General features: G+C 32.5%; 20 protein-coding genes across 29 annotated transcripts; 9 read left to right on the top strand and 11 right to left on the bottom strand.

Annotated features, from left to right (window-relative positions):
• Nucleotides 1-1185: 1185 nt before the first annotated feature.
• LOC125076891 lies at nucleotides 1186-5004 on the bottom strand. The gene is made up of 3 exons (XM_047688619.1): nucleotides 4950-5004; nucleotides 4463-4634; nucleotides 1186-3609 (listed from the first exon to the last, which is right to left on the bottom strand). Exons 1-3 carry the CDS (start codon nucleotides 5002-5004, stop codon nucleotides 3228-3230), a joined length of 609 nt encoding a protein of 202 aa, XP_047544575.1. The 3' UTR covers nucleotides 1186-3227.
• Nucleotides 5005-6322: 1318 nt separating this feature from the next.
• On the bottom strand, nucleotides 6323-12900 carry LOC125077085 (centromere protein I-like). Its single transcript, XM_047688884.1, has 13 exons — nucleotides 12688-12900; nucleotides 12431-12583; nucleotides 12263-12348; nucleotides 12037-12144; nucleotides 11809-11955; nucleotides 11346-11408; nucleotides 11142-11254; nucleotides 10815-10975; nucleotides 10571-10728; nucleotides 10352-10498; nucleotides 10087-10219; nucleotides 9600-9771; nucleotides 6323-8746 (listed from the first exon to the last, which is right to left on the bottom strand). The coding sequence occupies exons 1-13, from the start codon at nucleotides 12851-12853 to the stop codon at nucleotides 8365-8367; spliced, it is 1989 nt and encodes a 662-aa protein (XP_047544840.1). The 5' UTR covers nucleotides 12854-12900; the 3' UTR covers nucleotides 6323-8364.
• Nucleotides 12901-14527: 1627 nt separating this feature from the next.
• LOC125077103 (BRCA2-interacting transcriptional repressor EMSY) lies at nucleotides 14528-21649 on the top strand. 2 transcript variants are annotated; one of them, XM_047688906.1, is made up of 6 exons: nucleotides 14528-14699; nucleotides 14841-15015; nucleotides 16022-16322; nucleotides 16410-16578; nucleotides 16652-18568; nucleotides 18641-21649. In XM_047688906.1, exons 1-6 carry the CDS (start codon nucleotides 14639-14641, stop codon nucleotides 19117-19119), a joined length of 3102 nt encoding a protein of 1033 aa, XP_047544862.1. In that variant the 5' UTR covers nucleotides 14528-14638; the 3' UTR covers nucleotides 19120-21649. The 2 variants fall into 2 exon arrangements, with proteins under 2 accessions (XP_047544862.1, XP_047544863.1); XM_047688907.1 differs by having other exon boundaries at nucleotides 18947-21649.
• Nucleotides 21650-23233: 1584 nt separating this feature from the next.
• On the bottom strand, nucleotides 23234-29259 carry LOC125077282 (aspartate aminotransferase, mitochondrial). Its single transcript, XM_047689189.1, has 9 exons — nucleotides 29065-29259; nucleotides 28314-28470; nucleotides 27514-27657; nucleotides 26835-27041; nucleotides 25206-25301; nucleotides 24951-25101; nucleotides 24127-24301; nucleotides 23650-23800; nucleotides 23234-23568 (listed from the first exon to the last, which is right to left on the bottom strand). The coding sequence occupies exons 1-9, from the start codon at nucleotides 29154-29156 to the stop codon at nucleotides 23446-23448; spliced, it is 1296 nt and encodes a 431-aa protein (XP_047545145.1). The 5' UTR covers nucleotides 29157-29259; the 3' UTR covers nucleotides 23234-23445.
• Nucleotides 29260-31836: 2577 nt separating this feature from the next.
• Nucleotides 31837-34958, top strand: LOC125076909 (growth hormone-inducible transmembrane protein-like). The gene is made up of 8 exons (XM_047688644.1): nucleotides 31837-32025; nucleotides 32146-32343; nucleotides 32529-32634; nucleotides 32781-32922; nucleotides 33010-33185; nucleotides 33690-33850; nucleotides 33932-34064; nucleotides 34666-34958. Exons 2-8 carry the CDS (start codon nucleotides 32154-32156, stop codon nucleotides 34751-34753), a joined length of 996 nt encoding a protein of 331 aa, XP_047544600.1. The 5' UTR covers nucleotides 31837-32025; nucleotides 32146-32153; the 3' UTR covers nucleotides 34754-34958.
• Nucleotides 34959-35775: 817 nt separating this feature from the next.
• Nucleotides 35776-42643, bottom strand: LOC125077192 (TBC1 domain family member 25). Its single transcript, XM_047689043.1, has 7 exons — nucleotides 42413-42643; nucleotides 42024-42229; nucleotides 41005-41221; nucleotides 40663-40844; nucleotides 40334-40472; nucleotides 39945-40075; nucleotides 35776-39603 (listed from the first exon to the last, which is right to left on the bottom strand). The coding sequence occupies exons 1-7, from the start codon at nucleotides 42452-42454 to the stop codon at nucleotides 37293-37295; spliced, it is 3228 nt and encodes a 1075-aa protein (XP_047544999.1). The 5' UTR covers nucleotides 42455-42643; the 3' UTR covers nucleotides 35776-37292.
• Nucleotides 42644-43465: 822 nt separating this feature from the next.
• LOC125077100 (general transcription factor IIF subunit 2) lies at nucleotides 43466-45327 on the top strand. The gene is made up of 4 exons (XM_047688900.1): nucleotides 43466-43894; nucleotides 44007-44218; nucleotides 44429-44554; nucleotides 45024-45327. Exons 1-4 carry the CDS (start codon nucleotides 43588-43590, stop codon nucleotides 45195-45197), a joined length of 819 nt encoding a protein of 272 aa, XP_047544856.1. The 5' UTR covers nucleotides 43466-43587; the 3' UTR covers nucleotides 45198-45327.
• Nucleotides 45328-45385: 58 nt separating this feature from the next.
• Nucleotides 45386-57084, bottom strand: LOC125077046 (tetraspanin-7-like). Of its 2 annotated transcripts, none has more exons than XM_047688834.1 (5): nucleotides 56967-57084; nucleotides 48540-48728; nucleotides 46909-47070; nucleotides 46282-46410; nucleotides 45386-45771 (listed from the first exon to the last, which is right to left on the bottom strand). In XM_047688834.1, the coding sequence occupies exons 2-5, from the start codon at nucleotides 48666-48668 to the stop codon at nucleotides 45616-45618; spliced, it is 576 nt and encodes a 191-aa protein (XP_047544790.1). In that variant the 5' UTR covers nucleotides 48669-48728; nucleotides 56967-57084; the 3' UTR covers nucleotides 45386-45615. The 2 variants fall into 2 exon arrangements, with proteins under 2 accessions (XP_047544790.1, XP_047544789.1); XM_047688833.1 differs by lacking the exon at nucleotides 56967-57084 and adding an exon at nucleotides 49056-49201.
• LOC125077045 lies at nucleotides 49889-70223 on the top strand. The gene is made up of 6 exons (XM_047688832.1): nucleotides 49889-50002; nucleotides 65224-65378; nucleotides 66188-66413; nucleotides 67781-68045; nucleotides 68970-69166; nucleotides 69296-70223. Exons 1-6 carry the CDS (start codon nucleotides 49915-49917, stop codon nucleotides 69565-69567), a joined length of 1203 nt encoding a protein of 400 aa, XP_047544788.1. The 5' UTR covers nucleotides 49889-49914; the 3' UTR covers nucleotides 69568-70223.
• Nucleotides 70224-70455: 232 nt separating this feature from the next.
• Nucleotides 70456-74945, bottom strand: LOC125077240 (transport and Golgi organization protein 6 homolog). The gene is made up of 5 exons (XM_047689120.1): nucleotides 74819-74945; nucleotides 72497-74511; nucleotides 71828-72050; nucleotides 71524-71675; nucleotides 70456-70786 (listed from the first exon to the last, which is right to left on the bottom strand). Exons 1-5 carry the CDS (start codon nucleotides 74868-74870, stop codon nucleotides 70469-70471), a joined length of 2760 nt encoding a protein of 919 aa, XP_047545076.1. The 5' UTR covers nucleotides 74871-74945; the 3' UTR covers nucleotides 70456-70468.
• A 264-nt stretch (nucleotides 74946-75209) lies between these two features.
• LOC125077241 (NEDD8) lies at nucleotides 75210-76035 on the top strand. Its single transcript, XM_047689121.1, has 3 exons — nucleotides 75210-75401; nucleotides 75472-75602; nucleotides 75806-76035. Exons 1-3 carry the CDS (start codon nucleotides 75384-75386, stop codon nucleotides 75888-75890), a joined length of 234 nt encoding a protein of 77 aa, XP_047545077.1. The 5' UTR covers nucleotides 75210-75383; the 3' UTR covers nucleotides 75891-76035.
• Nucleotides 76036-77509: 1474 nt separating this feature from the next.
• Nucleotides 77510-102777, bottom strand: LOC125076995 (ubiquitin-conjugating enzyme E2Q-like protein CG4502). The gene is made up of 6 exons (XM_047688763.1): nucleotides 102711-102777; nucleotides 84979-85634; nucleotides 79745-79937; nucleotides 79322-79523; nucleotides 78770-79016; nucleotides 77510-78421 (listed from the first exon to the last, which is right to left on the bottom strand). The coding sequence occupies exons 2-5, from the start codon at nucleotides 85107-85109 to the stop codon at nucleotides 78781-78783; spliced, it is 762 nt and encodes a 253-aa protein (XP_047544719.1). The 5' UTR covers nucleotides 85110-85634; nucleotides 102711-102777; the 3' UTR covers nucleotides 77510-78421; nucleotides 78770-78780.
• A 1338-nt stretch (nucleotides 102778-104115) lies between these two features.
• Nucleotides 104116-111546, bottom strand: LOC125077314 (solute carrier family 66 member 2). 5 transcript variants are annotated; one of them, XM_047689226.1, is made up of 6 exons: nucleotides 111177-111546; nucleotides 110561-110697; nucleotides 109972-110049; nucleotides 109128-109344; nucleotides 107073-107205; nucleotides 104116-105981 (listed from the first exon to the last, which is right to left on the bottom strand). In XM_047689226.1, exons 1-6 carry the CDS (start codon nucleotides 111377-111379, stop codon nucleotides 105925-105927), a joined length of 825 nt encoding a protein of 274 aa, XP_047545182.1. In that variant the 5' UTR covers nucleotides 111380-111546; the 3' UTR covers nucleotides 104116-105924. The 5 variants fall into 5 exon arrangements, with proteins under 5 accessions (XP_047545182.1, XP_047545181.1, XP_047545183.1 ...); XM_047689225.1 differs by having other exon boundaries at nucleotides 109972-110097; XM_047689227.1 differs by lacking the exon at nucleotides 109972-110049.
• A 479-nt stretch (nucleotides 111547-112025) lies between these two features.
• On the top strand, nucleotides 112026-113306 carry LOC125076998 (mitochondrial import inner membrane translocase subunit Tim21). The gene is made up of 3 exons (XM_047688767.1): nucleotides 112026-112450; nucleotides 112615-112797; nucleotides 113057-113306. The coding sequence occupies exons 1-3, from the start codon at nucleotides 112112-112114 to the stop codon at nucleotides 113207-113209; spliced, it is 675 nt and encodes a 224-aa protein (XP_047544723.1). The 5' UTR covers nucleotides 112026-112111; the 3' UTR covers nucleotides 113210-113306.
• A 121-nt stretch (nucleotides 113307-113427) lies between these two features.
• On the bottom strand, nucleotides 113428-114773 carry LOC125076999 (transmembrane protein 231). Its single transcript, XM_047688768.1, has 5 exons — nucleotides 114625-114773; nucleotides 114389-114558; nucleotides 114190-114318; nucleotides 113897-114122; nucleotides 113428-113727 (listed from the first exon to the last, which is right to left on the bottom strand). Exons 1-5 carry the CDS (start codon nucleotides 114761-114763, stop codon nucleotides 113468-113470), a joined length of 924 nt encoding a protein of 307 aa, XP_047544724.1. The 5' UTR covers nucleotides 114764-114773; the 3' UTR covers nucleotides 113428-113467.
• Nucleotides 114774-119052: 4279 nt separating this feature from the next.
• LOC125077013 (hemocyte protein-glutamine gamma-glutamyltransferase-like) lies at nucleotides 119053-123258 on the top strand. 2 transcript variants are annotated; one of them, XM_047688782.1, is made up of 9 exons: nucleotides 119053-119750; nucleotides 119837-120654; nucleotides 120867-121062; nucleotides 121136-121324; nucleotides 121474-121693; nucleotides 121786-122050; nucleotides 122125-122409; nucleotides 122495-122620; nucleotides 122716-123258. In XM_047688782.1, exons 1-9 carry the CDS (start codon nucleotides 119114-119116, stop codon nucleotides 122866-122868), a joined length of 2889 nt encoding a protein of 962 aa, XP_047544738.1. In that variant the 5' UTR covers nucleotides 119053-119113; the 3' UTR covers nucleotides 122869-123258. The 2 variants fall into 2 exon arrangements, with proteins under 2 accessions (XP_047544738.1, XP_047544739.1); XM_047688783.1 differs by having other exon boundaries at nucleotides 119837-120645.
• A 3627-nt stretch (nucleotides 123259-126885) lies between these two features.
• On the top strand, nucleotides 126886-138418 carry LOC125077021 (annulin-like). Of its 2 annotated transcripts, none has more exons than XM_047688793.1 (12): nucleotides 126886-127289; nucleotides 131503-131727; nucleotides 131804-132082; nucleotides 132431-132582; nucleotides 133589-133829; nucleotides 134102-134262; nucleotides 134666-134851; nucleotides 135311-135421; nucleotides 135642-135821; nucleotides 136119-136319; nucleotides 136754-136996; nucleotides 137778-138418. In XM_047688793.1, the coding sequence occupies exons 1-12, from the start codon at nucleotides 127163-127165 to the stop codon at nucleotides 137967-137969; spliced, it is 2298 nt and encodes a 765-aa protein (XP_047544749.1). In that variant the 5' UTR covers nucleotides 126886-127162; the 3' UTR covers nucleotides 137970-138418. The 2 variants fall into 2 exon arrangements, with proteins under 2 accessions (XP_047544749.1, XP_047544750.1); XM_047688794.1 differs by lacking the exon at nucleotides 126886-127289 and adding an exon at nucleotides 130714-130980.
• Nucleotides 138419-139125: 707 nt separating this feature from the next.
• Nucleotides 139126-140442, bottom strand: LOC125077266 (protein tilB). The gene has a single exon (XM_047689153.1). It carries the CDS (start codon nucleotides 140410-140412, stop codon nucleotides 139126-139128), a length of 1287 nt encoding a protein of 428 aa, XP_047545109.1. The 5' UTR covers nucleotides 140413-140442.
• Nucleotides 140443-160719: 20277 nt separating this feature from the next.
• On the top strand, nucleotides 160720-227915 carry LOC125077067 (T-box protein H15-like). Its single transcript, XM_047688860.1, has 6 exons — nucleotides 160720-161073; nucleotides 165329-165490; nucleotides 167640-167805; nucleotides 201780-202053; nucleotides 221829-222064; nucleotides 227256-227915. Exons 1-6 carry the CDS (start codon nucleotides 160935-160937, stop codon nucleotides 227569-227571), a joined length of 1293 nt encoding a protein of 430 aa, XP_047544816.1. The 5' UTR covers nucleotides 160720-160934; the 3' UTR covers nucleotides 227572-227915.
• Nucleotides 227916-251228: 23313 nt separating this feature from the next.
• On the bottom strand, nucleotides 251229-281588 carry LOC125076961 (T-box transcription factor TBX20-like). Of its 2 annotated transcripts, XM_047688716.1 has the most exons (7): nucleotides 281002-281588; nucleotides 278110-278395; nucleotides 262002-262275; nucleotides 261746-261910; nucleotides 253054-253130; nucleotides 252335-252409; nucleotides 251229-252247 (listed from the first exon to the last, which is right to left on the bottom strand). In XM_047688716.1, exons 1-7 carry the CDS (start codon nucleotides 281222-281224, stop codon nucleotides 251806-251808), a joined length of 1542 nt encoding a protein of 513 aa, XP_047544672.1. In that variant the 5' UTR covers nucleotides 281225-281588; the 3' UTR covers nucleotides 251229-251805. The 2 variants fall into 2 exon arrangements, with proteins under 2 accessions (XP_047544672.1, XP_047544673.1); XM_047688717.1 differs by lacking the exon at nucleotides 252335-252409.
• Nucleotides 281589-288358: the final 6770 nt, after the last annotated feature.

Below are 288358 nucleotides of genomic sequence, written 5' to 3' on the forward strand. Positions count from 1 at the left end.
TAAATACAACATGGCTATGTTCTCAATCTATGTTACCAATTCCGAAAATATATCATTGAAGCCGGTTAACACAATATCCTTATCACTCACAAAAAGGGGAATAAGGGTACCCAAAGTCCCTGAAACATTTCTCATCGAGTGTAGGTGGGGGCGGGCGTCCCAACGCGACACCCTGCTACGTGGCACTCTCCAGCCACGGTATCCATAATTTATGCTTTTTAGCAGACCACGAAAAATAAATGAGCATCAGTAATAAGAGAAAATGGCAAGACTAGTATTTTTATTTGAAAGAATGGGAACGCGAATACAGAACATGATAATATTTACTTATAAGTTATTTACCTAATATCTCACCATCTTAGAATGATGCAAAATATAACCAATTTAATTTTGCATCTTAGTATTCTGTCTTACTTTACAAATGTTTTTTGTAAGTTTAGAACGGATAGATAGTATGATACTTGAAATCTCAATCTAGTTTGTACGGTTAAATGTATTACTATCAGTGCGATTTGAATATATTTTTATCGAAGAATATTATTTGGTATTTAATTTCACGCTACCTTAATCTAATCAGTCAGGACAAAAATGTGATTCATGGACATTTACTCATTTCGAAGTTCTATTTATTTTAAATATTATTTAATACTTATATAATATAGTCACCCTGTAACGTCCAGCGCCCACAGATCAACGCAGGGACAGCTCGCCGCATAATACATCACTGAATATTGTAGCACTGTACCTACATTGTATTAAGTACACCCACTGCAGGGAAGCGCCCTAAGCGCTTTTTTAAACTGTAATTAATGGGACTCAGGCACTCAAGCTTATTTTAAATTCTTGTTTTTTTATGTCATCCTAAATTGATATTTGGAAGGACATTGAATACATTAAGATTCATAAGTAGGGGAATACATTATCTTTAGGTAAACGTATTAAATATATTTTTTGGAATCTTACGTTATTATTTTTGTATAGTTTAGAGGGGCTGACAGTATAATAAGGGACACTAAATAAGCACGAATTATATCTATCTTTCTATCTCTTATAATTTCTAAAACTCTTTTATTTTTTGTTCAAATAATTACTTAATAAATAATTATTTTCGTAGGCAAAGGGCAGCAAAAAAAAATATGTCGTTTTTTATTTTAATATTTATTAAAAGCACATAATTGTCACATATTGTATAACATTCTAAAGTATGTGGTCTTAACTGGTGGGTTAATCGTATACAATCTGTCCAAATATAAATAATAACATACTACAAAAAATATGTACTTTTATACAGATATATGTGAATTTATAATTTTATTAAATTGCTTTAGTCAATTATTTATCTTCGAGTGTTGTTTATCCGATGGGCTTTGGAAAGATTCTAATAACATACATTATTTTGTCAAATTAATTACTTTATAAAAATCTTAATTATAACATTTTAATTTACGTACATTGAAGAGGGCGAGAGGTAATATTTAATACACCTACATTTTTGTAGCAAATAATATAATAATAATTGGAGAATTAACATATTTGTTTAATTAAAGGATAAATTACAACATATATATTTTTTTAGACCTAATAGCCTAGATCTTGGATCGGTAATCCGTATAACACAATGTATTGTTTTGCAAAAAAAAACTAAAAATTATGAAAAATATGTCCTGTAAGATCGTCATTATAAACACATATTAATATAGTAGTATAATGTACAACAAGTACCAGATCACCTATGATGCTGGGTCATTATTATTTATTATAGTTTAGTTAAAATTACCATGATTATAAATAATGTTATGAAAACAGTAGAAAATTAAATTGAATGTAATTTTTACTTAAAACTTTATAATATTCCTTATAAAATAAACATTTACCATATTCAGGTACAATGCTTCGTAAATAAAACATTAATGTTTAATTTATGAAGCGTAGTACCCTAGAGTCAATATCAGCTAAACAAACAGAGCTAATTTTTTTTAAGTACGTGGATGGCAAATTCCGAAACTAAAAAAGGGAAAATAGGGATCTCGAAGTTGAGATTGATCTATTAAAAATTAAACATTTAAATACCTACAGTACGTACTGGTTTTACAATATTTGAACACGTTTCAAAAGGACATTTTTATTTAACAACAACAAAACTATTTCGTTATTGTTTATGGTTTCGGATTTGACTGTCACGCAATATACATTCCTACCTGAAATTCATATTATGTTGTATAATTACGTTTTATTTTTCATCACCTCTCTCTCTCTCTCTCTTCCTAGTAATGAACCATTTACAATTATAAATTCAATTATAACGAACTCTTTTTTTATTCTGTTTTTTACAACATTATCAAAAATATGCTCGGCGCTAAAAAATTAAATGTTGTTTGTTGTATGAACGCGCTAATCTCTAGAATTAACAGCCGGATTTGAATTTTTGTTGCAATTTATAGGCAATTCTTGAGGAATGTTTAAGCGATTTAACATAACGTTACGAACCCCGTGGGAGTATCAGAAGCGTCTGATATAGGTGAAAGCCTGCGGGCAACCTTGTTAAAGATGATTTTAAAGGTACCTTTACAGTAAGATATATATTATGACTATCGAAACTAAAAGAAACAGTAAGGCTACGTGATAGAATTAGTAAATTATATAAAGTCTGATCAAAACAAAAAAAAGGCGCGTATCTTACGACGGAAATGCCAAAAAACACAGTTTATATAGCATCAAAATACATAATCTATAATAATATTATAAATACGAAAGTAAGTCTGTGTCTCTCCGTCCGCCTATCTGTTGCTCTTACAAGGCGAAACCACTGAACTAAATTTGGTAGAATTTGAAAAAAGGTTGAACTTCAAGGAAGGACATATGCTACTTTTTCATGCGAATCCGCAGGCGAAAACTAGTAATTCATAATGCATTTCGTGTTTATTTCGTTTGTAATTCGTTTCATTGAATATGAGTATTTGCTTATTATTTAAACTTAATTTGTAATATAAGCGTGTTTGAAAATATAGTATAAAAAGACACAACCTAAATTTACCACACGTGTCGTGTGTGTCAGGTTCACGTATAACTTGAAAACAATTTTGATATTACAAATTAGGGTCCGATTTAAAATAACTTAATTAAGGAAGTCATTTTATTCTAATACTTATAGTTTAATAAGTAGCCTTATGATTGTGAAGATATTGAGCACAAAGTACTCACGCTTTCTCCTATGTGCTAGCATTTTGTTATCGCAGCTCGGGCATTGCCTTCATAACGAATTGACTCAAATTGACAAATTCCTGTTCTATAACCGTGTCAAACCATAACTTATTGTCGGCGTCCGTTTGATCTATTGCCTGTAGCGACACATACGTGTACGGAGCGAATGCTAAGTGATTGCGTATGCTTAATTTTGTATCCACATCTGGTATTATATGTGTCAGTTTACTAACCAGCTGCGGGTGCAATTTACTAAAGGCGATGCCTTTCTTGCGACCACTGAGGAATTCTTCGTAGAAACAACTCACGAAATCAGACGTGAATGCTTTCAAAATCTGCATCTGTTCAATATACGCTTGATCTTTTCGTCCATTCTTCGCTTTTATGGCAGAGAATATTTCTTTGTACCTTCAAAATAATAATAATTAGTATACATTTGTTCACAACGAAATCCTAGTCCTTATTTTATTACTCAATCGACTAGATTGAGCAATAAAATAAGGACTAGGAAAATGTTCAGCATTTTTAATACCATTCAGTTCACCTAAAAAAGTGCTAGAGCAAAAGGTGAACTACAGTTATAAATAATTCTCACAACAGAGTTCTATAATACAAACGGCTCCCAAATAACTAAAGATGGAGTCCATCTATGTATATTTATACCTAAATGAAATGTGGAGTTTTACTTATTTTTCTATGTATAAATATAGGTAAAACTCCACTTTTAGTTTAGAATCTTACTCCACAGTATTCCAATAAGAAATGTACGTTTTCTAGAAGGCTGCAGTAATTACAGACAGGGCAAACGACAAAATATTAAGCGACACAAGAACTTCTAGGCATCCCCAAGAAATTCACCGACTTAACAAAGTCCATTAAGGCAGGTATCAGGAACATCAGAGCGAAAGAAATAGAGGTCTCATTCTTGAAGTTAAAATGGACATCCGGAAATTAATAAGCAGACAAACTCGTACCACAAGCGCTTTAACAACAGAGTCGGCTCCGGACTAAAATAAAAACCAATTGTACTGCGTGAAAAGAAATGTTAAGTAATGTAAGATACTCAAATGACAAACAAATACGAAAACTCTACCACAGGAGGAACATCAAGAAATTCCTCCTCCAAAGGATTTATAGCAAACTGTGACAGTGCGAGAAACTGACTGGAGACCCATCTAGTGCAAGCTCGGAAAAGACATGAAGGTCCGAACAACACATCTGTGGAGCAAAAAGAAACACTCAATCCAGTAATAACACTCACAGCACGACGAGCGCGGCGAGGCGGTCGAGCGCGGCGGCCGACGGGCTCAGCAGCGCCAGCGACAGCAGCAGCGCGCGCGGGGCCACCACGCACCCCGCGCGCCCCGCGCGCCGCCCCGCGCGCAGGCTGCGCACGCCCGCCCGCGTCGCGCTCTGCAGCCCCAGCGCGTCCTCTGCGGAATACATCTAACTGATTAATACGATGGATACCTTATAGTCTATTGGAACATCTTCACGTCGATTAATGGACGGCAGAACACCGTTTGAGTGAGTGGAGTCCGTGCCGTTTGCCAGGTGCAGAGTATTAAGGGATATACAGAGTAAAGAATGTTGTGAATTTTGCGAGTTTGATCGTTTCGTTCGTTTGGTGTGCGAGTGTCATTCTTGAAGATTGTTTGTAAATTTTATAGCTTTTTATGAGTACACAAAAAAAAGAAGACTTGTAATTGAAATAATTAAAACTGTATAGAATTTAAAAAGCAACTTACCAGGGGATGCTTGTAATCCTTTGTCGCACATGTCACTAATTCTCAAAGAGACCATTGTCTACTAAACTATTTAATAAACTTGGCTCTCAAACAAAATATACATAAGATTTGTTTACTGTAAACATGAATTTTGGTTTAATTATAAATATTTTTTACAATATTTATAATATGTTATTTGTCACATGTAATAAATACAACATGGCTATGTTCTCAATCTATGTTACCAATTCCGAAAATATATCATTGAAGCCGGTTAACACAATATCCTTATCACTCACAAAAAGGGGAATAAGGGTACCCAAAGTCCCTGAAACATTTCTCATCGAGTGTAGGTGGGGGCGGGCGTCCCAACGCGACACCCTGCTACGTGGCACTCTCCAGCCACGGTATCCATAATTTATGCTTTTTAGCAGACCACGAAAAATAAATGAGCATCAGTAATAAGAGAAAATGGCAAGACTAGTATTTTTATTTGAAAGAATGGGAACGCGAATACAGAACATGATAATATTTACTTATAAGTTATTTACCTAATATCTCACCATCTTAGAATGATGCAAAATATAACCAATTTAATTTTGCATCTTAGTATTCTGTCTTACTTTACAAATGTTTTTTGTAAGTTTAGAACGGATAGATAGTATGATACTTGAAATCTCAATCTAGTTTGTACGGTTAAATGTATTACTATCAGTGCGATTTGAATATATTTTTATCGAAGAATATTATTTGGTATTTAATTTCACGCTACCTTAATCTAATCAGTCAGGACAAAAATGTGATTCATGGACATTTACTCATTTCGAAGTTCTATTTATTTTAAATATTATTTAATACTTATATAATATAGTCACCCTGTAACGTCCAGCGCCCACAGATCAACGCAGGGACAGCTCGCCGCATAATACATCACTGAATATTGTAGCACTGTACCTACATTGTATTAAGTACACCCACTGCAGGGAAGCGCCCTAAGCGCTTTTTTAAACTGTAATTAATGGGACTCAGGCACTCAAGCTTATTTTAAATTCTTGTTTTTTTATGTCATCCTAAATTGATATTTGGAAGGACATTGAATACATTAAGATTCATAAGTAGGGGAATACATTATCTTTAGGTAAACGTATTAAATATATTTTTTGGAATCTTACGTTATTATTTTTGTATAGTTTAGAGGGGCTGACAGTATAATAAGGGACACTAAATAAGCACGAATTATATCTATCTTTCTATCTCTTATAATTTCTAAAACTCTTTTATTTTTTGTTCAAATAATTACTTAATAAATAATTATTTTCGTAGGCAAAGGGCAGCAAAAAAAAATATGTCGTTTTTTATTTTAATATTTATTAAAAGCACATAATTGTCACATATTGTATAACATTCTAAAGTATGTGGTCTTAACTGGTGGGTTAATCGTATACAATCTGTCCAAATATAAATAATAACATACTACAAAAAATATGTACTTTTATACAGATATATGTGAATTTATAATTTTATTAAATTGCTTTAGTCAATTATTTATCTTCGAGTGTTGTTTATCCGATGGGCTTTGGAAAGATTCTAATAACATACATTATTTTGTCAAATTAATTACTTTATAAAAATCTTAATTATAACATTTTAATTTACGTACATTGAAGAGGGCGAGAGGTAATATTTAATACACCTACATTTTTGTAGCAAATAATATAATAATAATTGGAGAATTAACATATTTGTTTAATTAAAGGATAAATTACAACATATATATTTTTTTAGACCTAATAGCCTAGATCTTGGATCGGTAATCCGTATAACACAATGTATTGTTTTGCAAAAAAAAACTAAAAATTATGAAAAATATGTCCTGTAAGATCGTCATTATAAACACATATTAATATAGTAGTATAATGTACAACAAGTACCAGATCACCTATGATGCTGGGTCATTATTATTTATTATAGTTTAGTTAAAATTACCATGATTATAAATAATGTTATGAAAACAGTAGAAAATTAAATTGAATGTAATTTTTACTTAAAACTTTATAATATTCCTTATAAAATAAACATTTACCATATTCAGGTACAATGCTTCGTAAATAAAACATTAATGTTTAATTTATGAAGCGTAGTACCCTAGAGTCAATATCAGCTAAACAAACAGAGCTAATTTTTTTTAAGTACGTGGATGGCAAATTCCGAAACTAAAAAAGGGAAAATAGGGATCTCGAAGTTGAGATTGATCTATTAAAAATTAAACATTTAAATACCTACAGTACGTACTGGTTTTACAATATTTGAACACGTTTCAAAAGGACATTTTTATTTAACAACAACAAAACTATTTCGTTATTGTTTATGGTTTCGGATTTGACTGTCACGCAATATACATTCCTACCTGAAATTCATATTATGTTGTATAATTACGTTTTATTTTTCATCACCTCTCTCTCTCTCTCTCTTCCTAGTAATGAACCATTTACAATTATAAATTCAATTATAACGAACTCTTTTTTTATTCTGTTTTTTACAACATTATCAAAAATATGCTCGGCGCTAAAAAATTAAATGTTGTTTGTTGTATGAACGCGCTAATCTCTAGAATTAACAGCCGGATTTGAATTTTTGTTGCAATTTATAGGCAATTCTTGAGGAATGTTTAAGCGATTTAACATAACGTTACGAACCCCGTGGGAGTATCAGAAGCGTCTGATATAGGTGAAAGCCTGCGGGCAACCTTGTTAAAGATGATTTTAAAGGTACCTTTACAGTAAGATATATATTATGACTATCGAAACTAAAAGAAACAGTAAGGCTACGTGATAGAATTAGTAAATTATATAAAGTCTGATCAAAACAAAAAAAAGGCGCGTATCTTACGACGGAAATGCCAAAAAACACAGTTTATATAGCATCAAAATACATAATCTATAATAATATTATAAATACGAAAGTAAGTCTGTGTCTCTCCGTCCGCCTATCTGTTGCTCTTACAAGGCGAAACCACTGAACTAAATTTGGTAGAATTTGAAAAAAGGTTGAACTTCAAGGAAGGACATATGCTACTTTTTCATGCGAATCCGCAGGCGAAAACTAGTAATTCATAATGCATTTCGTGTTTATTTCGTTTGTAATTCGTTTCATTGAATATGAGTATTTGCTTATTATTTAAACTTAATTTGTAATATAAGCGTGTTTGAAAATATAGTATAAAAAGACACAACCTAAATTTACCACACGTGTCGTGTGTGTCAGGTTCACGTATAACTTGAAAACAATTTTGATATTACAAATTAGGGTCCGATTTAAAATAACTTAATTAAGGAAGTCATTTTATTCTAATACTTATAGTTTAATAAGTAGCCTTATGATTGTGAAGATATTGAGCACAAAGTACTCACGCTTTCTCCTATGTGCTAGCATTTTGTTATCGCAGCTCGGGCATTGCCTTCATAACGAATTGACTCAAATTGACAAATTCCTGTTCTATAACCGTGTCAAACCATAACTTATTGTCGGCGTCCGTTTGATCTATTGCCTGTAGCGACACATACGTGTACGGAGCGAATGCTAAGTGATTGCGTATGCTTAATTTTGTATCCACATCTGGTATTATATGTGTCAGTTTACTAACCAGCTGCGGGTGCAATTTACTAAAGGCGATGCCTTTCTTGCGACCACTGAGGAATTCTTCGTAGAAACAACTCACGAAATCAGACGTGAATGCTTTCAAAATCTGCATCTGTTCAATATACGCTTGATCTTTTCGTCCATTCTTCGCTTTTATGGCAGAGAATATTTCTTTGTACCTTCAAAATAATAATAATTAGTATACATTTGTTCACAACGAAATCCTAGTCCTTATTTTATTACTCAATCGACTAGATTGAGCAATAAAATAAGGACTAGGAAAATGTTCAGCATTTTTAATACCATTCAGTTCACCTAAAAAAGTGCTAGAGCAAAAGGTGAACTACAGTTATAAATAATTCTCACAACAGAGTTCTATAATACAAACGGCTCCCAAATAACTAAAGATGGAGTCCATCTATGTATATTTATACCTAAATGAAATGTGGAGTTTTACTTATTTTTCTATGTATAAATATAGGTAAAACTCCACTTTTAGTTTAGAATCTTACTCCACAGTATTCCAATAAGAAATGTACGTTTTCTAGAAGGCTGCAGTAATTACAGACAGGGCAAACGACAAAATATTAAGCGACACAAGAACTTCTAGGCATCCCCAAGAAATTCACCGACTTAACAAAGTCCATTAAGGCAGGTATCAGGAACATCAGAGCGAAAGAAATAGAGGTCTCATTCTTGAAGTTAAAATGGACATCCGGAAATTAATAAGCAGACAAACTCGTACCACAAGCGCTTTAACAACAGAGTCGGCTCCGGACTAAAATAAAAACCAATTGTACTGCGTGAAAAGAAATGTTAAGTAATGTAAGATACTCAAATGACAAACAAATACGAAAACTCTACCACAGGAGGAACATCAAGAAATTCCTCCTCCAAAGGATTTATAGCAAACTGTGACAGTGCGAGAAACTGACTGGAGACCCATCTAGTGCAAGCTCGGAAAAGACATGAAGGTCCGAACAACACATCTGTGGAGCAAAAAGAAACACTCAATCCAGTAATAACACTCACAGCACGACGAGCGCGGCGAGGCGGTCGAGCGCGGCGGCCGACGGGCTCAGCAGCGCCAGCGACAGCAGCAGCGCGCGCGGGGCCACCACGCACCCCGCGCGCCCCGCGCGCCGCCCCGCGCGCAGGCTGCGCACGCCCGCCCGCGTCGCGCTCTGCAGCCCCAGCGCGTCCTCTGCGGAATACATCTAACTGATTAATACGATGGATACCTTATAGTCTATTGGAACATCTTCACGTCGATTAATGGACGGCAGAACACCGTTTGAGTGAGTGGAGTCCGTGCCGTTTGCCAGGTGCAGAGTATTAAGGGATATACAGAGTAAAGAATGTTGTGAATTTTGCGAGTTTGATCGTTTCGTTCGTTTGGTGTGCGAGTGTCATTCTTGAAGATTGTTTGTAAATTTTATAGCTTTTTATGAGTACACAAAAAAAAGAAGACTTGTAATTGAAATAATTAAAACTGTATAGAATTTAAAAAGCAACTTACCAGGGGATGCTTGTAATCCTTTGTCGCACATGTCACTAATTCTCAAAGAGACCATTGTCAATATTTCCGTGTACATTAATTCTGTAGGTTGTATACTTAGAAAATAATGCCGAGACCGCATACTTGAATGTATCTGCAATTAAATGTTTTAGTAAGACATACATATATTCTTTATCTTCTCACATGATTCTGATTCGGCCTTCACTAAGGCTCCACATGATTCTGCACAATATACATATATATTTATAAAAAGCAGTGAACTTACTAAGTTTGTATACATGCTGGTTACACTCCTGAGTATGGCACACTGTTCTATAGGTTGCGCTCTATAATATATCTTCGTCAGCGTATCTAAAATAACATTTACATGATCCGCGCCTTCAACATTCACCCATTCGACGAGTTGAAGAATCTACAAAAATAATGCTTTTAAAATATTTTGACTTGTGATTCATAACTAACTATATTAAAACAAATCATTTACCTCCATTAAAAAGTCTTTTTCATTCCAAAATGGCAAGAACTGTGCCAAAAAACGAGTCACAACAGGTAGGCCTTGCATGAGCGTCGATTGAAATATTGCCAATCTCTGCAGTAAATCCTGCTTCTCGATATAGGTGTGAGGCGATGTTTCCAAAAAACCTGAAAATAAAGAAAAGATCACTTCACCTTCTAGCCCACAGAGTGCAAAATAGTAGATAGCCCCAGGACAAGCATTCCACACTCACAGCTGGTGAGTAGATGGTGCAGCTCGTGCGACAGGAAGGCGTGGTCGGCGCTGGCGGCCGCGGCCAGCAGCGCCAGCCCTGCCGGGTTGCACAGCAGAGCGCGCAGCCGCGCCGGCCGACGCATGGCCCGCTGCGCGCTGTACTGCAGCAGCGACACGGGCCTGCGATTTCAACCATTGCTGTTCTTTATTGTTGTATTAAGATTAAATTTAATTCATTTTATTAAGGTGAATAAACCTCTAACTGTCTGTCTGACTACATATTATTAAATGGTTTGCATTGATTTAGTTGGATTTCATTAGACAAATTGTGCACAACCATACTCACTCAGAAAAGTCAAGATAGTTCTTCTGAGTATCATTATCATATTGTTTCGATCCAATGTTTGTAAATTCCAAATTGGGTATAAGTGGATCTGCTTTCTTATTTCTACCAGCTTCCTGAAAACAATAAAAATAATATACATATAATAATATAAATATGTATTTATATTTAGCACATATGTAACAAAACACTAATCAGATAACTTACAGAGTTTAAAGGGTTAATCCAGAACAGCCTATATGTCTCTTTACTCAAGGTATTCCTTTGATTCTGAAATTTAAAAAAGATATTGAGTCTTTTAATATTGGTGTTGGACAAGCAAATGGGCCAAGATATAGTAAGTCGTCACTAATGCTCATATAATTTAACCTTTCCTTACACCAATGAGCCTTTGGCATTGGGAATTTGGGAGATTTTATTCCTCTGTTGCCTGTAGTGTGAATTGGCTCACTGTATTTAAACCAACACACTACAATACGAAGTATTGCTACTTGTCAGTAATTCTATGACTAGTGGGTGATACCTACCCAGAGGCTGTTCAAATCCCTACCACTGATTGATTCATATTGTTAAAGTTTTACCAAGAATAATTATAACTATATATAATAATATGAAGTCCCTGGCTGAATAGGACCCTTCTTAGACATTACAAAAATATAATAATGTATACCTGAGCATTTTTGAACCTTGCGAGTAGTGTTACATTAATTTTTCTAAATGCTGTATGTATTGATATTGAAGGCACATCCTCAGGAACATATTCAGGTTTGTAAGACTTAAACAAACCAAGAAGGACTTGAATCTGCCTGTACATATTCTGTAATGTAATCATATATTTGTTTTATTATCTATTATTTTATAAAATGAACTTAGTAGTAGTAGTAATTTAAAACAATACCTTTTTAGCTTCTCTCCTTTTAGCATACTCCATCAATTCCAGTACTCTTCTTCTAGTAACATCATTTGGCTTAGTCAATGTATACACAAGTTTCATAGCATGCACAGTCTGGAATTAATCATATTCTTAGAAACACATCAAGTAGTACAACAAAATTCAAAGCAATAATGAAATTAAAATACTATCACTTTTAATAGAAATTATAGAACAAATCTTATGTGCTTACAAGTACTTCAAAGGTTAACATGGTGTAAAATAACTCATATCCCATATCAAGAGCTTTCATATCTACACTATCACAGTCCATAGCAGCTGAAATAATATTAAAAAAAAATAATTAAACACATATTATTTTATTCATTACATAATTAAAAATCAATAATATCTATTATACCTGTCAACCAGTCTAAAAGAAAACCAATTCTTGAAAAATTACTTTGGTTATCATAGTTTGCGAGTATCCATCTTAAAGAATACTCAATAGTACTTTGTGATACTTTTTCTTTTGGTAATATACTGGCTCCAAGATTAACCCATTTTGTAATAGCTAAAACATATTTGGATAATTTTATTATTAAGCAAGTTTACACCCAAGTTTACACCACACTCTATATACTACGACGTATTATCTATAATAATGCGGCTACTTACGAATACTCAAGTTCAACCAAACTTTAAACAATGTATGAAAATCATCATAGTTCAGTCCTGTGTTATCCACTATATATCCTAATTCATCGATTTTACTCTGAAATAACTCTTTATCAAAGCCCTTTTTTAGCGTTTTTATGTAGTCTATTATCTCTTCTACATCCATTGTAATAAAAATATAAAATATCAGTTACAACAAATTGAGATAGTTTATCAACAATATATTCAAAACAGAAAATACGGTTAAAATCTGACAGTGACAACTAGCTAAGTAAATACAATAGTTTGTGGCTTATTTCAGTAGGTTTCCTTATTGCTTATGGAACGGAGAATTAAAATTAATCATAGATTATAAGTTGGTAGCCCAACCAGATTACGAATACTTTTACCGAATAAATTTAATTATTGACTAATAACGAAAACTAAACACTTAATAAGTAGAGATAATACTCAGTAATCAAACAATGTTATTTTGGAAGATGTCAATACATATTACGATGAAGTTAATTATATATATTTTAGTCAACAGAAGATAAAGACCATTAAAAATTTATTAAAACATTTATATTTAATTGTAATATTTAAATAGAAAACAATATAGGTATACTAATTAAAGTGTCATTAAATGCTGAATACTTGGTACGAGCTCGTTGTTGTAGGTGCCCCATTTATTATATATTCTTACTATGTATTATTGAGTTATAGCTTTAATGAAAAGTGAGACAGTGTAAGGTCATAAGGTATATAACATGTTAAAACCCAAGGTTGTTGGCACATTGGTCATATGAGGAATGATTAATATTTATTACAGCACCGATCTCTATGGGCAGTGATGACTACTCACAATCAGGTGGCCCATTAGCCAGTCCAATACCAAAACTTTAAAAAATGGCATACTTTTAATAAGTATTTTTCAATTTAATTAAAAAATAAATTTATCTAGTATAGTAAGTACGTATTGGTAAGTATTTATTAAACTGTGTTACTTTTAGATTGAATCAATAAAAATAAATATATGAAATTATTTGATTACATATACTAGTTATGTTAATATTAATTAAATTTATTTATTATAGTATTAATAAATGCGATTATTCCGTAACTACACAAAATATTAAAGTTGATGTCTATTGACATAGACTAAATGTAAGTTATCCTTTAAAGCTAGCATTCCTACTTGAAAATGTCAAATTTAACGAACTGTCTTTCGAGTTTACACAATATTATTGTATCGATATGTCTATAAGCAACTTTTTTCAAATCGATATTTTACTCGGTGTGATCTTATTTAAATAAAACTAAAAAATATTCACGATAAAATGTTTACAAGTTTAAAGAATTTTAAGTTACTTATTTTTAGTTTACTAAATTATATTATTTTTAAAAATATAGAAATATTTGGAATAATTATTTTACGAATTAAAAAAAGTATTCATTTATATAATATATGTCTTCAAGTTATATGCAAAATGTTATGGAATTCGAGTGAGAAGCTAAATATTTGTATTCCTGAGTAGCTTATTACATTGTTTATTGTTTCTTTATTTGGATTTTTATATTAATAAGATTATTTAGAAAATTTATATTTTTTGTTTTAATAGAGTTACAGTTTAATGAAAATATGTTAAAAATAACTAATACAAACATAATAAAAGTATTTTACTTAAAAGAAATTTAGTTTAGTTAATAATTCACTGAAATTGTAAGGTTTTATTTAATTTTAGAACTTCACAAAACATACAATTCGAGTATTACTGTAACATCGATGTTCGAGTAAAAAATATAATATCGATAAAATTTATCGAGTGTAGTTCTCGTATTTACTTGTATCGGTTAGCCCTAGTTTGAAGTAAACAGTATGGATATTTGCCAGTAAAGTATTTTAATAAAATATGGTTCAAATCGTACAAATGTATAGTAATTTATGAGTGTTTAATGCAAAAGATTAAACATGTGGCCTATGCTTCTTAATATGACACGCGACGAATGTCGTCGGACGCTTAGAAGACTCGGTATATATTTAGTTTTATAAATGGCATTCGTTTTCCCTCCTATGGTTTTCTTCCACAACGCTTAAAACGATTCCAGTCCTTTCCATGCATTTTGTTATTACTCTTGTATATCTTTTTGAATACTAGTTTGTTTACTTATAGAATTGGAAGCCTACTCGAATATGATAAGTGTATTCAGAGCACAAGGAGCATTAGAAGACAACAGAAAAAAGTTGCTTGAGGAACTACGCGCCGTTTTGCACATTAGCAATGATCGACATAGCGCCGAGGCGCGTCGCGTGTCTAATGACGAACTCTTAGCTACTATTGCTGAACAGTAAGCTTCAATTTAAAATTATAATATAATTTTACTTATACTAAAATAGTACACCACAATGGTAAAGATGGCTGCAATAGTTTGACGCCAAAGCATACAGAAATGGCATTGGGCTGGTTATAATTTATATATAAACATCCATTTCCAATAGGATTATCTAAGATATTAACTAATGTAGTTTCAAACTGCCACTTTATACTAACTTATAAGTGCTAACTAAACCTTGGCCTCATAGATATTTGGTTGTATGTCATATTTATTCCTTTACAAATACATTTCCTGTATGATATTTTCAATTAACTATTATGAAAACATATAATTTAAATATTATATATGTTTTATACATGACAGATAACCTCTGTGCTATAATGAAAGCTTTAAAATTAAATCAAGTGTTCAATGTAATTACTATAGAAGTGTATTTTATTACAATAATTATTATATTTTGAGTTTCACCTCTATTTTAGATTTAAAAAAGAATAATCTTCCCTTAATGATAGTCTTACCAAAAGGTTGAAAATATAATTTTATACATAAGCAGATTGTTAGAGCATAGGGCATTTTATAATATAATGAGGACTATATAATTAAATAGTTAATTTTTTCGCAGCTTGCTCTTGAAGGATTTTAGTTTAAAGTATTTTAAATGATTATTACTAGCTTTACATTTGTTTAATTAATAAAGACTATTGAAAATATAAACATTAATTCATGAAAACTATGTCATATGTTAATATCAAAATATATATATCTAGTCAATTTATATGTACATTATTATTCTTAGTAATTTATAATTCAAAGTATTTATTAATTTAAAATTATATTAATAGTTAATAAATGGTAATAATTATATTTAAAAAAATTATTAAATTATTAATTATTATTGTACAAGCAAATCTGTTATTGTATAAAAGAGTAATGCAAAGTAGACACTTAAAAAATGCACCACACATTGCACCCTTATAATATTTTAATTTAATTTTAAATTGTTATCATATAATTTCAGACTAGCTGGTCCTAACACAGGCCTAGGATGGATAACCGAGGGAAGAAGATTAATACCGCTCATGCCCAGAGGTATCGCACAGACAATGTATACAGAAATAGCAGATAAAGCGGCAGAAGCTGCAGCAGCAGAAAACAGAGAAATCAAAAATAGAATTGAGACTGAGAAATTAATAGCACCTAAGTCAAATGAAGAGGAAATGCCAGATCATGAAGGTCAAACGGCTGAAGGGTCCCAATCCAATGAAATGATGGATGAGATGTCTTATCCACCTATTGCCATGGAAGATAATACTGCCAAAGTATGCATATATTACATTAAAACTGTGACTTTTAATATACTTTTCCTACTCAGTACAGGCTTATTAAAATAAAACATTCTTTTACAGATTTGGGAAACTGAACTAATTTGTCGTAAAAGAAAAATAGCAGAAGGGGGCACTTTTCCTGATGATTCATCAACGCCAGTTAAAAATATGAGAAACATACCATTGAACACAAATCAAAAACATCTTAATTTGTCACAAGTTTATTCAAGATATTCACAGCCAGCAACAAGTCTGTATATTATACTCTCTTATGATTTATTAATTAAAAAAAAAACCATATTAATTAATATTTTTTTGGACAGGTAAATCATCGGGTCATTCTAAACATTCATACAATCAAGTAAGCAAAGTTTCAACAAGTAAATCCAGCCAACCTCATGCAGCTCGATCAATAAAACATAGATCCCATAAACAGAGTTCTAAAAGTACAACACAAGCTTCCCTGAAAGCACAAAGAAAAACTCAGGAACAATCAATGTCACCCAGTAGACAATATAATTCAGGCCAACAAGCAGATTACTCAGGACCACCTGGATCTTTTCAAGCAAGCTATGCTCAATCAATATTAGGAAGTAAAACGAAAACAGACTACTTAGATGAAATTAAACCTAAAGTACTTTCATCTCCCAGTATGGTGTCAGATTCACCCACAATGCAGCTTTTGACCCAACCTGCAACTGTGCCTCATGAGTTGGCAGTTTCAGACAGTGCTCACCCTGATGATCCATCGTCATTGCAGGCTCAAGCTACCCCTGTGACAAAGCATTCTGTGAGCGGTAAGCCCTGCCAACTTATAATCAAAAAACGCGGAGAAGTCACTACTGATAAAAAAGTACAAATGTCTGAATTTAAAGTCATACAAAAGCCTACTGACGAAGTTAAGTTTCTATCAAATAGACAAATGGTTGTATCTCCGAGTCCTGCACATAAATCCTTTAATGCAAGCAGCAAAATTGTAACAACAAAAGTCATTGGGTCACTTCCGAAATCACGAACATCACACACTCCCGTTTTACAATCAGACAAAATGATTGTCGTTTCGAAATCGTCAATCGAAAACAGATTGACTAATTCGAAAGTTATTATCAATTCCTCAGTGAATGCAACACCTACTAAGGATAGTATACATAGTATAGCAAATAGCATAGCAAATAAAACAACTGAAACCTTGACTCCAAAAGGAATCCCAGCTACAGATTTGAAAGTGTCTGCAAAAACTTTTGTCGTAAATCCGAAATCGGGTCAAAAAATGGTCGTACTACCCGCAAAGGCTTGTAAAGAAGGACAACTTCCGTTATTTCATTTTAAAGGAATACCCACAAACATGAAATTAGTTTCGGTAAGTTCGCATAATTCTCAAGCCACAAAGTCGCCTGCAATCAATGTTTTATCTAACCCGACAGTTGTAAGTGCGATACCTTCAAGCGCAAAAATTGTTGGAGTAGAACCAATAAAAACCGCCAATATGGCAGATATTGTTCCTGTAAAAGGCCTAACGCCACCTATTCCAACTTCCAAAATAAGTAATCCTATAATTAGACCTATGAATACTAAAGGCAACATTATAGTGGTCCAGAAAGGAGCCACTTTAGGTAAAACCCTCACATTTACCAAGAATGGAAATGATGTGTCTAAAATAATTATGGGGAAAAATGTAAACAAACTGTTGCAAACAACAAAATCAGATCAAGTCGACGCATCTAAATCGGGTAATGTTATTGTTTTGGAATTAAATAATGAACAAACAGGCCGAACAACAACTATGTCTGAGATATTATGCAGTCGCAACAGTAATGCTGCTTGTACTCCAGAAAAGGACCCAAACATTGATCAAGAGATCACTCAGGAAACTCCAGTGTTGTTCGAAAACCAAATAACACCAGAAATATGTAACACAAGCAGCTTAGATTCATCAACTAGTTTACAAGAAATAGATAGATTAGACCAATCTACCGTAGGTATAATAGAAAAAAGTGAAAAGGAAAAGTCTGATTTTATTAAGGACACAGACGGCGTCAAAGAAACATCGAGTGTTACAGACTGGGAAATGGAATTAGATACTACTCCTGGCAAAAGTAAAGACGACGTCGACAAATTAAACTCCTTACACTTAGATCTTGGCATGTCCAGTGACAGCGAAAACGAATACATGGTAGATAGTCATGAAGCGAAAACTCAACACTTAGCCGCAGAAAGAATGCAAACAGAGACACCGACAGGTGAGTTATTCTTTAATTTATCTTTGTTACTTGTTGCAATTCTAGGTTAATTTAAATAAATTAACTTTTTAGGTGATAACATCGAACGATATAGCAATTCGAGTGCTCTGTCTCGAACTACGAGAACACTACTTAGTCAGCTCCAGGATGACGGTTCATCAAGTAACGATTCGTCATTCGCAATTAAATCGAAATGTTTGAGTAAAATACAGGATATTGATATCAAAATTGACAAGTCTGAGTCTGAGGCGCTTTCGAAAGCCAGGGCAAAACTTTCGGAAAAAGTGGCAGAGGCAAAGTCACAGCAGAGACGGATAGATATTTATAGTACAGCCATAACAACGTCGGAGATTAATTTAGATTCGTTTTCGTATCTAGACGAGAGCTTGATGGCGGGTGATGATGAGTTTCCTTCGGAGGGTAAGAGAGAAGCTCGCCAGGGCGACGTACTCGACGATCAACTCAGTCGACTCCTAGGCGAAGACTCGGCTAACTCGACTGACTCACAAACTGTAAGTGAAAGTTTGCCTATAGATAAAAATGAGCAATAAAATTATAGGAATATATTGAGAATTGGTAAAATATTTCTTTAAAATGTAATTGCACTAGTTTAAGCTGGGACACTTATGTGCGTTGACGTAAAATGATGCGTGCGGACATGGCATTGAGGTTGCGGAATTTCAACTACCTAATGTGTGTATTATTTGTGAATGAAACTCGTTTGTGTTATACAAGTTGTCTTTAATAAATGAGGCTAGAAAGTATAATAATTTAATAATTTTAAAGACTCCTGCCTGTTCCAAGAACCAAAAAAACTGTACTAATGACATTTAAAAGTCAATACATTTTTAATTAGGAACAATATATTTTTTTTAAATGATAAGTTTTAAACCAGTTTAAATGTTTATGGATTTTGTAATTTATTAAAACAGCTTAAATAGCTAGTTTGTCTTTTTGAAAATTATAAAATATTTTTCAGAGGATTGTCTTAATTAACCATTAAGATCTTGCCAACATTTTTTACCACATAACATAAATAGTCATTTAAAAAATAAACTAAGTATGACAGGTGGTACAATTATATCTTAAACATATTGGATCAAAACACCGTCAATATTGTTTACCTCGTCTAGATTTATGTCAAAAACTTATTTTGACACAAATCTTCACTTTTATCTTTACAAATAACACCAAAATTGACTCAGCTTTCCCATATAGATAAACAGGGCCGAATCTTAAAGTTCTGATAATCGCTTCTTTAGAAATTTGTTATTAACATACTACTCTACAAAAACCTATTTAACTTATACTTTTTCTGTTTTATAATAGATATTTTAGTGATTTGATAAAACTAATTTTCGTTATACTAATCGAAAAGTGCAAGTATTTATTTATCCGAAAAAGTACTATAAATACAGTTGTGGATTAAAATAGTCTAAACTAATAGCTCATTAGTTTATATGTTTTGGTATATCAAAATAATAGACAGTAAAGTACAAGTAGTTCGAATTAAATTCATAGGAAATTTAAAAATAAACAGTAGCTATTTAAGTGTCACTAACTCGTCATTTATATGTGTTACTATTTTTTTTAAATAACTTATCCAAATAATAAAATATGATAACAACATTTTGCTTTGAACCATTAAAATTAACAAATAAGTGCAAAAATTTTTAATAATATACTTTAATTACAAAATAAATATACTTTATTGATATCATGTTCAATCAGATTATATATTGATCTGAATAAAATAAAGTAGTATATAACATTTTGACATGTTTTTAACACAAAAAATAGGAAAGAGATATTATATTTAAATGGAGAACATTTGTTCATTGCTCAAGTATTAACATTTTTCGAAATATTAGTGGTTTTTAAGAATGTTCTATAGATATCTTTAACCTTACGATGACTACTCAAAAAAAAAATTGTAATTAATACTCAAATTAATGCCTTTATCAAACTTTCTTATGTATTTTATTCATGAAAAAGATTATTTCATCGAACTATTTGCGGTCAAGAAGTTTAATTTTTATATATATATGATATGTTGAAGTTTATCGATTTCTGTTGACATAATTTAGCTACTTCAATTTAACTAATCCATAAAAACACAGATGAAGAGGCAATTAAATAACAATCAAAATCAACATTAAGATTTAACTGTGTTATTATGAATAATGTTGTATTAAGCATTATATTTGCTTTTTTCTTCGTAGCTGTCTTCCATCTCTAAAATGCACATTTTCGTAGCGAAAACACTAATTAGTTGTATTAATAATATATGTGAAGTAAAAACGATAATTTTTAATTGTTGATTGGAAATCAAATAATTGAAAGTAAGTTTGGTTAGATCTATGATTTGTTTACTGTATTTATTGCATAAAAATAATATATTCTTAACTAACAGCTCAATTTGCTTTGATACCAATAGTCGATAAAGCTTAATAAAAATATTTCTAATATATTTTTAAATACAGTACATACTCTCGTCTGAATAGAATTATAGTCCATAACGCACAATTATTGTTTACTTATTTTATTAAAATATATTCAATTTTATTACGATGTTAAGATTTGTTTGTGATAAATCTTCAAGCAATAGTATCGATATATAAGTAGAGAAGAATTCATGTTAGTAGAATAAATTGTAAGCAATATAGAGAAAGAAATTTGTTAAAAATCCTCAGAAATATAAAATTTATTCCCACAAATCCAACCTAAACTTGTTCTCATAGTAAATCATATAGTGGAATTTACTGAATGTCACTTATATATTGAATATAGATGCAGCCGGGTTTACAGGTCGGATAGCCAACCTGTAGAACTTTACTTGTCTATGGATGTGATTCTTCTACATCACAATGTACACCCTTATCTAGAATCCAATTTTTTAGGGATGTACATATTATACAATAAATAGATTAATAATTTGCTACTTTGTAATTGTTTTCAATATTCAGCAATATAGTTTTATGATTATTGAGCTTTGAATTTTCGAGCACAATTCTTCTGCAGTTAATTTTATATATTAAAACAATAGTATCATGTATATTTTTTCGATTCGAGACATTTCCATTATGACAAATTTCTTTCTATATATATATATATATATATATATATTGCTTATAATTTCTTAGTAGTTATTATCAAACTTAGCTAATGATGTACATTTTATACATATTCTGTAATTACAACACGAAAGGTGCATTATTATAGAGTTTTTAATGTAGTGTACTTTATAGAAGTTTAATTTTAAGAACTTCTATTGAAACTTCCAATATAGGTACATCAATAGAGTAGTTGAAAAGTTGTACTCATTTATGTAGAAAATTTTGTTAATGATAAGTTGAGAGAGTTATGTGCACTTTATAATTTAAGGGTATATTTGTCTAATGGTCGGAGTAAGCCAACTGTCCCTGACGTGTCATGAAAAAATATTCCACAAATAAAATATATAGAGATGCTTAAACACCAGAATATTCATAGGATATATTTAGATTAACGATAACGACAGGTTATTTATCCAAAATGTACATAATTTTAATATTATACAATCCTTACACTTTCACATTGTGATTCATAGTAATTATATAAAATATCTTATGGCAGTTCAGTATTCATATTCAATTATTATCTTAGACATTAATTTGTAAATCATTTTCTTAGTGTAATAGTAAATTTTAATTAGTAAAATGCCTTCAGATACTTAGTCATACGTCAGGCTTGCTATAATTCATCGGTTGCGTTTGCTCCCGGCCAATAACTACGAATTCTTATGTTAAAATATATCATAAATTCAGATGTAAAGCTGTACCTGAAATTGTCAAAATTGTAAAATATGTTTTTAAAAAATCTTTTAACTAAAATTGCCTTTATTAAGTATAATGTCTGCTGATATTGAATATTTGAAATATATGATGATTATTTTCATGTTTAAGATGCTCCTTCTTTGCAGCAACCCTATGACATGTGCGCTATTAAGATGTGCTAAAGTTATTTTAAGTGGTAACTTTGTCTAATTTATATTTGTACTTTAACAAAATTCTACATGTGACAATGGTACATATTTCAATGAGTAATGCATGTTACATTCTAAAGAAATAGTGCCATGAATATAAATAAAGGTTATGTGAAAATTTGTACATAGGTATGTTGTTTATATTGAAATATCATTGACTAGTGTCAACTAAAAGATGTGTTTGAATATTTGTATCATAATAATTTAATGAGACACATTTTTAGATGTGTAACGTATGTATGTTTTAAATAAATTAAGTAGAATGTTAAAGGTACATTTTGTATGTGAATGCAGGTTATTATTAAAATAAAATAACAAAAAAAATTGTTATCCAATTTTAAATTATTAGAAACTGGCTTTCGGACGTCATTGATGAATTATATGTATAAAAATAAAGATTAGTTTGTTACGAATAATTTCAATTACCGATCTGCATCAATTTTTAAATGTAGAGTAACTTTTATTTGTCGGCTGTAAATATTTTGCGTAGAACATAACTTTGTTTTAAAAATCATTAATGTGTTATTAAGATTTGTGTTTTGTCATTTAGTTTATTTTATTTACTTATATTCAAAATAAACAGTTAATTGACATTAATTTTCTTATTGTAATCCTTGTGAGAGTGAAATAAAAAACCTTAATTGAAAACATTATTATATTTAAATTCAGATACACATCACATATTTAAATGATTATTAAATAATTTTTGACTTCGAATCGAATGCCTAATCTCCTGATAAAAAATTTCAACATTCACTACAAGATATTTTATATCCATAGTGACAAATAATAAATAACGGCCAATTGACATTTTCATTTACTCTTATGGTAGTAAGCTTAATATTCGATATGTTTACGACGTCACCTTGTGCATCGCTTCGGCGATGTAATTGACATTATTTGAGGAAATGCCCGCTACCGAGATGCGGCCATCTTTGGTCAGGTAGATGTGGAAATCTTTAGTCAGCCGTTCCACCTGAAATACAAGGTGAGATATTAGTATTTGTACTTAATCATTTTATTACGATCGAAATATTCGTTCCCTGTAAGTTCAGACCTGGTCAGGCTTGAGGCCGGTGTAGCAGAACATGCCGATTTGGTCGGTGATGTGTTGCCAGCTGAGTTTGTTGCCGGCGCCCTCGATGCCGGCGCGCAGCTGCTGCCGCATGGCGATAATGCGATCCGCCATCAGCTTCACGTCTTTCAGCCTGTGTTCAAAATCAGTGATTTAATTCTACGTTATGATTTAATACTAAAGCATATCGCACGAAACTAGTAATAAAACGCGAGTATACCAATATACTATTATACCCTGATATTTATAATTTATTTCAATACACGATTTAAGTGCCAATATCCACATATTGGAAAATACATTAAGTCTAAATACAGCATGTAATTGGATTTTAGAAAATGATAATAACACAAACATCCATTTGTTGAATCTTGACTCGAACGATATTGTTAGAACAATGGAATAACATAAGAACCTCAGTTCCGAAAGCCGAAGCTCGTCCAGCACAGATCGACTCACCACTGCGCCTTGAGCTGCGGGTCGGTGAGGATCTCCTGCACGAGGCGCGCGCCGTAGAGCGGCGGGTTGGAGTACATGGTGCGGATCATGATCTTCACCTGCGACAGCACGCGCGCCGCCGCGTCGCCGTCGCCGCACAGGAACGTCAGCGCGCCCGCGCGCTCGCCGTACAGCCCTGCCGCACTTATTTTTTACTACCGATAACTGATCGGTGGTGACCACTTCCCATTAGTGGGGCCATAAAATCGGTCATGTACTCTCCTATTACAATTTAAAGCAATCCCCTGACTTCTTGTCGACTGAGATGTTACGACCCTTATACCTGTCAATACACTGGTTTGCTCACCCTTCAAACCGACAAAGCGACAATTCTAAGTATTGCTGTCTAGCATTATACAATGAGTGGTTGAAACCAAGCCACATACTTAGAATTTATTCGATAGTTCTACCAATTAAATTAGAGATTTCTATAATGCCATCAAAATTGTGATGTTTAAAATACATACATTATTGTACTTTTAAATATAAAGCGGTTTGCTTTCGTAACTTTATTTTGTTATTTAAGTTTCTTCTATGAAATTTATAAAGTGGCAAATAATATTAATTAAAAAAAATATCTGGTAGTAGTTTTAAAAAAATCAAACTCAGATGTTATAATGAACTTGTAGACCACTTGTTTATGTTTTTGACTGCACCTACGTCATTGATAGTAAGCTCTGATGATATTCCTTACATTTATCATCTTTTCACGAAATATATGATAAGATGCTGATAAGTCGACGGGGTCAATTATCTCAATTTATACTAATCATGTTGTACCATACCCATGTTCTTCGCGAAGCTCTGCGCGAGCATGACCTGGTGACCTTCCTGCACGAAGAGTCGCACGGCGAAGGCATCGTTGTCTACGCTGCCCGTCGCAAAGCCCTGGTAAGCCATGTCGAAGAACGGGTACAGCTTCCTATCTTTTATCACCTGTGGATGTTTTGAGACATTTTAGATCATATATTTTTCTGCATCGTAAAATATATATTTTTATTTAACATGTTCATTTAAAACATATTAAAGTTAATATTGACCTGAGATAGCTGTTTCCATTCTTCTGGTTTAGGATCGACACCGGTCGGATTGTGGGCGCAGGCGTGCAATAAAATTATAGAACCTTCTGGGATTTTCTGGAAAGCAAAAACATATCTATTTTGTAATTTGTTTTGTACAACAGAATAACAAAATAATTTATACAAAGTTTTATCGCTAGCGAAAAACTTTGAAAACTTAACAGTGAAGTACATGCGATATAAAGAGACGAGATGGCTTAGTGGCTAAAACTTTTGAACGTCAACCGGTAATTGCAAGTTCAAGCCCAGGCAAGCTTCACTGAAGGAAAGTACCGTCATGATACTTGTACGTATCGAATGTGTACCGACAATCCTCATTTGAGCACCGCGATGAAATAAACGAAACCTCAAAAGTATAGAATATTTTTAACCAGCAGTAAGCTACTGTTTCAATTGATAATACCACAAAAAAAAAACAATTATTCAATTTTTAAACTAAAATGACCTGGAATTTTTTTCTATTACGATTAGGTATTACGCCAATTGCCTCCAAGTGTCATCAATCGAGCCCGTTATCACGAGTCTCGCTCATGATCAAGTATTTGTTTTTATCGATCATTTATGTATAGTTATGTTATAAAAATGTAGAATAAAGCTTACGACGACATATTTTATCTATTACCACATAATACTTCAGTTACTTTATTAATATTTATAGTATGTAAAGATTATCTCAAGATATGCTTATAGAAACAACACCAATACTCATTATTTAAGGTTTAAAATTAAACCAGAGAACAGATAAAATTACATTAAAAATATAAAGGTATTTAAAAGTTATAATTTTAGCGTGAAATATGACGTCAAATACGTCTATAGCAATATCATGAAATTTGGTATGAAGGAAGATTGAATCCCAACGGACATATGCTACTTTTTTATGTCTAACATATCTGAAAATCAAACCGATGAAACGCGTGCGAAGCCGCAAGCGACAACTAGTAATACGTATATTTGGGATATATAAGATCATAGGGATCTGATTTCGTCACTCGGCAACTGAACCAAACTTTAAATAAAATTCTAAGGTCAAAATAGTAAACAAAGTTGTTATTGCAAGCACGATATATTATTAAGATAACAATTTATATTACGTGCGAAACGACCTCAATCAGTTAACGCAACTAAACCATGCTTATATTAACAATATCGTAACATATATGCCACCATGATTATTACATGTATACTTTTTTGACCGATTAAATGGCGTTACTACAGAATATAAAGAGTGGATTTTTTTAACAAACTACAACATAATCAAAATTAAATCGTATATTTTAAATATATGGGAATTTAGATTGAACATACTTAAAAAAAAATATATTTCAACGTTTGTAAAAAAAAAAATGAATTTAATAGACATTAATTTTGTGTATAATTTAAGCGGAGAGAACAATAAATTAAATTACGCGCGCACTTCTCCCCTCTTCCGTTTACGCATTTCCTTGGCATTAGCGATATAACATGTTTATACATATCTAACAACATAAAAAAAAATGAATGGCAGAAAACTATTTAGCCTTATGTGAGTATTATTCAAAATAAACTATTTACATTACAATTTATTGTTCAATAAATAATAATACTTACATTGATATCTTCAATAGCTCCTTTGAGATCGAAACCGTTCGTCTTAGGGTCGAAGTATCGGTACTTCTTGTGTGCTAGGTTGAGAGTGTTGCAGATCTGGGGGTGGTTGCCCCAAGTCGGCGTCGACAGCCAGATTTCCTTGTTCTTGGCATAGTGCTTTGTAATAAACTCGAGACCAAGACGGAGGGCACCAGTACCAGATAAGGTCTAAAAGGAATTGATTTATTATTTATATTAAAATACAAATTTCACCAACAAAAATATAGAAACACATTTCTCAACCTAAAACAATATATAATAAAGTTTATGACAGTAATTATGAAATCAACCAAGTTTATTCTCGACATAAGTTGTATGGTACAAGCTTTAAGACATTCCTTTTTACGATTCTTAATAACAAATTATATGTACACCACAATAGTAAATAACAAATTATAATTATTAAAGTAAAATATTTTCTTTCAATATAAAACTAAATAATCACAATATGTGAAAGAATTTAATATTTTGGACAGTAAAACTAATGTGGGCGAGTATTATTTGCCAAAGAATATTACATAACATACTATTTTGTTGGCATGGCTTTTCGTTAAACAGTTTCGTTTTCAGTTAAATATTTATATGATACATATTTTCGCCTAAATTAAAATAACATTCAAATGTTTGTTGTAAATTTTACCTGAACAGTACAATTGCTCTTGTTTTTGAGAACTGGACTATCTTCTCCAAATGCAAGTTTAGCTACAGCATCGGTATAAGCTGCTTCACCACCAATTGGAGCATACTCATGGTTTAATCCTTTTTTGTAAATAATTTCTTCTGCCTAGAAAAAAGAAGTTTAAAATAAATATATATTCTTAAATCAAAACTTGATATTAAGTAGTGTTAAGATGCATCTACTTACGTAACTCATTTTTATTGTATCTTTAAACAAGGTAAGATGAATTAGATAATGTAAAGCAGATTAGATTAATTATATCTGACATACTAGCTGTCCGTCCTGAGTTCATATGGGTAAAAATCAGACAAAGTTACCCCTAACACCTACCCTACCCTTGAAGTTGAAATTTACAATATATTTTTTTGGATAGTATCTATGTTGCGAAAAGAGTAACTATGAAAATTTTCAAGTTAATCACACCTTTTGATTCTGAGATTTTATGATGAGTCAGTCAGTAGTTTTTTGCTTATATTATTTATTTATAATATACATTATATACATAAAGATTATGTAAAAATAATATATTGATAGATAAGACAAACAAGATTATGTGAATGATAAGAAATTGTGCTAGTTAATTTCCATTGATTTTCATGTAACACATATACAATTAATTGTACATTATGACTATCATTATGTCAATTTACAGGTAACACACATTGACCATTCATTATTGGTTTAAGAGCCCAATTGGCTTAAATTATATTTTGATTTTAAATTAAGTCAACAAATATTATATATGTCGCTTAACTACTAACCTTCCTAACAGATGGCAAAATGAATGGTTTGCCTTGGTCATCTCTATATGCTCCTACACCAAGATTAACTTTCTTCGGGTCTGCATCTCTTTTATAAGCCTCGGTTATTCCTAAGATGACATCAGGTGGTCCCATCTGCACATTGCTCCACCAGGTGCTATTATAAGTAGAAATTATCTTACTCATATAATTATCTATATATAATATATCTATGTCTATTTGTCACACCATCACATCCTAACAGCTGGATGGAGTTGTATGAAATAGGGCTAGGATATGAAATGCCACGGAAAAGGATATTCTTTAAAATTCAATTAATTAATGAAAGCAAACATTATAAAAATATTGTTTTAAGCCTAGCAATAAAAATTAGAAGATACTGAGAACAATGAGAAAGTTGCACAGACTGAGATTTATGATGTATTTCGCACATGACTGACATAGGATTAATAGGATAATAAAAAATATTATCTTAAAGTAGCAATACACAAACAAGAGGGTTTGTAAAATAAGTTTTTAGGGAATAAATAAAACATACATTTAATTATTATTTTTATATCCAACAATACTCTAGCACTGGTTTATCATTCCAAGATCCTTCCTGTAACATATTTTACTATTTTAAATTTAATCGAATGAAACACTAGATAGGTTTAAAATAACATATTACTTTAAAGATCAATGTCAAGGACAGATATATAAATTATCAGTTATTACGTAAAAATAACCAATACGAATACCGGTAGGATACCTGCTAGCTCTGCTTACGACGCCGGTCGTAATTGCTTCAGCATAATTGTTTTTCAGTGCTTGTACTGATAGCTTTTTAAGTGCTTGAGCCATCGCTGTTCGTTACTCTATCTTACTAACTGAACTGTACAATTTGAGAAATATATAAAGTCACAATGTTTTACTTTACGCCACAATCCGGCAAGTAGAAGTTGATAAAATTATACCAAATAGCAATACCATAGGATGGAGTTGCCATCACAGTATTATATAAATAGACCATTTAAATGCTACATAATATTAAAATAAAAATCTGGATATATAATGAATTTTTTTTAAAAGTTTTTAATAAAAATAGAGATTATAATATTAATTTTATAATGTCAATGTTATTATTCTCAAGCAAGTATGAGTATATTACATTACTTTTGAAGTGATAACTTCTTATGAGAGTAAACCGCTTCGTTACGTAACGCGTTACGACGCCAGTCTGTCTGGTTATCCTTTTCTAAAGCATACGGTAGAAGTAGGCAGGAAATAATAACACTAATAATGTACTGGGCTGGTCATATATCTAGAATCACTGATAACAGATGGACAAAAGAATTGACTTTTTGGTCCAGACATATAGGTATAAGCAAAACAAGAAGATCAGTGGCACAGTGGGCTGATAATATAGTGCAAGTGCATTGTAAAACATGAATATAGCTTGCGATAGAGATCAATGGCAAACTCTAGAGGACACCTTCACCTTCGAGACGAGGAGTTCTTCTTAGTTATACATATATAATAAAAAAAATTTATGAAAAAAAAAATTACTTAGACAATAAGAATATATTGTTTTCATTGTAAATTTGTATAATTATGCAAGAAATATAAGGCTTTTTATTTTTATTAACCTATCCTTACATTCTCATATTAATACAATATACATAAAAAATAATTAAAAACCTAAGGTTTTCTCAATTTAATCAAACTCAATATTAAATAATTCCACTTAGATTGTTTTAAGTTATCACTTCTATCGGGCGTCCCGACACGCACACGTAATTTTTATTTTATTTTTGATACAACAATTGTTGGGTTAGTTAGAGTAAAAGTTTTACCTCAATATTAATAAATTCAATTCACTACTCGTTCACTTTTTAAAAAAACTTTGATGTACAGATCCAAAATTGTGGTACTTTTCATCGTCCTAGCAACATTATAACCCAATTTTGAATTTTTTGCATAAATGACGTATGGCAATGTCGTAAAAGGTCAAACTTGATAAAGGCAATATTACATAGTAAGAATAAATAAAATTAAAAAAAATAAGTACCTCAAAGTTTAAAGTATGAGGTAACACAAAATATATATAACATCTAATAACTATGTTATTATTGATAAAGATTATTTTATACAGGAAAAATTATACTTATAAAAAAGTAAATAAATAAAGTCGAAGAACATATTGTATATTTTGCAATTATTATTAAAAAAATATTTAAATTACAATCAAACTTCAAATATAAAAAATATGCCACGTTACATAGTACTTAAAATTACGAAATAATTTCCAAATGAATTTGTAATATAATTAAAAAATAACTCGAACTTGTACATGTTGCTATACATTTTGTAACTGAAAGCAGTAAGCATCCTTATTTTATTCAACGATAAAAATAATTATATATACCTTTATAAGAGAAAAAAAAATCATATAATTATTCCAATCGAAGAAGGAAATAAGATACACAAACCTTAGATTTAGGTATATCACTCGATTTGCTAATAGCTCTGCTATATTGTGTACTATTAACAGTTATATATACTAATATATATATCTTTGTTTATAATACAACAATGATTTACTAAACTACTTATATCCACTTTAATTTTACTTCCAAAGTTCCAATAACAGTTTCGGCGACGTTCAAAACGCCATTTTTTCGCAAATCCATACTAAATATCATAGATTGTTCAAGCTCGACTAATAATATCGCGTCAATTCGATATATAATTTTGTGTATTTGGCTTTTCTTCTCTTTTGGAATAGATTATTTACCACTTTGGCGCGGACCGGGACTTCGCCCAGCAGACGCTGGAGGCGTGGCCTGCGGGGAATTCGGAGAGGCAGATCCTAGTCCGCGAGGTTGGACGAGACCTCTCCCTACGACCAATCATGTCGGCGATGCTCGGCATGGAGAGCAGTAATCTCCTTCTGTGAGACCGTCATGGGCTAGAAGGACACAGCGGAGTGGGAGCGGGAAAGGGTGGAGACGACGAAGTCGTCGTCTCGGCCCTCCCTCCCACGGCCCCACAAACGTCCTGGGCTTAAAAGATAGGACGTGACCCTGGGGCCATGGATGCGTGAAGTGGGCCGGGATGGCCGAGGAGTGCAGGGGCTGGAGATTTCACCGTTGCCCCCGAAGAGGAAGCGAAAGAGATTGCGGGATCAACACGATCCCGCAATCTCTTAAATCCCTACCGAGGACGGCCATTGCAGTGGTTTTAGTGAGTAGGAATTTCACATAACGCGGTTTCCCCCCACACACACGTACCTTTATAAATGTTGTTATTTAGCGTTTGGTTTTTGCAAAGTTATAATCTTGATGCTTTTGATATAAAAATATATTTATTATTTTCCCGTAATTCTGTACATACTAAAGTATACTGATTATATGATAAATTAGCAATGAAATATTTTCAAGAAATACGCTTGCGAAAATGACACATTTATAAAAGGACTTCACACCATAGTCTGTGTAATCTGTCCATTGTCATATTTGTCAATATCAAATTTTCTAGAACGTGAACCAAATATCAAATCAAACCTAATCAAACTGCGGAATACATAAGACCATACCTACTTATTTATATTTACACTTTCAATCGTAGCAGTGGATTTTTGCCTATCCTTCCCATATCTTGTTAATTCGACCATTGATTTCCATTACATACTATCCCGTTAAAAATTGTTTCTAAACTTATAATAAAACCGGTAAGTATTCTCTATATTTTTTCAAAATCGTTACATCACGCTCGTTTCTTTACTTTAACAATATTATTATTAAGGTAGAACAAGATTGCGTGGATTTTAAAATAACCAATAATTTCGTAGGTTGCATCATGTTTTCTCGATTGTGCGTCGCTCGGTCAGCTTTAAATGTTACACAAACACTCAAAACTCCAGTACCTCAAAGATTTGTGCCCAAGAATTATATTGTGAGGAATTATGCACGTGAACCACGCTCCAGAGTTGCTACGCAATCACAGCCCACTGTCTGGCAAAAATTAATGGCCCCAGCAGGTCCTAATGGTATGTGCAAGTAGCTAGTTGTGTCGAGTCTAATAGAATTCAGTATTTTTATATTAATTTGAAACATTTACAATCTATTTGTACAATATTGATACAAGCTAGTCTGTATTGTAATGTTCATAAATATTTAATTGAACATTTGATCATTAAAATGCTGAAGTCAATAATACTGGCTTACATTTCAGCCTTCAGCTTGGGAAAAGGAGCATTGGCAGGTGCATCAGCTGTTGGACTTGTGGCTCTATGCTATTATGGTTCTGGAGTCAAACCTGGGACATTGCAAGAAGCACAGTGAGTTCTTAAGCTTGTACAATAATAGATTAAATGATTGATGCATGTTTACAATAATAACAACATTATCTTATCTAAAGAATTATGTATATTTTTTACAATGTTTTGACACTTTCCTAACCACTTTTAATTTTTTTCTTCAATAGTTTGTGGCCACAATATGTTAAGGATCGCATCAAGGCCACCTATGGATACATAGCTGGATCCCTTGTCCTGACAGCTGGGAGTGCAATCACTGTTTTCAGAACACCTGCTTTGCTTAATTTAGTTGCTCGTAATGGATGGGTGGTAAGTTACTATAGAAATGTTGAAAATTATGATTTATTTATAAATATTATATAAATTTGGCATTAATGAAATAATTTTAACTTTTAGTCAATCATTGTGACAATGGGGCTGATGATTGGTTCAGGCATGGTAGTCCGGGGTATGGAATACAAACCAGGTTTTGGACCTAAACAGCTAGCATGGATGGTGCATACTGGTATTATGGGTGCTGTTATTGCTCCCATGTGCTTCCTTGGTGGACCTATTCTCATGCGTGCTGCTTGGTAATTATAACTAAATTAATTATATTGTTCATACTATGTCATTATTTATTTTAAGAATCATATAGGTTACGAAATTAACAACTTTGACATTTAATTAAGTGAAAATCATTGGTTAAAATATTGAAGAGCCTTTTATTAATAGTGTTTTGATTGTTGGTGAAGTTAAAACCTCAACTTTAGATGTAATAAAAGTATTATATCTAAACATTTATTAATCAAGAATGGCTTGCTGTGCATAATACAGCAGAGCTAATTGTAATAGCAAAGAATATGTAACTCTTGGGTTTGATTGTTAAACCATCTTAGAGTAGAATAGGCTATAGGATAATTGATAAGTTGTTGATACCCCTCAGAAAGTCTAACGCAAAGTTTACCACCAATAAATACAAATGAAAATTTTAAATTCTAGTTTTTTTTCTTGTCTACTTTTAAATGTAATCAAAAATTTGTTTTAATTTGAGTTAGAGCAAAATTTACGAAAATATTAACTTTTGATTCCAACAGGTATACGGCTGGTGTAGTTGGAGGTCTTAGTACAATTGCTGTGTGTGCTCCATCTGGGGAGTTCCTCAACATGCGTGCTCCGCTGGCAATGGGCTTGGGCGCCGTTTTCGCCGCTTCACTTGCTGGCATGTTTTTACCACCCACATCTGCACTTGGCGCAGGTTAGAATGCACCAGATAATAAATGTTTTGTTGTTTAAAATTGCAAAGATTTTTTTACAATATTGCTAATATTATTTTCAGGATTATACTCACTGAGCTTGTATGGTGGCTTAATTGTGTTTGGTGGTTTCCTGCTGTATGATACACAGGCAATTATTAAACGAGCAGAGATGCATCCAATGTATGGATTCCAGCCTTATGACCCAATTAATTCGTAAGTAAATCATTCTAAACTTTAATTTATCTTTGCACTTGAATATTTGACACATAAATAAATATACATGTGTTGCATGTATGTATTGTAGTAAATAATAGAAGTATGGCAGATGATCAAAATTTCACCATGTTTTGAAAACAATGAATCACACTTATAATGCACAACTTAATAACATATAAATAAAAAATTATACATGTGGGTTTCTTTATTTTAAGAAGATGGGAATTAAGCTAAAGAGATTAAAATGGTACTGTTTTCAAATTATATAAAAAAGTATATGAATATAAAAAAATTGGTTGAATTTTGGATTATTACAATAAATGTTGGAGATCAAAATCGTGCGATTTACACTCGTTTTTGTAACGCAAAACATTATGAAATTACTATTTACATCCTTATTAGAATTACTATTATGTAATTTAATACTGAAACCCTGCACTATTTTTCCTGATACTGATAAGGACACCTACTTGTGTAGAAACTTATTGCGAGTACTCTGCAATCAGCTTTATCAACAGAGTATATCTACAATACTAATTTTAGTTTTCAAACTCTTGTATTTGTTTCTTATTTTAAAGTTGTTGCACTTTATTTACAGGGCTATTTCGGTTTACTTGGATGTACTCAACATTTTCATGCGGATTGCTATGATACTCGCAGGCGGCGGCGGCAACAAGCGGAAATAGACATAGATAGCCATTATTTTACAATAATTTATTTTAATTAGTCAAAAAATATTACAGTTAATAGCTTAGAAAATTAGTTGTGCTTTCGAGGGCTGAAATCTAAAGCTAATGTGATATTGTAAATGTAAGGAAATAAGATATTGTTAAGGATGCGTTATTAGTTTATTCCAATGTTTCGAAAATAAATTGACAAGTATTCATTCAATATGGTCTTTTATTACTAGGATGACCTATTTATTTGTAATGACTAATTTCAATGCTTAATTGTTTATTTACTCTAACGAACGATATAACTTTAAAGTGCCAAGATAAAAATAATGTATATTTTTATGCAATTAATTATTTTATAATTTTGCGATCAATTTAATCTTTAAAAAAAAATTGTATATATATATAATATAACATATATTTTAATCCACACTGCGACTTGTAACACCAAGCCAAAGATCAACTCCAAACGATACAGCATGTTAAGTGTTTCGTACTGTTTCGAAGTGACCAAAACCAGTGCGAGGTACGAGTTGCAGGTGAAATAACAATTGTCGTAAAGATGGGATATTATTATTTTATAATAATAGGTAGTACTTTATAAACGATATGTATAGATATCTAATAAAATTTTTGAATTATAATATACATAGATAGCCGAACGAGCAAATGGGTCGCCAAATGGTAAGTCCACACCACCTATAGACATTTCCGCTCTAAGAAACATCAACCATTTTTTTTAATTTCCAAAGAGCCATCAACCTTGGGAGCTAAGATGCCCCTTGTGCCTGTAATTACACTGACTTACATCAAACTGGAATACAATATTCTTCATTTTTTTAGCATCACACAGTGCTAATGCGAACGTAAGGCGCTAAAACATGAGTTCTTGCTTCGTTCAAATTTCTGAATTAAAAACAAGGGATTCCTTTTATAAATAAAAACTAATATTTAGCTCTGAATATTTTATTTACAGTTTTTCAAAATAAGCTTTCGTAATACTTATTAATTTAAGCACAGCAATTAATGTCGAATGTTTTTTTTTTTTATATTATAATAATAAAGGCATCCATATTGTTATCTTATTATTTTAATTTGAATAAGAATTAATGGAATGGTTAATTCAGATATATAATCAAAGTTTTCATTAATACTAAATATACAATTTACAGAGTAACTTTATATCTATATAAATTTGGAGCATTGTGCATTTACGTAGATTAAAAACAATCGCATCGGGCATAAAAACCATTTAAAATAATTTACAATTGACAAAAAAATTATAAGAAATATTTAAACAAAAATAAAAAATATCACAAAAGTTAAATGATCTTGATGAATCTTTGGAATTACAATAAAGGGGCAATATTTGCGCGATATTTTTTTTAAAACAAAATCTTTACTACATATTACTCGTTAAAGGCAAAGGCGTGCAGAAGTATGCATTTATAGAACTGGTTGGTTTGAGGTATTTCCTAAAACGAAATTTAACCGACGTTGCAATCTACCTACAGCGTTACCAGATATACATATTGACTGAGAAAATTGATAAATGCTGCCCAATTATGGTAGAATTGGAATGATAAAACAATCTTTAAAAAAGTACATTTAAGAATTCCCTTATTTCATATTTATTCTATGAATTCAGACAGCGCTAAAAAATAAAATAAAATTAAACTTAGGGATTTCATCAATTTCGTTACAGGTGGTTTACAAAGAATAGTGGCTTATATATATTAAGAATTAACTTTGTAGTAAAGATAAAATACCTACTTTCACCACGATTTATTTGTCATAGGAATTATTTAATTAACACTTTTGTCAAAAAAATTAAATGTTTAACCATACAAAATATTAATTATATTCATCTAATCTGAATTATTGGCATCAATAATTGCTTCAATTTTTATTCCGAGGAAGTAAGAAATGTTGTAGTTGGCTGTCATTAAATAAAACATCTGACAACGCTGTTTAGGTTATTACAAGACTTTGTATAGAAGTAACTTGTGTAAAAAATCTACTTTTATTGAGTTGATTCAACTTTAAATGAACACTTTAAAAACAAAGTTGTTGCATTCGTATGCTCAGATAAATGCGCTTAGCCCAGGATAAATAAATAAGCTACTGGAAAACCGATTAAAAGTAATTTGATCGTAAATGTGTCTTGAAACAAAGATATGCTCTAAGTTTAAAAACGTATTGCGCAATGTATTGTTTCCCTTGTAATGTATTGAATAACTAATCCATTGGATTTATTAGAGTATCCTCGGCATCAAACCCTTTAAATTCCCAGTCAATTAAATGCATTACTAGAATACCTATATTTGAAATTTCTCACTTTTTAATATCTTCAAATTAAACACTTAAATTAAGGCCTCTTTTCTTACTATCATAAGGGTCATTACACACATTTTTTGCATGTATATTTGGTTACGCTTCATTAAATGCATTATAATTATTTCCTTTTTAACTTACAATAAGCTAATTATTTTTATTTATGAGCAATAAAATGAATTAATTGGAGATCCTTTTTTTAACACTAAGGAAAATTTTAAATAGTAACATCACCAGTCTTGTGTGCTTGTTGTTTCAGATAAAGAGCGTACATTTGCCGCGCTTGATTTAATACCCTGTTCACATTGTGTTTACGTACCATTTTATCGAAATGCATGGCTAGCTCGTTATAGTCCATGCGATTTCTCATAATATAATCTCTGTGTTGTAACAATACCGTAAGACATAAATACATTAAGAATGGATTTCCACCTCCAAAAATTAATGGCGATGGAAGACTGCTAATACTATTTTTAACTATATTTTCTGTGCCCGTAGAAGGTACACCGGTAATTTTATTTGAAGGCGGTTTAAATACTTCATATTTCTTCTGAAAGTTGTTTATCGTGGACGCCACACTTTGCAGATTCGATTGCTTTACATTGAGCAGGGACTCGCAATTCTTCTTTGCATTTTCCAATTCATGTGACATATTTGAGAAAAATTTATGTGATTTTGAATTCACTCCTTCTTGTTGGTTATTTTTAATTGTGACAGTATTTACTGATTCAGGAGGATCTCTTTCTGATGAATCAGATTCGCTCGATTGCGCGTTAGAATTCTGTTTACACAGGTCTTGCGGTTCCAATGAATGATTTTTTCTTAATAGTCTTATGGGTGTTATTGATTTTTTACCGGAATGTTCTTCGAATATTTCCCCCGTGTCACCGTCAAAATCGAGTTCAGCTTGCTCGTCGGGAGTTTGAGGACAGCTCGCTGTGGTTCGAGTCGTTGGAGTATTTCTGTGTAAAGGATTTTCCCACAAATATATATCTTCGGCACTCCTCGCATTTGATCTAATGGTCTCCAACAGTGGCGACTTTTTCATAAAGTCGATTGATTCTGCAACTTCTGTCTGAACTTCAAGAGCATCAGTTACAACACAATTAACTTTAGTTTCAGTTGCATGTTCGGCTGGTTTGTCCTCAGCACTTGTGGAATCTGATGGTGAGTCGCATATCATACTACAACGGTTAACGTAAGAGGGACCAAATACTTGTCGATCCAGATGTTCGAGTTCCAGTCTTAGTTCTCTCGTCATGGAAGTCGTCATGGGATAATATTCCTGTGAATCGTCGGGACTGCTGCCATCATTTGTATCGAAACTCATTTTGCTAATTTTGTTAATCTGAGTTCTTAAACTTTGTGACGTCACATCGTTTTCTTCATATGACGTTTTAGTTAATGTTATTTTCGGATTATCTTTTGTACGCGTACGTTCTATTGCAGAATGAGTTCTTTGAAGCTTTTCTTGTTTAACTGGTCTACTCCCAGTAGCAAAATTGAGAAATTCATTTAAGTTTTTTATCATTTTAACTTTTGGTTTATTTGTATTATCTGAATTAGAATCGTCAAGTGTGTCCAGGGAAGAAAAGAACCTGTTATTATGTACAGATATTTTATCCCTCAACAATCGTATTTGACTTCCTAAAGGCTTTTCCTTGAGTTCCGTATGTGTTGTACCATTTGACAAGTTTCCCGTACTTGCCCAAGCAATTGTCGATGAATCTTGTGCTTCTAAATCTTTTACATGCTCAGGAACACTTTTCATTTCTCTTTTTTTGGGGATTTTGTTAATATCTTTTCCGACTGTTTGCTCATCCACATCTTTGTCATCAATCTTATCATTACTACTATCTTTAGGTATTTTTTGTGACTGTAGTACGGCATCGTCTAAGCTTTGATATTCTTTTGCGTGTTTAAGAGACGAATTGTTTAAAATTTTTCGCGCTGCATTTTCGTCTAGGCTGTGGTTTGTCTGTTTCGTTGTGACAAGTTTAGGCGCTTTGACATTCGCCAGACTAAAACTAGAGCTTTGACGCCTAATGGCGCATACTTTGGTGTAAGCGTTCTCTCGTGGTGCCTTTACTAAGGGGCTAAGAGGAGGCGGATCAATATTTATTTCAACGGTTGAGTCGAAGTCCTTTTCTTTCAACGGTAATTCCACAGCTGGTGCTTTTTGCGGCAAAGATGCCCATAACACCTCTAACATTCTGAGAGCGTCATCAAAAGCGAATTCCCGTTTCATTTCTAATAGCAACCATCTGTAGCAGAAAAGAAGGTCGTCCGCTTGTTGTGATTTTAGATAATTGTAAAAATCTGGATCATATACTTGAAGAGATTCTGTCAAATGAGTGAATTTAAGAGTCATCGCTTCGCCATCTAGTAGGAAGTTTGGATACAATCTTGTCATAAGTGCACAAAGACAGATATAGGCGTGAGCTTCGTCACCCATCGTTACCAGAAGCGGAGATGCTAAGTCTGACATACCTTGACAATAGCTAACCGTTGGATGGTAAATGGCATACCTGTGAACAAGAATTGTTATATTTAATTATTATTAACATCTCTTTACATTTATTGCCATGTTTGTGACAATGGTTGTATCGGTGTAAAATTTAATGTTTCTTTGTTTGAATAAAATGTATTCTATATAATACATCTCTTAATCGCAAAATTGATTACACGACACACAGGTTCAGACTCACAATATAAGGAATATCACCACCTAGATCTCGATCCTTATTTGTATATACCGTATAATTATTTGTCATAATTAGGGATCGACTCCGGCGACGGTTACAAGTAATATTTAAAATAAAAATTAATTAAATATATAAATAGTAATTTAAAGATAAAACTTAATTACGTCGTCAGAATATTGAAAAGTGAGGCAATGTTTTGGTTGTCATCGCTCCCTGCATAGAAATTATGATGTCTGTCAGTCCGGAGTACATCTTTCCGTACCATACTTGTAACATATGCTAAATCTGCATCTACCTAAAAACATTATTCATACATTATACATCTTATAAAGATATATATTTAAAAAAATACCAATGACTTTATCACGAAATTTTGTGAGCGATATTTTTTCTACAGTTGTACTATGTATATGGGACGAGGACCACTTACCAGCAGGGTTCCATCTACTCTATCGGCATTAAATGCATTACAAAACACCTTTGTGTTTTTTAATGCATTTAATCACAAAATTTCGTGATAATGTTAATGGTATAACTATAAATGTATTATTACCTTTCCCTTCTGAATACAATCTTTCCACTGAGTTCGTAGAGCATAATACTCATTAGCTTTTCTTTTAATGTAGTCCATCCTTTCTTTACCAGTCATTCCATCAGGATAAACATTCAAAATGTGCTTCCACACAACTTTCCTATAAAGAAATAATAGTAAAGTTACAATTAAATATGTTTTCTGTAATTGAAACACATAATATAGTATAAGTATTCCTTGTTCACTGTTTTAAAAAAATTATATATTGATAGAATTAAAAAAAAACATTAAGTACTATTGTAATTACAGAGTAATTATTAACTTCGTCAATACTCAGGTTTTAAGTTAACCTTAAGCTGGGTTCTATTCCTCCACAGTATATAACTTCTCTAAGCTTAGTTGTGTTATTAATTTGTCCGACTGCATCTAAGAAAGCTCTGAACTCTATATCACTCAGGGGCGGGCGAGGCGGAGTGTTGGGGTCATCATATAAATTGAGAGCTCTTGAAACCATGTTAAATGTCTTCTCAACCTGTGAATTAACATTAATATCATAATTACAAAGTCTTCTTAGACTACTATGATTTTTATGTTCAAATATTAAAATTATATATATTTATTAAATATATAAATAGTAATAATTTCATATGTATTAAAAATATATTTATTTTGATTAATAATGTTCTTTTTACCTGGTTCATAATTAAGCCTTGAAAACCAGTTTGTGATTCCTGCTTTTCGACTTGAGTTGCTTGGTATACTGTAGGTTGTTCTTTGCAGTTCTGTGTTACAGGAGCAGATGATATAGTTGGTGGTTCCCAGTCTTCTGATGCTTCGGCAAAGGGTTTCATATCCACTTTCAACTGTACACATGGCTCTGATCTTTGAGTTAATGCTATATTATGAGCCCTAACAAAAATTAAAACATTATATACCATTAAGAGTAAATTCTTACTTTTTATAAAGTAAAAATAATAATGGTGGTCAATCTAATAGAGTCAAAGTAAAATAATTTCACAGGATTACATTTTACCATTACACATGCAATATTTCTATCCTTGTCAAATTAGTTTGTATCAAAGATTGGCCACAGAAAATAGCACCACAAGATTATTTTGTTTACGATTAAATTATAAGCAAATTGACATTTAAAATTTTATATTAAGTTCATTAGTAAACATAAATCTATTTAATATTTTTAGAAAATCAAAACTCCCTCACAAGTTTATATGCTCATTGCTTGGGTTCTGCTGGGTTCTTATTAAGCCAAAGATTGGCAGATAATGCCTAGATAGTATTAAGACTTACTTTAAATGCACAAATGGTTATTAAATATTAGACTTAAAATTAAGTTAATAAAAAATATTATATTTACATACATTAAACAATTTTCAATTTAAGTAAGAAACATATTAAAACTTTAATTAGGTTTTAGCTCTTCTTGTGTTTCATTTGATCATGCAATTTTAAAGTTCCGCTTAACATTTTAAGATGTATTTTTAAAATTTTAAATTCATTGTAATATATAACTATAAGAGAACACTAGTTTTTATTTTTTAGACATGGTTTATTATAGAAAAATATATGTATTATATAATAAATACAATGTCCTTAGATTTTAATGTTTAGGTAAATTACATTCATTTACATATGTGATAGTATGTTGTATTGTTGTTTATAGGTTTAGAATTTCAATTATAAACAAACTTACTTGAGAAAAGCCGCATCCAGATCCCAATCAGATAGTAATGGTAAATATACTTCCTGTCCATAGTCATCTACTGTTCTATAGGAGAGAGTAAAATCAGACTTAACATCAAATGCTTTCACTAAAATGCTCTGTAAAACTTCCAAGGAAGTTATTTGTGGATCCACTGAAAATTTCCTCAATTCTGGTTGTAGTTTCCCTTCGCATTTCTGTAATAAAAAAATTAGTTGAATAAATTTTATGTCGAGTATTTCTACGATGGAAGAACCAATATAGATTTTTTAAATGTTAAGTTTAATACTTCGTACAGTCAAACAGATATAAAATACAGAAGGACATTGTTTAATATATGATAATAATATAATTTTATTTTCAATCTACACAAAGCAAACCTTGACTTTCACTCGAACAGCTTCTTTGCTATAGCCAAACATGTCTTTACATTACTATTCACAGCTAAAACAATTGAGTTATTAGATTTTATTTGAACAAATTAAGGAAATTACATGTTACAAAAAAAATCATTAATCAGAAGCTTAATATAGGCTCGAAGCTTATTTTCTAGCCACTCGTCATTATCAACAAAAATGTACTGAATTTGCAGACATCAAGTAAGTGGTCGAAACATATTTTTGACACTGACAACAACTTTGACAATGGAAATTATACTTTATTATCTATGACCATTTGTGACATTCCTCTAATGCATACCCTGCACTAAAGTTTTGGAAAAGTAAAAGTAAGTACATATGAAATTATGATATGATTTTTAGAAAATACGAAAATCACTTTATTGAAAGTGACTCTTGATACGTTAATATTTTGTGATTTCACATTATGGTCTGCATCTTAGGTAGAAATTAAATTAAAATAGATGTGCGACCCTTTTTTCTAAGATTATTATTTTATCACCTCGGAACCGTCCCTTACTACATTAAAATTACTTTCACATCATAATGTCATACGGCAGCATACTCTGGGGTTTCGCAGCAGCTACCTATCTGACAAACAGTTAAAACAACTATTCGCGCAATCTATAACTGAGGAATAAAAATAATGTAATTCACATACTCTAGTGTTATGTAGGTACTTAACATAAAGAAATTAACTTCAATGTCTTTAATTTTTATTTTACTCAAAAAATAGTTTTTTAAGCCTTGACACAATTAAGAAATTATGCATAAGGTAGCTATGGAAGAAAGGGTTTTTTAAACAACCAATATACCGAGTAGATAGTATATAACTATTTTAAGGTACTTGGTACTCTATAGACTATAGGATACTTGATGTTAGGTTACAAATGACCTTGCATATTATTATTTAATAATTATTTCAATACCAATGCCCTTGGAAATTTTTTTAGCTTCAAGTGGTAATGACCGATATCAATTTTACAATGTGACGTATGTCATATGTCATAATCATTTCATTTCATTCGATTTTGATTTGACAAAGTTAACTAGCACACCAAACAGGGGTTTAAGTATAAGCTTTGTTTTATTTGATATTGAGAATTAAAGAAGAATTTGAGAACTTAATATCAAACGGCTAAGAGTACATATTCCTAATGAGTAATCCAAATAGTGTGCCTCACCTCGATCGCGAGTTAGATTTATCAAACACAGGTCGTGGTGTCTGGCTTGTTAAAGTACCAAAATATATCGCTAACAAATGGGATAAGGCGCCGGGGGACATAGAAGTGGGAAAATTAAAGATATCACGTATTCCTGGACAAAAAGCGCAAGTTCAGCTGTCCTTATCTGAGGGAGTTTTATGTCTTAAAGATCCTGGAGAACAAACTATACCAAAGGAACATCGTCTTGACGTGTCCAATGTGACAAGACAATCCTTAGGGGTGTTCTCTCATGCAGTCCGTTAGTATATTATCGATACTAATTTAAAGTTTGGCATACAATTCTTATGTCTTTTATAAATTAATTCTAAGAATATAAGATATTTCACAATCAATATTTTTATGTATTTCAGCCTCTAATACTGATGCTGTTGTACCTGAGTCTGAGAAACTTTATATGGAAGGTAGAATAGTACAGAAATTAGAATGTAGGCCATATGCTGACTCTATTTACTATAAATTAAAATCAGAATCCATAAGGAAAGCTTCTATGCCACAAAGGCAAGTGCAACAATTAGAAAGAATAGTACAGAACTTTAAACCTATATCAGATCACAAACATAATGTAAGTAACAATTATTGCATTACAAATATAATAATCTTTATGTACAGTTCAGTGTTTTTATTATATAAATAGTTTTAATAATTATTATTGTTTCAATATTTATATTTATGTAACAGTGTTTATTATGTTCTATTCTAATAGCAAAAACTTTTAAGTCAAAATTAAATTACCTAGATAGATGAATACCAATATTGTTTATTTTCTTTATAGATTGAATATCAAGAGAAAAAGAAAGCAGAGGGTAAAAAGGCTCGTGATGATAAAGAGGCAGTTCTCAATGTTCTCTTTGCAGCATTTGAAAAACATCAGTATTATAACATTAAGGATCTCCAAAAGGTAACTTTTACATGTATACATATTAAAATAAAAATACACATTCAGCAAAATGTATGTGAATCTCCAAAGGAGAGATTAGTATAGGAAATATTCTAAGGTCATTTCAAATTTTAAAGCAAACAACTACCATGTCCAAAGAACATACAGCAGGCACAAATGTTATACAATAATAATGACTCATGAGTATATATGGGGATAGAGAAATGTTCAAAATAGTAGAGTTTTCTTTAGATCAACATGAATATAAAAAAATAGTACACATGTATGAAATAACATCTTTCTTACTTAAGTTGATTTTGACATAAATAAATTTTCATTATAATAAATAGGAATAAATATAAACACACATTCTATATTATTAAAATTATTGAAGGAAGAATGGAATTAACAATAAAAGAGTTTACGACAGCTGAGAGGTTGCATCATTATTAAATACAAAATAATATAGTATTTTATTTTTTAATTTCAGATTACGAGACAACCAATTGTGTATTTAAAAGAGATTTTGAAGGAAGTATGTAATTATAATTTGAAGAACCCACATAAAAATATGTGGGAATTGAAGCCAGAGTACAGACATTACAAACAGGAAGTTCCTGTAGAACAAAAGGAAGAAAAAAGTCAGAGTTCTGATAGTGACTGAATGACATTACACAAATAGACTTGTAGACATTTTGTCTATATACAAAGAATAATTAATATTAATAAGAAATAAATGTTAGGCAGTACATTTTGATGAAGACTGTTTTAAATAAAAACAATTTATAAATTCATAATGTTTTTTATTTTAGTAAACAGATATAATTTTTATAAGAAGAAAATTGAGTACAAGTTAATACATTTTGTTTTAAGAGGAGGTTAAAATTTAGGATCTTAGTAACATTTACTAATAAACATTGAGATTTCTTTATTTATTATATATCATATTAGTTATAATTTTTCCATAAAATATCTAATAATATCTAGAATATAATAGACGAATATCAAATAACTATTCAGTCAAAAGTACAGATCCGGGTCAACAATTTGTATCTTCTCGATATTTCCGTTATGTATGTGGGTCAATTGATGGCGTCATATTTCGATTTCTCGATGTATCTGGCGAGGGAACAAGACAACAGGGCCCCTACGAGTGGTAGCGTAGCAGTTCCAATTGCAACTCCAATGAGGATATTCATGTTGTTTGTTAGATATTCCGTAATGACTTCGTAGCATCCCTGAAAAATTAAGAATCATCAGCAAAATGAATAATTTTTTTCTTATCAACTTAATCTTTGTGAATCTGAGGTCGTTGCCGGACCAATGGATGCTATTGGTTTTATTTTCTATTGTTATTTTTCCAGTTTTTGCCTGTGGGTAAGAAATTAGCAATATTAAAATCTCGCGCTTTGCAAAGCCGTTGCTACTACGCTAGATTTCTCGACTCCTATATTTTATAAGAGAAAGAGAATTTATTCCATTTATTTTATTGTATAGGTCGGGCAAGTGGTCACTACCATGTCTCACTATCGATCATAGACATTAGTGCTGCAAGAAATATACATTCCTTACAATGCCAATACGCCACCGACCTTGAGCTAAAATGTTTTGTCCCTTGTGCCTACAGTTATACTGGAACACAGATATACTAAATATTTATTGTTGTTTGGTGGTAAAATATATGATGAGTGGGTGGTAACTACCCAGATACTGCTATACCATTTAAGATAACGCAATTTTTTTCTTACCCTTTGGTAAACATCGTTGTAATTTGCAGTAACGCAACGGTTCGTGTCAAGGCAGCATGAGATGGGTATCACTCGTTGAGGAGAGAGTCGCATCCAGTCCGTGTAGTTGGAGACACCACAGCAATGTAACTGTTAGACAATACTGATTATTCTTATATATTGCTGTTAACAATATGCCCACGTAATTCATAAACATAAATATTAATAAACATAATAAATTAATGTCTATGGGATTATTAGTAAAATATATAGTACTTAGAATCTAAGTCATATAACCTGCCTGTAAAGCGTTAATTTAAGAGTAAAAAAGAGCTATTAATACATAATAGAAATAAGATGCTTCGTGGTATAATAAAACAGTTACATAACCAATTTTTTAATAGTTTGTCTAGAAATCTGATCCGGTTTTTCAATTATCGAAAATTCATTTTTATTTATTGTTCATTGGTAATTTTTTAATCGTAGCAATTTTTATCCAATCATTCGTGTGCTTATAACTCTAACGGTTGTAACACGAACTGACCTTTTTATAGCAATTGTAAGCGCGCTGCCATTCGTAAGAATTAATATTTTTGTATTATAGTAAAATAAATTATTTATTATCAAAGAATTTATATGAATACTTGCCTTAGTTTGTGCGAAATCGAAATTGGCCTTGTTGGGGTCGTAAGTAGAAATTGTGTGTGAAAGTCCATCGTGTAAGCCCTTTGCAAAGGAGTCTCGGTAGCACACTACTGATGCTCCGACCCCCGCGTCCATCATGAAGATACACACTAAGAATCCCCCATACTGTTGGATAGATTTCATAATGTATTTTTTTATTCTAGACAGATAGAAAAAGGATTTTCTGTGTCTTTGATTTTTTATAATATTTGTTTGATTTTGGCGGTTTGATATGCCTGCATGGTTTTATTTCTAGGCAGCACAAACTAAATTAAATGATTACTATTTACTATTTCTATGTATTTTTTCTTTTTAGTTTGTGACTGCTTTGTGTTGTATAACAGTTGTTTGCATTGTCTAATTGATCTTAGTGGGGTTCTGGATTCCTTTTATAGTTATTGATGTAGTTAAGCATTTTTAGATAAATGAATTACCACTGACTACTAAATGAATCATAAGTGTGCTAGGAATATATCAAATTGTTAAAAAGTTGTAAACTTGTCTGCGTCTGTATCTTATTGTCTTTGATTAGTATCTATTATATTTGAAAGTGCACCGGTGAACGTTAAGTTCGAGTCGCCTATGCCAGCGAATTATGTTATAATCATCACGTATAAAGTAATCGCAGTAAGATAATATTGTGTTCATGTTATATCAAAAAATATTGTACCTACTTTGTTTGTATTTGAAAGAAGTTTTTTTTGGTATAAGTAGGCAGACGGGCAAAGGGCCATCTGATGGTCATCACTACCCATAGACATTGGTGACATGATTTTTTTATAATTTCCATAACCTAAGTAATGTGCTACCGACAATACAACGACAATATAACCTTTAAACTGTAAAAAAATTGCTGTTTGGTGATAAAATTGAAGGTGAATGTATCTAATGTATTTTATCGAGACGGGTTTAGACAAAACTCTACCACCGAGTGCAAAACATTTAGTCAGTTACGAGCACTAGCTTTATTAAAACAACGACGTTATTTTGACAAATTCTCACCGTGAACTAACGCACAGCCAGTCTTCGCGATATAAATAATGGGAGTGAAATTGGAATAATAATAAATGAACTGGCTACCTCTTAATAATCATGATCGCCTACAACCCATACAGTACGAACGACGAACTAACGTAAAACGTAACGAACAGTTTTCATCGTATGGCCGATTTACGTTATTACTTGAATTTGGATTTTAAAATTTGTAAAATTCATGAGTTACTTAAAAAACCAACTATTAGTACTGTTAACAAAACGGATTTTTTGCTGTGATTGTAATCGGGAATAGAATTATTATGGTTATTTGATACTTCATTATAATTTATGGTAATCCTTCATTTAATACTAATATACTTCAAATTACTTGTATGTTAAAAATAGAGATAATTAGGCTAAAGAGCGTGTGAAGTAAACAAGATGGTATCAAAAGCAACAGAAGGAAAAAAATACATTTTATGTATACATGAACAAATATTTTGATTCATCCATCCTTTGATTAAAGAAATGACATTATTTTATAGTTTCTTAACAAAATACCGATGTAATATTTCACTATTCATTTTCTTATTTTAAAGTATCTTTATGGTGACACTTACGATATAAAGTAATACCGGTTGGCCTTTGATGATACACGAGAAGGCGACTGAGCTGATGAGTACGATCAGTCCTGCGATGCCAATAATAACATGAGGAGCTGTTCCAGAAAAGTCAGAAGACAGTTCCATGTACTTGTACAGGTCGAACTCCGCCCATAGTCCCACAACTAGGATGAGAAGCCCCGTCAGCTATGAAAGTATAAGTGCACTCGTATTAGACTAATAATACAAAACAAGAAACAGGTGGTTTTAGAAAACAAAACAAAGCATTGATGATGTAATATATTGTGAAAGTATTAATTAACAACACGATCCTAAATAACTATCTGTTAAATTATCTGTTGTAACTAAAAGGCGGTGCTATATTTTCTCAACGTATTCGATTTTAATATAATCAACTTGTTTTAACAAAGTTTTTGCACTCAAAATCGCACATTAATTTTTAAATAATAATCTCGTTCGATTGAGATATATCTAATAAGTAGTTACTAGGAGCATATACAAACGAAAACTTACCCAAAAAAATATGTTAAAAACAAAAAGAAATGTTTTGAGGCAGGCAATAATAGCCACGTTTTTAAACTGGTTCCCCATTTTTCTTTTACATCGTCAAAAACTTATTATTTTCTCGAAGCATATGTTTAGGCGAGAGGCTTTGGGAAGTGAATGGAGTTATCAGATGATAACAGAGTGCGCGCGCTGGTGCAAAACGCATGCGTCAATAAATTGGCGTCTGTGCTTTGTTTGTAAATACATCGTTTCCATTAATAGGTCATGTATTTTTCTAATAAATTTCCAGAGTAAGCGCATTAAATATTCTGTATGATATATAACCTTTTGATAAAATAAAGATACGTAGTACCCGCTTATTTTGTATACCAAAGTTGATTTTTTGCTTAGCGTGTTGCGTTGTAGGTATATAATAATTTTACTAAAATGTTTATACAGAATATAAATAAATACCAGTACCATCTTATTTGAAGAAAAGTTACATATTTTTTTATATACTTATCTATCCCACAAATTATAATGACCATAAATAGTAACTAAGTGAAACTAGCTTTTACTTTTACTAATTTAGATACACTATTATTCCTTACGTCGCCTCTCGGCGTTAAAGCCTGTTAGTACATAGGTAGAGGGCAAAGCCATGCTCCGTATGTTAGGCCTTTCAGTATTTTATCGTTTTGTTAGTCGTTCAGAAGTCACATAGCTGCGCTGGCGCACGCTTGCTCGCCATCGGTAATCGCTCTATTCGGAATTAAATATATTTATATTTTTTTATTATAAAACATTGAGTGATTAAACGTTTCATCAATTGGTGTTGAATAAAAGTGATTAATCAAAAAACCGATCATCAATTTTATTAGACATAATGGCGTCTTCCGTGAATTTATTCGTAGTCGGAATTATATTGCAAATTACATTTGTGTCCCCGATTGCTGAAATTGAGGCGGATGATGGTGAGGTCAAACATTAATAATTAATTTAAAAAATTATCTGATGAATATAAAAAATAAAATTGTATATTTTCATACAAAATATTTGAAACAAATTATTCGCTTAATTTTTATATAATAATTAAATAATAAGTTCAAGTTTCTCACAAACAAAACATTTTTGTGTACACTTGGTTAAAAAAGTTGAATTAATTTTATGATTTTCAAGATGCACTTTTTGACCTATAATTTGGACTTCAGTAACCATACCAGTCCCCATAATTAGATAATTTTGTACTCTATTGAACACAGCTTTAAAACATTTACATAGGTAATGAGATCCATAAAACGATCTACACATAAAGACATCACTAAAATAATCGTTACAAAAATGACGTCTTAAACTAAAATTTTTAATTTTATTTTAATTAATATTATGAACAAATTATTATGAGAAAAAATTACAATGAATTATACCATAAATATTTATTCATTCAACCTACTAAATAATATATTTTATTATACAAGATTAATTTTATAATGCGATATTTTTTTTTAATATATGAATATTATAAAATGTAATATTGTTTTTTGACTTTTTGGAGTGACTGTTAAAACTTGATAATAAGTTTTGACCAGACAGTTGTTAAGTTTGCCCTCAAGTTAAACCAGGTCGCAAGATTGTCACGCTTTTATTTCGTTAGTTGCAGTGATTTACTTGTGTTTTTCAAATATTACTTCAAAGACTTCATGTTAAATGGTTTTTGCTCAGATTATGAAACAAAAAACAAATCACTTGGAATTAAAACATTAAAAAAATATTGTTTAAAAACTGAATAAAGAGCAATTGGTATTAAATTGAGTTTCTTTCAGGCAGATCAACTAGGAACCAAACTTAGGAATCGTTAGTCGGTCGTTTTACCGTTGAGATGTTGCGTGTAGATTTTCCTAGGTGTAATTTTATTGATGTCTCTACACAACTTTAAATTTATTTATTCAAAAATAAAATTATACAGAGGTATAATTAAATACAAATGTTAATAAATTTCGATGTAAGGTAATATTATGAAATATAAAAATGTCCAGATACATCAAAGGTACTTATATAGCTATATGTATTATATACATCAAAGGTAGTTTCAGTGTGATGCAGTTCTTGTTGCTTTCTAGATGTGATCAGATGCATAGATTTTAACGGAACTTATAATTAGTTGTCCCACGATCATCATTACATAATCGTCCAGTAACAATAGTCGTTTACTGCAAATTAGAGATTCACACTCTTCTCACATTGAACCTACTAACGGTTTACCTTCCCATGTAATCTTCGGTAACATATCACCCCTCTCGTTCCGGTTTTTATCCGCTAACAATTATACTACGCTTATGGGATACAATTTTGTCTAGCGTAACGTTCATAACTGTTATTATAGGGTTCAAATGTCTAAGAAACGTTAATCTAATTTTATCTATGTCTTTGATTATTGCTCAAAATTCGACATAATTCAAATGTCAGAAAGTGATATGAGGAGGCCCAGTGGTTAGAAGGCATGGTTCAAAACCTGGCAAGCACCACTGAATTTTCATGTGCTTAATTTTTGTTTATAATTCATCTCGTGCTCGGTGGTGAAGGAAAACATCGTGAGGAAACTTACATGTGTCTAAATTCAATGAAATTCTGCCACATGTATATCCACCACCCTACATTGGACCAGCGTGGTGGAATATACTCCAAACCTTCTCCTCAAAGGGAGAGGATGCCTTAGCCCAGCAGTGGGAAATTTACAGGGTATTATTGTATAATAATACTTAAGGAGCCTAATTGCATAAAAATAATTTTACGATCGCGTCAAATTTGTTTTATTTTTTTTTACAAAATAGCCTAGCTGGAATGTTCTCCCCCATAGTATGCTTTGACCGAATTAACCGTTCTTTATGAAACAAGCAGAATTATTTGGATTGTTCATACGTATCGCTTTATCTTTTGACTATTGTTCGTTTGACATGGTCTAAATAGTCGGGAAACGAATTAAGCCCGTTGATTATCACGATTGATGTTTTATCATTGAGTAGGATCTTATTGATTTCAATTGAGATTTTGGACAGCAAACACGATAGACCAATTTAGACCTATATCTCAGACATAAATGAAACATGTGGTGATACTCCCCGTCTTTAAGATGTTTTTATTTATATACAGTCGTGTGGCATATGTATAGATTTCAGAGATAAATAAATAGTAGTGTGTAATATTTTCCTAAATTTTTCAGCAATATATAAGTCTGATACAAAAACCTTAGACCGTAACCGTAGTTATATCCGTTATATCTTGTTACCACATTAGCATCTAGTCCCGATTATATATTAATCACTGTATAATAGGCCTATATACGTTACTGTCGCAATTTCATCTCTCTAAGTATGAAACAGAGAAATTTGTTTAAAATATTCGCATCGATTGAGAATTGCATGAAGGCCCTCAACCTCTATCAAGTTATCAAATACAGTTCGCCAGGTCGTTCTTGATAGATCACCCGTGAACATGTCAGCGCAAAAACTGTTCGTCGTTGGAATAAGATTAACCTACAATAGGTCAACGCTGAGATGATTGATAACGTCTTTTTACTATACACAAGCTTACGGGACAGTGTATATTTATTTACATAACCTTAAAGCGAGTGGAGTTGATAGTGTTTTATTAAAATTTTAATTTTAGCGTTCCTATCACATAATTTATTCTATACATACTTTTACATACTTTTTACGGGCATTCTAAGCAGGAGGTTCATAAGATTTTTAACAACACTACAAATTTGATTACAATATTGACATTGCATATGACAATGTAAATAAATACATACTAGACTACTTAGCTTATATTAATAAGCTCAGATAATGTTAACTGTCAACGTTTTTTTTTTCTAAACATGTTGAACTACTTATTTTCACGGTCCTAAAGATATCGACGATCACGACGACGATTGAACAAACAATTATCAAGTGTCACAGTAAGCACTCGAATAAAAAAACGTTTCACTTTGCTGGTCTTATAGTGTATTTGACCTGTTTTTTTTGTTTAATGTTTTTATGGTTATAAGTAACTGGTCATAGTGTACATGTCATTACGTCAGTGGAGCAATTCGCGGTTGGCATTATGCATGCGCTAACGGTGATACGGCGAGGGTCAGTACAAACTTGCTTTTGCTGCTATTATAATATTTTGCGTCTCCACCGCAACATAGCGCACCAGACACGGTTCATTAAATAACCAAATATTCAGAATTTTGATTACGGCGCTGAGAACAATTTATTAAATACGACAAATACAGTTATAAAGGCGGCCTACTTATTTTTCAGTGTACCTGTTCTATTAAGCGGCAATAGTCATCCCGTCTTACGATCTTACTATTATGTAAGGAATATAACAATTAGTAAAAAGTAGTCAAATTGTGTGTGTCTAAATCACAAAAATTAGTGTTACTAATACAGATCTTAAACTTATAATAATTATGTCTTATCAACGGACACCTCTAACAGATCGCAGATGTATTGTAAGCTGAGTGCGCTAGGTTAAGACTTATAGTCACGAAGTTGTACTAATGCTGCAATTAATATGTATTGTTGTCAGTTATGTCTTAATAACAATAATTACCACTGTGAGGGTGTAGATCGCATTAACACATCTTCTGGCGACATCGTATCGTAGATATTAAGATAAATCCATAGACAATGTATTATTTTTATAAAAATAAATAAATGGGCTTGCTTTTAAAATGTTTCGATATCCATACATCCTAAACATCTTATATCCTATATATCTACCCTATGTTAGGAAAACCTCACACATAATTGGCCGGTTGTCAAATGATATATTATATGTCGTACATCGTGATCTAAGGATACCTCTACTATAATTAATTACACCAATCTCGTGCCAAATATTTAAATTATACACTCAATTCGAAGAAATGGATCATGTGTGAAATTTTGCTTTCACTAAACGCGTTTGACTAGTTATTTTAATAAGTTGATAATTATATTGGGCGTGGCCTAGGACAACATATTAGATGTTTGATCTCCTGACAAGCTAGCGATGCACGGTCATATTATGGTGCGTCATAAAGAGCGAACAAACTGGATATGTTTTTGCTACTTAGAAAGTCAAAGTACTTTTTTGTGTTAACATGCATGTGTTGGTGTCTCACTAAGAAATTAAATTAAATAGTTTCCATGAACACTACAACAAAATTAATTAAATGCTTTGTTTAGTAGTGTTTTTTTTTAAATGAATAACCTACTTAAATTGGGAAATCGAGTATTATATAGATAATAGAAAATAATTTTATTTTATTTATTTACTAACTTAGTGTTTGTAATTTTTCAACACAAAAACGCACGACAACAGCTTTAACAAAAATATTTTTAGTTTTGTGTAAAAAAAAAAGGAGTTTACGTAAAAGTTAACGATACGCATAATACCATACCATGTCAATATTGTCAACAATGTGAGCTGTACCTACGCGTTCTTACAATGTTTTTGTTGCTTATGTAAATAGCGTTTTACCTTAAATAGATAAGTATGCAGCATGTGTAACGCAATGTGGTATGCAGTAGATGTGGGTCGGCGGGTGGGACTCGGGTCCTGATCATCTGCGGGTCGCTGACCGGACCTCCTTAACTGCAGCCATTTAGGTCACAACTGCTTATAAACATTGTTTATCTATTGTCTTTTCTTAGCAATACCTACCAATAAAAGCGTTTGTTGGCATATCGATACACGATTTGTAACGGCTCTTTAACCTTATTTGAATTTGTTCATTTTCCATTATAGTTCCAACCCACGCTAAATTACATTCAAAAGTTGTTGATCCTAATCATTTTTCTGGTTCTAATCAAGCCAAAAGCGTGATGTAAATTTTACGAAACTATAAAAGGATACTTTTATGTATTTAAATTCTAAAAACAGAATTTAATAATAAGGTTTTAACATTCAACGTGGGTTACAGACTAACGGAGCTTTAAAATGTAGGTACTCTACATTCTATAAAATAATCCTGTGAAATGTTTAATACTTTTTTATTTATAAAATATTATTAAAAGTCACTTGGCAGCTGGCAAATGTTAGTATTACTACTTTCCTGTTCCCGCCGTGACCATCAATCTATTAGAAAATTTGAATTTAATTTAAATAATATGCAAAACGAAAATTATTTGTACCTACATTTTTTTGACTGTTGGTCAATTACGTTTTATTTTTACATTTCAAGGCGACACGACATATTAGATTTACACATTAATATTCGATTTAAACGAAAATATTACAAACAGATTAATCACACATGGAATGAAACCACAAATATCTACATAAAACTATCAAAATATTTGGGCATAAAAGTGTAGGGCAAGTGCTACCTCGCGAAGTAATTTCCGAATGACATATACCTACCTACTTGACTTAAACTCATTACGTCGTGCCTAAATAATAATAGATACTATTTACTAGACGTGGTAGCTTCTACTAGTGACCGTATTGTCTGATCGGCAAAATCACGTTATTTAATTCAGACTGACGATAATTAAGCCAATAACATTGTTATTCCGTCAGAATGCACTTCGAATCTAAGTCGTGAAATTTTGAAAACCGACTTACGGTGATACGCTATTTTCATGCGTGTATCCTTTAAATGTTATAATCACGACGCAAACTTACAGAATAGCGCTACACATAAGCATTTGCTTGTTGTCATCACACATTGTTTTTTTTAAGATTTTTATTTTGTTTAGTGTGTCGGGTGAACCAACCCTCCACAAAAATTACCAATTGTTAAAGTTTCCCACATAGTTCTCAACAATCGAGCTTGGAAATAAACGGTACAACGATCGCTTTTACTACCATCAATACTAGTAATTATTTCCGCAATCTTAGGACCCGACGAGACCAAAATAGAATCGTTTTCTGGAATAGTGATTGGAACTCATATCATGATGTTCTTCTTGAATAAGAAGTAATTTCCTATCGAAAAACATTAACAGTACACGCAATCATAAATAGACCCACTGTCATTACTTCCTTGCCATGTAGACGTAAATTGACGGGAACTAGTAATAAATCCAGTAATCCAAAATAAAATATATGAGGGTTAAACATGATTAAAAATAAAAGTTAATTTAAAAAAATAGTTAGCTAAGTCTTCAATTTAATTATAAAAAAGCAACAAGCACAAATATTATATGTAAATATTATATGTATATTATATATATGTGTTCCGACTTGAAAGGAGACTGAGACAATGTAAATACAGGCACAAGAGACATAACATCTTAGTTCCCAAGGTTGGTGGCGCATTGGTGTTGTAAGGAATGGTTAATATTTGTTGCGCACCAATATTTATGGGTCATGGTGATGGTGACGTAATTGGTCAGCCCAGGTAGTCCATCTGCACGTCCGTACACCTTATATATATGTATATACATATAAATAGGTCTCATGCTTCCTTAATATTAAATTGTATTACGTTCGATACTGTTCGGTTTAGTCGTGATGATGTAAAAGATCGACAGAGTTACTTTCGTATTTATAATGATAGCATAGATAAACGGCAACAAATTATTCGTGATCACTTCTCAATCATTATAATGTTGCTCTTTGTTTTCACACTTTTTATATCAACTTCGTTCTTACAATCAGATTATAAAATACTCAGTACAAATTGTAAATAAAAACTCTCAAAACCAGCAACATCACAACTTTTCGGGGTTATTGGTGCTCCCGAGTGGTGGAACATTTGATACGATTTTTCTATGAACTATTATGCTATCCATAGTCTAATTAGAAGTTAACGATACAATTAGATGTCAAACATAAAAAAAATATAATGAATATACATACTATATTGCTTTGTCACCGGCATCCATGGGAGTGCGGCAGAAGGGCTGCACTTGCAATTCCAATATAAGTATTTAACTAACTGTTTTAATAAAAACTTACGGCGTCTAGGTTGCTGTCCAATATTGTTCAATAATAGGTCAATGAACTCAGTGTCTTCCTTAACCTCCAAAAAAATGTGTATGATGCTGGGGCCGCTTAACAACGTGTCCGATTTGAGTTGATATTAAAGCATTTTTTTATATCTACCTTCAACTTTATTCAAGCATTGTTATAGATTATATTTTATTAGCTCTTAGTATAATGTGAAAAAGCAGGTGCGATTCCTGGTGCACCGGCGGCGCGACCGTCAGCATCAAGAGTGCATGCAATATTTTAGCTTAAGATAGAACTGCTCAAAATATAGTAATAGTAGGATGACCTATATTTTCAATGTGAAGAAATAAAAGAATTACCTAAAAGTAGACAAAATCAAAATCGAAAATGTATTGCTCTACATCATCGAATAGATATATGCATAGCATATATATTCCTAATGGAGTTAGTGAATCGAATTACAATAAGTAATTGCTCTATAAAAATGAATCTACCGCACCGTGATTCCATTTAAAGCGTCACAAATTTATTTAAGTACTTGTAAGTAAAATGCCGCCACAGAATCTTTCGTGTTTGTCATGTTGTGACCGAGACGTTCAGATAACAGATATCTAACAATAAGTCTGTTTTGTTCTGCCCGGCGCCGACAGTGGGTCAATTTTTAATTGAATGCGGCAAAAACGGTGATTATACACGCACGGCCAACTGAACAATGAGATTTGGATTTACATCGTTTCTCTGCGTTTTTAAAGTGTCTAAATTGAAATAAAGATTCACATATCGAGGTAAATTTTATGCACTACTTTAGTTTCTCAACAGTTCGCATGTGATATGTGTGACGGTCGTTATTTCAAGTTTTTGTGTTAGTAATTTTCAGAATAACGTTTTAAGTAATATCACGCGATCGAGGAATGAAGACACGTTTACATAGATGTTTAATTTAAAATATATATTTTATAAATAGAACGTTTCAATTGAAATATTGAGTGATATTATTATTTATTAATTATATATATATTAGTTCGAATTTTTATTTTTATTCTCAAAAACAACATATACCAACATTCAATAATCTGTGAATACTTGTCTAAATTTCATTTAACACTCGTTTCAATTCACAGTTTTATCTCGCCCCCATTCTCTCTTCAGTATAGTTTACACAAAGCCGTACCCGTAATATCAGTATGAAATGAAGATTGTGAAAGTATAGTAAATTATTAAATTTGGTATAACTATCATAATTTTTTAAATATTTTGACGTTACGATTTTAAACGTATCGCAACGAAATAATAAGAACAACTAAGTAGCTATTTTTGCCACTTTACTCATTAAACTATTCTTCTCATAAGTCCGGTTATTTATTTATGGTATTCAGTTTTCAGGCTACATTCGTGACCTTTTTTAACGATTGGTTCAATAAGTTTCGGAACTAGATAACATTATACATACATATATTAATAATATGTATTGTTAATATTTATTACCAATAATAACACAAATAATATAATGTATTATTATATAAAACATGCCGGTAATAACTATGTATAATAATGATGAGTCAAATGGAAGTCACTACGCATGAAGCTTTCATTGTTTGAATAAGTATAGCCGTTTCGCGCCACTCGCTTTGCACAATTGAAACCGCTCAGTCAACACAAATTATTTATTAATTAAACAAACCCCCTTATATTCACATATATAATGAAAGGATTTTATTATCATGACCGAAAAAAACATATGTTTAAATAGAAACTCTAAATTTAAGATCAGCTCAACAAGTTATATATTTTAATACTTCTTTAAGGGAAAAGTTTTATCAACTCGTTAAAACATATATTAAAACTAGATAAATAATTACTATTATTTCTGACCAAAATAGGCAACCTAGAAATAAACACTCGAAGCGATCAATTTTGTAGACCGATAAAATATGAATGTTATAATGTATGTTAGTTAAACTTATGTGACCGGAGGCGTCATAAGTTAACGTATAAAATTACCGTCACAACTCGTGACATGCTTAAATACTTAACCGAATATTGTCTCTAAAAGTAATTTGTATGTGAATAATGTGTACCTTCAAAGGAGAGAAGGTCGGTTACACGCTCTAGTCAACGTACTGTTATAATGTACCCGAAATATCCGCACATTACTCTACTTATTTAAATGTTAAAAACTTAACAACAAATTCTACTTTCTGGTTAATACAGTCATAAAATAATATATTGACAACAAGGCAACGAAATTTTTTTTTGTGTAATTAATGAAGATTAAAAACATACGTACGGCCTACATTTTTTGCAACTATATATTCTATGCTGACAAAATAATTATATCTCTATCGTTATATGCTATAAAAAAACAAGATTGGAAAGATTACTTGTATTATCTTCAAAATACTAGAATAAACTATTTAAATTCTTGTTGTTACGATGAATTACAATTATATTAGCAAACGCAAAAATATTCGAACCTTTACAATAAAAATATGTAGTTCGAAAATTTTAACAAATAAACATTAAAATTCAATAGTGCTTGCCCAGGTTTAATTACAATCACTATATCTGTTAACATAGAAATTGGTTTATTTGCATTGCATATGATAGGTTGACGAATATAAGTAATTTCTCGGTAGTAAAAAACAATAAGTATTGGTTAATTATTTTTAAGTATATGTTCAACTGGTTAAATTAGGGATCATAATACAATTTTGTAAGGCACTACAAATGAATATTTTATTCTAACGTATATTTTTTATGTCTGGTAAGGGAACTTTTATAGAAAAATAGCAACTTAACCGTTAACCCTGAGGAAATCCCCTTTCCACTTTACTACATTAGTTAATTCATTTTTCGTTCGTAGAATAGAAACTTAAACACAAACTCAAATTCCACTCAAAAAAAAAATGTTTCATCATTTATGTCAACGTTTTAATTATTTTTATTTAAGCCGCAGTTAGGATGAGGAGAAAGACGTAATACAGTTACTCATTAAGTTGCTTGAAAAAAAAGCGATGTTACACGTAACCCACAAAATAACTTTTTTTTTATAAAAAACCGCGACGATATGCGTTGTAAAATATACTATAACTAGCTGTTACCCGCGGCTTTGCCCGCATAGAATATAAATATATTTACAAATTAACTTCAAAAATTACGTTAATGTAAGACCTCTTTATATACCACATTGGTGTGTATTTTAGCCCTTAGGGTATAATATTCAGAAACGCTTAAATACGTATCTACTCATTTTTAATCAGTAGCCCAAAAATAAAGTTTCATGCTGCTAACTTCAAAAATGACGGACTTCCAGACTAACCTGTATACGAAATATCAACCTCTATTTCTCCTCTTAAGCGTAAAATATTCAGAAACGCTTAAATACGTATCTACTCATTTTTAATCAGTAGCCCAAAAATAAAATATCATGCATCTAACTTCAAAATGACGGACTTCCAGGCTATCCTGTATACGAAATGTCAACCTCTATTTCTCCCTTTAGGCGTAAAATATCCAAAAGCGCTTAAATGCGAATCAACTCATTTTTTATCGGTAGCCTTAAAATAAAGTTTCCTACTTCTAACTTCAAAAATGACGGTCTTCCATACTCAACTATATAAAAAAAGACAACTCTTATTAAACCCCTTATAGGTTGAATATGCAGAAATGCTTAAATACGTATCTACTCACTTTTAACCAGTATCCCAAAAATAAAGTTTCATATTTTTAATTGAAAAAATGACGGACTTTCATAAAAAATTTACATCCCTTATTTCAGCCCCTCGGAGGTAGAATATTAAGAAACGTTTAAATATGTATTTACTCATTTTTAATCAGTAACACAAAAATAAAATTTAATCCTTCAAACTAAAAAAATGACGGACTTCCAGACTAATCTATATAAGAAATGTCAACCCCTATTAAACCCATTAGAGGTAGAATATCGAGAAACCCTTTAATAAGTATTTAATCATTTTAATCAGTATCCCAAAAATAAACATTCATGTTTTAACTTAAAAAATGACGGACTTCCATAAAAACTTGCAACCCTTATTTCACCGCCTTTGTGGTAGAATATCAAAACACGCTTAAATTCGTATTTACTAATTTTTAATTAGTATCCCAAATATAAAGTTTCATGCTTTTAACTTAAAAAAACTCCCATAAAAAATTTCAACACTTATTTCACCGCCTTAGTGGTAGATTATCTAGAAACGCTTAAATACATATCTAGTCATTTTTAATCAGTATCAAAAAAATAAAGTTTCGTGTTTCTAACTTAAAAAATTACGGACTATCATACATACTTTCATCCCTTGTTTCACCCCCTTAGGAGTGGAATATGCAGAAACGCTTAAATATTTATGTACTCGTTTTTAATAAGTATCCTATAAATAAAGTATTATGTTTCCAACTTAAAAAATGACGGACTTCCATACAAAAGTTCAACCCCTTTTTTTTTTTTTTTTTCTCGCTGGAAAAACGCGTTACGCGCTTCCCCCACGTGATGGAAGGTGGGGGGGTGTGTGGGACTCCCCGGAGCCCTGAACGCCGAGTGCGCCCAGGTACGCCGGGTTTACCCACTAAAAAACCAGCGGTACCCTCTCCGTCTTTCGGCGGGCGCCACGGGGTCGCTTGCGCATGCTACCGTGACGTCCTGACGGTCGGCCCGCCTATGCGGGCCTCCTCCAACACCTAGAGGGGGTTCTCGGGGTACTGAGACCCCCCCTAGTCCCTGCGACGCCTATTGAGGCGGGGGGAGAAGGTGCGCGTAGCGCTTCTTCCTCCTTCCCGGTCGTCTTCGGAGGAGTCTGCAGCGGCATCCTCTTCCCGCTCCCGCTCCGCGGCTTCCTTCTACGACATCACGTTTTCGCAGAAGGAGCGCATCTCCGACCAACACGTCTCGCTACCGAGCATTTCGTTGACGATGCTCGGCAGCGAGAGGTCTCCGCCCATAGTCGCCGCAAGGGTGTGCCTCTGGGGCCCCCACGCAGCACACTCACTCAGGGTGTGGTGCGCCGTGTCGACTGGCGCACCACACTCGTGGCAGGAGGGTGACACCTCCCGCCGCGCTATCCCGTGCAGGTACTTACCGAAGCAACCGTGCCCGGTAAGTACCTGCGTCATCCTGAAGGTGAGTGTGCCCTTCTTCCTCTCGACCCAGCGACTCAAGTGGGGCCGGATCGCCTCCACCGTCGCCAGGCCCGCCGTGGGTGATCCCAGATCCTCCTGCCATCGGGCGATCAGGGCTCGCTGGGCTAGAGCTCCGCCGACCCTGGACGGTCGCCGCGGTTCCTCGCCTCGTCCCGGAACCGGTACACTTCCGCGAGCACCTCCGCCTGGAGCTCCCAGGGCGGATCGCCCGCGAGAAGTGTCGCCGCAGCCCACGACACCGTACGGTTGTTAGTTTATAAGTGTACAGCCTAAAATATAAGTTTTATGCTTCTAGTCTAAAAATGACAATACTTTCAACAACTTACAACCTTTCATCCCCCTTTTCAACCCTTTACAGCATTTTTTCCAATTAAAACGCCTATGTCCTTTTCATGCACATAGACTATTTGTTACAAATTTCATTTAAATCGGTCCAGTAGTTTTGGCGTAAAAGCGAGACAGACAGACAGAGTTACTTTCGCATTTATAATATTATATAGTATGGAAGTATGGATAGTATGGATTATTAGAAACAAAATACTATCCTTAATCCAAACAATACTATAAAGAAAACTATGACACCTAATTATAATTAATTTTATCTACATCCAAACTAAAATAAGTGTTAATAATTGTGAAATTATTAGAACCAAAATATTATCCTTAAAACAAAATTAAATAGTATTTAAAAAGTATTACTATACACTACGACATTATATCGCAAAAACAAATAACGCTGCATACAAACGCTCAGAAGGGAGCCGACCGCGCGTCGATTTCGACCAAATTTGATTACCATAAAAACTGTTCTAGTGAGTTAATCTTAAAAGATAGACATATACTGTCGCAGACATTTTTTTAGATCATTTCAAGAGGAATAATTCTTTCATACATATATTTTTGATATATTCAACCGTTTTCGCAGCGCACGCAACGGAAGCCCTCAAGAATGAATAATTTTCCCCGCTTTTTTCACTTTTTCCATATTTTTTGTCGCTCCTAATAATTGCAGCGTGATGTTATATAGCCTAAAGCCTTCCTCGATAAATGGTCTATTCAACACAAAAAGAATTTTTCAATTCGAACCAGTAATTCCTGAGATTAGCGCGTTCAAACAAACAAACAAACAAACTCTTCAGCTTTATAATATTAGTATAGATGTGTTCTATTCGTTTTAATAAAGAAAGTGTTGCCGTGTTGAAGTTAATATTTTAGCTCTGAAATTAATAACAATAATTTAAATATTTTCTATTCGGTTTATTACGAAAGATTTAAATGTTTCAAATTCTGTTCAAAGTTAATAAATTTAAAGACATACAAACATGATTTTCTGAAAATTTATAAATTAGCTTACCATACTTTAGGATATATCTTCCATATATACGTTAAAGTTAAGTGAAGTAACGCCGATTAAAGTGAAAGTTTATTAGTTTGAACTTTAACCGTTCACTGATGTTTGAGATCACTAAATAACTTGCTCCCCGAAATTAATATACACTAATATTGTAAATGCGAGAGTATCTCAGACCGTTACCTCTTTACGCTTAAACAGCTGAACCGATTTAGATGAAATTTTACATGAATGAAAAATTCACCCCTCGAGGGGTTAAAATGGTTATTTAAAAGAGTAATTATGCGAGTTTCTTGCCGTTTCTTCTCGGTGGAGACTACTTTCCGAAACCACCATTTCGGTTGAAATAATGACAATTCAAAAATGTTTAACTGAAAAGTTTAGTTTAATAAAATAATTTTGGTTTTGCTTTGCACAGATAACTCCCATAAGAATAACCACCGTGGTCGAAATCGGTGAGGAGGACTACATCATCTTTGTAGTAAATTAAAGTTTCATAGTTTATTTTCATGCTGTATATTAATAATTAACTTTGGAGTAGGTATTTGCATTTCACGAACTAGTGATTTAATACAGTACTGTGTGAATAAAACATCAATATAGCATATCAATTTTCATTGTTTTCGGGCACTTCCTCTCGTGCGAGGCCGCGTCCGGTTTCCTTTTATAGTCAAATGTTAATGAGATCACAATTTCATTTTAAAGCCTCTGGACATTATTACGTAATGACATTTATATTTTTTTAATAAAAAACGCACATAAGTACGTAAATGTTGTAAGTTAAATTTTAATAAGTATTATAAATTTTTACTAAGATATTTTCCTTAATTGTTGAAGACTCGTAAATAAAAAAAATAAGTCCCCACGCTCTGCATCGTTCTACATAGATAAATTTCTCATTACAGCCATTGCTTTTATTATGTATCTAACGATCTAGTATAGATCACAATCCGAATAGAGGGCTTCTATTGCGAAGACGCCCCGGGCTTACTTCGATACGCAGTGCTCTCATTTTCTCTTACTTAAATATTTCAATGCATAATAAATAGTACAAGTAGCTGATTTATAGTAGGGTGTTGATTCAGTTCACCGCATTTATTGTATTATATATTATATGGTTGTAGGTACAATTTCGATATTTATTCATTTGTTTTTTGATACTTATTATTTTTCAATGAAATTCACAAATCATATTACATTTCTATGAAAAACATTAATAAAATTTTATCTTAAATATATTTAAGAATAAATTCAATAAAAAAAATAACATCTGCACTATAATTACTTTCGCTTTTGGTATATACTTATATATTAGTAGACAGGTATTTATTTCTCTGGGCTAATTATATCTGTTTCTAGTTTATAATAAATGAGATCGAGGTATCTCGTTACATTGGTCATATTACCTGGTTATTGAGGAATAGCCGAGCGATCGAGTCATTGGGTTAATGGTACATGCGGATTGTTGCATCGAAGCATCCAACCGCGTCTCGGGGGCTCAGGAAACCAATTACAGAAATTGACTTAGATATTAAAGCACTAACAGCATAACGGCGCTAGCAAAGCAGACGACAAGAATTTTCACTTAAGTAAAAACGGTAGATGCTTTTATTTTAGAATAAATGTTAGTAACAATTCTACATAATTTTCTTTAAGAGTTATTTTTTCTACAGACTCGTAGGCATAATGTTCTAACAACTACAAGTAGTCTTACTTAACTGAACCATTAAATGTCGTAATATTATATTTCATTTACAGAAGTGCTGCACTTGATAGGCGAGCCAGATTTCCGTGATGTTCGATTGCGATGGGAGTACGGAAAGACTGATGAGGAGGATCCCAAGAAGATTTTGGCTTTCCAAATACATTACTGCGAACTGCAAGCCTGGGGACAATATAGATGCAGAACTAAGGTAATTCTTTTAAAACGAAAACATAATATAAATATTAACTGAACTTGAAATGAATTATGTTTTTGAGAAATGTAATACTTCATAATTTTCATTTTGTGATACGATTTCGTTTCCAAGATTTGTGTAGGTACATATATAGCTAGGTACTAAAATATTTCGTACTTTAATTAAAGGGTGTTACTAGTTGTTTCATATTTATGTACAATGTACATATATCTGAATTAAAACCCCGGTTTGCTCTGGTAACTGCTGACACCACTGTCGTCGAACGGAGGATAATGGCTTGACGTGCGCGCCACAGCGTGACCGTGACGTGCGACCTACCTTTTCGTCAAAGCCCATGCCTATGCTAAAATAAATAACAAAACTAACTGAAAACATTTTTTTTTCATTCTGGTACCTGTAATTGCAGTATGACATTAAATAAATTACAACAGGAAAATAAATGTCAAAGTTAAGCCATAAGGTAATAAAAATAGTTTAAAAAAAAGTACTATCATACGTTTATTATAAGTTTATGTTTACAGACGTTTGCAAAAAAAATTATAATCAAAAATATAAATTAATTTTAGAATCCATGTGATAACAGCTCTCGAAAATCTCGCTGATATACTGTTTTAAATTGAGCAGTGTAAATAGACACAGCCATCGGTAAACTAACCGCAAGAGGTTCTAATTTGATAAACGTATTTAGTCCTAATAACTTAGATACAAAATTGAACCGTACTTCAAACCCAAGAATGTAATAAGTATTACTAGCTAACTAAATAGTATTATGTAAAAATATAATATAATTTCTGAACAAACAGGTTGTCGATAATTTTGAAGATGAAAGATCTGCAAGGATGACGTTAGAAACAACAACAAGTAAGGTACCCGTCGGAAAGCGTGGTCGAACATACACGACATACATTACAGGATTACGAATGGCTACCACATATTCGTTTGAAGTTCGACCAGTGAGAAGAGATGCTAGGGATCTCGCAGATCCACACTCTATTGGATCGAAGATTATAATTGTACCGACCAAGGGATGTAAGTGAGACATAATTATTATTTATTATATAATCCAAATGATTATGTTACTTAAAAGTTCACCAACACGAAAAATAACCTTTTTTTTTGTACCGGTTAGATTTACATAGTTTTAATACTGGTAGGACTTTATGTAAATCGGTCTGGGTGTGATTTAGGTATTTTGTAACTTATTTTACCGCAGTGCAGAATTACTTTCTATTGCTATGTTTCGATCTAAGGCCCGGATAATAGCGTCTAGCATCTTCGATCCCTGGTTAGTGGAGCATTGATAGCGTAACAAATAGCTCTAATACGATCCTTTGTGATCCATTTGACTTCTTGACTTTTAACTTTCGGCATGACTTTGCCAAAGGCGGCATGCAGGGCATATAATAAATATATCGTATAACATAAATTATATATAATTACGTATATAATGCCTGTGTGTTGAATTTTGATTCGATTTTCATTTTAATAAAACTATTGTTGGCAAGTTGTGCTATGTTCTCATAGAAGACGTGTCAATGAAATAGTTGAATGTGTTTTAGGTTAAATTACTTAGCTTTACAATTTTGCTACTTTTTACAATTAGTAAGAAGTAGCAAAATTGTCTATGTCTAAATTCGATTGTGTTTTATTAGATTACAAGCCAGAATACTTTGTTACAGAGTAGGGAACTATGTTAGGGGTTTCTGTAGTGTATGTATATAAATAGTAACTGAAAAACACTAAGAACTCGATAGTTGTGCTTAGACAATGTGACGTAATAGGTAAGTAATAATTAAGACTTCTTTTGTTTGCCCTTACAAAGAAAAGCTTTTAAAAATGGGTTTACTAAATGCCATTAAAAAACGTAAAATCTTTATGAATTTATATTAGTACCGTATTATAATGAGAATAGAGAAAACGAAATTTCTATATTTACTTATAAAAATATTGATACGAGTTATATATTAGAAAAAAAAATCTCATTTGATATAAAATGATTGCGGTATTGGATTAAAAAGTGGGGCAGTGTAGTTTCTCTTCGATAATCTTTAGGCAGTACGAACAGTAGGCAAGGTAAATTCGATTTATGATCAGAATATAAATGCAATTTCTAAATAAAGTTAATTTATTTATTTTGATTGCAAATGCTTGGATGGATTATATGGTGTTAATTGCAAATACAATCTTGCAATTGGTTTATAGTTGAAACTAATTTATTAAGTCATTTGAAAAGTGATTACAGCAATAATTATGGAATAGGAATAATATAACTTCTCACTGATATTTTAATAATGTTCATAGTGCAACTTATTATAGAATTTATATTATATGAAACTCAGGTACCTACAATGTATATATTATGAAATAGTCGTTTTGTATTTGTGACATTATTTTAGTCTCAGCACGAGCTACACAATGCCTGCCCCACGCGAGCGAAGTCGAAGTATCAACAGGACCATACTTCGGTGGCCGCATTGCCGTGGAAGCGGCAGATGGGGGCCCAGAACGATGTTCTCTTCAAGGAAATCCCAATAGTGCCCAGGACGCCTACATACTACGAATTCTTCACGAAGAATGTGGTTCCGAGGTCAATGATACTACTGTCGCCACTTACGTGATCGTTCAAGAAAACCTACCAATACTCACCCACAGTACCCGCCGGTAAGTGAAATGATTAAAGTAAAAAGCGTGCAATACTTTTCACTTTCAACAATAGAACATTGATGATTATTGGTCAAGACCTTACGGTTTAACAGTCATGTATGTGTATTAAATGATAATAATTTAGTATTCTTAATAAAGAAAATTATGGTATTAACAAAGGAATACCTTTTATAGATGAATAGAGAAAGTCAGTCATGAGTTAAGTAAAGTAATACCGTGTAATTAAGCGAAACAAAAAATACAAACATATAGGTAACATGGATTCAATATTAGAATACACACTTTAAACATAGTATTATGTTAAAAAATATATAGTATGGGGCACTTTCGGTCGTAATTAGACATCAAACTATTTTTAAGTATTAAAAACTGATTCGTTGACTTGGTTCGCTTATGCGGCGGCATGTCTGGAGTTCTCTGGTTCGAATCCCGTGTTGGGCAATAAAAAGAAGTAGTCTAAAGTCAGGAAGTTTGCCGAGTTACACTACCGTACTTCGGAAAACACGTTTTTATTTTCCGGTCTTGTAGCCAGTTCCATATACAGTACGTACAGTACGTACGTACGTACGTACGTCTCCTTCGCAGGTGGCTACTCTTTGAGACTGGCTGTTGTTACAAAAATTTGGTCAGGAGATCATTATTTAAGTATAGCTTGGGAATTTAAAAAAAAAAACAAGACATATTAGCGGCTAACTATTACAAAGTACTACAGACAAATTATCACTCACATGTAATGTAACAATCTAAGATTCGAGCATTCGCCTGCAGTCGAGTAGGTTGTTTTTATACTGTAATGCTTGATTCTTCTCTCTGACTGATGGAATGTTATATAATATGTTTCATTATATTATAATTTCAACCGTTTCGTATCGTAACTTATTTTAATACTTATGCAAGATTTCAACGGTAATTTTTTTTCAGGTTTTTAGTTTTATGTACTTACAAACCGGAGACATTGACGGTGCGAGCTGGTATTAACTTACCAAAGGCGAATCCTGGAGATGTTTTGGTGGAAACAAAACCTCACGGTGTGGTGGAGCCGTACGATGAGCAGGAATTAAATGATAATAGCTTGCAACCGGCTCGGCTTGAGGCTACAAAGGAGGAATCGCAACAAAGTTAGTTTTCTTTTTTATAAATTGTCTTATAAAGTTCCACAAAGTATTAAAAGATTATTTAAGATTTTTTACTAATTTTATAATTATTTATAAAAGATATATATTAAGTTATGTTGGTATTTGTCATAGGTATGTTTGGAGAGATCACTTTAGTAATGTTCCTGGTGGTAGCTGCATTTGGTGGTGTGGCTTTCTTGATCTGGAAGATGGTGCCTCAAGACGATAAAGGGAACAGTGACAATGTGTCTATTTCCACGGTGTCTTCTCTTTCGCGTACAGGAATATTCCGTAGGGGCAATATAGATAGATTTAATAGAAGTTCTATTTATTCAATAACACTATCGGAAAAGGATGAAACTGTTAAAAAACCTAGTGATGGCGATGATACTTCGGAGGCATAATCTATAAAAAATCGTCACGATTGCTATTTTGGCTGTTTACATTTAATACTTTTGCCTGATATAAGCCAAAACAACATAAAAATTTTTGCAGCATACTGTGGCGTGCCTTGTCTTTTGGTACAAATTTAATACTTAATTTTCGGTCACAAGCAAACATTGTGTTACATAGTTAGAATATTTTTTGGTCCACAGATCGAATTGGACATTGTAGGGACTTGGTTGATAAAATAACTTTAACGGCAGATTATGCATGGCGGTCGAAAATAATATAATTCCGACATTTATAATATCTATATAAAAATATTTTACTTGATTACTATTTTAACAAAAAATTATAACTGGACAACATTAAAAAAATAAAATTAAAATAATAATGCTGCACCAGTCAGTGTTGCCAGGATTCATAATCTGGTTGTTGCTTGTTTGTTTAAATCTGGAGGCTCTAGATACAACTGTACATTAGAGCAACTATTTACAATGTGGTCGATTTTCATTATATAATTTTGAAGGGTAACTAAAAAAATCACAAAGCTATAGTGAAAGAATAGAATAGGATTTGGGGGACATTATATCGTCTTTGGATAAATTGTGCGTATTCGTTTAACTAGTTAAGTTAGCATTATATAAGTAAAAAATAATAGACTGTATTATTTAAGTTGCACAAAATGTGATTATTAAGTAGGATATTTTTTTTTAAGATCAGTTCTAAGACGATCTTGTAAATATTTTAAAAACAGAAACTCTATATCAAATTAGCGGATGTTATACATCTGGCCAGTATTAAGACAATCACTTGAACACTATGATTGCCATAAGATAATTCACAAACTAATTTAATATTGCGATTAAATATAAGACACGAAGTGAGTATTAATAAAAGACTTAATATTATCTTTGACTTTTATTTGAAAAAGATATCATCTTTTTTGTCTAACATTAAAAACTCCTTTTGTGACGGCAGGTTTGGAAGGAGATATTCTGTGACAATGTCATTCAATTCCTCGAGAGCTATTTGCGCATGGAGTCTCACAACTGTATCCTCGTTTGCATCTTTATATAATTTATTTAGAGTCCTGTATATGGGTAGCAAGTTTTCTTTCAACTCGATTAAGGTGTCTTTACCCAAGCCCTTTAATAAGCTCGATACAACCATTACACCGGCTCTCCGGCATTCTATTGCCTTATCGGTTTCTATTATACTCCAGATACAAAGCAAAACCTGTTAAATCAAATTACGAATATATTATTTTAAGATTTAAATTTGTAGCAAATATCTTTTTTAATTAAATATGCAGGCGGACGGGTCAATGGACCACCTGATGGCAAGGATTTACCATCGCTCCGCATAGACTTTGGCGTTGTAGTAAGTATTAATCATTCCTTACATCGCCAATGTACCTTGGGAGTTCAGACGTTCTCAAACTAGAACATAACAGTACTAACTATTGCTGTTCGGAGGTAGAATAGGAAGAACTGGTAGGTGATATCTACATACTGAACCGGTGGTAGCTTTACGTTTAATACAATTTTGTTAAATGAACATTCATAAGTGTCTACTCGAATAAAGGTTTTTTATTTATTTTGTGTACCTAGACGGTCTGGCACATTCCCGAACACCAAGTATTTTTTATTTCTTTTTCTTCTAAGAGAATTTCACTAATAAGACGGAAGGCGCAGACGTTTTACTTCTTAAAACGTCTGTGCGAAATACGTAAGTAAATTAAATAGAGTCCTATTAGAATACCTTTTTTAATCTATTACATTAAATAAAAATGTAATCGATTGTTATAGTCATAGTAGAATTACGAAATAAGACTTGATCATGATGAAAAAATTACTCTCATTTAAACGTAGAACGTAGAAGTCTATAGCAATGATTTTTGATCACTATTAATTTTATAGAAAAAAAAACTGTTTAGGAAAAGACCTCAGCTTATTTAGTATTATGAAATTTACCTCGTAAATAATGGTCCCAATCTTATAGTTTAATACCAATGCAATTTCTGCCAAGTTCGACAACGCTGACGCTCTTATCAAAGGATCATCATCTCTACAAGCACAGAGCATTGTATTTAACAAAACAGTCTTGTGGACAACAGCCATTTCACCTGAAAATTATTATTGAATTTATGAAATATTCGCATATTAGTCCATTGTGACTGGTGGTCAATATTGTGTTTGTCAACTTTTAATGGAAAGTTGCAGAAAAAGTTTTCTTTTTATTAAGACATTTTTGCCATTTTTTAAGTGTAAGACATACCTAATTTTCTAGTCACTTTGACAATTATATCACCAATTTTCATTCTCAATTCGGCTGTACGATTTTGGCTTTCTGTCGTCACAATATTTTTTTGTTCATCCGAAATTTCTAGAAACTCTTTGCATAAAACAGTTAAAGCTTCGCTAGTGCAATGCATGGCTAGAGACGCGATGCCATTAACAGCTGACAAGTAAACGTACGAATCTGTGTCCTTTAGTTGCTCCTGTAAATCAAATGCAAATGACCATTTTTTTGAGTCTAAATAAAATGTATATATTGCACATTTTTTATAAAGACAACAATAAAATTAACAATATAATTGTTTTTTATCAAGAGATTAAGTTAATCTTCTTCGTTCAGTTAGTATGCTATGAGTTCATATAAACATTGTCGAAACTTGCTAATTATTGTTGACAATTATATGACATGTTTACCAGCGACTTAAGATAGTGAGGAAGTCATAAGAGATAATTGCTTAAAAAATATTACAGGGATATACATATGGCTATTTGTAATGCATGCAAGTATAATATGAAGGCTACATATAAATATGGACAACTGTCCACTTTGATTACAGGTATTACTTACAGATGGTATTTTTCTATTGTGCTATTTAAAACACATTTTTTACTGAAAACTTACTAATATTATAGAGTATAGAGTACAAACCTGGAATAGACAAAACAAATAATGCCTTCTAGATATAGTTTCAGGATCTGCCTTTTCTATTAGTTTAGTCATCTCCATGACACCATGAGCTCTCACTGGAAGAAGATCATCATATATGTTTGAAAGAGCCTTCTCATATTCACTTCCTTTAGACTTTGGACCATCAGCTATTATTAGTGATATTGATTCATTACACAAAATACTTATGTATTCCGAGTCATCTTTGGACAATTTTTTTAACAATGGAAGTAACTTGTATAATCTCTCTTTCAACTCCTTTATTTTAGTATCATTAATATTCGATAACACAGTATTTAATAATACTAAGGCAATAGTATTACATTCTTCATCGGAATTTGTAATATCTTTCAAGAGTAGAGATTCCATGAAATTAATCACTATACAAGGATTCTCTTTTAAAGCTCCGATAATCTTTTCCGAAGCTGATATTTCAGCTAGAATTTGTAGCATTACTGCATAATTTTCATCTGAACTCAATAATTGAGGCTCTCCTTGAACATTAATTAAATTCTTTGCTTTGATTTGCCTTTCAGCTTTCAAATTAATGAATATATGTAAACATGATTCAAATAATTTATTTATTAATGTATTGTTGGTAGTTGCATAGAATATATCTATAAAGTTCATTAGTGCATCATTTTTTGGATGGTCTACGGGCACTGCAGAACATTTCACAGCCAAACCTGCTTTATATTCTTCAATTGAGATATTGGATGTATTACTCTCTTCAGGACCAAATAAAAACTTTTCAATTATGTTTTGAATTTCAATCATATTTAATATTTCTAAAGATTTCAAAATAATATCAGTTATTTTGGTTTTTGTTTCATTCGTTGTACATTTGATTCTTAAAAGAAAAAGCATTAATAGATTATTTTTAAGTAGATCAGATGGAAGATCAAGTTTTATCATACTTGTACAAGCTTGTAAGAATTGCAAGCTATGTTCTACTTCTTGTGGGGTTAGAATAATAGTACCCGGCAAATTTGATTTTAATGTTAGATCATCATAATTTAATGTGTTAAACACTTCTTTGACCAAAGTAAGGATTGGTTCACATTCATTGTATTTCTTATATAAAGTCAACAGACAGGACATTGCAGTAGCTAAATAGTGTACATTGTTTAGTGATAGTATTTGCTTCAATTGGTACATAATATTCTTCAGGTAGTCATTCTCGCTCATGTTACCATGTTTAGTTGCAACTATTTTACATATCATATCAATTTTCTTCCATTCAACACCAGTGTCCATCTCATGACTCTCTATAAAACACCTTATTAAACTAATTAACCCGCCCGAAACAGTAAGCCGTCTGCTCATTTCTTTGGCTATTACTCTTTTGACAAACAGTGGTGGTTCAGGATCTGCTACACTCTGCAGAACCAACAGCTCTTTCATCAGCATTGGTTGGAAACAATTGCTGACCAAATAATCATATAGTTTAATATATTTTTGTCGGTCAGAGTTAAATTTATCATACATATCTTGTGTCATAGTAAATCGAGGGTACACTCCAGGTTTTTTCAAAGGAGCAAATGCTAACTGAATTAATGCTGCTAAATAGTCAGACAAATGAAATGTAATAATAATGTTTTTGAGAACAGGCACATTATAGCTTCTTTGTAGAAAATCTGTGCAGATTACTAAAATATCATATTTTTGTTCATCAGTTAATTTTATATGTGGTATTGAATGTGCAGATATGCATCTTTTGTCTAAGCTTATTCCTAGTCCAGGGATTAAGCATGTTGAAATACCAAGTGAAATAAGTATATGGAAGCATGTCCTAAGCAATTTTTGATTCTTTACACTTATAAGAATTTCTTCATTTGTACTTATTTCTAAAGCAAGTAAGTCGATTTCATGAATAATATTTTGTATAAATATTTTTAAGAGTTTGTATTTCTTTAAATTTTCTTCTGCATCACTTTCCATTCCAACAGGATTTATACTTCCTTTGAAAATTGCTAATATTAGGTCATTTTCATTTTCTGAAAATAATTACAGATATTTTTAAAAGTTATTTTGAGCATTAGCATGAGTAACTGTTTGTATTTGTGTGAGGATATGTATGTGGTTAAAAATAATGACGATAAAAATACTATATCTTAAATGTTTAATGAAATATTCATTTAATTTTAAATTGGTGTGTTCATTTAGCGACAAAATTTTATATTATGGAATGTAAAATTGTAAATATAAATAATCCCAAGTAATTTTCGTTTCATTGGAAAAGAGTGTAATTTAATTTTAGGTGGAATAATAAAAAGGTTATATTGTTTTATAAAAAATACACACCGGCTTTAACCAGCTTGCTTATACGTTCAAAGATAAGAGATAAATCAGACATTTTATAAAATTACAGTTAATTTTGCAGTAAATAAACATGAAAAACTATTTACAATACTATGTTTTTTGACATTTACGAAAAAGACAATTTCATAATTTTTTTTAATTTCTGAATTTGGCAAAAGCATTGTATCATACATCTAAAGAGATTTATTTTTAATTGTTCTCTTTGGCGAATAATGTTTTATCTGATTTCTTATTTTGTTTTATTATTTCTTATTTATTTGTAAAAAATATCAATATTTTAAAATTAATTATTCCGAATATTTTTCCACATGAACGCATCACTTACTAGATGACAGCCATGTCAAACAATTTTATTACATTCCTGCAAAGTGCAAACATCAATGTCAAGTTCGGCAAATGTCCAAATGTCTAATTGTGCTGCAGTTTAACCGAAATACAAAAGAATCAAACTGAGATATACAGTTTATATATATAATTTTGTACTACAATATCGTTAAGAAGTAGTATTGATTAATAGTTAGAGCAGTTTTATTCCGAAACTTTAAAGATGTTGATCAAAGTTAAGGTAAACTGAAAACCATAAACGTTCTTTTGCTAAAATTAAAAGTCACTTTCTCATAACCTATTTTTTCCAGACTTTAACTGGGAAAGAGATAGAGATAGACATAGAACCCACCGACAAAGTGGAACGTATCAAAGAAAGAGTCGAAGAAAAAGAAGGCATTCCACCTCAACAACAGAGACTCATTTTTTCAGGAAAGCAGATGTAAGTAATTCAATTTAACGATATATTTATATATACATTTATCTTAATCAATAAATCAAATTTACTCACAAGTATTAAGATTTATATAAACATTCATGTAATGAAATCAATGGTAAAATAACAAATGAGAAAATTGTTGATACTAAATGTCAGAATCAAATAGCTCACTTAATTATTAAAGAAATGTCTCTCCTATGTTTCAGGAATGATGAGAAGACAGCCCAGGATTATAAAGTACAAGGAGGATCTGTACTTCATTTGGTTTTGGCATTAAGAGGGGGTAAATGATCTCTTGTGATTAACTTCTCAATTTTATATTACTTATTATTTAATTATTCATTTCCTGTATAAAGTAAAAACCAATTAAAATAATATAAAACATTTATTTTTATTAAAACCCAGACTATTCTACTTTCATCAATAGTTTCAGTAAGTGAATATATATATATAAAAAGTTGCATGATTTTAATAAAAGGAATCCATACTAAGTAATAAAAGTTAATATGACCAAAATGATTACATTCTCATAATGGACAAGTTTCTATGTTTGCATGGCTTTTGATCAATGTTAATTTTCATATAGCCTATTCCAATGGAAGTTGGAAAAATTATAAACAAACCTTAGATTTATGTATTTATTGTGTCTTGATAATAACTCAGCTATTTTTTGTTTTATTTTACTTTATTAGGGAAACAAACAGTCATTCTTAAAGCTATAACATAAAAATTAGCACATATACCAGTAAAGTTTCCACTTATAACTAAAAATATAATTGTGCACTTTCTTGATCAATATATCTTTATTTATAATACAACACTATTACACTTAACTACTTATATCAACTTTAATTTTACTTCCAAAGTTCTGATAACAATTTTGTTGATGTTCAAAAGACCATTTTTCACAAATTCATAGTGAATATCATAGAATAATCAAGCTCTCAATCAATTATATTGTGTTAATTTTCTGTCAATTGTTGATTATTTGGCTTTTTTCCTGTAATGGTTGGAATATAGTATAAAAATGTATGTTCATATTCATAAAGTCCTGGAGTAGGAAGGACAAAGGATATTTTATTTAGTTTTAATTTATAAACTATATCTAATTTATGCCTGCTAAACCAGTGACAGCACTCATATTAATATCTAAAATCAATATTAAATAAGTACTATACAATAATCTTGAAATAATTGTATTTAAAAAAGGAGAATCACTTCTATGTTTAAAAATAAAACAAAGTTATTCATAAATTTTTCTTCTTACTGGTTTGGATGTTTGAAAAGAATACAGAATATTTTTATTTTGTAATGAAAATGATTATAACTTAAAACATGTTAGTATTTCAAAATTAGTCACAGATTTCAAATAATTTTGCAAACAAATGAATAAAAGTAAAAGCGAACTGAAGACTGCAATTGGGATAAGAGATACCAACATTTTCAAGAAGCTCGAATTGTGGATATATTTAGACGCTGCAGAACTGAGAGCTGTTGCATTTGAAAATGCTAATCCTTCCAATGATGTAATAATAAAATCTTATATACCTATGTCTAAATCAAAAACATTTATATTCATAACTAATCTATATTTATTTAGAAGTAGTAAAATTGTTAAAATCTCATATATACTAATACAACTTATATGATTTGATCATTTTTTAAATTGCAATTATTCTTTTGATTTTTGGTGTCCTATTCTATCTGCTAAAAGTAATTTGTGTGTCCTATTTGTCAATATGAGTCGGTTTTTATTTGTTGCTATTATTGTATATTTCTTTATTAGTACATATCTTCTACACAAATAAAATGTCAATTTATAGCGTAAAGAATAATTAGTATACATAGATTAATAAGGAGGAAGCATAAAAAGCAAAGACCATTTTTGGAATTGAGCAAGAAATTTATTACACTCATAACATTGTACATATAATCTTAGCTAGTCAGCTATCTGTAATTCTGTACACAGCTTGCACTGAATTGTTTTACATAAAAATAAACATCTTTGGTATACTAAATTCCACAACATCAATTTAGATTTTAGTTAATAAAATCTTATAAACACTTACAAAGTTGCCACAACAAGCTTACAATTTTTTAAAATGCTACACATTTCAAGAGCCTACTATTTTGAGCATCGAATAAATTTGCGGCTTAATATAATTATTATTAAAATACCATGTGGTATGTATAGAATTCACACATTTTTAAGGTTTTCAAGTTTTTAAACAAATTTAAAACTTCTACATACATACCACATCTACAAATATTTTTTGTCAAATTTCTTTTAATTTAGATAAGAACTAAGTGACATTGGGACGGACACATTTTAATTAAAATTTTGAAACTTTATAAAGATTGTCAAAAGTACACAATTGTACTACATAGGGTAAAAAGAAATTTAAAAATTGCGATGCCAAACACGAAACCTACCGTGTCAATGAAAAAAGCACATTAATGGAATTAGAAGGCGGTATCGAAAATTTTGAAAAAGTGACACTTATGATTTTAGTACTTTTAGCACATGTGTAGTGTAGGTTTTTGGCACATAATATTTACAGATTACATACATTAATCATCTATTAAAGTGAAATCCTTTCAATTTCGGTTTTTAAAACGCTTAACGCTACCTTCATTCCCACCATGTCTTGAATGTAAAACTAAGTACACAAGATATTTTTCTTTGTACCAAGTAATAGTAATAAAATTAGTATTTATACAAAGGAGTTTATCATATTTATAACTAAAATTGTTACAATTATTAATCCATTTAATTATTATCTAGTAGAGATCCATTCTGCATTATAGCTGATAGTCATAACCTGAAAAGAAAGATTGAAATTCAAATGTTGTAGATATATACCTATTCATTTTAATCGTGCCTTAAAACGGTGGTCTCCCACCGTTTAAATACGTTTACGTAGTTTTCATTCAATTTTTAAACGTTTCATCAAAAAAGTTTCATCAAAATTGCTCAGTATCTTTTGCGTAATACTCAAACAAACAGTTCTACATTCTTAATTTGAATGTAGTAATGGATTAATCATTTTAATTAACTAATGTATAAAAATTTTTATACATGTATACTATTGTATAGGATATATTTATTTTGATATTTTTCAACAAAAATTATAGAACTATCGAATATTACCATTATAATAATTCAATACCTTGTCAACGTTCAACCATCTGAAAGTGCCGGTGTGACCCAGCCATATTTGTCGTGTGTCTTGACGAGCGAGCGGAAGGCCTCCTCCGCGCGCCTGCGGGAAAACTCGCGCGATGATCGTAGAGGCGCGCGCGCCACCCGGCCTTGACCCTTGACAACGGATGCGGCGAATTGCATTACGACTGCTTCTACAGTATACGCAGATGCCCAACCACGTGGTGTCAGCAATTCCATGCAAATCGCTCCACCTTTAAATATGTAACAAAAAAACCTTTTTACTTTAAAAATATCATCATTATATTTATAGATACATAATATATCGTATCAAAGTTTTTATGAGTACCCTTGGATATTCATTCAGACAATTTTCTTAGTTTCAGTTTTTGTCTTAATTTTAACAAAACAAAACTTTTACAACTTTAATAAATTTTTAGCATTTAGTTATATCTAACTATGTTTTTATAATAAAGTTTAGAAAATGGCATCTGTATATTATACATAACATATATTTAATGGCTGTGAATAGATGATAGTTACATAAATAAAAAAATACCTTCCATTACAAATCCTTTTTCTATTCGTGGTTCAATGACCCGCATAAAAGGTGGTGCAAAGGGGAAATTTTCGGGGAATATCAAATGCAGCAGTATGTTAGGTATGTTTAGTTCCCGCAGATCGGACGCCAAATCGCTCTCGGGATCAATCTGGTGCAGCCGGACGTGCCACTCGAACAAATTGTCATTAACTAGTTCCACCTGTTTATATAATTAAAAGGTTTTTTTATTAATCTAAGAGTATTTTTGTATCTTTTATGTTTAATACCTAACATTATAATATTTTAAATTTCTGTTATTGCATTCAATATTAAATTAATATACAATAAATATCTCAGTTTATAAACAAAAGTAGGTAGAACTTATAAAAAAGGAAAATTAATCTTCAATACAACATTAATTATGTATTTTAATTTACTTACTGTAAATATCGGGTTTGGTCTGTGATCTTGTGACCGCTGTATTTCTTTAAGTTCCTTCATAAGTCTGCGTGTTCGCACAGCAGCTGCCCTCTCTCGTACGTCATTGGCGCCTCCAGCTTTTTTCTTTGAGAGTGTGGATGCTGTAGGGCTCGATGGTAAGCTCGCAGCTGATTCAGCTGGACTTACTCCGTCCCTGTAAATTATTCCAATTAATTTAAATTAAATTGACTGCGTATTACTAGATAATAAAATAAAAAACTTTATTTTAAGATCTAATCAAATCTCTAGATACTTCAAGTGAGTTCTATTTTTACGTATTTCTTAACTTTACGTAATAGATTTAGCAATCTTGTCTATAGTATCGAATATTTTCCTTAATGTTATAAATCAATACTCAATGAAAATTTACATCGAGTCACGTAACATAGAACAATATGTATTTATTATACAACATAAGAGTGTTCTATCAATTGCAATGTATTGTAATGTTTGTGAAGAATGCTTTGGATCGATTATTACATAAAAACAATATTATGTACTGATGTGAGATTTCAATTTCATTCGTAGTTTCATTTCTACACTAAAGATTAACATGTAAATAAATTAAGCGTTATTGTTAACCTTCGACACATTTAAAATGCGAAAGCATTATTTACTCGAAAAAAGTAAACGGTATAATCATCAATCATCACAAAGTGTCAAAACAAAAGTATATACTTGTGGGTCTAATGGCGTTTACTAGTTTACAGGTAGGTATTAACTAAATATGTACCTACAAGTCTTTAAACTGGGAGTCATTGCAGCCGGCTTGTCGCTCCACTAATAGCCATACTGATAGTGTATCGCAACATAATATTATGCGACAGACAGCTTTCTCTGTGACATTATCGATGTAAACCGTTTAGAATACGTTGAGTAAAAATTCTTGTAACGGGTTACGTTATTTTTTTTTTCTTGAGTTATAATAATATTATACTTAACTTTTTTTAGTCATCAATTTTGCTATTTTAGTAGAATAGTGTGAGCCGTATGGAAATATTGCAAGACGCTGGTTCAATGCCGATTGGTGGATATATTTTAATCACATAAAAACGAAACGGTGGCCCAAATTGGTCCCTCGATCTTCGCTTACGATAATTGTGTCCTATCTATGCTAATCTATCTAAGCTTTTAAAAAAAGCTACGAACGACCCGCCCTCCAAAATATATAATGTATATTATTATGTTATATTTGATGACTTAATATAATTTAACATGCTATAACCATTGGAATAGTAAAAAATGTAGGTGCGCCATGTATCAACTTAAAAGAATTACTTACTAAAAATTGATATATATACTAGAATTGTGTTTTTATTTATTGTTTACAAATTTACCATACTATATATATAAAAAAGAAGGTAATAAATAATCCTTTAAGAATTGGGCCCCATTTGTTGTTTAATGGTACTATGCCCGAAATTTTCACGCAACAAATCGAGAAAAATTGTACAGTCTCAACTCAGTCGGATAAATGATTTAGGAAACGCATACGAAACAAACAAAGAAAAATATAAAACGTTTAATATTAACGTAGATTGTTTCATCATATATCAATCATTCAAGAACACAACTATGTTTTAGTTTACAATATTGGCTAAAATTATGAACGTATTAAGTAGGTATATACAAAAGAACGGAATGTATTTGACATTCTCTCATCTCAAAAGCCATTGATTTGTTTCTACGTATGTATCTATGTATGTGAGACTATAAAGTTCTTTTCCGCGTTCGAATGACGCGGTGTTGTCTGTCACACATATCACAGTTATAGGCGGCCTCATACGTCTTTAGTAAACAAAGTCTTTGTCTCCTACAGTTTCGAAAACTAAGACGGAGCTGTTATTTGCGCTTCCTTGACACTGTATAATTGTGTATGTATATGTTTTGTAATGTAATGGAAGGCTTTTGTTGTTTGTATCGATATTTAAAGTAAAATAAGAATTACTGAAAAGGTGTTTGGGTCTACAAGCAGTCAGTCATTGATAAATAATAAGTAGATATGAACGCAATTATTTTTTAGTTCAGTTAAGTTTTTTGTCAATTTATAAGATTTTAAATTGTTAAAGTTACGTAGAAATGTTTATACCAAATGTTTATTTTTTCTGAGGTTTTCAACGTAATTATTTATTATCATCAAATCATAAGCCAAAGAGATACAATTATTTATTTGCGTAGAATCTTATTAAATTTTAACCACTACTAAATACAAATGAATGTAATAAAAAACGTCGTTTTTTTTTTCGGGATCAATATTATGAGTCAATATTATTTTTGTTTCTGTCGCTTGAAAGAAACTATTTATTAGGGTAAATACATATTTGGAGATTTAATGTATTTCTTTATTTAACATGTATACACCATATTATACTTTTACTAATTATTTATACAATATTATTACCCAACAAACAAAATTGATGTACTATAAAGCAACATAGACCGCATTTTTATTAAAATCGTGGGAGTTAAAATCAAAGAAGCAACATTAAAATAAAAGTATCAATATGTTATGGTTAGTCATAAATTGCCAGCTAAATCAGAAGTATTTTCTCTTTATCTTTTGTCTCTAATATTATAAATTGCAATAACGCCGTTGGATCATCAATAAACAAATAAATTAATCATCACAATAACTGATGTTTATTAAAACTACCTTTAAAACGAAACGAAATTTACGTTTTGCTTATTATTATTGTTATGGTAATATACAAAATTATACTAGCTAAAGGTAATATTTCAAAGGAAATTCATTTATTTGATAAATAGGCGCTTTTATTGATTATTTATATTTAATCTGTCAATTTATTTACTAAAGATTTTTTACTTACTCATATATCTATTTGACTTTGTATATTATATTTATATAACAAACTACTTTGTGTAGTCTATCGTAAAGGGTGGGAACATATTGCAGGTGCAAAATGACAATGCTAGAGATAGAATCATAGACAATATTTTACAAAAAAAAATCCACATATTAATGAAAGATTAATATGCGTAGTTCGTGTTGCTTTTATCTATTCTAATACTAATGATATAAAAGTGAAAGTAACTCTGTCTGTCTGTCTATTGCTCTGTCGCCCCAAACCACTGAACCAAATTTGATGATTTAGTAGGGATAGGGTATACTTTTTTGTGCCTAATATTTGACAACCAACCTCTAAAATGCCAGCAACGAAGGGTGACAACTAATAAATTATAATTTAACTATCGTCTGCATTAGTAAAAGATAAATAATCTTAGTAGAGTATTTTCTGTAATTATATGTCAATTCAGTTAGGTATATGAATTAAGGAACTAAGAAACCTAAACTTGACCAAACATAATCAGTCATGCTTTAGTTACACTCGATGTTATAAACAGGAAAAGTCCGTATATGGTTAGCAATCTTTGTTTAGAAACTTGCTTGCTTGTTGTATAAGTAGCAAAGAGTGTAATGATCTAATCGTTAAATTGATTGGTTATATTTTAGTCTCGATTAATATCCTGGAATTATTTTAAAATCTACGAATAAAATAATAAATAACGAAAATTTTGAGAAATCTTAGAAGTATAACATATTTATGCTTGATTCATTACTGTCTCCGAAACGAACATTGAAGAAAATAAACAGAACAGAAAAAAACGTCCTTCTTTATTTCATTTTATGAACCATGATTTCGTTTTATTTAATTACAATAAACTAACAATTAAGCATGAGTGAAATTAATTGGATTGATCTATAATGAAGTCAGCATCAACTGGAATTTATGTGTATAATTTTCTTTTGTTTATCAGCTTCATTATTTTTTTTACTTTCTCTACGTCTATTTGATACTTAACTTACAAACGAATGCATTCAAAATGACTCTGCTAAAAAAGTACATTTCTAGTTATGAAATTATTGATAAGAGGTATTTTCTCATACAGTACATGTATAACGTATATAATGTAAGTATTATGTATCGAACAACGTGTGTGGGCGAGCGGACTGGCTCTATCGACACTTCAATTTGAAAGTGTCATTAGCGAGTTACGTCAAATAAATGTTTTAACAAAAAATAAGCTTTTATAAAAGAAAATTACAATTTAAATTATTATCATAAAAAAAGAACTGGGTTTTCGAGGTGGAATGTAATGAAACGCTTTAATTATATCAGCAATTTGTACCCAGATTTTTTTGTATTGTGTTAAAACATTTAAAAGTATGTTCTACGAATGTCAATTAAAGATTTTTTTAAATTGAAATGAATTGACTTATAATCACTAAAATTATACACTTATTTATGTAGTCTTTAATATGGAAATTTTATGCGATTAGATGGAGTGCTTTTCAAGACTGTGACAAGATTTTAGCCGTTGGTACTAGTGTCTTATTAAGTTGAATATTTCAATATTAAGTGATTTTAGAAATGTATCGTTGAGTCAAGAAATGTGTTGCAATAAAAAAAAACGAAAAGAATGCGGATTACATATGCATGTACTTTGTACAGAGAATGTACGTGCAATGAATATCTGTGTGTGGCTGAAAGTTTTGTTCTTTTTTCTTATAGTGCATGTAGAACTCGTAGAGGTACTATTTAAATATATAAGCAATCCCAAGCGTATTTAATCTTATTTAAAGTTTTTAAACTGTCGTTTAATATAATTTTATATCCTTAATAAATAATCGTTGTCATGAAGAAATTATTTGCAAAGGAGGTTTTGATTAATTTTGTATTTTTTTTTTAATAAAGTCCGATATAATGTTCGTCTTAATAATCTATAATATATAATGTATATATCCATAAAATCTAAACAATTCAGTTCAGTTCAGATTTGTTTTATATAATATATGAAGTAATGGTGATGGTTAGGTTTTTTACTGTTTTCTTTTATACTACAATCATATTGCCACATGCCATCAAGATGGTTCGCAAATGTTGCAAACATAAGATCGTTTTTTCTAGAGTATTAACAAAATAAACTTAAGAGAATAAGTATTAAATTACTATGCCTAAAGCCGCTACTGCTTGTTTTATTTGATTTTGACCTAAATAAATATTTATGAATACATAATTCATTAGACGATAAATGTAAAGTTACCTACTTTGGGCTATTGATAAGTTAATTATAATCTCCTATTAAACATATTAAGAAACATTTAACGGCGGTATACATTTTAATATATACTATGTTGTAATTTATACAAGTATTAATAAAATATTAGTTTTTACCTATGTCGACGAAATAGGCCGCGCCTGGCCGGCGACCCACTCGGACCGGCTACTTCGTTGTCAAGCTTCTCTGGAGAGCGAAACAGCTTCCGAAAAGCTGCTGCTACCTTTTCTTTGGACCGCGATGTCATTTTACACTATTTATTTCTCACTATTCAGTCCTCGATAGTGCACTGTTACAAAACTGTTATCACTCTTACGATTTGTTTATTTTAATGAATAACAGTTCACGTCACCGTGGATCTATCAAAATGGACTTACTTATAAATTTCAAATTTAGAATTTGAATTTATTTAGTGAACTACCAGCCTGTATTCCATTTATGCTACTTGAATTGCATTGTAAGATTTTCACTCCCTCTCGCGAATTGCAGTCTCGCTGCGTGCTGCGGCGCACGTGCGACTACTGGCGGAGTGAGAGCGCCGATGAAATCGAATCTTGGCACAATGAATGGAAGAGGTCGGTTATCGTTCGCCTGATGCGCAGTGTACTGGGCGGTGGACGTTCTTGTGTCACTGTCATGACACAAAGCGTTCTGTACGTTAGCGCATACCGAGTTACACCAAACTAGTGCGTTACTCGTATGAATGAACCAGAGCTTAGGATTGATTGTGGTTTTTTTTGCAGCTTGCGTGAATTGCACGGATGGCCTAGCCCTGAAACAAAGGAAACAAATTTAATTTATGCTATTCTTTGCTAAGCAATTAGGTCAATATTATACCTAATTAATTCTGACCGTGAATTTATTTGTTTGTTGTTATTGATGTAATCATTTATTCTTTTTGTTAATTTTTTAATAATGCATGAAGTTACTGGCTACAAAGAAAAATGTAAAATGTAAAGAAATTATCACTAATTTGAAAAAAATCTTTCCGTCCAACGTTTACATCAAAACGTTTTAAAAGTGTATTTTACTGTGATAAACTAAGAATAAAACAAAGCCCTAGATAGATAAACATTTCTTTCCAAGCACCTTTTTATTTACGTCCCGGTTCGACCTTGGCTTGTCCTTCGCAGGATGGAGGACATTCAGCGAAGCCTACGCACATTGGCAAATTGCCCGATCCTGTTACATCCCGTTGGGATTATGTGTATTCGTTTTCCTCAGCTATTGTAATATTATGAAAGCCTTCGACAGTAAATAAGCTATCGGTTACGTGTGCGGACATAACCATAGCTATAACTAAAGATACGATGCTAAGGGATACCTTTATGTTGCTTTTATTAACTACTAGATATGGGTGTTATCGTGGAAATATCATTAGGACTGCTTGAAAGGACTTATTCAATCATTATTTTAATGTTTACTTTAATACATAAATTATTTTATGCCTAAAGTTCCTTCGTGTATCAATCATGTTTAGGTAAATTCTCATAGTAGTTTCTAAAATGTATGCGATCACATTTTACAAGTCAAGGCGAGAGTTGCTAGAACATGTGAATTTAAGTCTAAGATTGTAAGATCAAACTCGTGCAAGGGAACACAGAGCTGATTAACACCACAATTTTTTAATATGTACCTGTAATTAATTTCCGGCTCCTCGGTGTAGGAATATATATCGAGGAAGCCCGCAAGTGTCGGATGAATAGGTATCTGCTATATAGTAGTGTAGTGTATCCACTATTCGACAATCTGCATTCGAGTAGAATGCTAGAAAAATCTATTCACCCACTCAAGAGGATTTTGTTCAGCAGTGAGATTTTTGAGGTATTATTTAATGGATTTACTGGTCTTTATCTCACTTTTCCATGAAGAAAGACAAGATTTTTTTTTTGTTTTGCTTTTTAAACGTTCTCATTTGTTTATATAAAAGTATATATCATAGTATTAATATCAAATATTTTTTTAAGAGTTATGTATTCAATGGTACTCATTCAGTCATTTTCGGGTCATGTATGCTATGTGTGTCAAGAGCCCTCGTCCAATACACTAAGACTATGTATGTTATATAAGCCATAGCGTAATGTTGTTTTTTACTTAAATGGAACTGTTAACTGACGTGCTTTATCTATGATCAGAAGAAGGGAATTGTTTTCGAAGATTCAGGAATGGAATGAAATTCTAATTCAGAGAAAGAAAAATAGACGTATCTTTTAAATATGGAAAGAAATGGTTGCCCATTATTATTGCTTATAAAACAATCAACTATGCCGTTAGGAAGTTCAAAATTATTTTATTAACGGTTTAGAATGGAGTTGAGATGTATATTATGTTTAGGTTGAGGGCTCTTACCACCATCGACGTTCCTGCTCTTATTGAGCCCCGTGAAAAAAGTCGTGATCATGTCAAGAGACCAGAATGACTGAAGACTATCATTGTACGCCATATGTGTTGACACACTGGACCCGTCTCATATCAGGTAAATAGTTAAAAGCTGAAGCAAACAAACGATGCAAATATTCGTCTCGTAAACTAATTTATTATGTCTTGGTGCCATTTGTAGCTGAAATATTCTGACCTTGGAGTAATAGTGCAACTATTATAAAAAGTATTACACCTCGTCTTTTGCCCAGATGATTGATATATTTATGTGTAAATAATCGCATAAAAAAAATCTTGAGACATCATGAGATTTTTACCGATATCTGATAGATTTATTACCGTTTTTCATAATTTTCTTTTAAATAACAGGGAAAAAATCCTTGTTTTATTAAGATTACGTAATTTGTTCAATGTAAAATACTATTCATGAAACATTTTTAATTTAGACTGAAGTCCACATAGAAAGAAATATAAAGCGTACCGTATTTGAAAAGGCGCTGAGTCAGCGTGTCGGTATCGTGGTGATAATAACATAGCTGCTAATTTTGCCTCAGCCATCTTGAGCGAATGATGTATTGATATAATTTTAAATTTACATGGTTATTGGTTTCCAGTTCAACTCATTAGTCAACGTCAACTAACGAGACCTCGTTAGGGCGTGTTAGTTTTGTGGAAGTTTCGAAGGCTCTATGAGAAATAAATTATATGTATGTATATAGATGCGGCTATTTATTGGGGTCGATGTAGCGATTATAACTTTTGCATATCTAAGACTTCGGTTAGGATTTTTGTGTTCGAATTATGTTACTATTGTGTTTTACTATTTTATTTTTGAAAGAAAATTTAATGTTAAGGACTTAACTGTATTGAAATCTGAATATATTATTCGTTGAGCTTGACAAGGCATATGAACGTGATATTATGTAGTAATCTCAGAAGGTTCAAACGTTATCTCTTCGTATTCGAAATGGACGATTAAACAAAAAAAATTAAGGAGGTGGCTACAGTAAAATTGGACTATGCATGTGTAGTTCAGATAAATGTTGGTATGTTAGCCTACCTACTACAAAATATTGACAAATCAGCACGACTAAAACTGAACAATTGCATTGAGATTTCGGCGGTCTTTTAATTTTTTCTCCGATAGTAAATTGTGCAACTTTATCAGTTTGAAATTCGGTGCCTCCATTCATTTATACAGAACGATGATGAAATTATTCAATACTTATAAGCTAAATAACGATATGAAACTGATCAAGACTTTGAACTGAAGAAAGTATAAAACTGTCAGACCTGGCTTCATAAAAGGGAGTGACGTGATATTGAGATAAATGAAAAGCGAATTCTGCCGAGATAAGAACGTAAAGAAGGACGTGTGATGCGATGGGAAGTGATGAGAATGGATAGAATATGAAATCATGTTGAATATAAGGTAGTACGTAGGAGGAAGTTTAAAATAAATTCCGTGAGATAAAAGCTTACATGGTTTTGACATGTAATACGGAAGAATAAATTGTATATTACTAGATGAGTGCTATTTATGAATGAATGAATGAATGGCTTTAAAAATGGGATGCAATGGATTATGTGAGGGATAGTATGCACAAGAAGGGGTAACTGACCATATGACTAAAAAATTAGCAACTGAAAATTCCTATTGAAATCAGACCGATTCTAAGTTTGATTGGCGTTAAGTAGTAGTACTATTAAATACCCTGAAACGTCACGTTACGTCCCTATATGACAAAATATTAACGTTGTCACGTGCAATTGGCCTGTAGCAAAATTGTGTTGTGAAATCAAATTTAAATTGTCTAAACTCATAACCACGGCTCTCAACTTTGTAATGAGTTATACGAAATAGGTTTATTATTTACACTGACTTACGCGTATTGGGTCATTTATATAAGAGTCGTTTTGAATATGGAACCAATTAAACACTAGAAAATCTATTCTGTATTATATTAATTAATATAATATATTAACTTCAATATTTATCTTTATAAAATAATATTGAATGATATTTAAATCAATAGTAAAGTTTAAATGAAGTCGTTGATGATATGCGGAAATAATTCAGGGTGTTTTTTTTTTAAGTTTTGAATCAAGGCGTCGCTAAGTATTTTAAATCGAACGGTTCAAGTTGACGAACGACCACTTCGGAGGTTGGTTTCTATAAATAACTAATCTTTGCAAGATTTTTTTTTCTCGGTTAGAGATGATAAGCATCGTCCAATGCATCAAAATGTATGTTAGTTATATATTTACTTTTTGTTATTTGAACTGAACTTTTGTTACTGAATTCCTTGTACATTCGGTACAAGATTTTAATATTGCTAGAAAATATTGTGGCATAATTGATTTGATGTTATTAAAAAAAACTTTTGTTTCTTTACTCATTTTGCTAGCGATAAAGGCGTGGTTAAAATAGAGAATATATTCATACTACATACTAATATATATTAGTATCGGAGAAACTAATTTTAGCTAATTTTAATTGCGCGGATTTTATAAAAAGTATAATATCTTGAAATGTTTTTTATTATTATTATTATTATACATTAATTTATCCTATTTTCCGTTATGTATGAACTTAATATTTAATAAGAACTGAATAAAATATGGAGATGGAGGTCGTTCCATCGAATCACTCGGAGCATTGATGCGGATTAATTTTAAATGCGTTTCCAATATCGCCCAGGGGTCGAGTTGATGAGATTTTGTTTTAAATTTCACTTCAACCTTAAAACACTTTATGTCAGATGTCAGTATGCGATAGACAAATATACCCATACAGTATAACTATGTGTTTCCTGTGGATCTGTTTTTGACAAATTCATTTTTCGTTCAGAACCATTTAATTCTAAAATGATGTATAATTGGATAAAGATAAATCCGCTTTAATTTTCTCTTATGCATTAGTAACAAGAATAAGTCAAAGAAAAGCGAAGCAAGAGTTAAGTATACGTATATTTTTTAAGTAGATATAAATAAACCATTCATCGTATGCGTTACTGTATATTAATTTTGCGAAAAGTCGAAACATGCTGGTCAAAGGAAGTATTTGATAATCCTCAATACCCACTACGCCCCCTAAACGTAGTTATTTTTGTCACATTTGATCTCTTTATTTTTAAATAAACATTTTGTACCATAAAAAGTAATGGTCAATAATAGCCAAGGTAATGTTTAAAAACAAAAATACAAGTTAATTCTTATTATACATTAATAAGTATATAATCCAAATATACTTATTAATGTATAATTTAATAACACTAAAAACTACTTTACTGTACAAATTATATGAATTTCAACGAACTGAAAACTTTGAAAATTACACACTATGCCAAAGTGTTACTGAATAGTTCATATGACGTTTTGGACATGCTACAAACTTTTGTTGAAATTAGGTATAGGAAATTAGGTCATAGACAAGCGAGGGTTTTAAAACAAGCAATTTTCGAGGGTCGCGTCACTCAACACAATGAATTACGGACCGGATGTCTTCTCGAGTGTTCTGTCTTCCGATTAATATACACTTGTACTAAGGATAGGATATTTATTACGTGAATAAATTGGTATAATGGATTGTGATATGTTACGTAAGTCTGTATTGAACTTTATCAGAAAAAAAATATTCACAGATCAATAAAGTATACTGATGATTAGAATGATTGGGGAACTGATTTCACCATCCAATTCAAACCACATTGTACTCGTATTATATAAAAAGCACGAAAAACACCATATTCTATACATGACAATAAAAAATACATAATATGTTTTTATTGTTAGAATTTATGTTAGGTTATATATATCAATAATGTTTTTATTTATCTGTGCCCCAATCACGTGAAAACTGCTGAACGTACTGATATTAGACTACGACTATTAATTTTTTGAATTCCGTTGATCCTTCCCCCTTTTTTATTCAATCCCTGAAGCGGGCGGGTAATCGCTAGTATATGTATATAAATAAATGTAAAAATATTTACTCTGTTAGTGATTGGACTTTAGCTTTTCATTTGTACAATGTCTTATGTAAAATTACGCCTTGAGAAATACTTTCCTTTTTAGATATGAACAAAACTTATACCATATAATGGAATTGATCACAACTTTCTTAATAATCAGTTATATTTTTAAATGAATATAATATACAGAATAAGTCAAAAAATGTCTTACTTGATTACTATTCGTACAGGATGGAATTGAAAAACGTCTTTCAAATACGAATAGACCAAGCATAATTTGATATTCTTTATGTTTATTTCTGGAATCAATCAGAACATTTTTAATAACAGTATGAACCACAAATGTAATGTATGTAAAATGTTATCCATATATAACATGTATATGCAGTTTTGTTCCTTCCTCTACAAGAACACGGTGTACTCTAGTAACAACCCCTAAAAGTCCATACCTACATACATGTGAGCAGGCTTCATGCTACGTAGATATTTTAACAGCTATGCGGCGAATTTTCAAATTTATAATACAGCGTAAAATGTTCAGACTAGCATCAGGGTTGACAACATAAGTTTTATAAATTAGAATTAAGCATTTTAATTTGAGTGAAACTAAATGAATTCAAAATATTTTAACGTAGGATTTATCCTGCCGGCTATATCTTAATTGCACTGTATTATAAAAAAATCTCTTTAGAATTGTAGTGACTTTCAGCCTGCTATGCTAATTTTATTTATATTATGGCAAATTATATATGTTTATATTATGTAAATCACGTGATCAGACGATGGTTAAACTAAAATTTCAACCTGCTTCGTCGAAAACGTTGCAGTGTTTAATATACCTTACCTCGCTAACTATACGACTATGTATGATAGAAAACGCAGATTAAACACGATTCTGAAAGAAGGGTATACGTACCCCATTTTTACAAAAGTTTGAAGCCCTCTTTTTTTATTTCAAGTGCTTAGGTGCATGATTTTTTTTCACCACCTCACCCTTTCAACTTGTAGGCGCCCTCCGGCGGAAATGTTTCGTTCGTGCAATGAAAATGAAATTTTCATCGCTAACTCTATTCATTACGGCACGCCTAGACTTTTTACCTCCGTCATTAAATAAATTACATACATTTTTATAAAATTTACCAGGATAATTCAGACTTATCATAAAATTTTCTTTGAAAAAGATAAGTATTATTAGTAAATAATTCGAATTGATACACCTTACATTTATTAATTTGAAAATAAAAAATATTAAGAAGTTTTTTTAAAAAAAAAACTAATTCTTTTGTCGTAATTACTAAATTTGGAAAGATAAAATAACTTAAAATGAATTAACGACGTCAAATAATTTAAGTAGAAAGAGTATCGTTCTACTTAAATTATCGCTATAAAAATTGTACCTACACCAATTAATTTAAAACCATGTAACAATAACCAGTCGCGGGAATAATATCGTTAATTAATTTTAGATATTGGCAACAACGGTACAATTATTTGTAGGTATATATTTTACCAAAAAGTATTCACTAATTATTTTTCCCATAAATGTAATATCATTAATTGTCCGTTGACATTAAATAAAACTTTTATATAGGGCACTTTATCATAATAAAAGTAATAAAATATATGTATGATAACAATTGCAATACATCAAGTGTTATGATAGTATACTATTCTGGTCTCGATTGTATTGTACACAGACACAGTGACAGGACGAACACGCAACTTCCAAAATGAATTGGTATTTTCGTCTCTATTGCTAAAATAATAAAGGTTATATTACAAGAATGATTATCTGTTAACATAGTTATATAGTTGGTAGGTATAAAATTGAGGACATCGTCGGGGCATGCAATACTAAGTTAAAACGATGCTGTCTGCACGTCTGACGATATACGTAGTAGTTTTTTGTTCTTTGTTTAATATGATGTACAATATATCTACGTAACATAATACATATTTGGAACGTATAATATTATAAAATATAAGTTTAAATCATAAATAAGTAGTTATCAAAATTACTTTATAATATGTTGCAGTCATTTTGTCAATAATAAACACTTTTTTTAGGAAAACATTTTATATATATCTTTTAAATCGACGCCATGTTCAGAGAAATAGCAAATGCAAAGATAAACTAAACAAGGATTTTTTTAAGAAATAAACTTTTATCCTTTTCCTTAAAACCTCTTTTCATCCTCGTAAACTCAGTCCTTCCAGTTTTATAGTTAAGATACTAACAAAGGATTTTAGCACTCTCTTATAGGGTTTATATTCTTGCGCTAAGAAATTAAATTGAGATATATGGCTTTATACAAACGCAGATAACTTTAAAGTAATAAAAATTTAAAAGGAGAATTGAAAATGTGACTCAGTTCAAAAAGCATTTGATTTTTTATTACTTTTATTTATTTATTAATGCGTTTTTATTTACGATTAATCTAGGGTATTCTTTCATTATATCTGTAATTATAAAAAAATATAATGCCTTTCAGCAAACAATTAGTATGCAAATGTAAAAAATAAAGTTGATAAACGTATGTACATACATATTTATGTTGAATCTATTTGAAAAATGTAAAACAAAATGTTTGAATATTTACGAGGAATATACTAATGGTATATCTACTAGTTATTTCGTGGTGGTAGGGGTTTTTCCATCTGGGTAGGTAAGTACCACCAACGCATTAGATATTCTACTACCAAAAAGCAATAACTAGTATTTTTGTGGTCCTTTTTAGAGGGCGAGTGAGCCAGTGTAACTACAGGCAAAACAGACTTAAACATCTTAGTTTCCAAGGTTAGTGGCGCATTAGCGATTTAAGGAATGTATAATATTTCTGAGAGCTCTAATGTATATGGTACTAATACAGAAAAAGGAAATTTGAGTTGGTAGCCATTATTTTAGACGTTTTCAACGCATTAAATTTACTTTCCTAACCTATCCTAAATACTTGTTTTGTTAATTGTAGAAAAGCAAACGAACAAGAAATCTAACATTTAATTTGTGAATACAAAAACCTTTTAGATGTATTTTTTATCCCGTGTTTATAACGAAATGATTTATATTCAAATTGTATACAAACCAGTAATTAAAATGACAGATTTGAATACGACGCAACATCGTTAAGCTTAATGACATTAACTATGGCTATACCGAGCGGCGCCCGTTGACAATTATTGCTGTGAAGTCGCTACACCCCTATTAGGTCGAGACATTGCCCTTCTCTCTTGCCTACTACTATCATTACATCGATCAAATTATTGTAATAGATCCTGCTTCTCAAATCGCAATGGCATTTTTTTACAGTGTTACTTACACCTTTTCTAAATCTAAAATAATTTGTATAACTTTTTCTACTGAGCCTTACAAGTTAATTAAAAAAAAACTGTAATGTGTTCATGGTTGTTGTCTATACTAAAATTTACCAGTATTTCGCCACAACATGACTATCAACGCACCTCGGGTTCGTCTCTAGTCTGACTGAGTCGTTTGAGTGTTTTCAAATACATGTTCGTCTCATAAGTTTCATGCTGAATAATGTTTATGCCTAGCTCTAGGTAGTAACTTTATATAACTGGCTGCAATAAAAAAATATTTTATAAACTTTTTTATTAGTACATCATCATCTATGCTACTATTGTAGTAAGAATTAAGTACCTACCTCTTTATTTTTAAGTAAAGGTTTTTAATTTTATTTTCTTAACTATATCTATATCAAGTTAACAAATAAAATACAAATATGTTACCCGGCGTTTATAACTACATGATTATGATACGTTTAGTTTATCACGGTTAATACATTTCATATGATGACATTTAAAAGCTGTGAAAGTATTAGAATGTAAATATTCTCTCAAAAGTGACGTCAGAATAATGTACTACTGCATAGTCATTATATATATAATATGACTGAGAAATAAAATATTTTTAAACTATTTATTATCGATATATAAATTTAATATTTTAGATTTACTTCGTTCCGTTAATATAACGGTAGGTTTATGTAGGATAATTATGACTAATCTTGACTTATAGGATTAAAGTTGACTGTAATGATTACACTTATAAATATTATTATTATATGGATATTTAAGTAAATAGTGTTAAATAAATAAGATAAGAATAACTAGGGTAAATGAATAATTCAACTGAAATATTATATTATTTATAAATGTCATTAGATTTTGCCACATATTACGCAAAGATAAAAAATTACTGAATAAATTTTCAAAGTTTCGATTGTTCAACAAATGTCGGCAAACTAAAATCGAACTTTGCGTACTCACTATTACAACATCACTTATAAAACATAAAGTTACTGATATACATACAGTATCGTGAATGCATTCTTTTATTTTTGAAATAATTTTAAAAAATATCTGCCCATCTATAAGCAGGCAATTTCTATTCCGAGCGCGTCTCGTCCTTGTCGAGTAAAGTTCACAACCGAATGGGTTCTGGTTAGACAATAAAGTATTATCCATTTGATCGGTCATGCTTCTTTTTGATACCCATTTGAGGTTGATTAGTTACGTATATTTAAACACAAAACATTAACGGAATTACGCATAAATTCACGAAGTAGGTATATAATTTCCCATATGACAATATATCTAATATCTTTAAACTGTTCAAATATCACATAACACTTAATTTAGATAAATTAAATCAACAATTTGTTTGATGTTCGTTTAATAATACAAGTAACTCCAGTAATTATTCTGTATTTATTATTGTTGATATTAAACAGTTAATTATTTAATTGACTTCATTAAGTTACCTTTAAACAAAAACCAAAAGCTTTACCTACAAATTTAGGTATAAGGTGTGATAAGTTAAACAATACCTTATCTAAGTACTTATTTCCAATAATTATAAAGAGAGGGAACATCAACAAACATTTATTAGTAAGGCCGTTTTGGTATATTGAATATTTATACAGTCATATTTGTAGCTTAATAAACAGTTATTGTTGATATTAACATGGCATTGAAGGTCAGAATGTGAACGTTAAGACATTCCATAGCCGGTCATCTCGAAGTCCGAGCTTAGCTAACCTCGTTGTAGCAGTTAAGTGTTATAAACTTCGTGATCTATTCTTGCTATTTTTTTATCTTGCATTTTCCGTGATATTGCCAGCATATTGCTATTATAATACAGACTTTATGGACAAATCAGTAACTTTTTATGTATCGTTCTAGATTTAACGATTATTATCAAATGCTTCCGATAACGACCGAGACTGGCGGCTTATGGCTTATGTCGGTATATCCATTAGAATATTACTCAGGCTAAAGCTATTATCTGTGTGAGTAATAAAATTGTCTGCAGCGAGCGTAGGTAGGGTAAAATTGATAGTAGAGAGAGTTTTTTTGCAGGTCCGTCTGGGTGGTACCACCCATATATCAATTAATTTACCGTTAAACAATAATATTTTGCATGGCTGAGATCAGTTTGAATGGTTAGCTAGTGTAACTTTAGGCACAAAAGGTTGTGCATTGGCAAGTAATGCACCAAATAATGTTATTAATGTTTTAATAATGGATAAAATAATAAGTAACTCCTCCAACTCCTCGTATTAATTATTTTGTATTAGAAGAATATGTCAACTTCAAGAGAATATTACGGATTCAAACTAGAACAACCAGCATTGAACTTTCATGTCATTAATAATAATTAATGCATCTCGTGCTTGGCGGTGAGAGAAAACGTCGTTAGAACATCTGCATTTGTCGGAAAAAAAAGTTACCAATCCACAATGTAGCAGCTATGTGGAATAAGCTCCAAATCTTCTTACCAAAATGGAGAGGAGGTCTCGGCTACAATAGTGGGACTTTACAAGCTGTAATTTTTTTAATCATGGTTGACATTTATATTATTGAATAATAACGATGATAGCTTCCGAATAACTAACCAACTTCACAGTTAGCCGCATATTATTTAGATAAGTGGTAAATGTAGCAATGTCTGGCAAGACATCAAACAATGCACATAAAACCTTCAAGAAAACAGCTCTGAACTTTTTGTACATTTAAGTGCATTTTCTGCGAGCATTGGAGTCAGTTTTTTTCGGTTAATTTGTTTTTAAACTTTATATTTCCATTTTAGTGACGAGGGTAAGAAAGCTATTTGTCCGTGTTATAGCAACTTCAGTTAGCTTATTAGCTAAGTTTTTTTGGCAAGAACATTCTGCACTTATTATAGCGAAAACATAAAACGATATTGCAGTTTTTAATTAAGAAAATTACTTAGAAAACAAGCAGAAAGATCGATCGGTCTGCAACTACTGCGCTAATTCATCTTGCTGAAGGCGCAACGTTTCTTCCCATATGTTTATTAAAACTACTCATACTGACCTATAATCATATGGAATTTGGTTTATTTGGGTACTTCTGTTAAAATTACGTATATAATCAATAGGATTAGTATATCTTAAAAACTTTTCAACCTTAAACAAACAAGTCATATCTCCCAGAACGCTTCACGTCTTTTGGAAATGTGTAATCCAAGAGAACGGCAATTTTTATTTGCAGACGATATAAATTTGTAAGTTATTAAATAATTTATGATAAGAATTAGTACTATGTGTTAAACAATAATTTGATCTGGAGTTATCAGGAAGTGGGCGACGTCAGAAGCGAGAGTTAACGTTAATCGCTTGTAACGTCATAAAGAAATAAAACGAAAGCTGTGAAATGGAAACATCGGGGACAGTTTAATAATATTTTTTTTCCAATGTTCTGAACGTCAAAGCAAATCTTATAGGATTAAGTTTTAATCATCTAAATCTGTGTAGCCGTATTGGATTAATGAGCATAGAAAAAAATATATCTAATAACTCCAATATATTAATTTAATAATAGGTTACCATTGAAGATCTTCACTAAATGCTATCATCAGAAGCCTTTTATATAACTTTAGAAAGAGGAGAAATTGCGTGCTGCGCTAAATGTACCTACATATAATTTGACCATAAAGGGCCAAAAGGTAAAGAAGGTAATACGATATTTCTTCTAACACAAATAGTTATGTTGATTGATTGAAAGGTTGATATTGTTCCACGTGAATGTTACCTCGAACTAAGGCCGCTCGTTAATTAACATATATATTGACCGTCGGTTAATTACTAGTGGAGGAAGGGTAAACAAAAACGCAATCACTTTGTAATATATAAAATGTCAACACTCATATATAATAGAATGTAAATACGCACATGAGACGGTATTTCATTATTATAATAAAATGTAATATATCGCTACAGTTATTACAAAAGGTCGTCTGTAAAAATCTTGTACCTACTTTACGGAAAAGAAATAAGAATTTTCATATATTTTATTAATACTAGTGGGTCTCCCGCGATATTTCGCGTTTATTCCAAAGCATTTTTAGGAATTTAGAAACCTATGACAGGTTTTGTTGTAATTTCATTTAATTGTAAACTGCATGTCACTTATGTTCATTTGGCGCCAAAATGATGAAACCCCTTTTAAATATATATTTTTTAATATCAAATAGTACACATTAGTTCAGTTAAAATAGGAATTTGTTCAAAACAATTTACTTTAATTTCGCTGAAGAATCTTAATTTAATGAATTTTTTCTTCAGTATTTTTCTGCTCTCTAAAATTCATTTTGTTAAATCGTCACAACTTAATAAATTGTAATCAATAATCCTCTTTAGTTTTTTGCACATCTACGGCTGGAGCTTGTCAAAATGAGACCATAACCGATTTATTATATGCTAGATAGCTGTATCTTCCCATATTAATTGGGACAAAAATCGGCTTACGCTATTAATATAAACTATGGTATTCATATTATTTATTTTGTTGTTTCCATGGTAACTAATGTACATATTACTATAATACGATTGAACGACTAAAATAGCAACGATTTATTTGTTTTATTGTGGTATATTAAATAATAATATTGTTGTACAGCAATTTACCACTAAATAAAAATAGTTTGCAGATAAGATCGCAATTTTAGAATTCGCAGTAGTCCATTGCATTCTAGATTAACTATTTGTAGAATATACAAAAAGTTGCATGGGGTATTGATGTGAAACTAATAAATCCATTAGTCTAAGTTTGTCAGTTTTCTCCGTTTTTTGGTTTGTATGTGGGCTAACAACACCAGTTGCGATTTTAATGCTATTAAAATTGCTTGCGATTACAGATAAAATTATGATTATAGATTAATAAGTGTTTTCAGATTACAGATATACACAATTTTTATGAGATATACACAAGTTTTTTTATTGACAAATTTGGTATAGTTATATAAAATTTATTGTTATTATTGCATCAATTAATGATTTTAGAGATGTGAAAATAGCATGTAATATTAGTTTTATCGATGTTAATAATAAAATACATTTTAAGCTTTTTCTGCAAATAAATACTACCGTTTACATATTTTTAATAAAAGTATTTGAGCGCATTTCCTGTTATTTTCTAATTTCGCTTATTTTTTATCGGTTAACCCGGAGGTTTACTTTTGTCGATTATCGATTAATCGATCGGTATAGTCGAACAGCATTTGTTGCATATTGAAAATTTATGAAATAAAAAAATTATAACTAAAAGAAAGAGGACAAACAATTTTTCAATTTAATGATATAAATTTCAGTCGTTTAAAATTGCAATAGAGCAGTGAATGAATACACAAATATCGACCCGTGTGAACCCGTTATAAGAGCAACGTAGGTATAACAATATTTCGAAGTATAAAGCCTATTGAAAGACAATGGAATGAAATAACGAAAACGCTTAATGCCTTTCGTCAGAATTTCGTAATATGTGACAAATTTTATTATTTTTTTGTGTCTCTGAAAAATGTTAACATTGTAAACGTAAGAATTACTTCAGTCATTTGACGCAAAATCAACGTGCTTTTAATATAAGAAAGAGAGTTTATTATCATTTATATAATATAGTTATTGTTAGAAAATTTGCTTGTTAGTAGTCAAAATTACTCTATTCATATTTTGAAAGCTGAATTGGAATCACTTTCTCTTATTCTATTGAGTTGACATTTTACTTAGGTATATATTTATTTAATTTATTATTATTACAATTTCTTTTATTCATAGTATTTTTATACCACGCATAAATTACTAGAACGATTTTGGTATGTTTCTTTGTCAGCTATAACCCTATAATGAAACTTAAATAATAATATACATTATTTATCCTTAGCATTACGATTCAAGAGCGCCTGTGCGAATGCAGAGGCCTAACTAACTAGCTTATTAGTTTACAGTAAAATATAGCTAACCGTACCGTTCCTCAGAAGAAGCCCGTATAGTAAATACTATATACATATATGTTGTATGTATATAAAGTAAAGACAAAATATAAATAGAGAAGGAATTTATTCGATTGCTATAGACCCTGGTTTAGAAGGGAAAGCAGACAATAATATGTAAAACGAGTCACGCAAAAATGTAATAACAGATGTCTATCCGATTTCAGCTTTAGCATAGAAGTATTGGATTTAAGCCTGCCCTGTAATATGGCAAAAAAATATATATTAACTAAGCTCAATGTTCTTGGTGGTACGGCTTTGCTCAAGTCCGTATGGGCAGGACCCACACACTCAGCAGATATTCTACCGCCAAACAGAAATAATTAGTATTGTCGTGTTCAGATTTGAACTTAACTCTCGGAAAATGTTAGATAGGGCGTTACCAGGCATAAGGATTGGGATACACGGAGACCCTGCAAGATATATTTTATAAACAAAATGCACCACGTAAAGTAAGAGGTTATCATCGCCCACAGCGATTGGCGCCGTAAAAAAGATAAACTATTAATAGCGACATCAATGCGCCACCAAACTTGAGAACTAACACAACAAAAGCGGGTATTGCTGTTTCGCGGTAAAATATGTGATGAGTAGGTGATACCTACCCAGACGAGCTTGTACTAAGCCTTACATAGTATATATGCTATGTTACGGCAATAGCAAGCTGACTTTTTTTTACTGGCTTATAATAAGTATAAGCCAGTAAAAAGAAGTCGGCTAACTACTCGTCGAACTTAAAGTTTATTCATAAAATACGTACCCGAAAAAGAATTTAAAATATGTGCGCAGTGCGTCATACTTAATTGTATGAGAATAGCATTCACTGCAAGTTTCCAGTGCATTTTATTTAGACCAGTTTAATGTTTGTGTAACTGTCGAGAAGAAAACCAGTCCAGTTAATGTACTAGTGCATCTCTGCGGTCACCTTGAGTGAATGAGACTTCATTCTGCATTACATTCAACAAGCCGTTCTTCCTATCTCCAAGAAATAGCCTTGGAACGTGTTAAACTATTCAGGCCATTAAACCCCGAGAAAAACATTTTTACTTCGTTTAATTTAGATAAGTAAATAATCTAAATTTAAAATTAAAAAAAACTTGTGTTTTTTTTATTAAGCCAGCCATTTTCAAACCACATTGAATCGTATTTAATTTAGTTTACTGTTTTGGTGCTCAATATCATGTTGACTGACTTTTTTAAAATTCAGCTGAAGAGATTTAACTCATGCGTATTAACAGGTCAGGTTAAAGAGAAGCTTGTATAATGATAGATAATTATATGCTGTATAAATATAACGCATATATATACTGTATACTAGTATATAAAGTGCATTAAAATATTTTAGGCGAAAGAAAACCGAACAAAAGATAACTATAATGTCAATGGAAACAATGTGTGCAGCAACATGTTTTTAATGACTTCGAATAAGTTATTTAATGTAGTATTCATCTCCCAAGTCCATAACAAAATGGCAAGTGTTCATAAATACTAAAAGGTTTTGAGTCTTACATTCATTCTTCACTTTCTGTTCAAGAAAGATAAAGACAAAAGAGGGATAGTCGATAGAGTGACTCTACATTTTAAGCCATAAAATGCATTTTTTAAGCATAAGAATTGAATATACATACATTTTTATACATAAAAATTAAAGTGAAACTTATCCAATACGATAGTTTACGTATTTATAATAAATATTAATTTAATTTTCTATTAGAAATTCAAAAATTGTTATAATAAGTACCTATAATTATATAATTCCGAATAGTATGTAAATTAAAATATCTGACAAACTTATAACACGTAAGATAACGAATGGGTAAAACAAAACACAGTCGACATGAATGAATAAAAAATACACAAACGAGTAATAGTAAACAGTGATTAAAGTTAATTACCAAAATATTTTGTCTTCACATTTTATCTTTAATACTTTGTTATGATAACTAATATACATAAATAAATACGTTTTGTATGAAAATAAATTATATTTATTATGTTTGTATGAAGACTGGAGAGTAATAGAAAAAGTTAATTATGTAAATCATGAAACAATATTTATCTTTAATTTTTAATGCTTGGGACAATTTAAAATAACTAATATTTAAATAAGTATATATTTCTATAATATGTTATTAAGTTTTCAGTTCAATTGCATACTGATTAACGTATAAAAATATCCACTGACCTGTCGTCAAATCGTCGATAGATACTTAGGGGTAAAGTTGACACACGCGGTCAGCCACGGCGGAGGTCCCCGCACACTGAGTATCTCACATACGAGCCGCTAGAGGGAGTCTCTCTCCAGCCACCTCAGACCATCGATCCACCCTTCATCACCCCAACCCTAGACACTACGCCGATCTTAGTACTATAGGAATAAGAGTTATTTTACTCGACAAATGAAACCTCGCGGATTCCCTAGCGACCCTTGCTGACGTAAAACGCGTTGAACGAAGCTTAGTGACGCTGATTGCTGAGCTTTTTGTTTTTATGCACTGCAATACAGGGTTACGTTGTAACACTCTTGTTACATCATTTATAAGTATTTCTTGAGAAGAATTTCCTATAGATAAGGTTATCGTACGAGGGTAAATAAAAAAAATTAAACAAACAATGTAACTTTATTTCGTATAATAATTGATAATTTAATCACAACATTTTTCTAACGTTCGTTTCGTAATACATTATTTTATTATATGTATCTAAGTATAATTGACTGTAATGTCAATTTACGCGGGATGTGTGGGCGAGTTTCGGAACGCCCAAATTAAATTAAATTACAATTAAAAATTTATTTAAATTTACTTGAATATTTCACATATCAAAATGTTATAGTAAATTTGCATTTTCTAGTTAATTTCGTCGTAATTATAAATAATTACTATCAAAATTGTATAAATATAGTTTTCAGTGACAATTTTAGCACGCACTTTATTTGATTACAAATAAAGTATTTTTCAGAATTTTTTTATGTTATCAAAATCATAATTAAGATGTCAAGGCTCAATTCAATGATCTCTACAGTTCTCGATGATGACGTGACGATTATACGTCGGTCCCAACATTTATATTATCTAAATGTATTTATGAAATTAATATGATATGTTTTGTCGCGTAACGAATTCTCTCAATTTAAATATATAATTACATATATTAACATTAGAACAGTCATTTTTGAAACTCCTATATTTTCTACTTGAACAATGAAGTAAAAATTTACGAGTTTTAATTTGTACACAATCCTAATAAAACGTAAAAGATTCTAATTAAATCAAATCAGAAAAAAACATATAATAAATTAATTTATATATTTTAAAACCATTTTCTATTTACGACATTTAACGAAAATCGCAGTTTTGATTTCAATTATTCAGATTTAAATAATATACCTAAAACGAAGCAATTAGAAGCATTAAAAAAAAATCCACAGAATTTTAAATGCCATGATGAAATGTAATTTTGTTGTGCTCTAGATATCAATGGTACAATTTTTAAAATACAACGATTATAATTTAAAGTACAAAATAGAAAAAAAATATACAAAGTAACGTCATGTTTACATTAAAAATAGTTACAAATTAACAACATGGAATAATTTATAAAATAGTTGCCATTACATATTTTAAAAAATGTACTTATTTACAATATATGTTAATTAAATATAAAATATATTTGAAAGTATTATCGGAATCGATACAATTCCTTTTATAAATTTCAAGTGAAGTATTTATGTAATACAATACCGCATCAATGTCAATCGATTTTTAAAACTTGACGATCGGATCGATCTAAAGAGAAACTGGTCTCTAAAAAGAAAGAACGTGGCTGTGTGGTCAATATCTTTCTCCGTTTTCAAGGTCTGCACTGGTAGCAGAAAACTACTGTCTGCTCGAGTTTTGTTTGTCTCTCAATTTTCTGTCTGAATTTAGATAACGTATGATAAGGTCACTAAGGCTGTTTACATGGCGCCACAAAGATTTTTGAGATTTAAATGAGTACTAGAGCTTTCACACACTAGCGACACTATGATCGTAAGGGTAGTACTGGTTCTTTTGGCGCGCCATACTAAGTCAAACGGTCAATTTTTGATGATTATAACCTTCTTTCCAGAGGATATGTTTTTAATAAAAATGAGCGTAATGTAATAAACAAATGATAATAATATATGAGTAGGTAAATATTTTTATGAATTACAATTTATTTTGATATAATACGTTATTAATAATATTTATAATACCAGCACCGTACTTTTGCTAATACTCATATTTATGGTATTATACTTTCGTTGAGTATTGTCAAATGTGTGGTGCCAGCATAATGATATATTTAAAATAAATTTGTACATACCGGTGACAACTATAACTAAAAATAATTATCACAAATAATACTTAAGAACACTAAAACAATATATTAAAGTCTCTTATGCTTTTTATCTAGCTTCATGAAAAACAAATTATACATACTAAAATACCTAATAAGATAAATGCCACAGCTTTTAGTATAATATTTGGCAGAACAGTGTTAATCATTGACACTTTTATGAGTTCGTCACAAAGTATATTTTACAAGGGTGGTCGAATGTGTAATTATATAATCAACATAATTAATATTGTAGGCGCAATAATACTGCATTGTTATGGTTTAGGTGATTCCAGTATGAATAATTTAATACTTCAACTACTTAACATAACGTTTCAAAACATACAAAAGCCCCACAACACTATTTTCATAATTTAAGCAAATTAAAAAAAATATATAGTTTTTTTTATACATTGTTGAATTTTGACTAAGAAACAAACTTCTTATTTCAAAAGTTTGCCAAGTTATCTATCTCAACATAAGCAAACGATTTACGCGTAATGCGAATTTAACGCATCAATCATTGTACTCGAAATAGTTTTATCACAATTTTAATAATGCATTTCACAGCGTCTTTAATTCTTAAAAACTAGTACAACAGCAAGATTTAAAGTTTTCTTCTTCTATTAATCGGATTCAAAGTGCGGTCCATCTAATACTTTTAGTGCAATAAAATGTCGACAGATTTTATTTTAAAGACCCAATTTTTAATAGCAGAATATACATCTATTACATAATGTCTTAGAGATAACGTTCTATGATAACGAAATTTATCTTCAATATAATATAGGAAAAAATTTAACTAAGAAAGCCCGTCAGCACCTTTGATGACTCGAATAGTCATTTCATTATACAAAAAAGATTTCAAATATATGTCAAAAGCACAATACTCTAAAGTAACGTCGATTTATAATTTTAAAATGTACACAACGATAGTGTCCCGTGCAGAGCGTTCGTCATAATGTACGCGGACAGCGGGCAGGCACCGAGAGAGCGCGGAGGGCGCCGAGTGAGCGCTATAAGTCGGTCTCCGTCCACTGCTAGTCGCCGCGCCGCAGTCGCCGCGCCGCCGCCGTGTTGTGGCGGTACAGCCACACCTGCGCGGCCGCACGGTCAAAACTCACATATGCTCTATCACATACGGAAAGCTCCCGAGTGAATCAGACTAGCTTCCGACCGCGTGTGAGGGGAGGGTGCAGATGTTAGGTAGCATACGTGTTAAGTCAGGGTATAAGCTTTCTTAATTTAAATACATTCAGTAGTTTTTGCTAGAAAGTGTAACAAAGATCAATTCACCTATTCTTACAAACCATCGCGTTAATAATGTTAGTAGATTTCATAGGATTTTTGATAATCCGAAAATCTAGGAAAGAGTTTACGTCTGTAATATTTTTCAGTGACACTACAGTGGCAGTACATACTCATACAGTTATTTAAACACGATAAACATATTTATTTCTATATTCTGTGTTTATTTAAAAAAAAGTAAAATCCAAATTAAAAAAATTAAAAAACAATTCGAGTTAGATATTTTTAATCAAATCTTCGTACTTCGATATTTGATTATTATTACAATGAGATTTTTTCGACTATGATTTTGTTTTAATTTGCTTTTCTTTCGTTTAAAATTTATTGGTACAATTTTATGTCAAATACTATGTTTACAAATTTAGTATTTCAGATTTCTCGCGAAATAAATAAATTTTAGGATTTAAAAGCATTAAAATGTAACAATCAATATATAAATTGAGCGATGCCTTCCAATCCTACGATACAGAGTAATTTGCTAACCTACAAAGGTCAACGACACATTTACGTCCTTATCAAACCAATAACATTTAAATATATTTTTATATACAATAAGATGACCTTTTTATATATAATAATTATTAATGTATATTTTATTGCGGTTAGTTATTGGTAGTTATCGTTTTTTACGTTTTTAAACTGCAAAATAAGTTACGGATTCAAGGAAAATTACGAAAACTATACTAGCAAAATTCAAATATTATGCCCGAGCATACTCGTACAAATTGACTACAAACCTATTATATGACACAATATACATTTATATGATTATCAAAATATGTCGTAATGTATTAATTTTGAACAAACCTATGTACGACCATTTGTTATATATTAAGATAATAAATGTATGTATTTGTATGTAATAAATATCTCCACTTACTTGGAAGAGTATAACAATATCTAGTAGAACTTGGAGGGCCCCGCACACCCAGAACTGTGTCGGAGCCTCTCTAATAACGAAATAGGCAGTCTTGAATAAGTCTCCACACGTCCACATTATCACCATACTCACGCTGGAAATAAAAAAAACAATCACTATATTTTATCTGTGTTAAAAAAATAGAAATGAACACTAGTTAGATCACGTGAATCTTAACTGAAGAGTGAGTGTTTATAATACGTATCGTGATACCAAACCAGCACATTTCAAATGAAAATGTCCACCGACCCAGTTTTAAACATCAACCATGAACTAAAGTTAGTTAAAGTTAGAGCCCCCGCAGACCGCCAACTTCTTATCGGCCGATAGTTTGGTCGGGTGCTTAATCAGTACGCAGATGTTAACGACGATTTGGTATCGGCCGATAAACTGTATAATAAGTATTGGCCACACGCGCACACGACGATTTTTCAGTTGGCCTACTAAGCCGATAGTTCACTTCGCTCCGAGCTTTGACTACTTAAGCTAGTTATGCTCATTCGATAAAAGGCGAATTTTTTTTCGGGTAATCGAGTAATTTGGAATGCATATTGTGAAATTTTCCATTTAATAATCTATCACTAAAGACAGGATGTATAAATACTTTCGGGCTCTCTTTTTAATTTTCCTCCTTCGGAGTATGAGGGCAATAATAACAATTCTATACAATATTTTATTAATTTTCATTGTGCGGTGCGATTGGACCATTCTTTTCAACAGTTGGTTACAAACTAGCAAATAGTTAAGAGTAGACGGCCGACTGTTGGATAGTTTGCGCACTCATCACCGATCGAACTGTTTAGTTGGCTCGGTGTGCGTACTAGTAGGCCAACCCGACCAAACTATCGGCCGATATAAAGTCGGTGGTCTGCGGGGACTCTTAAGGCTCGTGTATTTAAATGTTATAAGTATTTAACACTCTCAATTCAAATTCAAATCTCAAGCCTATCATCTTGATATCCGTAGTTTATAAAACTCAAAAATAAAATATTGCTTTTTCTGAAAATAAATAAAAACCGACCGTTTACTTGCAATGCCATAAGCTATCCTGGAACCTGTTATCTATTAGAATACTGAGTTTTCATGTGTGAATCGGTGTTTACAATTCATCTTGTGGTATGTGATGAAAGAAACAGTGAAAGTGAAAGTGAAAGAAACGTTTGGGAAAAACTTCTGACACATGTGAAAAAAAAATCCTAATTAGAGAAGATGGAGAAGTTTTAAATATGAACCGTTAGAGGAGCAGAGGACAGTTTTGCCTAAGAGTGGGACAGTTACGGAATGTTACTAGACAGTACAGATAAGCAAACCATAGATATAAATTAAATAAATATTGGACACCATCCCATACATTACTCTGATTCCAATTTAAGTAGCTGAAGTACTTGTGTTATGGAAAAACAGAAGTAACGACGGTACCACATACACCCAGACCCAAGACAACATAGAAAACTAATGAATTTCTTCTACATCGACTCGGCCGGGTATCGAAGCGGAAAACCGGTGTACACATTACTCGACCGTGGAGGTCGTCAAAAATATTATAAAATAGAATAACTTTACATACTAATAACATAGAATATTTCAAACGATTTTCTAATACTTATTATATCAAATTTTAATTTAACGTTCAAATTTTCAGTGTACCTACAGGCACAAGGGACTGTATACCCTACTCTCATCTCAGTTCCTAACGTCGGCGACGCATTGGCTATTTAAGAAATGGTAACACAAAAACTTTCAAACGGCGCCTATTTTCTACAAGCAGAGGTGACTACCTACCATCTGGTGACCTATTTGCACGTCCGCCTACCCATGCCATAAAATAAGACCTTTGTAGAATAAAAAACCGGGAAATAGATGACATATAAAAGTCAAGGACATATATTTGACACGATTGTTTCGTGTACACATTTTATACGGAAGTAGGACGCGTTCAAAATTAAATACATACATAATATATGTATATCAACGCTTTTGAATGATAATTACATATATGTGTTTACTATTTATTACCTCATTCCTTCTGTACTTTTGTTCTGATGATTTTTCGCTATCTGCGGCGCGCCGAGCATAGCCTCGGTGAAGACAGCAAGGAAGCCAATTAGCTCAACAAATGGTGAGAACTCTATTAGCAGATATGTCAAAGCTGCCCCTAGGACTGAGAATACTAGCATACAATCGACGTAGCTTTGAAAATCCGTCCACGCCCAGAAATATTTTCTGTCCATATCTGTAAGAAAATTGATAATCATTCTTTTATACAATATTTTATTTAAAATTCTCACCGACATACATTGCAATAGAGTTTTTAATATTAAGTATAATAAATAAATCTGCAAATTAAATTAGAATAATTTAATTTGCAATAGTACTAGTAGGAAGTACCATTGAATTTGACATTTATAGATAAGATATCAAAAATACCAGTGACCCGGTCATTGCTCCTTGAGTTGTGATAATTACTAGAACAATTATCTCATACGAATGATTACATATAGAACATCATGCTGTTAGTAAAAAATATAAGATGATTAAAAAATTGTTAATAAACTTATCAATTATATGAATTAATTTTAATAAAAGGCATACAAATCTTAATAACGTATTTCCATTTGACATTCACAAACAATGTATAATAAAAGAGGAACCAATTCAACGGACACAAGAAACAAAAAAACTGCATTGCCCTTATAATTCTCATGATGATAATGCACCACAACAACCAAAAATGCTATGAAAATAAGCCCAAAGTAGGTAACATGACTGTTGTAACTGCAACAAAAAATTATGATAAATGAAATAAAAATGTGAAATAAATTGCTAAGACATTACAAATGTAATACAATATATAACTCACCGTAAAAGCGATGCGGTTTCTCGCCACCTACTATGCCGCTTCGCTGTCCCAACCAGTGTGCCGTTTCGTCTGGCTGAGCTGAGCCATTTACACAACATAACAGTATATATAACATGAATATTGCACCTAATGTCACCATTCACACCATCCACCAAATAAAACATAAAATAATATTAACAAATAACAAAGAAATGAAATGTGCACATAAATTAATGGTTACAAGATAAAGTTTAGAAAAAGTAAAATAAATTAGAAATAAATTATTTTTCAGAAAATAAAAAATTAAAGAAATAATAAATATAGAAAACTTTTGTTTGAAATATATTAAAAAATTGATGGATTAAATTTACAATAATTAATTAGATTAATTTATACAATTTGTTTTTTTTTGTATGTTATTCAATATCCGCAACCAATAAGAGATGGTTAGATAACATTCTACAGGCATAATATCTTTATATACAATTAAAACTAAAATAAATGCCATACTTTTGATAGTATGAGGAACACAAAATTATATAGCAACCGGTATTTACTTCCCAAAACAGTATATAACACTCATGCATTATATATTGTTGTTGTAACTTACCTGTGAAAATTCTTTCCCTTGCTCTAATGATTTGGTTCTTTTTCCTTACTGTCACACAGAGGTGGGTCATGGCAAACATTGTTGCATTCATTACAATACTTTGTATTAATAGTGGCAACTCATAGCGTTTGCCAAACCTAAAATTATTGTCACGTAGTACATTTGGCATTAAGAATAACATTATAAAATGACAAAGGAACAAAGAAACATTCATATTATTCATAAATAGATGACACCAAGGATCTATAACTCAAAATAAATATATTTTTCAATAGCAAAGATATACATATTTAGTGTACTATAAAGTATATAACATTTTGCCTTGAATATTTTGTTTACTTTAAAATATTTTTATAGATAGATATAGAGGCATAATCACAATGGTTGATCATAATGCTTTATAATTACTTTGTCATTATTCCTACAAAATTAAATATTTACACAAGCTGTTCAGAAAGCAAATAATCTTCATAGCAAAATCTTTTGTTTGTTGTACATAGACATATACATAGAGGTAGACATCGAAATATATTTTAGGTAAAAGATAATCTAAAGATGTTTTAATAGTTAATTTAAATTTTACGCTATTACCGATTTATTACAAAAAATAACTCACCAAAATAATATACGAAGGGTATTTGCTATCAAAAGAGTCAAACAAACATAAAGAGAAAATCCTTCGGCATCTTGCGTCTTTTTAATTTGCCTATATTGAGGAATGTAAGGTGCCACACCACCCACAATCATTGCAGAAGCTGCGCCCCAACCCACTAAATGTCCCACCGTCAGCCCCAACTCATCAGATATTATCCAATCCATTATGATATAAGTATTTTCCTTATTTAATGTGGATTTTAATAGTGTGGGCTTTGTTTATGCTATAGACGCAAAAGAAACATTTTTCCATTCATATCCAATATTAATTTCAAACACGCACTTTATCCATATTAAATTAATTTCGTACAAGATTGGCCTACGAATTATGATTGAAGAATGACAAAACTGACAATTGACAACGAAGAAATAGTCAAGTGTCAACCTATTTTCATTTCAATTGACAATTGTAGAGAAGAGTTACCGATTACTTCTTTACCTCTTTCTTTCTGGATAGGGCAAAGGCACTATAATGATCTGCACTAAATAAGTTATTTTTCTTCACTCATCAATTCAAAATAATATCGTATATACTGTATATTATTGCTGATACTTTTTCAAATGATTCTATTTAATATTGAAAATTAAATTGAATATTTCACGTTTAAATTTAAAAAGTTTTTTGAATAATGTAATTTTATAAATGTCACTTCTCAAAGGATATTCTCTCGCAAAAAAAAATTATAAATTTTCTATATTAAATAAAAAATACTATCAAGTAACCGTAACTTTTTGCTTATAAAAGAAATTTGTTTTGGTTACTGAATAAACATCATAACTCATCAGCTGATAACTAATGTCACTTGTTTTGATATTCATTAGATTAATTTGACATTTGCAAAATATTCTTACCGGTTGGAATATTCCACGAATTTTTATTTTACTTTTATTCAAATTATGAATTTTCTTTCGAGGTTAGGGCCAGTTATACGTGCCAATAGAACTGTAGAATTTATACCAGCATCTATAGGATTATCTAAATTTAGATTAGTTCGATGCTACGCTACAGAAAAAGAAAAAGGGTTAACTCAAAGTCAAGAGAGAGCTGATATATCAACTGATGTACGACCACTTGGAGAGAAAATTAAAGAGACAACTAAAACTGTTTCTTATACTGGTATAATTTTAATCGGCGTCGGAGTAACTGGAGTTATATTTTACTATGTATTCCGGGAATTATTCTCAAGTAATAGTCCGAATAGCATTTATTCAGTAGCTCTGGAGAAGTGTAAAAATGTTAGTATTTATTACATTATATAAATAAAATATTCACAAAGAAATTCACAAACATAATGAGTTGTTGAAAAGGTGAATCATGTAATTTCTTTTCTACTGCTTGTTTGTGAATTTAATAAAAAAATAGTTTATTGTTTTCAAAATTATATAGATATTATTTCCAGGATCCCAGAATAGAAGAAGCACTTGGTTCTCCTATAAAGGGTTATGGTGAAGAAACTACTAGGAGACGAAGAACACATGTCAGTCATGCTATATATGAGAAAGACGGCATCAAGCATATGAGGATGCGGTTCTACATAAAGGGAATAAGAAACAAAGGAGTTGTTGAATTGGATATGAAGCAGGTGTGTTATTGGATTGATAAACTTTACAATTCAATATTTAAAAAAAAATCATAGAAATATATTTTTGTTCTACATATCATGCAAAATACAATAATTGATTTAGATACAATTCTAAATTAATCTTAATAGATTTACTTAATAGCAATTCATATGCTGAATCTATGTTAGTTTTTGATATACAACATATTTAATATCCTTGTTCATAAACATTTTGATAATTTGTATGGTTAAGATTAAAGAGCATTTTTTAATTTTTCAGAATGAATATGGAAATTATCTATGTAGATATTTACTGGTTCAACTTGATGACTACAGTGGGAAAACCTTTGTTATAGAAGATAATCGTGCAGAGTTAGATCAAGTAAAATCAGAATTTGGAAGTGTTCTACCAACATTAAATCTTACACAATAATCTTAAGGATAAAATGTGGATAATGAAAAGGAGTGTAGAAAAATCTGTATTATTTAAGTTATACATATTATGTAAATAAAATAAACCAATGATTGTGCTCACATTATTTTAATTAAAAGTAAAATTTAAAAAGTTGAGTTAGAGTTAGCCCAGGGGATAATAAACTAATAACTAAAACATAATTATATTTACATTCATAAAAAATAATTAGCCTTATAGTACAGGTTGTGTAAAACATATATTTTTAATGATGGATATCTAGTTATTTTTAGTCCAAGGCACTATTTTCCAGGCCATCAATAGTCTTTTACTGAAAACAAATCTTTTTATTCTGTTAAAGAAGCAGTAAAAAATAAAAAGAAGAGACAGATATTGAGGCCATGCCCATTTCAATTCTTGTAAAAGACTTGGTAAATATCTTATTTGGATTTCAGAAATCTTTAAAACAATATTTAGATCCATTGTACCAGTCAGTCCGTTCTGATTTCTCGAAAAAATTGGTGTGACAGTGGTGATTACTGTAAAAATTTTAAAATAGTATATCAGAAATTACTCATTTGGTTTTTTTTTAATGAAGTATGTGGACAATTACTCTAGTACAAACTTTATAAATACACTTTAAAATAATTATAGATGTTATGTTAGTATTCGATTTATGTAGTAATTTAATGTATTGAAAAAGCTTACCGTCTCTGCTTAGGTATTCCTCCAAAATAGAGTCCACAGTATTTTTGTAATCACTTTTGTAGGAAAAAATGGAAGAATTATATTTGGTATCTACCATGTTTTGAAAACAAGGCAGGTGGACGCTTTGATAAATTTGTATGTCTCCATAATATTTAAGTCCATTTGGATGTACCGCAAATTCCTTGTTTATTATGGCTAAACTTTGCATTTGTAGAGGGCAAGTAGTCTACAAAAGAAAAACATTTGAAAATCAAATAAAAAAAAGTTAACTTCAATTATCTAATAATACAAACCATTATTAGTAAATCAATGCCTAATATTAAAATGATATATGTTATAGTTCTCTCCTTCGGAACAATGAGGTGCAATTTAAATGCTATAATATCATTTTTTCCATCCTTATCAAAATCTTGCTCTTGGATCTGCAATATTTTGTTTAGTCATTAATATAAATTAAAGACCAACAAGTTTTTCAGTTAAAAAATAAAATACCTGAGTTTCCGCACAGTTTTCTACATGTTCAATCATTTCACTATTTAAAACAGCTGCTTCCCCACATATAATATTGATACTAGGATCATCAGTCTCCGCTATTAGCAAATAATCGTACGTCGATCTTATTGATGGTTGTTCATAAAAATAATGAGATTGTAACCAGAAGCCTGAAAATTTAATTATTTGTCAATATTGATCTAACAAATATATTTAGGATATATATTTTTATTCACCTTTACTATTGAATGCAACAATAAAAGGCAAAGTTAAATTGAAAATTGCAATTAAAATTGTGAAAAGTGTTGCTTTCGACAGAAAGTAGCTTTTATATTGGATCTCCACACTATGGCTAAACAATTTGTATAAGGCCATTTATGTTCGATTAAAGAAAGCAAAAGTTATACTTAAGTAAAATTAATGAATTGTTTTAAATAGTTCAGTACGTCGCGTTATTTGTAATTGGTTAAAACTAGTAAAATTAATTAGTAATCAATACTTAGTACTTTTACGATTGTCAATAAAAATTTTGAAAATATGCAACAAACAAAACGGATGTTTGCCAATCCATCACATATTCTCCCTTAAAAAAATGTTTATGTATATTTCTTCTGTTAAATTTAATTTAATTTCAAATATATATTTTTTTTAAATTAAAAACAATTTATTTGTATTTTATCATAGGAATAATTAAAAAGCTTTTTGTATGCGTGGCGTTGTAGCTTTGTATGAGTGGCGTATTATGACAATAGTTAGCCGATGTAGTTTATTAATTAAAATATATTTATTTGAAAGATTTTACTTAATAATTGTATAATTTATAAAGACGTTGAAAAAATAGTCCTCAAAACCACTTTTCTATTTTGTTCCGTGTTTTAGGGGAAAAATTCATAGACTGGCAAGCTATAATCAATGTTTACTTTTAATGTTGCTAATAGCAACCGCCAACCAATTAATGTTCAAACATTTAAGGAAAATAATCAAAAAGATTGTCAAGAGTTGACCAAATAACTGCAATACGCATTGTTTTATATACAACTAGCGACCCCGCCCTGACTTCGCACGGGTGCAATACTGGTACACACAGACAATGTACTACAGAATGTTATTATATACAAAGTTCATAGCTTTTTGTCATTAGACAATACAAACCGCTATGAAACCGAAAATATTCATTTAAATTACATGCTGTAAAGGGCTATATTGATCTATATTAAATGCACAACGTATTAATGTGAGTTATCCCTAAGATATAGACATGTAAAACCGCGGACTTTTTTGAAGACCTTTTTAAGGTGTAGGTACAATACTATAGTACATTATTTTGATCTATCTCGTAGGGTTCCGCCAGCATTTGCATTGAAATCGCAAAAAAATGTGTTTATTTACGACATCACATTAGAAAACCCTAAAATTATCAGAGTTTATCTACTATATTGTGCATGTATTACACATATGTTCACACATTCCTCTTGAATCATTCTATCTATAAAAAAACTATTAAGTTATGCCTCCTCTGAGGAGACCGGTGCTTTAAGAAATATTAATTATTCCCTACATGGCCAATGCGCCGATATCCACAATTTACGACAAATATAATATTAATGTTCCATAAAAATCGGTCTAAGGCAAGTCGATAGGTAATATTAGTGCGAGAAAACTTTGCCTTCGACCTAAGGCAAATGTGTAATTGTGCATGGCCACTTTGCAACGCCGTGTAGTATATTGAGAAGTATTGAGGTTAATTGTTTATTAGCAATTATCTTCGCGACGCGAACATTTGCATTATCGCAAAGTGCAAGTCCCAGGCATTCGGATAAAATAAATAAATAAACAAAACTTAAATAACAAACAAATTGAAAATATTAAGATGATAGATAGTACGATGCAGATACAATGACGAAAAACGAAATGTTTTCTATAGAGATAGAGAAGTATATCCTTAAACTAAGTGGCATGATGACATTCGGAAATTGGCTGTACTGGTTTGAAAACAAGACTACAAAATGTAATGAAGATTTAATCGAGAAGAACTGAAAGATTTCGGTAGTTAGTTATTCTTTATGATCAATCAAAAAATGGGCATGTTACCTTGAAAATCAACGAACCAACCTACTACCTCTGAGCTCTATTAATTATATATCTAATATTGATAGTACCTATGAAATTTTAATTTTTTTTTATTAGCAAGTGTAAAGTAGTTTGAGGAATAGGCTATTTGACAATGCGAAAAATCAAGTGTCAATTATTGTAATCAGTATAAATTATGAGTATAAAAATGGTTATTTATCAACGAAAGATGAAAATAGTAATTAATTTATTAAAAAATCCATAAATAAAAATGCATTTTTTAAACGTGTGTCAGGTGACACAAAACGCTCCCGATTGGTCTGGCTTATGATGACGTCACATGCTTATTAAACTCGTTTGCCTACTGTTTGTGGATTATATGTGCCACAGATTACAATACAGGCAAGTGACGGTACCGACCCCATTGCAGCGCCATTTTTATTTTGATATTTTTCAGCAAATATGTACTAGAATTAAAAAAGACAACTTTTACTGGGTTCCTTAACCTGTACTAAATAATATAAAATGCATTTTAAAAACTAGTCATATAGCCTATTTTAGTATAAAATTGAATACCCTATTATGGGCCGAGATGGCCCAGTGTTTAGAATGCGTGCATCTTAACCGATGATTTCGGGTTCAAACCCAGGCAAGCACCACTGAATTTTCATGTGCTTAATTTGTGTTTATAACTCATCTCGTGCTCGGCGGTGAAGGAAAACATCGTGAGGAAACCTGCATGTTTAATTTCCACGAAATTCTGCCACATGTTTATTCCACTAACCCGTATTGGAGCAGCGTGGTAGAATATGCTCCAAACCTTCTCCTCAAAGGGAGAGAGGCCCAGCAGTGGGAAATTTACAGGCTGCTAATGAATACCCTATCCTAAGAAGGATTTATTGACAAGATAATTAAGAAGTTGTTGTTGACTATAGTATGACTTATTCACTTTCTCTCTCCTTAAAGAGAAATTAGGAATTCATACAACTGTGTTGAATACTAAAAATATTTAATTGTTAAATTACAAAAAAAAAAAACATTAAGGAATATCTATTAGATAGTTTCACAATGATAAAGTTGTTTATGTAGAGGATTCGTAAAATGTATCTTAGTCAATCATACGAAATCTGTAATGATGCAAAAACATTTATTTATTTTAATAAATTTCATTAACAGGGATGACACCTTTTCACTTAATTCTGAACTGAACGAAATCTGAATATTATCTTATTTTTATACCATCAATGCAGAAAAAATAGCGGCCTGAGTAGCTAGTTGTAAATACAATGACTGATACGGTATGCGGTGTCGCGTGTCTTGTTTTGTATAGGACAAAGGGCTAGAATCAAAGAAGACATCTAAATACATTAGGTCATTTATTACACCGTTTTTGTGGTAATAATAAGTCCTATGATGCATTGAAATGTACCTATATATATATATAGACTTTGGAAAAACGTATAAAATCTGAAGTAGCGTCAAAAGATGAGCTTCGTAGTTTCTCTTAATAAATATTTAGTAGTCATAAACTTTCAATAAGCCTTTAGTACTTAGTACTAAATAGTCTTAGAATCATAAGATATCCGTAAGTTTTAATATTCGGCGACCAATATAGTTTCATAGAATCCTCTCGTTACCTCAAAGAATATTACCGTTCTCCTTATCCAACATGATTGAAAATATTAAAACATAAAATTATGACATGGATTTAAAGGTTGTTATGTTATATGATTTTAAAGTATTTTATAGGTAATTAATAAACATTTAACCAGTAATAAAAATAAAAAAATAAATATTTTTTTAATTTTCGCCCTGTTATGCAATTATAAAAAAATAGTTATGGTTCTATCTATTTATCTTATATAATATTTAAGTTTCAAGCTGGTTAAGGAGAGGTCCGTCGTTGACAAGCTAGCATCTCAGTTAACCGGCATTTGGGACCTCTGGAATAGCTCAATTTGCGCGTATTCGTTTTTTTTCGTTTCGTATTTTTTATTTTAGTAAGCCAGTAAAACTATATAAAGATTTTTTAAGATAATTTTTTCTTAAGTCACAATGATTTAAATATAAACGATAAATATTAAATGTAGAAATTTACAAAGTTTGTTTGTAACATTTGCTTTGAATGCGCTTGAATCAAAAATGTCTTCTTTAACTCCTTTAAAAAAAAATATACGTACTTAGCTTATAAATTTAGCTGGCGCTGAAAATATAAGCATAATAATGTAATGATCATAATGTGAAACTTTTGTGACTAACTAAATAAATTTAGAGAACAAATACATATAAGAGTATTGACCTTCGATATGGTATATTTTTATGGCTCTATATATTATAAATATAAACAATATATATATTTAGACATTAACTCGTGTACAAAATGTTGTCGCTATGTGTTTCTGCCATTTCAACTGTGAATTTGTATTCTCTTCCACGACACAACTCGGTGAATACAAACAAAGCCAAGTTCACAACCAGGCGCTTATGATGACAACGGACACCTGACACTTAAGCGGTGAATGATCCTGTATAGTACCTCAGGTATATAAAGGTCTACGCCAAGTTAACGGATACCATTCGCTCTGGTTTAGTCCGGAGCATAGTACACTTTTGTCAGCGGGGGAAATAATTATTATCTGTTCTGTTTTGAGGAGTATGTCTATGGTCCGCAAGTCAAGTATGGATAAAATGTCTTCAAGCATGACATCCAGCGTGACTGGCATGGGACTTGGTGGAATCACTGGACTGACTACTGGAATGAGTACCCTTAGCTGCATGAGGGAACAACAAGTTACTATTGGAGGCATGCCTTCGAATTACGTACCGGGACTGTCAGCGAACTACAACATTTCGAGCTTCTGTCAACGTCCAGGACAAAGTCGTCGTTGGCCTACGGCTAGGGCAGGTCCATCAGCTCAACATAGACCTGGCCGTTCTCATAGCACGGGTGCATTACATCGGCTTAAGCATTCTTCGAGAAATAGCCCAAATACGCAATACACCCATAACCTGATTTGCAAACTAGCTGATCAAAATGAACGCCGACGTCGTCAAGATACCATGGAATTAATTCCTCAGAGTTATTATTCGCAGCAACCGCTTAAAGTAGAACTTACTGAATTTTATTCACGAGATAACTCCAAAGATCATCACACTGATCAATATGATTTAGTTAATGATAACATCCTTCCTAATCCAGTCTTAAGAAGAGGCCAAAATTTCTTTTTTGCCGTTCGTTTTGATAGGACTTATGACAAACAGCAAGATGTGATCCGTATAGTGTTCGGTTTTGGTAAGTAACTTTTTAATGTAATATAAAAAGTTCTCGATTCCCGTATACAGTAATTTTAACTACATTATTAAAATATATATTTGCAGGTCCAAAACCTAGCGTTACTAAAGGAACTCGTATTGTCTTACCGGTTAATTGGAGCACTCAACAAGGTGCCTTTCAACATTCTCGAGATGTTATTGGGTTGGCCAGAATGCAAGACACTAGTACAACGATGCCTCCTATAGCAACAATAGGTACTATGGGAGCCATAGGAGCTATGAGTGGGATTCGCGAAACGACTACATATGGCGTACGCCGTACGTCTTTCAGCAATGATCCTTTGCCATTACAACATAGCCCACTTAGCCCCCATGGCCCCATGGAAAGGCCTGTGGTAGAGCGTTATGCTCCAACTACACAACATTCTTCGTTTCAACGTAGTTATGGCTCTCGACATGGGTCAATGCAAAACTTAGCGTCAATTGCCCATGAAATGGACAGATGGGATATAAGTGTTCAACGTCAGGATGGAAATACTATCACTTTTCAAGTCCATGTTCCAGCTTCTGCTCCAGTTGGAGTTTGGAACTGCTGGGTACAAACGCACCGTTTCGGACAACGTGATAATCGGCATGATTACAAATGTGATGAAGATATTTATATACTGTTTAATCCATGGTGCCGTGAGGATGCAGTATATATGGACAATGAATCTTCAAGGAAAGAATATGTGCTTAATGAACAGGGTAAAATATGGTACGGTACCTGGCGACAACCTAAAGGACGTAAATGGATATTCGGCCAATTTGATGATGTTGTATTGCCAGCTTGCATTTATTTACTGGAACGCAGTGGTCTTGAACATTCTGAACGCGGTAATCCTATACGAGTGACAAGAGCAATTTCTGCGATGGTAAGTTATGTAAGGAAATAATATTTATTTGAAGTATTATTGGAAGTCGTAAGTATGCAAAAATTTTCTTTTAAGAATCATATTTATAATTTGTCTTGTCAGATACTACTTTGTTAACAGCCTCTCAATTATTTACTCGAAGTTGAACAAAGAATTAAAAAAAATGCACTCATGATGAAGAATATGCGGTAAAGTTATTCTATTTGTATATGTTGTTGCAGATTAATGCCAATGATGATGATGACGGTTTAATGGTAGGTCGATATGATGGTGAATATAAAGACGGAGTAGCACCTCATGCCTGGACCGGTTCTGTTGCTATTCTTGAGCGCTATTTGACGGATGGAGGTCGGCCTGTTGAGTACGGACAATGCTGGGTATTTTCAGCTCTGGTCGTTACAATTTGTAGAGCATTGGGTAATTATAGTGATTATTAGTATATTTATTATTTGTTAATCGTGAAACTTATTGATTCGATGATTTTCATTAGGTATTCCCTGTCGATCAGTAACCAATTATGTATCTGCGCACGACACGAATCGTACGTTTACTGTTGATAAGTTCTTTGACCGAGATGGAAATGAAGTACCAAATGGTCCTGATGAAGATTGTTACGATTCATGCTGGAACTTCCATGTATGGAACGATGTTTGGATGCAAAGACCCGATTTGCCACAAGGTATAACATGATTGTCTTTAAATTAATCCACAATACTTAATACTTTCAAAATATTTTCAGATAATTCGCAAAATAATTTCGAAAATAAATATATCATTTTTCTAACCAATATCTATGATATATACAAATATAAAATTAATATATTATAGGATATGGTGGATGGCAGATTATAGATGCGACACCTCAAGAAGAAGCTGAGTCGGTGTATCAGTGTGGTCCAGCTAGTGTCGAAGCCGTACGCCGTGGCGAGGTTGGGTTCCAATATGATACACCATTCGTGTATTGTCAACTAAATGCTGAATTATGCCACTTCCAAGAGGAAGAAAACTCTGAATGGGGTTTTATTAGAATGGCATCAAACCAATACCAGTAAGTGAAATAATAAAATAAATATATTAAAATAGTAATTGATTCTGTATACAGTTTTAGCATACCTTACTATTTCTCATTATTAATTGTAGAGTCGGACGTAAGATTTTAACCAAGAACCCGAACCGTGATGATGATGAAGGTGATAGCGATATGCTAGAAATAACCCATGAATATAAAACAGTAGAAAGCTCGTCCCCTGAACGTCTTGCCGTAATTGCGGCATGTCGTGGCTACCAGCGCTTGCAACAATATTATGAATTCCCTGATCGTAATTTTGAAGATGTCGTCTTTGATCTGATGGATATTGATATTGTACCTTACGGTCAGCCTTTTGATTGTACCATGAATATTCAGGTATGTGTGTGGTGCGGAGCTTTATTTAAATAAATATATATTTTATTTGAATATATTAATTAACATGTTTACAGAATAAATCCCACGAAGATCGTACAATTTGGTGTGTGCTAACAGCATCATCGTGTTATTATACTGGAGCAATAGCAGCCCGACTGCGTAGGTCTCAAGGCGAGTTTATAGTCCGAGCAGGTCAACGTGAAGTGCTTAAGCTACACGTAACACCTCAAGAATATATGGATAAACTAGTAGACCATTCCATGGTTAAGGTGCACGCTATGGCTTATGTTAAGCAAACACGACAAGCATGGTCTGACGAGGATGACTTCCCTTTGCATAAGCCGCGACTGCAGATCCAGGTTAATATCCATTTACGTACATTGTAAAATTGTAATTAATTATTTTAATAATATTATTTTAATATTGATATATTTCTGATATCAGCTGAGGAGCCAGCCATCTGTGGGACAGGAATGTGCAGTAACGTTTAGCTTCCAAAACCCGCTAAATGTTCACTTGACCGATTGCTACTTTACTTTCGAAGGGCCCGGTATACAACGACCACGACAGGTCTGTAAAATAAACCTTCAATTTTCATCACAAAAGATGAACACAATCCTAGGTACAAAGCTGTAACGTTATTTAAAAATCGGATACTTTTTCAGATACGATTCCGTGACGTGAAGCCCGGCGAGTTTGTAAATTATCAGGACAAATTCGTGCCCCGTCGCCAAGGGGAGCGTCGTGTCGTGGTGACCTTCTCTTCGAGGCAGATCGACGAGATTTTTGGATGTGCTAACGTGAATGTGCGAGGCTAGCAGCTAGCCCCCGGGCCTCGGGCGCCAGCCTCCCGCGCCCCGGGGCCGCCCTCGCCGCGTACGCTACAAGTGGACCGCTCATACTTATCCATTGTAGCGCCAGAACAGCACTTATTTGTTCAAGAGGAGGAAGTTCTTATTTTAAAAGCTACGTGAACATCTTCTTACGAGATGTATGCGATCGACTGCGTATTTGACTTTAAACATGGACATTGAAGACCCGGCTCAGTTAATGGTTTTTATTTTTTTATCACAGAAGCACGATTCATATCAATAAAATACAAAAAAATGCATACATACGAAACACGACGCACTGTGTGACTTAGTTATAAGTATCTAAAAGGAAACCGATGCTTCGAGTGCCATTTTTGTTTTGATATAATTGTTATATTTAGATAAGGTTAATTATAATATATAATTACTATAAGTTTTATATTAACTTTATTAACTATTTTATAATTTTTATTTTTAAATCATATAAAAAAAAATAACAAAAAAATATGCACTGTTTGTGTGTTTTTGGGATCTCAAAAATAATAAAGCAGTCACTGCTAGCATTGTCTTTTTATTAAATCTCCAGTTTATACAGTCCTTGCAAAAATGATTAATAATAATTGCTTGTGAAATATGGTACATAATATTATGAAGGATGACGCAAAAGTTGTGTTAGTCATCGGGATTTTTTTCTGTTTTGTTGGCGCTATGTTTATCTACTGTCTGTTCTGTCCCTTGTATACATTCGTCCTAATTAGGTAATGTTATTTTTAAATGTCTCGTGTTTTTACATCCTGAACTAAAATAAAAGTCATCTTTTTGCTGTGTGCTGATAGTAAGTTATTTTAGTGAAGTCGGGAATTTACCATTATGCCCATTTTATTGGTTCATATTAGTAACTCACCAAACGGGCTGTCTTTTGTCATTATCGAGTACGTTATATTGTTAAAGAATTACGTACCCTAATAAATTAATTCTTGAAATTCGATTTATTAAATTATTTCTTTCTAAGTTTTAACTGGAAAGTAATCTCTCAAACGAAAGTTAAATCACAGATACTTATTTTTACTTAATTGATAAAAAATACTTGTAATTTTAATTGTATTAAATATTCGTCGTAATATTTTGCAAAAATTGAGACTAATTGAAATTTAAAAAGATTTTAACGATTTTAAAATCCTTAAAATCTTTTCATCATCACACAAACTCCTATGTGACTAAAATATAATTAATTTTCTCTATAAAAGGCTTTAGTGATATACCGATAGTAGTACGAAGCAAGCGATATATTTTTTTCCGACGATTGTCTTTAGATTTGAGACATTTATTTTTATTTAAGGGATCCACTATGTTCTTGGCTGATATTTGAAGGAGTTTGGAATTTCGACATGTATAGCAAAAATAAATTGTGATTTAATGTATTGTACAGTAAAATGTTTACATTTTTCTTATTTGTTTATCGAGCGTTTTAGCGAATAGGTCATTTCCAAGATTTCGTTATTGTAAAGATCTGAAATAGCTCAGGGTACGTGCTCAAACTAAGGTTGTCCAAGAATAAGTCGCTATGGCTACAATTTAATTACATGTTTTTTTACAAAAAATAGACAAGAGCAATACCTTTTTTATCAGAATCGTTTCACCTAAACGTTACGTATTCAAGTTGCACTCAAAATCGATCATAAAATCTGATTGACATACTCTATAGATAGCTACTAGGCTGTCAAGAAGAAGTCATGTCGTTTTAGAACAATGTAGGTATATTTTAAATGCACATAATGCCTATTTATGTTTAAAAATTATATTGAGGAATAATCGTCACGAGAATACATTAAACGTGATTTTTAATTTTACAGACAGCGAAAATTAGTATCTTTAGAATAATAAAAGCGTGATTACAAAATTATAATATCATTTAAATAATAATTACGTTTGTTTAAAATTTTCCGTATACAGGTTAAATACACTCATAAAAACTTGCGGATACGTTAGTGTAAAGGATAACATATGATATTTATTGGATCATCGTTATCATCAGTATTCTCTGACTATTCCTCTTTTTATTTGAGACCCTCGCTATTTTGTAACCGAGAGACTTTTTAGCCAGTCTACTGAATCAAGTGACAGTAGATTTCCTGTCATGTTGGTTGAAGCGTTATAGATGGTATTGATAAATTTTCTTTAAGATCAAAGTTTAGTCGCAAAATGTTAAAACCAAACAAAAAAAAGTCTGGAAACTAGATATTACGACAATAAAGGTTTCATGTAATAAATAGGAATACATAAATTATTGGTACTTATGATCGATGGACCTTAAGTACAAATTTATTCGCAGTGAATATGATACATTAATAGCATGCCTTCAACGTAAGCGTTTATACGTCCTACGTTGGTATCTAGGATTAAATAGACATAGGTACAACGCAAATATATATGCATTGTCGTCAAGGAAAAAATACCTTAAATGGTTTTTAATGGAGCAAGGATTCATTGATCCGGATTCGAGGAAAATTACTTAGTATACATGTTTGTGGAATTTCATTCATGTTTGGGTTAATTGTAAATGGTCAGGACCTTCGGCGTGTTTGACAAGTTGTCATTGAAATGACGCGGGAGCGCGGCGCGCGGACAATGTTTGGGTGATGTCAGCTTCAATAAATTAACATAATCGTGTTTGTTACATCACATAGACAAACATTGTTTCCGCGTTATCTAATTTACTATCTACGATACGATGATATGACCTTCTTTATGTTTAATCTCGAAATAATTTAAAGATGCGCGACGTATTCTTAATTTTATATTTAATAAGTTAATGTATTGAAATATTTGGTTTTATATTGCGTTTTATTCGTTACTTGTTTAAATCCGCGGCTTCGCACACGTGTGAGGGACGGGAGATGGCTACGGGTGTTAAGTGCATTATACCGCGATAAAAAGTAGCCTATGTTCTATTAGAGATAATAATCTATATACGTTTCACATTTCCTTATAATTTCAGTAAGATATTGAGTTTCAACCGAGAACAAGCTTTTATTATGTTCAGTATCAAATCATAGATATTCATTAGAAATATAAGTCAACCATTTCAATGCGCCACCGACCATGGGACTGGGATGATCCTTCTGCCTGTAGTTACACTGGATCGCTCACCCTTCAAAATGGCTTAAGAATGTCCATTGAATGGGTGATACCAACACTATAATTAAAATATAATTAATACTAGAATAAAGTAAAATAATTTGTTATTTTGTGATATTTTGACTATAAAACAGCATCCTCTTATATACCTACTAAATTAGTTTATACAATTATATGTTATAACATTGGAAATAGATAACGTAGATGTAATAATATATTATGGTTTAAGTTATTTCCCATTAAGTCAGACCAAAAACTTGTACCGTAGTGAGTAAGGAAAATCCAAAAATACATAATTTACCTAAGTATAACTACAGACGGATTATTATTATTTTATTCCTTATTATTGTTAATATTTATTTCTTGTGTATTCTTTAAAATTATTCTGATGGATATTTATTTTTATATATATATCAAAAAAAAATCGGATTTTTTTAATGATTTCGGTTTAAATTTAAACATAAGCTCGAAAAATATTAGTTGTGTTATAGTCAGGGCTGTTTATCTATTTAAAAAGAGAAAGACACCAGTGGTAGAAATGAAGGGTGGTACATGATTCTTAGATTATACATAGAATTAATTAACATTTGAAGATTACTATAATTCCAATTATGATGTAAGCTTTTAAAGTTCACGTCATTATTTAAAAATTCTTATTCGATTTATGGGCTATGATCGATTTATCCTTGACTTACTTAGGGTTACCTTTGAAATATCACTGATCACTGTAATGACTAATACTATGACACATGTTTCATTCGCATTTTGTTGACCCATCCCCCTGTGGACATCCCAGGTTTATTTGACCCTGATAAGCGGTCATGTACGAATATGAATACTGTTAAAAGTATCAAGAAGAGCACTCAACTCAGATCAATCGAATCCAGCGCTTGGTGCGCACGCGTCGATCGTATATATCGAAAATATACTATTAATTGGATATTAATACGCTTTCAAGTGGGTTACGTTGTGTAGACGAGCGTTGAACCACTAATTTAGGCTTTGTTTACACAGTGGCAAACTGTTCAAACGTTACGAGCTTAGAATGTTTTGAGAGGTGGTTTAAGCGTTGTTCTAGTGGAATTTGGTTAATTAGCACTATAGTGATTTGTAGATATCATTTTTATTGGAGATATATGAATTTTACCACCACCACCAAAACATGGGTGCAGTGAAGAGTAAGCTAGCTAATGCATGCCCAGCTAGGTGTGGATGCTGTGGACTCTTGAGATCAGATTCGTATGATCTGAAAGATCTACCTCGACCACCGCGATTGGATACGTCAAACAGTGAGTTTACTTTTACATACTATAATCAATAAAAAAATTGTTAACATTTAATTAATTCATATCCAAATAGATATGACGTTATTTCGTTTTGAAATCGAAATGAAAATAAATTCTCAATAATCTACAAAGTCGAACTGACTTTGAGGATTTTTAGAAGTTAAGGATAAAGTTAAAAACCGTCTATTTGTAAAACATAATTAAACGATTGCACCACGCCAACCGGTTTAATTGTCATTAATACATCGTCTAAGTTTTTACATTTGTAATCAATCAGAATAATAATTATTAATAATACCGTTGGCATAATACTGAATTTAACTATGTTTGTTGTTTTTACGTTTCATAATCAAAATTTATGTTTAAGGTTACCAATTCATATACAATCCAGTATTTTATTTATTCCTCCTTTCAAACATTTGCAATATCTTATTGCTTGAAGGTCGACACCTTTACTGTTTTAGCATAGAACATTATACATCATTTGTAAAAAGTGTACTTGCTGGAAAATATTACTAAGACCGCGTTTAAGTGTTATTTGAAATTTGAAGAGCGACAAAAAGCTTAAGAGATCATTACATTATTTTTGTATTTCCCAGTAAAATAATATTTAACAAGTTGTAAATATTACATACGAGGAAAATCTTTGCTTTATATTAACAAGAATTTATGACAAGCGTATTGTGATATACATGCACTATAAAACGATTTAAAAGTTAAATATAAATTCTTTAGTTTACAAAAAATAACAACGATTGTAATCGCTATAAATCATTTCCTTTTGTCTTTAATCTAAAAAAAAGATAATAAAATACGCCTATCATTGTCTTTTGATGTCGGTTAAAAATAAATACCTCAAATTTAAGACGTTTCGTTAGATATCTCAATGATACAGTCGTAAAGTTTGCTTTAGTTCTTAGCATTCCTACTGAATATTACGTAACCGATTAACATTTACGCTTACACACGGCAAGTTCATTGAATATTTGCGATTTGGGTTTTATTACTTATTTACTGTATTAGACAACCTTTTTATAACATATACTCGTTTAATTAGATGTACGATTACTAATATGGATACTATAATTTTAACCCACAATACCTCAACGGTGTACTCGGGGCCGGATTATTCATTGGGCAGTGTAAGAAACTATCTAGATAGGGCTTTCTAGTAAGGACTAGGGGACTTAAGGTAGGCACAAATTGGAACAAAAATTGGAGGGGCCCCGACATTGTTAATCCACTCCTCAATCGCTTGAATAAGTAAGAGTCCTGTATTCGTTTTTGAGCCCTCGATTTTTCCTCTAGCAAGTACAAAAGTAACAAAAATCAAAGAAAGGCAGGAAAATCTGTACTGGCTGTAAAACATGCATTATATGAATTTTTAAATCCGGGATCATATTCTAATTCCTAAAGTAAAATGTTATCCAACATATGACTTAAGACAACACATATAAGAAAAAATATATAGAGAAAGTGTTAGTTGCGTGATTACACCTGAGGAATCGATTCACGTTGAACTTAAATTACTTAATAAAACAAAATGCGTGGCCGAGCGCATGTCGTTCAAGGTGAGCTAGTCCAGGCGACCGACCTACGTACTACAATACTTTACAAACATGCTTGCATTTTATTAATATGATCATAGAATTGAAATTCCTGTGACACGCTTTAACTAAGTTCATAGCCATCGTATATAATCAGAAGCCAAGATATGACAGGTTAATTTTGTCCAGTGCATATTTTATCATTATAAGAAACTAGTTTTCCATATCGTCTTCGCTCGCGTCGAGGGCAGTCGCAGGTTTTAAGTATAACTATAGGTTCTGTGGTTTATCCTTAAAAGCGTAACAAACAGACAGACAAACAGAGTTATTTTCGCATTTATAATATAAGTATAGTCTATAGTTTTTTTCTTCTTTGTTTGACTATTTAATTTGTTTTTAGTTAAGCACATAAAAGTTAACAATTTAGTAAATATACCTTTTATTTTTAACGGATGGTCTAGAATAACTAAAGGTTATTATAATATAAAAAGTGATGTTATGTTGTAATACAACTTCGACAAACATATATTAAAATGGAATTTCTTTATCTCTTTATTAACTGCTGCTTTTTTATTATTGGTTTTGTTATTGTCATAGGAATTACAGAATAACAGAAATACTAAATGACTCGTAATGTGTAGATAGTATACATATATAAGTCTAATTAAATGTGCTTATTGTATTGAAATACACTGACGGATATGTTCAGATTGAAGAGATATTTTTCTATATACGTACATGACAAAAATGATTAAAATAATTTTGAAGTACTATAAAACCATTTTTGAAAATTTAATAAAAAAATACTTATGTAACGATATAAGTAAAATAAAAGCCAATATTTCTCTCATTACAGAGGATGTTTGTTCCACCATGCTTCTTGAATATGGCCACGGGTAGACCAATACACCAATGGTAGAATTTCATCCAACGCATGTTTTTTCACGACATTTTCCTTCAGCATTGAGTTCGATGTGAATTATTATTATTATTATAACTGTTGCTTGGCGGTGCTTGAACCCTAATCTTCGATTAACGTTCACGAGATTCCATTAGGCTCTATATGCGCAAAAATACTTTAATTAACTTTAATTTCATTTCAATTTGTTCAACATATCAAGTTCATTCTCTTTTAAATTGGCATTAACAGATACTATTTCAAGCATTCAAATACAATCCTTTATCTTCGCAAATATAGCTGTTAACAGTGTGATGATCTTATCTAAAGCTTATGCAGAAACCTACGCGTGCGTGGGAACTAAGAAACTAAGACAGACCTTGAATGGATAGTACATCCATCCAGATATAGACCTTTTCACCCACACTCGTAATTAATACCACAAGGAAACATAATTGGTTAATTATTGTTTTAGGCGAGAATATTATTATACTTTTTAGGACTTAATTCATTTAAACTTGTATTGTAATATTATCAAGGCGTGGAACCAATTGACCCGGAATATTGTAAGGTTCAGTCAATTTTGATTGTACTTCTAGGACAAGTTTGATTGTCTCATAGCTGGGCAAAGGTGTTACAAATAAATCTTTATAAATTCCAATGATCTCACTGTCGTTTTATCATTAATACATATGTCACAATCGATTGAATAAAATTGTACTGCTAACAACTTTGTGACAATTACGTTATTATTAGAATTGCTCGATTCCGTTTAGAATTATTTATTTACGGGTTGATCATTATTTACTTTGACATGACTCTTTGAGAATTCAAGCAAGATCGCGACGTTGAAGTTTCGATGAGTAATAGAATCTAGCTACCATCAATGAATGGCTTTAAGTATAATTCCTTGTATCAACTGTGAGCCATGTATATTTCGTGACATCACCGGCTGTAGGAGTCTTATAGGTGAAGTTTAGAGCGTGAACCAAACAGTCCATGACGGTATTCATAGGAAGCTGGACGTTTGTTTAATCAATTAGTACCCTGTGAAATCGAACTGATCGGTTAAACTGAGTAGTCGTATCAGTAAGCTGATACATTATTTAGAGGTAGCGCTTATCGTATCTGATGTAAGCGCAAATTTAAACGGTGTAAAATTAAGTTTGTGATATGGAGTATTTCAAGAACTTATGGAGATATTACTTTGGAAGGCGTCAGAAGTACATTATTATCCCATTTCAGCCAGGTAAATTGTATGAAATCGAAATCGTTCAAGTAGAAACTTAGATATTTTACGTATTCTGCTAAATTTATAGTTTACATCACTTGGAAGTGTTTATAAAAGCAACAGTATAAAGCATTGGTCAAGTTTGTATTATTCTGACCGAATAAATGATTTGGCTCTGATCCAAGTGTGAGGCGCGAAAATTTTAAACGATGACGAATACTATCAGCCTTCAATGAATGATTAATATAAATTTAAACTATATTTAGTATGTAACTAAAATTGTATACACATGATGTACTATATTCGGATTATTTTAAAAGCCAATAAATTTAAACAATGATAAATTATAATATATATTGTAATACTACAATGTATTTAAAAGTACGATTAAATTTTTAATTACCACTAAGTTGTATTGCATTTCGTTATTTACAATTCACCATTACGCGTGTGTGTTTATATTCATTTATTGAGTACATCGACAGGATTACATAATCTTTAGACTTGATATTGAACTAAGAGAACTGTTTGTTTATTCAGATGTCATCAGCGGAACGAGACAAGGTGTCCTCGCCGTGCAAGGTATCGATTTTTGCATCGAAACTAATGGGGAAAATCATCACACGAACAAATTCAATCTCATGTCAAAAGATGTTGACAGGTGTCTTGTTATAAGACGAGGTCAGGCCTTCAAACTTGATATTCTATTAAACCGGCCATACGATGCCAGCAGAGATGCCGTTTCTTTTATCTTTTATGTGTCAGGTATGTCGGAAATAACATTACTATTTAATATAATTTAAGAATAGCAAATAGTAACTAAATACTTGTATGGAAACAGATGTCGAAAAGCGTGGGCCGTCGGGGGATACGTCAGCGGCTGTTCCTATGCTGGAGAAAGGATCCGAAACGTTAGGCGCATGGAATGCTGTGTATGACGGTCAAATGGATTCTCATCTCATGGTCGCAGTGACCGCAGCCGCTGACTGCATTGTTGCTGCGTGGCGCATCGACGTAGACACCAGATTGAATGGAGGCGAATCACTTAGCTACACACATCCACTCCCCATATATGTGCTCTTTAATCCATGGTGCTTAAACGACAGTGTTTACATGCCAGGTAGGAATTTTATATATATTAAAAACATATTTGTTTTTTTAATATATTATTGGAACGAACTGGCAGAAATCGTCACGTAAGGAGAAACCGTTATATCCCTGTTTCTCTTACTATTATATACAGTTTAATATAAAATTACTTGAACTTTTTTGTCGTTGTTTTAATTTACACGGAATTTTAATAATTTTCTTGTCATTTAATTATACTCAAACGTTTTTAATTTATTTAATTGCGTCGGTTATTTAATATATAATAAATAGGGAAAACAACAACCAGGTGTTCTACGACATCTCTGTAGTAGTAAGATAATTCAAACCATTTAATTTGAATATTTTATTTTTAATAAAGGACATAGCCATCGAGAGGAATACGTTCAAGAAGATGGTGGGCTTATGTATAGAGGCGTCTATAACGTAATCAAACCTATGCCATGGTATTATGCGCAGTATGAGAAGGACATATTGGAATGCGCCTTGTACCTCGTCAGAGAGATTGGAAAGGTACGCCTCGATCATTAAATATATTATTATGACTCTGTTGTTGAGGTTTCAAATAAAATTATCTTCGGTCATATGTTATCAATGCATTAATTGTTCTCCGAAGCAATAATTCAGAGCTTGCTTATTATTATTATTATTTACATACTATTTGCTAAATAAAGTTTGCTATTAAACGATTTTCAACAGGTCGTTATTAAATTGAAATTTATGTAGTTGATTCTATTGTAATGTATTGCAATACATATATTTAATGGCTCAATTTATAGGTATCTAAACTATATTATTATATTATATATTATTATCTAAACTGTTGCAGTTTATAAGCATTAAATTACTTTTTAATATTTTGCACGATCAAATGAAACCGTGTCTATAAAATATATTTTTCCTAAACCAATTGACAAAGCTGTTTAAAAAAGTTAGGTAACTGTATCGTCTTTATGATGAAATTAAAACTTATTTGAACGCGAAGTGAAATTTCAAGGTCAAATTTCCAACGCGTAACGTAAGGCTACGTATCTTTTGAGTGAAGTTTTTTTACAGAAAATCTATTTTTCTGAAGTGTACTTGGTAAATTATGAATGTACTTCGTTATTATCTTGAAGTCGTCCAAGTAGTACGTAAATATAATATTTATTTGGTGACTTTGGTGATTTAACGGCATGGACTGACACGGACTTAAGCATTTTTTTTTGTGTTAAACATTCAAGACGTGTAGACCACAAGATCGATTCCTTTTGCTCTATTGTCATAAAAAGTTTCAACAATGAAATAAAAAATGCCAGATGGTACATAAAATAGGTGATTTAAAACACTGTAATAAATAAATATCCATGGAAATCTACTCTATGGAACTATAAATATTTCAAGAGCTATTGGGACGTGACAGGAACTAAATTCGTTTCTGCATCATTATCGTTACATCTAGAAACGTTAAACTGAAACTTGACCAATCGCACCAAAGTTTAATACTCAAATTGCTTATTAAAATGAAATTGTATTTTAGGTTAAAGGTCGCGCGAGAGGCGATCCCATCAGGACGGTCCGAGCGCTGTCAGCTGCAGTCAATGTTCAAGACGACAGTGGCGTCTTGTTCGGTAACTGGGCCACAGAGTTAAGCGAATACAGTGGTGGCACACATCCGCTGAAATGGGTCGGATCATTGTCGATATTACAGAAGTATTATGAGAAGAAAAAGCCAGTCAAGTATGCGCAATGTTGGGTCTACGCTGGAGTTTTAACAACGAGTAAGAAATAAATTAATTATAAAAAAATATCAACTTGTTTTCAAATAAAAACTTAATAGTATAACTTAATAGTATACAATACCCATTATTTTTTAATGGAGCTAATTTGAAGCTGTACTGAAGCTAATACAAAATAATCATCAATATCGGTTTTAAAACAAACATATAGCCGAACATTCTTGTACATAAAAAAATCGAAGACTTGAAATAAAAGTTTTTGTTTCCGAATATATTACTTTATAATTATTTTTTGAAAAGATTTTCTTCTCCAGTTTGTAGAGCATTAGGAATCCCCTGTAGACCAGTGACTGGATATGACGCAGCGCACGACAGTCAAGGAAGCCTGACTATTGACATAATTAAAGATGAAGAAGGCAACACACTCGAGGAGTTCACCAGAGATTCAGTTTGGAACTATCACGTGTGGAACGAGGTGAGTCACATTTAGAAGTTCGAAGAACCAAATATTGGTTGATGTAACTATAAAACAGTTTGGCAAGAAATATTATTGGAAATTAAGAGCTTCTTATTTTATCAGTTTATATTCAACATCTGTTTCTTATTGCCGATACGATATCTGTTTATGATATACTATACGAAATACAGATGTAACATGGATTACATAATCATTATATATATATATATTTCTACTTACATTTACATTATAATTATATTCGATTTATTATTATTTAATTTCTTATAGATATGATCTTTGTTGTACTTTTATTGCAATTTTTGTATGGATATATGAAATGTAAAAATCTAACAATTATATCAATTTCAAAGAATACTTACAAATATAAAATTTAAAGTTATATATTTTGTGCGATGTGTAGGTATGGATGGATCGGCCAGACTTAGGAACTGAGTACAGCGGCTGGCAAGCTATTGACTCAACACCACAAGAAACCTCAGAGGACGTTTTCCGATGTGGCCCAGCGTCTTTACGAGCTGTACGAGATGGTGAATTGCAGCGACCTTACGATGCTTCCTACGTCTTTGCGCAAGTCAATGCAGATAAGGTATGCTTGAGAAATGTATATTAAACAGTAATTGTTAAAAAATGTTTAGATTATTAATGATCCAATACTGGGCTAAGGATGAGAGGGATTAGAGCTAATTTCACGGCGCTGTTCTAATAATCGTTGGTGACATGTGGAAGATTTTTTTTCTGACTCGTCAAGCTGTTTTTCTTCGCCGCCGACTATGAGATGAATTTAAATGACAACTCAAGTACACACGAAGTACAGTTCAGCATCAGGTCATCTCGGCCAACGTGGAAAATAATATTTTGTAACGGTCTTCATATCGTAATATAATACAAGGAAGAATATAATACAAACAGATAGGCTTAGACCGGTCCAAAGATTTGTAGTTAATTGTGTTTTATAATAATTAGCCAAAAGTTTTATATATTAACAGACTTAACATAGTTTTTTTTATACTTGCATATTATAAATAAGAGAAAATATTTATTTCAGGTGCTATGGAAATACTCCGGTGAAATTCAACCGTTAAAACTTTTAGCACGTGATACAGTTTCAATTGGACAAAATATTTCCACCAAAGCGATCGGTCGGATGGAGCGAGAGGTATACTTTATTACCTTGTATATTTTAATATGACCAATTTTTGTAACGGTTCGATTCGGAACAATGCGCCTGATCATAAATTAGTAGCAAAGTTTTTTTGTGAAATCGTTGCTTTACTATACTTTTAAGGAATAAGTAAAGATCGTTGATAATAAAATAAGTTATAACTTAAAAAAATAATTATATAGAATTTAAATGATCATTTTAATATTTTTTTAAGGATATTACCGACCTTTATAAATATCCGGAGAGAACCCGAGAGGAACGTGATACTATGGAAAAGGCTCTGCGGAAATCAGAAAGCATATTTGCACGTTATTATCTCAATGATGCGTTTAATGACGTTGTTTTTGAATTCGAACTGAGAGACGACATTAAAATCGGACAGGACTTTAATGTGGTACGTATTTTATATATAATCATTATCAATACGTTATGATACCTTTAACAAATGTCTTTATTATATCAAGATATTTAATTTTTGGTGTTCCTAATTGTGTTGTAGAAATAAATATAGAGTTTATTTTATAAAAAAAATACTACAACGAATATCATTTAAACATTTATAAAAATAAAGGCGAAGAATAAATTTTATAAATAAACATTGCTTACAAAGTCCGTTAGAATTCTTAATCTGACGAGCGACGTTATATAATAATAAACCTTTTTACTTACCCAAGTTTTATATATTTTTTAGGTCTTGCATATAAAGAACCGTTCGACGATCAACGAACATCAGGTGAAAGGAGTGCTGCGAGTGGACACAGTCACGTACACCGGGGTAACCGGAGACGGCGTGAAAAGACAAGACTTTGAGATGGTTATGGCTCCAGCGGCGAAAGAAAAAATTACACTGCCAGTCACATTTAGTGATTATTTCAAGAAAATAGTTGACCAGGTAAACTTGCTTAAGTTATTCATATTTCAGTTTATCTGATGTTTTTTAAAAAGGATTATTCGGCAATTTTCGAACAGAGTACGACGACTGAAATTAGAATAAATTACATAAAAAAATTGTGCAACTTATATTTGCGCAAACCAGCATGTACTTACATACATATACTTCTTGGGTTATTGAATATACATTTATACCAACCCTTGCAGGTTTCTTCGAAATATTTCACTTTAAAATGATTAATTCAAAAGATAAAATAATAATCGGTTTTGAACCATGGACCATCAAAAACCAACCACTGGGTTATGCAAGGATCAAATACACATAATAATTGTTATTACATAATAATTAATGTCTAGAACATAATTTTATCACTAATAAAATATTTATAAAAATACATAAAATTTTAATGTTATTTTATTATTGCGTTATTACAGGCGTCGTTCAACATAGCTTGCTTAGCGACAATAGTGGACCGAAATTTCGACTATTTCGCACAAGACGACTTCAGAGTACGAAATCCCGATATTAAAATATCATATGACGGAAAGCCAATTTCACGACAGGAATTTTTGGTGACAGTCAAATTAGAAAATCCTCTTCCGATACCTTTGAAGAGTGGAAAATTCTATATACAAGGACCAGGATTGGACAAACAACTTAAGATTGAACTGAGCGAGGTAATTATTAAGTTTACGTTATTGGCCCTGGTTTCTTGTGTGCTAAGCGATCAGCTGTAGACAAGTTACAGTTCAATATAATTGTGACTTTTGTGAATTTTTGTTCATCTTATTAATGAATAGAACATTAGCAGACATTGGGAACTGTTATCCTGTCTGTTTATATTTACTAATTGTATTCGCAATCGGTTAAATGGTATATAAATTAATGCACTGTAAGGCCATTTAACGAGTTACAATAAACACTAGATTATAAAAATCGTTTTCGTGTGAAAAACATTAATGTTCGAACTCACTTAGTAATGTGTCAAATGGTTTCGAAGTATATTAATCTTAAACAAATAGATTTTATAATACAAATATTATATATACAAATATATTTATAGATTTTGAACACTCTTTACAACATCTATAATTATATAATACTTGGTGATAGGACTTTGTGCAAGCCCGCTTGGGTAGGTACTACTCACTCATCAGGTAATCTGCCGCCAAGAAGCGATACTTAGTTTTTGTGTTCTATTTTAAAGGGTGAGTGAGCCAGTATAACTAGCACAATGGACACATCTTAGTTCCCAAGGTTGGTTGCGCATTTGCGATCTAAGGAATTGTCAAGAATTGGCCAATGTCTATGGGTGGTGACCATTTAACATCTCATGGCCCATTTGTTGGTCCGCCTACCTATTACATAAAAAAATCCAATTATTTTTATGTAGTAGGTACTTTTGAAATATTAATTAATATAAGAGAATAACTTTTGATTATTGACATTTTATTTCAGAACGTAGCTCCAGGCGCCCTTGCGAGTGTTCAGTTTAAATTAACACCGCCATGGGCCGGTCGACACCAAATATCAGCGAAGTTTTCCTCAAAGGAACTGCACGACGTGGACGGTTTTCTGTCATTGATGGTTTCGCCTCCAGACACTAATGGAATCCCATTAATTGACGCTAACGAGACACGTGAAATATGAATAAGTAAATAAAAAAATACTCACAAAAATCTTGAATTATATACTGCTTTTGAATGTGTAAACTTAAGTATAAAAATTTATGTGACATACTCGTAAAATATGGTGAGAATGATTGAAATCCTATTATTATTATTATTTGTGTCAGTGTAAGGTAAACTATAGTCTAGTTAAAAATAATATACATATTTTTTTATGAAACATGACAATATAATCATTCTGCATATCGCTGTCCACTACTGAACAAAGGCCAAACCCTAGGTGCGTCAAAGCTCGTCCACTCTTCGTTTTAATATCGGCCACCTCTTGGTCCACCTGGCTAAAGGCTTACCATACGTTGATTTTGTCAGTCCAAGGTTTGTATTCCACTGAAGGATTCGTAAACACCAACGACATTCGGCCCTTTGACATACGTCCCCAGTACACTGCCATTTCAGTCTGCTAATCTTGCAAACTACGTCGGTAGCTCTGTTTCTTCGGTTGAATTCGCTGTTCCGGATTAACTCATTCCTGATTTCATTAATTTAATTTTTGACATAATGATAACTTTTAAAGCGTGGCCATATTTATTATTTTAATTATATTTAGTTTCATATCAATCAGCTTATGATTTATTGAGTTACTAGTTGTTCTTATTTATTTGTTGCTGTTTTGCAAAATTCCTTCTATTTATTGTAATATAAAAAATCAAATGTGCCAGGTAATTTAATGTAATTGTATACACTTACATTTATAGTTACTAAGAATACAAAAAAAATGAATGTAAATAGCTTTATTTGTAATTTAAATACCAATATGTTTAGGTTAAATGAAATACCAAATTACATCTTTTATAATACAATTTGTTTATTATTTTACGATACTTATAATAATATTCCTAGAATAAAGTGTATTTGTAGCAAACACTTCCAAATACATACATTTAAAAAGAAAATATATAATAAACTTGTTTAAGACGGTTGATTTTCTTATTTGAATAATTTATACTGATTTCATATTTTAGTTAATTTTACTGATCTTTATTTAGACTTCGTAATTTATCTAGTTTGAAAAAGAATACAATCTATAAAAACATTCAATTTAGTGGGATTAAATAAAAAAAGGTTTATATTATAGCGTCATGTATTATATTGGATAATTAAGGAGTTTATAATAAGACTTAAATAAGATCAGGCACTTCTGGATTGTCAATAAAGTTAGAAGATGGTTTTTTCTCGATCAATGACATTCTTGGATCAATGTATGAAGGTGTTTTTGTTGATGTCATTTTTGTTAAATCAAGTACATTATCAGATGATCCTATTTCTAAAAATTCTCTCGTTTGTGTTATTCCCATACCACAGCCTCTTACTCTAGTTTCACTTATTGGTGATTGAGTGATAGATTTTTTGGTCGTTGAAGCCTTTTTTATTATAAAATTTGCTTTTGGCATTTTAACGACTAAATGTCCAGTAATTTGTGACCTTTGCGCAGTTGAGTTTGTTATATCCACCTCCTGAGGCAAATGAAGTTGGAATATTTTGCCTTTTATTGTAACTCTTATATAATTTGTCTGAATTTCAATATCGAGTAAGTTAGTATCCAAATGTTTATAAACCGCTAGATCTAAAACGTAGGAGTTCGGATCTTCATCGCTAAATTTAAAACCAATTTTTGGTTGGTTAATGTTAAATGGTCTGCCATCTGACGTAAACAATCTAGTTTCCTTTTTTTCATCCGGTTTGGTTTCAGATTCGTAACTTTTTTGTTTTAATTGTCGCATGCGTTCGATTTCATACCTCACTTCGGGCGCATGTTCAGTTTTAGAAGCCCAAAATTTTTTATTTCTTTCTTCGGGATCCATATGTTTGTATTCATTTTCCCATTTTTCTTGTATATTGCTTTCTAAACGCAATTTTTGCGCTTTTCTTTGTTGTTTATAAATGTTTTGTTCGAATAGAATATCTGATCTAATAACAGGGAGGTTTTGTAATCCTTTAATTCGATCAGATCTTTCAATATCTTTGCCATCAAGTGTCGACAATTGTGGAAGAGTTCCAATGACGAAATCACGATAATTATCATAATCCGTGCACGGATTTCCTGTTAAATATAAGTTTACCAAATTATAGTTACCTGTCAAAGATTCGACGCTCACGATATCTCCAATAAAATTAAGTGTCAAATCTAATTTTTCCAACGATTCGCATCTTTCCAAATTTTCAATCACCTCTATGTTGTTTAATGCTAAATTAAGATACGTAAGATGTTTTAATTTGTTCAAATTTTCAATTTTTGCAATTAAATTACTTTGCATTAAAAGAATTTTCAGCTTTGGGCACCAATCTTGAATTAATTCAATCTTTTCAATGTTTTCCTGATGTAAAGCTATTTCTTCTAGTGGAGCTAACAAACGATCATGATGTTCTGCTTTATTTCGAACCATTTCTACAGTTATTTTCACCATATTTGATTAAATATTTATAACAATATGAACTATTAATTCTACATCTAGCTATTCGAACCATGGAAACCGTTGCTAAGTAAACACGTCAAACTCTACAATGCGCGCGTTTTCGTACATCGATGTAACTTAGTCACAGATACGAGACCAAATAAAAAAAATGCTTTTATAACGCAACTGGGACTAAAGATTCTATGTGTAGTAAATTGTGAGGTTAACTAATTATTTATAAAGAAGGCAGTACTTATTTATTGAATTTAACTCCTGTAATATTCTATTTATGTTCTTACAAAATATGTTTGCTTTATAATATACAATTGCTAGTCGTACATCTTGTGTAAAATATGTGTTTTAAATAATATAAAATAAATGGATATCACTAGTTCGAAGTATAAAAGAGTAACGAAGGGCAATGATAGAATCAGCGAGATAAGTAGTTATCTTTCGATCTCGGCGTTCGGTAATCCGTCATTTAACATTCCTGCAGTGGCACCCGGCCTGCTCAACTCAAGCGTACTAAATTAATATCGCCGTGATATACAAGGTATTAAAATATTTTAAACGACGCCATTTATAATGTGACGTTCAGATATCAAGTCGCAAGAGCTCAACATATTTTATTCCACGAAACTGCCAAAAGACAATGAGGATGAAGGATTACTATCATCAGAGCCTCGTTTTATTGTTATTGTTTGAGGTTAGGAGGAAAAAAAACGGAGACATTGAAAAAACGAGACGTTCGAATGAAATAAGGCATGACACAGGGAAAGACTGTGTTATTAGTAAAAGGCGCGGGTAGAGTGCGGCGCCCCGCGGTCTGTGTGTTTTTAGGGGCCTGACGCAGCGGGACACCACGCCGCGCGGAGACCGAACGTATACAGCAACACTCAAGATCTAATGCTATCCTTGTATTGTATACAAGCAAATATATTCATTATTTTTACCTGACAAAGGTGTAAATTAGTTTGTTTTGCGTGAGTAAATTGTATAAATAAAAGAGCATTTTACCGCACGACATGCCTACTTATTGAAAGTAGTCAATTTAACATTTTGTTTTTTAAACACACACCCGGTTGCTGTCTCAGAAATATTGAAATTAAGAGTTATTTATAGCGTTGAATCAATTCGTAGTTTCTAACACTATACAAAACATGTTGAGCCATTCGGATAAACAATAATTATAATAAAATAAAAGTTTGGACTATCCTCAACTTTAGCGAACCTCGGTTTGGTTTGTTTGTCAATAGATGTCGCCACTAGTATCTACGACTCCTAATGTAGACTCATATTTATATTGTAAATGAATACCATATTTCAATCATAAAAGATAAAATAATCCTAAAACATGTGATGTTGTCTGGTAATAAAAAAATGCATGTACACTCAAATAACAAATGCAAATTAAAGATTAAATAAAAGAAAATCACGGAGAACGAGACTGGCGAAAAATATAACACTAAAATATAAATAAAAAAGACTTTTGGAAGTCTAAGTTTCCATTACGAAAAATATAATTCGTAATTTTCATTGAGAGCTCAAAATTATTTTATGTTATTATTACTGTGCGACAAATAAAATTAAGTTATTGTTTTTTCTTTTTTCGAACACATTATAATATTATTTCTCTATATAAGATAGTAGCAGAAGTAATAAGAATGAAGGGTGTGGGAGTCAGTGTAATTACATGTACAAGGGACACCTTCATTCTTAATTTTGGTGGCGCATAGGTGTTATGAGGAGTGATGAATCTTTCTTACAATACCAATGTCTAAGGGGCAGTGGTTACCCTCAGGTCCATATGCCAGGACTGACAAATGTAATATGATATAAAAAATATATATACAAATGGTGTAAGTGCTAAGGTCTATTGGCAATTGTCACTACTTACTGGCTCATTTGGCAATTTACATACGACTGCACACAATTAAAAAAAAACAAAAGCATCTTTATTGGGCATGCATAATTATGTTTTGCCCACTTTTGTTTTTTGCATCTATTATAGTTTTATATATGAGTAGCGTTCGCACGGATAACAAATGCCGACTTATTAAATAATTGGGAATTAATAATATAAAAAAGAACGCATTATTAAAATGTACATAATCAATTTGTTATTTCAAGCTTATATTTTATAAGTAATAAACTTACAGTCGTTAAAGTTTTTATGTTTATTTTAGCAATTATCTTGCCAGCGTTGGTATTTATACTAGCTCAAACATGTCTCGATGTAAATTTTTTTGCGAGACCGCTGACCCAATCTCGATTGGTTCCGAGGGCCCGGCGCACTGTTTTACACGCAAATGTCAGTATAAGTCAAAACAACCGTCATCACTCCACCACGTCTCTGTTATGGAAAAAAAAATATCACGAAACCCCGTTGTGATGTTCCACTTATTTCTCATTTCGTGCTAAATTACCGTGTTAATAAGATATGATTTATATGCCAAAGATCGGTCCCGAGTTCTTTAAGAGATAAACTAGTATTAAATACATTGTTGACGTGTTTTATACCAAACTAGCAAACTGCCCCGACTTTGCAAGGGGCAAAATAAGTTTTAAAAAAGCGACGCGTTATTGTAATTCATTTGGTATATTACGACTTATCCTGTCATACACATATATAACACTTTACCTCTTCATGGTAATCATGCTTTTTATTAAATATTTTTTACTTGTAATGTGTTTTCTAGAGCTGAGATAACGATAATTGGGCAAGTATCAATGAGTTATAGCTTATTTTTTTTTAAATAATCAGTTTGTTTTAATTCTAAATTGTGCCCCATGTGGATCCACCAACTTATATTAAAGCGTAGCGTGATGTAATAAGCTTTAAATAAGAAGAGAATACTTTGGCTAGGACTTTATCGGGATCTTGAACGGCAGTTTATTTTTTTCTGGATTATCTAAGTATAGTATAATACGGACTGATTACAAATTTTACTCATTCGTTTTTATTTACAAAGAACGCTCGTGATTATTTTTCGTTGTTTATTTTGGTAAAGATTAATATTGTCTAATATTTTTTTTAAATAAAAATTTAAGTAGGATTAATCTATATATTAATTAATTATATAAAGGTTCTAATCGGTGTTCTATCGTAGTTCGCCTATAATATACACATACACCTATATTGTCACCTATATCTAACCAGAAAAAACATACTTTAATATTAAGTATTATGACAATTATAATAAAAAGAACATTACTAAACATAAACGTGGAATTTAATATGAATACGAGAGACATAAAACAATTAGCATGTATGAGTTTGGAAAAATAATATATTATCATTTTTTGATAAAGTTTAAATGATATTTTTTCAAATAATTTGCTAAAAAAAGTAAGGTACAAGTTTTATTTAAATTAATCATATAGTATAACTAGAGGTTTACGTTTTAAGACCCATAAATATTCAGAAAACATCTTCACATCACCTATTCTCCGGTTGGAATTTAAAGTATCCGTTGTCTGTCATTCTACAGGTGCTTAGACTTAATTTATTAATTTCATAATAGAATTCTTATACAATCATAAAGAGCTAATTTATTATACTTTTATTTCCTCGTGGTGTTATAAATTTCATACGGAAAGAGTGAATTGCGATTCCTCGATGGCTAGCAGTATATATGAGGGGCAATCTGCATCAACTCATGCGCAATCAACGATTCGTCTCGCCAGACGCGGGGAGGTGAGGGCGGCCCATTCTCACGTAAATAATTACCGGCGAGGTTCAAATTACAAGGCGCCGTTGAGGCCTGCCGATACATATTCATCACGTGTTCACGCCGCGCGTGACTGCTTCCTCAGGGCAGTTGCATCTTTTGAGACCTCGTGCTAGTAATGCTGTTTGATCTAAGTCTGGCTGCATTTCATTATCACGGAAATAATGTTCGCTATACCTACAAACTTCGCTTTTCGTATAAATTTAAGAAATATATACTCATAAGCAAGTTATTAAACAACATTTATATTGATTTTTTGTAATGTTTTAATATAATGTCGATTATCAACTTCATACTTACATCAATGAGTCCCTAATTTGAAACAAAATCAAATCTCGCGAACCGGATGCTTTATAAGCGATAAATTATGCACTCGGAGAGGAGTAGTAATTTCGATGCCGACAAATTTTCCACAACCGCGATTTTAATGCGTTTCAAATAATGTCTGTAGGCAACGTTAAATGATAAATCGTCGAGGGAACGCCCTCGAGTCGAGCTTAGTATAAATGACCAAGGGTCCTGCTCCGGCGAGGAAAGAACGAAGGAGACGGAGGCGTCTGATAAAAAAGGAATGGGTTAGGTGAGAGCGCGATGGTGTTGAGATAATAACAGTGCAGCGCACCGCGGTCGTTGCTCAGCTTTGAGTCGCGCCGCCACCGCGCCCGCTGCCGAATATGCCCATTTACATTAGCCAAATTTCCAATGGAATTCTTGAGAGTTTATTTACTGCGGACATAAACCGATTGCAGGAATTTGTCACCGGAAAACAGGTCGGCAGGGCGTGTCGAGGCGAGCAAAACAAACAAGTTAATTGTATTTATTCAAATGCGGTGGGGAGACGAGGGTGCGCAGCCGTCGCCTCATGAATAGGCATGCGACGATCGGCCTTCCGCGCTATGTGCACCGTCATCTTTCGTTCTTCAGCTGGAGTCGCTGGCTACATTTTGTTTCATGCAAATGATAAATATACAATGTCAGTAGGAACTCTTTTGTTGAGTTTATTTCTCTAAACTTTATTTCTAGTTTTGAAACAAGAGAGTCAAATAGTCGGAATTTTTTTAAATTTTACCCCATACTTATCCAGATTTTTGTAATGTTTACATTTTGACTTATTTTGTTTGTAAGCAGCTAAAATCAGAGAATTTTAAATATAAAAATCAGGCTCGTATTATAGTCGTCTTATCCCTGTCAAACACTTTTTATTCTAGCTAAATATAACTAGACATTATTGATTGACAGCAAAAAAAATATAGCCAAGAACAAAAGAAAACAGAACACTCAACTTTTAATATACGTAATTACTTTACATTTTATTAAATCAATATAAACGTGTTGATATGAAACGTTACAAATGATGTAATGAAGGAAGTCATTTGCAGTGAATTTAAAAAGCCTAGCAAGGAAATTATAACTAAACGCGCTGCCGGAGGGTCGTTATTATTTACATATTAGCTCATTGTAAGCGAGCTTGGCTGGGCGGAGTCATACGTCTTACAATAGAGGCAATGCATTGTTTGTTCATGTAAATTGATCTGAACGACCTCACTAACTGCTGTTTGTTTTCGGTAGTGGTATGTGCTAGTGACATTACTCTTTAGACGGGCTACTTATCAGATTTAAAACTTAGAATACCTTGTTCATAATTTTAACAGATTATTATTAACCAAACGGTAAAAATATATTTTTAATTATTAAGGTCGAATTCGTACAAGGAGAATTTATCATACCATTTTATACATAAGTTTTATGTAAAAGTTAATTCGTTTTTTAATCATTTAATAAATTTTTTGGTATGTATTTTATGATAAATCAACTAACGTTGTCTAAATCAATCTTAAGGAAAAGAATGATTTTTTATTTTTATTTTAAATATTTAATTGAATTATTTAATTTATTTTTGGTTGCAATGTTCTTGGAAAGTATTACATAAAATTAATGTAAACAAGAGCATGTAAATAAAAAATAATTATTTACCTAGGTTTGGTGTAGGTAGGTATAGAAATATTAGTGTGCAGCGGACTTCTAACCTTTCGGATAGCAACCGTTTAAATTTCACCTTGCAATCGGTCTTGAAAGTTAGAAAAAAAAACCGTTTTATGTTATGTATGAGAATGTTATGTATTACATTAGTTTACTATAATTTTAGCAGTTTGCTTGCCTATTTCTCATAAAATAAATAGAATGGAAACTGTAAATAAATTACACATACTATAATAATAAATAAATTCATTTTAAAATTAGCAAAATTCATAAGTATTGTAAATCTTTCGAACTCTAACGCCTAATTACTTCAGACTAAATTGAACTAAATTGCTTATCTTGTGAGAGAAATAAAAAAAAAACTTATTTAATATATTTGCTCTAGTAGTAGTCGTAATGGTGATTTATCGTAAAATTTACAAAATATACAGCACAATCGCATAATTAAAATATTAGTCAAAAGCAAGTGCACAGATTATACAGATACAGAAAATGTAAAAATTTAGAAGGACTCTAAGTATAAACAATTTTATTCCCGATAAGCAGATAAATCTTTCTTTTAATTAGTCACAGTGAGCTCCACACGCCGCATAATCCGATTCGCAACAGCTACTCACAACACTCCCCTGACAATATAACAATCAGAATGTTTATTTGTACAAGATATTTAGTCACTTCCCCGACGGATTAGTGGACAAAGAGGGAAGATAAAACGCAGCTAATAGTAGGGGCGGAACTCGCATCCCCAATGTTAGTTGTAGCTATCTATAATTGTGGGACTTAAGAGATCCCTTCTCATTATTTATTAGTAATAGATACCAAGTTGGGTATCTAAAAGAAAAAATATTATCTATAAGTTGTTTCTAGTTACTTAAGATTGCTTTATTGACAAATAATTTAAGAATTGTATTAAATTTATTTGTTACTATTTAGAGGAAACTGTAGGAAGGTTAATTTGTGAGAAATCGTTGTCTAACATTTTTGAACGGATCTTTGGTACGTTAATCTAACAAAGTTTTTGCTAACTCTGCCTAGGCATTCAGCTAGCTGAATTATGAAATACAATCTGGTGTCTGAGATCTGGATCTTTAAATGATCTGTACATTTTGCTCAAGCCGGGGCGATATATTCGTTTCTATACTACCATTCTGGATATATTTTGCTTCACCTATTAATAAATGTTATGAAAAAGCCTTCATAAATACCACTTAATACATAACAAAAAGTTAGGTGATAAACAAAACTGAAATTAGTGTTCGTAATTTTTTACAATCGCATACACAATTTTTTTTTAAATAGTAACCACAGAGTTATACAGATTTTTCTCGCTACAGTTTACAATCTAAATTATAAACCAATGGTATTCTTTACAAAAAATATATAAAATATGCTTTTAGAACTACTGATTTTTAGTTTTTTATTTTAAAATAAGTTCAGCTCTTGACATTTTCTTTTCGTAGAAGTTTCTAATAAGGTCCAATCATCGTTATTAATAATTGTCATATGTTTTGACTTGTGATGTGTAAACTTTAATATATTACGAGACAGTTAATTAATAATTAAAATTCTAATGATTTTAAGGCAAGATGGACTCAGCCATAAAGATGAATAGTCTGTGCCTCCTTCATGTGCAGGAAGTAACTGAGGACATGATTAAAAATAGTGATGAATGAGCGGAAAAACCAATATTGTGACCGCAGAGACCACAAACAGTAATAAACTAAATATGCAGTTTTATTAAAATCTTTTAATTGTAACTAAAATAAGTAACATTTCCAATATATACCACTTTACAAATATTAACACGGATTAAACTTAAAGCATATTTTATAAATATATACAATCAAAACTTCTTGCCGGTTTATTTAATACAAGTTAAGAAAGCTATAATCGTACAAAGATGGGGTAGACGATAAAACAGACGGCATGGGTGCTGGGGTAGTACCCTAAAGTTGGAATTACCAATGACTTAGAAGGGCTTACAAGAAATGGTTATTCGTGCGTACTTTAAATTTAAAGTTCTTTAAAGCATTATTTATTTCACATCACAATAAAAATACTGTCTTAGTTCTGTTGACCTAACCGTATCCTGATAGATTTCACAATGGTAAGCAAGTTCTAAGTTAAAGCTATTGAGAATTTCTTGACAAAAAGACCAGCGATTTAAACTCAGGCCCTCTCATCTGCAGCCTTATATGCTAGCCATTAAACAAACGAGGCAGTCCCGTTAGACTTATACTATTATACGTTGATGTTGATCAAATTACTTTTTAATTACTTAATGTGTTGTCAGAGTGTGTTAACTAATGATTGCAACACACATTACAAAACTTTGCTCCCTTGTTACTGACCAAAATATAACCGTGTCAGAAGAAATTATTTCTTGATAAGGAAATATAATCTTGATTTTGTTTCGTATTCCTAAATAAAAGAAATAGTATCACGATGTATCTTACGATGTAAACGCCTCTGGTTTAATTTTGACCATGATGGCTATTATCGTATTCACTCTCTACACATGCTTTACGCTTAATTGAAGGGAAAATAACAAAACGTATACGTTAACGTAAACGTATATATGTAGTTAATTCTTGTGCGTATCTGTCTCGCATATAGAATACAATAAACCGAGCATACGTGTTGCTGCCAAATATTTTATGTAATGAACTGACTTTGATGATAATTTTTTTTTGTTTTGTTATTTTTCTTATGATACCAACTTGTAGAACCACTAAAGGACTAATCTAGACTCTTATAATATACCTTACACTTTTACTTTATGTTTGATATTTTTTTTAAATAAAATTATAAAAAAATAAAAATACAAAGTAAATTATTTATTAATCATAAAAGTTATAATTATTATTTTATTTAGTAAGCTCGTTTTTGTTAGCATTTCTTTTATTTCAAACGTTTATTAATACAATATTTACATGATACATCATAAATTATTCGTCGTCCGGAAATGAAACAGCTTAAAAATAATGTGAGGCTAGTCTCTTGTGGGCGACAACACGACCATAAATAAAGCGAATTGTTATCTAGCTGAATATTTCTCAACTGCATTAGACTTGAATGTTCGAATTGTCACTTTGTCACAGTTTTTGGATTCAAACAGGCTCCGCAGGAGATGGGGTGGACGAAGAACGCGTGGGGCGCTCGCCAGGGGTCGTTCGGACTTCGTGTTTCTTAAACTATTAAACATTTTTTGTGCCCTTTTCTTTATAAATGAGTGTTGACATTTACAAACACATATTTGTTATATGAAGACTACGCCTACAATAGCTTTTAAACAATAAGTCCTTTATGTAAAAGTTTCAATAACTTTTCGACTTCAAGAGTTGTTTAATATAACAAGCATTACATTTTTTTTAAGCGGTGCTCCAAAGATAACACGCAAATATCAGTACTTTTCTCCTCTAGGTATATAGATAGAAAACACTATTTTCTTGTTTAACGGACTTGTTTAAATAATATTATGAATGTTTGTTTCATTATCAATTATTTGATATAACTAATGTTACCGAGCATAAGTCCAGTTGATAAAATAAACGGGATAAATATGGTTAAAATATTTTCGAAATTAACAAAATAATAGAAGACTACCATGACTCTTGGGATTTTATTGTTTGGATGGCATTTTTTTTAACTTTTTAAATTAAGGTAGGAAGTTCATCAATACGCTTAACGGTATTTTCCTCAAACGGCAGCTGTATTCGGACTCAGTTTATTATTCCTTTATTTAATTTGTCCGTGCATTGTGATCGCGTACTGAGGGTAATGTTTCCGTATTTACATGCGGAATCCGAACAGAAGTCAAGTTTGACAGTGTCAACATGTCAACATGACAATGGCCGTCACACGTCACTCGCTGTCAATTGCGAGCATGAGAAGCGGGCTGTCCCGCGGGACGAACCCGGGATCGTACCGGGATCATGGTGACGCTTTGACAAAAGAAACATTTAAACTTACAAATTCCTAACGTTTAGCTGATGAGCGATCGGTCTCTAGGCGCGCGTTAAACCTGTCGGTGTCTATTGAACGCGTCTAAATTAATTGCTTTACGATTTGCCGCTACTGAATTTACAAATAGATTGTTTTCTAAGAATTTATACACATCGTTTAGATGTTCGACTTGACAAAAAGATAAACATAAGAAGATGTATTGAGTTTTTTTACGAATCGTTTATTTTTATTAAGGATAACTATAATAGCAAGTATGAGTTAGTAGTATAGCAAGTATAATATTTATACAATACCAAGACACAATAAAAAAAAAAAATGATGAATGACTTTGTTTAACTAGAGGTCAGCGAAGTATTTGATAAAGTAGCAGTGTAAAAGTAAATTAAGAAATACAATAATTAAACGTGAACATTACAACGTTTGTATTAAAATGAAACGCAACAATTGCTTTAAATATTTCATACACTGTAGAAAGGCGCCAGCGGAAATTGTATGCGCTAAATTAAAATTATTATTACGGTTATAAAGATAAATTAACTCTGTTTGACAATTAATATAGTTTTCGTTGAAATTCGTTTCGCCGTTGGATTGAATTTATGGTTTGTGTACATAAGTATGATGTATAGACAGTTATTTTGGTTCATTTGTAATATTCTTTGTATTTGATCACACCCGATCATTTAAGGACAATAGGGAACTGAAAACGAGCAGTGTGAATAAATCGGGACGAGTTCGCAAACAAAACGGGACGTTTCGACGACGTCACACAATGAGAGATTAATGGCTCTCTTTTTGTTATCACTCGCTGGTCTTTACGTTCTTTTTTGTGGTCTCGTTTCACGGTTTATTTAGCACGTTAATATATCAATGAGCGTTAAATCACTCGTTGTTTAAATACAACAAAATAATAAAGCGTTATTTGTAAATTCCATAATACTGTTATACATAAATAAGTCGTTTTTATGAACGTCTTCCAATGGGGATTTTTGTGAGTGAAACCACGTGAAACGATACAAGGTCTTACAAAACAGAGCTATTAGGCAGATACTTAAAAATTATTGACGATGACCCATAATGTCAAGTCAAGCCTATATCGATGCTCGTAAAATTGAAGTGTGATACGGTTGAGGAATCCACATAAAAATTTAAGTCTGGTGACGGCCCCAGAGAGCTAGGTCGAGACGCTGCGTGAGAGTTGCTTTTTTGGCTATAAAACGCGCGTTTTTTTGTAAGTCGCGATAACTGTCACCTTATCAACGTGTCGAGTTGTCGACGCCTCCAGGCCGCTGCAATCAAAACACCATTCGAGGCGGTCGTTAAAAATGATATAAAGTTTAATTTACAGCGCTGCCACGTCTCGGATTAACTGTTATCGGTAATGTTATGTCCACTTTCAGTCTCAGTGTGAAAAGTGTTTCCTTTGTTGAATATAATTAAGATTTTTATTGCTCAATACGCAAGTATAGATACTAGTTACACTGTCTACTTAATATTAATCAATTTTGGTTCATCCGCCTTATTCGTTAAAGCTATTGGGCAAGAACACAATCGAAATTATCCGCAAAACATGATCTTGTAATGTCAGAATCTGATATGCGATATTGTCAATAATACAAAATTAAAATATTATATTATAATATAATATAATATTATATTTGAATGCAAACACGCATCAATATATCACCGTAGGTCGGTTTTCAACATACAACGAGCGATACGAAACGTTGTGACAGAATAGCGCGGTTCCAAGTGTAAACAACAATTTTTACAATGTTGTAACAGGCTTCATTAATTGTCTTAAATTAGTACTGTCGTGATCAACAGTATTATACATGTTTAAAATAACAACGATAAAATGTTTTGTTTGCTGTTATTATCTTAGCACTTCTGTTTAAATGATATTCAATAAAAAATAAAATAAAATAAAAAAAATAAAATTCAATACGTACAGAATAATACTTAAAAGAGAGTAATTAAACGTAATATACCAGAACAGCTCGTAATGTAATTGTAATGTTCCATGTTTTCAAATTAAGCAACATAAAGATTGCCCACGGCCGAAGTGAGAGGTTCGGTCTGAGAACATGACAACTAGGTTCATTCAGGGACATTACTGCTGTAATGCGAGCAGCTTGTGACCGCCAGCGACCTGCCGCCCCGCGGGACGCGTATTGTTTACGATTGTACACCACTTCCACTACAATGATTTACGAACGACTTGTACCCATAAAAGTGGGGACAACGCACTAAAAGATACAAAAGGTGCTAAAGAAAAAGTAATATATTTTAAGTTGGAGCGAACGGATATAAAAGTTTGGTGAAATATATCGGTTTTTTAGTGTCGAGTACGAGTGTTTGTTTATATAGGAGCGATTACGCACGCCTTTTCGTGCTTGCTTCACACTCATTCGCTACACCTTTCGCGTCCTCAGGCTCGTGTTATTTGTAACCTATTGTGGATTATGGTAACGACTAGGTCTAGAAATTTACAATTTAATTTTTTTGATACAAATACTTTTTTTTGTAGGTTTGAACATTTTGCTATAAAGTATACGATAATACATAGGTAAATGCTTTAACATTCGGTATCAAAATTACGACATCCCAAATGGAACAATGGAAGGATACGTGGATCTTAATTAAGGATCGCGGGTTCGCATCCGAGCAAACACCATAAGTTTAAATTTAATGCGTTAGAGGAAAACAACAATGGGCCTTGCCCATCTGTGGGACATTTATTGGCATTTATTTTTATATCAGAAGTTTTTCTTATTATATATGACTTTTTGAACTGTTAACTGGTTGTTGTCGTGTCGTGTTGGTCGTGATTTATAACAAAATTAAATACAATTTGTAAAGTTTAAGTAACGAATTGTGACGATGATTTATTACTTTATGGATATTAGATGTGCTAAGCCGTAGTCGTAAAGAATCTAATAAAGCACCGATCTTGCAACCCGTAACCCGACACTTCGTCACCACGACGTGGCCTGTGATGCTATCTTTGTTTTTTCAGGCGACCTTTCACCGGCTGTGCAACCTCGGGTGTCGACTACTGCCTTACACAAAAAATCGGCTCAGCATATTCATACACAATAATCTTTAGGGATTTATACCGACCGCGTCGCCCACCCACGTGGTGGCATAATTCTTCCTGAACGAGCTAACTTCATTATTGTGGCGTGAGATACAATAGTTAAGAGCAGGATTTATAAGTCCAACACGTTGACTTCTGTTTATAGCTAGCGGCGGGGCGCGGGCGGGGATTACGTGCGTCTGCGCACAGATTTATGGCTGCAGCTCGATAAAAGCTTAAATACTCTTAACTGGAAATTATTCAATGGGTTATGGTAGTGTATTTGTAGTAAGGCTATTGTATAATGTAGCGTACATTCTTTACAAACAGCGAGGTTTCTCAACAGGCCGACCACCTTTCGCGGTTTTGTTTCTATATTAGTTTTAAGTTAAAAAATCTTTTATAAATTTTAAAATAATCATGAATAGCTTACTTTAATAATTACTCCTCAAAGTTTTAGTTTATTTTTTATGAAATTAATATATGTTAATTATCGTTCAATTATAATTCTATAAAATATATTCTATTTTACGTCAATGTAGGCCAATTTGAAATTTGTAGTTAATTTAATCATTAACAGTTCTAGGAAACGCAGGCTATTTAGAAATTCATGGTGGCGTGGAGGTGGGCGGTAGTTACCTACATGTAAATGGTTAACTTAAGCACAGATTGTGTGCCTAATAGTACATAAATAATGAGCTTATCCACGCAACAATGGCTGCCGTGGAGGCCACCGCTACTAGCTAACCAGTAATGAGGTATTATCGACCATTTCTCAGATTGATCGGGCTAAGGTTGTTATCGATTGAATCTTATTTATACATACGGAGTTATTAGGTATTTGTGTTTATTATTCGAGAATTCTGCAATTTTGATATTGTTTGGTCTTATAACATGTTTGTAAGGAATAATGATTCGCTTCTTCGCAGTAAGTAGGAAAATTATATTTAAAGTCATACGTGAGGTAATCCACCAGTTTCCATTGAAATAATTTTACTTGTAAGTTTAAGAGAGCACTTACTCGTTTCTCTGAGCATTTTGTTAGTATGCCTTTTTGTACCATTATACCTAGATTGCGTAGTACCTTATCATAATTGTATTTTTTTTCAAATTGTAAATATAATTTGATAACGATAGGATTGAAGAGGAATATATAAGGGCTTCGTTAATGAAATATATATTGTAATAGTGAGATGACATTGTTTTGTTCGTGTATTGAGGTGTAGATATACGTGATATGGATTCATTTGAAATACTCTTCTTGTAAAAAAAATAACAACAATTAGAAGTAATAGATAGCAAAGAATGCTCTGATTTGCTAATATTAGCTTGTTTTTTCAAAGTTATCACAAGATTTTTTATATTTAAATTAGAATACATATTAAGTAACATTTCGCGAAATTCTCAAAGAATATATTTTACCTTTTATTTTTATACGTGATCGATTCGTTCAAATCGTAATGCGTGTGTCGCCTAATAAATCAGTACGGGACGAGACATTGTTTCGAATGAACCCGCGACACTTTTCTCCGCAATTACAGGGCATCGGGGTGTGAGGTATCCACGTGGCATAACACCCAATCTAACAACGTAGACGACGTATATCTAACTCTTTAGAGAATTATACTACAGTCTTAGTTTCCGTTTACACCAAGATAATTCATTTTTGTATAGAAATCTGCTCTCGCGATAAATATGATAATATTCGCTTTTATGTAAAAAAGTAAATAAAATACCACATAAACCCAATGTAGGTACTTAATTAAGCTCCTAAGTGTCCTACAGCCTAATAAAATTGTATGTATCGAGTCGATACAATTTGCTTATGATAGAAAAATAATGATATGTTATAGATATAATATGTTTAAATGTTTGCGTGTTTGTTACACTCGAATGAGCTTGACGGGCTTATAATATTTTTTTAGATATTTGGCATAATCGATTATGCACAGACATAGACATACGATGTAAGCTGTTTTTTAATTATTCATTAAAATAAGAATAACGCAAATTTATTATAGAGTGGACGAAGTAAGTAGCGTTACAACGTACATAATATATGGTTATAAATATTATACCTATTGATGGTACAGTCGTTAAATCACTCTATGATTTATGCAAGTAATGTTTTTTTCCACTTTTTAATTTACTATTGATTATAAAAAAATAATGCTTAATGGAAACATGTACATACTATTACAAGAAGTGATTTAATTTGTATCTAGCTACTCGTAATAAAGTAAACCGGGCGTGACAGCAATCATTTCATCTTATTAAGCGTAAATATTTTCATTCTCAGGATCTATTTTAGTATTTTTCAAAATAGAATACGTTTTAACTATTGAATTATTTTAAGAAGTAGTATTGATGGCATGGCAAGCGTCAAGGGCAGAGGGCACTCTATTTGGGGAGCAACGGAAAGTAAGCTGATACTTTGTTTCCATTCGACAAAATATTCCGTACAATTTAAGCATATTAAGATAAAAAAAAAACAAAAACCGGTCAATCGATTTTTGCAAGTACCGAGATAGATAAAGTATTCGTCAGGATGGATAATTGTGTTAAGAATATAATAGTTCTTACCTTCTTATCATTGTTTGCGAGCGATTGCTTTAATATTGTTTATAATTTTTTTGATATAGGTAATTATGTAGGTATTATAGTGTAATATTATTAACGTTAAGTCAAATCGTCTCGTCTCATCGAACGGGGCTGCGGGGAACTAATCCGGCGCACGGGTGGGCGCAACCCGACACCGGGCATTACATTTGTCATGTATAATGCGCGCGATTTGTTGCCCCTCTCGCTGATGCTGCCTTTTTATGTTTCACTTATTCTTTATTTAAACACTTATAACACGATATAATATTTTTTTTAATATTTAAAGCTGACAATTCAGCCTGTTATTTTTTGTTCAGTATGTAGTTTTATTATTAGCTAATTTTAATATTTTTTATTAAATTTCTAGCTTTTATATAAAAGCTTCTATCTAATTCCATAATGTTTATTCTGTTAATAGCAATATTATAATCAAAAGTTTGTTACAGTTTTTTTAGGGCTGCAAGGTAATTTGTGATTTAAATCTTCGTAATAATGTTTATTATTAAAAAATATAAAATGATTAAAATAATAGGTATGTAGTCATTTTATTTTATCTAATATATACGAGTATCCTACAATTAGTGGCATTATATTATACATCTTATATTTTTATTAGTACTTGTATCAAATGCCATTAACTTAAACGATAACATTTATAGGTACTTAGGTTATCAATACAATATAATATCAGTATTCAGTAGCAAGTGTTGTACCTATATCATTAAAAAACTCAAAGTTTTTACAACTATGTTCACGTGATGCAAGTGATTATTATTTGCATCTAAAACGTTTCAATTAAACATTACGTATACAACGATGCATTAAATTCGACCTTTAAATGTTACTCCCCAAGAAGTTTCTCTTTAATAAATGGTTAACAAGTTTATAATAAACGAGCAATGCAATTCATCCCCAGTCACAGTATGTTCATACGAAATTGATTTTAGAGCCACACTCGTCAGTTTATTTCACGGTCGGAGTGTGACCAAGCGTTTTTAAATCGATTGCTTTTGCATGTTAAGCTTTATCAGCTCTTTGACTATTACAATTATAAAGTAAACAACCGAGGTAGCCTAGTGGTTAGAACAGGACGTTCTTACCCGATGATTTTTGGTTCAAAGCGAGACAAACACTACTTTAATTTCATCCACTATCAAACGTAGGAGTAGGGCGTTCTCTATATCTTTCTTTAAAAGAGGAATTATGCATAAAATATAATGCAATAATAATAACTCTTGCAAAAACACATCCTCACATAGCAAAAACTTTAATTTAATTTTTTTAATAATTTTGTTACTTGGACTAAGTTATTACTTTTGTTATAAATCGTTCTGGTTAGTTATAATAGTCATAAGCTGTGTAAGCAGTCTACACGGGGCTTAAAATTGCACAATACACTCAAGATGGCGTCCTGTGTGGCCCGCCACGTGTGTACGTCTCCGAGCAAATATTTGTACGTTTGAAAACGTTATTGATATTCCGACATTTTTCAAAAGCGAGCGCCGTCCTTTGCGCTTTTGCGTGATATTGCTCTGAAATATAAGTACAAAGCAACTCTTTGTGTTCCACCACGACAACCATTCTTCCGCTATTTCCTACTTTTTTTACAATGTTGTTGATTCTGAATTGAATTATAGTTCCGGTTCGTTATACAATATTGTGACTTGCTCAAATGCTCTGGTTAATACTTTTGAGATTATAATCGTGAGAAATAGTTTTAAAGTTAACTTTAAGCTTAAAAAAAGATAGTTCTTTATTTATGTGGCTTCAAATTAAGTTTGTATGAGTACGAGTTTACTATATATATTATTTTATTATTATAATTAGTAAATAAAACAACAATAACTTTAAGTAGAGAGGCTTTTTTTGAGTACTTCATTTTATTATTATAATGTGTTAAATATTATTCTCATAAAAAACCTGAAGTTTTGGAGGTAATATAATATTTTGATTAATTAAACATTAAATAAACGATAAAAATAGTTCCCTCCAACTTTGACATTAAATTTTATAAGTAATTAAAATTACAATGTTATATTTTTGAATATAAAATTGAGTAACATTATAGTGTATTTTAACGACACTTCACCGACGAACTGAAATGCAACGGTCATATTTAAAACATACGTCCAACTTTAAGATAGAAAAAATCGTAGTTATGTTATTATAATATACTATTAAATTATAAGGATTTTTCTTTGAATTTTATATTATAGCACCTATTATTTCCTAAATAAGTAAATGCTTTATATTATAAAGTTAAAGTGTCATTTGGAATATGTATTTATTTTGATATAGGTATATGTTTTTTTCGTGTTTGTATAATGAGTCAGTCGACAATAAACTTATACATTATATAGTACTTAAGTATTTTTATTCTGCAGTAACTTCTAAGAAACTTTGTATTTTAATGTTAAGAGGATAATTAAAAATACATAAAGCTTATGTTACAGAATGCAACTTAGGTATTAGATATAGGTATGTAATGTAATTGAGGTAGGGAAATAAATATATTTTATTTTAATTACTATTTATGATAGGTAGTTTTTTATTATTAGTTATAAAAATACCTACATATGATGACGCTTTCCGGATTTCTCTTTTCTTAATAAATACTACCCAAGTGCGCTGGGTATATAGTGTACAGTTATGTGCACAAGTACAGTCGTATTCTATTATGTAATATGCCTATTCCGATGGGCCTATAAAGCCAACGTGGCCGGATTTAGTTACAGTTCAAGAGGGCTAATTTACAATTAATTTCCGGGTTATTGAAAACGCAATCATTTTTATTGGACTCAACTCAGAATTAAACCTAGGACTTCGAAATTTGTAGAGTCCAGCCTTATAAGATAACGAAGTTAATTGTAAAACTTTTAAGGGTATATGTTTTATTTATAATTAATATACGTAGGTAGTAGGTGGTAGTAAAGTGTATTAACTTACGAGTAAGTATATTCTACAAGATAAAGTAACAAGTACGATGGAAGAAAAATCGCCTAACAAAAAAACGCATGAAAGAACTGAATAAAATATGGAGGTAGTACAATTCACTGAACAGTTACGTTATTAACACCAATGCATCGTCATAAAACGCACGACCAAGAAACCATTCTAGCAAATTGAAAAACAGCGGAGTTGGTTCCTTATAATGCTTTTTAATGCCTTCGCGATATAGTCATATTTCGCGAACGTAATGTTTTTCATATTTTCACGAATAATGCATATGACTGACGTGTAGAGATAGACTCTATGTCATTCAGATGGAGTGGGACTTTTGTAAGGCGAGGGAATAAGGGCTGTCGGTTCGAAGCTTTGGCAGTCGACATAATGTCAATCGACGAAGGCGATATCTCACAGTTTGTATGCTTAATATATGAACATAGCTTGAAGACGCTCTTTTCTCATTTTGGTTAAAAGGGTTTGAATTATTAAAAACCCTTTTACAGATGTCGGATACCTGAAAAGCTTTGAAAATTCATTGTTTAAATATTATACTTTTATGTTACTAATTTCGTGTTTAATTATTTTAATCGTTAGGCTACTTAAGGTTGTAATGGGCTTCTTTACCTACTGGTATTCGAGTTAATCAACAACCATTCTTAAACGTAAATTTTGTAAAATTTTAGATACGTATCACCCACTACGAATGTACCTATTTTAAACGTTAAACTAAAAATCAAAGTTTGAAAGTGATGCTTGTATAATTATACGCAATATTCATAAAAAAAATAATTTGTCATTGTTGATGTTGCATAGACTATGCAAATAATTGTTAATATGCTATACAAGATACATTGAATTAAATGTAATTCTGAATTGGATACATTTTTGCCACAAAAGGCAGGTTCCGGTCAGGAATCGCTGAAATTTTAACAACTAAATATGGGCCTACTAAGCGAAAATATAGTTACGAAATCATAGAGCATCATGGAGGCGTGGTGGAGAGTTCTTTCGTTCTGCTAAACATAAGGGGCATTGACCTTTGGGCATTGGTCTAGTAGTCAGACATTTTTGTTTTTATTTTCGCTCCCCACGTGAAAAGCTTCCAGGTGGTTTTTATTATCTTGGTATGTTGGGTAGATAGTAGGTAGGTACCTATTTAGGTAGTGTGGTTGTAATTTTTATAAAACATATATTTAATAAGTTTTTTTGTTGTAATTTTGTATTGTATGCTTAATTAATAATCCGGCACTTTTTTTACTGAATATTTTTATAGAAAGTATAAATAAAAAAATATACCTGTAGGTACCTATCTAACTATGAAAAAGTTAATATTTAAACAATTAAACAATTTTATATTAGCACAATGAATTACGATATTTCTGAGATAATTTATCTAAAAAATATTGAGATTACATTTTTTTTTCTTGACTTATTAAATCTTTTTCTTTAGGTTGTTTGTTTCTCCGAGAAACGTGTATACTCGCGCACATAATTTACACCAGAATAATCACCATAATGTGATCTCACTCTCCCAACCGTTCATTGGATGTCATAAACTAGTTCCTTCTCCCTCTGATCTAGTGATCTGTTTTAATGGGCGGCGCAGTAGCGTTAATAATTTACATTTTATTATAATTTTTACTTAATATCATTAATAAATGCTAATATTATTACACGTAATTATAACTAGAAGTGGTTAATTGAAAAATGTAAACATATTTTTATTATTTAAGAAACCAAGTGAATGAATATTTGAAGAAAACAAATCGTCTAAAATTCGGTTGTAACGGAATGTATATTGTATATTATTGAATGCTAACAATGAATTATGATGGGAGTGAGCAAGTGATATGGAATACAAATTAAATAATAATGCGATATTGTTATGAGTAGGGGTGCCGGCCCCCGCGCGGCGACAGCGGGTAGCGCGGCCAGTGGTAGATGGGGAGGCGGCCCCGCCCCGCGCCCCGCCCCGCTCGCGCCGCTTCTCCGCGCGCTCAGTCCGCGCTCAACCGCCGTGTCGCTTTCGCTTGCGACTTCGCGACCGCTCTACTATCACGACGGACTCTACTGTCACGGCCGCGTTTCGAAACAAAAAATGTGCTAATTATTCTTATTTTTCGGTGTTTCATTAATTAAATTTAATTCATAGTATAGGCTTTTATAGGTTTGATAAGAGACAATGTGTCGGACGGAATGAAATAGTGGATTTGGAACTGGGGTACTAAGTGTTGATGGATGTGGAAGGGTGGGGTTCCAGGATGGTGGCGGAGGAGGGCAAGACCCGAGCCACGGACTTCTCTATCGCGGCCATCATGGCTCGCAGCGCGGAGCAGCCGCGCAGTCCCGTCGCGAGATCGCCGCCATTTCTCGGTAAGATAGGCCTAAGTCTGGAGAGGCAGGAACAACTATCCTTCAGCTCCAAGTAATACCATTAAAAAGTGTATATTAACACTTTCTGTGACACGAAAATGAGAAATTCCAACAGTCAATCTATGAGACGTTCGTTGAATGTCGATGAAAACGCTTACATGATTTTAAAATATCATTATATCCAGAAGTTAGAAATTAGTAATATCTCATTAGATGCTTAAACAATTCCGGAATAACAAAAAAATCTCAGTTACATTGTAGTTGGGCAGGTATTAAAACACACTGTAATTTATAACTCCAGGAAAACAACGTAGGTATTTGCTTTAATTTAAGTTTATTTTTATCTGTGACATTTATTCATTTGTAGGTAAGTTTAGGAAATTAGCTGTATATTTAAATAAACACACACATTGATAAAAGTTTTTTACATACCATCTGAACCAAAAACAATTCAATGCGTTACACTGGTTTTAAATGCGACTGGAAACACCCGACGGTAATGAAAACTTACCGCCTTATTCGGAAAATGAATAGCTACATTCAAATCAGAATAAGCAACTGTCATTAATTAGGTACATTAAATACTGCAACGGGTTTCAGTTAAAATGTTAAAGACGAGATTCTTTACTAATACGTAAAAATAATTTAAATTAAAGAAGTACTTACCTATAAAAATATAATTTTTTTAATTGATATGGGCAAATAATTGTACCAGATTATTTCTTTCTTTATAATACTTATAAGATTAAAAGGTATAATATACTAGTATAATTATCCGACCAAATCATTAAAAAAAAAAATTCTCGTCAAAATTATGCTTTTGTGCTTATTTTAAACATTATTTTTTTTTATTTGGTTGGAGAATTTAGTAATTTTATCTTATTCTGTAATTTGGTAAATTTTAATGGTGCGGTTTTAATTAATTATTATTTATTAAATTTGAGTCAGATATCAAATATAAAAATTGTATTCAATTGATAGATTAAATAACATATGGGTATGTACTTTATAATCGATAAAACAACAATTGCAATTGTTTATAAATAAATAAAAACAAAATTACAATTTAATTAGTTATTTTAGTATAATTATTTTCTTCTTACTTTCTATTTGATATTATAACTTTGTCTAAGCACTCTGATTAAAGTTTATTGAAAGTATAAAATGTTCAAAGCCGTATTTATTCGCGTCTAAAATCCCTAAGCTATTTTAATCTGACAATATTGAATGTCGAAGTCGTTTGGACCTTAGTTTACCTTTCTCCGAAGCACAATAAAACAGTGGTCTGTCTGGAAACCGAAGGGCTTACTAATTGGAGAGGTCTGCGCAGGCGCAGGCGTCGTGTTGCCGTTCGTTATTTGGGATTAATTGTGCGGAACCGAACGCGGTCAACACCGCCCGCCTGGTGGGACACGCTATTTACAAAGGAATTACAATTTTGCTTTAATTTAAAGAAAGTACTACCTATTATTGTAAACTTTACAATCAGGTACATAAACATACAAAAAGATTAGATGTAGCTACATATGATACGTAGGTACATATATCATCATTATCTTAAATAAATATCCGATACTAAAATTATCGTTATAAAATTCTTCTTATTCGAAATAAAATAAATTGCAAATTTAGTATCAAAAGTGATTTAATTAAAAATTGCGCCTAAATTATATGCATTGTCGATTATCTACTTGTACCTATGAAATATTACGAATATATGGCAAGTAACCAATATAACATATTTGTATAGTAAATATATTACACGAATTTACAGTACAACCCGGATAAGTTACTGCGAGAATACTATATATTTGTACAACTAATTAGATAAATATAGGCATCATGAAAATTACTACAATCGTGTGTGCGGATTACTAGTACTAATGACCATTTGTAATTCCTCAGATATGTATACACTATTTGACTGCTTCTTTAGTCTAGTGACCGAATTACTTAAAGTACGGAAAGCACATAAAGGCGTTTTTCCTGTTCCTCTTGAGCTTGAAAAGGAGTTTACGAACGGATTTGCCGTCCATCGGATGGATATGAGAGACACTCGTGCGCTATATTGTGTCCTGCAAAGTTGGCTTTTACAATGAACGTACGAACGTACATCGTCATTATGTGCATATATCTACAGAATTATTATACCATTAAAAGGAAAGTGAAACTGTCGGTACTGCCGGTGATCGGTTATATCAAATTGCTGCCCCAACACGATATCAGAGTGACGGAATGAAGGCACCGGTGTTTCCGCAGACAGTCTAGTTAGGCTAGTCTCCGAATCAGACTGCTCTGGCCGTGATTTTGTGAGAAGATCAATATTATTATATACAATTCAACAATAATAATTCTAAAACAGTTATCGTTGAGAACAGAATTGTGGACAAATTCTTTTTTCACGATTTATATATTGCTCTTTTGAGGTCATCATGTTAATGCACACTAAATAATCTATTTGAAATAAGTTTTATTTATATATTATACACTAAAGTTATTAAATTTGAACGAACTACTTACCTCCAGTTAGACTTACTTCGAAGAACGTTTCAAAAAACCCTGATTAAAGTAAGTCTAACGAATAATATTTATTCTGAATGGTTATTGGTGATATATGATCGTTTAGTATTTAGTCAGATTAGTTTATCGTAAAATGATCATCGTTTTAGAAATTGGCGTTGTGATTTGGAATAATTTATTATTCGAATATTATGAAGAGTAAGTTTTTATGTTTCTGTTTATTTGATTTTACGCCACAACACGAAAACTATTACTTAGATGTAGAAAAAAACGGAGGTTATATTAAGTTGTAGCTTACTATGTTAGTGTTGTCGAAGCGAAAATTGTCGGTATATCCCCTTTCGAAGCCTTATCAATACTAAAATCGATGTTAGACAAAACCTACGTATGAGAAATTTGAAAAAATTCTGGTACTCTACAAAAAAATCAATGACGGTGTATCTATTACTCCTATACGTCACTGTAAGCAATCGATGATAACTAATTAACAACTATAATTCAATTTATTATAAAAAGTACACATTATTTTTATTTTTTTTCAATAGGATTCAAATTATTCCAATTTGAATCAGTAGTTGAAAATATATCACAAGATACTTGAATAAGATACAGAATGGATATAACGAAACTACTATTTATCTATTTGCGTAAAGCAATCGCAGTAGGATTGACATTAATTATATTATATTTATTTATAATTCTTCTATCACGAAATATAAAATTAATCAGGAGATATATATATAACGGAGTCGGCCCTTTCTATTCGAGAAAATTTTACTAAAAACTGCACATAAAATACGATGGCCTTCTTACCGATTTCGGCCACGGCGAACGTGCTCAAATATAAAATGCATTATAACAAACATAGTTGCCATATAATAAAGAAAGTATAATGTATATATAACATAGTATAGTGTATAGTGGAAAAATATAATGTCTCTATTCACTGAATAATTATTATTTTTAATTATGATTTTTAATATAGGTATAATAAAATGATAAACATGTTGCACAAAAGCTGATGTTTGTTGGTCGGGAAGTATAAATATATGCTACATATAGTTCATATAAATTATTAAGCTGTAGCAATAACACGTGAAAATTAAACATCGTATTAACGAAACTATATCAAACTAAGTTATATATGTTGTCATATTATAATAAGACTAGCGTCGAAATTTTGATGAAATACAACCAAAAAGAGTTTAGTGTTAAGCTGAGTATTGATTAAATAGTAAAATATTTGTCGTTTCGATTTAATATTATAGATAATTGTAGTCTCTTAAACCGTTGATTGGATTTTTAAAAGAATCATAAACCAAAGGATTTTTATAGAGTAAAAATCTATAAATCTCTCTTAATACCTATATTAAATATTTTTCTATTTCTATTTCTAGAAACTAATATGTTTCTTGGAAGAATGTTTTGTTTCAGTTAGTTAATTCAAAACAAACACTAATATAAAACAAAGCTATGCTAATCTATTTTTTAGAGATTCACGATTAACGCCTTTATTAACTCCCCTATTTATTAATTTAAAGTTAATACATACATCGTATCGTATATACTCTTAGAAGTCCAGTTATCCTGGATTATTGTTGTAATGTTTATTAAATTTAATTTTGGATTCATATTAGTTTAAGAAAATTACCAAAACTCAAAATTCTTTATTTAATATACTTTAATCATTAAAAACGACCCTTTTTTGTAAATTTTTAAATAATTGTTCTACCAGGACCATCATCGAGACAGAGTTCTCCAGCCTCCCTCAGTTCACCGGCATCGAGCTGCCGGTCTCCCGTCCCCGATGAAGACGTCGAAGTCGACGTCGAGCAGTGTTCTGATGGCGAGAGAGACGCATCCGACACTGCAGCACCTTCACCGGCTCCCTCATCAGGTAAATTGTTGAATATAATAAGACTGTCATACTTATATCGATTGTAAACTTTACATATGTTATTAAATTATTGCTTATGTGACAATGACAATAGCGGTAAAGCGTTTTGGTTAAATTACTTAGCCTTACCTTTACTACATATTGAATGTAATTTTACCTAAATCGCTATATTTGCATATAAAATACACAACAATGACTCGAATTGTTACATTTAATTTTACAGATCACTTGTTATTAGGTTGATCAGTCAATCAATCCACTTTACTCAATATGTTTCTATGTTCTTGTTGGCTGAATATTTTCGCCTTCGATTTAATAATTTGAAAAGTATCGACGTATGCTCGCTAGGCTTTATTTTCAGCTATATAAGGTGTCATAAATTCGTAACCTAAATTAATGATCCTTTCCTATAAAGCGTATCTATATATATATATAATTACAACTGATAGGAAAATAATAGTATATATAATAATATTTATACTAAAATTTTGTTCATATAATTATTGTGAAAAAAAAATACATAATTATAGTACGGAATCTGTAAATGTTTTAATTTTATCTCAAAATTAAAATCTTATCTGTTACACGTATAAACTTGTGTTCCGTTATCGCAAGTGTAGGCTCTGTTTATGATTTAAAATCGTATTAAATGCATGAAGGTAATTACACTTTTGACACACAATACCATCGTATTCAACCATTGTGACGCAAAAAGTAAATTGAAGTAGTGATTACACGACGTTATTAACATAATAAACTAGAATTCTCATAAAAGTGTTCCGTTCACATCGCATTCTTCTATACGTGTGTGATTTAAGACGTATAGAAAATCACAATAATGTCACATTGATATTAATTCAATTGTGCGTAATATCTCTTTTATTATCTTCTTTGTGTATTTATGTAACTCTATATTGTGTATGTAATATCTATCTATATATTTGTCAAATAAAGGTCAATTTCGGTTGGAATAGCTTGTAATATACGTTTGTAATAACTTCAAAAACAAGTATAGTAAGATTCTCCAGTTAGTTTTAACTTAACGTATTAAAAAATTTAAAGCTCATATCAAATATTTATTAATATTGATAAAAATGTAATTGTATTTTACTTACATACTTTGTAATTAAAATTGTGAAAAAGAGTAACTACTGAGTTTTTGCCGGTTCTTCCCGATATAATCTACTTTCCGAATAGGTGTTAGTTTTAAATTTAATTCAACACTACTTAAATAAAGAATATTTTGATTTAATTTGTAATAAACATAATTTAACGAAGTTAAGTTAACTAGTAAAAGATTCAATACAAACGAGTACAAATGCAAATAAGTTAACAACTACAAATATTTTTTTGTATATCTTACACAAAATTCAATGTTTCTTGATGGATAACCTACCGCGTGAATATCAATGATATAACATGACTATCGTTACTTTTTTTCTTTTAGATTAAAATATATAAGTTTTCAAACGTAAAGTGTCCGCTTGTTTTTAATTACATCGAATACTTTATCCAAGGAAGGATGTATTAACTTTGCGGAGTTAAAAACAAATAAGATTGAATCTTCTCTTATCCTGCATAAAACGTGTCAAAATGATTGTGGATTTAAATTTCGTAATTATTTCTATTAGGTGTGTATAGAGATTTTTTTAAAACATTACACATGTTTACCGCCTAAAGCGGAAACCCAATTCCAAACATTTTGTTTACAATTTTTGTTGGTAACTTACAGTAATTAAGCTGATAGAAAGTTTCTTTAATTAGTGACAAGATCGAATGACTTTTTTTGGAGTAACAATTAAAATTGATATAGAATGTCTAATTGCTTTAGACAGAAACTTTATAAAGAAGCCGCACAATTGCCTAATAAATAAAGCGTTGTATGAGAATATCTCATAATTATTTTATAAGTAGTATAATATGAACTATTTCTGTAAGATAATTGGATTGTTCTTTTAAAAATAAAATTAAAATTTTAGTAAAAGTTTTATAGAAAATATAATGTTTATAAAATTAATAATAATTTATCTACAATAAGTTGTTAATACTTACATATTTAAAATATTTATTTCTAGTAATACAAATAGTAAATATTTATGCTAATATACTTCCAGTAACACTTGACTCTAATGATACTTTATGCTCACAGAATTAGGCGAGAGGGACACTCCATCCCCAGCTCGGCCTCTACCACCTCCCGTGACCTCTTGCAACTGCGAGGAACTGCTGTCAGTTGATTGTCAGCTTGAAACTAAGGAACTTTGGGACAAGTTCCATGATTTAGGCACCGAGATGATTATCACAAAAACTGGAAGGTAAGTTCAATTATAAAAAGTCTGTTAATTATAAGCTTGTATTATTTGTTTGTTTAAATGGAGTATCGCATAACGCATTACGTAAGAACTATCTTATTAGCCTAGTTTATTATCTTGGTGTGTGTGACGGCTATGCTTGACACTCGCCAAACGTCAAACTAATTTACTACTGTTATTACGTCTACGTGAAAATAGTGGCCCACGGTAGTCCACTATTTTTTCCCAATCTTCGCCTTAACAGTATATCAAGACTTATCAATAAACAAAGATTATAACGCAGATTGTAATTAGGGAAATGTTTTTAAAAAAACAAAAAGAATTAGGCAATCAATTTAATGTAATTTTCCAAAAGCGCAGTCAGCAGAATGATTTCACTCCATAATCGCCCTAACAAAGGGTTCGAAATGGATTCATCAGATAAAGTGGCCAATTTTGCAATAATTACTCCGCGTACCCGGTCGTCCTTCAACCCTTTAACGAGATAAATTAAAAGTACATTTTTATCCTAACCGTCGGCATAATGCCGGGCTATAAATTTACGAAGCCCCAAAGACAACAAACAGCGCACTGGGGGAGGGTAAGATGTTTTTATAGTCACGCCGAGAGGTTTATCTAAATAATTGCGTAGTCGGTGGCGGTGAGCGGAAAATTGGCATTGTGTACGCTCGGGGCGCCTGCGACGTTCAATTTGACGAGGACAAGTCTCTCCAGGACAGGGGTACACTGTAATTGACTTTAGATACGGTAAAGTGCTTCGTTGTGACATATACCCGTTAAATGTTTTTCATAGAAAAAAAAATGCGTAGAGGTGCCCCTATGGTTGGAGCACATGAATATCAACCAATGTAACAGGTTGATTCCTGGTTAGTAGGACAAAAAGGTGTTGAAGAAAACATCGTAATGAAATCTGCATGTGTGGGATTAAAATCTGCCACTTTTGAAAATGCTGTAACAAGTACTTATTTTAATCTTCAAAATGTTATAACCGTCAATAAAAGATAAAAAAGTAGAACGTTAGCATCTTCTACCCCTTTTAATTGATTCAGTTAAAACGCTTATTAAGCATGGCATGGTCCAGTACAAGCGATGCCTATAAGCTACGTATTAGTCCCGTGTCATACGTTACAGCCCCTCGCAACAAGTGCAGTTATCTAAATCACAGTAGCCGGTAGCCCGGAGAGGATTCAATCTCGGGGGTAATGTCTCTATTGTTATACTGATAGTGTGCATTCGAATAATTTTGATATTTTTTTTATTTAATCAAATCTTAAAATCAAGGTTTCATAAGCTCTAATTAAAAATTAACTAATGATTTAATTAGTAATTATCCCTATATCTATAGTCAAGTCACTCATATTTAAATGCGAGTAAAATAAATTGAATTCAGCTGATGGATTACATATACATATTTAAAAAATTAAAATTTAGCAAGTATCAAGATTGTGTAGTCTTCCTACTAATAGCTAAACAGGGAATAAATCAACCCGTCCAATCAAAATGGGATATCAGGGACAAATTTTATAGGGAAGGGTGGCTGAGCGTGTTTTTAAATTGCTTTACAATGTATTGTCTATTAATATTTTGTTGCTACAGAGATAAATCAGGTCTTTCTTTATTCGCTTTAAGATAAGAGAAATTACTTCTAAACTTATTATATTCTATACAATACTTCATATGATAAATACAACAGTCTGTATATTTTTTTGGTACATCGTCATGATTTAATCATTGGATCGATCAAAATTAAATTGATTTCTAGGTGAATAAAGAGATAGCCATATTAATGCGAAAACAAAAATACACGTGCGGAGTCACGGGAAAGGCTAGGTTTAGACATAAAATAAAGAGGTAGTTACTAATTTCAAATAAATGGAGCTTGTAATGAAAAAAACGAATAATGTGGTAATCGAAAAACTAATTTATGATAATAGTAAAGATATAAAGTATTATTTTATTTCCTTTTACGACAATAATATGTAAGTACAAAGTGGCTCTTATCTCTGGACATCCCGTAATACGCTTCGAGCTTTTTTTTATAACGAAGAGACTCCACACACATTTTTATCGATGTTAACATATTTTTTTGACTGTTTAAAACATCGAGTATAAGATTTATTAGTTAATTTTTATTAATTTCCGCAAAACATAAAAGTCTGAGCTTTTATTAAGAACACAAAAAGCATTTAAAATTAATTAATTCAAAATAAACTCATGCTTTCTACTTTATTGTACTTAATTGGTTAAGTATTTTCGTACGTTTTCATATTTTTTATTCTGAGACATAAATAAACTATGTAATAACTTCTCGGAATACAAATTTAGTATAATTCGATATTTCATGTCGATGTTGTCACATCACTATCCGCGTTGAAGAAAATAAAATGTCAAGTTCTCCTTCATTTTTTCGATTTGTTTTGATTTACAAGCAACCATTTTACTGCTGACTTTGTTAGAGCCTAACCTGTGGACGATTTATGATTTTTCGAGTTAGCGGGACAATAAGTGACAACAAAATATTTGGATCCGTCAATAAGTTTATGGTAAATACGTTATTTAAACAGAATAATAAATCACCAAAATTATTACTAATGTTACCGTGAAATTTGTTTCGTTATAATTACAAATAATAAAAATGGATATCGTTAAAAGATTAATCTAAGCGGCTGAAGAACTTCTATATGATTTAATTAAATCTATAAGTTTGTGTAATGATAGATATATGTATAAATTGTTTTAAGGTAAATTAGTATTTTGTTACGAGACTTGAATTAAGTTAATATTAAGTCGCAAAGTTGTTTTCTGCCGTTAGCATCGACCATCGATATCGTGATCGGTACGTCAATGCAAATTGTCCGCGTCCGCAGTTTGAACGATGACTCGGGACATTAAGTGTTTTATCGGTTTTTAATACTTGACAATTATCGAGCAATGTCCCTGGACGGGTCGTGCTAATAAATATGTGTAAACTGAGACCGCTAAACGATTACACCTGTAGCTTTTATTTCATAAGAATAAAGACTATTCAAGTCAATTTTATGTATAATTCTACTCATACCTAGTCATGAGCACACAAGAGAGAAGCATTTTTTTTAAAATGTTGTCTTCAAAGGTTATACTTCAACTAAGTTTTCTGTGGTTCACTGTACTGGTAAGTACAGTGGGCGAGACGATTGCTTATTTATACTATTCAATGTTAAATAATTAGCCTAAAGAGTGATAATGCTGTATATAAGCTATGTACTTGAGTGTACGAGGAGGTTATCGATAATTTCGTTAAGTCAATTTTATAGGTAGGAATATAGTTACAATTAAAGCTTGTTACAATGTATGTAGTTTACGGCAATGGTAAGGTGTATGATAATTATATTTTATAGAGGTGTTAGTATGGCGGGCCGGTCAGATAGCTCCTTACATAGTTTCACGTATTAATACGACTGTAACATCAAAGAAATTTATGTCAAATATTAATACTCACGTAAATGTTATTTGTTTTGCGGATCATTTCATATTTTTATGATAAGATTGTTTTCTATATTATTTTTTAATATGTGTACGTAAAATTACATCTAGCAATTACTTATTAAGGTGTTGATATAAAGTTAATTATATATTGCTAAAATTCCTTTTAAAATTTGATCGTATATTAAATCAAGATATGTCGAAATTACACGAGTTATGAATTAGCACCTGGCATTCCTTTGTGGGCCGCTTCAAGGTGTTGATCGGAATAAAAAAATATGAAAGGCTGCGCTCAACAAACAATATTTAGTGCTCTCCTGACAGTTATTGTAGTCAATGATTACCGACGATCGTGGTTGGTAATTATGATTTTTTTTATTAACAATAACATTCTAAACAGGTGCCTCTCTATGGTTAACCGTTTAAACGTATTGTAGCACTTTAAATGTTAATAATCTTATAAGTATTATCTTCGTTTTTCATCGACTTGATCGATACTCAATTTGGTATATACTCGTGTAAAATCTATTAAGGTAATCTAATTATGCTGGTGGTCGTTAAACCTAGATAGCCCAGTGGCTTGAACATGTGAATATTAACGGATGATTGTGGGTTCGGGGCCGGATAATTGACATTAATTTTTTGTCTTTTTTGTGGTTATATTAATTAATATCACGCTCAATGGGGAATGAACTCATCGTAAGGTGATGTGTTGTGTGTTGTATGAAAATCTACCAAACTAAGATCCACACCTCCTCATAAGGATAGAAACAGGCTATAAATATTTTATGCATGTAGTAATTAATGTTTAATTAGAATAGAACATTAAAGCAAACATTGTTACAAATTGTAAATTAGATAATATGTAGAAACTTTGATATATGCAAGGTAACGTTACTATGATTACGTGTAATTATAATAAAATATTCGCTCCACCTTGATTGCAGGTTGAGGATACATATTGCATTATCATGACGATTATGTTTTGACCAATATAACGCATCGGTACAACAGCCTTCGCCGGGCTAAGTGTAATCGGTTTTAATAAATCGAGTGCAGCGAGTGCGGGGTGGATGGGGGGAAGGGGGGTGGGGAGGTGGTAGAACGTATGCATTAAACTTAATTGAAATTTTCGTGGCTACGTGTTATTTCGCGCTAATGCACCTTTCAACTTGACAAGTATCGTACTCCCGCGCACTTCGTTATAATGAAGAGTTCAACGCTCGCCGCGGGCGTGTTTGATTAAGATTTATATACCATTATTTATTACCAACACCGATCAGTAATGTTAAAGAAAAATATATTTATTTATTTATTTAAATATCATAAAAGCGCGTTTCAAGGTAAAAAAAAACAATGGCAATGTTTCATATGATAGTTACATAGAAAAACGTTGCAACCAAATTTAAACTACAAATTACTAAGGTTATTAATAAATTATAGGGACGTTACTTTGTTGGAGAAATATTTTAAGCCCAGTTTGAACCTAACTTTCAAATTGGGTATTGTTTTTTAATTTGACACATAATTTATCAATAATAGTTTTTAGCATTTCGTACAATTCCAAAATAATAAATCCGAATATATATTTAAAATAGAAATCGTTTAATAATTATTAATATATTTAATAATAATTTTTAATTTTATCCATAAGGTTCTCTCAAGTTGAAGTACCTACTAAAAAAATTCTAGATGTGTTATTTCATTGAAATTTTGCATAATGTTAATTTTAACGAATGTTAATTAGAAACTTTTATTTATCTTTTTAGTTCCAGAACGTTTAAGAAAGCTTCGAAAAGTTATGTTAATATTTTCTTCAATCTCTTTGTACACCGACTCGAAACGTCGTAATTATTTATATATGTAGGCATGTTGTTATGATAATTTTTAAAAATACATAAATTTATATTAAAAAAACCATTACAATAGTGTGATGTTAACATATAAAAGCGCTATAAGTTTGAGTTTTCGGGTAAAATAGATGTTATCTTTGAATTTAAGGTGGTCTTTGATTATATGAACATTAATTTGAATTATTTACTTCGAAAGTCTTAAGAGAAAATGAAGATAAACACACCCAAAACTTTTTACTATCTCTTACTGAGAGGGTAAACAATTCGCTCGAGATAAGTTGATCGCACAAAAGCGGGATGTGCTTGTGACTTTGACTAGAAATGCGTGTACACACATTATAATGTAAAACGAAAAAATACGTGTATATTGTTTTAACATAAGCAATATGATTCTCAAGAGAATATTTTTAAAATTTTATCGACTCATTAATGTAGCTAATTTGAGTTTGAAAACGCTTTTGAGTCGAAACTATATTAGGACGCTACGAGCGTTGAATTTCAACATTTATTTTTAGCGCTAGATAAATGAAAATGATTCAAAATGACATTAAAATTAATGTCACCAAAAATATGTTTTACTTCTGTCAAGAGTTCTATATTTCACATTGTTTCAGTAAGCAATACCAATTAATGCATAAACTTCAATCTAGGTATCGTAAAACCTATTTTTACGATACCTAGATCATTGTAATGATTAATAAAATCTTGCCTTATGGTCTTTATAACATGGAATAAAAGACAAATCGTACGTTTTATTTTCTAATCAAAGTAATTATACATAATAATATCTGTTAAGAATTTTAGTATCAGGTATTTAATGTGATTATTTATGTAATTGTAGGGATGTGTACCCTACACTTTATTTGGTCAATCAATATGAATACTGTTATTGTAATTTCACCTTAATTGGCGGTTCAGGCGGCGCGAGTGTACGTAATGAACCACAATCGTATTAATACAAACATAAATATTTTCAATATTACGTATTGGGTATGAGAGTTAAATAAAATGCGTTTTTAAACAAAAGATTTAGCTTACACAATTCGTTGTATTTTATTTTATTATTTTGTCCGACTTTCAAGATTACTACGGGCAGGATTTTTTTTTCGCCCACCTACTTTATAGAATTTATTTTTTTAACATAGGTAGCCGGGGTGTCAAATGCTACCTATGGTAAGTATTGTCCATAAACATTAAGTAAGAAATAAAAGAATAAGCCATTCCTTTTATCGCCAATTCGCCAACACCTTTGGGAACAAAGATTTTATATCCAATGTACCTGTAGTTATACCGACTTAATCACTCTTCAAACCGGAACACAACAATACAAAGTATTTCTTTTTCTCGGTAGAATATATGGCACGTGGGTGGCACCTACCCAGTCGGACTTGCACAAAGCTCCACCGAGTAAATATAATATAATAATAAGGCCATCCCGCAATGCATAAGTCATCGGGTTGATCCGGATCCTTTTGATTATTGTTGTCCTCACATAAAATATTATATTTAGCTTAAAAGTATTTATTATAGAGTCCTCTCCATCAATATTCCACTGTTGAGCTAAGACCTCTTCTCTAATGGAGATTTCGAGGTTCCACCATGCTGCTACTTTGCGAGTTAGTGGATAAACACGTGGCAAAATTCATCTGACAGGTGAAAGTTATCTCGTTGCGTTTTTCTTAAACTCCAAGTCAGAAATTAATTATAAACACAAATTGTGTGGTGTTTGCTCTGGTTGAACCACCCACCGTTGTGATAATCTACAAAAAAAATATTAAATAACAGTCATCGTAAGTAGAAATCTACTTCCATAGGTTTATCTGATGTGGTTTTTGAAATATCTTATAATGTCTTTCAGAATGTAACAAGTTAAAACTCTACAATCAGGGATCAAGCTTATTTTTTTTTTTTTTTTTTTTTTAATGTCATAAGGTGGCAAACGAGCAGGAGGCTCACCTGATGGAAAGTGACTACCACCGCCCATGGACATCTGCAACACCGGGGGGCTTGCAGGTGCGTTGCCGGCCTTTCAGGAAAGAGTACGCTCTTTTCTTGAAGGTTCCCAAGTCGTATCGGTTCGGAAAAACCGCCGGCGAAAGCTGGTTCCACAGAGTGGTTGTGCGAGGCAGAAAATGTCTTAAAAATCGCGCTGTTGTGGATTTTCGGACATCTAGGTGGTGCGGGTGATATTTGGAATTTTGACGAGATGTCCGAAGGTGAAATTCAGCAGCCGGGATTAATTCGAACAATTCCTCGGAACATTCCCCGTGATAAATTCTGTAGAAGATGCAGAGCGATCCAACATCTCTACGCAAAGCCAAAGGATCAAGCAGATCGGAAAGGGCTTGATCGTCGATAATTCGAGCCGCTCTACGTTGGATACGGTCAAATGGAAGGAGCTGGTACTGGGGAGCACCCGCCCAGAGGTGAGAGCAGTATTCCATGTGAGGCCGAATTTGCGCCTTGTATAGTCTTAGACGATGGGCCGACGTGAAATACTGTCTTGCCTTGCTGAGCACACCAAGCTTTTTTGATGCCAATTTGGCTTTGCCTTCCAATTGACCGCGGAACTGAACGAGACTCGAAACATCAACGCCAAGTATTCCGATACTAGCTGTAGCGGCTAACGGAATGTTCTCGAATCGTGGAGATACGACAAATGGTGTTTTTTTAGCAGTTAACGCGCAAACTTGCGTCTTTTTGGGGTTGAAGTGAACTAGGTTTAGCCGACCCCAGTTCGAGACTTTGTTTAACGAAGACTCGATTTCAGATACAAGTTTGTTCCGGTTTTCTTCGACGTTTTCCCGAGAAATATTAGCACGGCCGGTGTATGAGGTGTCTACGGTGCTGTCGTCTGCATAGCAATGAATGTTACTGATTTGCAACAAGTCATTGATATGCAGAAGAAACAGAGTGGGTGATAGAACGCAGCCTTGTGGAACACCAGCATTGACGAATTTTAAGTCAGAGCATGCACCGTCGACAACGACCTTGATGCTCCGATCTGCCAAAAAACTGGTAATCCAATTGCATAATTTTCCGGGAAGCCCATAGGAAGGAAGCTTCGAAAGAAGCGCTTTGTGCCACACGCGATCGAAGGCCTTCGCTATGTCCAGACTGGCTGCTAATGCCTCCCCTTTGCTCTCAACTGCTTCCGCCCATCTATGAGTAAGGTAAACTAGAAGATCACCGGCTGAGCGACCCCGACGGAAACCGTACTGGCGGTCGCTAATCAGCTGGTACTCCTCTAGGTACCGCAGGAGCTGGCAGTTTATAATGGACTCCATTACCTTGGAGAACAAGGAGGTGATGGCTATAGGCCTATAATTGGACGGGTCTGAGCGGTTGCCCTTTTTAGGGATCGGATGCACCAAAGCAGTCTTCCAGGAGTTCGGGACGACGCCGAATGCATAGGATTGCCGGAAAAGACGCGTTAAGACCGGCGCCAACTCGGGAGCACAAGTCCGTAGCACGATTGGAGGGATGCCATCGGGTCCACTCGACTTATGAATATCCAAGGAAAGAAGTGCTTTACGAACTGCACTTTGCCGGAATTTAACCTCCGGCATCGTGGTATCACACCGCGGGATTGTTGGTGGTGACTTTCCTCGGTCATCCAGAGTCGAGTTCGCTGCGAAGAGAGAGCCTAAAAGATCAGCCTTCTCCTTCGCTGTATGGGCCAATGACTCACCGTCCTTGTGCAGAGATGGTAAGGAAGGCTGACAGAAATTCCCTAAGACAGCCTTGGCGAGAGACCAGAACGCACGTGTTCCTGAAGGGAGGCGCACCAGTCTCTCGCCAATTCTGCCAATGTACTCCGTCTTCGCCTTAGCAATCACGTTTTTGAAGGACCTAGAGGCAGAGTTATATTCCTTTCTGATTGCGCTGGTATTTACATCACGAGACGCTGATGCGTTAGCCCAGTCTTGGTAGCGTTCCCATTTTCTGCGTGAAGCCGTTTTGCAGAAACGACCAAACCAGGGCTGGGACTTGCCACCGATGGGGACCGCAGAATACGGAATGAATAGTTCCATACCCTGAAGTACCACATCGGCAACAGAGTCAGCAACAACACTCGGATCATCCGGCGAGAAACAAACCTGCCCCCATGGGTAGGATGCAAAGAAGGACCGCATCCCATCCCAATCTGCTGACCTGTAGTGCCACACTCGGCGGCAGCCCACGAAACGAGGTCGTGAGTAACGCGCAACCGGCACTGTACTTCGGACGAGACAGTGGTCCGACGAGCCCAGAGGGGGTTCGACGATAACCTGGTAGCCATCCGGATGGGAAGTCAGCAGAAGGTCCAACAGGGAAGGTGTATGATCCTCCACGTCTGGTATTCGCGTTGGCGAGGGGACTAGTTGTGTCAAATCATATGCTAAAGCGAAGTCGAGAACAGATCTACCCGCATGATCGGTAGTGCGCGATCCAAGCCATTCGGCATGGTGGGCATTAAAATCGCCAAGAATAACGATCTCTGCGGATGGGATCTGCTGCAGTACGGAATCTGTAGCCATTTGGACGTGCTCAACCAGTCGGTCGGTTTCGGCATTACCGCTATGGGACCTATAAAGGCAAGCGTAGATTCGCGGATGGTCGTCACAATCTACACGCAGCCAGATAATTGATAGGTCCTGTCCTTCAAGGCTGCCGAGGCGTCGAGAGCAGATATCATCTCTGACGTAAACGCACACCCCAGCTCGTGGTACAAAGGAATGTTCCAATTTATACCCGGGGTAGGAAAGAAAAGTCGTATCGGCAGGAGAAGATATCTGAGTCTCGGTAAGAAAGAGCAAGGCCGGCTTCGCCGTCTCAAGGTGAAAGTGGACGGCGTTCAAGTTCGAGTTGAGTCCCCTTATGTTGCAGAAGTCCACAGTGAGGGTGGTAGGGGTTGCCTTATGATGCCTGCTCCGCTTGCCCCGAACAGTGGCGAGCGCAAAATTGCCCCCCCCAGAATTCGGAGGGCAGCCTGGGCATCCCTGCTCAGGTGGTGTATGTCCTGAGCATGGATGCCCAGAGAGGGATTCTCCACCGCAGTCGCTGATGGTACCCTCCTGGGGTAATGTAACCAAATTCTGCACAACCATCATGTTTAAGGGGGGGGGGGGGGTATCGGGCCTCCGGGACTCTCACATACCAGACGAAACGCGGTAACATAGCTACCACTTCACGCCGATTTTAAGTGAGAGAGTGGTACTTCCCCGGGCGTGCCGGCCCATTCGGCTGCAACCCGAAGGTATGCAGTGTGGCACTACCACTTACAAAAAACTTACAAAAAAACTTACAAAAAACACTTATTTAAAAAGGGTTTAATTTTACAATTAAATAAAACTGGTGATTACTTCGCGTGTGTCAAACCTTAAAACTGAATTTGAAACCAGTTTCAATTTGCCTTTTAAACTGCAATTTTGCACACATTTTTGGCCTGATGACAATTAAATAGCACAGGTATATTATTTTAATTAATTTAAATTATAAACCACAGGGATTAAAATAAATACTGTTCTTTAATTTTAATTTAATAGCCTAACGTTTTGTCCATATAATATATTCTGTCATGTAATTTTGAGTAGGTCTGTGGTAAAGCTATAAGTAAATTTATAGGTAATTCGGGTATTATATTTTGATAAGTTGTTATTACCGAAAACAATCGGATTTTATTTTTACGTGAATCAATAATACGTAAAGGTTACGTGAAAAAATCAATACTGTTTATTCATTTCATAATATTTGACGACAACTGCGATAGATCAGCGGCACGCCCGTCATCGGTATGAGCTCCTGGTACAGGGTTCATGGGTAATTAACCACAACGATACAATATGACAATTCTTGTACTTTAGCTGGTAAAATCAGCGATCACAAATTATAAAGCAGGTATATAACTATCAGAGTTGCCTGAACCAACGGTCCCGTTTGGAAGGCCCGAACTGTATCGCTCTCTATAGTAAAATTTAGCTCCCGACTAATCGCTCTCGAAAGAATTAAAAATGTGACAGTTGTCCCTTCAAACGATTCCGATCACGTGACTCATTACGTCACGGCGTTCACACCCAACAGATACAACAAACTCAACTGAAACTTACTAATTATTCGTAATCGACGACATGTTAATATTATGAAACTGTACGGTAATAAATGTTAATTCGTAAGATTTGATTACTATATACATTTTGGTTTAACCCATTACATATAAGGCATGCGTGTATTGCGTAGGAATAATTGAATAATAATGGTGCTTCTTCAATTCTCTTTTGATATGATCGCCTGACAATGATCATTTAGAGGCGCGGTGATTAATGATAGGAACTGCTACTGCCTGTTGGCTTTAATTCAATATAATATGATGTGCACTTGAGACACAATGAGGCACCCACGCGTAGTGCGATTCGTCCCGGCGCGACCTGTCAGCTACCGTTCGTTTGGTCGCTTGTTCGCTGGTACTTCTATTCTTACTCGAATATTTACCGAGTCAAGTTTTTTTTTTAAACAAATATATAGTAGGCAATCTTTTAGATAGACTAAGAATAAGGGATGAGCTTTGTAAGTAATGTGAAAAAAAAACTATTTGGTAGATACTTTTTATCATTATGGTCAATTGAAACTTTGAAAAAAAAAGGTGTAAAAACACAGTAAATGCGCGTGCGATGAAAGGCCGATGGTTCGGAACGACGGAGATTGATTATGTAATCATGAAGATCAGGTCATTTTAGGAGGCTCATAGAGAAAAAATCATCCGACTCACGGCTCGTTGACGGCACATTGAAGAGCGAGACCATTTAACTGTATCTGTAATCAAGATTAATCAAAAATTTAAAGTGATTTTATACGTCACTGCACGTTTAACAAGGCGGGCTCGTTATTACGAAATACGTATATTCTTATATTCAATATTCATTTCTGCTTAAGAAATCTCATCGAGTAAGTCTATTTAAAAAAGGATGTCGATATCTACTTCGCTAGAGGTAAGGGGCAACAAAACCCTGTCCGTCTGTCGACGCACAATTAGCTGGCCATTGTGTGCGGGGCATTGTACACCTTGCAATTGTGAGTGCGCGGGCGCCGCGCGCCGTGTTGGTTTTACTCCTACGCCCATTGTGATCTCCTCAATCGTACGCGCATTACAACTACCACTCAACGAGATATTATCTACACCATTATTAGCTTAACATTCAATGTTTCAATTGTTTTCTCAATAGCCTTCATTCGAATTAAAATTCTATGATTGAGAACTTCTATTAATCAATCTGATGTGTAATACGGTGATTTCTTTAGAGATAGCTAATAACTGTTTACTAAAAGGGTTATAATAGTGAAGTATAAAAAAATACCGATTAAGGAATGCGAATCCACAACAATAAATCAAAATAATTTGATATCCAATAAAACCGCTGGTTTTATCAGTTAATGATAATAAGATAGCTCATGATTGGCTAACCGTTTGTCAGAAAACAAAGAAGGTTAATGTAGAATGTTTTGGTGGCCACCAGCGTCGGGTCAGAAGTCAGGTTCGGTCGCGCGTGGCCGTACAATACGCGCGTAATGAAGTGGGCGCGAGGGCGCGAGGGGGCGGCATTGTATCCAAACGAGCCATTGTAAGACCGCAACGTCGACCCCCGACCCGCTCGTTACTGCTGGCCTCGTATCCCGGAACTTGCTCTTGTTAGCAGGCTCTGCCTAACGTTTAATCTAGGCATACGCGTAAGACAATCTATTGCGACTATTTAGTCACTACTAGATATATATGTACTTGTATACGAATTGTTTTTTGATAAAGTGTCGTTACTAAATTATTTTTATGATTACAACTATATGAAGCTTTTATAGATATCTAATTTAAAAAATTATGATATTTTTAACGTCTAGGGCCAAGGAAGAACTGAAATGATTCTTACACTTGTGTTGGTTTTAATTTTGTTAATAATAATCATTACAATAAAAATATGTTAAAAAACATGTCATGCAATTATTCTACTGCGTCATATGTTGTTTTCGATTCGATTATGTTGGTTTCGTTTCGATTTTCGTTAGTAGTTTCACACTACTGAATGAACAGTTGTTGCGTGAAAGGTTCAAATTGTAACAAGCCCGAAGCGTTAAAACGATTCATCAAATGAAATCGAATATTTTAGCTCTCATTCTACGAGTTGATAAAAGACAAGGATAGATATATCGATATCCATGACATTTTTTTTGCGAAGTCTTTTTTTTAAGAACCCCTGTTTGTAATAAGTTATCGTCGATTCCGGGTGGCCGTGGCTGTAGTTTTGTTACAAAAACATCATCATTCGACTTCCAGCGATGGAATTGCGACGGAAGTAAGGGTTGTTTAAGGTATAGTTAAAAGTTATTGAATGATCAGCAGATGTAGAAAACGATGACGCGAGGCGGTTGTTCCAGTATTAACTGCTTCATTATCAACGATGGAATAATAAGTTGAAAACCCCGCGACCTGTTATAAACTAGCTTCTTATAAACGAGTTATATTTAACTTCCCACCAATAAGTAATTGTGATAGGTTCGATTTTTGAAACCACAGCGAGAGTCCATAAATCTCACAATCCTGGTGAAGGAAAAAAATTGGAGCCTATTATCCATATATACTCCAATGCCCGTTGTTGAATATAAGAAAGGTCAAATTTAAAGACACATGTAGGTTTCATACCTATGTTTTCATTTACCGACGAGATTTGCGGGAAAACACTAATAAAGGAAGTGGTACTTGAATGAGCCCGCGATCTTGGGTAAAGATCTGCATGTTACCCCATGGGCCATCTCGACTTTTGGAAATTGAAAAGTCACAATTTTTCATCATTAGGTATTCAGTAATAAGATGTTTTAGGTATTCAATGCCTTTTATTGCTAAGCTGTTATGTTTTAATCACCCTAATTTTGTATCTTAAGTACCAAGTTGTACAAGCATAATAATTTGATTAAGTTCAAAAAATCCGATACAGCACTTTGGTAATTAGAGAAACCCACCAAAACACGATTAATGGTACTGTCTATTAATTTGTGAGGTTCCTGGAATATAAATTCGATACTTTCAACAGAACAAATCAAATCCAGACAATTTTTTCCTCTTTTGTATATTTGGCTATGAAAGAGGACACGCACCGTGTGACCTGCACGCATGAAACTCGGTAAAGTTTATACAATTTACGTCTAATGCGACCAAATTGTATTCGTTACCGGCGCCGCCCAACAATGAAGTCATTATTTTCCATTTCCGCGCCGGCGTTGAGTCGATAACTCGAAAATGACGGCCATTCGTACAAACAAGTCAACAAGTCTGTAATCCGCTCGTACCTTATTATCAAATCATGGATGTAGGTTCTTTCAATCGCTTCGTCTAGCAATTTAGACCACGCGATACTTGATTAAGTGTATCCATTAACAACACAATACGTTTCCAGTTTTCCAAGAATATTAAATTTAATACTGGAATTTTTCATTCAAACAATCTTTCCTCGAGTTTATGATTCGAAAATGTGATTATTTGTTTGTATATTATATTTTGTCACCTGTAATGGAATAAAACTAGTTTTATTTCAATGTGTAATAATCGCGAAAATCTAAGACAACATCACCTGTAATGGATCAAATTATTTCTTATATTAATAGATACATAGACAATTTGTTTTTTGCTAGCTCTTAAATACTCTTCATAAATAATATTCAAAAAAATAAAATGAAAAAAGGTCTGCCATAAAATCTATTTGTACACCAAGCTATAAGCAATAATTATGAAAATGTCATGACATCTTTATAATATCCTCAGTGTGTTATGAAAGCATCATAGTCGTGTGATGTCACGCGAAGCGCTCATCAGCCACCGTTGACGTTCATGTTTCTTTATAACTCACTTGGGTACTGGCTATGGTGATTTGTATGATAATGATTTTACTTTTAATATCATTTAATAGTTAATTTATATTGTATACATTATAAAATTCTAGCAAATATATTCCATTTTCTTAATAAGCTAAATAAATACGCTTTGCTCTTTTTTATAGTAAAATATTAAAAATAATGCCTGAAACAAAGAGCTCGAGAATACGTTGTTCTAGCGTATCTACAACGTGGTAGGTACAAACATATGACGTGAAATTTTACGTAGTCGACCCCTCTTTGCCGGAACGGAGTGGCAGTATGGCGGGCGTCGGGCGAAAGCGGGACGCACGAGGCACGGCCGCGGCGGTTTCGTACATCGCCACCCGTCCGCGCCCGTAAGCTCGTAATTTGCCTTTCTATTAGAGCGAGGGCGTGAAAAAAGGAAAGCGTTTACGGCGTGTTTAATGGGAGTGAGAGGGAAGAAATATGACCGCCCGTCGGGAGAAGGGAAAATTTTGGTTTTCAGACTTTTTGCGGAGATGTGCATCGGATCGCGGAGTGCGAGGGGGACGGCGATATTTGCGAAACCGCTCCCTGGAATAATTAGCGGAAGTCGTGGCTTAGTTTTCCCCCGAACAGGAGGGCTGCGGGAAGGGAGTTCCTCTATTTGTCGTTTAAGAGTTAATCGGTCGAGCGATTCGTCACCCTCGAGAGCTCCGCCGGCGATATTATATCTTTATTATGAGACTGCACTATAATAAACTGGTCCGCCCCAAGCTATTAACGAAATTGTGATTATTGATAATATTTTGTTTATAAATCTTTAGATTGATGTATTAATTATTGTTGCTTTAGTTTCGGATATATTTAGTTTAGGTGTCCATCAATCACGTATGGCTCTTGTATTCAATACGATAATGAAAACGAATATATTCAGTGATGAAAGACTTTGAAATTGACTTTTATTTTGAAAGGGTTGCCAGTATCGAGGCGTATGTGTCATTAGCGAGGGAAGTGACAAATGCTGCAGTAAACACAACTCGTGCGGCGACTGTCAATTAGTTGTAATGGCACTCTACGACATATGTCGAATGAACCACTTTTATATTTGTTGGTCTCTTTACAATACAAAATTATATATCACGCTTGAGATGAAAGCTGTTTAGAATATCGAATTTTATTACCATAGAATATCCCATACTATATATTATTATATTTATTTTTTCAAAAATCTTAACAAAAAATAGTAGATATTAAATTACTTATTAGTACACTACATTGTTTATTAATACGCTTAAATAACTTGTTGTTTCAAGTTTTAGTGGTCGTCAAATGTATATCTTTAAGTACACACTTAAATAATATAATTCAAAACAAATAAAAGTAATAATTACATTCGTTTCAAGATCATAATCGGCATATCGGATCGAAATCAGTGAGTACCAAGCGCTCGGCCAATCACAGGCAAATGAGCGATGGCGGTAATTAAAACGGATCGCCTTACCAAATCAATAAAGCCATACGATAAGCCAATTAATTGCATTCGCGCTTAACTCCATTCCCATAGGACCGTGCCTGATTGATTCATACAGCCATGCACATATCTAGGAAATTCATTATGGCGTCGTGTTCGAAAATTTCAAATCCATTCGTTACAAAAACAAATTAAAAATTAGTTAAACTGTAAAATTAAATCCTTGGCGCATTTCGATGGAAACATCTATCAATTCATTAGAATTGTTGTCACTACTTTTTTTTTTGTTATTTCGTGTGTGGCAATACGATATCCTTAATAGTTGACTATTTGACTATTTACAGCTCTTAAATTTTCACTGGATAGTGCATCCCCGCGGGAGGTTTTCTCAGAACAACTACCTTGTACGCGTTGCAAGTCCATTAATTATACGACAAAAGTGTTGTGGTCGTTGAAAAGAAAACCAACAATGTAACAATGTCATTTTTTGCCAATCTTGGGTTCCGTAGATTTGAATTCCACCTCAATACTCCATTTAGAGTTTTCGTGACATTTAGTCATTTTAATTTATTGAATATATTACAATATATCATGGTATTGTTTTGAATCGTAATAGGACAATTTTACTTATTGTTAGTAATATATATATAACATCGCAGTTTCTCCGGTTACTGAAACAACACAGTGATATATAGGGAACCTTGTGTCACCTGTATATTTGCGAGCACGGAGCAGTGTGGGTGGCACGGCACTCGCCACAATGGTGTTTGGGTTGGCATTCGTCACGGGGCGTCGGCCCAGCAGCGCACCATGATTGATGACCCTCGCCTGCGGAACATACCATGTGATGTGCGAATGTGTCTCTTTAAACGCAGTGGATTTTGTACTTTGTACGCGTTAATATCATATTGGTTTATAAATTAATTCGTAGCTATAAAGATAGCTCCAAGCAGCTATATTTATTGGTTGTAAATAAAAATCTTTATGACGAACAAACAGGTGATCGTGTTGAGGCAATTTATAGTAATTATTAACTGACCTTACAGTACGATGCGACGCAGGACGCAATGTGCTTCGAAATATACAATTTAATTTTCTTTAATTTCAGGAACGTAGTTAACGTAATACATTATTTTTTTAGTTTATGATACTTTCGTATAAATGCATCGCAGGTACAAGATTTTGTTTGAATTTTATTTATATAAAATTAAATAATTCTAAGAAATTGCTTCTTGAAAAGTGTGTGAGTCAAGAAAAATAATCTTTATTGAGGCAAACCTGGTCCGGCGTCTAAATTATGGAACTTCATAGTTTACGCGTAACATAATATGCGATGGATGGGAGCGATAGCGTCGAAATATTCATAATCCCTGGAGGGCTGCGTAAATAAAAATTATTTCGTTTAAGACAGGTGGAGCGTCGGGTTACGCGGCTCATTAGCATTCCGCCGAATTAGATCGTCCGTCCGTCCATCCCTCGGCTGCACCTGTCCCATCAAATGGACTTACAAATATCTTGACACTATCACACTGTGTAATCCTATTGCTAAGTAGCCGCGGAAAAATTAAACGTCTATTAGGTTACGTAATATTTTGAGTTAGTTTTTATCACAGAAAAAAAACAATTAATTCATACTGAACCAATCTAATTTTATAATTATATAAAAAGGCCATATCTCAAGAGAATCCTTAATTTTATTCAAGGTAGTTGTAAAAACTTTGTAACGTCAACTGCTAAAATACTCTTGACGAATTTGTCGACGGTGAAAAAAATGTTAACAGACTCAGTGATTAGGGGCATATTTTGTGTCGTGTCGGCATGAACTCGACAACAGTTACGTTGTAGTTATTATACTGCTATAAACAACAATTAGTATAGCTCTAATTAAGTCTATAACGCGCTGATAAGACCTTAGCGTCGCGTGTTAAACGACGATTTAAAATAAATCTGCTATTGTCATACAGCTGTAAAGTTTACGAACATATGGAATTAGAAACTGGAGTATTTTCTGCCAAAATAAAGGTTTTGGGAACGCTCCAAATACTGTGGATATTTATCACAGCCCTACTCCCCTTATTCAAAATAACCCCTGTTATGAACCCGCCTGAAACATTTACATAGGCTTAATATAGCTATAAGGAGCGGAGACCCTCAGTTCGTGTTTAAGTCGGTAACGTTACACAGCCTAGTTTCGGCAATCGCCTCGTTTAACTTGTTTATTTCTTATTATTGTGTGATTATAAATTATGAAAGAGTTGATCAAGATAAAGAAAGACACATAAATAAATATTCATATTCTGTATCCGTACGTATCTTTAATGCGAAATTAACTGCGTAAAAGTAATTAATTTTGTGTAAAAATCAACCGCGATAAGATCAATGCCAAGAACGTTAGGCTATAAATTAAGATATCTTTAATCCCTCGGATTACAAGTGAGCAATTTACTTGTCACCAAAACGGTGCTAGTGCGTTATCGGTGACAGATCAGTATCCTATGAAATAATTTCGAATTCCAATTGAACGACACAAACGAAATTGTTTCGTTATACGAAACTGATATGAAATATTAAACCTTAATGTCGTATACATTTAAGATTATAAGATGTTTGTAACGCGTCAAGTTTCCTCGTCGGTGGCGGCGGTCGAGCTCGACGCGATGTTCGTTTTGTTGCTGTCGTCTAATCCCGCTCTTAGCTAACCGTTTTGACAACATTTTAGATGTATCGATAAGAATATACTCACATTTTTTTTCTCTTTAAATATTAAGTCCAATGAAATTGTTGACCGAAATTAAGAAAGACAGCATTTCCAAAAAAAAAATATTTGATATTTATATATACTTTAATTACCTACTATAAACATACAAACACATTTCTTGAACGTATTAGACAAGGAGATTATTACAAAAACCTGAAGGTTCGTTGATGTCAGATTTACTTTTTACTCGGATCCTAGATGTGTAATGGTTCCTAGTCCGTGAGGCGTGATAATATCGATGTAGAGGCAAAGACACCGCCGTCGCAGTGACAGCTCACCACAATACATCCGTTTAACACGCTCACCGTATTCGGCTGATCTCTTGACAGCTCACATGCCTTAAGTCTTTGATTCCTGTCGGTTATCGTGTGAACTTTTCTCATACAAACTGACAATAGCATTTCTTCTCGTGTTAAAGTCGTATAAGGGTCATATAATTTCATGCACGTTTCAAAGATTATTTGAATATGATCATAGTAAGATGCGATCATCGAAGATGCAGGGATGCATGCACGAATCAACAATGAGAGCGTCTGCGGTGTGAGTTGCGGCCAAAACGACGGTGGTGGCGGTGTGCGCGAGGCGTGTCCGCGCTTCATCGATCGCAGCCTCCGACGTTCCTCGACGACGTCTGCCCGACCTCCCCGCCCGCACCTCTTTCGCTCCCCGCTCACGTTAGCGCCCCAACCGACTGCATTTACCACCCGCCACCCTCTTCATACATACTCGTAACGTACCTGTCTGCTATCGTCTGCTCCGAACGTGAATTGCTTAAACATATTTTACAAAAGTTACACTCTTCTTTCTCCCACAGTATTATAGGAAACGGTGTCTTGTCATTACTAAAACTTTTTTATATCTCGGTTATTATGTAGCTATTTGGACCGGAGGTGTTGATTCGATGCCGGTAGTCGTTCGGTGCTTAATTCCAACAGTGCAATTAAAGCCGTTTACATCACTTCGCGAGCGACCTGTAAATGTTATTTGTGCTCATTAAAACCAAATTACGTTATAAATTTTACGTGCGTACGTTGTAGGCACGTTAATGTGCTCAAGGAATTACCGAAACATTGTATTGCGTTTATTCTGGAATGTGATATACATAATGTAAAAATTAACAACCTGCATGCCTATTAAGATGGGGATAAATGAAAAATGCTACGCTTTGGTAGATAAGGGGAACTTCGGAATAATTTCTTTAACATTTCTTGAAGTGCTTACAGATAAAACAGATAAAAAAGTATTACACGACGAAGATTTCGTGGAAAATGAAAAAGAGTTATTACGTGAATATAATCGCTTTATCTCTGAGGTGAAGTACCACGACATTAGTGGTCTAAATTAAATTTGTCGGGTGTCGGTTCGGCGCCGGCGGCGGTGATCGATCATCGGTAATGGTGCGGCCACACTAACGACCCGCTCTGTCCGTCAAGCTTCACCCTCACCTACGATTCATCAACCGTTGACAACCGTTCATGTCAACCCGTGACTTATTCTGACAAAACTAGGACGCGGCTTTGACGAATTCCATCGTATTTCAGATCGATTAATGATTAATGATTAACGATGTCATTTTCATATTTTGGTTGGTCAGTTTTCGTTTACTTAAACAGCTGTAAAGAGTTTGTATGACGAATATTAAAAATTATAATTCATGATTGTATATGTACATAAAAAAAGATTCAACTCCTTTTAAAAAATATAATGGTATTACTAATAAATGTAAACTTTTAATGCGAAGCGTAAATGGTATGCAAATGTTGCAATTTATAATTAAAATTAAATTCAGTTTAAATTGCCCGCATGGCGGCGATGACAGCAAAAAATCCTGTTCCAATTAATGCTTACGAAGAAGTTCAGAATGTAATAAATATCTGGATTGTAACAATTTGTGAAATTTAGATTTTTTTTTAATTAAACACAAATTAAGTACTGCCCGATTACCTTTGCCCACGGATGGACAAATGGGCAAACGTAAAAAAGACAAAGCTTTTACCACGTTGCTTTACTGCGGATCGATGGATAATCTTATAACTTAATTTCAAACAACATGTGCAGGTTAGCGCTCTATTGTCCTAATAAATATATTTGTATATTATAAACTAAAAATTATAAACATAAAAAATCAGTGGTACTTACCTGGAATTGAACCCGCGACGTTCGGATAAGACTGAATTCTGAGTCAATCATTTCTGGTTGCTAGAACACAAATAAACATTTTGTTTATGATTATGAAGCATTTTCTAAACAGCAAAAACGAAATACATACATTTTAATGGCTAAGTTAGACAATATTCGTTACCAGATACGTGATGTTGATATCAATATGACGCTTAACGAATTCATTCGATTTTTTTAATAAAGAAAGCTGATACACTTACCATTGCGTCGGACGATGGGCTGTACTTTGAAGTCGAGCCACCTGCCACCATTATATTACTCATATATTATTGCCGATTAATTATTATAGCATCACGATTAATAAAACGTGTTAATTGAGAAATCATATCTTGTTATTAAAGTATCTTATCTGTAATTGAAAAACGGTTGTGAGTTGTACTTAAACGTAATAACTAAAATAATAATTAAAAAAAAAAGTATCAAGAATGTTCATTCTCAAACAAATATATATTTATAACAATATTTGCGTGTTAAAAAATTAATACCCATCGACGTTTAATCTTGAACATTTTTTACGAAGCATTTTCATTTAAATATATTCGTTGTATGCAATTATCTGATAAGAATTCATATACAAATTCTCTGTACACGTAGGTTTCCAATTCATTTAGTTTTCATTCAAAGCAATAACTACATTAAGTTTAATGAAACTAAATTTTGCCAAGCAATTTATATGAAGTGAAAACACGTTCAACCAAATAGCTTAAGCGTTGAAAAACTCGTTCATCTTATTTCATTTGGTATAACGTTGAAAATTGCTAGTCTGATAATCAAGAAATGTTGTAAGTAGGGATAGAGAGGACGGGATGAGGCGGTCATTAGTGGAATGAAGCCATTAGGAGCGTGTAAAACAGTTAATTACTCTGTAATCTCTACCCGAGGTGCTGGAGATACTTAAAATTATAATGAACGAAGATGATCTATAGATTACAGAAAAATTGATATTAACTCAAAGCGAATTTAACACAATTAGCAATTCACAATTTTTTCTTTTGTGTTTGAATTATCAACTGTTTTTTTTTGGTACAATTTATCATATTTTTGTCGTCATATAATATTTTCGATTATTAAATTATTATCTAACTTAGACCAGAGAAGGTTTCAGGTCTATATGAATTTCTGTTGAAATGTTACCATCAGGTGACGCGCTTAAGCCGCAAGAGATATGTAGTTGTTTACAAACAAAATTGAAGAGGAAATGCATGTCGGGCGTTAGTTACATGTGACATTTTATTTAAAAAAATATGTTTAGTAAAAACGCATTTTTGTAAACAAAACTTTTAAATACCTTTCGTATCCAATCTATTAATTGTCCAACACACAAATTATCATAAAAGTGTGAAGACAAACTGAATTAACATGCATAATTTTAACATCGTCGGATAAGTGGTTCTAATTCAGCTTATAAACAAACAAACTAGTTACATAATAGCCATAGTTATAAGCTATGTATCTTAAATCTGTATATTTATGTACATCGCGCCTGAACTCTTACAGATCGTGTCTGACAAACCACACCATCGGCTTATAAGAGTGAGATAGTAGATATTTGTGATCGTTCGCACACTTGTTCACTATAATAAGTCCTGAGCTAGTCCCTGGCTAGTCCCTTGAGAATGGCCTCTGTGGCTGAAATCGGTCAATGATATCATATATTATATTTCTCGATTCTCAGATGAGACGTTGCGGCACGAATACAAACAAACCAATTCCCAATTAAAATAAAACAAGTACAGATTCAACGATCGCTAGGAAAAAAAAGGAAAATATTAATCACATTACATTGACGTTAGTAAGTTAAACAACCGTTTATATCAGCGATTGAACATTTGGTTATGTCGAATCGCTTCCGGCAGTTGTGCATTCGACACGAGTAATTCAATCATCGGCTGCTCCAAATCTCTCTGCGGCTTTTAATACGAGTATCTTACTTATCATAATTAACTTTGCCGTTTCCCTTGCAATGAATTCACAATCAAAACATGTGATGTAATTATTGTAGATAATATTAACCGAACCAACGATATATTTAATATATTCTAGTACGAATATTATAAATCAAAAAGTAATTTTGTCTGTCTGTCTATTCATCTATTACTCTTTTACGGCCAAACCACTGAACACAATTTGCTGAATTTGGTATTAAAATTTGGAAGCAAGCTTAAACTCCAAGGTAGGACATAGGTAGGTTACATTTTTACGTCTAACACCCGTAGATGAACCTCTTTAACGGGAACGAAGCCGTTAGCAACAACTAGCTCTATTTAATTATTACATACTATAAAACAAAGTCGCTTTCCGCTGTCTGTCCCTATGTGTGCTTAGATCTTTAAAAGTACACAACGGATTTTGATGCGTTTTTTTATTAGATAGTTTGATTTAAAAGAAAGTCTATATGTATAATACATGCACAATATAGTAGACAAACATTGATAATTTAAGAGACATTCGGTAGTGTATTTAGTATCAGCATTGCACACGTTCGAAGCCGGGGCGGCTCGCTAGTTTGTAATAAGACCAATATGGTCTTGTCCTGCGTGTTGTGCGTTTGTGTAGCTCCATTGTCATTGATATATTATATGTACTTACTTAGACGAATTATTGTTACATACCGGTTACTTCAATCTGTACATGAATATTGTTTATATGGGATACTTAAAATCGAATCTTTATAACTCAAAGTCTGAATCAAAAATATCTCTGATCCATAAATTTAAAAAAGAAATACTGATTTGCAGAACTTTTCTATAAAACTCACTTGAATAATATTGAAAATTGACATTCAGTGATACGCTTTATCATGCATCCTTTAAATATCATAATTATTATATTCAATGTCGTATATCTCTTTCTAACATTTCACGATCGTGTTAAGCGGCGAGTTTCGAATTTGTTCCTACCAAGGAGGTTTACCATGCATTTATTTTAGTAACGTTTTATATTATGATACATATAATCCTACTAAATTTAATTACATTTAAAGATTTTCTATATTATCCGATCATTGAAAAGTTCATTCATTTAATTCACTGTTTTGACTTTATAGGAAGTGGTAATTTATCTAAATAACCTTCTTAATTATTTTATAAGTGCAAGATAAATCTGTGCTCAAACATTTAATTTTACTTGTTAAAAAAAAACGACGTGCGAGAAACAATTTTGTAGTATATTTGCAAATTTGCTTTATTTGCCAAAAATATCTTTTGCTAAATATATACACGGCCTAATTTTATATTCATGTAGTTTTGTTAAGCGGCGCATTTTTAAGTGCAGCTGCCCTTCGAATATACTTAATTTCGTTTCCCGTCATGACAAATATATTTTTTTCTAGTACGAATATGAATTTGAAATTTAAAAAAAAAATGCCTTTTTTGTATTAATTAAGGCTAAGTTATTATTTTACTTGGGATTATAGTTAGCAATATGTGAGAATATTAGAAATGAAATATCAGAAGTATGAGACGTCAGTTTGAATAAAACGTCCGACAATGATACGCGTTTTCTGAACATTTCCTCGTTTTATCGGTAGTCAACCTGGCAAGTGTATGCGCTGAGCTTAAGTAGTGTAATTGCGTATGCGAATCGATCGTGAGCACGAGAAGTTTTATAGTTAATTGTCTTTTTCTTCACGTTGATTGTTTATCTTGCGTGTTGAAATTTCTTACTGCAGTGAAACCGTTTTACTCGCTCGTTGGGTGCGCATGTAGGGTAAAGTTGATTGCAATCTTATATAGTTTTTTCTCTTGATATTAAGTGCTGAGATTGTATTTATTACGCTTTTTATTGTTTATTCATTTCAAAATATGAATTTCTTTGTGGCTAATGAATGTTTGATTATGTGACTAGATTTTATTGTTATTTTTCATTACTTTATCTTGTCGTATATATTTTTATTATGATTGTTTATCTCGTTTACAATTCGGGTGTTTCGGATAATTTAAGAATATAAAAATGTCCGATGTTTTATAATTATCTTAATCTGACAAATTTTATGTTCGTAATTGGACGCTTTACAAATTTTGATTCATATCTAACAACGGTTTTGTTTAAAGGCGAGCCGTCAAAATTTGACGTAACCGCCATATTTTATGTCGAATGTTGCATATTAACAATAGCTGCGCGTTAGGGTTTACGAGGAGCGGGCATCGAGCGGGGCCGGAAACCTCATAAACTGAGCCAGATTCCGCCGATAAAAACAGCACCTTGTTAATTTTAACTGTTTTATTATGGCTCTTTAATATTTTACATTAATCCAAAATATTCGTATTAAAAATATTAATTTATGAGTACTAATGAGATCAGTGTGTCAATTAATTTCGTAATTGCAGAATTGAAATTTTATTTTAGATGTTTCGTAAGCTACGACGAAGTTGTCGCTAATTGTTAATACTTGTTAACGCGCATCGTTATTGCGCAACGAGAAAGTAATTAAATGCACCTTCTACTTTAACAATAATAATTATGTACTTATTAATTACTCATACGTCTGTCTACTGATTGTACTAACAAAGGCTCTAATTACTTAATTATTTTAATATGTACGTTACAATATTTGTTATCTATTTACGTTATCGTGATCATCTTGAAAAAAAATTATCTCAAACCTTTTATTTATTTATTTATATCTTGGTAAATATTGTTGTATGTTAATATAAAAAAAAGTAAAAGTTTATTAGGTAGTCTCAGTTTTACAAGCGCCTCAGTATACAAGTGACTGATATGAAGCCTTTTTGCGCCAGAAAGATTTTACTCAAAAATAATTTAAAGATATCTTACAGTCACTAATTTAGTTATATATGCATGGATACACATCATTGTATGACTTTGCTAAATCATTTAACTTAGACGAGGTTATCAACAACGCTTCAATTCAAACTATGCAGTCCGAATATTCATTTCATAATTATTATTTTTTATACACAAACCATATGATACAATGACAAAGGTCGCACTTATTGTAAGACTTATAAGAAACATTATTGTAAAAGGAGGTATCAGCCTTTGAACGCAGAAAATTATTCCACCTATTTTTTTAATATTCTCTTAAAAATAATATAGGTAATATTATATATTTTTATATTATATACTAAATCTTGTGCAAAATTTCATTTAAATGTATAGAATTAAATAGCATTTCGGATTATGTTTGAATAGACCCCAAATTTTAATATACCTACATGTTGTGAGGTTTTCAACTATTGGCTACAACTTCAGACTATCTATGCTTTGACTACGAGTTTTGGCGGGAAATGTTTAGGTCATTGCTGTATTAAAAATAAGACCATGCTTAATATTAAATGTTGTATTAATTAATTGAAATAATAATAAACAATCAGACCCATGTACGTTATAAAAAAATTAAAACCGTTTTTATCTCACGCATAGATTCGTTCCACATAAAAGAGCTTCTACTTAAACAAAGCAAAATGTTTCAAGTAAATATAAGTAAATATCGTTCGCAATTAAATGTTGTTAATCTTTATTTTTATTTTATGTAGTTATAGAACAAGTAGCTTACATTGTAAAATAATTGAAGTCAGCAGATAAGTAAGTATCGATTTATAAGTTAATTTAAAGCATTATATTACTTAGTTTTCATCTGAAGGTTTAAAGTGAAGAAACACTCAATTTTATATCTAAGTATACAGTATTAGTAAAAGTGGTATTTGGTGCAAATATTCATGATGAGAGATAACGCAAAAGGTGTAGTGCTTTATTTTGTCAATACAAAACCGTGATGACTATAAACATCAAAGGACATTACGAATTAATAAATAGATTTCATCGGTTAAAGTATAAATATTATCACAATTATATTTTAGTTTTTAATATTTAATTTAATCGCATCTCGAACAAAACGGAAACCGGTTAACTGTAGTTTTATAGTAACAATTTTATATACTAATGTATTACAAAATTGAAAGTTCATTTTACAATGAATTAAAGTCATTCCCACGTCTATAATTATCTTAAAATACAAATAATAATTCGCTACAAAACGCGGGTACTTAATTATTATTAAGCCGAGTAGACTTATTCGTATCGACGGATTAATTTAATTTTTTTTATATAATTCTAGGTTACTAGTTGAAAAGAGGCTAAACAGCTGTTTCATAAATAACGTGTTGAAGGCATCCGGTTAAGACTTAATATACAATTACTGCCTGTACATTAGTGGTATTAAATAATCAAACATATCTCGCATAACTACAAACTAACAAGAAATGCAAAGAGGAATTTTTAATTAGGCAAGCGCTGGCCCCGGTGAGACGCCCCGCGGCGTCGCTACTTCACACACGTTGTGTTGATGTTGAGGTCATTAACTAAACGTCAATTTTCACAATATTTATGTCTCCATTATTTTTCATGTACGAAGACATCGTGAACTTTTAATTTTGCGCAGGAGTGACCTTATACGATCTTTTGTTGATGGGACATATTCCCATCTATTGCATATAATATTTATACATAATATCCGATAAATGTTTCACCGACATTTGTGTTTTTTTTTAATTACGTTACACAGCTGATTTAGTGATAGAACAGATGGGTCTTAACTAATCCTTAAGAGAACAAATGGCTTGCTGATTGTACTTGCTTAATTTGTGTCTATGATTCATCTCGACTAGGGCTAAGGGCAAATGTTGTGATAAAACTAGCTTGTGGAAATTCTTACATATGCAGCAGCTTGTAGAAGTTAGCTTATTTTTAAAATATGTGTAAGCTTTTGTGAGATTGCTCTGAAGTAGTAAATTTACAGTCTACAGAAGACTTTAAAACTTTGATTTTGTAGGGACTATTCAATATAGTATATATCCTGCCAATAACTTTACCCAGATTTTACTTATTTCTTGCCTCACTCTAAACCTACAAAATTTAATATGATTTAAAAATAACCAATTGTCCAAAATATCATAAACGGGCACGAAAAGATAACGACCCTCTTTACAAAAGTAATAAAATGAGAGGTCCATTTCGCTCGATTACCCAGGAGACGACAAAACACGTCAAATGTCAATTTGTATAATTTTGCACGGAAATTAATATTAAGGTCTGACAGATGACAGTTCGCGTGATGCTCCCGAGTTGGAAGCAATACTGTCGGGATGATTTCGAGCTAACTTCATCAGCTGCCAATTTAAACCGTTTTTAAATTCCCTTTACTTTTTGTTCTTTTAACGTTTCAGCTTTATTTGAATTTTATTAAGTTTGTTTAGATTTGTGATGCTTCATCACCTTAAGTTTATACACATAACAAGTGACTAATTAGGTTCATTTTAATATTTGGTAGATGTGCTGTGTAAAGATGTATTTAATGTCGAACAGGCAAATGATATTTTATTATTAAATATCATGTACAAGTACATGACGATCGGTAACAGTACATTCGTTAAGGATGCTTTGTGTGATTAGCCGATCAGTCGCGTGGCGAGCTGCCGACGTAACGAGACGCGTGAGCGACACTCAGCCGACAGCCACGCGTCAATCCGACTCTAATTCCCTATTCTCCATTACACCAAAACATTTGCGAATTACATTTAAGACCTCATTACTACTCATAAAAATTTAAAAGTTGCAACGGTATTCCTATAGACTCATTAATATAATTATGTTAAAATATAGTGTGTTATCATATAATTATTGGCTGTAAATCGAGAACTCATAAAGTTGGCGGAGGATCGAGTTGCACGCGAGTTGTCGACTGGATGACATTTCATGGAAACCAGTCAAGCCTCTAATATCGTAAGCGACGTTCGAACATTGTTATCGTGGAGTCTATTATAATTAATGACTAAACTATATGCAATATTTAATCACACTTCAATACTTAAAACTAATAGTTTGTCTCGTAAAGTTGATTCAACAACTACAGTGTAATAGAGGTGTTTAAATAATTGTCTTGCGTAAATATAAATACGTTCGAATGATAGAGATATGCTAACTTAAACCTTGAAGCTAACTACGCAAATTACTCAAATACTGACACCAAAAATATGGAGAATATTTTATATATACAAATATTTTACATACAATAATTTTACTGCTAACACAAAAAAATATTTAAAACTTGTTGAAAATTTATTGACATTATAAACATTTAGGAACATATAATATGATATACATAAATACGTGCATCTTTTAATTTTTTTCTCGATTATAAGCTTATACAAAATGTATAAAACAATGTATCAAATCTAATACAGCTATACCTTACTTTTTTGTCACAAAATAAAAAGATTCCCATCATATGAGAAGAAACTGACAAACAACTCATACATACTTTTATGAGTGCCCTAAACTGGCCGTAAAATATTATAAAAAAAAAGAAAAATTACTGACAATTACAATAACAAATATAACTAGTCGACTTGATAGAGTCCATGAATTTTATATTTATTTAATGCGTGCCTGTGTTAAAGGTCGAGAACTCACACACGAGTCGCATTAATCTTGTTACGTTCGACTGCAACTAGCGGAAAATATACGTAATTATTTAGCATCTTAATATGGTTTTGTTAACTATGCAATAATAACTTTTTACGTTTATAGAATATGAATGTAGGATTACAATAAAAAATAACACATTCGAGTATGTACGACTATCATGTTGATTTGTTTCTATAACTTTCTTAGTCCATAAAATACAAAAACAAAATACTAGGAACCGACTTTCAATTGGAATACGTTAGGTTAAATTTCCTTCCACGATCACGTATAATGCTTGTCCATGAAAACTTAGATTATCTATTAATGTTTTATAATTTATAAATATTTTTAGCGACCGCTTCGTTTATCTTTCTTGGTCTAAAAATATGTACACAAAAAAAAAACTGTATAAGCCATAATGTTGGAATAAACGTAAATTCGCACCTTTCTCCGGAAGTGGTTACCATAATTTGTATTTGTAAATGCATTCTTCATGTGTATCTTGTTACAAAATTGCGGTCACCTACCGCAAATTATATTTTATGCGACTTTTGTTTACATGAAATTAAGATTATAAAATATATAATGTCACATTGACCAAGATATACTCGTAAATTCATTTGATACCTATTTACTGAGATGGTATAGACGGCAACGTTTCTCTAGTAAGGCACCGCTACGTAGTATGTATTTGTAAATTTGTGTCTGTATTATGTCGCATGAAATGCTTTTAATATTATTTTTTTATCAGAAATCTAAAATTTTAGTTAGTTATTTGCAAAAAAAACCAACTCAAAATAATTTGGCACGCTTCATTTTAGCAATAGAAACACTAAAATCCTTCATATTATTACAAAATCAACTACAATATTATGCCAGAATACTCTTCTACCAGAATTTTATCCAACAAGTGCAGTTTTTTTAACGATATTGTCATAGAACAATATCTATTAAATTTATTAAAAATTTGGCGCTGTGAAAAATTTTATGAGAATAAAACCTGCAGTCGTAGAAGAAGTCCCATTGCTTATATCCACTTTATCATCCCAACTTTTACTAATTACAAACATTTTATGAGTTTATTGTTACTTCATTTGAAATGATTGTACTCTTTCAATAGAATTTTACCATTAAGTTAAACATAATACTGGTTCAGTTCAATGATAAGACGCAAAGTTAAAATTTAGTTTTAGTGAAGCAAGATAAATAATATAAAAATTTAGTTATCGTATTATATTGATTGTTATTCGTAGGTGTATATTATTAGAACAGAAAAAGTATTGTATTGCAAATGCTTTTCTTTCCAGTTAATATAATTTAAAGATCAGTCGACCAATCTGTCTTAGTGCGCACTTATGTGTCGGGTGTACTTAAATAATATTACATGGCTTATTTCAACGGAGCTAGGTTTCCTAACAACGATTATATTGACCGTAAATATCGCATAGTACAGTACAATATAAATCTATTAATGTATTATTACTTTTAGGCAAAGACCTTATTTTCTATAAGAAGGAACGGATAATCCACCACTCTGCAGATGGTGGTGAACCTTAAAGTACCAACTTTAATGTTTACAAGAGTCTTTAGTAATTTGTCAAAAAAAGTTTGACTATGCTTTCATAATGGATTATACTCGTATAATATATAATATTTTTACAAAAAAGATTAAAATAGTTATTTTATGTAAATAATTGTTACGAAATCGTCAGCAACTCGACACTCGCAAAAGACATCGCTGTAAATTTAATCACCAGATGTTTCAGTGAATATAAACATTTATAACATTTATTTTAACAAGTCCATGTTAATTTCATATGAACTCGATTTCGCAGACGGTAATGTTTTTGCAAATAATATACGGCAATAGTTACTTTTATTGTTCTGGTTCTAACTTCGTTCGTGAAATGTCGCACTTACATCAAATTGCAACCTTTATCTATCGTTCTCTTTAATTGCGTTTTAAAATTAACGACTAGAAAATAATACTTTCGCAAGAATTTTTATGACACGTTTCCAATAGACATTCGAAATATTCTTTCGCTTTTGCGAGTGCGTTGAAATTTATAAAAATACTCTATTTATATATAAATAATAATAATATTTACTATATAAATAAAAAAAAATAAAAAATTGATTGCGTCTGTGCCAATACTTACATGTGATACAAGTATACATATTCAGACGTTACATAATGAATTATGCATTTATATTTTACAAAAAATGAACTTACTTATCATATTCATATTTTGTTAGATATATGGATATAATTTAAAAGACATATATTTGCTCTAAATTGCGATTCATAGATAGGTTTGTCTGGGTAGGTATCATCTGCTCCGTATGCTCCTGCTAACAGAAACGTTTACCAATATTAAGTCAAAGACAACCAGTGTAATCACAAATACGTATCTTATGACATTATACATACATAGGAATGTAAGGGAAATGTCAATACATTCCTCATTATCAACGTTTAGGAGCAAAGATCGTTAATTTGTTAGTTTACCTTATGTAATAAATATAATTAAATAAATTCTATAAATTTAAATATTTATTCAAAATAGAAGATTTATACTATCCTGTTGACTGTTAAAATTTTACGATGAATTCGACTTTATAAAACGAATAAAAGCTTTCAAATCGTAAGGCAAGTCTATGTTTCGAGTGCAAAATCGCAGATTGGTCGTAACCGTGATGTATACAGATCATTACTCGCCACGTTGGGTGGCGTGCAGTGACGTTCTCTCGGGCGAGACATCGCGACATCGCCCTAACGACACGCTCATAAATGCGCCTGACAGCGACTTATTGTCCGATGCGATGAGAGATCCTGCACCACCGATACCGAATAACCGTTCAAAACACACCTTAATACGATTTATTTATGACCAGTGCTTACCTCGACCGAGATCTTCAATGCACGGCGCTTTATCGTCGTGCTAGGGTTCTGACTCCGAGGATTTTATAGGTTTCTCGCATTTATTATTACACTTATTGGGAGGTTGACACCGCACCCGTGTTTTATGACCGCCAATAATTCTTTCTTTCACTCCTGCATTTTATATTACACACTAGAAATTTCATCGTAAACCTCGGACGATACCATCGACTTATCTATCGTTTGTAATGTTTGAGAAGTTAATAGAAACGACGAGCGAGGCGAACGTCCGATCGTGTTAGGGCCGATGAACAAATTGTCGGATGTTATCTTATCTGTGACTACTTGTTTAGCCTTCAAAATTATAAAAGTGCCGTTTAGACATAGAAAAAAAAAGGTATTAAGAAAGGTTACGTTATAAATAAGTAGCGGTGAGATGTTATCGCCTCCGGCCGGCAGGAAGCGCTTCGGCCCATTTAGGGGTGCATTAAAATCGAATACATCATATTTGTTTGATTTCCTAGTTCGCGTTTCACCCTGTAATTATACAAGTCACCGTCCGTGGCCGGATCTCTGGCAGTTTTTTGTTAATGCACATTAATCATCTTTTTTTTATTGAGGGCATGTGTGTTTCGGTTTCGTAAAACACTTTCGGGGATTATAAGGTTTTTTGTATCTTAATGTCTAATTTAGATTTCTGTTCGTCGCGGCCTTACGAGGTCATTAGTGCACAGGGTCCAAAAACTTAAACAAAAAAAGAAGTACTGTTGAAGGTCATAAAATGTGTTTTATGTTTCGATATATTTGTGTTGTAAAACATTAAAAGTTTTCGGTTTCATGTTACTTTTAATTTTATTATTTAAAACATAAAATTATTCATAATGAACCAACCCACATAATGTTACTCACACATTTAGCACAAACTTAATTACTGAATAATTTAAATAAACGGACTGGTGATTGTACATTAAATATTTTTGATAATCATAAACTTTGTTTCCATAATTAAAATTCTCAAGAATTTGTGGCTCGTATACTCAAAGATAATAATAATCAATAGATTGTATATAAAGTGATTTATTTATTTGTTGTTTTTTTATACAGACGCATGTTCCCGACTGTACGCGTGTCGTTTGCGGGGTGCCGCGCGGAGGCGAGATACGCGGTGTTGCTGGACGTGGTTCCAGTGGACGGCAAGCGCTACCGCTACGCATACCACCGCTCCTCATGGCTGGTGGCGGGCAAGGCCGACCCGCCCGCGCCCGCGCGCCTCTACCCGCATCCCGATTCGCCCTTCTCCGGTGATCAACTGAGAAAGCAGGTCGTCTCCTTCGAGAAAGTGAAGCTCACCAACAACGAGATGGACAAAAATGGACAGGTCAGTAACTAATTTAGAATATTTGTGAAACAATTTAAAGTATAATATTGAAATAAATTTTAATGAAAATTGTAATGACATACGTTGTAAAATAATAAAAATAAATAGACCCAATCTTAGTAAATTAATAATTTCCCAAGTGTAATGACTAACGCTGACATAAGATTATTTTATTATAAACGGTGACACGTTTTCTGAGATGACTCGCGTACGACTTCCTTATGCGTGTGGCAATTTTATAGAATTACGAGTGAAATTGCCGGTCTCAGCGACACCTCGGGCGTCGGGGACAGTGTAATGAGTGCGTTGTTGCCAACAAATTAGTCGCACATGTCGCCGAGCGACAGCCGGCTCACGGCTTCTTGCCTCCGCGTCGCAGGTGCCGATGCAAAATGTCACACAACGACCAATTTAACGTGAACCCCTTCGCTACCGCGCTAAAGAAAAACATTCCTCTTCTTTTACTGGATGTTATTTACTTCCGAATTGACATGCGTATTGATTCTATCGCAGAACGACTATTTAAACCATTGCATAATGTCAGAAAATATTTCATATCTACGTTGGTTCTTTCGTTATATGTCAAATATTTATATTTACTGTTTTTATCTCTACAAGTGATCACTAGCTTCTAAAGTAAAATGTTAACACAAATGCAATATTTGTCGCTTTCTGTTTATTCTTGAAATAAAAATGATCAAATGACTATCTGTCCGTCTGTAATTTAATTATAGAAATCACCTCGGTCAGTGGAATAGAATGAGGGACGAGAGAGCAGCGGAATGGAACAGGCTGGGCGTGGCTGTATGATGGATGGACTGACTCCGACGAAAAACGCGTCTAGCTTTAATTGGCTTTCCCATAACGCGAAGTTATCCATATCATAACCTTGCTTTCTTTGTACAATGCAATAACGCTCTTTGATACGCACTGATTACACTATTTATACTAACTTGGTATTAGGGTCATGTACCAAATGAATAAGGACTCATATTATCAGTACCTATATAAGGCTAGGCTAAGAGCCGAGATGGCCCAGTGGTTAGAACGCGTTCATCTTAACCGATGATTTCGGGTTCAAACCCAGGCAGGCACCACTGAATTTTCATGTGCTTAATTTGTGTTTATAATTCATCTCGTGCTCGGCGGTGAAGGAAAACATCGTGAGGAAACCTGCATGTGTCTAATTTCAACGAAATTCTGCCACATGTGTATTCCACCAACCCGCATTGGAGCAGCGTGGTGGAATATGCTCCAAACCTTCTCCTCAAGGGAGAGGAGGCCTTTAGCCCAGCAGTGGGAAATTTACAGGCTGCTAATGCTAATATAAGGCTATATAATATAAGATACTATAGAAATTTATATGGTTATTAAAGGTATAGATAAATACCGTCATGAGCAATTAATTATTTTATCCGGAAGTAGCGTGGGTCAATCGTTAATACGCGGTAACAATGTATTGGCCACGCAATACTGGCATGCGTGTCGGATCGCGCCTAATTGTGGAACAAAAACTCCATGAAACCGACGAATTAATCATTGAGCCGCGATTTTATTACTTGCTTCGAAATAATACGGAAATTACTACTGAATTCCACGGACATGTATTTTAACCAGTGAAACACATTCGTTTTTATGAATAAGTATAGCATCTTAGATGGAAACAGCGTATTCCTAGAAAACAAGATACTTCATTAAAATTGATACAACGTCAAAACTGTTTGACTTTTTTTAATAAAGAATGTATTCATTTTTTTACATTATTATTATCGTTAAATACCACGTAAATTATACTCTGATCCCAATGTAAGTAGCTAAAGCCCTTGTGTTATGGAAAATCAGAAGTAACGGCGGTACTATAACCACCCAGACCCAAGACAACATATTAAACTAATGAACTTTTTCTACATCGACTTGGTCGGGAATCAAACCCGGAACCTCGGACCGGTGTGCACACTACTCGATTACGGAGGTCCTTATTATCGTTAAATAAGATATATATATAAGGTTTGAGACGTAATATTACATTTGTGTGAGCTATTCGTATTTAATTTATAACGTGAGACTATGAAAGAGTTTATTGGAAACTTTGCGTAGCCGCGAATATTCGATGAACAATTAGTGTTCATCGAATATTCGCGGCTACGTCATGCCCAATTAAAAGTGTTGAAAATAATGCAATAAATAAATAGTCGCATGCCGTTGAAGGGTTAACTAAAAGCCTATTTCGTGCTTCAGAATCCGGGTCAGTGTTACAGTTCACGAGAATGGTCGCACGAAATGCGGCGATGACGGGTTGCGATTGTGAACTTCACTTCAATCGCTGGCCAAGCCTCGACAGGCAACAAAGACCGACGTGGAGGCCTGTATGCTATGTGTAGCGCCTACCGTTAATCTATTTTTAATTTTAATTCGTAACAAACTATAATAAAAATTCATATTCATAACACGGTCATTTTAGGTTCATCGCAGTGCGCGTTTAATTAATGAAAATATGGAAATTGCTGGTTCAGTATACGGCCGATACTAATGACGAACGTTCGTGATGATTTATGAGTAGCTATTTAACCGTTTATTAAAATAATGAGAATTGTTAAAACCATATAACGAAATTTAAGGTCGATGTTATAATTAACAACGTTTCGAATTATTTGGCTTTATGGATAATTCTTTTTTTATAATTTTTTATTTGGTATCACTTGGTCGTAATAGGTCAGTTCTTAGGAATATTGAAATAGTAAAATTAATTAAAATCCATTATATATTCTACTGATTGGCCTCAAAAGCTCCCTCTCCTCTCAAAGAAAACGTTTAGAGTACCCGGTGGATTTGCCTGTGGCAGATTTTCAACCGTGCAGATTTTCTCTCAATGATTTCACAGAGCATGAAATGCTTTGTACACAAAAATTAAGCATATGAAAAATTCATTAGCCTTTGCCCAGGATCGAACCCCCAATCTTCGGTAAGGAATCACGGGCCATCTCAGCGCAAAATTGAAACCGAAGAAACATTTTCTAAAACCGTTAATGCGCCTCTAACCATGGGAACTAAGATGTTATATTCCTCGTGCCTGTAATTACCCTGGTTCACTCACCTTGCAAACTGAAATAAAGCAAAATATTGATGTCTCGAAGTGGAATGACTGATGAGTAGGTGGTACCTACCCAGACAGGCTTACAGAAAGCCCATCACCAAATATAGATGATTTAATGAAAATATTCGTCTTTATTAAACAGTTTACATATACCTCAAATTATAACCGAATTATAAAATTATAAGCATAAATTTCATCAATCATTATCCTTCAAGGAATCAATACATTTAAATATAATTCAATTTTGCTTCGTTTAATGACATACAAAATACATAAATAACATTTATCTCGCTGATGAAATATTACTAGAGCGTTTTAATTATTCCAAAAAATTCATAATCAATTAATTAAGTTTGAATTAAGACATGTAATAAAAATAATATATTTATTGAATTAATATCCACATGTTTATAATTCAACGTCTCAGGAATTCCATCATTATGTTAATTTTATACAAAGATTCTAATAATGGAAGCAATTATAATTCGCTTAATATATAATATTAATGTTGTTTGTCTTTTTTAAAGTATACCAATTACGTGTGTTGATTAAATATTTCGCGTTCGGACGGCGATGGACTCTGATGCTGGCGATTAGCCAAACGTCTGTCGTTAGCGAGCTTGTGGAAAATGGTAATGGCAGGGCTTGACTTATGGACTGTGTGGATGTGTCCTTATTTGTCTTGCATAGGGTGTTTCTTTCTAACCACGGATTGTAGAAGGTAACTGAAATATACATTGTATATTATATGCTTGATTGCGCTCATGATAATAGTCATATATTAGCATTATGTCAGTGACCTTGGTTAATTTATAGAGCGTTTAATTTGTAATTTATGATTGTTTTTTTCTTTTTGTCTAATAAATTTTTGAAATTAAAATGTAACTTTTTCTGTTCAAATTTAAAGATAAAAGATAAACAAGGGGACGGGGGTGGATTACTCTATTATTGTGACATGTTTTAGGTACTCTATGTCCTTTTCTGCGCCCCAGAAAATCTCTACGTAAAAAAACATGACAATCGCTTGAGTGGCTAAGGTGTCAAATGACAAACAAACTCATTTGCATAGGATTGCAAATAATTTGAAACATTTGTAGATTATTGAACCTGTCATATTCAAATGTATTAAAACATTTATAATAACAAGTCAGTGCTAAATTGTACGCCGTGCGAGTTCGTTATTAAAATCGTCCAATGAAAATCAATAAAACACTCAGCGCCCGTTCGTTAATGAACAACGGCTAACATTAATTCTCGACTCTTTGCGTTTTTAATTATACCTGATATTCACGTCGTTAACGCAAGGATAAAACAAACAGACAATTTGAATAGTATAAAGTGTTATTTGAATTAATAAATTATAATTTATGTTTGCTGGGAGGTATCCCGCTGTGCGGTTTCCCGTACTCCGCACTCATTAGAGTACAGCAGCTATGGCCTACGTCACTCTCATAATTGCCATCAACGACACCACGATAGCCATCATAATTAATGATTACCAGATAAACTCAATAACAAGGGAATGTTGATTTTGTTTAAGAGATTAGATTTCAATAATATTTTTTTTTATAAAAACGTAGCCTTCGAAGGCTTATAATGTAACCTCGCTCCATCAAACTAACTTTGTTTTTAAACTTCGATTTTATTCAAATACAATTTAAATGTTCAAAGTTTTTAAATTATTGAATAGATTATTATGTGATGTACTTTAAATTATTTATTATTTGAACGCAGAACTATTTTATGTATTTTTAGACCGATAAAAAGAAAAATGCACGGTTCATCTTCAATTGTATTATTTTTCTTATTTCCGAGATATATTAGTTATATGATATATATAACTAATAACTATAACTATTTAAGAGCGCAGAATCAGTAGTAGTACAAGTAGATCTAACTCAAGAGTGGGAATTGAAAATCTCGACCATTTTAATTTGCTCGTACTTTACTTTACTATTCATGAAATAATAATAATTTGAAAATTAAAGGAAAACATTTGGCGATATATATATATGTATGTAATTATTGTTATTCTTTCAAACAAACATCCACAAACCTGCGTTGGAGCAGCGTGACTGAATAAGCTTTAAATCTTCTCTTTAAACAGGAGAATTTATTTGTCCAGCGGGACATTTCTGTGTTGTAACTATAAGTTTTTCAAGTATTTTGTCTCTATTAGCATAATTAATAATTACACAAAATCTAGGACGTATTCTTGTGAAAAAACTACATAGGTTTTATAATATTATTTAAAGTAGTCACGTCGACAAGAATGTATAAATTTTACATAAAGTAAAAAATCAAATTAGCATTAGCGATTTCACTGTTGAAAGTTTATGTAAATACATAATTGTAATAAATCATAATAATTACATCTACAGGTGGAAAGAATATTTGAATCATAATTCGATTCGAATCCGCTATAATTAAATAAATCAATACCGAGTATCCGTGTTCATTTACATAATTTTTAAGGCATCCATAACTCGTCACGTTACTTTGAAGAAAGTGATTTAGTATGAACTGTTAACCTTGGATATCATAAGTACTAACATGAGCAAGTTTTAAAGTCAAAATATTTAGCGTAAGCTTTTGAAATATGAACTGACATTTTTTATAAACTTTCTGGTAATTTTTTTTTTCGATAAAATTTCGCCAAAAAGGATAAAATTCTTTGTTTAATTTTATTATTAGATAAGAGACTAAACACACGTTTTAAATCATCGCATTAGTGTTCATTGATTTATTATATATATAGATAGAATATAAATATATTAAATATTGTAACTTGATGATAATTTGAATAAATAATGTTTCGATTTAATGAAGTTATTATTCGAAATATTTCAAGTTAACAATGAAGTTAATCTGTGAACGTAATACTTAACTGTATTGCGATTGCAATCTTTAAGATAATACGTTAAAAAAATTAAACTAAAAACTGAATCATCATTTAGTTAAATACAATAAAATCAAATATCTAGAATCGTAAACTCGGTATAACATATTAAGTAATTCAAATATGATTAAAGGCGGTTAATTTACTTTGTGGTAAGAGGAGCCATGAATTATTTTTATGTCATAATAAGGGCAATCGTATAAGAGCGAGGGGTAGCCGGCGGAAGCGACCGGTGCGCCTCTGCCCTCTAGTGTATCAATAACCTTCGAACAATTTAAGACTGGCTGCCTTCACTTACTAAATAATGTTTATCATATTGTCGAGTAGGATGGGGTCTGTGACTTTATGTTTTAACTCTCATGACTATAATATTTTATAGAGGGATTCGACCAGTTACATTTCAGCGTAGTGATCAGAATTAATTTGAAGCATAAAAAACGAGATAGATATATTAAAACAAAAAGTTTAAAATGTTAAATACTTAAATTTTTCAAATTAATATTTTTCAAAAGTTATGTATAGGTATTGTAATTTTAATGTAATTTAAAAGTAAGTAGGTACATTAATTTCAAAATTAAATGCCAACATAGTCACGTATTACTACGTTCGGTATTTATGAAACACTCGATAATATGTGTATTAATAACCGCATAAAATTTCAAAGGCTGCTTAAGCATTTCGCTGCTTTATCATTAGCGTGTAGAGCGAGGAAACCGTTGTAAGAACCAGATGGCGTGTAATAACAGAGACGGGGTTCATATCCGAGTCAACATGCCAATTTGCAATCATTCTTTTTATGCCAATACTAAGTGTGGTTACTTTGCATCTAGTGTGCACTTATATTACGACTCCCCATCAAAATAGAATGGTTTTAACTAGACAAGAAGTAGTAAACGTTTTACAATTCCGCTCAAAGTTACTTTGTTGCGCACAAATTATATCATAAATATATCCGTCGTGTGATTTTCAAAAGTAATCTTGTAAATTTAGTATGATCGTTCGTAATAAACAATTTCCATATTCAGAGAAAATATATTGTTGAAGTTGGTTGGGTAGCGACGGTAATTTTTTTTTATTTTATGTATTTATACAATAAATAAAATTCGTATGACGGCGTATAATTTTATTATTGTTTAAGTATGAAGTTAAAGAGGAAGTATGGATACTCTAAGAGATGTCGCGGATACACAATAGTAATGCATAATATTTTCTTAAGTTTAAACCTGACTGTTTGTTTTGCAAGATTATTAAAATTTATGATCAACCCACTTGTCGCCTTTGTCGGTACAAACACTAAAAAATCATTTTTATTATAATTTGAATAAACATCTTACGTAACTAGTCACTACGTAATTATATGTTAAGAAATAAATCAATCAGGACTGACGATAATTGTCTATAACATAGTTTCCATGTCAGTACATCCGTGAAAATTGTGTACGTAACTGCTAAAAATGGGTGACGTTTAATGAAACATTTTTTAGGCCATTTACACATTAAATACATTAATAATAATTATCTCCAAAGCAGCTGCCGTTAGACGTCGATGCTATTAAATGGAATGCGGTCTAATGGTAAAAGTAAGGAACTGGTAGTTCCATGTATTGTATGCAAATACACGTTCGTTCTGAGCGTGGAGAAGTGAGCTCATTTAGCAGAGTTATGAGGCTCGACTGTCGTTATGACGCGATGCCAATGATAGGAACTCGCGTATTAATCAAACCTTGTAATGATACCCTTTGAGATGCTGGTCATAACGCGAGTGGACCGGCCTCGCGGGGGGCGTCCTCAGCGACAACGCATTTCTCACTTCAATTTGTAGCCGTATTTGTTTTTTCTCTCGTACTATTTTATGTCAAATGAAGTTTTAGGGTCCAGTTACGAGTATTTATGCGACATTTTATAAGAGAAAAAAGTTAAAATAAAAACAACTCAGGTTTTGTATTTTAAATTTAACAAATATATATTTTTTTTATATTAATTCTACAATAATTCAGTGATAAAATATAACGCGGAACCCAGTACTAGTTGGCGTCCGAGCGTGCCAGTAACCGATTATTATTTAATACACTTCTCCTTTTTCATTCCGAGGTGACGTTTATCGTAGCTCCCCGGGTGACGGCCGACGCGACGTGCTCCTCTAGTATGCGTATGGCGATTTACCGCTTTTTCACTCGACTGCCCGTGTCACTCTCTTTACGAGCAAACATTTTATTTGAATATATTTTATTGCTACCTATGTTTTATGATGAACGCGCATCGTTCGGATGCCTTTTTATTTTTCTTAGCCTTTAAATGTATTTCAACGTTTAAAGTTTAATTAAGTAGCGTCGATTACTTACGCTGGATGCGTTTGTAAATTGATTTTTTTGACGGATAAAGCGTTAAAGGGCCGTTTGATAATTCTTACCTTTTTTTTTCGCTGTGTAATTCGGTAAAATGTGCACGTCCTGTTTCTCAATTATCTTTAGTAAGACTTAAGATAATGTCATATAAAATTAACCCTCGTTAACTTTTATCATTTTAATAACAAAAGCTACCGGATTTGAGCGTAACTTGGCATTTGGAAATGGTTTAGTAATGAGCTAATAAGAAATTTAAAATGTCTTGTCGTCGCTTCGATTGATGATTTATTTTTGTAATAAATTAAATATCATAAAACATATTTACATGATAGTGACTGAGTGAAGTAAAAGTGAATTACCAGCTTGTAAATATAGTACGCCTTGGTAAATGACATCTTAAGGAGAAATATTGGAAATTATTACACCACTCAGCTCTACTTCGGGTTTGTAGATGAGCGTATCGCAAAAAACTATAATAAACATACAGATATATTTTATCACATTAAGCATTTTCAAACTCACACACCACACAAACACCTCTATGTTTATCTAGATTTGAATTTACGACCTCCAGCTAAGATCCATGTTTTCGACTTTCAAGTATAAAATGATTATCAGTAATATTGCATAAATACTCGTAAAAAACATTATTAATGGATGTTACTGATAAAAATTCAAATGTTTACAAAGATCTTAGAAACATAAAATGTATATATGTATAAGCAAACTAGATAAAAGCCATTACTTTTTAATTAAATTTTCACTAACAAGTCATTAAGACTTAAAATGACGAACAGTGTAGAGTATAGTATAGTGAACAGTATAGTGTTCTACTATTACGTAGGTGTTATGTATATATTATATATTTTTACGGTCAAGTAAAATTAAGGTATAACCCTTTGCCCATAAACAAATATAATAATTGAATCATTATCGAGCAAATAGATCTCTGCGTCTGAACCGTCCTAATGTAATTCGTAACGAAAGGTGCATTGGTTTTTCGTCCTTTGATGCATTGCGTTTGTTAACATTATTTTGTTAATTTAATTACGGAATTTTTTATTACGTTATATAATTTATCATATAAAATTATTGAAAATATTAATTCTTTATGAATATATTGAATTAAAGTTGAGTTTCTCCCATCTTGGTGACAATAAAATGACTGATACTTATTGATTTTCTGCTGTATAAAACACAGGTACGGTCCTGCGTTGAATATTGCTCGCACCTTTGGGATGGCTCCGCTAAGTACCTACTGGAGGCCTTGGATCGGTTGCAGCGACGTGCGGTTCGCATTATTGGCGATGTAAAGGTCACCAACACCCTCGAGCCTTTACAATTGCGTCGAGAGATAGCGGCACTCAGCGCTTTCTATCGAATGTGTCACGGCGAGTGCTCAGAGGAACTATTCTCCCTTATTCCTGCTTCCCCTTTCCTTCACAAGTCCACGCGTGCTGGTTCTCGATGTCACCGCCTAACTGTGACATCAATTCCATCGCGTACAAAGAAATTTGGCAACTCTTTTCTTTCTCGCACTTCCAAATCATGGAATTCTTTACCAGCGCACGTATTCCCCTCCTCTTATGACCTGGGTTCCTTCAAGCGAGGCGTGAAGAGGCATCTAGCGGGCCGGCAAGGCGGGGGCGGCTAGAGCAGATCACCTTTCCCAACTGCACTAGCCGTCGTCGCGTTTGGACTCTACTACCACTTACCATCAGGTGGAGCAGAGTCATTTGCCCTCCCGGGCAATAAAAAAAAAAAAATATAAACATATTTTTTAAAATATTAGTAGACATTTAAAAGAACTATTATCAGATTTTCATTTATCTGTTATGGTTTTAGAAGCGGCCGGATTGACGATTTTGCTTTCGACCAATAAACAATATCCAGTAAGAATATTACTAAAATATACTTATAACTTCAATAATAAATAACATTTGTCATAAAACTATGAACATAATCTGATTGTTTTGTATCTATGGGTTCAGTTATATTTACCTATTTATAGATTGACACTATAAAAACGATTACCAAATATATGTTGTATATATGTTCAGTTATTTATTTTTGCTCAAAGTAATTTTTGATTTAAGTTCTTTTATATAACTGTTAACAATTTTCAATATTTATTACATTTATTATTATAAAATATTTAATGAATCTTAAATCCCAAAGAGATCGTATATAGCCATATTCAAAAGTGTAGGAAGCTTCAATAGCATAATGGTTTACGGACCGTCTAGTGATGTAAAATGTCGCAGGTTCGATCCACTCCACTCTTAGCACAGCTTAGCTGGAGGCGTATTAGTATTAGGATATGGTATCAGGAATATTAGTAATACCTAAAAATTGAGCAATGCTACTATTATTTTTTATCTCATATTATAGTTTTTGTTGTTCTGACTAGTCACACACCGATTTCAACAAATTGATGTTCAATGTTTGACTACCCAAGTTAGTGTTGTCTAAAATCAGACGAAAAACTGTTAATTAAAGTTCGACACACACAAATTGGCTTTTTGTTACCAGTCCTAAGAGAGATAGGTTTGCAATTTGACTAAAACAAATACGATCTAAGTAGGTATTAATATTTTAAAGTGAAAGCTGTATTAGTCAATATAATTTTATAGTCTAGGGGACACACATAAATAGCCGAGAGCTTTGCTAATTTCATAAATAAAATTAATCTTGAAATTGATGTAGTCTTGAAGTATACAAGTTAATACTTTAAAATTTACTGTTTATTGATCCTGTAATAAAACTTATGCAGATATGCATATAATAATTATGTATCAAATTTAATAAAATGATATTTATTTCAATTATAAACCCATGCTATTTAGTAATAATTTCAATATCGTCTTTTTACGTTGCGTGTAAGATTATTACAACCAAAAGGTTCTTTACTTAAAATTAATAGATTATGTTTATTAAGCAGTCGGATTTATCATAATGTGTCATAATATTATTCATGAATATTTATGAGAAAGGTGAACGGGATCCCATAATGAAATCGTGAATGGGTCGTCTCCGAGATATTGGTTGTACATAAGTGTACAACCAATATCTCGGTATCAATTTCCAATTGTGATTCGAAACGATTAATACAATAAAAATACTAAATAAGTAGTATTTATTTCTAAAAATCATGAAAGTTTTGTATATTTTTAATTATAAAGTATTACTATATAAAAAAAACTACAACCTCATTTGTACTTTAACAAATGGTTTTTTTTTATTAATTGTTATTTTATCACTATTTTATATTATTTGAACCATCTATTTTATGTTAACATAGGTTTTATTAAAAGAGAATGCAACGGTGGATTATAATTTTGCTTAATTTGTGCAAGTAAATAATTGTCCGTAATAATAACCTTTCAATAATAATAATCTTTCGTAGTCGATGTTGTATTATAACAAGTAAGTAGTTAAGTACGGGTGTATTTTTATGTTGATTGCTTTTGATGGATATATAGTGAATATGCTTATTTTAGATCGAGCTTTTGTACAGCGTTTCAATTTGTAATGTAATTATTTTTATAACAAATACCACAATGCCGTGTCGGTATGCCGTAGTATCGTGCCTTAGTATGCAATAGCCAAATAAAAAAATAAAAAGTTTTGGAGTGTAACGTATTATACTTACAAATATTGCAATATTTTTAAATAGGTTTTACAAGCGTTTTAACGCGACGACTTTCGCTAATATAATCTAATTGCTCCTTTTTCATCCAAATCTTTACAAAGAAATAATACGATGATATACCAACTTCCATGGATATCCGTCGAATGGTGTCGGGGACTCCTAATCTCAAAAAGAAATATAAACGAATTATTTTTTATATATAAGAATGAAATAAGTGTCAGTGGTGTGAAAGTTTATGTTTAAATGAGCCGAGATGGCCCAGTGGTTAGAACGCATACATCTTAACCGATGATTTCGGGTTGCCCCAGGCAAGCACCACTGAATTTTCATGTGCTTCATTTGTGTTTATGAATCATCTCGTGCTCGGCGGTGAAGGAAAACAACATGAGGAAACCTGCATGTGTCTAATTTCAACGAAATTCTGCCGCATGTGTATTTCACCAACCCGCATTGGAGCAGCATGTTGGAATATGCTCCAAACCTTCTCCTCAAAGGGAGAGGGGGCCTTTAGCCCAGCAGTGGGAAATTTACGGGCTGTTAATGTAATGTAATGGTGTGATAGTTTTACTTTTAGTCGAAATAGAACTAGTAGTCAGGCAAAGGATTTCAATAACAGTTTTAAGCAATACTCGGAAGAATCACTACTAATATTATTGTGGTGAATTCTGCGGTTTGTCGAAGCCGTATTATATCGAAAAAAAACGAAACCGAATTTGAATACTTATAATAGTTTATACTTACTGTTAAACGCGGATTTGTTACTGTTGTGTATTTTTCCCTTTTAACGAAGCCTGCTGATCATTCTCTGAACCAATATACTCTTCTAAGTAAAATATTACATTCTGTTGATCAGACAAAACCAAAAAAATAAAAATGTTACCAAGCCTTATATTGCTGAAGGACTATTCCGTTTGTAGTTGTTATATCTTTAAATTTATGAATGCAATATCAATAAAAAAATATTCTTAAATAGGTAAATAGGGTCAACAGCGGTTATTTGAAGCCCGTCGTACGTCACAGGGATTACTTTCACGCTTACCTAACACAGCTTCGCGTAAACACTAGCACGTCAACCGAACTTTCTTTTCAAAGGTTAAACATAAATACAATGATTGAAGCAACAATAGAGATTCCACAACCAAACAAAAGTAAAACGAATGCTACGATTACTTTTCCTTCACAGATACAAACGTCGTTTAAAAACTCGATGCTGCTCAAAACTTCCTATTTTACTTCACTTACTGTTGCCGGATATTAATATATATGAGAGATTTTTTTTTCAATCTAAATATTTATCAATGAACAAGAGAATTTAATATAATTAAATTATTTTATTGAAAAACTCAACAACTGTTACCTTCAGAGGCATCAATCCCGCAACTTAGAGGTGAAGGTCAATGTATTGTTATCAATTATGTTACAATAACATTATTGTAAAATAAGTAAAGACCACCTTGACATTATACGTCAATTAACTCGTCACGTTAATAAAAAATATATATATAATATAAACACATTAAAATCTAGACAACTTAATAACGTTAAAATGAATTATTAACACAATTTTATATCGGACCAGTTTTATTTATAACCCGGATGAAATCACTAATGAGTTTAAAATCACAATGTGTTGAAAATCTTAAATGAATTTAGTCCCAGACTTAAGAGTTTAGTCTAAATATTTAATATTGTGAAAACACTCGACTCAAATAAATAATTAATCATAAGCAGCTGTACTGTGCAGTCACATAAATTAAATATGAGTAGGTACCTAATAACTTCAAAGATTAATTATTATTTATACAGCGAAATTGTAAACTATTGAAAAAATATGATTGTTACTGGTATTAGTGTTGTATATTTAATATATTGTAACTAATTGTGTCGGAACTGTAACTGTTGTAGACATCACTAAAGCTGACTCAAAAAAACCTTAACTTAGGTAAAACCTACTTATTTTTCAAAGCTAGAACAGAATATAAATGTAATTGTCATCATTTATCATTTTCGCCAGTTGGTAAATTTAAGTAGAAAGCTAGTTTTAAATATATGTAACATATTTTCTGTATTTTGTCAGGTTGAATTTGAAGCCTAATAAAAAGATCGAGAAATCCGCTACTTTAAAGCATCATTTTTCATCGCTTACCGCTGATGTTGACTTAACCTCAATGATGTTATCGGACAATCGCGCACAATATTAAGTAATAAATTGATGCCAATGAGAATTTTATACGTACTGTGGCATGTACCTCCTACGCGAAAGAAAGTAAAAGTGTATTATATCGATAAAAGATATTTATCGTTAATATTTGATAATAATGATAATTAATCATTTCGAAAAATTAATGATTATTTTGAAGAGTTAGTGATTACTTTTAAAAATAATTTCCTTTTATAATATATACATTTTTAATTTCAGTGTCAATGTGGTTTTGGTTTGTGGTCAAAAATATTATCTTTCTTTTAGTCGATTTTTTACTATGTTAATCTAATTGGAGATATTATTATATTATGACTACTTTAATAGTTTGGATTCTCACTTCGATTTTTTTTAAATTTACCTCCCACGTTACTAGTAATATCTACCTATTTCAATTATTTGCCTAATGTAATATGTACGGTTAATTTTGTTTTTTTTTTTTAAACGGACAAATGTCATCTGTTAATTTATAGGTCTGACATTGATTTCACTTACAATATATATTTGCATGATTTTATATACTTAACTCCGTGTATAGCCAACATAAAACCGTAGAGATCATTTTAAAGTAATAAAATGTCAATAATATATTGGAACGGATTTAAGAGCGCGATTGTGCACGCCCACGCCAACACCACGTCGAATCTGTTGACATCTTGTATTGAATGGACACACCATGTTTGCATAAATATATCCATTATTTTTATTGGGTAAATGACAGTTTGAATAACATTACATTTTTATAAATATATATGCTGTGCTTATTAATATTTTCATAATTAAATATTAATATTTGTTTTTGTAACTACTTAATCATTATTTTTGAATAATAATTAGGATTTTGTACAGTTGACCTTGTTCTCTATCATTAATCTTTATACAATACGTCAAAATTGAAAGTGCCAAGGTTCATACGCTATGAAAATGTAAAAAGTAATAGATTTCAGTAGTTAATTTAATTTTTACCTATGGCCTACGTACTATAAAAACATAATGTATCTATTAATAGGTATTCTGTATAATATAATCCTGACTGACGAATCCTAAAACTGTAATTTGGATATATTTTTCATATTCAAGTTAATAAAGTTCTTTTTTTAATTTGTTATCGTTTTGAAAATTTATAATTTACCCCTTCGCTTGCAAATTATTTTGATACTTTCTGAAACACAAATCTTATCTTATCTATATACGTATTTTGTCAGTGTTTGTATGTCTATGGAAATAAAAAATTGGATTTTTTGTTAGAAAATTAAATATCAGATTAAATGATAACACGGCAGGTTCGCATCGCCGGTGCGCGGTAGGTAGGTACAAATGGGGTAATTTGTCGTCGTGGTGGTGCGGAGGCGAAAATCCGTCGTAATCCGCGGCCTCGCGCGCTAATCGAAATATCGACGCGCGGCTTATTGACGGCTCGGGCCCGGTCGTGCCCGGTCGAATCGTTTATGCATTCCATATTCAAAAGATACAGATAACGTAAATGGATTTAACAAATATGTACGTACCTATTTGAAATTGACGGTTATTTTTAAAGGGAAAAGGAGAGCATTAAATTGGTTTGAGAAAATATATTCATCTTTCTTATATGAGACTATATTTATTTATAATATCTTTTTTTTTTTAAAAAGGCCGAACTTTGCATACAATATCACGGATTAAATGATACAAGTAAATATGGTAGAATAGGGAAAATCAAAAAGTAATCGTTTGTTTGATTTACGAATACGAAATTACAAATATATTAATATACATTTTTCAACTTTTAAATTAAGGGACCAAATAATTTGCCATATTACATTAAGACGTGCTGCCCGCTCGGCGGTCTGGAGCGATGTGTCCCCCTCCGTCTGCCTTACCGCTCCTCCCCACGGCCCTCCCAACGCCCCCCACCGCAATTATAGCACTGCGGTTACCGCTACGCCATACATTACTTTATTCTCAAAGTATTAGAGCTTACTGTCTTTTGATATGACTAGTATAAGAAAGGGCGTCCGCACATCCCTTTAGCAGTGTCGTCGCCTACGTAGGTACGTAATACTATTATAATGCTCTATCAAAACGTATGTCTATAATGCAGTAATGAGAGTTCACTCTACTTGAAATAATACTCAACGATTATAGAAGATTTATATATACGTATCCACGTAACTGATACTTATGTTATATATACCTACACTAACGTAGGGAAGGTTCATTAACCTTTTATATTATGGTATGGTATTTGTATTTTTAGTGTGTATTGTTCAATTGTTGAAAAAGTAGGATTAAATGTAACTATGTACCTACTTAGGTTAACTACAATTAGGCAAAAATGCGATAAGATAATTTAGAGGAGATATTTTTGGTATCTGAGATATTTTCTGGTATTCTAACCATTGGGCCGAGACGGCCCAATTGTTAAAATACCGGTACCGGTAAGAACGCGTGCATCTTAACCGATGATTTCGGGTTCAAACCCAGGCAAGCACCACTTAATTTTCATGTGCTTAATTTGTGTTTATAATTCATCTCGTGCTCGGCGGTGAAGGAAAACATCGTGAGGAAACCTGCATGTGTCTAATTTTAACGAAATTCTGCCACATGTTTATTCCACCAACCCGCATTGGAGCAGCGTGGTGGAATATGCTCCAAACCTTCTCCTCAAAGGGAGAGGAGGCCTTAGCCCAGCAGTGGGAAATTTACAGGCTATTTATGTTTATGTATGTATTTTTGCGCCCCATCAGTTTGATTAATTAAATAATAAAGCTGAATTATAATCAAAGTTATGAACGAACCTCTACGTCGTCGACATAAACCTAGTATTTTTAACATTTTACCATTAGGTACCATGTTCATCCTACAGACAATAATGTAATTAAATATACAAGAAAACAAACCATCGCATTGGATTTCGTTGCTTAGGATTAATCGGATCGGATTAATGCTCTGAATTAAATAAACCTTCACCTTTGCTAAGTTAAAAACAAAGGAACAATCCAAACTCCAGGTATCTTATGGAAACAGCTTGTGTATAAAAAATACGCTAAATTATTATAAAAAGTAAACAAAAAATAATATATTTATAACAGCAAATAATATCAAGAGTTACTTTGAATAAAATAACGACAAATACATTAATGGCGAAAAACTTCAATACAAAATAAATAAGTCAACTAAGATTAAATGATGAGGAAGGGATCTCTAGGATATGATGATATTGAGAATGAGAATTGTTTTGGTTTCAAAATGTACATATACCTATTGCTCCCCCACAGGGATAATGTTCAAGCAATGGCTATATTATACGGGCGCATGTTTATTACTCAGACTGAGCCGGTTGGCAATCTAGAGAAATACCAAGACTTGACTTTTGATTTCTGTCACACACTCAAAAGTAGTGAACGTATTTGTCACAAAAGCATTAGTTTCGTTTGTACGATATATATTTTTTTTGTTTTTATTGATTAAATAACCAACGTTTAACAATTAATAAGCTTACCGGAGTCTGAAAGAGTTGTACATTTTGGTTTTATAGTTCAATTTAATTAAACGAATATTGATATTTTTTATACGGCATCAAACACCCAATCATCAAATTAATATAGAAAGAAAAGCTTTTCATCGTCAGTGGCGCCTAAATATTATTTATAAATAAAATAAATTATTCTAAATTATTATGCATTGAATTTTTCAAACGTTCTTTTATCCCAAGTGACCCACGCTTAGTCTGGCTGGCATAATTTTTAGTTATAATATAACTGAACAGCTGTAACTAAATTTTGTTACTGTATAACTGAGCTGAAATTGTAATAACAATAGGTATAACACACTAATATACTTGTTACTTAAATTAAATAGTTATATAAACAAAACTGCATTCTTCTTCTTCAATTCCTCATTTAGAAATGTAACAGTGGCGATGCGATTTGCGAACAGTTTGCTAATGATTAATTAGATATGTCAATTGCAAAAACGAAAGTGTAGACACAGTCATGCAAAGGCAATTATTTTTTTAATAAACTGTCAATGTAATGAAGGCTATGCGCCATGTTAATGCATTTAAACTGAAACTAGATGGATGGTCTCGGAATCATTTCATTAAATTGAGAGTTATATTGGTGGTAGGGCTTTGTGTAAGCCCGTCTGGTTTAGTCTCACCCACTCATCATTATCATATATTCGAACCCAGAGCAGCAATATTTAGTATTTTTGTGTTCCGGTTTGAAGGCTGAGTAAGTCAATACAACTGTACAAGGTACATAACATCTTAGATCCCTAGGTTGGTGGCGCATTGGTATATGCACAAAAGACGTGAAACTTCTTATGTCATCAATGTCTTTGGGCAGTGGTGGTCAATTAATTTTGTATTGTAATTAAACTAATTTGCAAAAATTTTATCATGGTTCAGATAGTATTTATTTAGTTACCTTATATGTATTTTTTGAATTGTGCAATATAAATAAATACCCGTGAAAATACCACACGCTTTCCTACTTTTTTAAATTGCTTACTACGGTCGAAGACGGCAAATATTTGTTCTGATCTGTGTTGATAAATGTATTTAAATACTGAATTCAGCGATTATTCATTTAAACACAGGTGTGGAAATTAAAGGTTCTATAATGACACGAGCCACGCCCGTTTCGCTTTGATGACGGCGTATATAAATTAATATTAGCTTTTTCATTCCTACATATACCTGATGTGTTTATTTTTTACCATTTTTAAAAACATCTCAAATCTCAAGCCGACTTTACCTACTACTCAGTTATCTGTTCGTCTTGTGAATGTAAATTATACATAAAATTTAAAAGTAGGCATATTTTTAATTAAAGAAAAAAAAACTTAAGAACACAGTCGAATGATTTAATCGACAAATACATGTTACGTTTATCTAAAGACTTACAACGTAAAATAATTTAAGTACAGAATGAAACGGAAGTACAGAAATAATTAGGAAATCCCCCGTAACATTGTAACGTAGATAACATTATTAATAACGCAAACGAATCCACAATGAATCGGCTCTCTTGAAAAACGCAATTATGTAATAAAAGTAAGTAGGCAGTCAAATTAATTAACGAACGTTAATTATACCATCAGCGGCGAGTGTCGGCTATCGCGCGTCACATCGCCCAATTAATTACAATGTAGCGATGAGAAATCACCAACACTATCATTAAGTAGATAAAGTTAATTAATTTAACAAGAAAATAGCATCTTCATCTGTTTTGGGAAGGCAGAGGGCAAGTGTACCTCAAACATCGACACTATCTTACATAGAAAAAATATATTGTTTTTACAATATATTTTAAAAGTACCAATTTTCATGAAAATATGCACACTCATGAGAAACTGAAAACAAGTCTATAATTTTTTTTGGTTCGTTTTACTAGTTAATTACATATAAAACTACCTATAAATGTTATGATAATCACAAAATATTGATGCTTACGGCAAATGGTATTCGTTAAACCTATCTTGTAACATTATATGTAAGTAAACGGCATACATTACATAAATGTTTTCGATAAGATTCATTCGAGTATATTGATATATTTTTTGAATCCCATTTTTAAAAATACATTTTTCTTCCTTTACAGATAGTCCTGAACTCCATGCATCGATACCAGCCGAGGATACACCTCGTGAAGGTGCGTGAAGGAGGTGGCCTCATCACCGATTTATCAAGGGAACAGCATAGAACTTTCGTATTCCCGGAGACTGTATTTACTGCGGTCACAGCCTACCAGAACCAACTGATCACCAAACTCAAGATAGATTCGAATCCTTTCGCGAAAGGTTTTCGAGATTCGTCTAGACTTACTGATTTTGACAGGTAAGAATTTTTATAGTATATTTAAATTACAAATCATTGTTCTTAAATATTTTGTGTTCTGATTTTTAAGATATAATAATTTTTCAAGAACATCTGTATATAAAGTCTTTGAGTAAGTTATTTTTGGACATATACAATCTGCTATTAAGGTAATTACGAAAGCGATTTTTTGCTAAAATTAGCACCTATTACTCAGAGCAACGCAAGAATGACGGACGTGGCCACGTGTTAGTGTACAGCCGACTGTTAGCCGATTGCGGCGCTGCAGGCGAGTTTGATAAATTGGCAGGTTATTAGCAACAGTTGAAAGGCATTAGGTCGACCGCCCTGCAATTTGAGCGGCGGCTTTTATGAATAAAAGATTAAAAACTCGCCTCATCTGATTGCAGCTGATACTATGTTCAATGCCGATTGGAGTGCCCGTTGTTATCCCCTATCAGCTTAATCGACTCGCAAAATAAGATTATGGCTATAAAATATTTCGGAATTTATGGCGAATCTGATGTTGCTCTGATTTAAAAGTTTTGTATTTTTAGGCGATTTTATTTCTTGCACCTATGTACATAGTATTATTTAGTAAACCTCGTTTAAGCTATAGCTAGTCATTATTTATATTGAAATTTTCCATGACATTAAATATTAGTAATAAATCTAGGGCACGACTTGTGACTACTTTCGATAGCGACATATTTTACTGAATAATATTACGAATGATCATTAGCAAAGTACAAATATGACTGATCATTCGCTATTTACGCGTCGTTAGATCATTTATCTCATGACAAGAAATATTTTAAACAAATTTATCGATTGCAAACATTGGTTAAGTCTATGACAAGTAATTGATAACGTTACGATAATTTATAATTATAATGTTTACATAATGTACAACCTTTAAAATTGCTGTGCGTGCTGCAATCAGTGTTGAGAGTACGAAAAATGTTACAATACAAATCCACAAAACATTTAATGTGTCTTAAAATACAGAGCTAAGATATGAAATAATTCTTAAAGAATATTAGTAAGAAAAGACAGTTTTACTTTATTAAAATTCAATGCCGTTTTAAAGGTGTAAAAGTATTCTTCCTAATTAAGGTTCTACAGACGTCCATTAACCGATGGCGACAATATTTACACCCATAAATACGGGTTATGAATGCGATTTTAAAACGCTCCGTATAATTCTGATTTCCACTCATTACTTTTAAGTTGAGCCGTCCGGTGCGAGGCGAGAATTTGCCGGAGGCCGTAATCGCAGGCGTTCCCATGAGGGGTACTACCTTTGTTTCTCATTTCGCACTCGACTCGCGTCGATTTCGTAGTCGTGTGTAACAAATGTAGATGATTTCGAGTTTACACGTTCGAGGATGTGCGGTTACGAGATGTGGGCGGGTGCGGCGTGTGGAAACAGCGCACGTCAACAGCGCGCGAGCCGGCGGCGTCGGCGCGCGTAATCACAGGGCTCGCTCCTCATTATGCCCTAAACGACAAATTAAAGCGCATTTCTATTATCTGCCCATCGTCGGTGTGATGCACGGACCGGTTCCACGGCATAACGTGCTCAAAACGATTCGTGTTCAACCGTCGCGAAATGTGCAAAAACGTTTTATAAATTTAAACCTACCTACATTTCAATAGTAAGTGTTACTAAATGTCTACATACTCGTATATATGTGGTAGGCTGATACTCTTTCGATATAAAAGATTTCTTTTTAATTTATTGATATTCATTACGAAAAAAAATATCATCGACAAATTGAAATGTCAGATAAATTTTAAAGCAATTCGTTGGTTGATCTGAGTTGAAATGAGGAGTAGTTTATTGAACCTATTAGTAATGTAATCTCGGGCGCGTCGCTGTGTGCTACTGATTCGTATTAATTGATACAGCGCGATGATAGTTCTCTCGTGATTGACGGCTAATTCGAGATGCTATCTATGCATTACCGAGCTTCCTCCGCCCGCTACCGTTCTTACATCTAAGTGGAAGATAATTAAAAGAAATAAGTATTTATTAATTTTTTATATGAATTAGTTATGATTGGAATTTAATGGTGCGAAGAGTGCATATCAAGTTAGTTATCAATATCCATATACTAGATTCGATTGACTTTTTTTCACTGATGTTATAATAAGGAAAAGTTTTTACTATTAGAATATTTTAAATTCGGTACAGTTGAAAAAATAGTTTATTTAATTATATTTGTGTCCAAGTGTACTAGGTCTGAGTAGGTATATTTATTACACAGCTGGCTTCTGTAGGCTCGAGAGCGAATATTATAGCGTCGTAATTCAGTCCAAGTCCGCTCGATCCCATCTCATAGTGAATGCCCCAGCAGAACTGTCATTATATGAATTATTTTGACGCTATTTTTAAACGATTCCTCGAAGAAAATAATATTCAGTGACTCTGAAAATCTCATTTACAGGAATAATTTAAAATTTTGAATTTAAAATTTTATTTTATTTATATTATTTATTAAAATATCATATAATAAAAATAAAAAAATAAAATCTTATGAAATTTTACTTGCGTCACGTGTGAGTTCAGAAAAAATATACATCTCATGTGATATTCTATAAAATTATTTCAATTAAATTTGATATCTCAAATGGCACTTATAAAATTAATATTCTAATTTATAAAATTTAATAAGACTTTATAAAAATACATTTCGGCCAGAAATCAATTTACCCTTATATTATCAACCATTAAACAATATAACACGGAGAAAAATGACGTCATTTAAGACTAAACGAACTCAGGCTTAATGACTTCCTCTGCTGACGTCCGAAATTGAGCTGAGAATAAGTATGATAAATTGGCATAGTGTGGGAATATTATTTTCAGGTATTAATTAACAAAACGCCCTCCTAATCAGAGCTAGTTTTTGGTCCTCATTTGGCCGGTCATTTAGATTAACACTCAAAAAGATTTTAAGGCTTTATTTTTTTCTAATTATCATTACGCAGACAAATATACAAAATAGTTATATTTGTCTGTATTCGAAACGAAATAATTATTAACTCAATTTTATTACCTTATGGTAATTATGTCAACGCCTTAATGTTTTGCATTAATTAATTATTTAGTACATATATAAATATAAGTAGGTACTTGGGTATAACACTTTTATTTATTTACTTGATATATTATCTGTGTAAATTAAAAAGTATTTGATTTCGATAGAGTAATTGTAATCTTCACCACATAAGGTACTAATGCTATTACTAATTTACTATAGATTAATAAATTATTGATTGCGATAATTAGAACTAATAGTGCCGTTCATCTAGAAAACTATCGATGTTATCGCTAAGTGACCTATCATTAGACTTAATAGAGAGGTAGGCCCAACGTAAAGAAGTAGACATCAATGAATTATGCATACGTGTTAAAATAATTTATATTTTTGTTAGATGTTTTGTGTTTATCGTAAAATCCGACTTGGCGTCGATACCTGCAGTCCATACCTACGTAGCCTCTTATAGCGCCGCCCTGTAATTTGCCGGCGAGAGTTGGCTATTACCGCTGATACCGAGATCATAATAAATACCCCATTAACGCCCCCATAGCACCCGAAACGACATAACATAATATCCTCACACTCAGCTTAGAATTATAATAAGTATAGTGTTGGTACTATACTAATCACTGAATTCAAATTGACATAATTGAAAAATTTATATAAAAGTACAAAACAAAAAAAAATATCCTATTAAATTATAGAATATACCCCCACGTCAAGTCAAAGCACAAATATATTTGACACATTTTTTTTAGATATTGCGTTAGACCAACCAAATGTGGTTTACATATTTACCTCGGTAGGCAAAACATCGGTTTGTTATTTATAAAATACATGTGACAGTTGATATAAAATAACTATTATTTTCCAACCAAATAAAAACTCACAGCGTGATATATTAACTTGAAAGATAATAAAAAGTCAATCAAGAGAAAATGATGATCGAATAAATCAAAATATTATAATAACTTAACAGAAACTTAACACTCTATAATACGTTTTAATATCAAGGTCTATTAGGGGATATTACTGTGACGTGTGAGAAGATGCGTGAGACGATACGAGGCAGCTATAACATTAACACCCGCCATTATCCTTTCTGTACGAATTAACGTTTCTAATAAAAAATGTATATTTCGGTTATCATTTGTGAGCACTACCTGTTTTAATACCGAGAGCCGGCGCCTGCGGCCTCGCCGGTGATAGATTAAATTCGACACGGCATCTCGTGATGTCATGCCAATTTTGAGCCCCATCTCGAGTCAGCTACATCGTCACGCTCATTTACCACTCAGTTCATATCTCAAAACGCACAGGCCGTTAATAACACCATTCGAGATAGTATCTGAGGCGCGTTCGCGTGGAATAACCTGTTCCATTCTTATTGAGCGGGCGTGATCTGTTACGAGCTCGTTAGAATAGTTTTGCTGAGCAGAAATAGCGTGCTAGCGGGAAACACGGTGGTGGCGACAGCCTCCTGGAATCTATAAAGAACATCACGCACTAAAAGGCTCGGGACGTGCCCGCCTCGTTAACTCAGCATTCGGAAATATATTTCAACGAAGTACTAACTGTTTAGTAAATGTTGAATGAGTTTTCTCACGATTGCATAACAAACCCATCGTTAAATTATAACCTATCGTCAATATGTTCGACACGTACTTATTTCTCATGTTAGCAGTTTTAAGACGGAATATATTAATTACATTGAAGCGAAATGAAAGTAACGAAATAATGTGACGCTGTGACACGACGGATATCAGGACTGCGGTGTTATATTTATAAGTTAAGTTCGCGAGTATAATAACGTTTTATGAGATTCGAAAACACGTGGCCCGGCGGTGGCCGCTGCATTCTGCGAACTCAATTTTATAGACCATGGCCCGCTGAAAGCTAACGAACAGACGAATGCGCTAAACGCAATGTTCTTAGAATTCGCAGCGTTTTAGTTGAATATACTAACATAATATGATACATGTTGAAATCTGAACGATATATGAATTGTGTAACCTGTATATGAAATTAATCTACTCATTTTAATTTTATTTAAATGTTCAATGATTTAAACTTATTATCGGCTGGCCTTTAAAATTAATAAGTAAAAAAAATACTTTATTATTTAAAATGTGCGGTTATTAATATATATTTTCTTTAATCTTCAGAGATCCGATGGAGTTAATGCTTATGGAACAACAGTTGCTACGATCTCCTCTTCGACTGTATTCCGGAGCAACAGACGCAAGCGAAGAAGCAGAGAAACGAGCCGCTTGGGCGAGGACTCCACCCGCCTTGCAGTTGCTCGCGCTCGGAGGTCGAGCTTGGCCATCAGCCTGGCCTCAGCCACTCGCACTACCGCCGGACCTTTGGCTACAGAAACCTCCGGCGCCTTTGCGTTACTGTCCTTACCCTCCCCCCACGCATCCCTCTGCGCCTCCCTCGCGTTCGGAACACGCACCGTCACCGAGACATCCTATGTAAAGTATTGTGACAAAAACTTGATCCAAAGTGCTGTGAAAACGTTCGATAACCGTTAAGACTTGTGGACGTTATTATGAGTCTAAAAGGTACCTATTTAATATAAGGTAATTGTGTAATTGAATATTATCTATAGATATACATTAGTAATTTGAAGGTTCCTACCCGAATAATAATTTTAACTGTATAGATAGAAAAATTTAGAAAACAGTTACCTGCGTGTATAATTTTCTAAATCATTTAAGTGTCAGTCTCAAAAAGTTTTTATTAAAACCTTAATTTAAAAAAAATGTACAGAAAACGATTTAAAAAGAAACGTTGTAAAAATAGTAACCAAAGAATTCGTAATTGAATTGTACTAGTAACCACAATAATTAATATTTATTTAAGTTTGGTAAAAAGTAACTAAAGAGTAATCTATTATAGATAAAATAGTGTCTATTACATAACAATAACTGATTTTAAGCTTAGACATTCCATTTTTGCATTGACTTTTTAATTTTACTAATATTTAAAATAAACATTAAGAGCAGATCGTTTAAAGACATATTATACAGAGTCCGTTTAAATTAAAACATTTTTAAGATATCAGTTTACATTATAGTGATAATGATTTTGTTTCGATGTATTTTTTTGGGAAAACAGTGATATAAAATATATAATAGATGTGTGTACATTTTAGGTTATTTATTTATATTCCATGTATAATATAAGCCGAACAGATATTATATTTGAAATATTTCATAAGTTAAGTATGTGACTTAGTTTAAAAAAAAAAAAATGTCTCACAGATAGATGTAAAAATGTCGGTTGTCTAATTTGTGTTCTTTTCTTTCCTACATATACATGACAACGACATTACACCATTCAGCCATGTCCTTAGCTCAAAGTAATATAAATTTTGTAAAGTGACATATTAAAAAAAAAGAACTAATTTTACATTGTATGTTGTATTCATTAAATAAATATTAGTTGGAAATTAAGTTAAAATAATTAAAAAAAAAATGGAATACAGACCTTTAACACCTAATATAAACTTATGGAATATTTAGTATAATTGTAAAGTTTACAATTTAATGTATTTAATAAAACTTGTATGTATTGTATAGTGGTTGATTAAATTATTTTTGTAGTTTAAGCACTGTAAATAAGGGGTCACGTAGTTGTTTGTAACGGATAAGAGATTTTGGAAAAAGTAATTTGTAGAGGAAATAATTATGCGTATACTGCTCGCACCAACTTCACATTCCTCTTTTGTTACGAAAACATTTACTAAATTATTAATCTTATTGAAACATATATTGAATAATATTAGGAAATGACATAAAAAAAAACTCACAATTGATATTTTAATATTGAGATTGAGGGGTGGAGGGGAGTAAATTGAGACTTAAATAACTAACATAACACAATTTCCCCCACAAAGTATTTCAAAGCAATGTGAAAAGTAATAATTTTAGCAGTGGTGTTCATTTCATTTTATCTATTTAATCTAATATTTCTCATCATGTGTCATAAAACTACTTACACTATAATTCAAGACAAAAATAGCCAAACACTAATAATAATGTCATTTAGATATTTGGTAGCCAATAAAATGTGAACAAAAAAAATATCCGATATTATTTTGTATCCTATTGATATTGAGTTCTAAACTGTAAACTAAAATATTTAAAATATGTATTTTTTATGATGTGAGCAGTTCGCTAACGTAGTGACACATATCAGGGTACAGCCCTAAGTGTTAATAAATTAAACAAATGAAACGATTGTTTTATTTTAATCCAAGTGCCCTTATAACTAAGCAACTAGTAAGTATTTATTTTATTACATTCTACGCAACACTAGTACCGTGCAACTTTGAAGGCGCATCCTTATGGTATCATTCATGGTTCTAGGGTTGCCCTCTGAAATATATTGATTTTTGTTTGTTCAATTAATAAATGATTTTTATAATCAATTATTGATAAATAAACGTTATATTTCGCATTAATAAACCTAGTATGCGAAAAAAGATTCTTCTCTAGTATGGTTGATCTAGAATCGTGATTCGAATTTTGACTTTACCTAATTCATTCAGTATTATGTACAAATACAAAGTAAAAATACAAAGAATAATATCATAACCATATAATGTGATCTAAGCTGTCGTAAAAAGTATTTATTCAAACAACTTGTTTGGTTTTGCAAATTTTTTTTTTCTGTTTTAATAACAAACCAGTATTTTTTTTATAGTTGCAAACGATGTTTTCCATGCTTGATTAGTTGTCTAATATGTTGACCACGGATATACATTGAGGTGCCTTTATAAGATATAACTACTAAGTCTGTGCTGTTCTATATTATGATAAGATAAAATATCAACGTCAATAATATTAACAACATTTAATGCAGATAATAAATATATATTTTATTTTTAATTGCATTTATTGTAATTATTCCAAGCCTGTCTAACTATATATGAAACCGTATATAGTAAGGCATTGGTTTTAAGACAGTTTGATATTCGGTAGAAAATTAAAATGAAAAAAAAACCTATTTGTTAAATAAATAATTGCTAAATATAAAATTTTATGTACAAAATAACACATACATAGATATATATTTATGTTCACATTGGATGCAGTCCGTGGATATAAAACAAAATCCGTACTAACGATCAATTTATAAAATAATTATAGAAATCAAGTAAATAATATATGCACACAAGAATATTAGTCTAAAACAATAATAAGAAATATAACAACATAAATATCTTAAGATTACAAATTCCCCCGAGATTAATGAACCTTGAAATTGAAGAAAATATTTCTGCTTACTCGCATTATTTCAAATTGAATTATTTGTTGAATAAACTATAGGTAATATATTATATAATTTATTTAATTGTTTTTATTAGATACGGTAAAATTTGATAAATAACTGAATGATCCTCGATGTTTTTATTAATCTCAAATAATTAAAAAAATAATGGTAGATTAATGTATGACTAGATTTTAATGTAAAAACATATTAATACGGAATAATTAAGAACAAAATTTCAATTTCAAGTACAATGTTAACAATAATTGGAGAATTTTTTTAAAAACATATGAAGTAGGTACTTTAATTTAGTTAGGAAATATTCTGTTTCTTTGTGGCGTAGACTACAAATAATAACCTCATCATTTTTATTTCTGTCTTTATTAAGTGTCATTAGGCATTATTAAGCGTATATATCGATGATGATCGGCCTTCCGTCCATACGGTAATTGCCGGCGATGTAGCGGCCTACAAATTGAAAGCGGCCGCGGCCCGAGGCGCGTATTGATGGATCTCCTGCCATCGAGAAATTATAGCCGGCCCTTGCGACAGCTTCGCAAATTGTGCGTATAATGCTAGTAAATAATATATCATCCGCTATAAATTCGTATGCAGCTAGGATTTAAGTGCATAAGTGTTGCTTTCACGCGTGCACAACACGTGTGTTCGTCACAGAGCACTTGTAGGGCGACCATCTCGAGTTATCATGATTCTGTCATGTCTAAAATTTAACACGTGTATAATTCATGCAAATATTATAGTTTCATATCCCTTTGTCTGGGAAATAGTGTATTAAAGAAAGGAATGAATGCGTTTTGTGCCAGCGCCAAGCGACGCATAAATTAGCGCGAGCGTATTTCGCAGACACCGACTGATTGACTCCTTTCATTACCGTCGAGTATTGTTCGGTTCGAGAGAAAAATTACATACCCTTTTGGAATCACAACACATATCATAATTATGGACTATTGTGGCGTTGTCGAAGTTAATTTCTCGCGAACGAGAGCTCTCCTCGCGCGAGGGAATTTCAAAATATCTCAGTGTTTATGGACCAAACGTGATTCCATAATGGTTTGCACTGATTAGTTTTCAAGAGGCATACTAGCTTGAAGAAAGGTTTCAGAAATTAAATGTCCCGTCTGAAAGGCCTTTGGAAAGATATTGTACAGAGAGTTTTGCACTTCGACTCGTAATAAAATATTTTTAAATTGCATCTATGAAGTAGGGGAACAGATCTCATTATTGATAATGTGTAGTCGAAGTCTAGCGGCGGTTTAGAGGATAGCTTTTGTTTCGTTTGCGAGTTGGATATCGGAGAGCATAACTATTTCTTGGCTTTAATTGCAGTAATTTGTAGAGATCTTATGGCGGTATTGTTCCTGGCGCCATGCATTATATTGACGCATCAGATAATCAGTGATTAAGGGCAATAGAAACCTCGGTTCAATGTGCGATTTTTGATCAGTGATACCCTTTACGAACCGCGATCAAAGTTCGATCTCACGACGATTATTTAAATAAACAAAATATTAACTTCATAACAAATATTAATACTTCACTACAATAACCTTTAATTTATTTTGAAAATAAACTATGAAGTTTCTTTAAAATTAAATACACAATATTAGTACAATGAAACATAGAAACCGATTTCTTTTCAATAGGAACGTAATCGTGAGCAATTTCGTGAGGTCCAATCACTGTAAGGTATGAGAGTGATGGAAATTGTACTAGGATCGACGTAAAGGTGATACGATTCCCGTTAAGCACCGATTTTCATTCGGTGCCGTACAACGGAACAGTCTAGATGTCTATGTCGCGTATCGACGCGACGGACAAGCCGGTTGTCCGTGGCAAACGTTTTTCTAAGCCAATGTTGCAATTGTAACGGTGTCCGTCTGTCGGGCACGTCCGGCGTCAGCTGCCAGCTCTAGCGCGATAGACAAGTAAATAGAGGAGGCTAATCGTCGCGTCGAAGGGAAACGACGAATTACTACGTCACTGAGCGCCCAACAATTGCTTTGTGTTGGCGATAGACGCTTAGACGACTGATGCGACGTACCCAACACCTGTGTGAACTTTGCACAAAATCAATTGCAATGTTTTTTTCACGATTCTAATTATTCTAATCCGACTATAATATTTCTTGGTACTAGAAACGAATTCAGTCTATGTATTCATAGGACTAGATAAACGGGAACCTTGCCTCATTATAGGCAATTAGGTTCAATTGTTTTCCGATTGTAATATATCGTAATTTTATATCAATTCTCCTGCATAATTTATATGACATTTGTGGGTATTTGTTTGATGAGTTATTGTAAGACAACGTCTAACACGTATATTGGAAACGCATACTTCTATTATTAAATCCTTTTAATCAGTCATACCTTGTAATCATCACGACCGTGACCGTTTAAAATGCTGATCGATGAAATATACAAGTTGATAAATGTCAAGTAGGTAGATACATTACACTCATTAAGCGTCATTCTCAAGATAACATTTAAGTTATCTAATGTATCGGTTAGACATATCGTAGCTGTTAGACTGTCTAGAATCGATCAGAACTTAACGACGGCACCTATCTGCGCTGCGAGTCACGACGAACGCAAATAATCGCGCTACTTCGCACCGACTGCTCTGTCAATCAGCGCTAACCACACACAATTATAGACCTCAGACTTGTAGACACCTATCCTTGAATACGAGTCTAGTGTACGGAATCTATGTTAAGTGTTGGTTTCTACAATTTTCTAAAGGCATATTGCTGTATAATTTAAATGAGTATACATTCTATAGGTATGTATTTATGTACAAGTCTGCTTTTAATTGCTAATGATACACTTTCGTTGGATATTTTAGGTCACTATAACGATTTTGAGGAATAATTCGTTACAATTACTATAATGTTTGTTTTATTTATAAGTTACAAAACTCGAAACAGGAAGATTTTTAAAAATTTTGTTATGTCCGCGTTTCTTTCAACATTTATAGCTTTTTAATTGCAATGAAAACCGTATAACGTGGTCGAGTGAGTCCGCCAGTCGACTGTGACTGCGTGAGACTGGACCTCGTAAATAATCACAAGCCGTCATGCTATTTGTGTATCTGTGTCTATTGGAAAAAATGTCAACAAATTTTAATGTGGCTTTAAATTTTTAATTAAATGTTTACACAATAACGGAGTGTTAATTGATATATCTTTATTAATAACAATAAATGATTAAATCTATTATTTTATAAAACCTATTTTTTTTAAACAGCATAACTCAACTAACATAGCTATAGACCATACCGTAGTTCCACGCTTGCCAAACTATTCTAGAATCACACCGAGATATGATCCCTCAGGTGCGCCAAAACTCCTCCCCCTTGTTTATTGCTTATTAGTGGGAACACGGCGGTACGTTTGAAACGCTCTTTGTTCTCGCCGACAAATACTATCTCCCCTCCCCTCCCTTCACCGATCCGGTCACGACGCCTGCGCAAGCGCCGCAACTCATAAATTCCAGATATTTGACGTTAGCTCGCACCTAAAGATGATATCGATGTAACCACAATGATATCGAAGGAAGGAAGTACGACGGCATCATAAATTGTGATAATATTCATATATACTGTAGGCATTGAATATTACATTTACATGTATTTACAAGTAATACATAAGATTAATTATAATAATCGCGCTATTCGACTTTGTTAAGCATAACATAGTAATTCGAAACAAAACAAAAAATAATCCCTCATAAAAATTATATAAATAAAAAATAATTAAACGATATTTTGGTACAGCTAAACTAGCTATACTTAATACTAGTTGCACTCGAAAGGAAATAATACATGTTAATTACCATGCAATGCAAAAACTTGCTAAATAAATACAATGCTGTTGGAAATAATTACTATAAAATATACAAAAAATGATTTGACTTTGATCTTCAACTAATGTATTAAAGGAGGTTATATAGATCATATACTTTTCTACATCAACATCGCCCATATTCTAAGAAAAGATCGATATCAGAGATAATTCAATAGTAAATGCATTAGGCACATGCGAGAACCGAAGCGTGGGTGAAACATTCCCCGAATAACTTTCTAACAAGAGAATGACAACGTTTGATGGAGGCCGTCTCGAAGCTATTACGATACGACGGGGCCTATCATCGTCGAAAACGGCTGCATCATGCAAATTACTGATGCGATACACATCGAGATAGGACCCACACGAAAATCTACTAACGCGGAAAAAACGCGGCGAACGATATTACCGAGCTATAACTCCGAACAGAGAAAGATGAGGCTCATCTTCCGCGTCGTTATCATTGACTCTTAAGTCTTTTATCGATATCATACAAAATTAAGCCTTACGTAGAAAACATTAAGATTGTATTCTGTTAGTTTTTTATTGATATTGTGATGTTTGACAGTGTTCAAGTGCAAGTGATGCGGTAGATAGTGGCTGGGCGCGGCGCTCGCTAATGGGAGTGATAAGATCGCGCGACCACGCCTCGGCCGCAGCTCGAAGCAGCCCGATAACAGGCAAGCGGTCCTGGACCACGTCGCATTTTTAACGCTGTTGACAGCAAATATTAGTTACAGATCTGTAAACACGATTTAAAAACAAATGAATGACAAACAATGAAAAATTAAACGGCAAGAACAAAAGGTAGAGTCGAATACAGTCGCGTGAAGTATTGAAATTGATAATAAATTTTACTATTAAATTACGACTTCGTGATGTATCCCAAAAATTAAAAAACATGTTTTTAAGACGGAACTTGTTGATCGCACAAAACAATATTGATCGATTTTAAATGACTTAAAATTATTATTGATTCTAAATAATGTTACAATTGGATTTGAAACTTACAAAAATTATTAAATGTATGTTCACAACTAAAATATAGCTATTACAATATTATTTATTAGTTAAGTAAAAGTAAATCGTACGTTACTAGCGATCTTATCGCTGCTTTGGCCGAGGTCAGGCGTGGAGTTTTTTTAGCTTGCAATTAATATAATCGTATTTAATTTACGACATTTTGTGTTTAAGTGTACAAGCGCGGTAACCTCCGTGCCGATCTACACGACATAGTATGATTACGAAGCATTAACAGTTAATTATTAACGTTTTTAACGTTGTAATGACCGTACGAAGCATATTAAAGGAATTTACACAAACTCCATACATGTAAAATGGCAGTTAATATTATCTGAGTGAATAAATTTGATATTTCAACACGATAGTATGTGTGATATATTATTCTTGTTATTTGTCCATTTATTTATATTAATATTACACAAATTTAGGTGCATATGTGAACTCCCTCGTGTATTAATCGTCCTATACGAAATCGTTTGAAAAAAATGATAGTTATCATCAACACAATTTTCTCATTAAATACAATGACTTTTTATGATACTTTTTTTCCATTGACGAAACTAATATTAAACTTAAACAAATTAAATTTTAAATAGCTTCTGGGGAAGTCATGACCGCGTGGAACAGTGCAGCATTTCCCCTTTGAATCACAATTTTGATCGCCCTAACAAAAAAATAACCCTTTTATTACCGATAAAGAATAAGACAGTGTCACATAATTTTTATAGTAAAATTTAATCAAGAACTTTTATCTTGGATCGAGATTACCCAGATTAGCGAACACGTGAATGTTAAGCGAAGATTGAGGATACCCGGGATAAAACCAACCAATGAATTTTCATAACATTGAAAATTCATTGGTTAGTTAGCTAGTCGGTTAAAGAAAATGTCATGACGATATTGCATGTGTCGGAATACCTCCAGTACATGTGTATCGGGGAGCAGTGCGGTGGAAATAGTTCTATACCTTTTTCTTAAGAGGAAAGCAATCCTTTTTCCTAGCAGTTAAATATTAACATTACATTATCACATCTGGCTCTTAGATATAATTTAATTGACATACAAACACTATTTAACAAAGCAAATTGAATTCAATATACATATATGATATACGCTGCATACTGTATTATAGAGAATATTGACTATTATTTGTTATTTAAATACACCGGTCCACTCATCGATCCAAATTCGTTCAGTGCCAGTACATTTCCAGACGTTAGCCTTGCCAATAAATCCTTCGTCTAAAGTCAGATGAGAAGTTCCTTGACCTTCTAATATCCTACAGCCTCCACTTCGTCCTTCTAGAATATTCTCTATACTGCCCATCATTATCACTTCGAAATGATATATTTAATTTCCAAGAATGTATCCTAAATAAATCATTTTTTCCCTATTTGATAGCTCAGTTAAATACGTCAGCTAAATTACGTGTATTTTACAAATCTATTTTGCGAATAGAACTTTTTGTTTATAAACTGTATTTTACGAACCGTAACATATTAAAAAATACTAAAATATTAAGTAATATATATTGTGTCAGTTATTGTGAATTAACTTTTAAGTTGCCCGTTGCGATCACTCAACCGAAGTTTATCGTTGTTAATTTTATTGGATAATATTACTGATGAGATGGTGAGAGCTTCATACATTATTTCTATGATAGCGTAACACGCTTCCATGTAACTTATTAATATGCTCTATCCAGTTCTAGACAAACAAAGGTTTAATATAACCCAAGAAATATATGAATTTTCGGTTTGATCAAGGAGGTTGAATTTCGAAAAATAGCTCATTAAGTTTCTTAAAAAATTTATTATAAGATTTTTTTTGTCTGGCCCCATGCCAGAATTGTGTTAACTCTAAGTTTTATATACATTAATTTAGTAGTTATTTCAGGTAGCAGTATACAAAAAAAAAACACACACTTTTGCACATTTATTAATTTTAAATTTAGAATACTAGCAAATTGGTAACTGGTTGCTTAGTATTGATATAGGTTAACCTCCGATCATTGATATAGGTCATGTTAAAAATGCCGTAAATACGTCATTACATATATTATGTTACGTTTATAATAATTATTATCTACACATTAACAAGGACTCAGAATGTTGAGTTCGTTTTTATGTGTACTGCAGAAAAATATAAATAATCGTTACAAATAACGACAAAGTTGTTATGAATCGCTAACAAAGTAATAATTTCTTATTTCTGGCAGAATAACTGAACCCAATTGGACGGTATCAATCCAAACGGACTTGGACATTTAGAAATTGTTTATTGTGAAAATATAAACATGATTAATTTTTTATGATAAATAAGTAAAATTTTATATCCATTTTCATTTTTTTTAAATAGTACATATTTTTGGTGCATAATTTCAAACAAAATGAGAATATATAGTTTGCAGAATTCCCACTGCTAAGCGGTCATCATGTGTTTTAAGGAGAAGGGGTTGAAGTATACCACTTGCGTTCCATTACGGGTTGCTAAATAATATACATGTCTCAGAATTTTATCCGACGGATGCAATTTTCTTTACGACGTTAACCTTTATCGCCGAGCACGAAATGCTACCACAATAGCAGCGGTAAATTATTTAACTCAGATTTTGTCGAAGCTACACATGTTCCGTGCACTGCACTACTTCGGCTCTAAATTAATATTTTTTATGGGAATAATTAAAAGCTCATGTTAAATTAACAAATAATAGGCCATAGTAAAAAAAATACATTATCGTTGAAGAGGTGAACGGTAAAAATATACGGTCGAAAGAGCCGCTCAGGCAGCAATAAAATAATGAATGATGTGATACTTTAATTGTAGCTTCCGGAATAAAGCAATAACTGCTCCTTCATTAGTATCACCTTTTGAAGTGGCGCGACCAGCTAATTACAGGACACCTTGTATTAAGCCTTTGACAGCACATGGCGTTATGGGCTCCCGGGGAGAAATGTCAGCGTATGTGAATGTCACCATTAATAAGTATTAGATCAAAGTAATGGGGTCTTACTGTTATTACTGTGTCATATTTAACATCTTTATTATTGAAATATGAATTAATTAATGCGAAAGAACATTGCGATACGCTATTATATATCTAATTATGTGAAATTAAATTTGAATTTATATGAATTCACAGTCATTGGCGAGTAAACGTAAAAGATTAAGTCAAGCCTGACGAATGTACATTTTTTTTTAATGAAATTTACGACATAACTAATATGGCGATAAAGTACAAAACGTAATCTATTTTAATAGACAGCCAAGAATTACATCTTAGAAAGCCAGGATGTAGTATCTCAAATCGAAGGAAGGAAAGACAGTCGGAGGTCTGTCCGATCAGTCGATTCATAAAGATGGTTGGCCGGTGATAATGCAATCGTTACGGATGCTGCAGCGATAGCCGCCCTGTCTCCTCAGGCAGGGCAGCCCGTTTCATTACGTCTGCCACGCATTAATATGTCATATGGCCATGATAATAAGGTATTTATGATGCTAAATGGTAATTTGGTGAGCGTTTATAAGATGTAAATCATCTGCACCTGCCGGCCGCTTGCATCTCGCGATCTCAGCACGCCTGTGCAACACGACTTTGAATTGTTTTAGGTGTAATAAGATTTCGTACGAAATCGAATATTTTTTCTTAAATTTAGTGAATAGTCCGTATTATATAATTATATCAATTAAATCTGCTGTCTATCTCCGTAACCATATACCTACTAATTCGAAGTTCCAAATATGAATATATAATATTCTCCACTGTTCGACTTTTTTTTCAACTAATGGATTCATTCATTGGCAAAAGCCTACCTTATAAAAGTTGTAATTTTGATTTGCTTAACTGTTTCATTGCTTTCATGAAAACTGAGTTTCTTTCACCGATTCTTCTCAGATCAGTTATTTTCTTTTACTAAATGGTGGTAGTTTTTACTTTGACCATCATCATAATTATATTGAATTTGTATTTTAATTTAATTCAGAATATGAATACCTTTAAAAAGTAAGTTTTTATTCCTGTCAAGAAGTCCTCGATAACAGCTCGGATTTAGATTCTTTGCGGTGTGCACTTATTTCCCTTGAAAAACACTTAATCAAGCATTAATTCTCTATTTCAATTCGTGATGGATTCCGAGGAGTAAGCCGTTACTACTGAATCGGACTATAAGAGTGATATCTCCAACGAAGCTAGTGGCTAGTATCCATCGGGCTTGTGGAGGAAATAAAATGTTTTTTTGATAAATTATAGAAACTTTCAGGGAATTACTAATATAATATAATAATATTCCTCTTCTACCCTCTAATTAAAGGATCTTGTGTTAATGTGAATGACAATAATGACATAAGGATTCGGGATCAAACCTGTAGCTTGCACAGCTCTGGTCAGCCTTTATTTCGCTTAACTATTGAGGCTGCAATTAAGACGCTTGAATTAAAACAAATCTTTCACGATACTTCCGCAATCATTAATAACTTGTGCAATTAGTTGTATTTAATAAACTTGTAAATCTACTTTCTCGTAGAGTTTATTAACACATAATTTAAAAATATGTATTAAAATGAAAATTCTAATAGGTATAACAGACACTCCATCTAATATTATTGTCACTAATTCGCGCAATTATAATTTTGAACAGTGGCATTTTTTATTATTTATTGAAACCGTTAAAAGCTGAGGTGGTCCAGTTGGTATAAGACGTGAATCTTAAGCGATGATTCTTATTTAAAGTCTGGGCCCACTGATTTCATGTGTTTAATTTGTATTTAAAATTTTCTCGTTTCATTCTCTACTCAGCGGGAAAGGAAAACATCGTGAGAAAACCTGATGAGAATCTGCCACCCGCAATGGAGCAGTGATGGAATATGCTCCAAACCTTCTCCTCAAAGGGAGAGGAGGCATCAGCCCAGCAGTGGGAAATTTACCGGCTGTTAATGTTAGATTCATGTTAAGTTTATGCTAGATGTATAGCGGCTTTCGCAATAACATTGTTACGTATGTAACGTAACGTGTTTTACAAATTAACATTAACTAAGTCCGCGTATATTTTAAATTCATTATATTACATATTCTTAGTAAATTAGCTATTCGTGTTTGGTATTTTTAACATATTACATAATATGAGTATAATTGTAAGTTGCCTATAATAATTTATGCATTAAATTTTATGTTTATATTCAAGGAAAACTGCGGTGATTGCCCAGTAATTAGAACACTTGAAATTTAACCAAAGATTGTGGGTTACTTGACCTTCACGTGTTTAATTGTTGTTAATAATTTATCTCGTGGTCGACGGTGAAGCAAAACATTGTGAGAAATCCTGCGTGTATCTGTCTGTGTAATGAGAAATCTGTCACACGTATTTCCAAACAAACAGCATTTGAGTAGCGTGGTGGAGTTCTCTTAGCTCGTCCTTCTCTGCAAACAGAGAGGATTCTTAGACTAGCAGTGTAACATTTAAAGACCTACTATTAAAACACGTTAGTATATATAGATGAAAGTTACTACTAATAATTCTAAATTTTATTTTATTGGGTAAAGATAGTAGTTGTATATGGATAGTGATAAAATAAAAAGTTAAGTGACAGCGACCTCTTCTCTTAAAGGACGTTTTGCAGCTTTCCCCACAAAAATAATTTCAAAAGTAACAATTTTTTTGTATACTATGCGCACATGAAAAAGCAGTGGTGCTTGGCCGGATTTGATACTACGGCTACTACGACCCAGACTCTGTTGTTCCGTACTTGTTTTAATAATGATGCTATATTTTAATTATAAGGTATGTAATTAGTTGAACGCATTGAGATAAATAGTTTTTTTCTTTTTATTATTTCGCGAGATTTTTTTTTTGGGATGTTAGTACCTACTCTACCCACTACATTAATACAAAACTATATATACTGTCACAATGAGGTTTATTTAAATAAATATAATAAAATAAATTTTCATAACATGAGACACACACAGACAATTTTTATATTGTATATCTTAGTGCCCGTCACAATTATAAATTCCACGACAAAAATATTTCATTGAAAAAAAAAAGAAATAGAACAATCCTGTCATATTTTTATTATAGTTAGATTATTTTAAGTCTGTCAAAACCGGCAATCACGTAAGATTTAAAGTTTGATGTTATCAGTAAGGTGACTTCGCACCTTTGCCGAAAGTTATCGATCCCATATCTGGGAGAAGCTGGGTATTGTGTTAGAAGCGACGGCCGGTCGGGCTCTCATCCATCAAGTGCTAAGCCCTCAAGAAACAGCCGCCACCGGCCTTGATCATGACGCATCCTTACAAATATTTATGATACGATTTCACTTTTGATGAACCGTAATCTTTGTTATTCTTCCATATAAAAAGTTAAGTCACACCGTGTGACCTACAAATGTTTATTACTTATTTATTATTTTATCTGTGGACTTACCAATGGTATACTATAATTTGAAATTGACAGCTAATAATAATAACAGAATGTTTAATATTATTTTTAATGGCAACCCAGAATATATTTTTACTTTGTTTTTCACTTCAGTACAAGTGAGTACGTAATACCGACTCCATGAAATATGATAGCCATAGAATATGATATGTACCTACTGGCAGCAAACGACGGCAACAAAGTGTTCGTGTGGCTCAAAGCACTCCGTCTTCGCGTTTATTTATTAAACGTTCCGGGAAACGTCGCGTCGATCAACCCTTTGAAAGGTTCGCATGAATTATTGGGACTTTTTTGTTTATTGGTCTTATATCGCGATGAGTACTGTTTGTATTAAAAAGCAAACATTTCTGTTGAAGAGGCTCTTTTGTGGCTTATGTTTTATATACAAATATCCGTTCGTTCGTTTATATTGTCAATGAATGCTTAGAAAGATATGAACTTTATACCAGTTTCTTATTGACTTCTGGACAGTAACCTTTTCTTTTGGAGTTGTTTAGATTGTGGTTTTAGTCATAATTGTGAGTCTTGAAAGTAAAATAATAGCCTATTATTATTAATAGGGTATCCCACTGCTAAGCTTATGTCTTCTATCTACATCTAAATAATAAATAAATATAATAATTAATAAATAATAAAATATGATATGTTCTAAAAATTCTAAAAATATAATAAATGCGATGGTAACTCTTAAACTGCTGAACCGATTTTGATGAGATTTATATCGTTTAGAGTCCCGAGACACAGACTACTTTTTTAATCCAACACATATTCGAAATTATCTTGTCTATTGCTCTCCAATTTGCAAGAAGTCTCAGCATGCACTAAAACATTGCACAATTAATATTAACCAAACAATAAACATGGATTAATCACATATATGTAAATCTGAACACATTGCACATTAAAAGTTGAAAGAAATTACAATTTGTTAATAGTATTAATTATTAAAAATATAAATTTAAAAACTTTTTACAAGTTTAGTTGTGTTTTTAGGATACACTCGCTATGCACAAAATCTTTTTCAGTATTTTGATGCATACTAAATGAAGTAATATTTAATATCGTCGTAACATCCACAGCTAACATCTTGGTAGACATAATATTATGCGTCAACATAACGCAAGTTGTAAGGATCATAAATATTTAATAGATATTTTCCCACAATGGGGTAGTCATTGACACCCGTTAACCCTCAAGAGCGTTGTAAAGAATCGATTGGAATGAAATAAATTCCATCAACCCCCCAGAGCTTACTAAGCAAAATTATTAGCTCTCATTCATTGTTACCATTCAGTAACGTTATTTAATACCACTAGGAATAATTTTGCTATTAACTATAATACGACCATTTAAAAAATATATTTTATTACGTGAATGTATTAAGACATTAAAGTTGTATAATAGTCGGTTCGTTTTTATCTTATTGGTAAGTGATGGCGAAGAGATATAAATGTTATCTATAGGTTCATCATATATAAAAGATTAAACAGAGTCGCCCCTGTGCATATGACGGCTTTATAATTATATATATTTTTTTAATGGACAGGCAAGCGTTTTAACTTTTATGGTTTGTTCGGATCCATTATTCAGAAATGATGGTTACGTAAAAATATACATATATTGAGAATTCTATCGAAGAAAAACTAAATATAAACAAACCCTAGATTTACGTATTCCATACAATTTGCTAATAGCTCAGCTATATAATAATTATACTCTACTAATTGTTCTAGAATAATATATCTTTATTTATAATACATCACTATTCCACTTCGCTACTTATATCCACTTTAGTTTTACTTCCAAAGTACAACAGCTTCGTCGACGTATAAAACATTTTTTTCGCAAATGCATAATTAATGTCATAGATTATTTAAGTTCTCGACCAATGATATCGCCTCAATTCCATATCATATTTTATTCATTCAGCTCTTGTCTTCTTGTGAACGTCCTTGCAATATCAGTCATTTCATTATTTTTTACTTTAAAATCATGAAGAGTTGAATACATTTTAACAAATGTCTATGCAATTTGTAACTTATATCTATGTTAATATCGATGTATATTTAGAAATGGCTTCTTAACTCGAACCACAAAAAAACACATTCCTTTGAAGCAAAATCAATCATGTAGTTCCGGGGGGATCGTACAGAAAGTAAACTCAATTACTAAAGTTTACCACAGTCAAAACCGAAAGTTATAACGCCATCTTTAAATGAAACGAGCCACTATTCATGACTGCTCACTCACATGGACCTTCAGCGTGTTTCCATATGCCACAACCACACATAAGTGAATCCCGGAAATATACTAAGTACCTTTCACAAGAGAAACCGAGAGAAAGGAAGAGAGATTGTTATTCTGTTTTTATTTTGTATGTAAATTGTAGTTACTATGTATATTTTTAATTGTCTATCAAACATTTGTATAACATCTCTGATTTGTTTCAAGTTATTGGTGGAGATCATCGCAGGAGTTTTGTTATTTAATCTGTTCTTTATCAATGGGTTATATTTTATAATTGAAAAATAAATACAACTAAGATCTATCAGAATAGGTATATAGCAAATATTATTCACATACATCTTATTTTGCTAAGATTTTTAACAATTTTGTTTTTTTTTTTAATATATTATATGTAAATATATATATTATATATAGTATATATTATGAGAAATTATTAATGTTAAATTCCAAATATATGTTCCACTTATCCGAGATAGAGTAAACCAGAATCCTTCTCCTTAAGTTGGGCTATTATTACTAATATACATTTTTATTCATTGTTATCATTTGATTTGATCGTGTGTTATAAATAATAAAAAATCCCAATGTCATGTCGACTTTTGAAACGGTTCCGCCTATTAGTTGTTAATTGACGCCTACGACTTTTATAAAATTCTGGGTCACTGCTGTCCGTCGCGTTATTGACAAGTTTCGGAGAGAACTGCTACCGGTTACATTAATATTTACTTAGAAGATAAAACACCCGACGTTTGCTGGAACTTCGTTTATATATTATAATAATTACTAATAAACAGTAATTAATGCAACATAAAAACCTGAATGTAATATTTTAATAGGTGTTATGGGTTTGAAGAAACGAGACAGCCCAGAGCTTAGATTTTAAGTTCAAGTCCTGGCCAGCATCACTAAATTACCATGAGCTAATTTGTGTTTATAATTCCGCTCGTGCTGGGCGCTGAAGGAAAATATCGTGAGGAAACCTGCATGAATCAGATAGAAATCTACAATGTCTATACCCATCAATCCGCGTTAGAACACATTGCTATATTGCTCTCGGTAGAATAAGATCCTAACCTTCTTCTCCTCAAGCAGAGTCTAGGTTTTACCTCAGAAATTTTACTACATGGGATTTAAAGGCTGTTAAAAGAAACTCATAAGTACTGAATTTATTCACACTCTTTCATATACTCGTTAGTTTTGTAATGTATCTAGTAAACAAAAAGAAAAACAATTATTCTTGCGTAAAGTAAACATGCATCACAAATTAAAAAATGTTTTAAATACAGTAAACGTATTGTGTAAGTACAACATGTTCAACCTTGCTTTCAAAGTGGCACGTGTAACTCCGGCATTAGACAACACTATTCACGCCTCCAGCTACTATCAATACAATGAGTTGAATATAAAATGACACATAAGACGAAATAATAGAATATATAATTAACTTTACTGCTTTGTAATAAAGTTGTTATTCGTATGTTATTGTGATTCTTTTCAATTTTCCTCCAATCGAATTTGGCTGTAACATCAATCGAGTTCCCACATTTTCCGGGCGCACTTACACAATATCAATCAGGTTTTATTGGTGTTATCGAGGCGGGTGTCTAGGGGAGGGTGGGGCTATTTGTATCAATAACCTGTCAATGGGCTCCCGCTCCGCAGGGACGAACTCCGCCACCTCGGTTACGTCTGTGACCGCACTGATTTGATTACATATCTATTGCTCTGACCGTGTGAATGGAAGTTTTGTGCGAGACCATAAAAATCCATATTGCTCAAAGGAATCATTTTGCAAAATCATTGTGAGGTTCGTCATTATTGGTCTATGTCTAGGTAACAGTTAGTCTGCGAATTGTACTTATCGTTTTTAATATTTAATCTATTACACGTTAATAATAATTTTAACGTAAGTGTAAGTTGCGCAAAAAGTATAGATAAATGTCTTCCAAATTTACTCTTAATTCAACAATTACTCCAACAAACGCATACTTGAAGTACCTATAAGAACTATGTTTTCTATAAAAATTTCAAATTAATTGCTCTTACTTCAAAAAACTCTAAAACGAATACTTTTATCGACCTCCTCTCTCTATTATATACGTTTGTGTTAGAAAAGTATATTAAAAAAAGGCAAAATAATATATCTGTTAAAATGGGCACAAACCCAGCGTAACATTAGTTACTCTCAGTAGCGGCCGAAGAACTGTAATTGGGGACACCTTATTTCGTTGGCTGGTTTGCAAAACACGTTCACGCTTCCAACCTATTCCCACATCTCAACGCTTATAGATACTATCTGTTACACTTATTAAAAGGCCGAAAATGAGAACTTTACTTTAGATTTTTTCGTACATTACTGATTGGCTAAGATAGCAAAGCTGTTCATAGTCAAATTAAAACGCAATGGATACCATTGCGAGTGTAGTTTCCAAATATATTTTACGTGAGTGGTACATGGTCAGGTGGGCGCCGTCTTCGGGCTGATAACACGCTAATGCCCTCAACTTTGCACCACAGAGGGGGGGATGGGGCGTGGTGAACGGGGGATGAGGCTATTCGTGGAGTAAAAATGGGAAAAGTCAGATCATTCGCTTTATTGAACACAAATAACTTTATCGAGTTACAATAAGCGTTGTGATACGAAATGGTAAAGAATTATATAAATTGTTCGTGTAAACGCGTTTATGATATATAAATATACTTATTGAGACACTATAAAACTTTAAATCTTTGTCTGACTTTTGGACGAATGAATGACATCCATAGTGTCTCTTTCTTAAAAAAAATTACTAAATAGTTTAAGCACATGACTTGTATCCTAACTAGGGCATCGTTTCTAGTATCTCATAAGGTATCGTTAAATAACAAAGTTATACGTACATTCATTAGACATAACGAAAAAGTGAAAATACGAAACATAAATTAAACACAATAATGAATTACGAAGCCATTTAGCAAACGGCGCACAATTACGGATACATAATAAATAAAAATAATCAATTTATAACGACCCCTTTTGATAATATTACTTTGCGAGCTTCTGTACTATATCATGGCGTAACGTATGCGTTAACGTAAATGTTTTCTATAGCAATGCGCGTTTTGTGAATACGATGGACCGTCAATTTGTTCCGGTAGCGACTGCCAAGGTAAGTAAGTATAGGTATATTTGTGGTAATAAACGTGAATTTATTGCCCAGTTACGTTTGCAGTTTTCCTGAAATGTGGAGATGTGTGTGGAGCGGCGACATTAGCGCCGGCTGCTTACTACCACCCCCTCCTACCCGTGCGTTACGTAGACACCTACCTACAACATAATAAAACTTTATTTGCACGTTTAGTACCTACCAAAATATAAAAACCATCTCCGACAGCGACTTATTATGCCGTTAAACTGTTTTATGTCGGCGCTTTTCTGTATTTTTGTTTTTAAGAATATTTTGAATGCTGTAGAGCCATCTTTACTGATCTTATTCATATGTATTTTTTTTTATTTAAGTCTCTTAAATAATTGACCGTCAATTAAAAATAAATTATATTTGTTATAACTGTATCAAGTTATTGGTTTTAGTTTGCCTGTTGTTTTATTCTAATTTTTGCGGATGTATAATATAATAAGTCGTAAATTATAGCTATGAATTATTTTAATTTAAATATAAAAGTTATAATATATTTCACGTAATATTTATAAAACTCAATCACAAAATATGTCAGATAGTTACGAGTATTTCTGACGGTTAAAAGAAAATACCTATTGTCGACTCCTCAATACAATAGCTAAGGAGTGCGAATGTTTGCGAAGAGAAAAACCGGAGTGTACACATTCAGGGCACGTTCATCCGGGCCGGAGCCGCAGTTAAAAGCGGATTATGAGCGGAGTGGCCAATAACACGGTATTACGTGCGATACGCCCTCTGCCCAAGAAGCCTGTCGATAATCCATCTCGTACGCTTTGTTTTGAGAGCATGATGAGAAAACCCTCGTAAGATATAATAGGACTGAGATCTTATGTTTCATATATATAACATTTTATACTTATTTGTAAACCAGTCTTTATAATAACTAGATATAATTTCTATGCTTTCGGTCCTACTGTAATGTTTGTCGTTCGTTTTATTCTTAGTTACAAACAATGTTCGAAGTTTACATCGTAATAAAAGTCATTTATCATATGAGAGATTATACGACAGCGAAATGAGAAACTCAGTGAGATGGCAAATTCAATCAGACCATGTCGAAAGTACGGCGTCATTCGAACAATTTCTACGATTGAAAACAGTTTTACAAGCAATAAATTCCTGCAGCCACGTCGGTGGGTACAACATTTATTAGCTACAATCCAGATTAGATTAGCGTTGCATCCCTCTAGTCCGGGACCCTCGGGAGATGAAATTTGTCCTAGTAATGTGGCCACGCGCCGAACTAATTCGATGGAGACGACCCTTCCTCTATGTGACTCGAATGTCGCCTCGCCACTGTTTCATTTTAATTGAATAGTTGGCGTGGGGTGGCGTTGTTTTCCTAGATAACTTTATAGTCGCTTTGCATAATTGCGGGTCGTGTCGCTCTAATTTGTTACAATTTCGCAATCTGTCACGCTTTGTCTCTGACATAAATCAGCGATTGTTCGCCAGCAATAAAAGCAAATGTTAAGTGAAATCTTACTGTCATTCTCTCCGCGAACATTTTAACGACAAGCTCGATTCATACATTTCGTAGTATTATTTTGTTTCGTTTTTATCAGATTTATAGATAATAGTGGAGGTAATATTTATTCGTGATTTTCGTTCTCACTCAGGTACCATTAACACGAAAATAACAATTACTAATAAGATAGCTTTTTATTGACATGAATTTATTTAGTTCAATTATTATTTCTCATTCAAACGATAGCAATTTGAATTGCTGTGGTACAATTTCGGGTTGAAGAGTGAGAGAGCCAGTTTAATTACTTTTACATTTGACAAAACATCTAAGATACTGTGCTTGGCACCGCATTGACATTGTCCGAAGCTATTTATGATTCTCTCTGTGCCAGTGTTTCTGGGAGAAAGTGAACTTACACCACTCCTTCCTTAAAGGTGTTGCAGATGTCCATGGGCGGTGGTACTCACTTTCCATCAGGTGAGCCTACTATTCGTTTGCGACGTATATCAAAAACAAGACTGTCCATTTATTAGTCTATCTTCCTAAATCGAATAAAAATCCCAGTTTGGATGACAAGTAAAAATATTAAAAATAAACTTGATTTGGAAACTTAATTCCTCACAAAGTATATGCTTATCCAATTACATTTATGTGTATACTAATACCAAACTATCAACAGCGAATTTTCCAAACTCAACAGTTGTTTAAGCCGATTGAATGTAACTCCTCACGCCATCTACCGGTGTTTGCTTGGACAACTACAAACCGGTTCTCATGACCCCGGGCCTACTTAATGTAGAGTTACATATCTATATGAAACATCAATGAAAATATAGAGTAAATTATATGTTTTCTTGAATGCCTGTCAATGGTAGAGACTAGTGACGACTGAGAAATATTTTGTCGTGAGTTTGATTGCCGCTCCGATATTCCTATTACGCTTCTAATGTATTAGGTTTAGCTATTGTTCTTTTGAATCGTTTTATAGTGGAAAATCATTACATTAGATAATGATAAGTTGGTCTGGTTGTTATGGCAAATTCTATAAAAGTAAAAAAATATATAATTAGAATAATATTAATTTAAATAATTCACTCACTGATATTTATTTCATTTAGGATTAATAGAAACATCATACGCGATTACTGCTGATACCACTGCTATAGAATAATAGGCTGTAAATGTCCCACTTCTGAGATCTTCATTTGGGGATAAGGTTTGGAGACAATTCCATCACGTTCCAATACGGGTTGGTGACACATGCAACTTTTGCACGAAGTTTTCCTTTCAGTGATGCATGCGTTCTAACCATTCGGCTCATAAACGCTAAAAAAAAACACCTAATTCTTGTAATTACATACTTTTAGGCCAGGTCTGGTATATACTCAGATAAATTATTATTTTTACTGTTATTATTGAATTTACGTAATAATCATACTTTTAATTTTTATATCATATAAGAGCGACACTGTTACTTTTTGAATTGGTAGATGAAGTGTAGCAAGCGATTACTGATTTAGTATTGGATAAATCTAATTCCTTAAAAATTCACTGCCTTGATAATAATATGCGAAATAATTCGCGAGACGATTATATTTTATATGAAGTGATACGTAGGTACTGTTTTATATTAATTATTCAAATTGCTATAGTTTTAATAAATACTTTGACTTTTGTTAAGTATTTTAAAGTTTTACTAAGTATTGTTGTTTTTGCGGTTTGTAGGACGAGTAACCCAGTGTAACTTCTTTCAAAAGGTACATAATATCTTCGTTCTTAAGGTTGGTGACACATTGGCGATCTAAGAAATGAGATATAATATTTTTAGTTATTATAAAGCTGTTTCACCGGTCAGAAAGTAGCGTGTTAATTGTAAGTATTTTCTGACGTTGTGTGAAATATTTTGCGAGACTTTTGGCCGTAGAGAAAAGAATAATTTTAAAATTGTTTGATAATATTATTTTCTCTTTTGTGATTAAAGAAGAATTCTCTCTGATCAGAATGATAAAATTTACCATTATCTACATTTATAGTTATTTTCGTTTAGATTCTTTGACTGATTACGAGGATCGTGGGGAGTTGCTTTATGCGGATAGCTTAGATTATTTATGCGTACAACTAGATAGAATGTCGCAGTACAAAAGAACTAAAATAGACGAGCCAACTTGGTGTGCATGACGCTTGACACAAGCTAAACATCATCCTACTTTACTAGTGTGCCTGTACTTAGTATAACTTTTAGGCTATTTTTTCGACTATTATCGGCTTTGACGGTCTTTCTAGTAAATATAAAAGACTTGGTGATAGCTTGGGTGTTCACTCAGCAAACATCTAAATCATCTGAAGTCTGTCATCTGAAATCATGAGTGTAATTCAAAACCTACTCCAAAGTTATTTGTATTTTTTTTGTTGAGGAAAAATATATCTATGATTATTAATAGATATTCTTTGTCTTCTCTTCGAATACTTTCAAGATTTGCTTACATACCTGAACTACGTACAACTCTTGTAAGTGCGACAGATTAAATAAAAATAAAACAAGTTATTATATGTTAACAAACATTTAATTTTTTATTCATTATCAATATATTATTTATAATAATTATAATTTAACTACATAGTTAATATAGGTACTTCTATTTGTCCATTTATGATACCACAGAGTACCTTAAACACAGACAGCAAGTATATCTACATTTTAATTATAATATCTATCTTACTACAAACAGCTAATTTGAAATATTATGATTTCTTTTGTATTGCACATTTCACCAACCGACTTAAATCATTTGCCAACTTAAGAATAATTTGAAACTACCGGACATGTCGAAATATTTCACCAAAAGTTTTAAATTGTTACAAATGTTACTTTATTAAATGTATCGATCTTATTGTGAAAGTAAAATCAGCTAAAATAATATAATTAGGAACATAATATTATTCTATAACAACAATAATTACAACCTTAAGCTAAATTTAAATATTTTATTTTACAATATTGTACACAATGATTGGCGACACTGCGGACCTATTGTCTATAGAATTCACTCGCGAATGCAGAAGCACTATTCATTGTTTTTGTAATTAAATATGAAATGTACTAAAACTCAAACGTGCTACTATAACACAGCGTCGCCAAATTAAACTTCGAGTTCATAAAAAAGCATTTACAGAGATCGTTATTAACCAGTCGCTGTCACATAACGGAATGCACTAAGTGGGACTGTGCGGCGGGTGCGGAGTGTGCGGGGCGTGCGGGGGGAGCGGCGTGTGAGGCAAGGAGTGGGGGCTCGCATCACGTAATGAGTCCGGGGAAGATCCGGGCGAAGCACGTCGCGGCGGGTAAGGCGAGAACCGATGCTGAGACAGCGGTGGTACACTGCCAGGGTATACCGGACGCGGCAGCTGCAACCCGGATCCAGAAGCAAGATGCTGTTGCGCCAGTAGTTGCGGCGCCAAGCACGCCCACTGACCCCAGAGAGCCGCCGCCGGAACGCCGTACAATGGGTACGCAGCACGCAAGAACAGTTGAGACCGAGCCGCAAGTATCGCTTTTTCTTCCAGAGTTAGGTTGTTGTTGTGCTGGTCCAAATCGAACGGCCGTAACGGAGACCTTAAATAATGCTGTTCCGCTAGCATAGACTCCATCGTTTCCCTGCAAAAGTTTGAAAATTACTTAGGATTTTGCCATTTTGCAAATATACTAAACTTAAAGTACATATAATTGTATCTAGTTATCTACCTAGAATTGGCAGCGCTGTAGCGCGCGTCATCGGGGAAGACGGGTGTTCTTTCGTGCTCCCCCGTGATATAGAATCTCAAAAAGAAACAAATTCAAAATAAAACAAACGTAACCAACAAAACGTAATTAAGTCGTTTACACAGGAAGCGGCAACTTGTATTAACACAAATAACGACTATGAGAAATCGTAACAAAATTGTAAACCATCGAGCAATGTAAAGCGATTCCACATTTATCTCGATTCGATTACTAAGAGTTAGAGATAGACTCGTAATTGAGTAGGCACAGGCATCAATCAGTGTCGCTGCGCTTGTTTCTGAGAGCGTGTCCGATGCTCGATTAGAGAACAGATACCAAATTCTGTCATACCCGTAATGAGGACTAATGCTCGCGGCCGAGTGAATGATATGCGGTGAGCATACCAGTAGGTGATTATTATCGTTCTTTCGCGCTGATACAGTTGACAATTTTTGTGCTGGCAACCGTTTGCAATTCTTAAGAAAGTAAATTCTAACATACACAGCATTTAATAATATGATTGACAATTAAATGTAGAATTAAATATAATAATTGTTGTGTTGTAACACAGAGGTTGCCAATTTTTTTTTCTAGCGGAGAGCTTTACACACGCTCGAATTTATAATCTTAAACTCTATATAAAATCTATATATTGTAATATAATGATAATGTTAATTTGAATAATACAAATAAATATATACCTCTCAAATTCTGTGAGACGCGAAGAATCCCGAAATCCCTTAGCAAATGGATTACTGTCGATTTTGAGTTTAGTAATCTGTAACAAAAATAAATAACGTTATTCCTCTTTATACTTTGTATTTCTTGCTTGGTTGGTTTATGGATAAACTATGTTAGATTTAATAACAAATGTCGTATAAAATAAAAATATTTTTTTTATTAAAAAGCGTCTAAATTTTAACTGCAATTTAGTACCAATTACATTATAAAATTTGTATTTTTTAAATATGATTTGAAACTTTTATTATTTAAATTTAATAAAATAATAAAAACATATATATATGTATTGTTTGAATATATGACTACTTATAATTAATTTAAACTCGCTGTTAAGTACTAGTTGTAGACGTGATATTACTTGTATAAAAATATATATTATTTAACGAAAATGATAATGATAAAGTAACTACTGACGAATTTTATCGTTTGAGCCTATAGTATATAATTATGTGTTCGTATGTAGTAGCTTTATAAATTTCTTGGAATCCAAGCGGAATTAAGTCGATGCACTCATAAAATACTCTGTTGATTTAGGTACAGTCGGAGGTGTTAAAAAATGTGTTTGGCAGAGGCCAAGTACTGTGATGAGAAATCGCCCCCTCGCTGCGCGGGCGCTCCCGCTGGGACCTCTATACAATTTGTAAATAATATTTACGACAAATCTCCCGCGAACCCGATGCCATTCAAATGGCACTCAATCGCCTAATATCCGAACAGTTAAAAGCAAGTTAATAATAAAATACTGTTTATACTGTTTTGACAGAGCTTTTGCTTCTTGTTAAAAAGCAAAAGCTTAACATAAAGGTAACCAGGTTAAAGCAATCAAACATTTTACTCGTCCCCGTAAATATAGAGCTATATTTTTTGTCCGAATACAATAACAAATAGATAACTGTTATTGTATTCTTTCTTCAATTTCAACTTCTTAATTTTACCTATCAATGAATAAAACTGTAAATATTGGATTTGTTTTTAGAAACTCTGAGACCAAAATCAAATCAAAACATTCATTTCAAGATTATTAGTTAGTCTAAGCGAACAGAAATAACCGAATATCACATATTGTGAGTGATATGTTGAAAGATAATGATCTAGTTTAAGATAAAATAATATTCGTTATTCTAAATCAATATATCAAGCAAGCTATTTGTATTATTGGTTCTGAAAATCAATTTAGTTCATGAAGCTTAAATTGGTTTTGAAATTTCTACAAAATGTTCAATAGAATTGCCAAGTCAATTGGCGAAGTGTGAATTCGGCATTGCGGTATTTGCAATAAACAAGTCATCGGGCAGCCATCGAGCTCATGTCAATCTTTCAGCAATGCGTGTAGCGGCGGCCGGCGACGCGCCAGTAATTATCTGCCGAGTGATCCCGCACTATGCGAGCTGCTGAGCTATTCTAGCAGACATAAGCGCTACAACCTCGTCTCGCATGTTTTATTGTCCTCTTTGCTTAAGTGCTACAGCGCTGCAAATGTCACGAAGTACACGAGTGTTCCACTTGACTCGCCTACCTACACACGAGTTAATTGCATGGTATTTTGACAAGTTCGCACTAGACAGGTAATTTAGGACGATGAACTCGACGAATGAACGTCGGAAATTGCAACGTTAACGATATTCACTGAAAAAATATTTCAATTTTTTCAAACGTTTCAAAAATATTTCAAGCGGCGACGATTAAACGCTTATTTTACTGTTAAAAATGTTTATGAATCTGTTTGATCTTACGTCAAGACGGCGCGTTAATCTACGAAACGTCTTGATAAAGTCGCATAGTATTGTTCCAGATCAAAAGGAACAATAAACATTACGATATATTGACCGATATATGTCAAGTGTTCGTGTTCTGTTAGTGAGGAATTTAATAGAAGTATCTAATTAATACGAAAATAATACGACTTTTAACTATTGCAACTCTTAAATTAGTAATGAACCTTTGTGTCTTGAAGACGAGTAACTATTTACAGTCTCGTTCAGTATTCACTTTAAATCTAACTTTATAATTAATGCATAGTCATTTGAGGTGAATAGGATTTGAGAGACACAATGAGGTCTCGTATCACGGTACGGACATGTTTCTTCGCCCCTCGGAGTGAAAGAGGACCAGGGATGAGGTGTCGAGGGTCACACAGCTACTTACAATTGCACGCCCACCTGGCAAGCTATTGACTACAATGGCGTCTCTCGCGCATGCGCCCCGTGTAATAAATGCGCCTACGATCAGGTAGCTCAAATATTGTCCTATTCTAATTATATATGTGGTGGCGTTAAGTACTTAAATACGTGTAAGTTGTTCTGATCATAGCTTAAATAATGATGTAAATAAATTGGCCATCAATCGCTTAATATGCAGATAAAACGTTTAAAAGTCAATACATTATTGAAATACTCTTTAGACAGAGGTTTTGCATTTTTTTATATAAAGTGATAAAATATTATAGAATGTTGTGAATCGATTTACTCGTAAGATTTTTTTTTGCAATATTGTATGTCACCCTCGTTCGTATTTGAAAAATATATAGTTTTATGCAACACGATATGTTAGAACACGTGAATGTTTATCGTCCATCGTAATCTCGTATCGTGCTCGTGCTTGGGACGGATGAAATTTTGCGACGATTTACCACTTACCCATATTTGGGCAGTGTAGTGGAATAAGCTCAAATCCATCTTCCTTAAGAAAAGACTGTGGCACGTTTGCACATTACTTTTGATATGAAAAGTTTTAATATTTTATAAGAAGTATAAATATGGTGACCATATTATAAATGGTATTATAATGACAAATTGAATTGTTTTATTAAAATAGGGTACATACGTACAACGTAACGCACTTGAGTAATGAATGAATCGCTTTCACGTAACAGACGTTTATTAGATTTAGTACAAACATAAGGACGAGGCGTGTCAAAACAACCTAATTTAAGTATCAACAAACGTTCTCCTTGGGCGGCGTGCCGCGCTCGCTCACTGACAACATTAAAGGCGCCTTAATGACATTATTCCCGGGCGGGAGACAAAAAACTTACAGAAAAAAGCGTTAAGACGAGGTGAATTTATATAGACGAGGTTAACTTACTGCGCCTGCGCATGCATAGTTAATATAGAAATTTTAATAATGCCATTATTTATTGCCAACATTCTCAGAAACGATATCATATAGAAGGTACATTTGGTGTTACATTCGTAAAAAAAATTAAGATTATTTAGTAATAATAATAACCTAGAACTTTATTAAAAATCGCAATCATTGTAAAACTAAAATTGTCGTAGGTATTTAATATTTAACAAAACTGAAACAAATATCCTTGCGGGTTTGGCTTGTAAGCTTATTTTAAAATGAAAAATAAAGAATCATTCGTGTAAACATGGCGGTACGAGGAAGGGGACATGACAGCAACATTCTAGGGAATAAATAAATGTCACGTTACCACGACCGTTCTCCTTATAGTTGTATTGATTGATATAGGGCGCAGTCTGATGTACGGGATTGTAGCTCTTAACTGTTAACTGTTTTACTGCTAATTTAACATCAACATTATTTATATTTTTAATATGATATCACTTTGACCACAATTTATAAAAATAATTCAAATTAAATTCGAACCGTTGTACAATTAAACCAAATAAATAAAAGTTTATTTTTACTATGTACGTATATATTTTTATTTAATTTTTTCCTTGCACTAGAAAAATTGTGCATCTTAAAAATTAATTAACTAAGTAAGTATTTGTTTGAAAATGTCGAAGATTCATTAACGTTAATCTCAATGTTAACGTATGTAAGTAGATATCTAAAGTTTCAGTGATTATAGGAATTGCGGTAAGACAATAAATTTAAAACGGCCAACAGCTGCGGGAGCTGTAAACGACGATTTCGAGAATGCAATGCTTTATTATTTTGCAAGTGTTCCGAAATTACGGCCGATGCATGTGGCATCGGTAAGTAGGTGAAGCCCGTTACATTCCTTCCTTTTATTTATTATAAATAAACTTGTGCTAATATGAGCATTTAAAGGTTACATTATCGGCTATTAACATTAAAACAATCAAGAATTATTTAAACTAATAATTATTTCATAAATTTAATAACTTTTAAGTCGAAATGCATGCGAGATGTCCGAACAAAAGGAGTGTTTATAGCTCATCTTCTTCGTCCAGTAATTCGATAAGTTGTAAACTTTCCCGTATTGTGCCGATCGAGAGAATAAAAGATATTTCATGTAAATTGTATAATTCATCAGCAATTTCATTTGCAATCCTTACTAGTACTCTACTCATCCACATAATTTGCAGTCGATATTTCTATCAATTAAATATTTATAATTTTTTTGTTATCATTATTTATTAATTGAAAATTAAAATCATTCGTTTTATTAATTTCCATATTAAAAATGTTGATTTAATATTGAATCCCGTCGGAAGTTCCTCTAAGCTGAGTCAAAAGATCTCTTAATGGGCCCACAGTTAATATGAGGTCGACCTTACATTCGTGTCCGTAATCACGACTGTAGATTCTAAAGATCAGTGAGTAGGCGATCTGCCACATTTCAATACAAAAACAGTTTTTATAAACAATTTACATCAAGTTACAACGGTGGTGAGAAAATAAACAGAATTGAAATGACATACGTCAAAGTCAAATCTACGGTTGGTTACATGTGGTACAGATTAAAAATGTGATAATTGTAAAGTGCTCTTAAGCTAAAACAAGGTCAATTAATACGAGTATATTTGATTTAGAAAAAAGGTGTGTTGGTAAAGATGACAATTGAAGGAATATATCTACCATATAAAGCAAAAAGTGCTTATTAAAATGCCGTTAATCACTAAGACGAATCTGTATGAGCCTCAATTGAGCAATAATAGCGATGATTGATTTAAAATAAGATATTCATGGTATACTCGATGGTTAGTAAATTATAAATATAAAATATTGATTAAAATTTATTTCATTATATAAAAATTAAGATCGTGTCAAGGAGGTTTATATTTTTCTGTTATTTTACAAATGGTACGAAAAATCTTCTTACTGCATGATAAAATATCATCAGAAATTTATCCTCTACCGTTTATTTGATATGGTTTTTAGTTTATTAAGTAAATGTAAAGCTTAAGCTACGATATATGTATGTAGATCTTTTAAGGTGGCTGGGTGCGCAGACGCAATAAATTCAGACGGGCCGCACACGACGGCTCTGCGTGACGTCACACCTCGCGTGATCGATGGCGAGTGAGAAGGAGATCACGCTTAACCAACCTTAGTCCGACATACCGGGAGAGAATGAGACAGAACACCGATAAATAATTTCATGTTAAATTATTTTAAATCCTCTCATAAGCAAGTACGTTGACTTCTTGTATTTTGAATATCATATTATTCGTTTAATTATATTATTATAAATATAATTTGCTTAGTAATATCAACGATTTAGATCGGATGCGAGAGTTCGGTTCAATGTTTTATGTTTAAACGTGCAAAGTTACGCTGAACATAAAGCTCAAGTGTGTGCGAAGCAATGACCTTATAGATAAATCATTAGTCATTTACGATATAATCGAGAAATATTAATAGCAGCACGTTGACAAATATAAAAGGATCGTATTCATAAGAATGAATCGATTATTTGAAGAGAAAAAGAAGTGAGGGCGAGAGGTGCGCGGCGCGGAGGAGGGACACTCGTGACACCTGACCGCAGCCATTTTGGCCCGTGAAATATGTTTATTTGTCATGGCTGCCCTTTGTTATTGAAATTGTGTTTGCCTTTACTCCTTCTTTATATTGTTCGATTATGTCTGAGTAGAACTCGTTTGTGGATGTTCAATGTGAGAATAGCCTCGGATTGAAGATTTTAGAATATTGATTGTTGATACTGAGAAATGAGAAATAAATTTCAATTAAGTAGCTATTGAGCGTGTTTACGCATCTACGTACGTTTACGTACGGCTGATTAGGCGCAGTTATTTTCGTGATTATCTCCTTTAGACGTGTAATATTCTAAAGGTATGACTAACGAAACTGTTGGCTCGATCTCTCTAATCGCTATATTGTGTTTTCTATGTGTACTTGAAGTACACATAGAAAACACAATAAGTATTGAAAGTAATTTATGCACAGTCACTTGTGTTCCTAAAGATTTTACGTAAACAAATATTTATTAGATAATACGCTTAGGGATAAACATGTTTGAACAGTCGATCCGTCACGCCAGGTTGCCATCCGCGAGTTTTTTTTCCGTTCTTCCTCAACAGAGCAATCGATCTTAACAAATTCACTAGTCATCGGTTATTAAAAAACGCATTGTGTGTCGAGGACGCGTAAACTCTTACAAACATTGTCACCTCACCCCGAGTTGAATCCGGGACAAAAGATTGTTCACAAAACGAACGACTGTGTGGTGGGTGTAAAATGTTAAATATTAAAGCAGGTTCGTCGCTTTCCCGGGAAACCACCCCGCGGCGCGCGTCCTCGGCGACGTCGAGTCTCACGGCAAATGCACAAAAAATATACTTCACATATTTTTAAAGATTTTATCTCATCTCATATCAACGTTCCAATATGATAAAGCACCAATAATGATGTTATATTTTGAATCGATTTTATAACCAACGTGAATAAATTTTATTGACACATTTTGTAAAGTTGTTACATTGTTTATTACAAATATGTATGTACTTGTACTTATAATAAAAATGCTAATTTTATTAAATATCCCCAAAGTACGAGCGCGATGGCTTGGTGGATAGACTAATTGAACGTTTACCGAAGATTCATGGTTGAATTCGGGCAAGCGCCGCTGTTCTTAATTTGCGTATTATCAACTTGCGCTCCAAGGTGAAAATATCGTGTTGAGACTTCGAAATGTGTCTTAACCGACCAACTCTCACTGAAGCAACGTTATGAAATAAGGGAGGCCTTTGTCCATCTGTGGGATATTTACGGGATTAATTATCTGTACTTTACAATTAAGAATAATAACTTTAACTAAGTATAATTAAAAGATCAAAACCTTAAAATGATAATTGTAATAAATTTTCACGAATACCTTAAAAAATATGTGTAAGTGAATTATCTTTATTTTTTAGTGATAATAGTTTATAAATGTTTTAGATTCACCGATTAAACCAAGCGACAAACACTTTATAAATTTGTTGTCAAAAATAGAATTATGTGGGTATAAGACGTATCGGTCGGCGCAGGTGCAAACACGTTAAGTGTGCTCTTATTGTTGTAAGGGATTGGGTTATCAGTGACACTATCTCCGCGTTCGACAAATGTTTAAGCTGTCAGAGTTGTGACGTCAGCCAAATCGTAGCTGCGCCCGCGCTGGCTTGTCGTGATCAAAGAGTCGATACCACTTTAAAGTTTTATTTTTATTATGACATTTTTTTTGTAAAATATTACTTTTATTATTATATAATTTTGGTTGCTTATATAGAATACTAATTAATATTTATATTATCGACTAACTCTGATTGAAAAACGATATATTCCGTTAGTAGTCCAATAGGCTTTGGCTGTAAATCTAGTTGTGCGTTAGAATCAATAGTTATCAATAACCCTGCCCTGGGGAGTCATTCCTACGGCTAATCGTATAGACGAAACCATTTAGTAGAGCAAGCAAACTATTGTCTATGGTAAAGGAGTTTGTTAAAGGTTAAAATTATATGAAATAAATATTCAATAAAATCTTACACATATTGCCTGATATTAATTAACGAATTGTCCAAACATGAGTCGGAGTTAATATTTTAAGAAAACCGAAACACGAGAGCTAATTAACGGGCGAATGAAGATTTATGTAGCCCGTTGTCGATATAAAGTAACGCTTCCTTTATGAACCTCAAAACGTCCTAATTACTGCGCGGGAGAAAACAAAACGAGAAATTGTGACGCCCAAACGCTCTTGTGACAGGGAATTAATTGCTCGTGGCGACACATGCAGCGTGTGGATACGGGTGGGCTTAGCGGTACCACAAGCGGAGCGGGAAACGAATCGACCCTTTTGTGCCACTATGGTAGCAGTCTGATATCAGTTCCTTATGTATTGAATTATACCAGTGTATTTATATATAAAGTTTTGTTTATACTTTTTTAAATAGATCAGGACATTTACAGGTTAACCCGTTTTGTTAACCCTAAAATATAATTGGAATTAAAAATTTTAATGGCGCTGAGTCGGTGACTGTAAAATATTGTTTAACAAACGTATGTAATGTGAGATTTTTGAGCGGTTGAGATGTAACAAGAAAATCCATTAGCATCGATAGACCGTCGATGCTCAATCGAGTCAGACAGTGGTATATTTAGCTCGGTGAAAACTTGAATCGTCAGCACGCGGCCATCACCCGCGCTGTCCGTCCATCGTCGGCGTCGCCCTCGGTGGCCGGTTGATAAACAAAAAATTATGTGCTACCTCCCTTTGTTCAGACTGGACATACCTTTCAGCGAGATGCAATTAGTGCGCCAGAAATAGATTACGTCGATAGTCAGCCGACAACTCGTTGCAATTTCAAACGTTTGCTCCTCTGATCTATTTTAGAAATCGAATGATACCCAACAAATGATGCCAAATAAAACAGTGGACATCTTATTTATGACCATCCAGACCGAGCTCGGGCAGACTATGTTACAGTATGTACTTACAAGTTGGTTCTGGTAGGCGGTGACTGCAGTAAACACGCATTCAGGAAAAATGAACGTCTTGAACTCTTCTTGCTCGAGGTCTGTTATCGGTGCGTTTATAGCACCTTCCCGTCTCAAGACTAGGTGGATACGAGGCTGATACTTGTGCATCGAATTCAACACCAACTGTGAAAAAATACATACATATTATCTAATAAATTATTAATTTTCAAAACGTTATTTCATAAAGTACGAATAAAGGAAAACAATTCATCACCTGTCCATTTTTATCCATCTCATTGTTGGTGAGCTTGACTTTCTCAAAGGAGACGACCTGCTTCCTTAGTTGATCGCCGGAGAAGGGTGAGTCGGGGTGCGGGTAGAGGCGCGCGGGCGCGGGTGGGTCGGCCTTGCCCGCCACCAGCCACGAGGAGCGGTGGTATGCGTAGCGGTAGCGCTTGCCGTCCACCGGCACCACGTCCAGCAACACCGCGTATCTCGCCTCAGCGCGGCACCCCGCGAACGATACACGAACAGTCGGGAACATGCGTCTGTCGATAGTTATATTTGTTAAAACAAAGTAAACTGAGATCTATAAGCATTTCAAGCATTGATATATCGAAAGACTTTAATAATTATAAAAAAGTATAAAAAATGTGCCCCTAATTTAGACTATTATTTTTAATTTAGCATAAAAGGCAAGTCAAAGGTATTAGTTGCATATTTTTCTTTTATTTTATCGACTTCCTCGTTCTATTGTTTTGTTAAAGCGTATATTTTCACATTAACGCAATTATTCGATAATTACTTGCATGAGTTAAAATTATCGCCTGCTGAAACCGGCACCAATCGTCTTTGCTCATTAGAGGTTAGGTTATCGCAAATTATCGCAAATAATAACAGCAACGTTGCCTTATAAGTTTGCTTTTATGATATACCTTGTAATTTTATATTTAACATTTAGTAGCGGATATTTTAAACATTTCTAATATAAGAAATACATTAATATGATATTTATAATATTACGTAGCGTCATAGGATGTCAAAATTGATAAATATATACCACAAAAAAAGTACTAACAATATTAGGGACAAAAACTACTAGCAATCATTAGAGCCTAAAATAGTCCAACAGTAGTAAAAAAACACACAAATACATATAATTATATCAGAACAGCTCCTATACAACTATCTAGCCCTAGCTCCCCTTCCCCTTCTTAACAGAGACATTCTTTAATGTCTCCTGTTGTAGAAAGATGAATGGGCATTTTTGTATAGGTGTGTTTTAGCTTACTGTTTGTGAAATTGCCTGTGGTTGGCCAAAGTAATGGCTCTTATTACCCTCTTCCCTGTGAATGTGGTTTCCTGGCATTCATTTTTTCCCTAACAAGGAGTGTTATTCGTTTAAAGTTTAACATTTCAAAACACTAATAGTAGCAGTTACTAATGAGGAACAGAACAGCGAAATTGAAATATAAGAAAAAACGATTGAAGATAATAAACTCGTTGTATGAAGAAAGGAGTGTCACAAAAACTGGTGTCGGTAGCGGGCGCGTGTAACACTATCTTCAAATCGACATAAAATGGTAGTCATTGAGGCGGCAAGAGCGGAAACAACAAATCTTTGATGTAAGCTGAGAACAGGAACGTGTAGCGGTCGCTCACTTTTTTGTTAACATTACCAGAAGTGACTCGTATAAAAGCAATTGACAATCTCAATTTGAGCAATGTGAATTATAACGTGACTTGACTCGTGACCCTAAATATAAGGCTAGCCATAGCCTCGATCGTTTAGACCACCCATAAGAATAGTTTTCATTGGATTCCTTATAATTCACAATAGCTATGATTGGTTAAAGATTTGTAATGAAATCTTTACGTTTCACGGTTATAGTCGTGGTAGTTAATACGAGATGTAACAAAGGCAAAGCGTCATTAGCAGTGTACGTTCTAACTATTTTACAACATCGAGGGAGAACGAAAATAAGAATACCATTAATAAGATTTATGCACCTTTAGCCGTGGTCGCGCGCGTCGATTTGTGAGACGCCTCTTATAGCATTCACGATAGTGCAAGTGCGGGCACGGACAATTTCGCGCATGCGTTAATGGCGACACTCGGCGTACACCGATATATATTACCGCAATGATATATTACCACCGACGTCGTCCATCATTCTACCACCCAAAAGTTAGTGGAAAAGCGAGTTGGAGCAAAAGGATTAAGAGACGTGTACGTACACCAGATTTAATGAGCAGATACCGAAGACAGAAATAAGGGGCGACCGTTTTACCGCGTCTCGTTACTGTTACGACATTGTTATATTCCCGTGACGTGATCGAGAAACTTTAATACGACATCATATATCAAAGAATTATAACTGAAATATAGATATTCATATTTAATTTTTTTTTGTAATATTTAAACCTATATTTGATTTCATAATATAGATAAGCAATTATTTTAATATAGATACGGTTTAAAAATAAGCAAAGTGTGTTGTGTCAGTGCGCAAGCGCATTTCATCTTAATTAGAGGCGAGGTGCAAACTCGTCAATCATTGTTTCCCTGCGCGTCGGTTTGATGCATCTCCTCAACGCACTATTGCATATCTCTCGACCATGAATCCCTGTCATATTTCTTTTATTAGAAGGAACCATTTATAAAAGTTCTTACTGATTCATTATCGATATTTTTGGATTTATCTTTGTTTAACAATATTTTGTAATAGATACTTTGCAATATATTTATTAATATATAAACTAGAATGGTTTTAAATTTTTCATGTCATAACATTTTTTCTCATCTCTCAGAAATCTCAGACTCTTTCTTATATATAAATAGTCTTAAGCAACATTATTTTACAAGTGAAGTTTACACAAGTATCCATTAATAGAACTATCTACTATTATTAAACATATTTGAAAAATTTAAGACAATTGGAAAATTGGCATCCGTGTGAACATAAAAGAAAAATGTGAGGAATATCTCGAAAGTCTTACATAAATATAAATTAAGATATTATTCTATGTATGATAACAGAATGGCTATTACAGGATAGGCAGTAAACATTAACGCTATGTTATCACGTCGTGATAGGGCCGCTCGACCAATCAGCGCGCGTCTAATTATACAGAAAAGCGCTTTATTATTAGCAATTATACGCCGCCATATTGCCAGCGATTTAATTAACTCGATTCGTTGATTAGGGACAGATGGCGCGCGCATATTTTGCTCATTAACGCACTTGAAGCAATCGCTTCGTATCATTAATGATGTTTTGATATATCCAGATTTATCGAGTAATAATCGTTTTAATCGAATCGATTAAAACTTTAATTAAATTAATTATATCTTTAATTAAATTGACAATCGAATTACGTAGCTGAAATTTTAATATAGATGTCTTAACATCTACCATTATTAAATGTTATTATTGTTAAAACAAAATATACTATTTTCAAGTAGGTGTTTGCAAGCAATTTTGAGTCGTAATTTTTCAGTAATTAGTAAGTATATTAAATGTGAAATCATCAGTTCGAGACATATCGAATTCAATAATTTATTGTACTTATATTGGAAAATAGTTATTCTCGATTAAATCCAAATAGTTCTGGAGTGCATTGAAACGTTTGTGTTTTTTATAACCCTATAAGACATCCCTGCCACCTGTCGGGCCTCTATGGTACTAAGCTAAAATGTCGTAGGATGACATCGTGTGTCAATAACAATATATTTCGACTCAAGCGGACATAAGAATGCTTACGGGATAAACAAAGAGACAAATACGTTTTATATATCTGAATATATATCTATAATCGTAATAAAGTAGTAGACAAAAATATAAATGTAGTTAAAGTAACTAATTACTGATACTCATTTGCACGTTACGAAGTAGCAAATATAATTTTAGTTTAATTTAGATTTACATATATAGATCAAATATTAAAAACTCTTTGTTATTTATGGTTAACATGATTTTACATGACATCGAAGTAAATACACTTATCGATACATTAATTATCTGTAGCACATATTGTGTGTGTGCGTGCGTGTAGCTAATTATAAGTATCAGTCTATATTTTAAATTTATCGCGGAGGGCATATAAAATACTAATGCTCAAAATAATAATAACAAAGTAGTAGTATTTAGATAATAAGTACAAATGAAACGTATTCTTCGAAAAATACGGTCCTGATTTGCACAGATAAAAAATGATCTAATTTAATTAAAAAATAAAAATCATTTCGAATTTGTAGTACACGTGTTAGGTACTAGTCATAATAGTTATGAGAACATGTATCCGTTAAATTGATTATCATGCGAGCAATTCGCATTAGTTCAAATTAGCGGTAATAGTGAGCCGCGGGTGAGTTCTGCTGCATAATTCAAGTGACAACAATCCTACCTGGTGGCCAATGAATATTTCATATCAATAATGGCTCCACTTACCGCTAATTTTACGGCCGCGGGCACATATCTAACTGTGATTATATCTACGTACATTATCATGATAGTCGAGTAATTGATATATATATATATGCACTTATTGTCGATTTACAAACAATGTTAAACGTATTAAAGTATGTATCTTTGGAATGTCATTATATGGTAACGAATAGATATTTTTTGAGTTAATGTTTATGTGGAATAAAGTATAAAATAATAAAAAAAACAAAAACTTGTTTTTTTAATTACAATTTTTTTTGTAATTATAATTATATATAAAACCTTATACGTCAATTAATATTATCTATTATACTTATACTATATACTATTGTACTGTTATATGAAAATCTACAGTAAGAAAAAAGACATAGTAGTGAATACCTACTTGTGATATTTTTTATAAGGCAGACGTATAATAAGAAACATAACCACTTCTTTAACCGGTAAAGCACCGTAATCCATGGGAACTGAGTCGTTTAGGTACTTATACCTAGAGACCTTAATCCCTTGTGGCTACAATTACACTGGGTCACTCACTATTTAAACTGAAATACAGCAATACAATGTATATGTAATGGCAGTAATTTGGAGCCTGATGCTACCACAGATAAACCATCCAATTGATGAATTTTAAAACGATGAATCTTATTACTAAAAATTATCGAGAACAAATTATATAAGATACTGTTTCTTATAGTTTTTTTTAATTTTAATTGAAACTAATCTTTTGCACATTTTCGCCGAAATACCTATTAACAACCATATTGCCTTAACAAGTCAAAATGTTCGGTATCATATTCGAGCAGTCACGGGCTTGGTATCATGACAGATTGGTATAACTGACTGACGTGCGGCGCAGTCACGACTTGTCGCCTCGCATCCGATGCGTTTGAAACACTAAACCCGAGTTTGATACGTTTGAGTGCGTCATTTAAACTAATTATATAAATACTCAAAATAGCTATTAAAATCGATTTTATTCCATTAAATCGTAACTCGTTAGTAAATTGAAAATGATTTAAATTTCTCAATAATGTAATTAATTATCTTTAATTTGAAAATACAAGCTTAACATCATCGTCTGAATTTCGAGATGCGATTATGGAGAAGGGCGTAACGGCGCTGACGTGTGAGTGACGAGATGACAAATGACCGTATGACATCCCACAATAATCCTACTTATAATAAGAACGGTGTGTCCTATACAATATCTCGAACAGATATATCTATAGAATTATATAAAGCTAAAGATTTCGCTCGTTTAATTGCATGTTCTACTAGGCAAATATGAAAAAAAAATGCCTTAGATAGTCATTGAATAAGGTTATACAGATCACGGGGGCGGAGCACTAACGCTTAGCGCGGGTAAAACAGCGTGAAGCAAAATGTATACCCTTGGTAAATTGGTACATGGGGTTTTTGGAGGTGATAAGTCAGTCTTGGCAAAAAATCATACGTAGTAATTCTAACATGTCACGGAGCTCACTTCGATCAAAAATCAAAAACAGTCGGCATTTATCTGTATCGACGTATTGATTTATTTAATATATAATATAAATTTAATTCAATTTCGTAGATATTTATAATAAATCAGTATTAAGGTGAAAAGATATCGTGCCTATATTGTACTTCAATATTATAATGATATTTTCCCGAGAAGTATAAAAACAACATTTTTACATATTTTTTTTGTCATAATGGAATTTTATATTTAAAGTTTTAGAGCATTCGTTTTTATATAAGAAAATTGTTGATTTTCAATGTAATAGAGTTTTTATGGGCATGTTGGAATGTGTGAAAGATTGATGTGTATTAGTTGCTTAATGAGCTGGTAGGGCGGGGCTGGGCGGATGGCGCATAGGGTGAAATATCGCTCTTCTTGGGAGGTCCGGGTTCGAAACCACGTTCAATTTTCGACACTCGCACGATTTTGTCAATTCTTCTGATTAATATCTTCGTCAGACGCAGCGGCGAGATCTCAGATAACTACTGCGCTTGTCACGGCCCACTTGCAACTTACGTATTTTTCTTGTTCTCTTTTTTTATCAGAGTAACGCTTTAAAATTTTCCTTATTGTTTTTTGTTTCTTTTTTTTTATAAGTTGGTTGGCGGACGGGTAAATGGGCGACCCGATGGTAAGTAGCTACCACTGCCCATTAAAAATTGGCTCCGTAAGAAATTTTAACCATTCCCTTCATCGTCAATGCTCCACCAACCATCGGAACTAAGATGTTTAATCCTTATTCCTGTGATTTCATAGTAAAGTCATAAGTTACAGACTAGTCTAGTGACCCAGTATGAGGGTCGACATAAAAATGAATGCTAAAACACATTTTAATCGGTTCACGTAAAACTCGTGTTCACACGAACAGAAAATTATAAGGTAGGAGCGCGGTGCGGCGCGCGTAGCAAATAAAACATTTCTACAATGCAACACAGCGGCCATTACTGCAGCAGATGTTGCATGTAAGTATTTATTAGCGGTTGTATAATTAGTGATTTTATACAAATATTACTTAGGCGTACAGTTTTAATTGCGTGTTGAGGCAATGACACAGTGCACTCTTACCTCCTACCCTTATTAAGTTCTATGTAATCAAGGGGTCCATAATGAACTTTCGTTTTAAAATGTTAAATATTAAACTTGAATGAATATACGTTGTCGGATGTTCCTTTACACGATAATTAATGTCCAACGAAGTGATCGGTTTAAATGATTTTTGCGTCACTTCGATACCATAATTATAGGTATCGTTAACGTGTTTGTATATATATCATTTCTTTATTGAGTAAGCAGAAGATACAAAGATTAAATCAATTTAAAGACCTATATGGCTTTGACAGGGTCGGAGTTAAAGGTCATGGGCAGTAGAGAAAAATAAAAAATAATATCAAATAATAATCTTGTATATTTAACAAGTAATTAATAAGAACTATCCCATATCAATGAGTCTCGGTTTTTGGGATCCCCTAAATGTGACCGTGGCTTATGAACTGCATTATACATTTACAGGATCAAAGCAGTAAGTCTAAGTAAAGCAAATGATTTAATTTTAAAATTTGAATTTCTTTAATTTTAGTCTTTCCAATAAAGCAAGACCGTCGGACCCGGACAGATGTCAATATTATTTAGATACTTAACTAAGTTCAAGATAATATTGTTTTAGTCGCGACATTATAAGTGTTCTGGTCGTTGGTGTTATATCAAAGTAATAATTTCTAAATAGTACGAACTTTATGAGTAACATTCTAAAAACAATCAAACAAGCGCCGACAGTTGCAGTCAAAAAGCTAGTTTAACGCTTCTATATTGAATAAAGATTTTGACTTTGATTTTAAATTATATAATAAAGTATCCTTTGTACGTAAAATTACACTAACCCTAACTTAAAAAAAAATAATGTTTTATCTTTCTTGGTAATGACAATCATCTCCTAACTTAACTTTAAGAAATACACGAAAACATTCTTGTGTTATAGTTCTAAGTAAATTAATTGGAATTGTTCGGGATATATTGAAATAATTCGCGGTGAATACGCGTTAATACCCGCAAATCCCCCGATTTAGCACGTACGAACAGCACGGGTATATTCAAGTTACACCTGTGTTTTCGTTCTCCGCGGCGCCGAGTTTCGCAAGTCGACGCTGAAATTCAGAAGTTACGGGTAATATTATTGATACTATCTATAAATGTTTGCGTAACGAAAACGTGAACCTAAACCACGCATGACATTATTATAAAATTAACTCGATTAAAATAATTGTATGTGCTTAAAAAAATATTCATCGATGTTGCTTATAATTTATGTAATATTTATAAAAGGACACGAATGATGATTATGTCAATTGCAAATTACGTTACATGACGACATTTGCTTGTGCATAAAACACGATACTACTTAAAGTAAATACATAGAATACATTTATTCTATTCTATTACGTGCTCCGGTTAGTAGAAAAAGTGAGTCAGTGTAATTGCACAAGACAGAACCTCTAGGACCTTATGGCGGTGCATTCTACACTTCAAAGTATGTCTATGGTCAGAGGTTTAACATCAGAGGGCTCATTTTCTCGACCGTCTTCTCGCTAAAATAATAAAAAGTAATGTCAGTAGGAACTCATGCATGCGTAACAGGACCCAGTTGTTTTATAAATACGTATATTATTAAACTGCGTTTAGGTCGTGGCTCAATGCATGCAGTCTATACTTAGGATGTTTTCATTTTCATAGCGATGGCGTAAACTCATTCACTTGTACGGAACTGAGGCGTAACTATAAGCAATCCAAGGCGAATGATAAGAGAAAAAAAAATCCAGGAATAGAGATAACTAAAGTATGTTATAATGTCACTTATATCCTCATATAACTTAGTGAGTATGTTGGGTATGCCTTCACGTCTTAACTGCTAAACTAATCATTATGATTTTTTATACATTTTGTCACGTGAAGGACACAGGACCACCAACCACACATGGGCATACATAGTATTTAACAATAGTTAGATATTGTTTATAGTTAGATAAATATTTTTAAAATTTAATTAAATTGAGTGCGTCTGTAAATGATTGTTACTTTCCCGGTATTCACTTTAAATATATATGCAAATAAATGTACAAACATATTAAAGCAAACACAACATACATTATGGTGCATGCAAATAACAGTAAAGTGCATTGAATAGGTACCTACACGTTGAAACATGTAGGTACCTATTAAATAACAACAATTCCTGCCTGTACTAAAGTTTATTTTAATGTTGCTAATACGTTATTGTAAATTCGGTGTTGTTTCAGACCGTAATACAATAATTATCTCATTTTAAATAATATTCGACGATAAGACTTAAATATATAGCATATTGTCTAAGCACATAGTCAATAAGTAGGTATGTCAGCGTCTGGCAAGCGTGCCCTGTGTCTGCGGCTGCTAACGTCGTCAGCTGCGGAGAGGGGGCGCACGTACGGTCTGTTACACGACATGTCAGCGAGGGTGGGGCCTCCTCTAACCTACGGGGGTGGAGGTCCGTTGATTGTGTCATGACCTTGCTACTTCATTGCTGGGTTAGATAATCTGTGCTTTTGTTGCTTATCTGATATTTTTTTAATGAATTTTTACTATAATTATCACAAATGCGACCGCATTTTACACGTGTTATATAACTGTAGGCGTGTATATAGCGCTATAATGTTTAGTACGGAAAAAAGTAGTTTTATTCAATGTAACGGCCTACATGAAAAGTGAGCATTCGTCAAAAAAAACAAAACAGAAAAGCATGTAATCTATTAATCGTCAAAATAAAAATGATTCGAAGGATATCCTTTGTGAATAATTTTGAACTTAACTTATATAATTTATTTCAATTATAAAATAGTATTTATATAAAAATATTTATATCCCACAGTTGTCTTTATTTTATTAATTATAATGCTTACTAAGTAGTTTCAAGTGATACAAGCGCCGACATTCGGATAACAAGCATAATAATCGTCACGTTAGCTTCTAAATCTGCCAACAGGGGAGACCGAACACAGATAGCAATGTACATGCGTCACGTGTTACAGCTTTTCTCGAAACCCGAGATCAAAGGACTAAATCATGAACGAAGTTATTATCTGCTTATAATATGTCTATTTAAAACGACGTTTGTTTAAGCTAATTTCGTATAATACAGTCCTTACAAATTATAATTATATCCGTTATTAAAGTAATGAAAAGATTTTGATTGGTAACAATTGAAGTGGCGTTTTACATTACACGAATACATAATTCTAGTACATATAGGGAGGCTACCGGATGTCATCGACGGAAAGCGCGAGGGCTGTTGTGCGTACATAAATATTTTCCGCGTACTTACTTTCATAAATTAGTTCCCGCTAAGGCGCGGTATAAATACCCGCGAAACGCATGGCCTCTCGCTCATTACCTCTAATAGTCTTATTTATTGGTTTCCTGTTCCACTACTACTAAATCAATTGAAAATTAGTTAATGGAACGACGAGAAATAACTTAGCTTAACATTATTAATGTATCTCTAGGCTACACAATAACACTTTATTAACGCGATCTCAAAAAACTTTTCTTAAAATAACTTGTGTCGTTTCATTTAATAAACCCGCATGTATAGATGAAGCGTATAATCATTCGCTTACAAAAGCAACCATCCCGTCGTGGTGTTAATAATATCAAATTATATGTTAAAAACTGTTTACGAGACACTTATCCTTTAAAAAACTTTCCAACAATGACCTATCATTACCGCGCGAGGCGTTCGGCGGCGCACAAAGGGTGACACCGGAAAAAAACGATGAAAATTAAAAGTTTTCTCCAAACAAACCAACAGCTGTCATATTAAACCGTCAAAGTAAAGATTACAAATGAAATATTCACGGTGAAAGCGACGCTCAGCCCGTGGTTATGTAAATAAGTGGCTACGAAAATGTACATAATTAGTTTACACGTTTTCTCCGTGGCGCCCACCACCCCGGCCCCGGCATATTGCGTGGGGGCCGGGGTGCGGGTGAGATTAGCCCACGATACACTTGCTAAGGGTACATTTACATGAATCACACATCTATTACACGCTGTGTTCAAATAGGCTGCATGTGTTCACTTCACATAACCCAGAAACAACAGATAGGGTTGCACGATTTCATTAAATATGTATAGAGCTATTAAGCCTATAAAAAACGTTACTTTATTGAAATTAAGGTGGTTTTCTACGACGTTGTAATTAAAAACAAACTTATGTTTTAACCATATCATTACGAATAAGGGATTATAAGGAGACATCGATGTTTAATTTCAATAATTATTATTTATTAGTACATAAACAACGCCACGAAATAGTACAAGTGAGCGTAACGAAGTAAATTGAAGGTTCATTATTATTGCAAGGCTGTTTATTTAAATGAAATAGCGTCGGAGAGATCGCTGCTGGAGTGACAGCTAATCTCTTAATAAGACACAAAGCGAAGTGAATTCGCGAGGTGTCGGAGCGCGAGGGGCTCCGGGCCGGGCGGCGTCGGTGTCGCCGCGTCAACGTTCGCGACGCAACCGCGGGGGCGAGGTGCCTCCTTAATTCTTTTGTCGTTTTCAGCTCCGTCAAATATCGCGTTTCCCGTTTGCATACATTTACACTGACTCCCGGCCCGCGCCTCCCCGCCACCGCTCCGACGCCGTCTCTCACGAATAAAATTAGTGTCGGCAGCGTGACACCAACTGAATTTAAGCTTAATAAGATATTTATAAAGAAATTTCCGATTCAGCAGCAAAGTTCAAAATTTGCCTCGGACTACGTAAAGAGTTCGGTGGCGTTTTCAATTTAAACTTGGAGCAAGTTAAATAATGTGAGAGCTCCGGCCAACTCGATTCATTTAAGGTTTTAGTGAAATTAGCTTTTGAATTCGAATGACATTAAAATCCAGAAGCGCTTGGTGTTGAAGTTGCGGGCTCGTGTTCTTTATAGGGAGTTGAATGTATTCGAAAGATCTATATGCAAGCATTCACTTACAAAATCTAACTTAAATATCGAGACATATTAATAAGAGTTTCTTTCTTCTTCATTAAGTATAGATTGTCATTTTATTTTCTTTTAGATCATTAGTTACGGTATGTAACTTTAGAAATTTTAGTTTAATTTTAATTATTAAAGTATGGATATACTCGAGAGATTGTTTGATGTCTGATATATGAAATTGTTGCGAACTGCAAGTTCAAGTATAATATATTATATTATAAATCGTAACACACACAACGTTCAGTAGTTATTTCAGGTGAATAAGAGGTGAGGGTAATCGACCTGCGTATGCATTTGCGAGTTAGCTCGCTGGTAGTTAATATGAACATAAATCAGCAGTAACACGGTCACCCACCACCTCTCTGCCGATAAAACTCCAAATTGTTTCTCGCCCCCGGTGGGCGCCGCCCTCAGTTCGCTCTTAAACGCCGTTTCAACTTGCACTTGTGAATCTTACTTTTTACTGCTCCCAAAATTGACGTTGAATTACTTTTCTTTTTCGCTATTTTTGTACTGCGGCGAATTCTTCTTTGCGAATGAAACCGAAATCGGTAAGCGTTTTTTTGATTGCGAACTATCGCAAATAGAGGAGACACGCTGGCATTGGCAAATGCGAGCCAATTAGAAGATAAAGCGTTGACAATTACGGTGTTGGATCGCGATCGTATATCAACAATTATCGTGCGAGCACGACAAATGGCGAGCGGGCCCGTGTACGTGTAAGCGCGGTGCACCCAGCGCGACCTGCCCGGCGAATAGCTTCACTGGATGGGCCTTGTTAGTTTCCATAAATTACGACCTGACCTTTGATTATTTCTTAAACTTATAAACTTTAGATTTTTACAGATTCTATTTAGATATATAAATAGCTCTTGTGAATATTACATGAAACGTTTTTAAATTAAGAACACAATTATTAATAAGGTACAAGCTATGATGAACAACATATTCATTCATTAAAGGCCTGAAGAGAATACGAATTAGAAAAAAATAAAAAGTAAAAAATATAAAGATTTCTAATGATAGCGTAATAACTGACACTAGATACGGTTTTTTTTTTTTATTTTCTTATAAGTAAAAGTACACAAAAAATATGATTTTTAAATCAGTACAGTAAAAACATTTCTATTATTTTATTTTTTGACTCTTAATTATTTAATGTCCATAATAAATGTCACTCCTTTCATCATTGATCAAGTGACATATTTCTATCTCAATTACCCTTTGCCTAGACGCCAGATGAATTCAAAACATCAAAGCGATTCAAGGAAACAATTAGAAAATACAATGTTTTGTTTCTCGTGAAATATAAAATATTTTACGCAAGTATAAAATATGTGAATGTTATTTATCATGCGAGGATCAAATATTTATATGAAAGAAACGGTGGTGAGAAGTAAATCAAAGCGGCTGTTGTCTGCCAAGTCCGTGATTGTAATGCGTTGGCAACATCGCGCCGGAAAACATCTTAGCCACGCTCCGTTGCCGCTTCACGATAGACTCTTATATCAAAACATGTTAATTTAAATCAATTAAGACAAGTTTACAATCGCCATTTACAATATCAAAAGCGATATCAAAGAGCAAACTAATCTGAAAGCGTAAGATTTATGAGCTCAATATATTGAGTTTTATTTTCATCTGGTTCTAATCGTGTTTACCGATTTAATAATTATAACGTAACTCACCAAATACGTTTATCGATTTTTCCGTTCCGTTACACGTCGTCATTTTTATCGTAAAATGTTGTGATTATAATAACACGTAAATTTACGAAGACATCGTTTAAAAAAATATCTTTATTAAAAATTAACCATATCAACGTCATAATATTTGCTGAACGAATGAAATATGCACAGTAATTGAATGGAGTGAAGGCTCACAAAGACTGTCTTTATAATGATGTTTACCGTGTTAGATCCGCGCGCGATTAGCATGACAACAAACCACCACGAGATGGTTACTTACATTATTCTATTACGCTTGTTATGATAATCTCTTAGGGGTGAATGCAGCTAATGTACTCGGATTTAACAACACCACATTTTTCCTGTGCCCTCGTCGATGTATATGCAAATCAAGTCAATTTCGCCGCATTATTCTTAGTCTCTTTAAACAACATAATGTTACGCGAAAAAAGAATTAAATCGTCTCTGCGGTGACCGAAATGATATAGTAGCAATAAAAACCCGTTAGATTAAGTGGGTGCACCTGACTCGGCGTTTGCAACAATTCAGCAGATCTCAGTAGGGCAATTCAATTACATCGAAAGATCCCTCATAAGCGAATCGTTTTTCCGAGTCATTAATTTTTTCGAACGACACAGGGCTCCGCGTGATACGGCGGGGTGGGTCCAGGCGCGGCTATCTCGCGAGATAATGCTGATTTATTTGAGCGAGCAACGGTCGCGATTCGTCGCGCATCGTCCTGCGACATGTGAATGTCGTGCCATCGCATGCCCTCCTCGTTGTTTGTTTAGCTGAATGCGTGTATTCGGCAGTGTATCTGCTGCTCATTTGTGACGGTTAGTTGGCGAGATTTATGCTAATCGACGAGGCCGACTCGGATAAGTCCGCGTGACGGCGTGTGGCAAATTGTCTCCCAATGTGACTTTTGAAGCCCAGTTTGAGCCTTTAATCTTTTTATACGACCGTATCGAAATGTAAATGATAAAATTGGGCATGATATAACATAGACAAAAAACAAACTTTTATCGATACTCGACAAAAATATTTTAAAATATACAATTAAATGAAATCTTACTTATAAAGTATTGTATTGTTTTAAGTGGTATCAATTTTTTTCATAATTATTATGAATCAACACAACATAAAACACACATTGTGAATGCCATGCTTCGCTTGATTTGAAAATAAATGCGACTGTTATATTTTCGAATGTCGTATTTTATGGTGCATGGTAGAAAAAACTGAATGCTTGACGTCGTTAACTCGAGAACATTATAACGTATAAATATGTAAGGTACTCGAATTAATGTGCCTTTAAAGTCCATGAAAGAGCGTTCATTGTTTCGTGCACTTAATCTACTTACGATGATATTTAGTGGCAATGCAGAATAATTTAACTTGTAATTGCCCTGATCCCTTAATGCTCTCACAATATTATATAAAAATCTTTAACTGATCTACTAAACAGTAATTTTGAATTGTCCATACTCTGTATGAGATAATACTCTGCAAATATTACTGAAACCAAAATACTGTTATCTAAAAAGAAATATAATCGTATATTTTGAATGGGATCTGTGAAATGAAATAGGTCTAGCTTATCAGAAGATTGCGTTAGCGAATTTGTCACGATCGGCGAACTGTCGCGTTGATTTACGTCGCCCGATAACGTCGCCGCATGCGACGTCACCGCTGTGGACGTCGCCTTGTTCATACGATAATTCCAACAATTACTAATTTAACAAATATAGCGCACCTTTACAATTACATTTTTCTTTATTATGCACGTATTATAAAGCACGAGTAAATAATGGATTTTAGTTTAAGTAAAATTGCCGATAGTCTAATTCTATACCGGTATAAGTACTTAATACATATTTTGTTACTAGGGCGGTTCGTAGCCAACCTTTAATACGTCTTTTTTAATTTGTTATCCAAACGATACTGCCCAGGGCACCAACAAAATTATCATGTTCCAAAGATTTCTATATAGATATAGACCTACAGGTCAAACTAATAAAAGCTTAAAAAGAGGTTTAGTTCTTGATCTTAATTGCAATAATTATTGTAAAGAATTTCGATATATTAATGTGTTAAGGGTGATATTGTGAACCATAGCAGTGTATATTTAGACGCTTCGCTTAAGTAATTTATAAATTAACTTTTCCCGTTATCTAGTTAAATCGCAGTAACTTCAAACCTAGCATGTCTTGGGTCGCTTTATTAGCTATATCAAGAGCATTATTTACGTACGATTAAATAGTAACACTGATTTTTCGTATAAGCAATTGGTCCTAGTGGAATTTCATGTCCGTTTTGGTGAGCGGCGGTTGGTCTCACGATTACCCATTGTTCGATAGCGAGGCGCGACCGATACGCCTCGCGCCGCCGCGCCGTGTGCCACCTACCTTATCGACATCAACGCTGCGATATTGCATTGATTTCGTTCAAACAATGATTTCAATTACCTACCACCGCGATTTTTAACTCTGCTGTTGTGAATTTGTACATGATTTGACATGACGGTTTTTTTTTTTAAATTACGACGAATTTCTTGGGCTTCAAACTACTTAACGTCTACAAATGTATACTTAAGTTCCACTCTTGAAGTCACACTCTTGGAATCTAAACATCGGTCTAAATTAATTTAATATACTTAAGTGTTTATTTAATACTTTTTGTAATGATTGTGTTTATATGAAAATAATAAGAATGTAGAATTAAAATACCTTCCAGTTTTCGTGATGATCATTTCAGTTCCCAGTTCGTTGAACTTGTCCCATAACTCCTTAGTTTCAAGATGGCACTGTATGTGTCGCATCTCCTCACTTGACCAACGTTCTGCGAGCTGCGGGTTGCGGGGTGGAGGAGAGAGTGCTCGCGAGCCGCTCGGAGCGCCGCTCGCCGAACCCGCCTCGGAGGTTGACGAAACATCGACAGGGGAATCTCGCTCGTATTCAGCTAACGGTGGCGAAGGTGACCCAGAAGCCGACGCCGTCGCATCCACAAACTTTTCTGTAAATATGTACGTTTTATAAGATCCATTTTCTGAATTAACTATTATATTCCATTAAATTTTTTTGAATACTAAATATGGATTTTTTTTTTCGGGTACACTAAACCCTTTTTATGATTCGTATACTGTAATTTTATTTATTGATTTATATTATTTACTTAAATTTACTACATAATTAGAAACCTGTATGAATTCCATAAAATAGTTCATAGTATCTAATTCTATAAACAGTTTTTATTTTGTTTAAAATTTGGCATCCTATTCTAAATATGTTAAATATATTTTAAATAAAAATAAGCTTTAGTTGAGTAACATATACTAGCTGTCTGTAAAGAAAGTTGATATAATTTAAATTATTTTTTCAAGATGAACAACTAAACGTCAACTTACCACAGAATATTAATCGTAATGAGTTGAAATAATGTGAAAATGTTTATACGGATGTTTCAAAAATAAATTAAAATTTCAGAATAATAAACGCTAGCTATATTTACACTGTATAATGTAACTTTTGTATCGAGTCTTAGTAGGAAGAACGAAGTATTATTTTGTAATTATTTATACATAATATTATATACTTGATGAAACATTAAATGATATTTAATAATAGGGCATGTAGGTTGTGTAATTAAATAGAACTAACTACTTGCTAATTAAAACAAAACATAATACACATTAAAACCTTGAAAAACATTAATAAATGCCTCGATAAGAATAATTAATAGCGATTACAAATGTTTAAAAAATAAAAATATTTAAACGAAATGTCTGTAATCGGTTAAATTCTTCCGCAAATAAAATGCTTCGTCAATGATGTACGTACATTATCGTTTAACATAAAAAATAGTGTTAAGTATTTAAAATTTACATTTTGTATTCCAAATATTTAAAAATAAGGTTTTTTAAAATTTCAAGTTATTTTTGTTATCATTTTTTGTGAGTGTATTGTATCTTTTATATACAAATACATATCTTGTTCTTTTCTTATATGTATTTACGCAACGCTAAACATATTTACAACTCGCTAGTTTTTCTTATCACGTGCAAGGAGATTTCTGCCATAGATATAGATGCAATAGACAGACAATCAGATATTTTTTTAACAAATAATTTAGATTACAACGCCCGGTGTTTAGCTATTATTAAATTTGTGTTTTTAGGGGATAATATATATTTATAGTTATATAGTGTTTTGGTTTCTTTGAAACGATAATATAAATTAATTATCGGAAGGTATAAAATATTCTCTGGTTAAAATAAAATAAATTAAAAATATGTTTAGAATTTTTATTGGTAAGTCTAATTTTAGGTTCAGTTGAATTATTCATACGATAAAGATATATATCCCGGTAATACTATAAGTAGCTCTATCAAGCAATTAGGTAATTTATTGTTATGTTATATAATACATTGCAGTGTTTGTAATATATTTAACCTTTTTGCGTGTTATATGACATTGATTTTATTATTCTACGAGAGTTATAATTAAATATTGTTAAATAGAATGAAATATTTAAAAAATCTTAATGATTTTTAATATATGTATTTTAATTTTCATACTTAAAATATTTGTTAATTTATTTTCAACTTTCAAATATAATTCTCTATCGAAGCTCTAAAACTATAAATTTAATTATTTTTCTATTTTATAAAATAATTGATTTATTTACATAAGAATCATTTTATAATTATTAATTGATCAAAAGTGATAGATTAATAAAACTGTATTTAAAATTACTATTCATGTTTCGGAATATATCTAAAATGAAATGAAGTTACCTTCATACTGTATTTTTGAACGACTATTTAATAACTTAAATTAATGTATTTAATCAAACCTGTGTAAGGTTATATTATTGGGATGTTCTGTTTAATCCTTTGCCTTTTAAATAAGATAAGAGAAGAAATAACGTATCTGTTTCTGAGTTTATTTTATAAATATGATACGTGATATAAGTTGCATTAATTTTTTTTATAAAATATAAAATAAAATCAAGATTATGTTTTATTACAACAGCGTTGCTTAAAATATATATAATTCAAATAAAATAAATGCGTTGACTTATTAATGTGACGTAAATTATTTATATAGTAGGTAGGTATCATTTTTAAGCCTAGGTTTGAATTTAAAGACGAGATAAATTATATACATGATACTAAAAATATATGTTACTCTAAATTTATATATAATAATGATTTAATTCACATTTTATGTGAATGAAATTCAAAGTTCAGAGCAAATTGACATTTGTTTAAATGAAATACTCTCGTCAAGTTCTCTACGTACATTGCCCTGCGTCAAAGTTTGCTGATGATGATTTACTTTTAATAAAATATTCTTAGTATAGCTAAGTTCGTAAACAAAGATGAGATCTTGTAAAGTAAACGTAAAATTTAGTACCTACTTACCTAATGTAGTTTTAAATAAATATTTATCTAATGATATTTTTTAAAAAGGTCGTAACGGGTACCTTCCATCTTAAGTTTACTTTGTGGTGGCAGTTACTTCCTTCATCCTTAGTCTAGTATTTGAAAAGGAGTTATCTTAAATTAATGTTAACAAGAATAATACGAAAACAAAATACGTAATTGGTTGTTGACTAACCTAAGGGCGTAAGTGTATCTTCCCTGGGGTCTCTGTGTCTCCTCCTTTCCCTGCGCTCCTGCCGATCCCTGGCCATTATAGCAGCGATGGAGAAGTCAGTGGCGCATGGCCGCGCCGAACAATCCTCCTCCATGGCAGGCCCCCGGCCCTCACCCTGCAGCAGCATCAAGCTCACGGCTTCTGAGAACCTGCGGCCCCACGCTTCACCGACTGTACATCCCATCAGTGGCACATATCATAGTCTTCAAAGAGCTCAATATAATTATATCTTGCTACCACTTAAATGTCTTTTGTATATTATATTTGCTGCTTGACTTTTATAGGTAATACTCGAAACTGGATTCTTTTTATAATTCTAAATATAAATGTATTTTTGAAATATCACTAATATTCTACACAAGTAATATATATTAGTTCATAAACGCTTTGTCATTAAAGTTATTCGTGTCGATAACTGAAATAAGTTTAGGTGTGTTGTCACCGCGATCGGAAGTTTCGGAATAGTAGGAAAACTTTTTACGCGCGGAAAGGAAGGCGATAGAGCGGACCGGTGCGACTCCGCGCGCTGTGAACCCGACTGAGGCGGCGGCGAGGCGGCGACGAGCCACAGGGAGGGGCCTGATCGCCGCCCTATGCCACCACACTCCGACCACGCACACAACCGCTTTTTTATTACTTCTTTCTTATTACGTCCGTCTCGCTCGCTCCGGTCGCGCGTCTCGCGTCGTGTCCCTTTCGTCCGGCGAGTTTTTCTCCGCGCGATAACTATTGAAATTTGCTAAATGGCTCACCGCGGCTCTGAAAAGGCTTTGGTTAAACAGCAAACCAATTCTATCGAAGTACTTATTTGCGTTTCTCGTTCACATCACTATCTATGCACTTTAAAAGCTCACCATGGGATTGCGTTTCTATTGAATCGCTAATATTCGTAAAAAAAAAACTTTATAAACAACTATTAATCTCGTGAAAAGTACCGTGAAATGTTGTAATAAAGATGAAGTGTTTTATCTGTATTGTAATATTATTTACATTTACATTATTCAGTAGGAACTTTTTTCTGAATATGTGTATATTTTATTAGTGTCGTTTTACCTACAGAATACTTATTTATGTTAAATAACCCATATTTTAATGATAACGTGTCACAAATATATTAAAAGTTATAAGTTACAAATTTATTTTAGCAGACATCACTGAATAAAGCTCTACATAGTCTACAATACAATAACTGATTGAAAAAGTTAATTATGCTACACACACATTGCAGCACTAAATCAAATTTGCGTAAAATTGAACAACAATCTTTCGGTTAGTATGTTTAAAATAATTTACAACGTAAGGGTTCAAACTAACCGTATCGTTACGCAGTAAACTGTTATCGGGAGTTTTGAACGTTAGTTAGGTCGGTAATGGTCGTTCAAATGTTGCCGATGCGCGAATTGTGACGAATCGAAATAATTATTTTGTTCGATTTTTATATCTTAACTTAACAATCAAATTTGTTCGTTGAGTCGCTAAGTTTGCACGTTCATGCCGTTTAACATAGTTTTTTTTTCAGATTGTTACAAATTTATCATAACAAAATGAAAGATCAATTTAAATTCTAAGAAATTGGGCAGATATACGGAATTATCTTAAAAAAAAAAATAATAAATGTTAACAGCATTTTATTAGTGTAATTTAATTTTTTTTTACTTTTTAAAATAAATAAACATCTTTGTTGCAAATTAAGAATTAATACAAGTTTAAACATTAAATGTTATTTTTTTTTTGTTTTAATATTTTTCTATAGTAGTTCTTTAAGTAATGAGTAAGTAAATAATTAAACAGGTATTCCTCCTTGCGGGATTAGAGTAAAATATTTTAATAAATATTCATTTTCAATAATAAATTGCTCAATATAATCATGTGATATTTCTTTAAATTAAATAATTAAACGGTTTACGATGTAGTAAAAAAATATAAATAATAAAATATACTTATCCTTACTTTGCGATGATTTGACAATTTTTTTTTAGCTCCATTTGTAAAATTAACCATACAAATATTGTAACCGATCAATTTTATCAAAAATATGTTTAGTAGGTTACTTATTTTTTAACATTTTCATATTTTAATATATTCAATAGAAATCTATGTATTATAAAATAATAACGAAATTAATTTTATTGACTACATATTTAAATAAAAATATCTCTACTATTAAATTTGCAAAATCAATTAGTATCTATTAAATCTTTTTTCTTATTAAAAATAGTTGTTATAGTAAATAATAAACTGCTAGATAATCTATAAAATATTAAATAAAAAAAAAGTCATCTGTGCGATAAGAAGGCTGACTGTCCCTCGTTGGTATCAGAGGCTTTTAACTTGTCACTGGACACGTTCATTCCACTTTTTGTACAAATCAACAGCCGAGTTGTGATTAAAATTTAAAAATAAGCAAGTTGTGTGAACGCACTCGATGCTACTCGGAGGGGGGAGCGACGCCCCTTGGAGGCGGGCCGAGGGTGGCAATAGTGAAAAACGACTCTATTATCTAGGGCACAAGTGTTATTATTAGTTCGACATCTGGGTGCATAGAATGCAAGCTGTGTTGGAGTGAGGGTCTTGCTAAGTAGCGTAATAAGCATTCTGGTAGTGTAGTTTTTTCGTTTGAACCCTTCACGATATCATCGATTCCATTGTAATGTCCACGGTTTAAGGGTGGAATGGACATTGGTCAACCTATTATTATCGAGGGACCGAATGTTTCGTATCTATTTAAAATTATAGCTTTCTTAGATTGCTATGAGTAATAAAATTATGAAACCGTAGGTATAATCGTTCAAAACAATAATTTATATTCAAATTTCGTCAGCATCTTAATTGATCTATTAAAACCATCTGTGTTTGTTTGGTTGTTACGGTCAATCTCAAGATCTATTTTTATGTTCGTTTAATCTTTATTTACTTTTTTTATGTTAAGCTAAAATCGGATAAGATATCTAGTATTATGGATTACGTATGCGTAAAGATTAGATCCAACAGAATAGCTCCACATGTTCTAAGAACCCTTATTCGAACAATGAAGTCGTGAAATTGAAGTACCAACGCGATATTGAAACACCTAAATCACATATTTTAACCTAAGAACGTCTCTGTATCCTGTACGTAATGTGATCGTAGCGATATTAACCTGTAGCCTACCTACCTACACGTGTAATATCTGCTACACGTGGCTAGAATGTATTCAAGAAATATATATCATATTTGATTACTAACTGGCTATTACGCGAATATATAGAGAATAATAAGTCGATATGATTTAGTTGATAGGACAATGGAACTTAACCGAATAATGGGTTAAAATTTATGCGAGTACCATTGAGTTTTCTTGTTAATTAATTAATTTGGTTTATAGCTTCGTGCTCAAAGGTGAAATGTCAAAATTTATATTGAATGAAAAATTGCTTTATATATAATATGCTAACCTAACCAAATCACTGTGGTTGTCCAACTTATCCAGTTTCCTTCTAAACAAGAGGAGATGCAATTGCCCAACAGTGGGTCACATACGGTCTGTTTCTTATTACCTTAGATCTCGATTGATTTATTAAATGTGTTTGCATATGTCTTCAAAATAAAATAGTATTTAATTGTTTCTAATAAAAATAAAAATATACACTCATTTAAACAAATATTTTCATGACATTGCGAAGATCATCTCTTCATAACTGAAAAAATACAATTTAGTTGTTTAGAAATAACATAATTTAAGTTATTCAAAAAGCTAACCACGTTTCAAGAATATAATTGATTCTCAACTTAGGATGACACATTTTTTTAAAAATAACAATGGGCATAATTTATTGACAGTATTCGAAGCACATGTGTCACTGGGTCAATCCGAGAAGCAGCCAAGTCCTTGATCGAGGCCGTGGTTAGGTGAATGCAGCAAAGAGTAACCTTCAGCCATGTGAACCGATATCTGGAAACTTTGACACATCTTGCAAGGCCTTCCAGCAGTGGTCCGAAAAAGGTTGTGAGATAGTATGTACGTCTACTATTTTCAGACGGATATATCAACAGAAATATACATTTTTTAATCATAGATACAGTAACCATTGTTGTTATTAACAATTAGATAATATTAAATAGATATATCACTCATTAGTCGTGAATCTGACGGAAAATAATGGACAAATTATAATGCATTTACACGTGTATACGTCACGTGTATTAACGTAAATGTTGCTTAATTCGTGGAAAAACATTACATACCTAAATAAATTACCTACTCGGTAGAACTTACATTTTAAATTTAATGTAAAACATATTCAAAGTGCTTGTTTGAATCTACTTAAATAAAGTGTGATGATTGTTTTTATTGATTTTAAAAATTTGCAGCTTCATCAAATGTGGATTTTTCCATGTATTTCCATTTTTCCATGCAGTAGACTTTTCAAAAATTTTCGGGAGGCAAAGTAACTCTATTAAAGTTCAACATAGTCTTATTTTGTCGACGAAATATAATCCCTGTAGGTACAGATTAATAAGGGTTAAAGTAATAACTTGAATACAGCAGGTACTATTGTAATAAATTACTTTACAATGTATCGGTCGTGTAGCGATACTAGAATACAAGGGTACAAGCGGCAAAACGTCGCAGTAGCGATCTTATGTCACTTAAATAAATTAGGACGGTCCGATCTTAATTAATGGCCGACACTTACGCTACTACTTTTATCGTGATTAACAGACTTAAAATATTTATTTAATTTGTGTTATACGTACCGACTAACAAAATTCGGATTTGAAAATTGTTGTAGGAGAATTCTGGTGGAACAGCGTTCTGGGGCCCAAAGTTTGATAAAGTTTTTTTTTTTAATATTCACTCATCATATGTTACTCACTCTTGAATTTTATCTCAAATGTCAGAAAACAAATGATTATTACAATTTTATTTGAATCGAGCTGAAAGATTAAACTGCATATAGATTCTAAACTCGAGACGAACCAGAAGGAAACTTGGTAACAACTCTCTTTAAAAAATAAAATTATATATTAAGACATTTTATATTAAGACTATAATACGCCTTATTTATTAATGAGTTTTTAAAACGAGATTTTAAAGAAGAGTAACATCGCCTCCAAATTAATTTTATTCGAAGCGTAATTGATTAGGTTTTCATCGAATTCAGTTGAGCGATTTATCTTCATTTTAAAAACTGTTTTCGTTTTGTTTCAAACCATAAGTTCTTGGTAGGGATAAAACGATTTTTTGTTTTATCTCGTTAAGTTTATGATCTTACTAGATCTAGATCTGAGAAAAATATGTATGGAATGAAAAGTTCCAGTTGTAGATAAATACAATTACAACTTCATTTTAAACTCTGTTTAATTAAAGCATGTTTTCTCTCTTTTTTATTATCAATTTATTATTCGAAAGACGAAGACATAACATTGATTATCTAATAATCCCGTAAACATTCATGTAATCATGTAACTAAAAATATGTAATTAACAAATGGCGAATATGTTCATTTATTTGTCTTATTGACATTTAAAATTATTGGAAAGCTGAATTTTACCTTCCTTTGTTTTTACTGTCTAAATAATTTGATACTACAAATATATTTATAACAAGAAAAAATACATTAGGTTGTTTGTATTATCAAATTTTGCAATTATCAAATTATGATTAAGTGGAGTAAAGGAACACTTTATATGTATGAGCTACTGTGACATGCTATTTAAGTAAATCTATATAGAGGTATGTATTTTCAAAGGTAAAACATTTAGAAGGATTTTTTATTAAAAAAGGCAAAAACGCCGTTTTAAATTCGACATTGCATGCTAAGATTGGAACCAAAATCAATCTTAATAACTAAATAATGTTATTTGTAACCAATAGGCTACTCGGCTCTCCGACTATTACGTTATTTTTTTAAATCCATCTAATATAACGGTACCAATACAACGAAACTACAAAATAAATTATTTTATCATATAAATTATGTTAAATAGATAAAGAATTAAGAAAAATTCTCAAAAAGTATTTAATGTATATTATTAGTAATATATATTATCTTTGCCTTAAGTCGATTATATTTTTAATCTATTATTTATACAATACATTCGCTAAGACGAATATAAAAATACGTAAACATATAAAAAGTCAATTTATTTTAAGCAAACAGATCCTTGCCGTGTGAATCCCCAGTGTGGGGTGACAATTCGATGTGTGGCAGATGGACAACTCTTCAGGGATTTGTTAAATGTACCGTTATACTCCTTTTATTTAATCTCTTTTGTATATTCTTATTAAAGATTTTTAAATTCAAAAATAGAACAATAGTGTCTTCATGTGAGTTTAAATCGACACTGATGAGTTTTACAATAACATAATTTCTATATAAATAATAATATAGGTACATCTATTTATTATGTGATGACGGAAAATATTGTAAGGAAAAACATATTTTTTTAATTTTTTTTATTTTTACTTAAAAGCATTAAACGTTTCTTCATTGCTGACTCACACACCTCTGTCATTATACACTGATATCAGTTAATCCTGATTAATTAACCGATATCAGAGCAATGACCCAAAAAAATGTAACGTCATAGATCGTTATAACGTTTTTTTTTTAATTGCATTATTTCAGGGGTTAAAGAGAGCTAACATTTGCGCGGTACAAATTAAAAATAAAACTACACCTATTGAAGAGTGAAGTTACTCTCTTAACCCTTTTACAGATTGTCATTGAACAAAATTGCATTTTAATATGTGAAAATTTATGTGGTATGATATGGGCAAACTGATTTTTCGTGGTCACCACCGCCCAAAGACTTTGGCGCTGTTAGAAATATTAACTATCCCTTTCTTCACCAATGCGCCACCAACCGTGGGAACAACGATGTTATGTCCCTTGTGCCTGTAGTTACACTGGCTCACTCAACCTTCAAACCGAAACACAACAATACGAAGTATTGCTGCTCAATAACATTTTACCAACTTAGTCTAAGAATAGATGTCAATTTGGTCATGAAATGCATATTTGTAGAATACTTTATATTTAATTAAAAATATTTCATATTTTAATTCACATTACCGCAGCGGGAGGGTAACGGCTAATTTATAATATATACAGGTACTTATATCCGCCAATCCACAATAGAGACGCGTGATGGATTAAGCTCAGAATCCTTCTCCCTAACAGGAGAACCTTTTTCTATTAGTAGAGCCTTTGTAGGAAGTTACTTGACTTAAAATCAATAAGCCTATGTTACAAATACTTTCCTGAAATGTCGATAGTACGTACTAATGTGTACATGAAATATAATTTTAGGTTAGGATAGTATCGAAGGAGGA

This window comes from Vanessa atalanta, chromosome 3 (assembly GCF_905147765.1).
Source record: "Vanessa atalanta chromosome 3, ilVanAtal1.2, whole genome shotgun sequence".
NCBI lineage: Eukaryota > Metazoa > Arthropoda > Insecta > Lepidoptera > Nymphalidae > Vanessa > Vanessa atalanta.

Bases quoted from the DNA above. Each gene is read 5' to 3' on its own strand.
- LOC125076891 (XM_047688619.1), bottom strand. From the start codon at position 5,004: ATGGTCTCTTTGAGAATTAGTGACATGTGCGACAAAGGATTACAAGCA. The intron at 4,635-4,949 runs GTAAGTTGCTTT...TGTATTCCGCAG, and splicing joins AGGATTACAAGCATCCCCTG to AGGACGCGCTGGGGCTGCAG. The intron at 3,610-4,462 runs GTGAGTGTTATT...ATTATTTTGAAG, and splicing joins CTCGCCGCGCTCGTCGTGCT to GTACAAAGAAATATTCTCTG.
- LOC125077085 (XM_047688884.1), bottom strand. From the start codon at position 12,853: ATGGATGTAGAAGAGATAATAGACTACATAAAAACGCTAAAAAAGGGC. The intron at 12,145-12,262 runs GTAAGCACATAA...GATTAATTCCAG, and splicing joins TGTTAACCTTTGAAGTACTT to ACTGTGCATGCTATGAAACT. The intron at 10,729-10,814 runs GTGAGTGTGGAA...CTTTATTTTCAG, and splicing joins GCACCATCTACTCACCAGCT to GTTTTTTGGAAACATCGCCT.
- LOC125077103 (XM_047688906.1), top strand. From the start codon at position 14,639: ATGTGGCCTATGCTTCTTAATATGACACGCGACGAATGTCGTCGGACG. The intron at 15,016-16,021 runs GTAAGCTTCAAT...ATATAATTTCAG, and splicing joins TTAGCTACTATTGCTGAACA to ACTAGCTGGTCCTAACACAG. The intron at 16,323-16,409 runs GTATGCATATAT...ATTCTTTTACAG, and splicing joins TGGAAGATAATACTGCCAAA to ATTTGGGAAACTGAACTAAT.
- LOC125077282 (XM_047689189.1), bottom strand. From the start codon at position 29,156: ATGGCTCAAGCACTTAAAAAGCTATCAGTACAAGCACTGAAAAACAAT. The intron at 27,042-27,513 runs GTAAAATTTACA...AATTCCTTTTAG, and splicing joins AGAGCAATTGTACTGTTCAG to ACCTTATCTGGTACTGGTGC. The intron at 23,569-23,649 runs GTCTGAACTTAC...CTTGTATTTCAG, and splicing joins CCGGCCTCAAGCCTGACCAG to GTGGAACGGCTGACTAAAGA.
- LOC125076909 (XM_047688644.1), top strand. From the start codon at position 32,154: ATGTTTTCTCGATTGTGCGTCGCTCGGTCAGCTTTAAATGTTACACAA. The intron at 32,923-33,009 runs GTAAGTTACTAT...TTTAACTTTTAG, and splicing joins TTGCTCGTAATGGATGGGTG to TCAATCATTGTGACAATGGG. The intron at 33,851-33,931 runs GTTAGAATGCAC...TATTATTTTCAG, and splicing joins CACATCTGCACTTGGCGCAG to GATTATACTCACTGAGCTTG.
- LOC125077192 (XM_047689043.1), bottom strand. From the start codon at position 42,454: ATGTTTGGCTATAGCAAAGAAGCTGTTCGAGTGAAAGTCAAG. The intron at 42,230-42,412 runs GTTTGCTTTGTG...TTTTTATTACAG, and splicing joins CTGTTCGAGTGAAAGTCAAG to AAATGCGAAGGGAAACTACA. The intron at 41,222-42,023 runs GTAAGTTTGTTT...AATTTTTGTTAG, and splicing joins CTGGATGCGGCTTTTCTCAA to GGCTCATAATATAGCATTAA.
- LOC125077100 (XM_047688900.1), top strand. From the start codon at position 43,588: ATGAGTAATCCAAATAGTGTGCCTCACCTCGATCGCGAGTTAGATTTA. The intron at 43,895-44,006 runs GTTAGTATATTA...TATGTATTTCAG, and splicing joins GGTGTTCTCTCATGCAGTCC to CCTCTAATACTGATGCTGTT. The intron at 44,555-45,023 runs GTAACTTTTACA...TTTTAATTTCAG, and splicing joins ACATTAAGGATCTCCAAAAG to ATTACGAGACAACCAATTGT.
- LOC125077046 (XM_047688833.1), bottom strand. From the start codon at position 49,133: ATGGGGAACCAGTTTAAAAACGTGGCTATTATTGCCTGCCTCAAAACA. The intron at 47,071-48,539 runs GTAAGTGTCACC...TCTATCCAACAG, and splicing joins AACCGGTATTACTTTATATC to TATGGGGGATTCTTAGTGTG. The intron at 45,772-46,281 runs GTAAGAAAAAAA...TTAATTTTTCAG, and splicing joins ACAACGATGTTTACCAAAGG to GGATGCTACGAAGTCATTAC.
- LOC125077045 (XM_047688832.1), top strand. From the start codon at position 49,915: ATGGCGTCTTCCGTGAATTTATTCGTAGTCGGAATTATATTGCAAATT. The intron at 66,414-67,780 runs GTAAGTGAGACA...ACATTATTTTAG, and splicing joins AATTGTACCGACCAAGGGAT to TCTCAGCACGAGCTACACAA. The intron at 69,167-69,295 runs GTTAGTTTTCTT...TATTTGTCATAG, and splicing joins AAAGGAGGAATCGCAACAAA to GTATGTTTGGAGAGATCACT.
- LOC125077240 (XM_047689120.1), bottom strand. From the start codon at position 74,870: ATGTCTGATTTATCTCTTATCTTTGAACGTATAAGCAAGCTGGTTAAA. The intron at 71,676-71,827 runs GTATGTCTTACA...AATAATTTTCAG, and splicing joins CAAAGTGACTAGAAAATTAG to GTGAAATGGCTGTTGTCCAC. The intron at 70,787-71,523 runs GTAAATTTCATA...TTGATTTAACAG, and splicing joins TTGGGACCATTATTTACGAG to GTTTTGCTTTGTATCTGGAG.
- LOC125077241 (XM_047689121.1), top strand. The intron at 75,603-75,805 runs GTAAGTAATTCA...CCTATGTTTCAG, and splicing joins ATTTTTTCAGGAAAGCAGAT to GAATGATGAGAAGACAGCCC.
- LOC125076995 (XM_047688763.1), bottom strand. From the start codon at position 85,109: ATGACATCGCGGTCCAAAGAAAAGGTAGCAGCAGCTTTTCGGAAGCTG. The intron at 79,938-84,978 runs GTAAAAACTAAT...AATAATTTACAG, and splicing joins GGCCTATTTCGTCGACATAG to GGACGGAGTAAGTCCAGCTG. The intron at 79,017-79,321 runs GTATTTTTTTAT...ACATATTTAAAG, and splicing joins AAAAGGATTTGTAATGGAAG to GTGGAGCGATTTGCATGGAA.
- LOC125077314 (XM_047689225.1), bottom strand. From the start codon at position 111,379: ATGGATTGGATAATATCTGATGAGTTGGGGCTGACGGTGGGACATTTA. The intron at 110,098-110,560 runs GTAAGTTACAAC...TGGTGACATTAG, and splicing joins AAGGGAAAGAATTTTCACAG to GTGCAATATTCATGTTATAT. The intron at 105,982-107,072 runs GTAAGTGGAGAT...GCGGCCGCGCAG, and splicing joins ATATTGTTATACTCTTCCAA to GTGTGGCTGTACCGCCACAA.
- LOC125076998 (XM_047688767.1), top strand. From the start codon at position 112,112: ATGAATTTTCTTTCGAGGTTAGGGCCAGTTATACGTGCCAATAGAACT. The intron at 112,451-112,614 runs GTTAGTATTTAT...TATTATTTCCAG, and splicing joins CTCTGGAGAAGTGTAAAAAT to GATCCCAGAATAGAAGAAGC. The intron at 112,798-113,056 runs GTGTGTTATTGG...TTAATTTTTCAG, and splicing joins TTGAATTGGATATGAAGCAG to AATGAATATGGAAATTATCT.
- LOC125076999 (XM_047688768.1), bottom strand. From the start codon at position 114,763: ATGGCCTTATACAAATTGTTTAGCCATAGTGTGGAGATCCAATATAAA. The intron at 114,319-114,388 runs GTATTTTATTTT...AAAATATTGCAG, and splicing joins AAAACTGTGCGGAAACTCAG to ATCCAAGAGCAAGATTTTGA. The intron at 114,123-114,189 runs GTTTGTATTATT...TTTCTTTTGTAG, and splicing joins GCATTGATTTACTAATAATG to ACTACTTGCCCTCTACAAAT.
- LOC125077013 (XM_047688782.1), top strand. From the start codon at position 119,114: ATGTCTATGGTCCGCAAGTCAAGTATGGATAAAATGTCTTCAAGCATG. The intron at 121,063-121,135 runs GTAATTATAGTG...GATTTTCATTAG, and splicing joins TACAATTTGTAGAGCATTGG to GTATTCCCTGTCGATCAGTA. The intron at 122,410-122,494 runs GTTAATATCCAT...TTCTGATATCAG, and splicing joins AGCCGCGACTGCAGATCCAG to CTGAGGAGCCAGCCATCTGT.
- LOC125077021 (XM_047688793.1), top strand. From the start codon at position 127,163: ATGGGTGCAGTGAAGAGTAAGCTAGCTAATGCATGCCCAGCTAGGTGT. The intron at 134,852-135,310 runs GTATGCTTGAGA...TATTTATTTCAG, and splicing joins CGCAAGTCAATGCAGATAAG to GTGCTATGGAAATACTCCGG. The intron at 136,997-137,777 runs GTAATTATTAAG...ATTTTATTTCAG, and splicing joins TTAAGATTGAACTGAGCGAG to AACGTAGCTCCAGGCGCCCT.
- LOC125077266 (XM_047689153.1), bottom strand. From the start codon at position 140,412: ATGGTGAAAATAACTGTAGAAATGGTTCGAAATAAAGCAGAACATCAT.
- LOC125077067 (XM_047688860.1), top strand. From the start codon at position 160,935: ATGGATGTGGAAGGGTGGGGTTCCAGGATGGTGGCGGAGGAGGGCAAG. The intron at 161,074-165,328 runs GTAAGATAGGCC...TTGTTCTACCAG, and splicing joins GAGATCGCCGCCATTTCTCG to GACCATCATCGAGACAGAGT. The intron at 165,491-167,639 runs GTAAATTGTTGA...TTATGCTCACAG, and splicing joins TTCACCGGCTCCCTCATCAG to AATTAGGCGAGAGGGACACT.
- LOC125076961 (XM_047688716.1), bottom strand. From the start codon at position 281,224: ATGGGATGTACAGTCGGTGAAGCGTGGGGCCGCAGGTTCTCAGAAGCC. The intron at 262,276-278,109 runs GTATTTTAATTC...AACTATCGACAG, and splicing joins ATCATCACGAAAACTGGAAG to ACGCATGTTCCCGACTGTTC. The intron at 252,410-253,053 runs GTATATATTTAT...TTTCTTTTTGAG, and splicing joins CGTCTCACAGAATTTGAGAG to ATTCTATATCACGGGGGAGC.